The sequence below is a fragment of the Hemiscyllium ocellatum genome, chromosome 32 (assembly GCF_020745735.1).
Source record: "Hemiscyllium ocellatum isolate sHemOce1 chromosome 32, sHemOce1.pat.X.cur, whole genome shotgun sequence".
In the NCBI taxonomy this organism is placed as follows: domain Eukaryota; kingdom Metazoa; phylum Chordata; class Chondrichthyes; order Orectolobiformes; family Hemiscylliidae; genus Hemiscyllium; species Hemiscyllium ocellatum.
In genome coordinates this window covers 26096143-26384500 of record NC_083432.1, presented here as the reverse complement: position 1 = coordinate 26384500, position 288358 = coordinate 26096143, and the positions used below count along the sequence as shown (strand labels likewise).

General features: G+C 40.4%; 3 protein-coding genes across 7 annotated transcripts; 2 read left to right on the top strand and 1 right to left on the bottom strand.

The window, feature by feature from the left end:
* Positions 1-67304: 67304 nt before the first annotated feature.
* LOC132830924 (protachykinin-like) lies at positions 67305-79982 on the top strand. 2 transcript variants are annotated; one of them, XM_060848875.1, is made up of 6 exons: positions 67305-67390; positions 67498-67725; positions 70057-70159; positions 71459-71491; positions 77223-77276; positions 79084-79982. In XM_060848875.1, exons 2-6 carry the CDS (start codon positions 67606-67608, stop codon positions 79134-79136), a joined length of 363 nt encoding a protein of 120 aa, XP_060704858.1. In that variant the 5' UTR covers positions 67305-67390; positions 67498-67605; the 3' UTR covers positions 79137-79982. The 2 variants fall into 2 exon arrangements, with proteins under 2 accessions (XP_060704858.1, XP_060704857.1); XM_060848874.1 differs by having other exon boundaries at positions 67353-67725.
* A 12022-nt stretch (positions 79983-92004) lies between these two features.
* On the bottom strand, positions 92005-183263 carry kat7b (K(lysine) acetyltransferase 7b). Of its 4 annotated transcripts, none has more exons than XM_060849092.1 (16): positions 183085-183262; positions 163858-163921; positions 153549-153696; positions 151862-152038; positions 142747-142986; positions 140744-140826; positions 139165-139254; positions 121331-121429; positions 117952-118062; positions 113243-113434; positions 108894-108983; positions 106674-106814; positions 102496-102589; positions 97430-97576; positions 94891-94997; positions 92005-93775 (listed from the first exon to the last, which is right to left on the bottom strand). In XM_060849092.1, the coding sequence occupies exons 2-16, from the start codon at positions 163879-163881 to the stop codon at positions 93674-93676; spliced, it is 1845 nt and encodes a 614-aa protein (XP_060705075.1). In that variant the 5' UTR covers positions 163882-163921; positions 183085-183262; the 3' UTR covers positions 92005-93673. The 4 variants fall into 4 exon arrangements, with proteins under 4 accessions (XP_060705075.1, XP_060705076.1, XP_060705078.1 ...); XM_060849093.1 differs by having other exon boundaries at positions 163858-163917; XM_060849095.1 differs by lacking the exon at positions 139165-139254 and having other exon boundaries at positions 183085-183263.
* Positions 183264-195502: 12239 nt separating this feature from the next.
* On the top strand, positions 195503-228988 carry LOC132831044 (glycoprotein-N-acetylgalactosamine 3-beta-galactosyltransferase 1-like). The gene is made up of 6 exons (XM_060849096.1): positions 195503-195588; positions 202906-203196; positions 213727-213922; positions 216882-217549; positions 225906-226081; positions 226351-228988. The coding sequence occupies exons 3-6, from the start codon at positions 213733-213735 to the stop codon at positions 226370-226372; spliced, it is 1056 nt and encodes a 351-aa protein (XP_060705079.1). The 5' UTR covers positions 195503-195588; positions 202906-203196; positions 213727-213732; the 3' UTR covers positions 226373-228988.
* Positions 228989-288358: the final 59370 nt, after the last annotated feature.

Here is a 288358-nt window from a genome sequence, read left to right as displayed (position 1 = left end):
AACTCTGGAATATCTAAAAGCAACCTGGGCAGTTTTATACAGCATTTGGGAGAGTAAAGCAAAATAATTTTGTTAGGGCAATGAAAGGTGGAGGAAGTCCTTCAAACAGCTTTTCCCAAATGGATGGTTGGACCCCATGTGGGATCATAGGTTGACATTTCGGAGATCTGAGCTTGAAGGCAGCAAAGGCCAGTTCCTTTTGTCACTAATCTGAGAGGGCTTCTCCTCTCCTTTCAGAAACAGTTTCAGGTCTCCTCAAGGGGAAAAACAAGAAGTTTTGGAAGCTCTGTCTCAGAGACAAAGGTTCTCTTGGAAGAATTTAAAGATTCACTCCCACCATTGGTTACAGTTCACATGGAAAAACAGGAGATTGAAACAGCAGGGCAAGCAGCTAAAATGGCTGGTCCACAAATCCAAACCCATTTCCCTTCACCACCACGAACCCAAAGAACGCGAAAGGATAGCAAGCAAGGAAGAGAGGGGACAGTCAGAGTGCTGTAGGATATTCTTCTCAGAGAAGGTGCTGAGAGTGGAAGTGATATCCAACAGCCAAAGCATTACCATTGTCACAAGTTGGAACATCTTTGTGCAGATTGGTGGAAGCTGTAAGGTAAATTTATGGGATTTATTGGGATAAACACAGTTAATATAGAGAAAGGAGCCCAGATTGAGAGTGACCAAGTGATTTAAAAGTGACCAAGGTGAAGCTCTGACTATAATTGTGACACCAAGAACAAACACTTACAACATTCCTTTGGTGAACACCAGTCCTTATTACTTGTTAGTTTCAGCAGTCTTCTTTCGGTACTCTATTCCAATACATCTCATTTAAGATTTAAATATTCCTTCCAAAGGTAATGTTTAAATTTCATTTAAGTGTATATTGTGTGCCCCATGTCTTAACTCAATCCATTCAATTCCTATGTTTGTTTGTTTTTCAAACAAGCTGACTTTATGCTTCAATAATTTTCATACATCATGAGATCTCAATGGCACTCATTATATAATGAAAATTGCATTTAGAATCAATGCAATGAAAATGCTTACTACTAAATGCTGCAGTCTCTGTTATCCCTATTTTCATTCAGTGTATGAATGTGCTTCACATAGTAAAATGTATCTTAAATCCAATTCTTCATTCTGTTCTCAGTCTCTCTACTTTTCATCATAGAATCCTTATACTGTAGAAAGAAAGCATTCAGTCCATCAAGTCACACTCACCCTCTGAACAGCATCCCACCCAGACCCTCACTTTATGCCCATAATGCCACATTTACCATGGATAACCCACCTAACCTGTACATTCCTGGAGATACGGAACAAGTCAGCATGGACAATCCATCTATTCTGCATATCCTTGGACTGTGGAAGGAAATCAGAGCACCTGGAGGAAGTCCACACAGACACAGGGAGAATGTGCAAACTCCACATAATCACCCAAGGCTGGAATCAAACACAAATCCCTGGCTCTGTGAGGCACCACCATACAACACCAAGGTATGCTTAAACCAATGCTATCTACTCACTCCATTCTCTGGTTTGACAGCTTTAATTCATTAGCTGGGATATTCTGCTGATCAGAACATTATTGCCTCTAGCGTGAATGGGAGTTGCAAGTGGGGACAATGTGGAATCCCCATCCTAGCACCAACCAAAAGAATTGTTCAGCAAATTGAATTTACCATGTAGTAATCCCACTAAGCCTGGAAACCTTCAAAAGTTTCCATTTAAATTAAAGAATTTTGAGGATTCCAATGAATGTGAGTTCAATAATTATTCAAAGGGATTTAACTATTAAATATATAAGCAGTAACTACGGCAAAAGATGAATGGACATCACACAACAATCAACAGACAGGAGTGTTCTATCCCAGTTCCTTCCTCCAAGGCAGACTTTGGGGCAGGCAACAACACAAAGTGGCCGAGCAGAGGCAGATAGACAAGTTTATCTCATGGGGATGGTCTCAACCAGGACCTTGGGTTCATGTCACACTAAAGGTGACCCCACTTCACCACACACACACACACACACACACACACACACACATAAGTTTGTGGGGTGAATTTGTACTGGCAGAATTACATTTTATTTTGCTCAAAAATTGCATGAATCCACGTAAGATTCTGTAAATCCCCATTTTAGATTAGAATCAGTCTGAAAATCGGGGCACAGACAGCATCATACAGGGCACCTCACACCTTCAATGCATTTTCTGGGCCAGCATGGCACCTATTGTTAAAGTTCACTTGAGAATGTAACTTTAAGAAAGTTCTGGAATTTGCATATGAAAGAATTGAAACCAACATGCCAATTCTAAAAGATGAGAAAATTAACAAACAAATTTTTCAAAATATAATTTCAGTGTAAACTTTTCCCATAAATTCTGTGTCCAATGATCTTATAATCCGCAACCACCTGATGAAGGAGCAGCACTCCGAAAGCTAGTGCTTCCAAATAAACCTGTTGGACTATAACCTGGTGTTATGTGATTTTTAACTTTGTACACCCCAGTCCAACACCTTCAAATCAATCTAATTCTTGACTAACTATTTGAAATAACTGCACAGGAGCTGGCACCCAACACCAAGTCACTTATTATTTATTTGGGCACAGTGGACTGACTGTAGCCAGCCAGCTCAGAGTCAGTCTCCTGAACTAAGGCGATTTGACATCATCTGGTTATATTTTTTTTTCTTTTTTTTTAATTTTCTTTTTAACCCCCACACTACCGCCTAACTGCGGTAGTGCTTATTATTTTTAACCCCAGCACCCATGGTGTGTGTGCGCAGGTGTGAGGCACAGTGAGAGACAAGGTGTACAAATCTTTATTCAATTTCCACCACCAGGAAAAAGTAGGAAAACACCCGAGTGGCCTGTGACAAGCAGTGCCCTTCACATCAAAGGGCAAAGCTGTGTGAACAAACAGTGAAGGGGAGGGTAGGGACTAAATCAAAATAGAGTTGGAGGGGGAAATGATGCACTCCACGCCCTGCGGCGCCCACCTCTCCCTGAACAACTCCAGGGTGTTGGTGGACACCGCGTGCTCCTTCTCCAAGGACACCCGGGCCCTAACGTAACCGCGAAAGAGGGGCAGGCAGTCGGCCCTAACGACCCCCTCCACGGCCCGCTGCCTGGACATGTTTATGGCCAGTTTGGCCAGGCCCAGCAGCAGACCCACGAGGAGGTCTTCAGACCTGCCCTCCCTCCTCCGCACCGGGTGCCCGAAGATCAGGAGCATGGGAATCATCTGGTTATATTAGCCAGCCAGGACTTCCTGATTGCCCCAGATCAACAACCCCAATCAAGGAACTTATAGTCAACAAGATCCAGCTCGTTCCAATCACTACACTATTCAACTGGCTACATGCTTAACTCACACACTCCCAGGCCCCTTACATCTTGTACTTGTGATAATTTTTCTGTCCCATTTCTAACGTCATGAAAAAAGACAGACATGTTTGTCTGCTTTTATAGGAGCACGAAACAGCTCTGCAAGCAGAAAGACCATCAGAAATGAACCAGATTTAGTAAAGTCAGCAGCCAAGCTAATAAATGACAGTACTTTGAAAGTTGGAGAAAAATACTTTCTAACCTGTTTCAACTTCAGGTGCATTTGAGAACCAAACTCCTTGCAATTCAATGAGCCAGAAGCTACTGAGGATCCTCTATTTTTCAAAACCTTCACTTCAGCCAAAACATCAAATGATTTAAGAAACTGTAGGCCTGCGATGAGAAAAAAACTGAAATAATAAAGTTGTAATTTGTATTTTTGTATTGTATATTTTTTCTTCATCCATATCCTTTCCTTTTTTTGTGAAATAGGGCATGTTTTATGCTCGTGAGACATTCTTAAACATGTAGGGCAAGTACGTTATAATAAATAATCATCTTATTTTAAAATTTGCAAAAGCTTTCTGCTGGGGTTAATTAAACTGAGACAAATCACTCTGAGGGTGAGAGAACACACACAGGTCACATAAAAACACATTGATCATGGATATTAAGAAAAAGAACTGTGACAGTAAGAATAGACTTGAGATCATGTATATAATCCCAGCAGGATGCTACACATAATCATTGTTCCTATATTTAAATTATAGACCATTATTTCACCTAATTGGATAATGTTTCCTCAAAAATGATCATAAATGTTAGGTATTTCTATATAGGTTTGGATAACTGAAGTCTATCAACCCAATTGAGTATGGAATCCAGGTAATGTTTTTCTCCTGGTCAGTCACTTTAACAGCCTAAACCTCCATCGCCACCAACATACTAAAACAGCCGTTAATGAACTTGAAAGACCTAATACAGACAACAAGCAAAACTAATGTCATTTACAAAATACTTTGCAAGAACTGTAACAAACACTACAGAAAACAAGCCACCAGGATACATGAACATCAACCAGCCACAAAAAGACGTGACCTACTCTCACTAGTATTCTTACATACAGGTGAGGAAGGATACCATTTCAACTGGGATAACACATCCATCATAGGACAAGCCAAACAGAGACATACATGAGAATTCCTAGAAACATGGCATTCCAACCGGAACTTTATTAGCAAACGCATTGACTTGGATCCCATTTACCACCCCCTGAGACAAAGAACAGGAAATGACACCACCACAGGAAATGACACCACCAAACCAAGGAAACCTAAACACATAAATAGAAAATGGGCCATAGCACCGGTGCTTCATCCAGAGGCTCACTGATGATATTATCTAGCAGGTGACAAAACATTTGAAAATGAACCTTCCAGATCAAGTAGCAAACCTACATCCAGAGTCTCAACCTGAACTACAAATCTTCTCAAAAGCCACTAGTCACTTCAATATTCTAAGAGACAAATGAAGACCAGGAATTTTGAAGGCCAACCGGACCATCACCTTCCCTCAAATAAGAGTAGATAGTGTAATTTGAAACAATTGCTTGGTGCTTATTAGAGCAACCTTTTGATTTGATATGGAGAGCTTTAAGGACAGTATGTAGAAATTGAATTATATTTCATCCTGATAATGTTTCTTTGAGGTTCATTTCTTTCTATAACACAGCACAGCTCTAGTATTATCTTTTACTTTTAATTACTGTGTATAGGACAACTGCCAGAAATATTTCTGTCTTAATTCAATACATTTAAATGCAGTGTACAGAGTTATGCAGTTTCCAGAGTTGTTCACTATTCCATCTGTGTTTTGATTAGTTTCATGACTTGATGCAAAGATTGGATTTTTACCATCAGGCAATTTGTAATTAAGGGAGTTTTATCTGTCATAATCTTTTTCTGTCCCTTTTCTAAAACAAGGAAAAAACATCCTGAACAACATATTCTATGTATCTTCGGTATACATTGCAGTGAACTATATTTTCTCACTGAATATCTTTTTTTGAAAAACAAATTAAATGGGATTTTATAGCGGCTCTTGGATAAAAAGCTGATATTTAGAAGCTGGTCCAATTGTTCGTGTTCATTCTCATCATTGTGATGTTTTCACATTGCAAGGAGTGAATATTTCAAAGGTTACAATCTCACAACAACTGCAGCATCGGTTCACAGCAACTCTAATTTGCTCTAATATATTAGAGATGTAAACGCGGTCTGAATCCAGTGTTAGCAGCCAGCCCAAGGGGACACTAGTAAAAGGGAGGGTAATCACACTTCAGGGGTAACACAGGTAGTAGCATGCAATCAGTGCTACACAAACTTAGTGTTAAGTGCAGAGGAGCACAAACAAGCATCACAAATATATAATCATGAAATTCACATGCATCACTATGCACTTGGGTTTGTCAAACCCTTTCCAATTCATAAAATATAATTGACATGGTCACTATTGGCTAGTTTTTACTTCTGCTTCTTTTTTTATTATTGAATTCAAATTTCTGATCCATGTGCCAAGAGCATTAGCTTAGTGTTTTGGATTACTAGTGATATTATTACAATGTCACCACCTCCCCTTGCAACATGAATCCATATTATCATCTATTTCATGCATGACAATCTTGATAAAGGAATGAAAAATGGAGTCAAAAATGTGACAGGTCACTGGGGGAATGACAAGTGGCTAGAACGATTTCAATGAGATTATGAAAAAGAACGGTTGAAGTTGGAAACCAACTAAGGAATAAATTTGCACTTATGTCGCACCTTTCTGTCCTCTGGTCACCCAAAGCCCTCCACCATCAAGTAATTGCTTTTGAAGTGTTGTAACTCTTATGTAGACAGATTGAAATCCAATTTTCATAAAGCAAAATCTCACAAACAGCAAACAAAGTAAGTGCCGAGATAATCAGTTTCTGTGGGTGTTGCTTGAAGGATAAATGATCAAGGCATTGAAGAATTTTGTGCTCTTCGTTTAACAATGTCTTAGAATATTTTATACACATGAATAAATCAAGATCGTATCTCCCTAAATGGTTCATCTGAAATACTGCATTAATAACAATGAAACACCAAATGTAATGAAGAGTTAGCCTAGTTTAGGTCCACACTACCACTAGATTAAAGGGTCACATAAAAAATGAAATTGAAATGACAGCTGAAATAATTTTGTTAACATTTGGAACATACTACAGCCTGATGGAGCTTCAATGCTGAAGTAAACCCTTTATCTATGACTATTTACATCTAGCTCATTCAGCTAGATAGAAAATTACATTGCATTAGGTCTCCAATGAAGACCTTGCCCAAAGCAGTTTGAGGTAACATCATGCAACATTCTTCAATGACCTTTTCAGTGACCAATCAGCAACTATATGGCTCCTCATTAAATTCCCTCCATAATACCTTGCTGCCTAATCATTAGTTTTAAAAACACCCTAATCTTTTCAGTTTGCTTCCATCCCACAGCTTGTTTCATTCCAGTCAGTGTGCACTTTCTTTCAACTTCTCTGCAAAGTACTTTGACACTTCGAATCTTGAAGTATTCTATAACAATCAAAGTGACTCCAGGACAAAAAGAAGCACTGCACTCATTTTGTCTGCTGTATTCAAGTGTTTTACCACCAATAGTTAGTGTTCTGTTTAAAACAAAAGTTGAAATTTAAAGATGAATGGCCCTAAACTTTATGTGCAAGCATTACACAGGTACAGGATAACAGGCTGTTGCGTTACATTATCGTAAATTGAGAACTGCTGAATTTTAAAAGGTGGTAATCATGATAATAACAGTGAAATGAGTCATTTACACAATTACTTCAACATTAAGGCCATTTACTTTCCATAGCTAGTTTTAAATCAACATGAAAGCTTTTAGCAATCTAATTTGAGGATAGCCTCATGCTTATTCATTGGGTTTAGCAATAATTTTTAAAATATAACAGGACAAGCCAATAACGGGTTTGTTATTCATCACACCCAGAATCGAAAACCATCAAAGAAATGGTGTATCGACAGATAATGTGAAGCTTCTGATGAGTCAGTTAATTTAAGCATACTTAAATTAGACAAGGTGCATGGATATCAATTTTTCCATTTTTGCAGCATTTTTGAATTGATTTCTGAAATAAGTCACGATGTTGCCTTTTTGCTGTCTAAAACGGAACAGAATTTCTGTGATATGTAGCAGAGAGGTCACACAGTAAAATTTTGCATTATAATGGTAAAAGCAATACCAATTCAATGCTTTATCTTGAGAATCTTATAAAACCAGTGATAAGCAACAATAAAGGTAATGATGTTATACAATGCTTAATTGAAATCATAATTGTTATTGTAAACTACAACTATCCAGGTCAATCACTCACCGCTGAGATTTGTTCCACTCCATCACATTAGGCACCCAGGAATTGCAACAGAAACACCAAAACTATTTACTGATTTAACAAAACATTCCAAGCAGTTTTATTGTCAAGTGAAATTAGACAGCAAGTCACTTAGGAAGATATTATGGTCAATGAAGATGGCTTGGAAAGGAGAAGGATGAGGAATAATGTGGAAATTCCAGAAGTAGGGCCCAGACAACTGATAGCATAGACATCCTGGAAAATAGCAAGCAGAGGAAGTTCTGCAAAATGCCTTGTTATATTTAAAAGGCAACATGATTATTAAGTGCATCATTAAAATACAGTTCCTGTGATCTGTTTCTGACTTTACCAGCTGAGGGCATTCTGTTCTAATGATGGAGCAGCTAAAATTGCTCAAGAGCTCAGTATTAGAAAGAGATTACAGTGATAAAAACTGACAGTATGATTTAAAAATTTGGATGTGATTTTTTTTTTAATCATAGCATAACCAGGAGACAATGCAGGCTAACAAGCATAGGGATGAAGGCTGGTGAATGGGATCTCCGTCTGAGTAAAGGAAAGGGTAACAGTTTTTGAACCAGGTTTTGGAGGCTAGAATGTGGGTGGCAAATCAGCAGGGCATTGGAAATGTCAATGACTAGAGCTGAAAAAAGCATGGATGGGGGTTTCAGCAGAAAATGGATCGGGTCTGGTGGAGAGATAGGCAATGTTGCAGATGTGGAAGAAGGCAGTTTTAATGATGGTGTGAAGCTCATCAGATGTTCATCTCAAGATCAAGTCCACCACCAAGATTGCAAACAGTCTGGTTCCACCCGAGATTGTTGCCAGGAATGCAAATTGAAGGCAGTAACCTTGCTTGTCCCAATATTTAATCAGAATGTTTGCAGGGAGGCAGGATTGGATCAAATGGATTGGTTCTAAAACCTTATAAATCTATTTTGAACTTAACACATAACTGGGAGGACAATAAGTTTGCTTCTGTTAAAAGAAAGAGTTACTTAAAATAAGTAAACTGCAATTTGCACTGACCTTTCATGTGATGGACATTGTGCAGAATGTATGGGTGACATGCAGAATATGGGTCAGGCATTCTGGTCAATCATTTTACGTCAGATTTTTTATACTGACATTAAACAGAATTTAAGAACAAACTTCACAGTATTTGTGGACTACAGCATAGGTTCCAGATATTGTATATAGAAACACAGGAAAAACAGTAAGCCTTTCACCATATTGAGCCAGCTCTGCCATCTAATACAACTGAGGCTGATCAAACACTGCAATGTTGATTAACCACATTTTCCCCATAAATGTTTATGCCATTGGTAATCAGAAATCTATCACGTCTACTTTCAACATACACAAAGGTTTCACAGAATACAGGAAAGAGATTGAATACTTAACAGTGCAATGTAAAAACAACAATCTCATTGTCAATATCAGCAAAATGAAGGAGCTGTTCATTGACTTCAGGAAGTGGAGTTGAGACTGAGCCCTGGTCTGCATCAATGGTGCCTAGGTGGAGATGGTCGGGCGCATCATGTTCCTGGGAATGCTGATCTGCCTTGGTCCACACATGTCAACACAATGGTCAAGAAAACACAACAACATCTCTACTTCCTCAGGAGGTTAAAGGAAATTTGGCATGTCCAGAAGGACTCTTAACAATTTTTAAAGGGGCACCATAGAAAACATTCTATCTAGATGCACCACATTAGTTCCTCCCTCCCTGTGTTGCATTTTCTTTGATTCACCACAGATTGCCAATTATTACCCATTATTGAAAAACTGCCAGGCAGTTACATTGACCAGTTTGCTCCCTGTGATAGTGACAGCAGGTCATTCCTCCTAACTCTGGACAAAAAGGCTCTGGTTCAAATCCCGCCTGCTCCAGAGGTGTGTCATAGCATGATTGAAACAAATGTTGCAAATAAAAGTAGGTTTAAATATTTTCAGAAGCCTGTTGATTTATATATTTTATGTAGACAATTGCTAATAATTATTATAGTAGTGATATTGAATTTCTCAGATCACTAACTCTACAGTAAGAGCTATTGTTTAATGTTCCTCTGGAGCTGAAATATGGTTTACAGTTCATTCGACATACAACAGTTTAATATGTTAATTTATCAAGAGTAGAATTATTCTGATTGTTACTGTATATTAAATATATAAAATTTGGAAGGATTTCAAAATATTTTGGTCATAATATTAAAGAAAAAGCAAGCTTCACCCCAAAGTGGGCAGCACAGGGGCTCATGTGGGCAACACATTGGCTCAGTGGTTAGCACTACTGTCTCACAGCACCAGGGACCTGGGTTCGATTCCAGCCTTGGGAGACTGTCTGATTGGAGTTTGCACATTCTCCCCATGCCTGTGTGGGTTTCCTCTGGGTGCTTCGGTTTCCTCCCACAGTCCATAGATGTGCAGGTTATGGGCCATGCTAAATTGCCCACAGTATTCAGGGATGTGTAGGTTAGGTGCATTAGTCAGAGGTAAATGTAAGGTAAGGGAATTGTTCTGGGTGGGATACTCTTTGGAGGATCAGCGTGGACTTGTTGAGGCAAACAGCCTGTTTCCACACTGTAGGGATTCTATGAAAACAAGGTCAAAGTTAATGCAGATACTTATTTTAAATGATGCTGGCTGGGAATTTCAATCAAAGATGGTCCACCCATTTCAGCAAATGCTTTAAATGTGTACAATTGGTTTCCTTTCGCTGTTTTCTTGATTTGATTACTTTCATCCAATTATTTTCACCAAGAAGTATTCAATTATCGTCATAGGTCACCCATTGATCACAAAATTCTTATATTGATTTTACCATCAACACACACCAAAATGTGGAATTAGTTTTGAACCAGCTGCTCACATGCTGTGTTGGAATCTAGTGTGCAAAGACTCTGCAGGGTTGGACTATTTCACTATCTAGTAATGCTCTGGAGGTAGCCCACAATGCTCTTCTGCTTATAGTTAAAACGTATTTCCACCAGAGTAAATATTGCCCAGAAGTTTGGGTGGAACTTTCCCAGCCCTTGAACAAAGTGAGCAATGATGATTCAATTGGAAAAATATGATGAGATCAGAAAAATCAGACTCCCAATACCAAAAAAATGTACAATTTTCCAACCAAGGTTTTAATGGCAAAATTAAAATCTTGCTTTTGAGTTTCAAGGGACCTATTTATATGCATTGACTTCTATTTATTCCGGGGATAATGACCTCATTTATAGCTGAGGTAACTGAGAGAAATTGGATGTTATGACGGCACCTGAAATGAAAGTCTGAGTGATATCTGGCTGTTCTATGTCACTGTTTACTCATCCAGGCCTCTGTTTTGGACAGTGCTCCCTAATATATCAGGATATGCTCCATGCACAGTGACTGCTGGTTTCATGCCTCCATGGAAATTGGCATGGAACATAGACCAGCCTCACCACATGATCATCTCTGAACCACTTTTCATTGGGTTCACCACTTCAGTACTGTACTTTGGTGTTCACCAACACCTTTCATTGCAATGCTGCTGTCAAATTGCTTCATGTCCAGAGACAGTCGCCCAACTCATACAAAAAATCAGGGCATATCTCAGAATCATAGAATTAATACAGTGCAAGAGGAGGCCATTTGGCCCACTGGCTCTAATATCCAGTCTGACTTCATTAATTAATGCCCGTCTCATATCCCTGCACACTATTACTATCCAAAATCCAATGCCCCCTTGAATGTCTCAAACGAATCCTCCTCCATCACATTTCTAAGCAGTGAATTTCATACCCCAACTAATTGTAGTGTGAAAAAGTTTCTTCTCACATGATCCTTGCTTCACTTCTGCATCATGTTTAATCCATGGCCTCTCATTATTGTTTCTTCACTGTTTCAATGCTCTTCGCCTGTTTCCTTAGCAGTCACTCACTTTGAGCTTACTTGGATGTTCAAATGCATCACTGCCTTGCCCTGCTTTTTAGCAGATTGCTGTATCATTCAGAACTGAAAGGCTCACTGTACTTTTGTTGTGCCTTACCTTTTAGCATAAGCATGATGCCAGGCCACTTGTCATTTTGCCAGCAATGGTCAGTCGTGGGTTGGCTATGTTGTTGTACGAGCTATGAGAATGTCACACCTGCAGCATGTGGTGTCACAAGGTAAACACATTGAATCTGCTTCAACTAAATGACCATGTCTGAGAAGTCTGAGAGGAGTAGTCCTCAGTCAAGTCCAAGGAGATATTGGCGAGCTGCACAGAGATTAGTCAGGAAACTGGACACTCATCAAACACAGTCATGTTCCAAGTCTCCTCATTCCTGATGAAGGGCTTATGCCCGAAACGTCGAATTTCCTGTTCCTTGGATGCTGCCTAACCTGCTGTGCTTTAACCAGCAACACATTTTCAGCATGTTCCAAGTTGGACAGGGGGCTGGGCTGGGATCTGTTCACTGAGAGTCAAGGAAATCTATGAGGGGCCACTGCTGTGGTAGGCAAGATGATAAGGCCGTTTTTGGGTGGGGGGGAGGTGGCAGGTTGGTGTTGGATGCCAGCATAATATTGGGATGTAGAGTAAAAATTATTGTGAGAAGGGCAACTCAATCCGTGAAGGTGGGCAATGACGGAGGGGGGTGAGGGAATCATTGACAATCACCATCACCATGTTTTTGATGGAGGAAAAGGTGCACTCCAAAGGATGGAATAACTCAGTTGTAGGCCTGGAGCTCAATGAGTAAAGTCTTAAATTTGAGAGTTTGTAGGAATGTGTGGAAACTCAAATCAGATGGGTTCAATAGGAGCTGCAAGGAAGAAAGAAGTATAATAGTTTGCCAGGTCACCTCGATTACCAGGCATAACCTGTAACTCACTCTGTATGACTGACAGTGTTGCTTTCCAACTTCTTCCAGATTGTAAATATGCAACGCAAATTAAAAATGGCTGCCATCACACCCAGAGTGAGCACTATAAGTGGTTTTGACTGTCTGAGGGAACAGACTCTACTTGTGAGCAATATATGAGCCTCTTCAAGGGAGAACTGCCCTAATCAGCCACTTTCACAGTACAAGTTAAAGACAACAGTAACCACAGAATCCTGCATGTGAACTACATTCAGTGACCAACTGTTCTGGTCACTAGCAATCTTGACCATCTCATTGGTCATTAGGTATTGACTACGGTTTAAAAAGTTTAGGGTGTAGATTTGCTCGCTGAGCTGTAGGTTTGATATCCAGACATTTCATTACCCGGCTAGGTAACATCATCAGTGGCGACCTCCAAGTGAAGCGAAGCTGTTGTCTCCTTCTTTCTATTTATATCTTTCTCCTGGATGGGGTTCCTGGAGTTTGTGGTGATGTCATTCCATGTTCGTTTTCTGAGGGGATGATAGATGGCATCTAGACCTATATGCTTGTTTATGGCGTTGTGGTTGGAGTGCCAGGCCTCTAGGAATTCTCTGGCATGTCTTTGCTTAGCCTGTCCCAGGATAGATGTGTTGTCCCAGTCGAAATGCTGGTTTTTTTTCATTCGTGAGTAGGGCTATGAGGGAGAGAAGGTCGTGTCTTTTTGTGGCTAGCTGGTGTTCATGCACCCTGGTGGCTAACTTTCTTCCTGTTTGTCCTACGTAGTGTTTGTGGCAGTCCTTGCATGGAATTTTATAGATGATGTTGGTTTTGTCCATGGTTGTACTGGGTCTTTTAAGTTTGTTAGTTTTTGTTTGAGAGTGTTGGTGGGTTTGTGTGCTACTCGGATTCCGAGGGGTCTCATTAGTTTGGCTGTCATTTCTGAAACTTCTTTGATGTATGGTAAGGTGGTTAGTGTTTCTGGCTGTGTTTTGTCTGCTTGTTGTGGTTTGTTCTGGAGGAATCTGCGCACTGTATTTTTTGAGTATCTGTTCTTCTTGAATACATTGTATAGGTGGTTCTCCTCTGTTTTTCGAAGTTCATCTGTGCTGCAGTGTGTAGTGGCTCATTGGAATAGTGTTCTGATACAGCTTTGTTTGTGTGTGTTGGGAAGGTTGCTGGTGTAGTTAAGTATTTGGTCAGTGTTTGTCGGTTTTCTGTATGTGCGGGCTTGTAATTCTCCCTTGTCCTTTCTAAAAGTTGGCACCTGTGGGTCAAAATTCACAAAACCAAAAGTTGTACTGACCACACAAGGATAATGAGCTGACTTCCTCTCATGTTGGGCTTTAAGTATTTGACAACATGCTCTTACATACAGTGCTGCCTTTCCTATGTGATGTGGGCTTCGGGGGTGGACAGACAAGGCTTCAGTAATCATAGCACATATACAATCTCCGAGAAGATTTGTGGGATGTGGCTTGTCTTACGTTCTTTGGAATAAAATCCACTATGTCAAAGATCTGGGTAGAGACAATCTATGCACACTTTGTTAAAATTTTCGTGTCCCACTATATCAAGGAATATAATAAACTTTCATTTGTTTGTGATGCAACTGCTGACTGATCACATTACTATGGAGCAGGTTTGGTTCTGATATTCTCCACATCGGCTCATTGGAACCATCACCAACGGGTCCAGGCACATCAGGTGCTAATGTTGCTGTGGTCATTGTATAACACAAGGTGCAGAGAAATAAAAGTGCCAACTACCAGGGGTGATTGCTAATCAGCTTTCAAATAAAAAAATAATTGAAGTCGAAGCTGCCTCAGAATTTGGAAGACATAGCATCAAAGAGAGCACTACACAGCTGTGGTGCCTGCACAATGAGGTGAGCAGTGGAGAATTTAGATTGGAATCCCTACAGTGTGGAAGCAGGCCTTTTGCCCAATAAGTCCACAACAACCCTCCAAAGAGGAACATACCCAGGCCCATTTCCCTCTGACTAATGCACCTAACATTATGTTTAGAATGGCCAATCCACCTGACCTGCACATCTTTGGACAGTGGGAAGAAACCGGAGCACCCAGAGGAAACCATACATACACTGGGAGAACGTGCAAGCTCGACACAGACAGTCGCCCAATGCTGAAATTGAACCTGGGTCCCTGGCACTGTGAGGTAGAAGTATTAACTGCTGAGCCACCTGCATATGAGATAATCTGCTAGAGCTCACAGAAAGGAAGCTTCCATGGAACTCCTGAAATTGACATTTAGCCAACTTTTGGTAAAATTCAGTCCCTTATTTTGGTTTAGACAACATCTCAAATTAAATGCAGCTCATGGGTTCACTTTACTCCAACAGGACATTGGAGCATACAAATTAGGAGCATAAGGAACCCCTCTAGCCACTCAATAGGATCATAGTTGCTATTGATCAACCATGATCAATAGCAATGGCCCATTGCTACCATTGGTAGGGTTGAATAGTCCCTTTTTTTTGCCCAAGTGTTTATTCATGTAAGACTCATGGCACCCAATTCTCCATGGTCCATTGTGAATTGGTTCATGCCATCTTCCGATCTTCATCTCATTAATTATGCAACTAACCTCCTGTAATCCAGGCGTAGAAGAGGTGGAAGTGCTTACCACTGTCAGGACTTTACGCTGCTCACTTCACTAACAGCTAGACTGACAGCGCAAGCCAGAAACTACCCTTCACACTGCGATCCTGAATGATTATCCCCAAAGAAAAAGCCAAAAAAAGGGAAAACAGCTCCTCAGTTCAGCAATGGGCACCTAGACATGCTGGTGGACATGGTAGTGCAGAGACAGGCAGTGCTCTTTTCTGCTGACCAGTAAAGGAGAGTTGGTCGCCAGATGCAGTCAGTCTAGATAGAATCACAGCCCAAGTCAGTGCAGTGTCTCAGGTGAAACACAGTGTACAGCCTTGCAGGGAAAGGTTTTTAATGAACTTGTGCATTCTACAAGTCTAAGTCCCACCATCTTCTCTCTGCTGACTCACAGGGCCACGCTCACTCCACCTCTGCAACCTCACATGGATCTCATCAAGGCAGCCCCCCATAAACTATAACTCTCACTACTCCTTGAATCAGAGTCACTCAGTGGCTCTCACCATCTTATCCTCCACTTCTATCCTTTCAACTTCCTACTTACCGACTGGTGACACCTTATCACCTCTGTTGCTCATGCGTCACACCAACTGTTCTTCCATCCACAGTCATCATACTCAGGCCATCCCTTTATCTCATTGACTCATTCCCCAGACTGAAGTCTCCACAGCATCCTGACTGACCTCCCTGTAATCTCCAGGCTGAGTACACCTAACCCTCAGACAAGCAACTTGAGTAATGGTGGAAGCACCACCTCCCCCCACCCCACCCCCCCCAACCCCCACCCCCCCAGCTGACCACATTCCCCTTGGCCACACTAAAGATTGGTTGCCTTAGATGCTCACATGGCTGTTTGTTTGAAGCACATGCAGTGTGTTTTCTGCGCCTATTGCTGGAACATGTTGTAGGCGAGGAACTGACATAGCATGTGGCCATGCAACAACATATCCACCCTTACCTGTTCAGTGCACTTAACAGTGACAGGCTATTGCCTCTCCTAACACACTGACAAACAGTGCAAGCCACAGAGGCTGTCTTCCTCTAACTAAATATAATGGTAACAAGCCAAAGCAGAACCAGTTGATGCATCCTGTTTAGATGCATGAGGGACATGTGTGCACAAAAAACCCGGCAGAAGCATGAAAATCCTAAGTGTCCCAGAACCTCAAAGTGAAGGTCTGAAGTGGTCTTTGAGAGTTGGTCCAAGAACAGGCATGATGATGTGGTGAAGCTGAAGATTTGGCCCTGTCAGCTGGTGTGGCTGAAGGATGAGGAGAACTTTGGCCAGGGAGCATGCAGAGGGATGATATGGAAGACAGAACTGATGAAGGCCTGAAGAAACAAGTGGTGAGCTGCTGCTGCCAGGAAAGCTCTCTGACTGTCATGTCAAAATTTGGTGCTGCCTGGTTTTCGGGGACAGATAAGAGAATTGGAAGCTGCTCAGAAATGAGATGCAAATGTATGGAAATAAGGTAGGCATCGCTCATTAATGAGTTTCTCACCTTGCCATTTATACCATAAATGGAAAGTTGGAAACTATTTAACCTGTTGCAAATTTTGTTTTTCTTATTTTCAGCATATTTTTCCACCATTGCCCATGCTGCTAGGGAAGTGTAATATTCCACACTAGTTTCAATTCCAGAAGTAGAACTGTAATAAGCTTCTCCTAATTAACTTACTCATTTGCAGAATATAAAGCACAATTGAACATTTTGTTCCAGCGAACATGCCTTGCAACCCTCATTAAACCCAGTTCACAGACAATCAGTCTTTGATTTCATCTGAATGTTAAAAGGAAGTCACCATAGCCCGACAGGATAGGAGAGCTGCTGTCTCATCAGAGAGAGGCAATTGATCATGGTTTAACCTGGGGGGTCACAGCATCTCAGGTATGGGTGGGGGTGAGGAAGCAGGGAAGGGCAAGAAGATGGGACCTGCATGGTGACCTCAGCTGGTGCAGGAATTAAATCCACACTTTAGTATCAATGCATCACAGATGAACCATCCAGCCAACTGCACGAACACCTTTAGAAAACCCATCTTCAGAGATAGTGTTTGTTTTAGCTTTTTCCTCCAATCACCGGAGTGCCATTGCACACATTAGCAGCAATCTGCTTGTCTTGATAAGATGGCCTACATTGAGGAAGTCTTCAGAATTGAATTTTCCACAGTATGAATTGAAATGCAATCTTGAACGGACGGCAAGACCAGGGGTGCTGACAGAAGCTAACCTCTCTCTTTGTTCCTCACAGCAAATGGATTATGTGATGTTCGAACAAGTCATTTTTCTTTGACCTCATCAATATCTTCAAACAGAAGTAATGCAGTAAGCTTCCAAATACAATAATACAAAAAGCATGACATGAATTCTTGGGTTAATATTCACAATAATAAAGTTCCAATGCCATCAGAACAAACATTTCTTAAAAAATGACATGAGGACTTTCCATCTTGCATCTCCTCCAGACCAGATAGCTCTTAAAAATCCTGTAGACAAAGTTGCCTCATCTTTGTTCATCTCTCTGTCCACAAATTGGTGCAGCAACATCATATTAACAAATTGCCCAAGTATTAGACTTCTGCTCTGCTCTGCTCTTTAGTGTCAGCACGCAGATAAATGCATGCACAGGAGAATTCATTTCCTTTTATTACTTCCACTTCTTCCTTATAATTAAAATGCAGCATGACAAAGAAACACTTCTGATTAGTACATATAAAACTCCCAAGAGTATCATCCTCCCACAGTTCTGATAGTACTCTGCGCTTCCAATTTTAAAGAACAGAACATGGAAATATTGAAAGGAAAAATCAGTCTATTAATAAAATGTTTAAAGAAACTTTGCACTTACACCAGTTTTAAATAATTAATTTTCAAAGGAACTACTGGAATTATCTTTTCTCAGAAGGTAGATTAATAAAATCAGAAAATTAGGTCATCCAAGAAAGCAAGACTTCAAAATGTAACATTGGTCAGCGACAGTCTATGCTCTGCACATTTTAATCAGCACTCCAGGGTTAAATGAAAGGATGAATTCCATTACTTGAGCTGTGGAGATTTGTTGCACATAAATAGATCTCCACTTCCTGAGAGTTAACTGATTCAGAAGTCTTGGTTTATCGAGAAATGTGAGAACGTCATCGGCTCTAGTTTTCAGCAAAATTTTAAATACTTCCAACCTCAATGACCCAGAATTCAGAGTTTGCAGCTAAGATAATAGTGAGTTCCATTGTGCTTGTAATTATCAGCATATAAATTACACAGCAACTTCGGGCAAAGAAAATCTACCCCATGAAATGCAAATTGCTGAATAATTTACATTGCTCCCCATTAGCCTCAACCTCCCAGTCATTAATTATTGCAGTCGTTTTTAATCAACCTACTCAGAGGTGTTATTGCTCAACTGTGGAGCAGGCGAACTTGAACAACATGCCTACTCACTCAGAGTTAGGGACGTAATCACTGCATCACACAAGCTACACATTTTATGGCTGCATTTGAAATTGTCTCATGGGCACAACAATTACCTTAATACACCACTGAGAATTAAAGTTAAATAGTTAACAATGCAAATGAGCTTTTTTTACTGAGAAGAATGACATTCCTACAATGTCAATCAACCTCTCCAGCCTGGAAAGAAAATATAAACTGTGGAGTTGCATTCTTACAGCTGATAGTTTTTAAAAACTTAAAATCTGTATTTCTTTCTCTTGCTTTCCTTGTTTCATTTTCTCTCCCCTCATTTTGCTTATTCTGTACATGATTTGACTTCATTCATTCACACTTTTTCACCCTCCCTGCACTGTCATCTGTCTGCTTCTCAAATCTCTTTGGCTAAGGAACTACACTGTTGGTCATGGTGTTCACAACGTTCCTGTCATTGTCGTCATGTCACTTGTAGTTCAAATTTCCAGGGCAAAAACAACTGAATGGAAGAATGAGTGAAGAAGTGTAACTATTTTTATCAATTACAAATCACTTCGCAAAAACTCAAATTGCCTGGTGGTTAAAATTGATGGTCTCTGGATGATGGGGAATGCCAATAGATGCACTGCTCCATCTAATTCTATGCAAATGTTTTCTCACCAAATCCCACTTCATCTTCTTCAGCACTAAGCAGTTCAGAGGGAAAGTGGTCATAGTTTTTCCAGGACAGGCCACTGATATTTTCCCTAAAATGTGCATTAACTTTCTGCTAAATGCACAGGGGCAACCAGCTTGGAAAATTGAGAGCCCAATTAAGAGGGCCTTTGGGCAGGTTACCACCTCACTAGAAGCACTCCAACCCCGCCCCCCGCCCCCCACCCCCACCCCCACCGTGGGGCCATCGGATCTGGGAGTTTCATTCATTTGAGAGGGGCTGCTAGCAACATTACCCACAGATGAATCACTGTAAGTGGAGGAAATACCCCTCCACTCCAAGGTGCCTGTCTGCTCAGGCCTTTTGATACTTCTGCTTATGCTGCCGAAGGCACCCATGAGGTCTCCTATCTGCCTCAGAAGAACTCATGTTTCCCAGTGGAACTGCTGAGGGTCCAGAGCTGCCAGACCTTACATTGGCTCAACAGCATCGGCAACATGCCTGCAGTTTCATGAAGGTGGTCAATTAGGAGACATGAGAGAGTATCGCTGCACCAGTCTGCTTCCTGTCCAGACGAAGGATCACCAGACACGAAATATTTATTTCACTTCTCTCTCACAGATGCTGCCAGATCTGTTGAGCTTTCCCAGCAATTTCTGTTGGTGGTTGACTTCCAACATGTGTGGGCTCAGGAACCGTTTGACCCCAGCTGTGTGACCATTGAGCAAGGTATTTATTCTTCCTTTCCCAACACGTTCATTGTCAACTAATTATTTTGAGGTGCAAATTAACAAAGGTTAGGTAGGTCCGCTAGAGGAATATCTGAAAACATCTTCATTAAGCAGGAAATCATTTTTGCTTTTGCGACGTGATCTATTACAAATATTACAACAAGTGCATGAGTGCAATCAAACCATTCCTCAATGCTAGTATATAAAATATTGCTGGAAAGTTATATACTGTATTTGACTCAAACAAATCAATTGACAACTGAAGACAAATGATATTTGTGCTTCATGAAATTAGATCTCTGGGAAATAGGAAAGATATTAAATTATTTGCTCCATTAAATTGTAGTATAATTTCAATATTCAATTAACAGCACATTCATCTTTTCATTGGCCCAGTCCCAAACGCAAAGATGTAGATTTGCAACTATTGCTTTCCAGATGTTATATACTATGAAAATCAATCTCTAAAGTTTTAAAAATTTTCTGAAAGGAGGAATTTTTCAAACTCCAAATTAAATGCACTTCATTTAAAAGCACGACAGTCTCTGAAGACTAATATGTATTTATCTGAGAATGTGAAAAACCATAGGTCTGACCCAATGCAACTATCATGAACAGTGAATATTAGCAGGAACTCATTTTAGCTTAAACAAAAGAAAGGCCCACATTCATGATGCACCATTCCCAATCCTGATATGTCCCAGTGCATTTAAGCAAGTTAAATATTTTTGAGCTGTAGTCACTGTTACAATGTAGGGCATATGGCAACCTGAAAGGTCCCACTAACAGGGGCATGTTTTTATGATGTGATTGAGGGATAAATATATTTAAAATGAGGCGGCAACATCTGTTACATCCATCTGAAAGAGAAGATGGGGTCTTAATTTACAAACATATAAACAAGGATGAGGAGTCAGCCATTCAGTCTCATGAGTCTGCTTAGTCATTTAATAAGGTCTTTGCTGATCTGATTGCAGCCTCAAATCGCCATTCCAAACAACCCAGTTAACCTTTCAACCCTTTTCTTACCAAGAATCCATCCACCTCTCTAATAACAATATTCAAAGTCTCTGTTTCCAATACTTCTTTTCAGGAAGAGTTCCAAAGACATTCTGTAAGAAAAAAAACTTGCCTCATCTTGTCTTTTTTTTAAGGGTGAAGTCTTATTGTTAGATAATGACCACTGGTTGTAAATTCTCCTAATAGAAGCAGCATCCTCTCCACTTCTAACCTGTCAAGATCCATCAGGACCTAAAGGCCGAATTTTACACTTTATTGGCTCAGTGCTAGTTGTGTCGAGTTTGCCAGAGGGATATATAATGCTGGGGCAAACGTGTTTTCTTGCTAAATGTTACCAAATGCTCCTTATTATTTATTTACTCTGCTCCAGTGAAGTCCCTCTCATGCAATCCTAGCCCCATATTATCATTTGCTATTCCCAGAACAACTTGCCACTGCCAGGATTTCCTAGGAAACTGGCAATCCCGGTACTGACGTCAGGTTTAAAAGGCCTTTTCACACCCAGCAAGCACCGTCAGCTTGGAACTGGTATGCACAGTCATTGACATTTGCCGTAGACATGGCAGACAGGGGAGATTTGACGTGCAGGCAAATACTTAGAGGTCCTGCTTGGATGGGCTAGTGCACAGGCAGATTGTCCTCTTCCCCCAAGACCAACATCAGAGGCCATGACACCAGACCATATCAGCCTGCTCCCATTCACTGTAAGCTTAGCCATCTGGAGGAATGCACAGCATTGTAGGAAGAAGATCAACAGGAGTAGGTGCCACAGCCACCATTTTTTTTCTCCAATTCCTCATGCTCTGCTATCATATCCATGCCTCACCAATATTCATGCTCTATTACTTTCATTAATGCCTGCAACACCTTCTCTCCCTCACTGTCACCCCATCCCAACCCCAATACCATGAATACAATTGCATTCCCTCTCCAATGCCTACTCACTCATTTGGGATATTTTCCTTACCAGTACCAACATTAATGGATCACACATTTATATCGCCTTTAATACCTGCCCATATGGAAACAGCCCACAATAGAGCAGGTGGTCAAGATAGGTGATGGGCTATCCAACATTCAGCTCCTCAACACTTCACATGGAGAGCATTCTGATTCCAGCCACCCTGAATGACTGACTAATGTTATCCAAACCTCAGGAGTTAGTATCAGAAGCTGCCCTTGAGTTTCTGTACAAGGGGACACCTTAACCAACAGCTATATCTGCTGCATTGACTTAGGATTGCTGACAACCATGACAAGATTCCTGGATTTTGTCTGAGCTAAACAGCATAGCAATACTGCACCATTGTGACCCTGATATCTCTGGCTGAGGGGCAAAGTGCAAAATGGCAAAACAAGATAATGCAAAGTAAGTTCAGAGTGAGTGAGGGCTGTGAGCAAAGTGAACAGCTGGAGATGCAGCCTGGTCCAGTCCATGGGCTGGTGTATGTACCTAAACTCACAATATCCTTGCAGTGCCATTACAATGTTAGTTCCTGGTGTAGCCAGAGGTGCTGCATTGAATTGTAGAAGCATCCTGTAAGTGCGTCTTGTCATGAGGGTTTTTAGACAGTAATACATGTTGGATGCCAATGTCTGTGAATTTGGGATGCGTGTGCCTGGTATCCATGTAGCTTGCGCTGACATGTTGGTGCCCAGCGTCTAGCAAGCAGATCTTCAGAGCAAGCTGTGAGCTTAAGTCATTAGGTAAGTGCCCTGACTTCTATGTCTACTCTTCTCAAAATTCACCAGGACCCAGCACATGGCAATCCACAACTCTAACAATTCCCTTCTTACATTCTTGGCTGAATGTAATTTTCCTGAGTTCCTCCCTCCCTTCCATTTCCTAATCTGTACCTACGTCTGGGATGTTATTTGTATCCTCCATATGGGAGATTGTTGTAAAATATTTATTTAATTCATCTGCCATCACTTTATTTTATGTTATCAGTTATCCAGACTCATTTCCTATAGCACCAATGTTCACCTTTTTAACTCCTTCCATTTTTAAGTAGCTATAACATTTTTTAAAACCATTTTTATATTATTGATTAGCTTTCCCTCTTTTTCAAATTTTTCCCTCTTTTTAAAATTCTTTGTTAATTTTTATATTCTGTCTAATCTTCCGACCTGTCACCATATTTGCACATTTACAATGCCTCTCCTTTAAGTTTGATACTATCTTTAACCTTTCAAGGCAGTTACAGATGGTGACAGTCTTCTTAAACATTGAAATGCATCTCTTCTGTGTACTCTCAAATCCCTTAAATATCTGCCATCGCATCTGTGGTTATTCTCTAATCTAGTTTGCCAATTTATGTCAACTAGCTCTGCTTTCATGTCCTTGTTATTGTCCATTTTAAATTTAAAGAAATAGTCTTGGACCCACTCCTGTCTCAATCAAACTGAATGTAAAGTTCAAGCATATTAAGGTTCCTGCTACAGAGGGACACCTTCACTATGAAACCATTAATTTATCTGATGTCATTGCACAATACCATGTTTAGTACAGACTGGTTGACTCCAGAACATGCTATAATCTGGAACTATCCTGATTCCATGAACTCTTCATCTAGACCATGGTAGCTTATGTGACTTTTCCATTCAGTAACTAGATCACAATCTCCCATTAGTATTGCTGTTTCTTTCAGACAAGCTAATATCATTTCTCTGTTTATTTTCCATCCTACCAAATGATTACTGTTTGGGGACGGGTGCATCGCTTCCACAAGAGACTTGTCTTTATCATTTCTCATCTCTATGCAAGCCACTTACACATCCTAGTTTCTTGAACTTGTCCACCTTCTCAATTATACAAATTCCATCACTAACTAACAGAGACATTTTTTTTCATTTTACTAGATTCCTATCTTTCCAAAATGTCCTGTAGCCTCCAAAATTTAGTTATTCATTTAGTAGTCATGTCTATGAAATTAATTAATTTGATTTGCACTTTACCGATTTTGTAATTCTTCTGTACAGTGGTAGGGTTCTTGAACAATGACAGGAAGGAGGTAAAAGGTTAGGGTTTTCTACATTTGTATAGGAATATCCCGCATGTGGGAGAGAAGCTTGGAGTGTTAGAGGAATTGATCAGGACAAATAATCCCTTTGGAATACTGATGGGGACGAGGGTGGGAGAAAGTTGTGATAGAATCACACTGGATGTTGCAGAAATGACAGAGAATGGTCTTTTGAATGTGAAAGCCAATGGGATGGAAGGTGAGGACAATGGAACCTTTTACAGTTTTATGAGGAAGGAAAAGGGTGTGAGGAGATATATGAGAAATGAGTCAGACTCCGTGTAGGGCCCTGTAGTCCAGAGTGGGAGACAGAATTCTCAGTTGAGGAAAAAGGACATTTTTAAAGCATCATTGTAGAGGGTTGCACTATCAGAAGAAATGCAACAGGGATGTTGGGAGAATGAAACAGAATCCTTCCAAATGGCATGATGTGAAGTACACATGCCCCACGCCTCCACATTTGCTCTTTCTCCTCCACTTACCCTTTCATTGGCATAAAACTCATTAAATTTGCACCTTCCTTTAGTTCAGAAGAAGAATTAAATTCAACTTCAAACACTATTCAATTTCTCTCTCCATGGAAACCAAACTTGTGAGTATTTGTCTTCTGTTACTGTATCAGCAATGACGTTTCAACTGAACTGATTGACTTGAAGATCAACTTGCTGAGGCTGCTCCAGTAGATCCTGCAATATGGCAACACTAGGAAGCTCGGAAGTTCACTCTTTCCACTTATCCCTGATGAAGGGCTTATGCCCAAAACATCAACAGTCCTGCTCCCCGGATGCTGCCTGACCTGCTGTGCTTTACCAGTGCCACACGTTTCAACTCTGATCTCCAGCATCTGCAGTCCTCACTTTCTCCTTATCCCAATACAGCAATACAGACATATAGCAGACTCAAGTGCAAATGACCCTGGGCTGGCAAGCAATGGCTCACAGCTCAAAGTATTTGGGGTTTTCCAACAAAGACCCATACCATGTGGATAGAAGTAGTCTCACCTGGTATGGTCCTTCACAGCCAAGGCCCAGTGCCCAGGGTCACCATAATGACCACTAAATGTAACTAAGATAGTGGGGTGGGATCAGACAAAGGAGGTGTAGCTGTCTCATAAAACTGGTAACAGAAAGGGTGAATAAGGGGGGAAAACAAACATTTGGAAAATAATAGAATCATGGAATGTGTGGGAAGTAAACGACCTTTCAGAAAAGAAATATTAAACCAACGTTCAAACACTACTCTCAGTTAAAGGGTCTGTGGTTTCATCCATTAACCTGAACCTATGTTCACTTCCTGGAAGATATCTCCGGTTATGATGCCAGGAATTGTACAATTTCTCCGAATGAATTGTGATGTCAACCACTTCAACAGGCAAATGGGGCTTTTATCAACCAAAGGTTCCTAAATCCTAAGACTGTACTTAAGAAACAAAGAATTTTGCCAGCAATTAACGAATATTCTTTCATGAACTCAAGTTATAGAACAAAGTTTAAAAATATAGCCATTTATAAAAAACAAACCATCCAATATATTAATACCTGTAATGTGCATGTCTTGTGAGTAAAGGTTGGGCAGGCATGTTTGCATGTGTTAGAGTTTAGAAGAATAGATGGTGACCTGAATGAAAACTGTCAGAACCTCAGGGGTTTAGACAGAGCGGATGTGGAGAGGATGCTTCCTCATGGGAAAACCTACAATGAGGGAGTTCCCATTTAAACCTGATATTTTCTTTCTGTTACCTCAGTGCCAGTGCTCTTTCTTACTCCTCCATTGCAAATATATTTTAACAAAGCAGATGCCATCCATATCTCAGGATTGCATGCATAATGTCCACTCAAAGGATCACCCCTACTGCATCCTCCTGAACTATTAACCCTTCCTACTGTCCGTATTTCCTACTCACTCACTGGGCACAACACACCACCTATCTCCTCCTCTCGTGCATGACTCAAAACTACTGTTGTACCCCCTTCCATCGTATTCAACTCCCTACTTTATCTTATTACAGGATGAACTAGCCCACTCTCCAGAATGATGCCTTCACAACACTCTGACTTACCTACCTTGAATCTACAGGGCTGTTTGCACTTTACCTGCAGGCCTGACCATGGACAGCCTTTCAGATGGAAAAAGATAAGCCCCTTGGTTCATTGTGGCATAACCCTGACTGACTATCGAACCCTTCACCCAATAACGAACTTTGTCCATTTGGCTTTCTTTCATTGTCGTTTGCTTGAAGCACATGCAATTTGCTAGAAGCATAATGCTGTTGGCCTATGCTGGAGATTTGACAATGATTTAACATAGTGCCATACCATGACATATTTGTGTTTGTTTGATGGATGGATTGACTATTCAGTGACCCCTTCCATCCTGCTGTATTATGAAACAAACTGAATCATAGCCTGTAACTCAATGTTAAAGTCAGCATGTTCTAAAAAAGCAATGTTATTCAGACAGTGGCTGGAAACTTTCAGATAAATGCTAAAGCTCAGAAAGCAAGCTAAGAGCTAGAAAATGTATGCGTCCACAACTGCGCAATAATCATCCCAGGTAGATTCATACGGCTGTCCCTGTACACACAGCAGAAACATTCAAGTCACTCCTGTCCATAAGCTCCAAAATGAAGCATTGAAAGACTGAAGTGTGTTGGACTAAGAGAGGACATGATGGTCTAATGACGTTAGTGATACCTTGATGCTGAGTTACGTGGATGAAGGGTTGAGAAAGATGATGGCCATGCAGCAAGCAGCGACAACGTTCAGAATAAGCAATTGCACGACAGGCATTTGTCCATCTGCAGCTGCCAGGTCCTCTCCCAGTTTTACCTGCTGGGATTTAGCACTGCCTAGTTTGTGGGAGGAGGAAAGGAGGATTAGAAATGATGTGCAAATAGGGGAGTTGGGACTTTAATGAGCTGCAAATGTATGGACTCTGAAGTCACCATTTAAGGATCGAGACAAAAATCATTTGTGCTTTGTTCAATATTGGGATACCAACTTTTCCATTCTTGCAATATTTTGTCACCTTTCTCATCATTACTCTCACCACACCAGGGAGAAGAAATTTTTAGCTCATTCTTTATCCTCTTACCTTCAGTCACTTATCTAGTTGGTGCTGAGTGAATGACATGATTGCTACTTCAACCATTAATATTAGCAATCTATTTCACAGTACTAAAAACCTGTACATAAAAAAAGAAAGATTTTTATCTCTCTGTCCTGCCTTGCCTACATTTAAACTTACATTGATAGTTAATATATTAATTGGACTCCTCAATTACTGAAGTTCACTTTAATCTAAACCTTCATAATTTTAGTCATTCATTTAAAACTACACAATAAACATTTCTAAATATCCCCACTCTGTAAAAATTGTCTAAGATGCAGTATCGCAATGAATCTGTGCTGTACCCTCCTTACCGATTCAATATATAGATTATTCTTGTACAGTGGTTATATTACTGGACCAGTAATTCAGAGGTAAAATAATGAAGTTTACGAATTGAATTCAGTAAATTAAATTTAGACAAGCAGACTAATATCAGTAATGGTGACTGTGAAGCAATCAAATTACATTTAAAACTAGTTCATTAAATGCCTTTTGAGGAAAGAAATATGGCTTTTGCATAACTCCAGACCCACCTTAGTGTGATTGAGTCTTAACTGCCCTGAGAAATAATTAGCAAGAAACTAATACAGCTCACCACTTCCTCAAAGGGCAGTGAGAGATGATTAATAAGTGCCAGGCTTGGCAGCAACACCTATTTTCAGTGAATTAATAAAATTTTAAAAAGCCTATAGTACACTAAAACTGTATAAAATGCTTCAACTATAATTTTAGTAAGTTTTTATGTGGGTTCACTATTTGTGAATTTTGTATTCTATACTTTCTGCCATTAAACCATCATTCTATTAGTTTTCTTTTATTAAATCTACTTGGATCTGTTTTTCACATTGAGTCATAGAGGTATACAGCACGGAAACAGACCCTTTAGTCTAACTAATCCATGCTGAGCATAATCTCAAACTAAGCTAGCTCACCTGCCTACTTCTGGCCCATACCCTGTAAGCCTTTCCTATTCATGTACTTATCCTAATGCTTTATAATTGTTCATTTGCTAGGTACAGAAGCAAACTATGACATATTTTCCACTTGCCCACTCAGCTGCATCAGCTGGACAAAGATCAGCGGAATGGGCTGGAATACCAGGGAAATAGCATCTTCAGATTAGATTGCCTACTGTGTGGGTACAGGCCTTTGGTCCAACAAGTTCACACCAACCCCCCCCGATGAGTAACCCACCCAGACCCATTTCCCTCTGACTAATGCACCTCACACTATGGGCAACTTAGCATGGCCAATTCACTTGAGCTGTACATCTTTGAACTGTGGGAGGAAACCAGAGCACCCAGAGGGAATCCACGTAGATATGAGGAGAATGTGCAAACTACACTCAAACAGTCGACAGGGGCTGGAATTGAACCTGGGTCACTGGCGCTGTGAGGCAGCACAGCTAACCACTGAGCCACACTGCCTCCCAATCTCTGACTCTATCTTTATACAAGAGATGCAATCCTGGCAAAAAATCAACTATGGGGTAAAAACAATAACTGCAGATGCTGGAAACCAGATTCTGGATTAGGGGTGCTAGAGGAGCACAGAAGTTCAGGCAGCATCCAAAGTGCAGCGAAATCGACGTTTCAGGCAAAAGCCCTTCATCAGGAAAAAATCAACTATGTCAGAGTCAGACACGTCAGTTGGAAGCAAGACACACAATTGAACTGACCTCAAAGTCATAAAACTACTAATTAACCAGCTGAAATGTTCTCACGTATTGGTAAATAGAATTTCAAATCTGGCAACTGATGACTGATCTATCCAAGGAACTGACGTTAAGAGAACAAAATCGCTCATTAGAAACAATTATTTTTAAATTATCTAAGTTGGTAAGATGGGAAACATTTAACAACAAAGGTGTATCCTTAATGTAAATGGAAGCACGTCAAGAAATGAACACTGTTCAACAATTAAGGAATGATTAATGATGGGATTGAGATACAGACCTGACATATCAACTCTAAATAATGAAATTAGTGATAACTGTGCAAATTGCATTTCAATAATTGTCTTCCAAGCATTAAGCACCCAAACCAGACAATGATAGGCACTCTGAATTTTATTTGGCTTATAAACCTAGACCCACAATAAGTTATTATGATTCTGATAATGTACAGTGGAATGTACACAACCTAGCTATTATGCTGACACAAGATATGCTTAAAACAAGCATGATAGAATAACCTCATTAGTTGTGCCAATTTCCAGAATCATTGTGCTGATCCTGGAAATACTATTTTGTGATTTTTTTTCCCAACTAGACTTACTATGTGCATTTTTAAAACAAGCTCTCCTATCTCAATTGAAATTAAACTTTTCCATCTTAAGTTCTCAATGAAATGAAAGAACACTATATCTAAGAAGATCTGTGGGGAGATGAGGAGATTTCTGAGCTGCAACGTACCACCAAGCAAGGGTCAACGGATATCAGAATGCATGACTACAATCCCAGAGGACTTTGCAAAATCAAACAAACTTGAAAGATGAAAAGTAGATCAGAAAGATCAGCAACCAAATAATGCAGGCAAGACAGACTGAAATTATCTGACACTTGTTTCCAAGCACGTAGGATGAAAAGTGTCCTTTAGTCTTTGATATATGACATAGCTTAAAGAGATAAGCAGATCAAACTCTTCTTCTGAACTTAGGATGCATTCACTTTATACTTAATGTTTTCAAATAAAGGAAATATGACTGAATGCAGAATCCGTGGTTTTTCTGAAAGCAGAGCAAAACAATTTATCATTTAAGGAGTGAAAAACTTGAGCAAATAAAAGGAAAATTTGAATACTAAGATATACACATTCCCTAACTCCCCAAAGCATGTCCACCATCTACAAGGTATAAGTCAGGAGTGGAATGGAATACTCCTCATTTGCGTGGATGAGTGCAACTCCAGCAACATTCAAGAAGCTTGACAGCATCCAGGACAAAGCAGCCCACTTGATTGGCATTATATCCACTCCCTCCACAACTGATGTTATCTACAACATGCACTGCAGAAATTCACCAAAGATCCTCATACAGCACCTTCCAAACCCATAACTACTTCCATCTAGATGGACAAGGGCCACTGATATTTAGAAACCCCACCAATTCAAGCTCCCCTCCAAGCCAGCCACATTCTGACTTGGAAATTTATCGCCGTTCTTTCCCTGTCATTGGGTCAAAATCCTGGGATTCCCTCCCAAATGGCATTGTGGGTCAACCCACAGCAGGTGGACTGCAGCAGTTCAAGAGGGCAGCTCACCACCACTTTCTCAAGGTCATCTAGGGATGAGCAATAAATGCTGACCAGCCAGTGACACCCACATCCCAAAAATGAGTCAATTATCTTTAAAAAATGCAAAAGACATCAGTCTGGATTTTCATCTGTGAGGCAGGAAGCTCAAGTTATGAAATGTCCAACTCACCAGACCCATTGGCAAAGAAATGGGCCTTGTACTCATTATTTCTACATCAGTGGGGTGAGAGTAGGGTGAATTGTGTCCACCAATCTCAGAAACAATTCAGATGTAGCTATGTAGGAGAATGAGTGCCAAGACAGCCTTGTTAGGCTATTGACTGGGACACTGTCACAGTTATGTCAAAGCTGTTAGGTCCACATTCCTTCATTCACCACTCATTCATAAAGGAATACCTCTATGTCCCTTTATTTTTTTGTGTGCACTTTTATGTCCCTTTGCTTTCCGTTTGCTCTCCACCTCCTCGATCTCATTCACACTATAGGCACTATCGAACATATGAGCCATATAATAACAATGGGGCAAGCCTTGAAGTGAAAGAAAAAGAACCATTCAAAAATTGCCTTTGACAAAAAGACATTTTAAAGCCTCCTTGTAAAAGAGCTGACAACTATAGAAGGCAGAAAGTTGTATGGACAGCAATCAGACACAGCTATCATGGTTTTAATAACAGTTTAACCTCACTTCATACCTCTTAAAGATTAGATTCCCCACAGTGTGGAAACAGGCCCTTCAGCCCAACCAGTCCACACCAACCCTCTGAAGAACAACTGGCATGGTGGCACAGTGGTTAGCACGGTCGCCTCACAGCGCCAGAGACCCAGGTTCAATTCCTGCCTCGGGCAACTTTCTGTGTGGCATTTGCTCATTCTCCCCGTGTCTGTGTGGGTTTCCTCCGGGTGCTCCAGTTTCCTCCCATAGTCCAAAAATGTGCACATTAGGTGAATTGGCCATTCTAAATTGCCCGTAGTGTTAGGTGTAGGGGAATGCGTCTGGGTGGATTGCGCTTCAGCAGGTCAGTGTGGACTTGTTGGGCCAAAGGGCCTGTTTCCACACTGAAAGTAATCTAATCTAATCTAACCCACCCAGACCCATTTCCCTCTGACTAATGCATCTAACACTATGAGCAATTTAGCATGGCCAATTCACCTGACCTGCACATCTTTGGACTGTGGGAGGAAACCCACGCAGACAGGGGGAGAACATACAAACTCCATACAGACTCCGAGGCTAGAACCGAACCTGGGACCCTGATGCTGTGAGGCAGCAGTGCTAACCACTGAGCCACTGCGTCACCCCAAACTTGTCCAAATAAATACATATTGAAAAAGTAAACAAAAGTAAGATTAACTTATCATTGCCTCAATTATGTCAATCATTTCTGTCCATCCACTTGTGTCATCAGGCAACTGCTGAGTGAATTGTGAAGCTTAGCTAATTATTCATAATGTGGTAATTTGAGAAGTATATCAACAGAAATAGATGTCCAGACGTTTACTTCTCCAGATGGCCGCATTATCGGAGATTTTGTGACTTGCCATATTATTATTAAACTCGCTGTTTTGATGGTCCATCTTGGATGAGTGAGCATTGAAAATGCAGGGAAGTGATGGAAAGATCATGGAAAATATTTTTAAAATCTACCTTACAAAAGGTTGCCAGATTCAACCATTGACTGAAAAACACCATGAAACATGAGTCCTCAAAAGTTGGCCCAACTCTACAAAATTTATGGGTGGGCTAGTACACAAGACAAACTAGGAGTGCAGGTCACAAACAGGACCCTTATCTCATACCAGTGAGAATTCCCAGCATTGGGAATTAGGGAGGGAATACTGGAATCAGGTGCCACCTGCCAGTTTATAAAAGCTGCCTGAGCAGTTTCATAATGTTCACTTGAAACAAAATGGTCTGTCATAATCATTTATTTAAGAATCATCTTTTGTTATTTTAAACAGACCAAAAGGAACATGATTTGAGAACTCTTTGGTTTAAGCACATCTCCCATATGATATGCTCAGATTTATTCTGAAACTCAATTCAGTCTGAACTCATAATTTCTGCTAAGCCATTTGTTGTTTACTTGAGATGTTTAGTAAAGACTTAGAATTTTCCCTCTCTCATCAGTGTTTAAGATTAGAATTTTATGACTTTCACTAGTTATTGAATTTTCCAAAACAAAAAAAAATAAACTTCATGACTGGAGAAATTGAGTTAAATTAGAACATGTTTCTGATGACAGGGATTCTGGGAAATCCAAGATAGAGGATGAAAAAAATGTGGTTGTAAGAGTAATTTGAGTTATTTCAGTGTTGGAGCTGACTTCCTCGAATTCTAGCAGCAGTAACTAATGTTTTAAGGTGTTGCATTGTTTTGGAGCTTTGGAAAAAAAGAGATCGAAACAATGGCAAGTTAAAAAGGAAGAAGAAAGACAAAGCAGAGACCAAATGGGAAGCAAATCAAGTGGAGAAATAAACCTGCACAGCTGTCTGACCCAGCAATGAACCTGCACAGCCAACTACCTCTGCTGTTTGGTTTCAATTGTCTCTGGATGTCATAGTTCATCTAAGAAAAATAAACACACAGTGAAATTTACAGCTGACTTTCGAGAAACATGTTGGGTGGGGGATGGGGGGCGGGGGGGTGGAGCTCAAAGCAGGCAACTAAATGGCTACTTTTTAAAGTGTAACCTTACTTGTTATTTGTAAATTTACATTACTGAATAGAGTGGGTTCTTTTTTTTATTTATATGTTTTTAATTGATATCTGTCTCTTCAGTAAACTTTTAAAACATAAAACTTAGGTATGAAGTTTAGAGCACCGTTTTTAAATCCATAAGACTAGGCTTCTTTCTGGGTCTATAGATTGTTAAGATGCTAAGACGGTCTTTCGTAGTGTGCTGTGCCCTTCCTGTCAGATGGAAAGTTTCCATATTACTGATGATTATGTCTGCAGGAAGTGTGTTTGGTTGTGAATTCTATTGGATCACATGGCTTAGTTGGAGTGGTAGTTCAAGGCAATGAGAAAGTTACAGGAGCTACGGGGTATGATGGATGCAGTGACAGGAAGAAGAAAAACTACAGAGAGAGTCAGGTAAATGGCTTAACTCCAGGAAAGGTAGCAGGGTGAGGCAGGTAGTGCTGGAGTATCCTGTGGCCATTCCCATCTCAAACAAGTATGCTGTTTTGGAAACTGCAGGGGGTTCTGGCACTAAGAATGGCTCTAATGTAACAATGGGTTAACCAGGTTCCAAGCATCCAATTGTGATCAGGGACTCCGTAGTCAGAGGTACAGAGTGACACTTCTGCACCAACAGCAAGCCATCAGAATGGTGTGTTGCCTCCCTGGTGCCAAGATCAAGGAGAGGGTGCAGCCAGAGGTCATTATACACATTGGAACTAACAATCTACAAAGAGAAAAGGACGAGATTCTGAGGAGACAATATAGAAAGTTAGGCATGAATTTAAAAAGTTGGTCCTCAAGGATAGTAGTAACTTGACTACTCCTGATGCCACAAGTTAATGAGGGTCAGAATAGGAGGATAGAGCAGATGAATATGTGGCTGAGGAGCTGGTACAGGGCAGAAGGATTCACATTTTTAGATTGTTGGAGTAAGAGTGACCTGTACAAGAAGGATAGATCGCACCTGAGTTGGAAGGGGCCTAATATACTGGTGAGAAGATTTGCAAGAACTGGTCAGGAGGATTTAAACTAAGAAATGGGGGGGTGCACTTAGGGAGATAGTGAGAAAAGAGATCAGTCTGAGACTGGTGCAGCTAGAAAAAGGAGCAAGTCGAACAATCAGGGCAGGCAGGAAAAAAGCAGAGAACAAGGTATGACTGATAAATTAAACCGCATTTATTGCCATGCAAGAACCTATCAGGTAAAGCAGACCAATCCAGGGCATGGCTGGGAAGATGGGACTGGGATACCATAGCGATTACAGAGATGTGTCTCAGGAATGGAGAGGACCAGCAGCTTAATTTTCCAGGATATAGATGCAACAGGAAAGATAGAAAGGAGGACAACAGAAGAGGGGGGAGTGTTGTTTTTGATTGGGGATAACATTACAGATGTACTTCCTGTGAACACATCCAGGAAAGTAATTTCTTATTTGAGAAATAAGAAAGGGAAGATCACCTTATTGGGATTGTTCTATAGAAACCCCAATAGTCAGTGGAAAATTAAGAAACAAATTTTTAAGGAGATCTCAGTTATCTGTAAGAATAATAGGGCGGTTATGGGTAGGGATTTTAACTTACAAACATCAGTAGTGGGAAAGATATTGGAGGGAATATTGAGGGACAGGATTTACATGTATTTGGAAAAGCAAGGACTGATTTGGGATACTCAACATGGCTTTGTACGTGGGAAATCATGGCTCACTCTTCATGTCATCATTGTCAATAGGAGTAGCACCAGAAGACTGAAGGATAGCAAATGTTGTTCCCTTGTTTAAGAAGGGAAGTCGGGACAGCCCTGGTAATTATAGGCCTTACTTCGGCTGTCGGTAAGGTGTTGGAAAAGGTTATAAGAGATAGGATTTATGATCATCTGGAAAGGAGTAATTTGATTGGGGATAGTTTACATGCTTTTGTGAAGGGTAGTTTGTGCCTCACTAACCTTATTGAGTTCTTTGAGAAGGTGACAAAACAGTGGATGATGGTAAAGCAGTTGATGTGGTGGAAATAGACTTCAGTTAGGCATTTGAAAAGGTTCCACATTGTAGGCTATTGCACAAAACATGGAGTTTTGGAATTGAAGGTGATTTAGCATTTTGGATCAGAAATTGGCTCACTGAAAGAAGACAGAGGGTGGTGGTTGATGGGAAATGTTCATCCTGGAGCTCACTCCAGTGGTGTGCCACAAGGATCTGTTTTGGCCCATAGCTGTTTTCTCATTTTTATAAATGATCTGGATGTGGGCATAGACGGATGGGTTAGTAAATTTGCAGATGACACTAAATTAGGCAGAATTGTGGATAGTGCCAAAGGATGCTGTGGGTGACAGAGGGACATAGATAAGGTGCAGAGCTGAGCTGAGAGGTGGCAAATGGAGTTTAATGCGGAAAAGTGTAAGGTAGTTCCATTCAGAAGAAGTAACAGGAATGCAGTGTACTGGGCTAATAATAAAATTCTTGGCAGTGTAGATGAACAGAGAGAGATCTCTGTGTCCTGGTACATAAATCCCTGAAAGTTGCCACCCAAGTTGATAAGGTTGTTAAGAAGGCATATGGCATGTTGGCGTTTATTGGTTAGGGGATTGAGTTTTGGAGCCATGAGGTAAAAACAATGACTGCAGATGCTGGAAACCAGATTCTGGATCAGTGGTGCTGGAAGAGCACAGCAGTTCAGGCAGCATCCAACGAGCAGCGAAATCGACGTTTCAGGCAAAAGCCCTTCATCAGGAATAAAGGCAGTGAGCTGGAAGCATGGAGAGATAAGCTAGAGGAGGGTGGGTGGGGAGAGAGTAGCATAGAGTACAATGGGTGAGTGGGGAAGGAGATGAAGGTGATAGGTCAGGGAGGAGAGGGTGGAATGGATAGGTGGAAAAGAAGATAGACAGGTTGGACAAGTCTGGACAAGTCATGGGGAGAGTGCTGAACTGGAAGTTTGAAACTAGGATGAGGTGGGGGAAGGGGAAATGAGGAAGCTGTTGAAGTCCACATTGATGCCCTGGGGTTGAAGTGTTCCGAGGTGGAAGATGAGGCGTTCTTCCTCCAGGAGTCTGGTGGTGAGGCAGCGGCGGTGAAGGAGGCCAAGGACCTCCATGTCCTCGGCAGAGTGGGAGGGGGAGTTGAAATGTTGGGCCACGGGGCGGTGTGGTTGATTGGTGCGGGTATCTCAGAGATGTTCCCTAAAGCACTCTGCTAGGAGGTGGCCAGTCTCCCCAATGTAGAGGAGACCGCATCGGGAGCAACGGATACAATAAATGATATTAGTGGATGTGCAGGCAAAACTTTGATGGATGTGGAAGGCTCCTTTAGGGCCTTGGATAGAGATGAGGGAGGAGGTATGGGCACAGGTTTTACAGTTCCTGAGGTGAAAGGGGAAAGTGCCAGGATGGGAGGGTGGGTCATAGGGGGGCGTGGACCTGACCAGGTAGTCACGGAGGGAACGGTCTTTACGGAAGGCGGAAAGGGGTGGGGAGGGAAATATATCCCTGGTGGTGGGGTCTTTTTGGAGGTGGCAGAAATGTTGGCGGATGATTTGGTTTATGCGAAGGTTGGTAGGGTGGAAGGTGAGCACCAGGAGCCATGAGGTCATGCTTCAGCTGTACAAGACACTGGCAAGGCCGCACCTGGAGTATTGCATACAGTTCTGGTCACCGCATTATAGGAAGGATGTGGAAGCTCTGGAAAGGCTCCAGAGGAGATTTACTAGGACGTTGCCTGGTGTAGAAGGAAGGTTTTATGAGGAAAGACTGAGGGAACTGAGGCTGTTTCGTTGGAGAGAAGAAGATTGAGAGGTGACTTATTCGAGACATATAAGATAAGCAGAGAGTTGTATAGGGTGGACATAGGCTTTTTCCTGAAGTAGTAAAGGCTAACACGAGGGAACTTAGCTTTAAACTGAGGGATGAAATATTTAAGACAGCTATCAGAGGTAATTATCAACTATCAGATAATAGTAGGGCTGTGGAATGGCCTGCCTGCAGCAGTAGTAGACTCACCATCATTAAGGGCATCTAAATGGGCATTTGACATACATATGGATAATAATGGACCAGTGTAGATTAGATGGGCGAAAGATTAATTTCACAGGTTGGTGCAACATCGAGGGCTGAAGGGCCTGTATGAACTGAAGCATTCTATATTCTATTTTCTAACTTGATTGAGTTCTTTTGAAAAAGTGACGAAGAGGAATGATGAGGGCAGAGTGATGGACGTGATCTATATGGACTCAGTAAGGCGTTCGACAAGGTTCCTCATGGTAGACTGGTTAGCAAGGTTAGATCACATGGAATAACAGGGAGAACTAGCCATTTGGATACAGAACTGCCTCAAAAGGTAGGAGACAGAGGGTGGAGGGTTGCTTTTAAGATTGGAGGCCTGTGCCAAAAGGATCGATGCTGCTTTTCATCATTTATATAAGGCCTTTGTTGAACATCGAAGCTATGATTAGGACATTTTCAGTTGACATGGACCTTGAGTATTTGATCAGATGAGCAATGGGTCAAGGAGTGGCAGATGGAGTTTAATTGGAATAAATGTGACATGCTGCAAATCAGGTAAATCAGGGCAGGATTTATACATTTAATGGTAAGGTCCTGGGAAGTGTTGCTGAACAAAGAGACTTTGGTGTGCAGCTTCATAGCTCCTTGAAAGTGGAATCGCTGGTAGACAGGATAGTGAAAGAGGTGTTTGGTATGCTGTCCTTTATTGGTCAGTGCATTGAATATAGGCGTTGGGAGGTCATGTCATAGCCATACAGGACATTGGTTAGACCACTGTTTGAATATTGTGTGCAATTCTAGTCTCCTGCTACAGGAAGGATGTTGTGAAACTTGAAAGGGTTCAGAAAAGATTTGCAAGGATGTTGCCAGGTTGGAAGATTTGAGCTATAGGGAGAGGTTGAATAGGCTGAGGTTGTTTTCCCTGCAGCGTCAGAGGCTGAGGGATGACCTTATAGAGGTTTATAAAATCATGAGGGCTATGGATAGGGTGAATAACCAAAGTTTTTTTTCACTGGGTTGGGGGAGTCCAAAGCTAGAGGACATAGTGAGATCACATGACATGGGAGCGGAAGGATTTAAAAGGGACCTAAGGGGCAACTTCTTAACGCAGACAGTGGTGCGTGTATGAAATGAGCTACTGGGGAAGTGGTGGAGGCATCTGGATAGGTACATGAATAGAAAGGCTTTAGAGGGATATGGGCATAATGCTGGAAAATGGGGCTAGATTAATTTAGGATATCTGATTGGCATGGTCAAGTTGGACCAAAGGGTCTGTTTCTGTGCTGTATCTCTCAATGACTTCATACACAAATTACAACAGTTACATTGAGAATTAGACTGGAAGCAACTTTTGAAAATTAAAATTAGAAAAGGAATTGACCTTCATGGTATTTCTTTCAATCTCCAGCCCCTCCCATGGGCTGTCTGTTTCCTTCCCGAAGTGAAGATCCTGGTTTGGTATTCTAACACAGGCTGTTCTGCTATAATGCAATAGTTGTGTCTCTCTACAACCTCGCACTATGGGAAATTGCACTGTTGAAGAAAATCACTCTACCTGTTTGGTAGAACGTTTGCGGGATCCCAACAACATCTACAATTCGTCAATTGGTTTAAGTGGCAGATAGAGTTTAATTCAGATAAATGCGAGGTGCTGCATTTTGGGAAAGCAAATCTCAGCAGGACTTATACACTTAATGATAAGGACCTAGGGAGTGTTGCTGAACAAAGAGCCCTTGGAGTGCAGGTTCATAGCTCTTTGAAAGTAGAGTCACAGGTAGATAGGAGTGAAGAAGGCCTTTGGTATGCTTTCCTTTATTGATCAGAGTATTGAGTACAGGAGTTGGGAGGTCATGTGCAACTGTATAGGACGTTGCTTAGGCCACTTTTGGAATATTGTGTGCAATTCTGGTCTCCTTCCTATCGGAAGAATGTTGTGAAACTTGAAAGGGTTCAGAAAAGATTTGCTATGATGGGTTGGTGGATTTGAGCTATAGAGAGAGGTTGAATGGGCTGGGGCTGATTTCTCTGGAGCGTTGGAGGCTGTGGGTGGCCTTTTAAAGGTTTATAAACTCATGAGGGGCATGGATAGGACAAATAGACAAAGTCTCTTACCTGGGGTGGGGAAGTCACACAGAGGGTGGTATGTGTATGGAATGAGCTGCCAGAGAAAGTAATGGAGGGTAGTACAATTGCAGCATTTAAAAAACAATTGGATGCGTATATGAACAGGAAGGGTTTGGAGGGATATGTGCTGGATGCTGACAGGAGGGACTAGATTGGGTTGGGATATCTGGTTGGCATGGACGAGCTGGATAGAAGGGTCTGTTTCCATGCTGCACAACTGTATGTCTCTATGATTATAGCCAATTTGTACTGATGAAACGCACGGTTTAGCAAAATGAGCAGCCCACTGAGTGGTAACTTGATGTATCAGATTATATCAGTGAGAAATAAAACTGATAGCATTCCAGGTTTCTTTGTCCTTTATTTTTCTATTGAATTCTCCTGTCATGCAGTTCTTCAAACAAAGTCTTGAGGGTGAGAGTTGCTGACCGAACCATTCTAACATCACAAGGAGAAGGGTTTTGAACCACTTTATGTGTCTTTACAAAGGCTTGTGGCAAAACATTAATGTCAAAGTAATCACTTGCAACTGTAAAATCAATGCAGAGAGCCCAGTCTGTCCAGCATTGCTACGTAATGTGGGAGGATAAATTTTCTCTATTTCTCTCCTCACCATCTCTCTTTCCAACCACACCCTCCATCAAACTACCGAGTGAGCATTTATCATCATTCTCATCATCGCCTACATAAAAAAAATTATTAAGAGAAAGTGCTTTGAGAGTAAGTGTATTTTCAGATAATGCCACAGAACAGAAGCTCTTTTGTGTAAGTATACTGGTAAATAAAAGCCACAGTGTTTTATGTTTAGATGTTCAGGATAACTTCAGCAATGAACAGATAAACATTCCTTGGTATCACTAGAATAAAGGTGGATCCTTTATTTTAAAATTCATCAAAGGTCATTAGAAAGCACATTGCAAACCCCCAACCATTCCCGTCTACAAGGGCAAGACCAGTAGATACAATGAGAACGTCACCAACTGCAAGTTCCCCTCCAAGCCGCTTTACATCCTGACTTGGAAATTAATTGCCATTCCTTCTCTGTCACTGGGTCAAAATCCTATCGTATCCTCCCTAATGGCATTGTGGATCTATCTACAGGGCATAAGCTGTAGTGGTTCAAGAAAACAACTCATCAACACCTTCTGAAGGGAACCTAAGGACAGGCAATAAATACTGGCCCACACAGGGACACCCAAGGTGAATTTTAAAAATTATCTTTCCAACTATGAAATCTGAAGGCAGTCCAGCACTGTTTTGATGTCCTTTCATCGTTTACAAACCAATGTTGCTGAATTGAGAGACTTTATAGTGTGAAGCATGAGGAACTCCCAGTAGTGTGCATTTGTTAAAATTATCTGCTTTACCTTGATACCAGTAATTTCAATAAGCAGCATAAATACTTAAAGATTATTTGTGATATGCATCATCTTTCTCAACTATACAGGGCAAACCCCATATCCACGGAATCGTTTTCCACGGTTTCAGTTACCCCTGGTTTACCCCGGCCGGAACATATTATAGAGAACACTCCGAAACCACGGATCAAGAGACTATGGGAAGTCACATTTCTGATTTAATTGAATGGGTTCGCTCCTATCTGCTGTTTTGGGCTTTTGTAGTAGGTCCTAGGAGACTACTGTATGCTGCAAAACTATTTTAATATGGTACTTCTATAGAATTACTGTCCATCAAGTACTCTTCTTCTACAGGTTCAAAGGAAACAATAGTTTTTTTTTTAAGTGGAGGGGACGATGAAAGGAAAGAGTGAGAAAAAGGAGAAATAAGAACAGAAAGACATGTCACAAAGCTGATCCCTTTTCTCTAAAAGCTGTTCCTTTTCTCGAGGATACTGTGATCTTGATTTTGGGCTGTAAATGGGCTGGGCTCCGATCAGACTAATTTGATATAGAGATGAAAATGATTTTGAGAGGCCTTTTGTTTATATATAAGCAAATGAGACTTCAGGCCAAAGTGGTCATGTTTTAGAAGTGACCTGTATAATGGAAGGGGGATGGTCAGCTCTCGACCTGAGCAGTTCAATCCAGAACTGGTTGGGAGTTCAGCAGTAGGCTGTGTGAACTGGCTGTCTCTCTATCTGCCCTTCCTATTTCAACCTGTAAACATCTGTTCCATTCTTTTTAACTGTGCTCAGGAGGACTATTGTGTATATTTAGAACAGTATAATTAAACCTAGTTTGGATAGACTGAGTTCTGTAGATGTTCTTTATTGTGTTCTTTGTGTTTCATAGTGTAATTTTGTGAATAAATTTTTGTCTGTTTTAAAACTTGGCAGTCAACCTAGCTAGCTTGCTCCAGGTAATCTTCACTGAACAATTACTGAAACAAATAGAAAAGGTATGGTCTGGGTTGCCTGCTCAAGAATGCTTTGAGTGGTCTGGCCTTGTCCATAACAGACACGACATAAATAATAAATAAACATCATGAAATAAATATAGTTTTCTTTGCTTCTCAGTAAAAAGAGTTTAAATTAATAAGAAATTAAGAGATGTTGAAGGGTGAAGTCATATAAGGAAGTAGCAGCTTATATTTATATATCACTTAGAACAACCGCAGGATGACCCAAAACACTTTACAGCTAAAGAGGTATTTTGAATATGTTGTCACTGCTATAACATTGGAGGGACAATAGATAAATGATGCAAAGAAAGTCTTAAATATCAGAAAAGTAATAATAATCAGTTAAACTATAATGCTGATTGAGTGATAAAATTGGACAGGATGTCAGGGTTTCCTTCAAATAATGCAATATCTATTTTTCCACCTGAGAAGAGAGAGAGTTTCTCGATTAAATTTATCAATTGAATGACAGTATCTCCAACAATGTAGCACATTTTATGCACTGTACAGATGTCTCAGTGTGGATTATGTGCTCATGTCTCTGAAGTGGGAGTTCAAATTTACGTGAAAAGCCGAAATAGCTGCTTTGATTTACTATTAATCACTTTCTCTGAGTATCAATTTAAAATCAAACAAGCATTTACTAAGTGAACTGTCTTTTTAACACAACCATTTTTTATGTATGCTATTAAGAGACAGATTAGATCAGGTATTGAAATATAATTAGGTTTCATGAATTATTGTGAAACCTAACATATCTCATGTTAATTAAGTAATGGCCTTTTATATATCATGTGTAATTATTTTCCCACATTCATATGCCTGCTTTTAATCTTGAGCACTTGTAGCAGAAAATGAAGGACAAATATTTCTAACAAATAAATTTGGTTAATGTTGCTTTTCGTCTTCAAAAGAATAGTAAAACACATGTGCAAGCGATTGCTTCTCTCATCATTGCTCCTTTTAAAACTCTAATGAAACATAAAAAACAGTATCTAAAACTATTCCCTGAGGTGTAGAAATGTTTAGGTTATTTATTCCATTCTGCCCTACAATCAAATAGTAAGTCTTGGCTGGTGTCTTCATCTATGTATAATGGAACTTCAATTATCATCCTTTCACAATGTTCAACGAGAATCTTTGCAAGATAAAGGCATACATAAGGTGCTGCTTCATTTGTGCTAATGGGATCATCAATCTCTTGCTGCCTGACATTAATCAACCTTTAATACATTCCTTACTGCTGGTTAAAAAGAGATTAAATTTACTTGCATTAAAATCAAAAAGTGCTGGAGAAATTCATCAGATCTGGCAGTGTCTTTGGAAAGAGAAACAGAGTTAATGTTTCAAGTCCTTAGAATTATTGAGTCATAGAATTGTACAGCAAGGAAACAGACCCTTCGGTCCAACTCATCCATGCCAAACCAGGTATCCTAAATCATAAATTATATCCTAACTCCTACTCCCATTTGCCAGCATTTGGTCCATACCCCTCTCAACTTTCCTGTTCATGTATCCATTCATTGAATGTTGTAATTGTACCAGTCTCCACCATTTCCTCTGGCAGCTCATTCCATACATGTACCAGCCGCTGCATAAAAAGTTGACCCTTAGGTCTCTTTTAAATCGTTTCCCTCTCACCTTAGACCTCTAGTTTTGGGCTCTCCTACCCAAGGAAAAAGACTTTCACTATTCACCTTATCCATGCCCCTTATAATTTTATAAACCTCTATAAGATCATCCCTCAACCTCTGATGCTCCAGGGAAAACAGCCCCAGTCTATTCAGCGTCTCTCTATAGCTCAAACCCTCCAACCTCAGCAACACCCTTGTAAATCTTTTCTGCACCCTTTCAAGTTTAACAACATCTTTCCTGCGACAGGAAGACCAGAATTGAATGTGGCCACCAAAATGGCCAATCGATGTCCCACACAGCCGCAACATGCCATCCAAACTCCTATACTGAATACACTACCAATAGTGGCATGTATACCAAATATCCTCTTCACTATCTTAAAAATGTGATGCTGGAAAAGCGCAGCAGGTCAGGATTCCTGAAGAAGGGCTTATGCCCGAAACACCGATTCTTCTGTTCCTTTGATGCTGCCTGACCTGCTGCGCTTTTCCAGCAACACATTTTTAAGCTCTGATCTCCAGCATCTGCAGTCCTCACTTTCTCCTCTTCACTATCCTGTATACCTGCGACTCCACCTTCATGGAACTATGAAACTACATTCCCAAGGTCTATTTGTTGAGCAACAACCCCCCGGACCTTATCATGAAGTGTATAAGTCCTGCCCTGATTTGCCTTTCCAAAATACAGCACCTCACATTTATTTAAACTGAACTCTGTCTGCCACTCCCTGGCCCATCGGCCCATCTGATCAAGGTCTTCCTCAGGAGAACTTGGTTCTGAAGAACTCACGCTGGACTCAATACATTAACTCTGTATCTCTCTTCACAGATACAGCCAGACCTGCTGAGTTCCCCGGAGTTTTTTGTTTTTGTTTCAGATTTCCAGAAACATCAGCAATATTTTGCTTTCATTTAAATTTACCTGTCTGTATTTCTGCATTTGAGCATCACTGAGATCTGGACCCACTCAACTATCAAACAGTTTCTCTCACCCAGCAGTTGATTGAGGAAGGTGGGATCCCTATAGCATCTTTCAGTACAGAAAGATACTATTTGGCCCAATCCATTTGTGCTGGTTATTTGAAGGAGCTATCGAATTAGCCTGACTTCACTGCTGCCTTCCCCAAAGTTCTGTAAATTATTTCTTTTGCAAGTACATATCCACTTATCCTTTGAAAGTTCCTATTGAATCTGCTGCCTTTACCCCTGTAGGCAGAGTATACAAGATGATAACTTAATGTGTATAAACAAATCTCATCTCCCATGGTTCCTTTGACAATTATTTTAAATCCTTGTCTTCTGGTTACTTGAACTATTGGCAGTTAAAACAGTTTCTTTCTATTTCATCTTACCAAAATGACTTGTAATTGTGAACATCACTGTGATATCTCACTTCCCCTATTCTAAAGAAAAGAATCCAAATTTCAAATTTCTCCACATCATTGAAGTTCTCCTTCCCTGGGTCTGTACTCGTCAATCTCTTCATCTTGGATCTACAGATTAAAAGGAAGTTGAAGGAGAAATTCATTGGCTGTACAATGTCCATGTGATCATTGAGGCTGAGATGAGAAATTTATTTCGTCAAAATAATTGTGAATCTTTGGGATTTTCTGCCTCAGAAGGTTGTAGGTGTGCTATGATTGAATAAATTTAAGACTTAAAAAGACAGAATATTGGTCTATCACAGAATCAAGAGATATGGGAAGCAAGTGGAAAATTGGTCTTGATGACATATATCAGCCATGGTTACATTGAAATAACCCCACAGAGCTGGTATCCCCTCACCAAGTCACCCTCTTATTTATACATGCGCAATACTTGACATGGGTCTGGCTTTCTCAGAGCCAGCTTCTCAGAGTGAACAGAACCTCTGACATTCCTGTTTACATCTATCAGCCAGGGGTCTATGATTAGACCAGATTAACATCCTCAATCAGGGAACTCATACTGTATGAGCTCTACCTGGTTGACCTCATTGCCATCACTACATGTCTCCCTCTCTAAGTCGAGGGATGCAGGTTTATTCTTTGTCTTGTAGCATCTCAGACTGTGTTTTTGCACTATTCCTCCAATTCAGCATCTGATAAGGGCAGTGTGTACCAGAGCGCAGCCTGCCTCTTGCACCCAGAGCGTCTCGGAAGTAACCTATCCTCTTCAGGCAGGAAAGGCATCAAGACTGCGACATATTTAGAATAGTGAAGCAGTCCATCTCAGACTCTGTGGTTTCATCAACACTGGGCAAAGGGGGAGAACCCATAGTTTCCAACAACCTTTCTGTTGTTCTGAGGGGCCAGCTCAGTTTTCCTCCTGCTCCTTTTGTGTGTTTATTTGATCAGGACCACCTCACCATTGACAAACTTTGTATGTCATAGGACCTGACATTGCAAAAACCATGCCTCTTACCCATGCAGGACCATCTCCATGGTTTCAACACAAAAACTCATCCCCTGAAGTAAACTGTCTCTCTCGCTCAGAGAAGTCTTGTATCCAGAATTGGTGTTCCTGATGCTGTTTTATCCTCCTCCCAGTTGAATTGAATTGAATTGAATTGAATTGAATTGAATTTATTGTCACGTGTACCGAGGCACAGTGAAAAGCTTTGTCTTGTGAGCAATACAGTCAGATTACATAGTTAAGTAGCATAGATAAGTAAATAATAGGTAAACAGCGACAAAAACAAAAACACAAATACAGGCGAATGTTAAGTTTGTGAGTCCATTCAGTATTCTAACAACAGTAGGGTAGATACTGTTTCGAAACCAGTGGTGCACGTGTTTAAGCTTATGTACCTTCTCCCTGATGGTAGAGGTTGTAGAAAAACATTGCCAGGGTGGGATGGATCTTTGAGAATGCTGACGGCCTTTCCTTGTTAGTGGACCTGGTAGATAGATTCTATAGATGGGAGGTTGGCCTTTGTGATTTTCTGGGCTGAGTTCACCACTCTCTGTAACCGTCTCCGATCTTGAATGGAACAGTTGCCATACCAGGTAGTGATACATCCAGACAGAATGCTCTCGATGGCGAACCTATAAAAGGGCATTTGCCATCATGCCACATTTCCTCAGCTGCCTGAGAAAGAAGAGATGCTTTAACGCATTTGTAACAAATGCGTCCACCTGAAGAGTCCAAGAAAGCTTGTTGTGGATGACTACTCCCAGGAGCTTGAAACTTTCCACTCGTTCCACCTCTGTGCTGTTAATGTGTGTAATAGGAGGCATGAGTAACAACCCGCCAAAAGTCAATAATAATTTCCTTGATTTTGCCAGCATTGAGAGCTCGGTTGTTCTCAGTACACTATTTTTCCTGGTCTTCCACCTCCTGTCTGTCGTCTGTTTCATTGCCATCTGAGATTTGACCGACTATGGTGCTGTCATCAGCGAACTTGCAAATGGCAATAGTCTGGTATTTGGTGACAGCAGTCATGGGTATACAAAGAGTACAGTACGGGACTGAGTATGCACCCTGAGGGGCTCCAGTGTTGAGTATTAGTGAGGATAAAATATTGTCCCAGTCTTCACTGTTTGTGACCTGTAGGTCAGGAAACTGAGGATTCAGTTTCAGAGAGTGGGGCTTAGTCTGAGATCACTAAGTTTAGTAATCAGTCTTGAGGGGATAATAGTGTTGAGGGCTGAAATGTAGTCAATGAGTAGGATTCTTACGAGCTGATCTTGGTGTCAAGATGTTCTAGGAAGGAGTGAAAGGCAAGTGATATGGCATCTGATGTGGATCTGTTGATCCAATAGGCAAATTGGAGTGGGTCAAGAGTAGTGGGGAGGCTGGAATTGATTAATACCATGACCAGCCTTTCAAAGCACTTCCTTACCACCGAAGTTAGGGCCACTGGCAGTAGTCATTGAGATATGCTGCATGAGCCTTCTTGACGTGGACGTGGCCTGCTGTAGGGAGATTGAAGATGTCTGAGAAGACCTCTGTCAGTTGATCTGCGCGTGTTCTGAGTCCATGGCCTGGTACTTCATCTAATTCCATCGCTTTCCTTGGATTCACATTAAAGAAGACTGATCTGACCTTTGATGCAGTGATTGTTGGAATAGGTTCATCAGGACCTATCTGAATAGGCATTACCTCTCCACCGAAAGTCTGCTTAAAGCGAGCATAGAAGGCGTTGAGATGATCTGGGAGGGATGTGTCGTCTGCTATCTTGCACTGTCTCTGTTTAGAAACTGTGATGTAATTCAGTCCTTGCCATGGTAGCTGGGTGTCCGTCTGAGTGTCTAGTTTGGGAAGATCAGATTTAACCTGGTGCGGAGACTTGTCCACATTACCAACTCTGCTATCTCTGTTGGGCAGCAATCTTTACTCAGGATAACAACTCTTGCTCCCCATAATAAAATGCCATCTTCTGCAATGATCTGGTCTTGCTGAGTCCAGAAAGGTTTCAGGTTTGGTTTTGAGACCCTTTTGTTTCCCCCATCACTACCAGCTGTTTTAGTTTTGCCAGGACCAGTATTTGTTTTGCATCCATGGTCTGATATTGTCAGCGATGACCAGAAGGGAGCCCAGAAACTTTGAAACAAGAATGGACTCTTCCACCGGTGGGGTATCTGCGATGGGAGGTGGCTCAAAGCATTTGCATTTGTTACTTGGCCTCCTGGACGGTTTTCCAGCTTGTAATTGTATGCACTTAGAATGAGAGCCCGCTGCTGAAATCGACCTGAAGCTATGGGCAACACAGCCTTGTCCTCTTTGAGTCACCCTCGCAGGGGTTTGTGGTCTGTAACTATTACGGATTATATCCATAAAGGTACTGGTAGAATTTTCTCACACCAAACATGGCAACCAAGTGTTCCTTCTCTACCTGGGCATATTTGCACTCTGCATTAGGAAGCCATTAGGCATTCCTCTCTATTGGGCCATCTGTGAGTCAACACTGCCACGTACTATATAGGGAGGCATCGCATGTCAGCACCAGATTTCTTTGGATGAAAGTATGTCAACACTTTGGACAATGTTTGCTGCTTCAATTCCCTAAAGGCTACATCCTGCCTATGAGGCCATTTCCAAGGCTGATCCATTTTCAATAGCAGATGTAAGATGCCAGGATGGAGGCCATCCTTTCTGTAATAATTCACCAATCCCAGGAAAGAGCTAAGCACCAGTACAGATTCTGGAAGCCAAGAATTCCCCTCATGTTACCTCCCAATGGGTGTATCCTTGTCTAGTCAATTCTGGAGTTCAAGTAGTTCACTTTAGATGCCTAAAACATATAGTTTTCCCTTCTAAGACATTGGCCTATTTGGAGAAACATCTAATAAGTATGTCTAAGTCCTCTTTATCAGCGTACAAAGTTAAAAATCACACAACACCAGGTTATAGTCCAACAGGTTTAATTGGAAGCACACTGGCTTTCGGAGCGATGCTTCTTCATCAGGTGATCAGATGAAGGAGTGTCGCTCCGAAAGCTAGTGCTTCCAATTAAACCTGTTGAACTATAACCTGGTGTTGTGTGATTTTTAACTTTGTACACCCCAGTCCAACACCGGCATCTCCAAATCATGACTCTTTATCAGTGCTTCCCGTTATTAGCATGTCATCCAGTGACCTTGTAAAATGTTCATCATTGTCTGCTGAAAAATGGTACAGGCTGACGATACTACAAATCGCAGTCTCATATATTGGTCCAAACCATTCTGGGTACTAATTGTAGCATACTTCTGGGAATCCTCATCTAATCACAACTGCAGGTCCACATTGCACCTGTCCTGCTTTGTGAAGGACAGCCTCCTGCCAGCTTTGCTTATAAATCCTCTCTGCAAGGGCTGGGTATTTATCCAACTATGAGAAGTGATTTACCATTTGCTTAAAATCTCACAAAGGTGAACCGACCTGTCAAGCTTCACAATCAGCATGACCAATACTGCCCATTCCACAAACTGGACTGGTTTGATGATCGCTTTCCAACCTCCTGATTTCTGCCTCTACTTTTGCATGTAAGGCAAATGGCACAGGGAGGGCCTTGCAGAATCGTGGAATTGCTTCCTGATCAACATGTAAGGTGACCTTGGCTCCTTTGATAGTCCGCAAATCTCCCTGAAATACTTTTGGGTATTTAATTAGGACTTCATTCTGGCAGCCATTGTTTAATTGAAGAAAGTTGACCCAATCAAGGTGAATCTTTTACATATTCAGTAGTAACTGAACCAGCAGTCTCTCATTAGAGAAGCTGTACCCTTAATCTGTAAAGTTATCCTGGGGTACAGATTCTCAGTCCAACCGAGGTCGTACGCGAACTTAAGGGTTGGAGTCCAGAGCGAATTTTGTTAAAGATGGCTTCTGCAGTCACTGATACAGCCATGCTGGTATTGACCTCCATTAGAACTGGGTGACCATTTAACCAGACATTCATTTATTTTGATTCTGATTTAGTTTTATCTAAGCAATTTAACTGTTCCAGCCAGATGTAGGTGGGATTTCCAGGGTGTGCACCCTCCTGGATACCGGCCTATGGGTTCTCTTACTCAATTCAGGCCTAATGGGACTCCTTTGCTGTCCTGATTCCACATTCTGGCAGCAACTACAATGGTTTGTCAGCCCAGATACTGAAGAAATGTTAGCCATTTGGCCAAGGCTTGGCTTTGTTTTGTGGTTTTGCTGTGGGCTGACCGAGGGTCCCTCTGTTCGGGAGATGTCCAGAGTGAGGCGATGCAAGTGCCTTCACTCACATGGTGTTCCCCAAGCTCAGTCTGACTGGTGAGGGTGTCCACTTCCATCAGAATATCCTAAAACTCATAAGCTCCACCTGCCACATTCTCTAATGACAAAGTCAGTTGTAGGGCCTGTATGAAGTCCAGTTGGGCTTCAGCTAGTAGGCGCTTTTGCATGGTTACATCATTAATCCCACATACCAAATGGTCTCTCAGCATCTCATTAAGATTTAAACCAAAGTCACCTGTCAGTCATACTAACCTCATCAAAAATCCCAACACAGATTCCCCTGGTTCTCGAACTGCCAAGTAAAACTGAAAGTGTCTCAGAATTAGAAGAGGTTGGGTTCATGATATCTCTTAACTAAATCTGTCAACTCTTGAAATGTTTTAGTATCTGGTGCCTCAAGAAATGTTAGGCTCCTAAGAACCAAAGAAGCTGGGGGCCCACAAGCTGTCAGAGAATTACTCAGTGCTTTACATTTGCCTCAATATCATTTGCCTGGAAAAAATAACAAATTCTTTCCACATACTGAGCCCTCGACTTCAATGGCAGGATCGAATGAATCAAGTTTCCCAAATATAACTTGATTCATGCCAGAGATGCTTACCACAGCTCAAAGTTGATTGTTTCAAAAGAATTTCTTCATGAGTGTAATTTTTCTCTTGTCAGCAGTGAAATAATTCCACAGAAGCCAGTATCCCATTACCAAGTAACCCTTTATTTAGATGTGCATAGTATTTGACATTAGTCCAGCTTCCTCAGAGCCAGTTGTCAGAGTTTATATCTGTCAGCCAGGGCTCCTGGATTAGACCAGATTAACAGCCCCAATCAGGGCACTCATATTCTATGATATCCACCTGGTTGACCTCATTATAATCTCTAGAGGCTCATGGTCCTAATTCTTAGGTTCAATGCTATGAAGGGCAGTCCATTTAAAGAAACTAACTTATACCCAAAAGCTCACTGCTCAAAACTGTTACAGTCAAATTATACATTACTTCATTGTACTCAAGTGCATCATTCTTTGCCTACTCCGTAAGTCCTTTAAAAATGTAAAGTAATGCAGTATTTATTTCCAAGGTATCTGTTATTAAAGAAAATGCTACAAAATCTAACTGTCCTTTCATTTCAACAGGCAGACATATTTCTGTTTCAGGTAGTTTTAACTTTCAAATTAAACAAATTTTATTTTTATGGATATGATGTCTAAATAATGAAAACTCTAATGTGAGTGGATAGAGGGTTTCTACCTGATCAAGGCCCAGTCTGACTGAGGACTAGACAGTACCAGCCATAAGTTTTCAACACACTCATCATACCAGATGAATTAATTTCAGTTAGGTTGACAGCAGGAATTCAATTGGTCCCACTACTTCAAGAATAGGAGCATTAACGATCCATTATGTTTCCTGTACTTAATTGTTTTTAACATTTCACCACCATGTGCTGACGTTCAATGAGTGAACACAGATTTGAAACATGAGCATCTGTCTTCAGTAATGAAGAGTTGCTCAACACCCATGGAACCTCACCATAGCACAAGGCAATAACTTGAGTATAAAATGAGGAGGGTTTGTATTAATCAGAATCATCAATCATCTATCTATAAGTCATGTAGAGGGGCGCAGTTTTAAGTAGCAAATGTAAAATATAATAACAATGAGCAATGCTGTGCATCTACCTGTTAGCTCAATTGGCTAAATGACTGATTGATGATATAGAGTAACACCAGCAGTGTAAGTTCAATTCCTCTACTGGCTGAAGTTATCATTTCAGTCTACCTTCTCAACATTACATCTCACTGCCAGTCATATTTTCCCTCTCTCTCTCTCTAATGAGGGAGTGGGACTCTGGCAACTTTACCATTTACTACATTAATAGTAGCTTTAAGGGAAGATTTTATCTTCGTCAGATAATTAATTCAAAGACAACAATGTGGAATAGAAGAACAAGCTTTCAAAATTTAGATGCCATTGTTTATATTTAAAAACTAAAAATGTTATGAACATTCAAATTAAGAGTAGGTCTTAAGCCTCTCAAGCATGTTTTGGCATATGATAAGATCATGCCTGTTCTGACAGTGACCTTTAATCCAGTCTCCTGTCTAGCCCCATAGACATAGATTTTTGATTGGCAAGGGAATAATATAATTCCACCTTAAAAATCTCCAATAACCCTTCATTCTCTGCTGTCTGGAGGAGAGAATTCCAGAAACCAATGACTCTCAGAGAAATAAAAGTTCTCCTGCTTTCTATCTTAAATGGAAGATGCCTTACTTTTAAACAATGTCCTCTATATCTGAATCCCTGAGTTCCAAAGTAGAGTAATATCAAAAACAGTAATCTGTTCTGTTCTCAACACCTGCTGAGTTTCTCCAGCACTTTCTATTTTTATTTCAGATTTCTCGGACCTATGTACCTTGCTTTTATTCCTCTAATTCTAGTCTCTCATAAAGGGGAAACATCCTCTTATGATGTCAGGATCTAATGTATTTCAATAAAGTCAAATCTAATTCCTCTGGATGCTAATGTATACAGGCCTAGCTTATCCAGCCCTTCCCCCACCTTCACATACCAGGAATTAATCAAGTGAACCTTCGCTGAACAGCTTCCAATGTTATTATATCCTATCTGAAGTAAGGACACCAAAACATTATACTGTACTGTAGATGTTGTCGATCTATGTGGTCTATATAATAGCACCAAAACCACACAACTTTCCAAACTGATGGGACCCTTCCAAAATCAAAAGAGTTTTAGACAACTAAAACCAATGCACCTACTATTGTCACAGCTGCTTCATTTTGGAGTCAAGATTAAAGTGGTGCTGGAAAAGCACAGCAGGTCAGGCAGCATCCGAGAAGCAGGAAAATTGACATTTTGGGCAGGAGCCCTTCATCAGGAATGAGGCCCTCATTCCTGATAGAGGGCTTTTGCCCAAAACATCGATTTTCCTGCTCCTCAGATGCTGCCTAACCTGCTGTGCTTTTCCAGCAACCAGTTTAATCTTGACTGATCAAGCAGTACCCACTTTCGCCTGCTTCTTATTGGAGTCTAAGGTAAAATCTATCAGGTCCTGGTAAATTGTCAACTGTTAGTTGTCAAATTTTCCTCAGCAGCCTTTCCCTAATGATTGTAATTATTTTCAGTTGCTCCTATGCCTTCACCTCTGTGCTCTGACCTTATATATTTAGGTTTAAATATATATGATTTTAAATATAAAATTCAGTAGCACCTTCTTACAGATCAAAGTCAAAGCAGATTGCTATTTATTGTGTGCAAATGGTAAGAACCATTCTCTTAATTTTGGGTATTATATTTCAATGAACATGCAAACACACATAATAAGAACAGGATGAGACCATTCAATCCCTTATGTCTGTTCTGTCATTCCATAAAATTACAAATGATCTGACTACAGTCAACTCTGGCTTGAATTGAGATTTTAAAGTGGGAGAAGATGATGACTGGAGGAAAAAGCTTCCATTTCAGATTCTTCAACAATGAAAATTCCTGCCCACTGTGTGAGCTTGGTGTGGTGGGGCGCAGTTATGTTTCCTGAATTTTTTTTTGCATGATCTTTACTCCTTTCCTTGGTCCTTTGATTTGCAGGCAGGACAACTGCTCATGTACAGCTAGAAAGTTATTCTTCAGGCTCAACTTCTCTTTAAACATAATATAATCCCCTTATTCTCAAAATGGACCGGTCTTCAGCAATTGTGAACCCAGTGTTTCAAAAACAAATGAAGTAAAAGAAAAGGGAATATTTTCACCAATGTCCACTTCTGTTTCAGTATTTGCTGTGCATTATAGTTGGAGACACAGAGTAAGGATAAAGAGGATTGTGCAAGATCTGGTCAATAGGCAGATTGCCACTCAACTCAAACTTTTCAATGCAAGAACACAGCTCTGCATTTCTTCCTGGGTTTTCTGAGACTGGCTTTTCCAAAATTCTGATCACAGTATCCTCAGAAAGCTCTACTAAAGCATCGTAACACCCATGGGAAGACTAGTCAACTCACACTTTTCAAAGACTAGTTACTATGGCATAAGTTAAATATTTAAGGTGAATGTTAGTTAATGGGTAAGTAGGTGAATGAGTGAATTAGTAGGCTGGTAGGATGAGCTACGTGAATGAGGTATGCCATTGAAATGCCAGGTACAGTCAGGAGGGGTAGGTAGATCAGGCACATCCACAGTATTCTTTTTTTCTTTACAACCTCATCTGCCATGTTTATTGCAAGAACACAAAAGCTATATCTACATATACTGTATAAATCTAAATAATATACGGAATATCCAAGCCTTCCCATTTATTTGTCAAGCTGTCTCCAGAAGAGTGTTGAACTTCAATCTATTTTGCAATTTAAATAAGCACACCAGCATTACTTAAAATGGATTTCTACTCAATTTCAAAACCAGTTCTAATGAGGTACCAACACAATCTGCCAAAAAAAGAAATTCCACGTATGCTCTATGGCTAAGATCCCCACCCCACACTTATCATGACATTTACATTGAAATGCGACAAAGACAGTATAGCTTAAAATTACATTGTTAGGTTTCCCCATTCTTTTGTGACTATGCTGAAGTATTAACATTATTTTAGATAAATAGTCTACAATCAGAATCATATCCAGGCTCAGAAATAAGTATTTAAGAAAATGGTCCTTTTAGTCAATCTGCTGCAACTTTAGTTGTAATGTATCAATAGGAGTAATATTTACATTCCTGTCTCTTACGTAACTATTCCTGTTTTGTCCAGAACAAACAATGTACATGCAAAAAGCTGTTGCAACACAAATAGATCACTCTGGTCATTGACATAATTGTAATGCTTTGCTTAACATATTGACTTCCGAACAATTCCTCCAAATTGCAAGAATTTTGAGAGATGGAAATAAAGCAGAGCTGAAAATAAGGTCATCTTCAGTATTATTCAGTCATGTTCATTTTCTCTATTATTTATAAGCATTAAAAGATTTCATTGATCACAAAGGATTATTTTAAATCTTCAAAATTTTTGGAGAACTCCATGTTCCTGAATACTATATCATGCTAATGTCCAATTTTGACACTTCACTTGGATATGGCAGGAAATAGTGAAAATGAAGGTGTTTCACAGTGAATCGTATCAATTGCAATCAACTGTATCCTTGGCAATAAATTTTACCTATCCTAACAGCATAATCTAGATCATTTTAATAATCATTTTGCCCGGGTGTAATATCAAGTAAAAACAGCAAATGCTTATTTCGTTCCCTAATTCTGAAATTATTAACATAAACCAATTGAAATATCAGTAAAAAACAGTTGAATCTCTCTGAGTTTAAATCATTGCAGGATACTTCTCAATGCCTGCTTCCAAATATAATGTTCTATATAATATAGATAGTGCAGAGTTCTAGGTTCAAATCCTACTCCCAAAGGACAGGATTGCTTGAGTTTTGGTTTATGTGCCATTGCCATGAACTGTCTTGATGCATGCCATCTACAGTTTTGTTGCATAATTTGGCAATGAAATTACAAATAATTTCTGATGTCAAAACTAGGCTACTTTCAGACAAATTTCTACACTTCAGCTCTATGGAAATCCTGCTTTCTCATCTCAACTCATGAGATTTTTACCATTTACTTGTTTGTCCTTTCAGAGGGGTTTAATATTTCTAATATAAAACTTGACTAGGTTATGTTATCTAGAATCCAAACTTGCATACAGCATGAATAATTCCCTTGCTGGGAACCAGCAACATGTTGATGGTTGTAATATAAGACCCTTCAATTTTTAAAATTAACTTATTGTTCTAATGAACCTGCTCAGAGTTGTTCTTACACATCTATGGAGCAGGTGGAACTTGAACCTGGGCCACATGATCTAGGGGTAGGGTGGCTACCACTGTGCCATAAGAGGGTCCCTATGTGATACTTCATTTTTTTAAAAAAAACTAATCTATTTTTCTAATCAACCTATTCACAAACATTATTACACACCCGTGCCTCCTGGTTCAGGATTAGGGACACTACCACTGTGCCAAAAGAGGAATCTCTATAAGATCCTTCAATATCCCTGCCAATACATAGGCTCCAAGAGAGCACCATTGTCCAAATTATCTGGATAGCAATCTGTCACTGCCTTATTTTCTGATTTTAAAAAGGAACACTGTAACTAATTAATAATAGCTAATAAACTAATATTAATATTAATATAACCAGGACATTGAAGAGAAAAATACTTCTGACAGAATTGCATGTCTAATTTGACTCCCTGATAAATATGTTTTGGTATTAAACAACCCTTTCCACAGCATCCACGTCCCATCACACCCCACCACACAAAAACGCCATGAAATGTTTTTGTGGCAATTTACCAAATTTGGCATTGTTGTACCAGATTATACAGACATGAACATCACTGAACCCAGTATCTAATATCAGTTACTCTCAAATAAAGCAGGTCCATTGGATATCAAATATACACAAAAGTGAGGCTTAACTTCTTTAGCCAGAGAGTGTAGAATCTGTGGAATTCACTGCCACAGGAGGCTGTGGATGCCAGGTCATTGAGTATATTTAAGACAAAGATGGATAGTTTCATGACTGTAAAGGTGATCAATGGTTATGGGGAGAAAGCAGGAGAAAAGGGTCCCCCCACATCATCCCAGATCCAACCCTCCAACTCGGCACTGTCCTCTTGAACTCTCCATCTTCCTTCCCACCTATCTGCTCCACCCTCCTCTCCAAACTATCACCATCACCACACCCCCCCACCTTAACAGCTACCTTCCCCTCGTCCCCTTTCCCCGCCTACCCCCCATATTCCTGATGAATGGTTTATGCCCAAAATGCCAATTCTCCTGCTATTCAGATGCTGCCTGACTTGCTGTGCCTTTCTAGTGTTACACTTTGCGATCCTGATCTCTAGCATCTGCAGTCCTCACTTTCTCCTTGAGAAATTTACCAGCCATGATTGAATGGCAAAGCAGACTCGATTTCTGCTCCTGTGTCTTATGATCTTATAGTCTTACTTTATAAAATGTGGAAGAGCAGATGTTGTTTCTCTATGGTCATTGACAGGAAATCATTGATGAATATTATTTTAAAATAAAGCCAAGTTTAATACTTTATCCTTTCATTGCTAAAAACTGATTATTAGTTGAAGGCATTAAAATCTTTAGTTTTCTCCAAAGTACCTACCTGAAATAAATGGGAGTGCACTCAACCCAACTCATAGTACTCATAGCTGGACTATTTGTACTCTTTGCTACCTTCTCCCCAGACCCACCCACTAGCCCCCACCACCACCCCCATTTATCTGTCCATCCTGGGGGCTTCCTGCCTCTATTCCTGATGAAGGGCTTTTGCCTGAAATGTCGATTTTCCTGCTCCTCGGATGTTGCCTGACCTGCTGTGCTTTTCCAGTACCACTCTATCTAGACTTTGATCTTCAACATCTGCAGTCCTCATTTTTGCATAGCTGACTACTTTCAATGCAATTTGTATTAGTAATAAAATGCTCATCACATTGGCTTCAGGTTATTAGAGTTTGAACTGAGTACACTTCGGTATGTTCTCTAAAGTTGGAATTACAGAATATTGTGTAGACCAGGCAGTTCATTAGCATTCACTGCATTGGATGATAATTGCAGTTAAGAGGAAACGTCACAAAACCGTGGTTGCAATTACATTCAAAATGGGCTGAGGACCTTGGCATATGTTGAATTGACAATAATGAATGATATAGTGCTAAATATTGATGACAACACAAGTCAGTTTAAAATCCCATAGTACAATTAGGTTCCTCTGGCATTATCCATTATTCACTATTTAATTAACATATGCCAGTTTTTGGATTATTATGAGGTTGATCTAAACAATATAAAAACTGTACCATGCACGAGAAAGTAAGTTCATCCGAATTTTCAATGCGATTTTCTCTTGTATTTTTTTTATGTTCTGGGTTTTCTTTTAACTTTCTTTGTTTATCTCATTCCCAGAAATGGATATTGTTGGCTGGGCCACAATTTATTATCTATCCCTAATGGCCATTGAAAACATGGTGGTGAGTTGCCATCTTGAGTCATTTGGCACAGGTAGCCCCCACAATGGTGTTCGGGTGAGTGCAGGGTTCCAAGTTTTTGACCCAGTCTCACAGAAGGAACAACTATATATTTACAAATTAGTGAGTTTTGAGAAGATTTGTAGCACAGGTTGAGGTTCTAGATGTAGATTTGCTCACTGAGCTGGAAGGTTCGTTTTCAGACGTTTTGTTACCATACTAAGTAACATCATCAGTGAGTTTCTGTATGAAGCAATGGTAGCAGGGCCTGCTTTCTATTTATGTGTTTAGGTTTCCTTATGCTATTCCCTATGGTGATGTCATTTCCTGTTCTTTTTCTCAGTCGGTGGTAAATGGGACCCAAGTTGATAGAGTTCCGGTTGGAATACCATGCTTTTAGGAATTCTTATGCGTATCTCTGTTTTGCTTGTCCTAGGATGGATGTGTTTTCCAGTCGAAGTGGTGTCCTTCCTTATCTGTATGTAAGGATACTAGTGAGAGTCGGCCATGTCTTTTTGTGGATAGTTGATGTTCATGTGTTCTGGTGGCTAGTTTTCTGCCTGTTTGTCCAAATCAATGTTTTTTGCAGTTCTTGCAAGGTATGTTGTAAATGACATTAGTTTTGCTTATTGTCTGTATAAGGTCTTTCAAGCTCATTAACTGCTATTTTAGTACATTGGTGGTGATGGAGGTTTAGGGTGTTAAAGTGACTGACCAGAAGAAAAGCATAACTAGGAATCAATACTCAATTGTGTTAATATACTTCAGTTATCCAAACCTATATAGAAGCACCCAACATTTATGATCATTTTTGAGGAAACATTATCCAATAAGGTGAAATAATGGCCCATAATTAAATATGGGGACAATGAGTGTGGGCAGCATCCTGCTGAGATTATACGTGATCTCAAGTCTATTCTTACTGTCACAGACAGTTTTTTTTTCACACTGCCTGTGATCGATGTATTTTTACATGACCTGTGTGTGTTCTCTAACCCTCAAAGTGATTTGTTTCAGTTTAGTTAACCCCAGCAGAAAGCTTTTGTGAATTTTAAAATGAGATGATTATTTATTATAACTTACTTGCCCTACATATTTAAGAATGTCTCACAAGCATAAAGCATGCTGTATTACACACAAAATTAAGAAAAACTATACAATACAAAAATGCAAATTACAACATCATTATTAAACAAACCCAATTGACCTAATACTAGGTCAAAAGTCACACGACACCAGGTATAGTCCAGCTGGTACAATTGAAATCACAACCTTTCGGAGCGCTGTTCCTTCATCAGATGAACCTCACATAACAAAGGAGCAGCGTTTTGAAACTTTGTGATGACCGCTACATTGATGACTGCATTGGCGCCACCTCGTGCTCCCGCGAGGAGGTTGAGCAATTCATCAACTTCACCAACACATTCCACCCTGACCTTAAATTTACCTGGACCATCTCTGACACCTCCCTCCCCTTCCTGGACCTCTCCATCTCCATTAATGATGACCGACTTGACACTGACATTTTATACAAATCCACTGACTCCCACAGCTACCCTGGATTACACCTCTTCCCACCCTACCTCTTGCAAAAATGCCATCCCGTATTCCCAATTCCTCCACCTCCGCTGTATCTGCTCCCAGGAGGACCAGTTCCACCATAGAACACACCAGATGGCCTCCTTCTTTAGAGACCGCAATTTCCCTTCCCACGTGGTTAAAGATGCCCTCCAACGCATCTCGTCCACATCCCGCACGTCCGCCCTCAGACCCCACCCCTCCAACCGTAACAAGGACTGAATGCCCTTGGTGCTCACCTTCCACCCTACCAACCTTCACATAAACCAAATCATCTGCCGACATTTCCGCCACCTCCAAAAAGACCCCAGCACCAGGGATATATTTCCCTCCCCACCCCTTTCCGCCTTCCGCAAAGACCGTTCAAGTCGGTCATCATTAATGGAGATGGAGAGGTCCAGGAAGGGGAGGGAGGTGTCAGTGACTACCTGGTCAGGTCCACGCCCCCCCTACAACCCACCCTCCTATCCTGGCACTTTCCCCTGCCACCGCAGGAACTGTAAAACCTGTGCCCACACCTCCTCCCTCACCTCTATCCAAAGCCCTAAAGGAGCATTCCACATTCATCAAAGTTTTACGTGCACATCCACTAATATCATTTATTGTATCCGTTGCTCCTGATGTGGTCTCTTCTACATTGGGGAGACTGGGTGCCTCCTAGCAGAGCGCTTTAGGGAACATCTCCGGGACACCCGCACCAATCAACCACACCGCCCCGTGGCCCAACATTTCAACTCCCCCTCCCACTCTGCCGAGGACATGGAGGTCCTGGGCCTCCTTCACCGCCGCTCCCTCACCACGAGACGCCTGGAGGAAGAACGCCTCATCTTCCACCTCAGAACACTTCAACCCCAGGGCATCAATGTGGACTTAAACAGTTTCCTTATTCCCCCTTCTCCCACCTCATCCTAATTCCAAACTTCCAGCTCAGCACTGTCCTCATGACTTGTCCGGACTTGTCCGACCTGCCTATCCCCTTTCCCGCCTATCCACTCCACCCTCTCCACCCTGACCTATCACCTTCATCCCCTCTCCCACTCACCCATTGTACTCTATGTTACTTTCTCCCCACTCCCACCCTCCTCTAGCTTATCTCTCCATGCTTCAGGCTCACTTCCTTTATTCCTGATGAAGGGCTTTTGCCCGAAACGTCGATTTCGCTGCCCTGTGGATGCTGCCTGAACTGCTGTGCTCTTCCAGCACCACTAATCCAGTTCAATTTCTGGTCAATGTACACCAGGAAATTGATGGTGGTGGATTTAGAGGTGGTAATGCCATTGAAAGTCAAGGGATGGTGGTTGGATTCTCTCTTGTTGGAAATGGTCATTGCCTGGCACTTGTTTGGTCCAAATGTTACTTGTCACTTGTTAGCCCAAGACTTATTAGTCGAGGTCTTGCTACGTTTAGGTAAATGTAATTTCAGTATCTGAGGAGATGTAAATGGTGTTAAACATTATGCAATCATACTAGCCTTTTCCGACATTATGGTGGAGGAATGGTCTTTAATATTTGTGCTGAGGATACCAACCTGAGCATTAACTGCAAAGATGTCCTGATGCGGCGATGATTCACCTCCAACAATCAGATATCGGTATCAGATATGGCTCTAAGCTGTGATAAGTTTTCCCCAATTCCCATCAATTCCAGTTATGCTAGGGCTCCAGAAGGCCTCATCTGATCTAATGAGAATTTCCTCTCTTTCATTTACCAGTTTTTCTGTGATTTATGCTCTTCACTGTATTTTACGGAATCTGAACCACTGCCTATATTCCATACTTCGAAACCATTTCATTAAGGGTAAGAAAATGTTGTACGGTTCTGACACTGGTGTTATTCATAACATAATGGTGATGCCTTGAGGTAAAGGATAGATGGAACTTGCAACCTGAAAAGGTGATGAGTCAGAAACTCCCTTAACACTTAAGCAGCATCGAGATATTCACTTGCATTGACATAGCCTCCAAGGGCTATGGGTCAATTGATGGGAAATAAGATTAGTGTAATCAGATCTTTGTTGACCTGAATCAAAATGGGCCAACTGACCTCCTTCAGTGCTGTAAGTCTATGAGTTTCCAACAACAATCCTATTTCATTGGCACATGCTAGATTAGGTATTCCCAGTACTGCTACTTTGTCTGAGATATGAGATATTGCTGCACAATTGTTGAGAAGATGTGTCTGTTCATGTTAAGTGCCTGCATGAGGTTCTTGGATGTATAGAGATCTAGAATTATTTGCCCCAAAAGATGTGGGTACAATGGGGATTTAAGAATCTGATGATTATTTTTTATTAGATCAAGTTAAGAGGGATATAAAATTAATGCAGCTAAATAAAATTAAAGAATCTAAGCAAATTTTCATTATCTCATTTACAACTATATACAAATGTAAAGCCTAATGTGTGCAGAACAGGCAAATTTGGTCTTCCTACAAGGGTGAGGTGAGTCTCAAAATGAGTCCATTATCCTGAAAAATAGATTTAACTTTCAATAAGCAGCTTTTGTACTGGGCTGGCATAGAATGAATAATCGTACAAAACTGTACGAGAACACCAGGTCAATGAATACATCCAAGCAAACATTTGTTAAAGCTTCCTCTGACATTAGATAAGTACTCGAACAATAAGTACGTTTACTTAATAACTAATATAGAATTGACAGCTGAAGGTGTGTTGTAAATGAATGAAAAAAGAATGGTCTTCTTTGGGGAGGGGTTTTAATCCCAAAATACTGGCAAACGATAATTTTTCTAATAGGTGTGGGAAATAAAAACCGAGAGCCGTGGCACCTCCTGGCCGCTGTACGAATCCAGAGATAAAAAGGCGGAAAGTAATAACATTTTAATTTGAATTGAGTACGTTAGTGATATTTGTTTCCTGCTCAGAAGTGAAGCGGTTCGGTAATGATGCTGATACAATTGTTCATGATATCAGCCGCATTCATCGCTTTGTATGAGTTATGATAACGTTCACGTTTTACATCATCCAGATAAATAAGGGACAGATTATGATTGTGGGTGATAAAGGCCAACTCCCAACGGCTAACTTGAAGCAACCGTTCTGTTGCCCCATGTCTTTGTTCTATACAGAAGACTGACAGGAAATAAAACTCAGTCTTCTATTCGCAAAGCAGTGTTCTACTTTAAGGTCCGGGTTTCGTGGTCAGTGCCAAAAGAGCGGTGCTTGTCGCTGTCTTTAATATCTTTTTATGTAGCGCCACTAATGGCTTTTGAAGTAAATTTGGACAACTATAAGCCTAATTAATAGATTGATGCATACGCACTGGCGCCTGTTACTTGGCACTTGAGAGTTTCCTGAAGGTATCCTTGACGGAGGGAGAAAATCTTTAGACTTAAATAATGTATATCTTTATTGGCTTCAGTCGCCTATTCAACATGCAATGTAAGAGAGACAGCAGAGGCATTCAGTAGCAATAGGAAAGTATTTTGTTTTAGAGATACGATTGGAACTGTTATAAGTGTTTTGTTAGACAGTCCTTCTGTTTTTAGTTTAATTATCTATCATTACAAGTTACTTGTACACTTTTCTGAAATGTTGACCATTACTTCCTGGACTTCCAGCTAATTCATTAAATGATCTCTCTTTGAGAATTAAAAGTTTTCAAATTCCCTGCACTTTATGGCTAACTTTAAAAATGCACTCCAAATCAGACCTTGATCCCCTTCTATATTTCACACAGTGAGGGATTAAGGTATGGAGTGCACTGACTGAGACTGTGATGGGGTAGGTTCAATAGAATGCTGAAAAGCAAGAATGTACAGGGTTACTGGGAAAATGACACGAAGGGAGAGCAAGTATAGATACCAGGGGCTGAATAACTTCCTGCACTGTACTGATTCTACATGGTGTCCAAATCAGGACCATGGCTCCTTTATCTCACCACTTTATCCAAATTAGGATTCTGACTCCTATAACCAAACCAAGTCTGGAGCTCTGTCAACTCATCCACGGTCCCCAGTACATGCATTAGATTTCAAGAATGTAGTGTTTGCGATGTTCACTTGATCAGAAGATTTCTGAATCCAAACGAATTTTAAAATGTATGCCTTCCATAAAGCAGTGCATTTCAAACTGTTTCTGGCAGGGTATCATATTTCAGCCTTGGAAATTGTCACAACTCCGCAGGGAAAACAGAGCAAGGTAGGATGGGGGTAGGTAATCCAAGGTCTAGGAGAACAGGGGATGGAGGAGAGAGGAAGAGAAGGGAAGTCGGAGGGAGGGGTGTGGAGCTCCTTGACAGCCACAGCTGCCTCAGAGTTCACACCCTCAAAACTTCAGCTCAAACCCCATTTGGGGTCCCAAGCCCTACTTTGGCAAGCCCTTCTCTAGAGAGAGTGCAGCAAAGGTTTCCCAGCCTGGATTCAGGGATGGCAGCTCCATCCTTCAGGGGAAATGTGTCAACCAGACCGGTATTCACCGGAGTTTAGAATAATAAGACAGGATCAGATAGAGTTGGACAGTTTGGATGCAAGGATGATGTTTCCCCTAACCAGGAAGAGGGGAGGGTGTTCAGAATAAGGGATAATAGTCTCAGTATACGTAGAGACAATGCCAGATGGAGAAAGGGCGAAAAGTTCTTCACTAAGAGAATGGTGACCTCTCGAATTCTAACATAAGACCATAAGACTATAAGATCTAAGATGTGAAGTAGGCAATTCACCCCTGAAGTCTGCTCCACTGTTTAATATAATCATGGCTGATTTCATCTTGGCCTGAACTCCACTTTCCTGCCTGCTCTCTATAGTCCTTCAATAAAATGTCTGTCTGTATCCTCCATAATTTTTGTAAATGTCCCAGCATCCGCCACACTCTAGGGTAATAAAGATTCATGACCCTTTGACAGAAGTAATTTCTCCTCATGACAAAATGACCCCAACCTTCCAGTTGCCTGCCATTTCAATACACCACTGTGTTCTCTGGCCAATATCTTTGTCTCAGGCTTGCTGCAGTGCTCCAACGAAGCCCAGGGCAAGCTGGAAGAACAGTATCTCATTTTCTGCTTGGGCACCCTGCAGCCTGCAGATCTCAATATTGAGTCCAATAACTGTAGAACCTGATCACCTCCTTTGACTTCCTTTACCCAACCTACATGATATGAGCTGCTTTCAGCATGGCCTAACCCTTTTCACCCATTACCAGCTTTCTTTTTTTTTTAGATTAGACTTACAGTGTGGAAACAGGCCCTTCGGCCCAACAAGTCCACACCGACCCGCCGAAGCGAAACCCACCCATACCCCTACATTACCCCTTACCTAACACTACGGGCAATTTAGCATGGCCAATTCACCTGACCCGCACATCTTTGGACTGTGGGAGGAAACCGGAGCACCCGGAGGAAACCCACGCAGACACGGGGAGAACGTGCAAACTCCACACAGTCAGTCGCCTGAGTCGGGAATTGAACCCGGGTCTTCAGGCGCTGTGAGGCAGCAGTGCTAACCACTGTGCCACCGTGCCGCCCACATTTTCTCTGGTTTACTATCAACCATTCCTTTTTCTGCCCAATTTTCTTCTCCTCTCTGGGTTCTGTCTCCACCTAACCACTCACCCCTTTTCCCCTCCTCCCCCTTTACTCAACATGTATGCCACCTTTTCCCAGCTACAATCAGTACTGAAGAAGGATCGCTGGACTAAAAACATTAACACTGCTTTCTCTCCACAGATGCTACCAGAGTTGTTGAGTTTGTCCAGCAATTTGTTTTTGACTCAGATCTCCAGTATCCACAATTCTTTACTTTAATTTCTCATCAGCACTGTTTTTAAACTGCTGCTCCTTATCCTAAAACAATGACCTCTTGTTCTAGATTACCCCATGAGGAAACATCATTTCTATGTGTCCTTTATCAATCTTCTTTAGAGTCTCATATACCTCAGTTAGATGGACCACAGAAAACTGTACAAACCAATCTACTGACTATCTTTAGGAAAGAAATATACTTCTAGAGGTTGAAGGTGCATTGGCCGAGAGAGCAGGATTATGGTGTTGCAGTATAGGCTAAATCATGGTCATATTGAGTGAGAGAGTGAATTCAATAGACTGAATGCCCTACACCTTCTTCTACTTTCTGTCTTTCTACTCCAGTAAGATTACGCAAGTGTCTATTCTGATGGATAGGCCCCACCTCAAATAACTGGGACTAACTCTTCCCAATATCCTGGTTCAACCATAATTATACCCCATATTCAATCGTCACCTGTATAATGACCCCCAGAATAAAGTAAGTATGATATTAAGCAGGAGTGTCTGAGTATGTGGTTAAAATGAGGAGACATGGTTCCTTCAATAAATGGACAATGATGTTCTACTCATTTTTGAAATTGATGAACAGGTCAAAAGCAAGCTAATCAGTGTGTTGTATCTGAGTCAAAACATTCACAGGTATTCCAGTCACATGGCTTGACATTCACTAATCTAATCTTTTGGTGTTATTGTGGTGGGAGGCAGTTGGAGTGGGAGTGGTGTTGTGCGGGTGGGGGTTGTTGGGCTGGGGGAGGTGTTGGTATGGGAGTTGTTGTGGGGATGGGGGTGTTGACTTGGAAGTGTGTTGGGGTGGGGATTTGTTGTGGGGAAGGGAATGTTGGGATACGGGTTGTTGTTGGGATGTGGGCTGTTGTGGGGATGGGGGAGTGTTGGAGTGGAGGTATGTTGGGGTGGGGGGCATTGGCATGGATTGTGTTGTTGGGGAGGGAGTGTTGGGGATGGGGGTGTTGGGTGGGGGAGATGTTGTGGGGTTGGGGGTTGTTGAGATGGGGGCTGTTGTGGGAATAGGGGAGTGTTGGAGAGGGGAGGTGTTGGGGTCAGAGTGTGTTGGGGTGTGGGTGTTGTGAGAATGGTGGTGTTGGGGTGTGGAGGTGTTGTGGGGATGAGGGAGTGTTAGACTGGACATGTGTTGGGGTAGGAGTGTTGGAGTGGGGGTTGTTGTGGTGATGTAGGGTGTTGGGGGTTTGTGGGGATGGAGGATTGTTGGTGTGGAGATGTGTTATTGGGGAGGGGGATGTTGAAGTGAGGGATATTGAGACTGGGGTGTTGTGGTGATGGGGGTGTAGGACTGGGAGGGTGTTGTGGGGATGGGGGAGCATTGGAGTGGAGGAGTGTTGGGTTGGGCGATATTTGGAGTGGGGGTGTTGTGTGGATGACATTTGTTGCAGTGGGGGTGTTGGAGTGGGGAGGTGTGTGTGGGTGGGGAGTGTTGGGGTTAGGGTAGGGGTGTTGGGATGGAGAGGTGTGTTGATGGGGTGGGGTGTGTTGGGGTGGAGCTGTTGTGGGGATGGTGGATGCTGAGGTGTAGATGTGTTTTTGGAGCGGGGGTGTTGTGGGGCTAGAGTGTGTGGAGGTGGAGTGTGTGGGGATGGGGTTTTGTTGGAGAGGGGGGCATGTTGTGGGGTGGGGGGGTGTTGTGGGGGTGGAGTGTGTGGGAGTGGAGTGTGTAGGGGTTGTTGAAGTGGGGGGCTGTGTGGGGGTGGAGTATGTTGTTGGACTGGGGAGGTGTTGTAGCTTGTGTAGTGGGAGTTAGAAACTGCAGCTCTGATCCTTTCCTGTTGTGGTCAGGGCTCTGTCAGTGCTGTCCAGGTGAAGGTGTGGAGGGAAGGGGTGGAAGCTTGGGGGAGGGATGGTGTGGGGACTATGCCCAGGGGTGGGGACGGGGGAGAGGATCCTGTCCTGATTAAACACTTCCCCCGGGAAAGGTGTGCCCTCCCACCTCCCGAAATAACTGGGATTTGAAGACGACAGGCGGTTGATTCATTCGTATTAAATGACGGGAGGAGGGCTTTAGCCTCACGCTGAGCTCAGCTATAAAGGAATCGTCGGTCTGTACAAAGCCAGCCAAAGAGCTGAGAGAAACTCACCAAAGGTTGTGAAAGTAACTTTGAGTTTTGTTCTCGGTGACAATAGGAAGGAATCTGCTCAGCTGCAGACTCACCTCTCTCTCTCTCTCTCTCTGCTTTGTTTTTTGCCTAGATTCTAGATTTTCTGCTCGTTTTAAAGACACATTGGTGCTGTAGAAGTCAGTTTCCCCTTCCAGTACAACCAGGAGATCCGAGAGAGTGTCCGCTCCAAACCTGGACCATGGACAGCCTGAAAGTGTTCCTCCTGCTGAGCGTGGTCTTCGCTCACATTTACTGCGATGAAGACCCATCACCGACACGAGAAAAGGACTCGTGGAACATTGACAGCGAGAACTGGCAGGTAATTCGGCCCCTTTTTTAACATACTGTTAACAGCGTGTCTTTCTTCTTGCTGTTGGTGGAGCTTTCTGACTTCAGGTAGCGCCGTGCTCCCACGGTGCAGGCAGCACCGACTGAAGAACTCGAGCAAAGGGGGAGATACCCCCGGCCGGATCCGCCTGTTTTAGCCTGGCTGACTGGGACTGAGGGCTCGGTTGGACACGGGAGAACCCGGGATGGGGAATAGGTGGAAGACCCAGCCCAGGTTTGGTTTTTGCAGTGAGCGGTGGGAATTGTCGGTGTCCGCGCCGGATCCCAATCCCCAGCCCTTCCATTCTGGCCCTCACTTGGGAATGAGAATCCCAAATCGCAGTGGGCTCCAGCCAGTCACACCCCAAACTTGACCAACTCGTTCACTCGAAATATCCTCCGAGAGGCTTCCTTTCCCTGTTTGTGAGACTCGGCGGGTCTGGCAGAGGCGGGGGACAGCAGCGTTAATCTTCTTCAGAACTGAAGCTGAAATGTTCTCCCTGTTTCTCTATCCACACATATTGCCAGCCCTGCTCGCCTTTCTCAAACAGTTTCTGCTCAGTATTTCAGGTCTCCAGAATCCGCAGTTCTTTGTGTTATTCTATCCCTGTTTGCATGTTAAATATTCTCTGTTACAAATGTGCACAGCCGGAGTGTCTGAAGGCCCCGCTCAGGAATTCTCCTTACTTGGAGGATGGACATTGATTTGGGGTCCTTTTCGCCTTCTTTTAAATCGGATCTTCCCATCTCCCTCCTCTCCTTAACCGCTCCACCAACACGCTCTCTCACACACACAGACACACACTCCCTCACTGTCACACACACACTCACAGAGATACATATTCTCACACAGACACAGACTCTCTCCCTCACTCTTACACACAGAGAGACACACACACACACTCTCCCTCCCTCCTCTCTCACACACACATACACACAGACTCTCCCTCACTCTCTCTCTCACACACACACACACACTCCCCCCTCTCTCTCACACACATACACACAGACTCTCCCTCACTCTCTCTCTCTCACACACACACACACACTCCCTCCTCTGTCACACACATACACACACACTCTCCCTCACTCTCTCTCTCTCTCACACACACAATCACAGAGATACATATTGTCACACAGACACAAACTCTCTCCCTCAGTCTTACACACAGAGACACACACACTCTCCCTCTCTCTCTCGCACACACACACACTCCCTCCTCTCACACACACATACACACAGACTCTCTCTCACTCACACACACACACACACTCCCTCCTCTCACACACACATACACACAGACTCTCTCTCACACGCACACACACAGACTCTCTCTCACACACACACACACTCCCTCCTCTCACACACACATACACACAGACTCTCTCTCACTCACACACACACACACACACTCCCTCCTCTCACACACACATACACACACTCTCTCTCACACACACACACACAGACTCTCTCTCACACACACACACACTCCCTCCTCTCACACACACATACACACAGACCCTCTCTCACTCACACACACACACACACACACCCTCACTCAACCACAGACACATAAACCAGTCTGGACATTTTGCAATAAATGTGACGAGAGGCTTTCTAATTCAAATCCAGCTTCGCCTTTATTCCCGATTTCTCAGTCACTTCCCATCCCGTTTTAAAACTCTCGGACAAAACAGGAGCAAGTCAGCGGTTTCACTTCGTGGTTTTAATGAGTTCAGTGACAAACCCATATAGTTTCGATAGAAAGGCATCTGTCATCAAATACTTCGGAAGATAGAAGAGAAATAGAGAGTTGACTGGAGCAGGGCACCAAGTGAAACACTCTGTCAATCAGGGTCTGGTCACATATCTAATACCTAATGTCGGCACCATGTGAGGCCAGACTGGACCCATTCAGGGCTCCTATCCCTCTCTCTCCAGCCCTGCTGTTCTTCCTTCCTGCTGTTCTCCTTCGATAACTTCAATTAGCTCCCTTTCTTTGCATTAGCAGGGACTGACCGCTTCACCTACTAAATAGATTAAAACAGCATTTTAATCATTGATCCTCTATCGAAATGCTACAAGACAATGAAAATGTTGCATTTCATAAATATAATCTATTTATTTTTCCTCACACACATACCTGATTCACTATTCAATTGTCAATCCATCAGACTGTTGTTTGCTTCCATTAAATAATTTCCTCCTCAAATGTACTTCAGCGTTCATGCAAATAAGACTGACAAGAAAGGTCCCTATTTAAAATATTGGGGGGGGGGGGGGTGAGGAATAGTATTTACCATCTTTTTTTTCTATCTTTAGGATGATTTGCCAGAAGACAACAAAATCATGCAACAGTTTGCTCGCCTGGTCAAAAGAGCAAAATTTGATAAATTCTACGGTTTAATGGGGAAACGTGCTCCCGGTAAGAGATCATATCTACCTGACTGAGTGTGGCTCTGTTTCTTTTGAAGGGACTTTATTTACCATAGATGCTGTCTATCCCTGGACGTTAAGTGACTGTAGTCATGTAAGTGCATGTTGTTCCATAAGGCCTTATAACTGTAACAAAAATTATAGATATAACCCACTGAAATGAGAAATGCACCTTGGAATATTGTTTCCATTTTATTTGAGATTGTACCTTGAATTTTGTCTTGGAGTAAGAGACCTGCTTTTCAAAACGCATGGAAGCTTTACCGTATCCGTTCAATATACTGCAGCTTTTAGAATAGAAATTGAGAAGTCTCTATAGCTTAGGCACCAGTACCTGAAGCCTCTGAACATTTTAATAATATCCATTCAACTGCTCTTGTATCCATGTTGTTCTTGCTTATTAGATTTTATTACAACAACATTTGACTGACAAATTATGCCATGTCAGTCTTGCTACATAGTATAGCTTTCTTAAGATTTGTTGGTGAGATTAAATCAATCACGTCATGAATATATTCTTTTAAAATTCGGTTGATGTCTCTTGGAGCTTGTGCATTTTGGATCAATAAAAATCATATGGGCTTAAAGCTGTGGTCAGATCATGGTTTTGACCCTGCATAATCATCACCAAAGACCATGCCTAAATTCATTAATATTTAGATTGTAATATTGTATCTACCAAATCTAACTTGATTTCAAAACTATTTTCAATGATTCTCCCTGATTCATATACAGTTAAAATGTCCTACACTGATAGCAATTAATTTACTTTCTTTCTCAAGTTGCTTCCATTGTGTCTCATGGAGATTTAATCTCTCTCCCTGATGTATTCTTACTTAGGAAGTAATGGGTTTCAGTGATAAGTACGGATTGATTCTTAATTACAAGCCTTACAAGATTAATAGTAAGAGGATGGGAACAAATATAAAAGGTAGCACATCTGCTATGAATGAACTTTGTATAGTTGACTTATTTGGTCCAGGAAGGTCCTGCGTACAATTCCACAAGCAAGGTTCTAAAGTTTTTTTTAGAGAGACGTCAATATAAAATGTATATGTGGGTGAGTGTTTGTTTGAGTCTTTGATTTGATTATCTCCATTGCTGAACAGTCCACTGACATTGTTGAAACTTGTGCCTGATGAATGAACACACGGATGAGTGACCAGAACCTATTAAACACTCACCCCGTCATAAAGAAGTTTAACAGAGGAAATATAAAGAACGATAAACAACTAAATGTGTTTCTCCTTTAGTTTCTTTCTGTTGACAATTCATTCTTACTTTACAGGTCCAACACAAGCAGGTAACCCAAGCCATAAAAGTAAGTCTATCAAGTACTTATGTTCGTTCATTAATAGGAATTGCTAAGTACCATATTAGCATTACAAATCTCTAGCTAGACAAATTGGATAGTTAATTATCAATCATTTCCAGTATCTATAGAGAGAGGAACAGAATACATTAAGTTGACTATTATTCTTTTTCAGAATTGATCTGGTGAACTGGTTAGATTTTAACAACCAGAGAAACTTGACACAAATTTAGCTAACATAATTTAAATTTGGATACAGGAACAACTGCTTCATCTGTGTTCTGTTAGTCATTTGTAAATGTATCATTTCTACTTTTGAGATCTATGGGCACCAGCTTATTACTCAACAATATCTTTTGTAAAAAATATTGATTTATGCTCCTGTGAATTCAATTGACTATTTATTTATTTATAGCATTTTTGAAAAGCATAGTTCAGTTGAGGTTTTGTAGGTTTGGAGGATATAGAAAGGGGAAATGTAGGGAATTAATCATGATAGTCAAACACTTAAATCAGGCATTGACTCCAAAATCCCAAAGTATATCATTGAAGCCAGGTTTGATGGGTAAGTGTAAATTGGTAGAGGATAGGATCAGAGGAATAAAGTTTACAGAAGGCTAAGGATTGGAAGTTTATAATTGTCCATCTGCAAGGAAACAAGTGAAGAATGAGATTCTTGGAGGCAAAATTTGTGATGGAGATCTTATGGATTGGGAAACAAAATTCCAGTTTAAGTAGGAAATTCTGGCTCATTTCAAGGCTAGATGTTAGGATTGTTGGTAAGAGGTAGCGAAGGGATCAAAAGAAGCATCAACAGCTGATGTGCATCTGAATTCACCAAGGGATAGCAAATACGTAAGAAAGGAAAAACAAACAAAGGATTGATCCTTGAAGAATTCTAGAGCTATCAGGGAGGGAACAGAAAGATAAGCCAATGCCAGAAATATTCTGGCGACAAACACTTTGAAATGACCAAGTGAAGGCAGCTTCACTCATTTACATTAGATTAGTTACAGTGTGGAAACAGGCCTTTCGGCCCAACAAGTCCACACCGACCTGCCGAAGCACAACCCACCCAGCCCTATTCTCCTACATTTACCCCTTCACCAAACACTATGGGCATTAAAGTGCACTACGGGCACTACAGTTTTGGACAGTGGGAGGAAACCAGAGCACCCGGAGGAAACCCACGCAGACACGGGGAGAATGTGCAAACTCCACACAGTCAGTCGCCTGAGGCGGGAATTGAACCCCGGTCTCAGGCACTGTGAGGCAGCAGTGCTAACCAACCACTGTGCCACCCACAATGAAGAGAGGTATTTATGGAGAAGGGCTTGGACTTGGTCCATCACATCAAATGTTTCAGAAGTTCAAGAGCATAAGTTTAATAATGAATCAAAGTTACAGTCATGAAATATCGACTACTTTTGTTAGAGCAATTCCTGCTGTGATTGGGGTAGAAACCTGATTGAGAGATTCAAACTGTGACAGGCATGGCTTTTAAAGTTGGCTTTTAAAAGGCAAAGTAAGGTTGAGGAGTGGTTTGCAAAAATGTTTATTTTGAGCATGGGAGGGGATAATTACAGTTTTGAAAGTACAGCAGATTTTACTTGAGAAGGAACTATTCACTAGTCAAATATTAAGAAAGCTCTCAAAGAATTTACACACTTTAATATTATTATTACTTTTTCATTCAAATCTTCTGAATTTAACTAAATAGCATTCTATGCCTAATATTGACAAAATTAACAGTTTTCCCTTTTGTCCCTAGTTTGAGTAAGATACGAAGTAGGAAAATCAACTTCAGTGCGGTTATAAAAATGCCTTTAGAATATCCACACTGTACCAGTAGACCTTATTCACTTTCACACTTTGAATCAGTGCAGCTTCCTTGAGCAAGACTGCTGAGCTAAGCCACGTTTTGATTTAGCTTTGGTTACCAACATATAATGTAACTTGAGTTGAAGGATCCCAATCTCATTTTTCTGGAAACTATGAACATTTCTTCAAAAGAAAGAGGATTTTTTTATCTAGACTAGGTTTAGACCAAATTGATGTACAAGTGGTATCCAAATCTAATATTGAAAGCTAATGTTCACCATTATCACTACAAACACTTTGTTAAACTAAAACATGAAGCAATTATTAGGCAACAATATCTTCTGCTGCTTATAACTAACAGAAGAAAAGCAATGGAGTAGATCTGAGGTAAAGGGAACAAATGGAGTCTCAGAATTAAACAGCTCAGAATAAGGTCATTAAATCCAGCAGGACTGCATGTTAAGAATTATCCATTTAGTTCAAATCCATGTTGTTTTGTACTATCCAAGACACCTTTCTTTTTAGATTCTTTCTTTTACATACCAGATATTCCATGTCTTACCCACTGCTGGCAATAAGAGATCTCTGAAATCTATATCAAGATTTCTTTTGATATTAAATTCTGCCAGCTAGTTATGAAGCACTAACCTGCAAAAAGCTTTCCTTACTAATTTAATCAAAATCCTTATAGCACCTTCCCCTGCTGTAATGAAAAGAGCCCAGGTTTTAGTATTCTCTCATAACTAAAGATTCTTTCATATCATCTCAGTAATCTTCTCTGCATAACCTCTCCATGACCTTTTGCATCCATCCTAAAGTAACATCTGCAAAACCAAACAGAATAATCAAACTGCAGGCTTGCCAATGATTTGTACAATATTCAATATTGTCTTTGCATTTGTGCTGGGTGCCCCAACGATGAATCTTAGGATTCCATGGTTCTTCTTAAAAGAGAAATTTTACCAATTTGTCATAGCTTTTCAAGATCAGTATATAATATAATAACCATTAACAGTTCAAGTACTTGTTAACAATACAGTCCCATAATTAATCCACTTACCTATACATTCCAGGCAATATTATTTATATTGTAATTATTACCAGCCCATATTAATATATTTAACTTTTAACCATGTCAATCCTCAGCCACAGACTCTCCATTTATACACACTGGAGAAATTTAACAGGTCTAGCAGCTCAGTTTCTCCAGCACTTTTTGGTTTTATTTAAAATATCCAACATCTGCAGTTTTATCTACATACTTTATTTCAGCTCATTAACTGCATGCTAAAGCTAATTTTGAAAAGAACTTCAGTGGATATTGGTGCCAGTGACTCACAACAGCAAGTGCCATACAGTTAGTGTTCAGCCCTTAGTAAACCTGACAGATTTAGTAAGGTTTCCCATCACAACACCTTTGAAAAAGCATCCTGATGATGAATGAGTTGCCTAGGAATTTAAAACAAAGAACAAAAATAGATTGCCTAATTATAACTGTAAAATGCATACTTATATAGATTTAAGCACTTTGGCATGCATTATAAGAATAACTAAAAGTCACTAAATAATGTCCATGGTGAGGTGAGCATGACAGAGTGAACTTCATTTTGTGACAATTTAAGCAAATACTCTAAATGTGCAGAGATTTATTGAAAACAATTGCATTTTGTGTGGTAGAGTGGCAGAACATGTAGAATTGCAATGTTAATGACATGCAATGGCAATAACAACACTTAGCAGACTAGAAAGCACAGATGTAGCCTAAGTGTCTGATTTTTATTAAAGGAAATATCAATGATTCCAGTTTGGCCTCAAATCTGTTTATATTTTGGTCGAAGATTGTCCTTTCTTTCACCTGTGCAACCAAGGTTTGAATCCAGTCTGAATTCAAAGGCCAACCTTTGCTGTGAACTAAGGGTCTCAATTGAAATGTTATTAAATAATTTTGATTGTTTTCACATCTTTTGGCATACTTCAAACAATTCAGCACTGATTGGTAATAACACTCAGAAAGTTGTTTGATATAAATGCAGACTATTGGGGGTCAGCACTACAAACTGCACTTTTCATCCATATGTACTTGACCTGGAAGCACTTGATGCTTGAAGTGGGAATGTGTCCTCAGACCTAGCATTGATGCACTAGAAGTCTGACACTGAGCGCTGTTATGGTCAGTCCTGTTATGGGCAGCATTTATGCACGCAGCAAGTTTCTATTGCTAATTCAAACACAAAGATCTCTCAGTGAAAATATAAATTATCAGAGAGTATTTTCAGGATTATAATAGTTTATTAAGCAAATAACTAATCAAATGTATTGATATAAATCTTGTGTTTCAAATATCACAAACTAGATGTAAATATGCTGGGAGTATAAGGTTAAGGTATCAATGTGTGTACATATATGAAATGTAATACAATAGGAAACAGTGTGAGGACTGTTGTGGGCAGCACGGTGGCACAGTGGTTAGCACTGCTGCCTCACAGCGCCAGAGACCGGGTTCAATTCGTGCCTCAGGCGACTGACTGTGTGGAGTTTGCACGTTCTCCCCATGTCTGCGTGGGTTTCCTCCCACAGTCCAAAGATGTGCAGGTCAGGTAAATTGGCCATGCTAAATTGCCCATAGTGTTAGGTAAAGGGTAAATGTATGGGTGGGTTGCGCTTCGGTGGGTCAATGTGGACTTGTTGGGCCGAAGGGCCTGTTTCCACACTGTAAGTAATCTAATCTAAACCTTTTATAGCATTTAGTTTTTGTTATACCACTGCAACTGCCAACAATCCTGCCTTTGAGGATGTCTTACAAGAGTACATGTAGCATTTCCCTCCTGAGGTACTAAGATACAGATAAAGAATTGTTATTGCTTATTCACCTCTGGATAAACAGTAGTAGGGCAACAACATAAATGTAGAGTACCTAGCTTCCCATGCTGGTCAGGCGTGCAATTCTCCCAAAGCCATCACAGCTGTTTCCCCAGTATCAAGAAATATTCAAGGCTGCAACATAATATGCATCACATTTGGAGTTATTTTGCTATTACAGAGGCTGTGGCATTCCCTCTTGCATGATAAACTCTTAACAGCAACTGGAGCCAACCTCCCATAACCAAACATGTTCTGCTTGGAGCTATCTAGTTAGATAATGGTAACATTATCGCTCCCCTTTTTTTTAAATAAGTATGGTGTTTATTGATGCCCCAATTGCTCAAGGGTTTTATTGCATACAGGCATAATTAAAAATTCATCTGAAGCAAATGCTCCAAAGGCAATAGGTAGTTATCAATCACTTGTTACTAACTAATGCATGATGCGCATAATTTGATTGCTAGTTCCTTCTCTTTCCCAAAAGGGCTACGTGCATTTCCTCTTGCATTTAAATATTTATTAGCTTTGTTTTTGAGATTAAACTCCCTGTAAACAACAGAAATCCTTTTATTATAAAGTAGTCCACTCAATAATAGTCCTGTAAATTATAAATTTATTTTAAATACAATATTAGCAAAATACCGGTGGCTGTTTGACCACTTTGAGAAAAGATGAAGTCCAACATAGATTTCAGGATGGTTTTCTAATTGTTTCACTGCAGCATATAAATTGGTCAGTGGTTGTTCCAGCAACAACAAACATGAAATGATGTTGTGAAATATTTTCTGCAATGTCATGTCAGATTGGAACAGGACAGAGGTTACCAAGAACATTCCACAGGATTTTATTTTAAAGGCACAGCGAATTCAGAGAAAATGGGAACTGCAAATATGAGGCAAACATTCCCAAATTGACATCCTAAAATTGTTCAACCCAAATGGAAGTGATGCATTTGGGTCATTAGCTCATTTGTAACTAGTTGAACAAGTTGAAGGACCAAAGAGTAAATATGTGGACATGCCTTCAATTACCCTTTTTGACATTTGTTTTCATGTAGGACAAAAGGAAAATATGTTTATTGGCCTTATGGGACGACGGTCTTCAAGTGCTGGTACGTTATTCACTTTCTGACCAGGGCATGTTTCCCCTTCCTCTTCTCTAATGGTATTGGTACGCACAGCTACAGTCAATCAAATCAACATGAAATGGATGTTTTCAGACATGACTTCTTTCAGCAAACATTTCATCTCACAACACTGGTCGACAAACCAGTTTGAGCAAAGAGACTTGAAATGTCATTGGCCCATGATCCATAAGTACCCCTGCTAATTTTCTGGGGAATTGGGTTTGAATCCCCCATGGCAAATGGCGGAATTTGAATTCAATAAAATCTAGAGTTAAAGTTTGGCCTAAAAGTTGACAATATAACCACTCTTTATTCTAAAAATCCATCTGGTTCTTTTAGGGAAGGAAATGTCTTTTAGGGTAGGAAATCTGCTTTTCTTACCTGGACTGGCCTACATGTGACTCCAGACCCACTCAAATGTGGTTGACTCTTAACTGCCCTCTGGGCAATAAATAATGGTCTACTATGTGACACCCACATTCCCATGAATGATTTTTTTAAATCCACAGGAATGTGGTTGATTCTGAATTGTCCTCGGAAATGATTGAGACAGTCATGAGCTAAAGGGCCTTGCAGCCATGCCTAATTTCTATGCAAGAAGATGATGATCTCCTTTATTATTCATTGCAGCATTTTTATGTTTTTGGTCCACTTTGATGGTCTACTTAAGGGAGAAAATTTTCCCCTTTTGCAGTGACCATTCTCCCAAATTCAGGTAAAGAAAGAGAGGTGGATAGCATAGTCCTCTTTAGTCTGTTCCTACAAGTCCTTAATTTGAGAAGAATTCAGCTTCCCCTCAGTACAAGCCCTTGTCTCTTTACGCTTCTTTCACCAGACACTGGTGCAGTCTCAAGGAATGAGATTACCACCCATACCCCACAATGTTGATAGCATTAATCATGAACCAGGTGAAAACAATTTGAACTAAATTTGCATACAAACTTCAGATCTGTCAAATTCAAGAGAATTAATAAAAGGTTGCTGGTGTATTGGTTCAATCTGATTCCGAAAGGAAGTTTCAATGGGGGTGCTTTCTCTTACTTGCAATATTTGAAAGCACTGACTTCAGTCATGTAACACACAGAACAGGAAATGTTAAAGATTGCATATACCAAAAAGTCAGTTGTCAGTAAAGCATCCTATATTAAATACTAATTGTGAAGCTCCTGCTTCTACACCGATGGTATATTATTTGCAACATCACACTTTCCCAACCTCAGTGTTACGTTGTTGTTCATTGTTATATGGGCTTTTACTAATTAGGAGCTAGATTGTCCAAGTGGTTGAGACAGTGGGAATCAATATGGTTTGGACTTCAGGCCAATTACCAGAGATGACAGGGAATGGTCCCAATTCCGATTTGTCAGCAGTGATTATATGGAACAGAAAAACAATAGATAGTCCAACACGCTTGATGGATATCTCAGTTTCAATGGGTATATGTAAAGTTAGCTTCAGAATCTCTGCAAATGTTATTGACCTTTTTTATATAAAATATCAAACTTCTTAGATGAAATGATAGGCTTCTGGAACAAGTAGGACTTGAACCCCAGCCTTCTGATCCCGAGGGATGGGCACTACTACTGCTCCACAGACACCTTTGACCCATTCTATTAGTTGATGAAAAATGGCATTGATGCAAGGTCTGACGTCAAGGGGGTAGATGTTGAGAATAAAAGAAAGGACAGTTTTAAATATTTTTATTCGTGAGGAAAGTCTTCCAGTTTTATCTAATTAAGCATGAGATGCAAAGAAGTCTGCTGATATATTGACTTTATTGATTTTTTTCCAGAGGCACCACCAGAATGGGAACGAATTCAGTACAACGGTCAAAGGCGCAAATAAGTGGTACAAGTGGAAAAACATCTGAATGTTCTCTACACCGTTCCAACAAGGCGGCGATTTTTGGCTAAATAACCTGTAACTCAATTTGTGCTTAGTTTACCAATCATAAACACTGACGCAAAACCTCCACTTCAAACAAATCTTATATAATTTGTCAAAGCTGTTCAGTATTTTAACCTGTTCATGTGAAACTTTCAACTGAGATTTACAATGATCTAAGAAGCTAAATCGAAGTGACTATCAATACCATAATCTTAAATGCCTCAGAGCTTACACTGGTGTGACGTTCATGTAAAAATAAAATTGGATAATTTATTTTTGAAATTTGCTTGCATTTAAAAATATTGTAAAGTTATAATTGCGTGCTGGCAATGAATCGGGGCTCAAAGGTATGTGTACTGTTAATTTCATTCGTTTGGTTTAACTACATTTAGTTGAACTTATAAAAATAGGAATTTGGTTAAAAACACTTTGACAATATTTGTACAGTTATCCAGAGTTGGTTGCAGATATTAAGAGTCTCAAAATTCAGAATTCATTGCACAAACGTAAAATAAGTTTTGAAATAATACATTTTTAAAAACACACATCAAATAGAAGTATATGATGCATCAATCACATAATTTACAAGATACAAATACCTAAAGTTTACTATTTCATTCAATTGGCTTTTACATAAAGCAAAGATATATTGGTTCATTTTTCATGTCAAGTTTTATGGTATATTACCTCCTGATTTTTTTCAAACTTCAAGGGAAGCAATCTTCTACATTATTAACAAAGTGTTTGTTTTCTGTATCTGATTTCAAATGATGATTAGTTATGTGTCTGTTCTATTAGACCAATAAACAAATAAGCAACTTTAAAGTGTAAACAGTCTGTATTGTTCTCTTCTTAAACAAAGCCCAAATGCAATTTTGTGAACAAGAAATAGACTTGAAGAGTGTTACAACTAAAAAGTCATCGTGTAATTCAGAAACAGGGTTTGACATTCCTGTGTTATATTGTTAAAGATACAGCTATACCCATGCATCATAACTGAGTTAATATATTCAGCAAGTGGTTGAGCCATATGGACTAGAAAAAGTAACAAAACAAATCCTGAACTGATTCAGCTCTTCTCAGCCAGTGTAGGAATTAAAACAAAAACTTTCCTCAACACCACAGCCTTAGGGAAAAAGCAACTGGTCAGGTCACTGGGCACGAACCTCAGCTGGGTGTGTAGCAATGTTGAGGTGAGCATAGTATTGAGTTTGACTGTGATCAAATGGCCTGCTGCAAATCACTGTAAAGGTAACAAATACATAATTGCCATGGGACCAGTTATTGTCAAGTAACAAATGCCTGTGGGGAAAGAAAATACCTCAGAATGAGAGAGGAGAAAATAGAATTAGTAACAAGTGTGGATATGGACACAGTGACCAGAATTATCATAAATGTTCATTCAATAGAACTGGAAAATGAAGCATTAAGGACATTCAATACATTTAGGAATAAAATATTACATATTTCATTTCTCTTGATCATTGCTATTTATCTTTCATATACTAATGAAGCCAACAAGTATAAATCTAATACAGAAATAGTGTCAGTCAATACATATATTGACCATTAGATCTGGGGCACTGCAAACCAGTTTAACTTTCACTGCCTTGATTTAAAAAAATTCATAAAGAGCCCATCAAAAAAGAAAAGAAAATGAAATAGACAAGATAATAATTACTCAGCTTTGCAAGACTTTGTTCAGTTGTGCTGCCTGATTGAAGCAAATTTGAGCATTTCACATGATGGACTTGTTATCTGGGTATAAATAGGATTGCTCTGTGAAAATACTTGATAAAAGATAATTATTATAGATGAGTGTCTTAGAAAACCAGGACAGAAAATTGGGTCAAATCTGCAAGACACATTGTATTGCAGCTGTCTGGCTGAATTGTTTAACTCACCATCAAATGGCCATGGGTGAAGTTTTGCCAGGCACCTTTCAGCTGGTTAATAATGCAGATACTCATGAATGTACTAATGTAGCTTGTTTATGTAATAGCAAATTCAATTAAAATGATCACCTATCATCGGCATTCAATACATAAATTGAAAATGTGTTGTTCACACTAGTTGATTGCATCTGACAGACCTCATTGTAGAGCACAAAAAAATGTGAATTTGCCTGAAAAATGAAAATATAAAGCAAACATCTTTAATTTTAATTTACCAGTTAGGTTTATACTTATATTGTTAATGCCATTATATAGCTTTTCACTCATACTACAAAATAAAGTCCCAATAATGGCCATATTTCTCTCTTAAATGACCACAAGCAGTTATTGTAACTAGTTCTTTTACAGCTCTTCTGAGACCTAGCATCAGTTGTTCTCTGATGCTGAACATTTTAAATTATAGTATTTCAAATTGATAACACTAAGACAAGATGAACTGTGCTAAATAGTTTTCCAAATAGGAATAGGTACAATTCTGGAAGAAGCAGGTGAGTTTAACAAATGTGTAGTCATCTATTGGCAGAAATGCATACATTGAAGCTGTGTGAATTAGGCAATATTAATGAACAACATTCAAGGTTAGAAACTGTTCTCAGTAAATTACCAAGGGTTAGTGAGAAGAGGCTGACTGACTGACTGACTGTGTGGAGTTTGCACGTTCTCCCCGTGTCTGCGTGGGTTTCCTCCGGGTGCTCCGGTTTCCTCCCACAGTCTAAAGATGTGCAGGTTAGGTGAATTGGCCATGCTAAATTGCCCGTACTGTTAGGTAAGGGGTAAATGTAGGGGTATGGGTGGGTTGCGCTTAGGCGGGTCGGTGTGGACTTATTGGGCCAAAAGACCTGGTTCCACGCTGTAAGTAATCTAATCTAATCTAATCAAAGATGGTTAAAATCAGGTGGATTTATCAATCCTGAGAGTTGTCTAGTGAGCTCAAATAAAAAATGTGCATGTGTAACTATCATGTCTGGACAGAATAGGGCTCTGCTTTAATATGCCATGCTTGAATGGCATGTTCAGACTCACAGGTCAGCTCACACATTAATAAAAGGTCATTTAACCAAGATACAGTAGTGTTTCTAGAACTAAAAGTTCCTTCCCCTTCCCTGGTATAAGTCATTGCTTCCAGGAAGTGGGAAGGTAAATTGTTTCCTTTTTTTTACTGCCCAAAGGCTTTCCTTGGTGTATACTGCAAGAGTTCCTATATTAGAATATAGGCAGAAGATGGTTACTGATCCAGCTATGTAATATGCTCGTAAGAATGAAGAGGCAATACTGGACAACTCATAGCCTAATGTTCTTTCACACTCCAGAAAGAAAAGTGCTGAGCTACTTTCAAGTGTTCGGTAAAAAATCAGAAGGGTATAGATCAGAATCTTAAACTGAAACCCAAAATTGCTTTGAAACTAAAATGTCTGTCCTACTGAGTCAGTGACAACTGTACTGGTTTCTTAATAATATTCATGTTATGAATACATAGCTCCACCTTTAAAGGATTTGCATTATCAGGCCAAATGCTTTTTGTTCCATCTCCACTAGTTAATCTAGTTGATTGTTCAATCAACATCTTTCCATTTCCTTATCTATTATTTATTCTTTCACACAAAATTCAGATTCTCTGAATATACTTCAACATGTGTCTTTCTTTGCTAACTTCATCGTATTGATTTTGTGGATATTGATCTCAGCTCTGCAGCTGACACAAATTTCAACTCACTCAATTTCACCTGAAGCAATAGCTTAACAGCTGCCTGGAGAATCCCACACAGTAGTAAAACAGGCTGCAGCTTTGTTTTCGGAACAGTTCAATTAGTTCCTGCATTGGCTCATAGTTTTACTGCAGTTTCACCATTTTATTACTTCAACATGGCTCTCACTTGTCAAGTTTTTCACTTATTTCTCTTGGAGGTACTGACATTTTGATCATATTGAGAGCAATTGCTCTTCCTGCCTCATCCTAGTAGTTATTCTGAGCGATATACTGGACGGGTTTCATTTCATTCTCATTTGTTGACTCCTAGGTTAGCACAATTTTTTGCAAGATTATTTGATAGCATCTTAGTAAGAGCATTAGATCAGTATTAAATGACAGGGCAGACTTGACAGGCTAAATGCCCTAATTCTGGCACGATGTTCCTTTTCTGTTTGGAGTATGCAACGAGATGGCCCAGGTATCGTAATTAAGATCAGTGATTTTTTTTATATATATGTAATACATTTTCCAGACTTGCATTTTGAGAAAACAATGAGAAAATCTCTGAATGATACAAAACGTAACAACCTACCTTGCAGTGAGCATGACAGCAACAGACATTAGAAGGTCATAGACGAATACTGAAATGGGCAAGTGGCAGGGGAAATTTTATACAGATACTGTGGAGAATTCACATTTGCAGAATTCACATGCAAAAAGGATTACAAATTTCTGAAAGTGACATGTCATGTTGGGATGGAAATTAAGTAGTTGTTCCTTAGCTTCATTAGTGAGGGCATGGAATACAAAAACAAGGAAATCATGCTAAACATTCACAAATCACTGATTTGACTTCAGCTGCAGTAATGTGTATAGTTCTGAACCCCACACTTTAAGAATGATGTTAAGGTCCAGGAGAGGCTGCAAAGGAGATTTACCAGATTGTTGTCTGGGATATGGAGTTCAGTCAGTTGGAGGGTTTAGAAAAGTTGGTATTGTTCCCCTTAAAATGGATAAAGTTAAAAAAGAAATCTAACAAAAGGATTCAAATTACGAGATGAGTTAGATTTTTGCGGTTGGGAGAAATTATTTCATTTAGTACATGGACCAGTAACCACAGAACATATGCGCAAAATAACTGGCAAAAGAACGAAAGCAAAAATGGGGAAAATAACTGGAAGACACTATCTGACACGAGGGTGGAATAAAAAAAAGCTTTTAAAAAGACCTTTGGATATATACCTAAAGAATTGTAGGCTATAGGAACATAGTTGACTGTGAGACAGCACTTTCAATGAAAAGGCTGAATGTGCTCCTCCTTATCATAAAACTTTATTCGAAAACTCTAATGTAAATTGCAATCTGTTGCAGGGTAATTCTCTACAACAATTATTGAGGTTGATGAAGACCAGCAACAGTAAAGTAATGCCAAGTTTTAAACCTCAAAATTCATACAAATGAGAAACAACTGATACAAAAAGATTTATTGTGCAGTCTGCAGTCTCCAAGCAAATTATGTGAATGGAGTTGAGCATTGTGCAAGATCATTAAAGTAGATTTTTGCACAAATTGCTTTCTTTTTCATGGTATTTAAACTATTCCAGCCTCTCTGCTGCTTTAGAACTACTCAGTCAACCTATTGTCTCAGTCATGATATTGAGAACTTCTCAATAAATGTAGTAAAATCTGTGGTTAGTAAAGAAACAAATTGCTCCAACAGTATGAGCAACTGATCGCCAATTAAGAGGCTAATGCTTCCCATCCATCTGTCCCTCCAATTGACTTCTCTTAGTTATACATTATAAATATAGTTCATTCCAGTGTGGATTCAGAAATATGGATGCAACACTACGTAGTTGTAAAGCATTTTTTTGTCTTCGAAAATATATTGCAGATGGTCTTATCTCATTTGAAGGGAATTGGCTGCAAGCTGATCGCAAAGAAAAGTTGTCATTATTAGAAGGACAAACGTATGCCAAATGGATTTCAACCAATGCAAATAGGTAGTCAACTACTTTGGAGTTACAAAAGGTAGAGAAGGGTATGTCCTGAAAGGTGAAATACTAGAAACAGTGAAGGTCCAAAAGAGAGTTGGTGGTCCAAGTACCTAGAACATTTCACATAAACAGGCATGGAACATAATCACAAAGGCTAATAGAATGCTGGCCTTTATATTTTCTTCCCTGCCTTTAGGTAGGTCTGACCCACAGCCACAACCTCTATCATGTCTGGGGTATGGAGACAGGTCCCAACGCCACCCGGCAGGAATGGAAATTAAGCCCTCTGCAGGACACCAATCTGCCAGCCAACTGAATCAATTGGCCTTGTAAGTAATGGAGCTTTCTGTGGTAGCATACACTTTTACAGGAACTGCTGGAATTAGGGATAGAGACAGTATAGACTCCGATTCTTTCGAGCACATAGCTGACCCAAAACCGCTCCTGCTCTTATCACCTGCCACTGATGTATGTTATGAGGATTTGCCAGTGGGTTCTTAACCAGTTTGTTATTGTTGTGCATCCATCATTTTCCTTGGTCATCAAGTCAGAGTGGATTTAAACTCAGAATCAGAGGATCTAAAGCAGGGGTACTACCAATCATATCACAAGACCCACCCACCCCCTCCCTCCAACCCCTTCATACAAGGCATTAGGATTCATTCCTTAACTATAAAACGCTTGGTCAGACGACATCTGGAGTACTGTGGGCAGTATGAGCACTGTAGCTTAGGAATAGTAATTTATTTTCATTGTCTCTCCTCATTCTTCTTACCAAAATATATTACTTTACCGTGTCCAATGTTGAATCGAAATTGGCACATATCTGTTCATTTCATCAGTCTGAGTATCTTCCTGATGTCTGTTGTTCTTCATTTCTGAATTCCAGAACTTTGAAAGTCTGCCCTGTATGTTCAAATCTACAGGTTGTTTTTTATGTAAACAAAAATTCAGTACTAATACCAACCTTTGAGAAACATCATTGCATACTTTATTTTGGTGTTAAAAAAAATTGCCTGCTACCATGCTGTGTCCCTTAGTTAATTTTACATTATGCTGACGCTGTTCCTCTTCGCTTTAGTTTTGTTAAAATGTGCTTCATGTAAACTGTAGCAAATATAATTTGAAAATGTACATTAACAACCTTTACCACACTACTCTCAAATCTTTTTATTGATCAAGTAAAAATTCTGTGCTGACTTTCGGTGCACACTCCATATGTTATAAAATATGGTTGACTCTTAACTGCCCTCTACAGTGATGAGAGTGTGGTGCTAGTAAAGCACATTGCAGGTCAGGCAACATCCAAAGAACAGGAGATTCAATGTTTTGGGTATAAGCCTTTTATCAGGAATGAAGGGCTTATGCCTGAAATGTCAATTCTCCTGCTCCTTGGATGCTGCCTGACCTGGTGTGCTTTTCCAGCACCACATTCTCAACTCTGATCTCCAGCATCTGCTGTCCTCACTTTCCCCTGCCCTCGACAATGGCCCAGACAGGAGGCTGGAAGATCACAGCAAGCTAGGCAGCATCAAGAGGTGAAGAAGTCGATGTTTTGGGTGTAACCCAATGGCTCAGCAAGTCACTAAGTTCAAGGTCATTTAGGGATGGTATACAAATGTTGGCTTTGCCTGTGATGCCTAGATCCCACGCAAGATTATTGTGCTAACCATTTTGCAACTAACAATGTTAGGAATCCCTGGAATGGTAGGTCTAACATACGAGGAATGGCTGAGGATCCTGGGATTGTATTCATTGGAGTTTAGAAGATTAAGGGGAGATCTAATAGAAACGTACAAGATAATACATGGCTTGGAAAGGGTGGACGCTAGGAAATTGTTTCCGTTAGACGGAGAGACTAGGATCCGTGGACACAGTCTTGGAATTAGACGGGGTCAATTCAGAACAGAAATGCGGAGACATTTCTTCAGTCAGAGAGTGGTGGGCCTGTGGAATTCATTGCCGCAGAGTGCAGTGGTGGCTGGGACACTAAATGTCTTCAAGGTAGAGATTGATAAATTCTTGATGTCACAAGGAATTAAGGGCTACGAGAATGCGGGTAAGTGGAGTTGAAATGCCCATCAGCCATGATTGAATGGCGGAGTGGACCCGATGGGCCGAATGGCCTTACTTCCACTCCTATGTCTTATGGTCTTATGGAATACCGGCATGTAACCTAACATGTGTTCACCTTTGCCTGATTTTTAACAGGGGATTAATGTTTGTAATCCTAATTCTTTGATACAATTTTCAGATCTGAAGATGACTGGAAGATTGTAGTCAAGGCTGCTGCAATTTCCATCCGGAATTCCTTCAGTAACTTCAAATGAATCCTATCTAGACTGAAAGAATTCCCACTGAGGTGTGCCAAAACTTATAACTTCCTCCTTCTTGCCTACTCTAAAACTATCCAGTCTCTAATGCCCTCTTCTGTACTGCTCCATTGGCAGCAAGTTCTTTTGTAGCAAAGACAAAAAAAAGAAGGCTGAATCTTGTACCTTTTATGACTAAGTGCCAGTTGCATCATACCATTGGTGATCTGGTGAGATTTCTTACCATATTTCATCAAACTTTCTCATTATTACCAACACTGCCCTTATAGTGATTCCATCCCTATCTTTTCACATGCTGTTCCCAAAACAATTCATGGTATCACAGTAATCTGCTGAAGATCTGGCATCCCTTGTGTCCACACGATCTTTAAAACATCATTGTGCAGCTAAACACTAGCAACCAGCTTTGCCTCTCACCAGCAACATCCTGCACAGCAGCAACAAAGTAACACTGCTAATGGCATTCTGGCTGAAATGCCCCAAACACATGCAACTCCATTCTCTCACACTCATTGTTGTTTAATTATCAGACCACTCTGTTACCCTCTAAGTATCTGCTACTCTGTCCCCAGTGTTTATTGGGGATCTGTAGCCTATCATATATAAATAAACAATAGGACAATACCAAACAAACTTTTATTTATAGCAATTAAAAGCAAACACAACCAGAATAAACAGAGTTAAAAATCACACAACACCAAGTTATAGTCCAAAAAGTTTATTTGGAAGTACTAGCTTTCATAGCGCTGCTCCTTTGGACTATAACCTGGTGTTGTGTAATTTTTAAACTTTGTACATGACAGTCCAACACCAGCATCTCCAAAGAATAAACAGAGGCTGCAGTTTCCACTCCTCCACCACAATGCAACCCAGTGCTAGATCATGACCTATGATTAGTCCAGTCCTTGATTGTCTATTGCACCCAGCTTTCATTTACTGGAACTGTGTGTCAATCAGATCCTATCTGGTTTGTAGCACCTCACACAAAGGAGAGTGACCTCCTCCCCAGTGTCCTCATTCTCAGTAGACCGTTTCTGTTCTCCCAGTTCCTCAGCAATTATCACATTGCCTGTGCCTTCTGCAATTGTACAGAACACATCAGGATGAAGCAGCGCACTAACTGGAGTGACCCCAGCCTCTCAACTCTTCACCACAGTCCTTCATCCCAGTCGACCACCTAACCACTGCACATCGTGTAATCATATTTTTAGGAGCCCAATTATCTGCTTCATCATGGTACACGCACTGATTAGATGAAGGTGCCACACATTTCATCAAAAAGGGAGTGCTTGCTTCACCTTCCCATGAAAGATCTACATCAATCATTCAACTTTCTATTCTATTCAATGGAGCCCATCATTATACTTCCATAATATACAATGAAACAACATATCCATCCTCCTACAACACACTTGGAATTTCAGAAGTAGTGGGACTATTTGGTCAGTATTCACCTCCTTTCAAGTCATTGCTGCTAACTTCTACATTATTGAGATGCCAATGTTAGATTTGGGAGCACTAATGGCATGGTGCAATTCACCTTTGACTGGCATTTGAAGCTTAAATATGTTTACTCTGCATTCATTGGAAACATACGATGAAATGATTGCTCAGTGAAGCTGCAGTTTACAAATGATATGCTTCACATTTCCCTTTCAGTGACCTAAGTCCAGCAGACATGATCCCATGATTTCACCCAACTAATATTGACTCCACCCACCTTGGATGTTGTACCAGCCATTTTCTAGATGTGAAATGCTACTAGAGAGTAGCAAATAATGGCTGGGAATGCATTGTGCGGTGGACACGGTAGGCACCAAGCTCTGCCTGATAGCCAGGTACTCTACCCAGAGCTTCCACATATGCTTTCACTTTACACTATTCTGAAAGTCCATTTCCAACCAGCCTCCCTCCAACATGAAAGAACCCCTTTGCATCCTCCTCAGCAATCAACATACAGATAACCAGGACTGCATTTGCCTCAGACATCTGACCAACTTTGACAAATAGCCCTCAGATATGACTGACCAGGCCATGTGTTTTGCAGTTCAGCGACTGATGACTAGTTTCCCAGACTGCCTGGGATGATTCAACTGGACTGATCATCACCCACTCCCCCGACTAAACTTGGCCACACCTTCTGACTGTGTCTAGTCTAAGTGGATGACTGACCATGGCCGAGTCCCTTTACTGTGTCTGTGACTGATGGTACCAGAACCCCTGACTGACCTTTGACAAGACGAAGGGCCAGTTCCTATCCACTTGCTGACATGGTCATACAGCATATTTACTACACAGGCTGCTGGCACATGTTGCAGATGCTAAACTGACAAACTCAAGATGAAATCCTCAACCACCTGACATCCCTCATAACCAAGCAGCCTGTATGTCTGAATAAAACAGCACATCAATTTGTCAGCATTGATATCCTTTAGTTTCTCGTCAAATCATGTTTACAGGCATGCACAACACAGCAGGCATACAGTTAGCATACAGATAGGTTCTAAATGAGCAAACAATTAAAGATCATACACCCCAGATATGCAGCCTGGTCCAATCTGTGAACTGGGTGCCTACCCTCTGCAGTGCCCTTGCTACACCTTTTCAGTGCTAGTTACTGTTGTGCTCTGCAATACAGGTCCATGCTTAAGTGTCCTGCAAGTAGATCAGGACAAGTGGATTGTGAGATGTTGGCAAGTGTCAATGCCAATATCTGTGGATGGGGGATATGTGCGGCTGATGGCCATGGATCAGGGTCTGAGCAACATGGAGACCATTCACAGCCTGTGGTGAGCTGAAGGCACCAGGTACATGCTGACATCCACGTCGAGAATTTGAGGTATAGCTCATTCAGTGAGATAGTAAGTTGAGTATTGGAGGTCAGTTGTATCATTTGTAAAGCATTTAACAACATATAATTCCCCTCAATTTACAACACAATCTTGCCTCACTCTCTGGCAGACAGGTCACACGATAATGCCACAAATCTCACTGTAGCCCACATCATTCAAGGCCCTACAGGATTTCAATGATAATATTCATTTTGCACCACCGCCATCTCAAGTGCATACCCTTATTGATTCAGGCTTTTTTTGACCACATATTGACTATTTATTAGCTTATAAAATACATTTGTAGTCCCTTTTAATTATTAACATTATTCTGTTCTGCTACTCATTGTGCCCCTTTTATTTCTCATATAGTTCTCTAACGATCTATATTCAGCTTGATTCTTTGCAGCATCACAATCCTTAAATAATTCTATCTACATTATCGTTTGTTTAAAGCAGAGGGATTTCTTGGAATATCTAGAATGGTAAAATTGGCAAGGAAAGAAACAAAATACATCAGCGTCCACATAAGCAGTTGCTTGTCTCCCAACCATAACAGCAGTAAATGCACAGGCAAACTCAAAATTATCTTAGGTTTAGAGAAGAGAATTTCATTCCTCATTTAAAACCACTGTCGATCCATGTTTAAATAGACTGTACTGAACCAAACTTGAAATGACTGTTACATTTAGATAACAATCTGAAAGTGTGCATTTGATTCATTAGAACACTTACAAATGTGCAGCAGTAAAGAAAGAAGGTAGAGTAGTTAGATTCATGTGACATTTTACGACCTCCAATAATCAATGGAGCTTCCTTGCTCTTTATAAGGAATTGGAGCAGACAATTTGCATGCAGCAAGCTTCCACTATCATTGATGAAATTAAGGATCACAGTCTGATGATAGATAAATATTCACCAAAATTTTGAGAATTAATGTTTTTCTTTGTAACTTCAATTTTTTTTATGAATAGCTATGTGGACTTCTTATCATGGCAGATGTCACAACCATCACTTGGACTACTAGAAATAACCCATGTTGTAAGAACAGACAAGCACACTACCTAATCAGATAAAAATTAATTTACTATCAAATCATCATACTGATTAGCTTAATAAATGGGATTTTATCTAAAATAAATACCCAGCAACAATTCTACTAATCCTACATAAAGTTATTAAACAGCAAATGAGTATTTGATTTATTTCATACCATGGCTCAACACTGCTGCCTCAGTGCCAGGGACCCGGGTTCGATTCCAACCTCAGACGACTGTCTGTGTGGATTTTGCATATTCTCCCCATTTCTGCATGGGTTTCCATCGGGTGCTCCGGTTTCCTCCCACAGTCTAAAGATGTGGTTAAGTGGACTGGCCATGCTAAATTGCCCACAGTGTTCAGGGATGTGTAGGTTAATTGCATTAGCCATAGGAATTGCAGGGTTAGAGACAAAGGGATAGTTCTGGGTGGGATGCTCTTCAGAGGGTTGGTGTGAACTTGTTGGGCCAAATGGCCTGTTTCCACACTGTGGAGATTCTATGATTCGCTACAGTATACATAGTAAGCAGAAGCAACAAAACTTTCTTAGCATGAAAATTTTTTCTTATTTTGAAGGTGTTTCTTGAGGTAGCTATCCTTTGGTATTCATTTGCTGAACCTCTGTGCCAGAAGGGTAATTTATACCCTTCCAAATCATCAGAAAAATTCACACCTTGAATTATGCTTTCTGGTGTCCAATTTCTCCCCCTCTTTTTATCCTGTCGATGTGCATTTAGGTCTGCCTTGTCAAGCAGTCTGAACATTTCTTCTATGAGAAATAGTATAAGAATATAAACTGCAAAAATTTATAAAGAATAACCTAAAGGAAAAATAGAGCACTCAGTCATGCATTATACATGTAACTCAATTTGAATGTAACTGACAAAAATTGGACAAATTAAAAATATTAAATGCTTTAGAGTTTCTCTTCAGAGGACATTATCCAGAAATTAAAAATCATTAATGACGACTATTAAAAACACACTGTACAACATGCTTTATTCATAAGCAGGTACAGAAGGCATTACATCACATTTGGTACAACAAGCAATTAAGCAATGTTCATCAATTCTAACTTTGGCACAACAATGTCAGCCTGACAAAGTGTGTACCCTGGTTTAATTGTGAAGGGTAAAACAGGTACCCCTTTACTTAGACCAAACAAGACTCCATTTACAACTTTTGTTTAGTGCTAAGTTTAGCTGCCAGTGACATAAAGTGTGTTAAGACACCACATGACAACTGTGCGTACTACAATACGAAACAGCTCAATCCTCAAGTTTATGACTTTAGAAGAGTAAAATGGGCCAGTTTTATAGAAATTTCAGAACTCAGCACCTTCACCTGCAAACACCGTTTGTCTGTATCATAAGATTTGCATTGTTAAGCATCCCTCGACATAACATGCTTCATTCCTCCCGACCTCCCAGACACTCACCAGGCATTCATTTTTACTTCGGATAGTTTACTTGCTTTAGGTCAGTTTAGTATTGTGTATAATATTCATCCTGAATCAAAGAATTGTGAAGGGGTTTGTATATTATACACAGAAGGTTTCATCGAATAAATCATGACGATAGTATACTGTATTAATCTCAGTTTGTTTTATTTACAATGCTCAAATATTTATATTTCATTACCTCCCATTAAATATTTCTTATGGTATAACTACTCTGATATCATATCTTTTTCAGCATGACTTCACAAAACAGTTGAATAACCTTTCAAGTTTCAAATACAGCATTAAGCCTTTGTAAGCTTTTTACTATTGTGACACAGCAGGACAACTTTCAGGGGAAGTCAGGAAATACTCCTCATATTTATCATAATGAATAAAACCTTACATTGTACCATCCATCTCATGAAAAATAAACGGTATTTAACAATTCTTCTTCAGGTAGCCTCTATATAAATTTAAATGGAATTTACAATATGCAAGTTCAAGGTCTCTGTCATACTGATGTAACTAGTAGCTGATCAGGCTGACAAAAGAGTTGAATACTGAAAGGGTGAAGAGTTGAAAGAGTTGCAGCTTCAACATCCTCTGCTGTTTTGCAACCATTTATCAAGAGTACACATTCTTAAAAGCCATTATGTTTGAAAACTGCTTAGGGACTGCAACAGTTAAAAAGCATACAATACTTAGGGCACAAAGTGGGTTAGGGACATTCCTATCTAAATAGTCTTTTAAAAACTACTGAACAAGGAAATTCTCTCAAAAATCCAAAATGGGTTTCTGCCTCCATACTCGTTCATCTTTGATATAGTAAAACCTTTTGCTTTTCAGTATTTTCTAAGAATATTAAAGAAAATAAAAGTCTACCAACCATTAAGTAACAAAAACCTGGCAACATAATTGTTAAGATGTGAAAGATTATATTCCAGATTGTACAACTATAAATTTCAAGCCCAATTGTCTCTCCTAAGAGCGTGTATAAAGCTGTTTTGTTGGAAATTCTACCACAAATAACAAATGGAATAAAAGCACGATTCTATACTTGCTGGGGGTAGTATGCTTTACTATGCCCTCTGCAGGACAAACAGTGGTAAGGAATATGATGTAAGGCTAAAAATTCACTATGCGATCTTCTCTTTTGTGTACACAAGCCGTTACAAAGTGGTGCCTTTGATGAGACAGAAATATTAAAGAGCTAAGTTCCTTTCGGTGGTGTCCATTTCAAACAGCTTGAGTCGATGGTTTTGTTTCCGTTCGTTCGTTTTGCTTCTTTGGCCAGCCACTCATCTATTAGATCCTGAAGTGAATTTTTTTTAAAAAAAAGTTATGTAACAGCTGACAGTAAATGTATACAATCAATAGTTTAATTCTGTTTACTTGATTTAGGTCAGTTTAGATTTGCGTGGAATATTCATCCTGAATCAAGGAATTGTGGAGGGAATTATATATTATACACAGGTTTCACTGAAAAAAATCATGACAATAGTTTACTGTACATTTTATCAACATTAAGTTTTAGCTGACAATTTATCAAAAACATCAGTGCAATTGAAGAGTATGTGTTAATCATTTAAAATTTGTCACCATCCATTTTTTTGTAATAAAGTTGTTAACTGAACCAAAATTCATCTTAGGGATCATAAAGTTGCCTGAGAGGCAAACCAGTAAAAAAAGACTGTGTCTAATAACAAGTCATTGCATGAATAAAGTCTTTGTCAATAGTATTTACTTCTATATTGTTAAATTTAGGACAGGCTGAGTTAGAAGACTAAGTTAAAAAACATTTCCAGAATCTCAATTTGTGGTGCAATGTCAGAATTGCCATTTCTTGCATGGAGCAGAAAACATGTGTGCCATCTGTCAAATCAAATGGTTGTAAAAGATCTTATGGTGCTACTGCAGAAGAGCAGGGGCAATATCTTGACTTTGTGGCCAACATGTATCATTCAAGAAAAACTGTGCAAGATTTTTGGCCCTTGCCTGCAAATCGACTACTCAGTTTGCCTACAAAACAATATTGGCAATTCATATTTGTTAGTTGTGAAGCACTTTGATACTTGCATATGTCAAAGGCAGTACTTAAGCACAAGTTTTTCTTTTCAGAATTATTTTAGCAGTTCCAACAAGTTAATCATAAGTTTTCCTTACAGGGGTTTGGGACCTGGGGAAAAGAGGTGCTACACTAAATCGTTAACTTGCTAACAGGGAACAGTTTTGTTATGCAGAGCAGTAAAAAATGCTGCCCTCTGTAAAGGGTGACTTATTTCGGCACTACTTCCTATAGAAAAGAGATTGAATTTTCTGATTAATCAGTTCAGTGATGTTATCACACACCCCTTGAGCAGGTGGGACTTGAACCCAGGTATTCAAGGGTTGATAATAAACATAATCATTGCCATCAAACTTTATTACCTGTCGTTTTAAAACCAAATGTTTTCCCTTCCAATATTTCAGCATCTGTAATGCCTGAAGAGTGCTGACAATGTCCACAGGATTCACTGCAGTTTCTTGACTGATTTCTACAAAAATAAGATGTTTTGGGTAATGTGTTATACAATATAAAAATGGCTGCTCCGATTAACAAATGCCCATTTATATAATTTCAGAATAATAAAGTAGCATGGACTGAGAACAACTTCAATGCTGCCTCCCAAAAGGGAATGCTCCTCTCATGGTATATGGCACAATCCTTTTTAGAAAACTGCACTCTGCTTTGCATCAAAATCAGGCTGTACCCCAGCTGAGAACTTGTGATGCTATTTTAGCAGAATTTGCGAGGCAAATCTACACTGAAAATAAAGAAAGAGTAGAGTAAATCTACAAAAGGGAAAAAAAAAGTACCTGTTTTCTCAAACTTCAACTTATGTTGCAGAAAATGTATTATTTTATACAAGGACTAGTCATTGATATTTTGTTTGAACAACTGACAGTGAAATATCTGATCTTTCAATATTCCACAAAATGTATGAAGAATATTAAATTCCTAACTTAGAATTTGCATTTGAACCAGAATAACACAATATAAATTGCATCCAGCATACAGGAGGTTCAGTCGATCGTATAATAAAGCTGGACAAATACAAAAAAAACATGCAAATGTTAATATTTTTACTATCTGTAAAATTTTAAAAAATTCTAGCCACTCAAACCTTGACAAATCTCTGGATCTGAACACACACACACACACACACACACACACAGTGTTTTTCAGGAATCAAAGTTAAATCTAATAGTGAAAGTGGAATTCAATAAATGATTCTAAAAATTTAGATCTTGACTTTCTAATCAAAATCTGCCTGTGAAACGGCTGCTAAAGTAGCACAATGCAAGTGATAAATAAAGGTGACCTTCTATTTGAATGTATTAGAATTGCAAACTATTATCTATTACAGGCAAACTGAAAGATGCTTAGTTTCCAAGGTAAATGGCACAACTACAAGGCATGTTTTATCATATATACACAATATTTTTTTTGTCCTAACATTTGTTGTATAATATAGTGCACATATCATTTAAACAAAATTCTGGCTAACAAGGTCAAAGCACTTGCAATGTTTGCGATCAAGTGACTTTCTAGCAACGAAGGCTTGACAAAATCTCCACCAAGTATTCATGGAAACATTTTCTCCTTCTAAAAAAATACATAACTTCTGCCCTGTAAGATTTGGTCATGACCAAGTACACATGTTCCAAAAGACACTCAATATTCAAAAGGGATAATCTGGGCTGTTTTACTTCACTGATAAGTCTCATTGAAAATATACGTGCATTTTTAAAAAGAATTGCAGTTCACTGCTTTTGTGAAAGTTTACATCCAATCAAGTGAATTGTGTGTTTGAAAATTAAGTAGTTGAACTTGCATGGCTTTGTATGGATAACTGGCACCTCCACTTGAACTACTATTGATGACACTGTGATATAATTGATTTTCCAGCTCTTACTTTCGAAGAATAATCTTAACCATGCCAAGAAAAATAAAACACTGCATTCAAGGTAAATGTACGTTTATGCAGGTTCCATTGCTGATTCTGTGCAATTAATTAAATTCCCAAAATCAATTTTGAATTCTTGTTGAAAGTCAAAATATTATCCAATTTGTACATCATAAAAAATGATAACCATTAATGATGCTGTTTTCTGAAGATGGTTTATTGCATCCATAATTTCATGCACTTCTACACCTGACTAGATTCTACCTTCATGACCTCAATTTCAGCTTCCTTCTTTAAAAAAAAGGCCTCCAATAAGTCTTTCTGTTCCACCTTTCAATCCCTGGCCAAGAGGCAAAGTAAACAATCTGTTCCGTAGGCCTGTCAATACCACTCTTCAGCTGCTGGCAAGGAAGTGCACAACGCTACAAATGAATACCTTTCTTCTGTTCATCTTCACCTTGTTCTTGCCTCATACCACTATCCAACTAATAACAAAACAATGAAAAGAATTGGTGAGAAAACAAAAAAAAAACGAAGCCCTCACTTTCTGATACTGTACATTGTAGCAATAGCATTTTGTGGTGCTGTCTGCACATAGATCATAAGAGTCTTTGATTGCCTTGTTGGTTAAAGACATCAGACAGTGCACCACACTTAATTCATAGGGGGATGTGGGGTAGTACTAAATGGGCTACTTGTAACTAATTGCATTGCCATTGAGTTGATCTAGTCTGAGATAGGGAGATGGGGTGTGTAGTAGGGGAGGGATGGGTGGTGCGGTGATGCAGCTAAGACATCAAATAGTGAGTAAACTCTTTTATTTTATTACACTTGCCAAGAACACAAACCATAACATGCTTTGAAGTGTTGTGAATGTAATTGGTCTATTTTTGGTAGCGATATACAACAAAAGGAAAAACAGAAAATGTAAATGGCTGCAAAATATTTCAAACCAAAAGCATAGGATCCAGACAGAAGACATATTCATTACTGAAATCTAAGTTTTGATCTATTTTCACCTTTGATAGAGATTTCCTTGCCCTGAAAGTTGTGCAAATACCGTAGAAGAACTTCCTTCCAATAGCTGCGGTAGCTGATAAGCCCCAGGTCGGACAGGGGACGTTCTGGGGAACCAACTTTCTCTTCTACTTTGGACAGCAAATAGCCTTTTACAGAAAATAAATTGTTGTAAAAATGAATTCATTTAGGGAAACATGCAGTATGCTTTAAATTCTTAGCATGATTGTTATGATCTTTTTTGGTACTGTTATCGCTCAAAGGAAGTATTTGACCACCCAGAAATTAACGGATGGCACATCTTCTGTCTTTTACAAAATGTTATTGCATATTAAAAATAATTAATCAAATTAAGTACTATTATCTTAACTCAGCTCAAAAATCTTTATGCTAGTAAAATCAGTATATTTTTAAAACATATGAGCTATGACATTAGCCATCTGTAAATGATAACAGTAATTAGTTGCCAAACTGAATTTACAAATATACAAGTTACTCAAACCAGGCCAAACAGATTCTTGAGACTGCTCTGCCATTTGGAATAATCACAGCTGATGGTGTGATTGTGACCGAATTCCATTTTCCTCCCTACTCCATTGTTAGTCAAGAATCTAGCTGCTTTAAAAATGTTCAACCCTGAGTTAATTGTTCTCTGGTGCACAGAATTCACGACCCTCAGAAAACCATTCTTACTTCTTTCTTAAAATGAAGGATTCCTAATTTTTAAAAACAGTATCCCTGATTCTTGTCTCTCCCATAAGGGCAACATCTTCTCACTATCTCCCCTGTTAAGTCTCCTCAATCTTTTAAGCGTTTCAATAAATTCATCTCTCAGTCTTCTAAACTTCAACAGACAGAGGTCCCAATGATGTTCTCTATAATGTCTTCATCTCAGCAATCAATTGAGTACACTTTTGATGAAATATTTAATGCAATTGCATCCTTTCTTAAGGAACACGACCAAAACAGTATACAGTACTCCACATGTGGACTCACCAATTCTTTTTACACCTGTGGAAAAATGTTCCTACCTTTCGATTACATTTCCCTTGCAATCAAAATATTTTATATGTTTTCCTAGTCACTTACTGTACCTGCATCTTAACTGCATACCTGTAGTTACAGAATTCTGCAACCTCCATTCAGATTATATCGTTCCTGCCAAAGTGGACAAGCTCACATTCTCAGCATCATACATCATTCAGGGCAGCATGTGGCTCAGTGGTTAGCACTGCTGTGTCGCAGTGCCAGGGACCCAGTTCAATTCCATTCTTTGCACGCTTTCCTGTGTCTCGTGACTTTCCTCTGTGTGCTTTGGTTTCCTCTCAGTCCAAAGATATGCACATTAGGTGGATTGGTCATGCTAAATTGCCCAGTTTCCAGGGATGTGTAGACTAGGTGGATTAGACATGAGAAATGCAAGACTATAGGGAGTTGGGGTGGGATGTTCTTGGGGGGGTTGTGTGGACTCAATGGGCCAAGTGGCCTGCTTCCACAGTGTAGAGATTCTATAATACTCCATCTGCCAAAAGTTGGTGCACTTAACCTACGTATATCCCTTTGCAAATTCCCTTATGACCACTTCACAACTTATTTTCCTACCTTTCTCAGTCAGATCAACAACAATGGCAACAATACATTCAGTCCCTTTGTCCAAGTAACTCTCATAGATAATTAATAATTGAGGCCTTAGCACTGATCCCTGTAGAACTCCAGTTGTCATATCTTGCAAACCTGAAAATTACCCTTTCACACCTATTTGCTGTTTACTGCTGGCTGACCAATTATTAATCCATGCCAATAGCTGTCAGCAGTCAGAGAGTAGAGACAAATAGGTCTTTTTCAAGATGGCAGCCAGTAACTAGTGGAGCTCTGTGTGGGTTCAGACCACACTTTATACATTAACGATCTGGATGAAGGAACAGAGGGCATAGCTGCTACATTAGCAGATGACACAAAAGAGGGAGAGTGGGGCAGGCTGTGTTGAGGCAGTGAGGAAGCTGCAAAAGGACATGGACAGGCTAGGAGAGTGGCAGATGGAACACAATGTGGAAAAGTGTGTGAGGTTATGCACTTTGGTGGGAAGAATAGAGATTAGGCTATTTTCTAAACGAGGAAAGGCTTTCGAAATTTAAAGCGCAAAGGGACTTGGGAGTTCAGGATCAGGATTCTCTTAAGGTTAGCACACAGGTTCAGTTGGCAGTTGGGAAGACAAATGCAATGTTAACATTCGTTTCAAGAGGACTAGAACACAAGAGCAAAAATGTACTGTTGAGGTTGTATAAAACTCTATTTAGACCGCATACAAAATATTGAGAGCAGTTTTGGATGTGCTGGCATTGGAGGGGTTTAGAAGAAGGTACAAGAAAGATCCCAGGGATGAAGAGCTTGTTAAATGAGGAGTCCAGGACTCTGGGTCTGTGTTCAGATGATTGGGGGGGGGTGGGGGAAGGAGAAGATCTGATTGAAACTTACAGCAGACTGAGACACCTAGATAGAGTGGATGTGGAGAAGATGTTTCTGCTAATAGAAGAGACTGAGGCAGTGCCCTCAGCTCCTAGAGTGAAGGATGCCCCATTTTAACGGAGACAAGGAGAGATTTCTTCAGCCAGCGGGTGGTTAATCTGTGAAACTGCAGAAGGCTATTGAAGATAGATAGGTTCTTGATTAATAAAGGGTTCAAGAGTTAGCAGGGAGAAGGCAAGAGAATGGGGTTGAGAAACTTGTCAGCCATGATCAAATGTCAGAGCAGACTTGATAGGCTGAATGGCCTAATTTTGCTCCTTCAACTTATGGTTATCCCCACTCCATTTTGATTTGAGATTTGGCACTTTTGATGAATTACTTGGAGAAATCCCAGTACACCACATTTACATATTTTCCTTTATTATGTTGTTTTCTACTTTAATAAATTCATCATACACATTTCCCCTTTGCAAACCCAGGTTTACTCTTCCCAAACACATTAAGATTTTCCAAGTGCCCAGCTATAACCTATCTAATAACAGATTCCAGCAATTTTCTATGTCAGATGTGAGGTTAAGTTTCCTGCTGTCTGGCTCCCTCCTTATTTGAATGGATGAGTTACTTTTACTAAATTCCAATCAAAGGCTCCATTTCAGGATCTACATAATTTTGGAAAATTAAAACCAATGCACCTATTGCAGCAGGCAGTTCTTTTTAAATTTAAAGATCCTAGAATGAAAACTATCAAGACCTGTGGACTTATCAGCCTTTCGTTCTAATAATTATGACCAGCATATTTTAAACAGCCCACAAGGGCAGCAAAAGTGTATTCTTATTACAGGCAACATGTCTACAAAAAAATGTGGATGAAGCCACATGTAGGAATTCTGCCAATCCAAAAAATTGATGATTTTCTGACCACTGCCAGACAGAAAAAAAGGCATACGGCAATCTCTGTTTTTGAGAAATCTAACTGACCTCATCACTGCAAAAATCCTCGAAGTCACAAAAATAAAAAGGGCCAGGCAGACGAGCCAGCAAGCCAAATAAAACTAAATATCTTATAATCCTTGTGGGGAAGAGTAATCAAGTTCAAAACACCTACAATTTCCTCTTCTACAAGGTGCGGCTAACAATCCTCTGCAATATATTTGTCCATCAATTATAAGGCATTCATCATCTAACCAGCTGCCAAATGCTTTTATAAATAGAAATGTATGAAGTTTCACATTCGACCAATGCAAACTAACTTCATAATCAATAAACATGTCTACACTTCTCTTATGCTAAATTAAATTTAAATTAGCATTTAGGAGCTCATCCTGAAAGGCATTATTATTACTTCAATTTACTATTAACAATCATTAAGAATTCTTAATTAATTAATTGTTTGGTCATATCAAAGTTGAACCGTGCTAAGGGGAATAAGAGCGAACTAATTTAAAATTAGGTGTTCGTAACAGGGAATGGGGGAGTTTATTCCAGAGGATTTTACAATTTTGGACTTCCTTTTAAGGTAGCGAAAGAGGGGTCATTGAAAATATTTAAGGCAGAAGTGAATAGATTTTTATTCGGTAATGTAATCAATGGTTATCAGGTGTAGATTAGAATGTGGAATACAAACCACAAATAGATCAGCCACGGTCTTGTTGAATGGCAGAACAGGCTCAAGAGGCCAAATGGCCTACTTTTACTCCTAATCTGTCTGCACGTACACGAAGCTTTAAATCCTGTACCCATCAGGACAAGGATGCAAGAAACAGACTTGGGGGGGAAAGAAAACACCAATTTAGTCAGTAATTTTTTTATTACTATCCAAACATTCCAATTATGAGCTAAAACAAATTCTTTAGAGAGAAAAAAAATACAATAAATTTGAAGTTACAATATGACAGCCGGCACAACCTATTAAATGCATATTCAAAAAGAAAGAACACACATTTCTAAATCAATTCATTGGATTAGGATTTGGTATGCTCTTCAGAGGGCTGGTGCAAACTCGATGGACTGAATGGTTTCTATCTGCACTGTAGGGATTCTGTGATCCTATGACCTCCTGACATGTAGTTACTGGACAGAAGAATTGAGTCCTATCAAAGATTTATTTCATTCTCTTCCAGTTTCATACTGTTCATGAGGTTGCTCATTATTTTAATCACAAAGCTTAAAACTTTGCACACAACTGCCATGACACTGCTACTTGTAAATTCTGCCTATGTCCTCCTCTTATTCTTTGCCCACTTCCTTGAATTAAATTTCTTCTTCATTTCGTAGCACCGAGACACATGACTGACTTCAAATACATTTTTAAATCTAAATTGTTATTCAAACATTAAAAGATAATTTTCAGACTTAGCACAATACTTAGCATGTACTCCATTCTATAAAGAGGCACAATGATCCAACAGTAATAATTATGGAGTGATGAATAAGTTCTTCGGAATTGCAAACACCCTAAACATATTCAGAAGTCAATTAACAGTTTGATATACTGGGATTAGGATATGTAAAGGAGGAATCATGCAGCAAAACTACATTTAGTCAGGTCAATGTCTAGCAGTAAAGCGTCAAACAGTCACTATCATTACCTTTTGATACTTACTAAAGTCAATTAGCATTTTCCCAAAGCCTTGCCTCATATACTGTGGCATTGTTAAAATGCATGACACGTTATAGTTGAGGAATGAATTCTTCTCCTGAAATAAAAAATCATTTGGTTATATTCAGGACAGGTGACTTATGTTCAAAACAGCATTTCACCATTTTCAACCCTCTAATAAAGCTACCAATATGAAAGTCTCATTAGACTCAATGATGACTCTTCATATTGACACTTTTAGGTTGTATCAATGTCATTCGACTATGTTGTTACTGCAAGCCTTCCTTTTGACAGCCTAGCATAATGATTATGAACAGTGAACCAGATAATGGCATTCCTACATAGCTGAATAACACAGGAGAAAATGTGGAGGAGGATGATGTTATTCAGTGTTAAGAGTTGCAGAAAGGCTGAAATGGATGAGCAGCAGTACTGTACCACTGTCACAAAAGATGTCAATGACAAATTTGATTAGTGATGTGGCTTAGGTTGAAACCTTATCCAGAGTTTTAAAATGGACTTGTGGGAAAGATGTCCCTTGATATGGGAGGTGTAAACACATACAAGGTCTCTGGGGAAGGGCTTATGCTCGAAACGTCGAATTCTCTATTCCTGAGATGCTGCCTAACCTGCTGTGCTTTGACCAGCAACACATTTGCACCTCTGGGGTTTAGCTCAAAAATTCTAAAATATACCAGGAGTTAGCAACATCTGTTGGCAGGAAAACCTTGTGAGTCCAATGAACTGAGCAGGATGCACACATTTTGTTTTTTTCTTCTCTCTGGTATCAGATGTTGGCAATAATCTGTGTTGACCATCCCTCATTGCCCTCAGATGATGGTGCATTTCCTTTCAAACCAATGCAGTATATGATTCTGACCATTTTGAAGGAACAGCAATCTTTGCTCAAGTTAGGATAATGTGTTTTATTTGGGAAAAGGAACTTGGAAGCTAATCATATTCCCATGAACTGACCAATCTTGCTCTCAATGGTATGGATTGAGTTATTGAGGCTGGTTGCTAGATTGTACATAAGGCAACCACAGTGCACCCTAGTGGTGGAAGATGATACTGACTCCAGTGATAAACATCAAGCAAGCGGACTACGCCATCGTCTATGAACCTGAGCATTATGGCAGTGGCTGACATCATGGTGCATGATATGTATCTGTCACAATCTTGATATCAGCCCTGTAGGTGAAGATCTGCTGAAGTGGGCCAGTCAATACTGGATGCTCAACCTCTGTTATGCTTTTCAGAGAGGACATTAATGCCCAAAATGAGGGATACAAATATCTTTGAGGAGGGGTCAAGCAGCATCTGAGAAGCAGGAGAACTAATGTTTCAGGCATAAGCCCTTATGCGCGAAACATCGATTTTCCTGCTCCTCTGTTGCTGCCTGGCCTGCTGTGCTTTTCTAGCACCCTACTCTCGATTTTGATCTCCAGCATCTGCAGTCCTCACTTTTCCGATACAAATATCTTGATTCCATTCAAGGTTGGGATAAGAGATTTTGCTTTCACCTTGTAGGAGTTGGTCATTACTTGGGTAACGTGAATGTTGTCAGCCAGTTTTTAAGATAGGTCAAGACGTCAAGGTATTTCTGATTCAATTCTCCACTGCATGACATACTGTACCATGGCCATCATACATGATGCAGCCAAATGTTCAGAATCATGGTTAATGTGGAAAAGAGAATCTCTGAAACAGATGTCTCACCACACCCATCAGTAACTAGAGAGGCTTCTAAACTGGCAACCAGTGTAAATGTCTGGCAGGATTGTGGGAGTATCAAAGATCGTACAGGCCTGTTTAGCATGGCTTTAACAGAAAATAGTTGAGGCATATCCACATTAAATCCTTTGGTCAGAATAACCAGTAAAGACTCACAGATTGTCATTTTGCCCAACTGCTCTGCCAAACTAAATGGTCTGCTAAGCAATTTCTTTTGATTTAACCTATAAAAAATGGCTGAATAAGAGATCTTACAGTCAGATGAAAATGATGAAAATGTGTTACTGGAAAAGCGCTGCAGGTGAGGCAGCATCCAAGGGAGCAGGAGAATCGACGTTTCGAGCATGAGCCCCAGTCAGATGAAAATACCAATATCTATGAATTATTTATCTGAAATTAATTGAAGCTTTTAGACAAAAGAAGCAAAAGTGGCAAAGCATGGGAGGATGGCTTATAGTGCTCATAAAATTTTATTGAGCATGGAATTTAATGGTAAGCCTAAAAAGCTGAAGGGTGATGCAGATATGGCACTTGCAAACTAACCTATAACAACACAAAAATAGACTCATATAATCAAAGATTAAAAGAGAGTGGAGTCAACTTATTACATTACATCTTGTTCAAAACCTAATTAGACAGCAGATACTAAAGTAATTAGGAATGTACATGCTCTTTAGAAAACGTGTTTCGCAAAATCAACAAAATATGACAGAACTGAATTATATGATTAATTTCAGACCATTACAAAATTTCTATTGGACAGCTCAGTAGCAATGATGGGGCTGAATTCACAGAATTAGCTTGATTGATTTCTATAAAGTGTAAAAGAAGCAGAATGACAAAAAATTATTGCATCTTCACATTACCCATGTTTTACCTAAGAGAAAAACAGCCCCTTGTATGTTGCTACTTAAAATCGACCTGTCAGGGATTCACTCTGAATGCATAATCCAGTGCCGTGAGACATAATTGATAGCGTTCGTGCAATTATTTCCCAGGTGATTTAAGTAACTGTGTAGAGTTCATTCATTCATGTATCCTGTGCACTCAATTTACACAAGGTCCCCTGGGTCAGATACACTTTGAATGAATCTTGAGTATGAATCTGATATACTTTGTATCGTATGCAATAGATTCTCTGGAGCTGATAAACACAAAAAATTCAACAGCACCTCATCTCAGAATGAGGTTTGGAAGGCTTGTATGTTACAAACTAATTAAATTTACTGGAAAAATCTCCAATTTAAACTTCCTGTGGAGGTTGAGCAGTTGCTTTAGGTTTTTATAAATTCTGTACTAGGGTTACAAATATGAAAATGTAATTCAATATTGTAAAGTGTTTTCTCAGCCATTTGCCTGATAAATAAATCACTGCATTTAGACATCAATTGCACAAACTATTTGTCATCATTTATTACAAGAACTGAACTAAATCACAACGGAGGAACAAAATTAGTTATTAAGCTGAACAATTCTAATCTTTTTTCACATAAATCACTACCTATCACATATCTATGCACGTACATAAGGTGGATACATGCTGGCACCTCAATGACTGATACAAAATGAGCTCAGAATGTCCTCAAGTGAAACCTTTAACAACTTCAGAGTGGAACAAAAATATTAATATCTATAATGAGAAAGAAACTAAAAGGCTGGTAATTATTATTAAAACCAATTGCGTAGCTCATCAAATGACTGCAAAGGCAGACCAAACAAATATATTGGGCCTGAATTTGAACCAGGCATGTCATGATGTGCCCTGAGGGCTGGACATTTCTCACTACTGCAGATTGAAAATAAAATTGCACCACAAATTTCTGGAATTGTGAGCGTATAAAAAAGGATCTGACTCTATTATAAATGACAGAATCTACAGTCAATGTCTTTAAGTAACAAATTCTAAAGATTCAGAAAGAAAGGAAAAGCAAGACTGGATTGAGAGAGGAAGTAGAAAGGAAAAGCAATAAAAAATGCAAAATCTTAAATGCAATTTTAAAAAACTCCAAAAACAAATGCAGTAACAAAACACCATAGTTTCAACTGTTCCATTTTTGGGCCAAAAAGGATAAGTAGAATTTCAAGACCATAATCCTCACTCCTTACTGCAAGCTGAGTTTATGTAATAGTACAAACGCTTCAATTTACTGATTCACTCAGCTCTCATGATAACTACAGCCGAATAACACAAATGATCCAAAACTTTGCAGCATGTATCTCTTCCTAAGCACAAAATTACTTACCTATTTATGATTAACAGTACACATTAATTTTGCTGTTATTTTGCAACAAGCTGCTTTTGCAAGCCCATTATTTGTGTAATATTTGGTAAACAATAACTTGTAGCCAAGTTTTTCAAATACTCCATACACACTGTATTGAGGAAAACATTACACTTAAACTGAGATGAGGATAGACCATGAAAATAAAACTGTAACATTCCTTACCTTGGAGAAATATCCAACAAGATGACACCCTGTGTTATCAGCTTCTGTCATCACATAAAACAAGAATGGTTCTACATCATAATATAACGTCTTGTGGTCCAAAAATAACTTAGCCAAAAGACACAAGTTCTGGCAGTAAATCTAGAACAAAATGAAAAGAAAACATTAAAGAGACACGTTAAAAGATATTCTTGCCCGATAAGAAATCGAAAACTTCTTCAGCGAGATAGGATTAAACATTGCTTGCTATGCAATTTCTTCTCCATTCCCAGAAACCATACTGAGACAATAAGCCACTGTCACTAACATGGTTTTAATATCACACCCAAGTGGCCTTTCTACACGTGAGCCAAATATGTTCAGCATATTCAATTGATAGGGGGCACACATATACTTTTGAAATACAGATCATCAAAAATAAAGCTGTTTCTCATTTTCTTAGCAACAGGAACAAAGGCTAAGTACATCCTGTTGAGAATCATCAAGACTAAAGCCAATTAACTCAAAATAGACCAAAACTAGAATTCTCTACATTGGGCATAGTCTTTGCCGACTTATTCAGAAAGAAATCTCTAGACTTCTCACTACTTGGAAGAAAACAGGTTGAGGGGTTTATCAATTATCCTTCTTTGCAAATCTACAACATTATCAAGGAAAACTTAACATTCTTTCTAGCAGGAGAAATGAATACCAATTCAACTTCTCCAACATTGCAGGATTTGCAATTGTGCCTTTCTGAACCAGTTAAAAGTTAAAAGGAAACATGCCTGGCAAAATCTTGAATGAAGGAATTAATCGGCTAGAACACACTGTCACAATTTTGAAGCTCAAGGGAACCAGTTAACTACTTAGTCCCTCATTGTACCAAACCAGAAACTAAGAGTAAAAAATCTGAAATACTCTAAATGTGGGGAAGGTAAATAAAGTAAGAGAGTGGAATTCTACTCCTGAGTATTAGACAAGGATGGAAACTGCAATTTCTACCTTTATTCCTAAGGATTTTTGAAAGCATTCAGATGAAAACCAAATTTTAAAAAAAACTGTACAGATTCTCTTCTATGGCTGCATTGAGAATCACCATCTGACTACTGGTGGAATCCCACAGATTTAGAGTGATGCATTATTTACATCCCATGGGAGTTGATGGTCAAGACAATAAATTGATTTTCTCTTTTAATGTATGTTGAGAAACAGTATAACTAGGAATGTGAGAGAAAAGATAACTATTAAAGAAATAAATTTCAGCTAAGAAAAATGTTTTGTTATGGTTTGTTTTTGTTTGAACAGTCTTCAGAAGACTTAATTTCAGATTAAAGAAATGACATCCCTATAATGTGGAGATTGACCTTTATTTCTAGGTCTTTTGTCAGCTGCAGGAGGAAGGAAGCAAAGGACAGAATGGAAGACAGAGAAGGAAAAGTAATAAGGGGAAAAAAATAAAATTGTTAGGTTCATCATTATTATTCTTTTAACACTTTGGAGATAATGAATTAGGTGGATACAATGTGTAATCAGAAAATTCAGCATGGTGACCTTTCTGAATACAGTATGTGATTAGTTAAATTATTTTGTGATGGCAATTGACAAAAAGCTAATGCAAAGGTTAGTACTATGAAAATATACTAATATTTATTTTAGCCTCCAAAATAAGCAACGGAAGAGGGGAGGGCTTTGCTCAACATCTTTCACAGCTCAGCATTTCCTCAACATTACGTTGCTCAAGTCTTGACACAGGATGAACACAACAATTGCCTGATCCAGAGGAGAAAATACCATCGTAGCCACTTAAACAGACGTTTATTTACATTTAAAACTGAAGAATTGTATACACAGAATGTCTGTGATGTCTGGAATGTAACCCAATATTTCAATAGCAAAAAAAAATTAGGAGTTTCACTCTCACTGCTTATGACACTTCAAAATCTTTCTTCAATCTCACATTACACAATCAATCATTAACTCCTGTTACTCATTCATTACTATCCAAAGTGACAATATGCTCTGGAATCTGAGCAAAATGTGAACACATAGTGGAATTGTGTTATTCCAAACATTGGAAAAAATCTACTTCAACTTTGAAGAAATGTTTAAAACCATGAGGCAGATGTAAAACAATTAAGCATTTAAAAAGCACGAGTGGTGAAATATTTGTTGCAGTGGAAAGAAAAACTATTTGGGTCAAAAACATTTAGTACCTGAGTAGTTTTATTTTAAAAATACCTTATTTTTCTTTCCATCCACCTCAAATACTGATATGTTTCCCTTCCTATAGATTTCATCGCCTGGGGGATGCTTCCATACACATTTAGCCTAGAAGAAAAAAAATTAAATAACAAAAGGTATAACATTTTTATTCTTTGTCTTGAAAATTGCATTAGTTTGTTCTTTTAGAAATACTTTCCAATATACAGCATATTTTATTTTTCTGCATTTTTAACTGCAGACTCAAAAGGAATGGGGAAAAAAAACAGGAAAGTTTGCTGAAGCTAGATGGACCACAACTGGACTACTGTGAGGCTTTATGCCCCTTACCTAAAGGAAGATAGATTCTAGTGTTAGATGTCTTATGACGAGAAGATTGAATAAGTTGGGCCTATTAATCATTGGAATTTAGATGAGAGGTGACCTCATTGAAGCACAAAAGATTCTTGACAAACTGAATGTGCAAAGGTTGTTTCTCCTGGGAGAGAAAGTCTAGTATCAGAGGGTATAAATCTCACAAAAGATGTCACCAACTTGAGACAAAGATGAGCAAGAATTTCTTCGCTCAGAGGATAGAGAGTCTGGGGAATTCTTTATCAGAGAGAGATGCCAAGGCTGGGTTGTTAAGTTTGAGACAAACAAAATTTTAATCAGTTAAGGAATCAAGGGTTATGGAGCAACGACTGGAAAGTGGAGTTCAGGATTATCAGATTGCACTGAATGGCAAAACAGACTTTCTGGGTGAATGGCCTACTTCTGCTCCTATACCTCATGTATATTATAACTAGAAAAGAAAAGTTTTAAATCAAGGATTGCTGGAGGGTTGCTGCACTTTTTGAAAGCAAATAACCACATAGTCACTGCAAGCACTGTTGGTACTAACTGTAATTGAAGTTCAGTTTGCAGGTGACTTGGATCCAAATGGCTATCTACAAAAGGAGCTATGTTGGCAGTAAGTAGATGAATGATAATTGATCACTAGTCAACAGACCAATGATAAATCCTTCTACCTGCCAACCATGGGCTTGGTTCACAGGTAGCTAAACAGCTAAGGGCTGTGAACAGGAAAGGGAGAAAGTTAAAAATCACGATACCAGGTTACAGTCCAGCAGGTTTATTTGGAAGTACAAGCTTTCAAAGCGCTGCTCCTTCATCAGGTCGCTATTGGGCCACGATCATAAGGGACAGAATTTATAGTAAAAGATCAAAGTGTCATACAAATGATGTGATGAAATAAACAAACCTAGATTGCTGTTGTCTTCAATCATGTAGAATGGGGTTTCAGGTTTCGATTAATTAATATGTAAATCCCAGAACCTCTTTCAAGTCATGTTTCCGAAATAACTGAAGGTTTTATATAAAAAAAACGATGCATCTCGGCTCAGACAGTGCATTAAAGGTGTGAGGTAACAGTCTGTCTGTATCTCAACCTCAAGTCAGACTGGTTCTATTTCCAAAGTAGGAATTGATAAAATGTCACATGGACTGACTGCCCACAGACTGTATGTTTTTTGAACAAAATAGAATGTATCTGTAAATGCAAATTCATCCCACAGACTTATACATGAGAGTGCATGCATGTGAGGGAGGGAGGGGGTGAGACAGAGTGTGAGAGCTCACACATGTGCGCCCAGGTGTGACGGAGTATAGCCTGTGAGAGGGTATGAACGTTACTGTGGGAGTGTGTGTGTGCCTGAGAGAGAGCGTGTGTGTATGAGAGAGGATCTTGTGTGTGCGCGTGCCTGTGTGCAGTGGGGTCACCTGTTGTGCGACACGAATCCAAAAAATCCAGTTGAGACCATCCTCATGGGTACTGAATTTGGCTATCGACCTCTGCTCACCAACTCTGCGCTGTTGCGTATCCTAAAGTCCGTCTTGGAGGAAGGTTACCCGAAGATCCGAGGTCGAACGTCTTTGACCGCTGAAGTGTTCTCCGACTGGGAGGGAACATCCCGGTCTGGCAATTGTTATGCAGTGTCCATTCAGCCATTGCAGCATCTACTTGGTCTCGCCAATATACCATGCCTCGGGGCATCCTTGCCTGCAGCGTTCGAGATAGACAACGTTGGCCGAGCCACATGAGTATCTGCCACGTACATGGTGGGTGGTGTCCCCACGTGTAATGTAGCATCCATGTTGACACTCTTACACGTCTTGCAGTGGTTGCCATGAGAGGTTTATATGGTGTTGTGGTCGATGTTGCCCTGAAGAATGGGCAGTTTGCTGCAAACAATGTTGTTTAAGGTTTGGCGGATGTTTAAAGGCGAGAAGTGGAGGCGTAGGGAAGATCTTGGCAAGGTGCTCATTGTTCAAAAAGCATACAATCTGTACGGCAGTCCATGCAGCATTTAATCAATTCCTACTTTGGAAATAGAATGAGCCTGACTCAAAGTTGGGATAGAGACAGACTCTGGGTAGGGGGAGGGGTAGAAAATAGTATAGGCTAGGCAGCAGCAAACATCAGAGTCCAGCAACCCAAAGCAGTTACTGTGATTCTGGAAGTATGGTGAACTGGACAGTTAGCCATATCTAGAGATCCTTCTCCTCAATGAGGCAAATGTAGACAACAAAACCTATCACCTGCAAAGTGCCAGCTCAGACTCCGGCTGACACAGTAAACGAGGACCTGGATTATGAACCAGAGTTTAAAGTCATGATTTACCAGACAACAATAATCTCCATTTATCGATATGCCTGTCCAACATTAGAATCACATTTAATGTCAAACATCGTGTTGCAAGTTTTACAAGTGCAGGCTGGTTGAACACAACCTTGCTTGCTGCAAACAGCTGAAGGCTTGTCTTGTTTGATCAATCTGCTAAGTCTTTGGCATTGGATGTGATTTTGCAACTGGGCAATGTTTGATGGACAATCTTGAATGTAAGTGTAAATAATATTGACAACTGATTTAGGATTGTCATCTGGACTCTCATTGTGGTGCACTTGCATGTACTAGAAGGTATACATTTAACAAAGAGGGTTATGTTCTTTGCAGGTAGAAACAAGTGTTCTCCACTGCACCTGTTAGAACTCAACAAAATGGATGACAGCCATTCGCTGGCTCATTTTTCAGTGTAATACCCCGACTAATTAGGCCTGGTTTAAAATTGTGCAAAGCTTGTCTGTTAACAGTCAATCAGCAGAATGGTGAATTTGCCATAGCAATACTTCTACTAATGAGAATCCACTTGCCAACCAAACAGAATTTTTCTCTCATGCATTACAACTTCTTTTTCCTTGATTTTATAATTTGGCAAAATGTCTTGAGTACAAGATAAAAAGGTTGAACAAAATGTCTTTTTTCAGTGAAACTCTAACTCTGCAGTACCAAATAAATTTTTGTTATATATATTAAAAATCTACATTGTGCTGATTATTTTAAAGTCAAAGTTAATCTTAAACCAAGCCAGAAATTGACAATTAACTCATTTCTGTGCTGAAGCAGTTCTAATCATTCACGATTATTTATGTAGGTAGCAAAAACCTTATACGACACAACATTATACTTTTGTTCTGATAAACTCTATTTTATAGATATGAGCCAACATGATTAAATGAGGAACAAAATCACAAGTTACTGGAAAAACTCAGGCAGTTAGGCAGCATCTATGGAGAGTAAATGGTTCTAATGATATGTCACTGGATTTCTAGCATTCGCAGTTCTTTGGTTTTTTTTATATCAAATGAAGATTGGGGCTTTTCAGAAATAAAGTCAGAAAGGTTTGTGTGTGACAGGAGTGCATCAATTCAATTTTGTCTACTATAGTTTTAGATTTTCTGGTTGGAACAGCATGCAGATTCCAAGTGGCTTTAAAGTGCAGGGGTCAGTCTGTCTGTTGGATAGGTGACAAGTAATTAGCAATTGAGGAATTAGAAAAATAAACTGATTTCCATCAGACAGAAAGACAGATTGACACTTGTAGCTTTTAGCAAGACTGATGCCTTCAGCCCGAAGAAAAAGACCCAATCTATGTTTCAGGCTAGTAATTTCCAACTACTTGGCTCAAACTGAACAGCTGCCACTATATTCCTCAGGAAATTCTGTTCGGTTTGATTCAGAAACTAACCAGCACACACAGGGGATGTCAGAAGAAGCACTTAACTGCTAAACCATAAGTCAACCATCATCTTTACTTGCTTAGGAAATTTGATTTATACTGAAACTATGAAAACAAGAAGCTGATTATATTATTAGAGGGCAAGAAATGGATTCTTCATTCTACTCTATTTAGATTTATTTCCTGTACATGTTGCTACATTTCAGTCACCACCTCATCTGCCACAAAGCAGACTGCACTTTAATTATCACAAAATTAAATCTGAACCAATTCAATTATTTTATTTGCTTCTGCCAGCAAACAATTTACCATATGCCTGCGAAGGATGGTCTGACTTTTCATGTATTTGAGACAGAACTCGCACATATATAGCCTCCCGAGACGAGCATATTCTTCAGGGTATGGAGAATGGTACCAGGTATCCAACTCGTACCGACCAAACACTATGGTCTTAATCATGTTGCTGCCTTCTGTAATTTGGCCCTGCAACCTTAACTTCTCCTAAAGTAAAGAAAGAAAATTGAAGCTGTGCATCATTGTCAAGTGCTGTCTAAGCAGTAGTCACAGTTCCCTGACAGATTAGTTACACTTTTTATCTGGATTCAATAAAAACTGAATTACATTTACAAATTCCACAAAATATGTTACAAGCATGCCACATCAGAGATTAGAACGAAGTGTGTCTGCATTCAGAATTTTGATGTCTTGCCTGAAGGCAGAGAAAAACAGATATTCAGCCAATTAAAGTAAAAGAAAACTGAAACAAATTCTATTATTCATTTCTAGAAACAAAGAAAATTACTATGTAAGTTTGCACTTTGCTCATTAATGTTTCACCATTGCTGCCACCTAGTGTCAGTATCAAGCATTAAAGAGTTACAGGGTGAAAGTTTTTATACGTTGTCTGTCCTAAACCTTATACTATGGGAAGGCAGTTGTTTGGTAATACCGTGGGACTTGAAAACAAATGCTACTTGTTCTCAAGATATAGTTTCAAATTCCACAGGAGATGGTAAAGTTTGCAATCATCAGGAATTAAAAAAGCTGGTCTGAAAATGATGTGTGATTATATCTGACATCCTTACCTGATCTGGCTGACACAACTCGAGATCCAGGCAAAGTGATAGTCATAGAGATGTACAGCATGGAAACAGACCCTTCGGTCCAACCCATCCATGCCGACCAGATATCCCAACCTAATCTAATCCCACCTGCCAGCAGCTGGCCTATATCCCTCCAAAACTTTCCAATTCAATACCCATCCAAATGCCTTTTAAATGTTGCAATTGTACCGGCCTCCACCACTTCCTCTGGCAGCTCATTCCATACATGTACCACCCGCTGCGTGAAAAAGTTGCCCCTTAGGTCTCTATTATATCTTTTCCCTCTCACCTGAAATTGATGCCCTCTTGTTCTGGACACCCCCACCCCAGGGAAAATATTTTGTCTATTTATGCTATCCATGCCCCTCATAATTTTGTAAATCTCTATAAGGTCACCCGACGTTCCAGGGAAAACAGCCTCAGCCTTTTCAACCTTTCCCTATAGCTCAAATTCTCCAACCTTGGCAACATCCTTATAAATCTTTTCTGAACCCTTTCAAGTTTTACTAAATCTTTCCGATAGGAAGGGAGACCAGAATTGCATGCAATATACCAACAGTGGCCTAACCAATGTCCCGTACAGCCGCAACATGACCTCCCAACTCCTGTGCTCAATACTCTGACTAATAAAGGGAAGCATACCAAACGCCTTCTTCACTATCCTATCTACCTGCGACTCCACTTTCAAGGAGTATGAACTGCACTCAAAGGTCTCTTTGTTCAGCAACACTCCCTAGGACCTTACCATTAAGTGTAAAGTCCTGCTAAGATTTGCTTTCCCAAAATGCAGCACCTCTCATTTATTTGAATTAAACTCCATCTGCCACTTCTCTGCCCATTAGCCCATCTGATCAAGATCCTGTTGTAATCTGAGGTAACCTTCTTCGCTGTCCACTACACCTCCAATTTTGGTGTCACCTGCAAACTTACTAACTATACCTCTTATGCTCACATCCAAATCATTTATATAAGTGACAAAAAGTAGAGGACCCAGCACCGATCCTTGTGGCACTCCACTGGTCACAGGCCTTCTGTCTGAAGAACAACTCTCCACCAACTGTCCTCTAGGCAGTCAGGGATGAGCAATAACTACTTACCTAGCTAGCAATGCCCATGTCACAAAAATGAATGAAAAGCATTACTTATCCTTTGGTTTTGCCATCATGCTTCCTTTTGGATTATAAACAATATTAATGTAATGTCAAATTACTGTCAATTATAGTTAAAAAACTGGGTTTACTCTGGCTAAACCCATTTTGCAGAACACTTTTGGCAAGAGGATATGTCAATCACTCATGGCTGATTTACAAGACGACCTCATGGTGAAAGGATTACAAAACTCACAATTAAAAACTTAAAAGAATTAAAATGAATGAAACATCTGCTTTTTATATGTTGCTACTGCTTATAGAAAGTGCTGATAAAATCACTAGAGGTGCAAGTTTATTTCCAAGCTCAACTGCATCAGGAAATGGTACACTAAATTGTATTGTGTTTGGGCTGTCTGAATTGCCAACAGACTTTTGGAGAGATGTCTGCTGCGATGCCTAGCGGATTTTCTCACTGTTTCTTAATAAAATTCCCACATTAACCACTGACCCCACCCTGTGTGTCATCTGTCACATCCGATTCCGGCTCCATTTTACCACACACCATTTCCAGAACAAACTGCCACTCGATGGATATATGCAGAATTCACCAGTATCCCCCGTGGGTCTGCTATCTGTTTCAACTGTTGTACATCCAGACAAGCACTGTCAGTCCAAAGCAGCCCTGCATGGCTCCTAACATTTGCCCCAGAAATCAGCATCCAGCTGTATGGGCAGGGACCTCAAGGTCCAGCTGACAAGTTAGCGCAGAAGCAGAACTTAATCTTTCTCCAACATCAGCAGTGGTACCACACCACTACCTTAGTCCAAGGTTGCCACCCATGTTCAAACAGCCTTAGTCGTTTGGGGAAATCCACATTACTAAACAAAGATGGTCAACTGCCTCCTTCACTCCGTCCTTAAGTACCACTATTTTCTGTCTGATACCTCTCACTCTGTTTTTGAGGCTGCAGCCATGTCCCACCAAGGGTCATGCTCCAGCACTTTTATTAGGGTGTGCAATATCTTTCCCATTTACTCTCATTCATCCCAACCTCCAACATCACTAACCTGTTTATCCTTTGTGCTGTCTAATCAATCACTTCGGACTCTTGCACACCTGGACCAAAAGTAGTAGCAGTGTCACCCACTCTCACCTGCTTTAAACTGGTCTCTGTCTCATTCCAGGAGGACTTTATTCTCCATAAAGCGGAAAGACCCAAGGCAGGTGGTGGGCAGCCCTAAGTTCAGCTCCTCAAAACACTGTCCTGACTGTGACTGCCTTGGGTGGATGACTGACTGTTTCCAAGCTCATGGACTAGTAATGGAGGCTTCCTGTGGCTTATTGTGCCAGGACTCTAAGAAAAGGCTATAGCCCTTTATTTAACGGAGGCATGCTAACAATCATGACAAGCTTCCAACCTTCATGGCTGCATTAAAATGTAAAGCAAGGCAAATCTAACATGAGCCTAGTATCTCCGACTGAAGAAAGTGCAAAAAGGCAAGGCAGGCATGCTGTAAGCATTCAGCTAGTCAGTGAGTGACCGCTATGAAAGAAAGTGAAGAACTTGGAGAGGCTGCTTGGCCTAGTCCGTGAGCTTGGTGCGTGTCCCTGATCGCATAATGTCCTTTTTGCAGCATTACAATGGTGGTTACTGGGACAAGCTTGATGCATAGGAAGTGCACTCTAATTGGATCAGAACTCTGTCTGGAGAACTCGCAAAAGCTGGCACATATCAGCTGCCAGTGTCAGATCGAACAGCATGTGGCTGCTGCCCAAGCCCTGACAGAATGCCCTAAATATCCAATATGGATGTCATTTGGACCTGAAATTGGCAGGTTTCCATGTCAGGTTTTCTTGATGTCAACTTGCTTCGCAACTTTAAGTAAGATAGAAAACCAAATATTAATGAAGCACATTGGTCTATCAACCAGGCCTCTAACTCCCTTAAATTGGCAATTTTCAACTGTCCAGCATCCTGTCACACCACTTGTGAAAAGTGCAAAAGATGGCATGAAATTACAACATTTAAAAGGCATCTGGATGGGTATATTAAAAGGAAGGGTTTAGAGGATATGGGCCAAGTGCTGGCAAATGGGACTAGAATAATTTAGGATATCTAGTCGGCATGGACAAGTTGGACCAAAGGTACAACTATTTCTGTGCTGTACATCTCTATGACTCTACGATCCCAATTTGGGCTCTGACAGACCTCTCATCTACTTCTGCCTCAAATCTCATGAGAACTCGTATCACTCACACTCTTATAAGATTCCGATCCATTTAGACATGATGACACATTGGATTGTCAAGCAAGGTCATTTTAGTAATGTAATGTTGTCAATAAAATAAATCCCATTCTCAATTTAGATCAGCCACTCTTGCAAATCATTTCCCTTAGGAAAAGCTATGTTTATCGATTCAAAATGTCTCGTCAAACCAACAGAAAAGACTTAAAAAGCTTAAAGAATATTGACACTGCCAGCTGTTTTGCTATTTATTTTCCCCCTTTGACTTAAAGGCAACAATTCTATTTGTGTCAGTGATTTTGCTCTCTAATCTTCAAAAAGCTATCAAAATGTAGATTCAAAGAATCTGAAATCGTTTAAGTCATTGATGATAATTTAAAATTGATAACTAATTTTAAGCAGTTCAAATAGGCAACAAAATTCAAACAACTGAAAAACTACTCTAAAGATACAACCTCGACCACAAAAATCTTTCAATCTGAATGTACATTATGGAATAGCATTTTCACATCGAACAACAGTTTTTCTCCTTCAACTGCCATGTATAAAGTATACTTTAGCAAGTATTGTATCATACCAGATCCTCAGAGGCTCGCGCTTGAGCTTTGCGGAATAATTCCAGGTCAAAATCAGATGTAAGATTGTCCAAGAGTGGCTCCCTCGTATTTCCATGTATCTGTCTGTGCTCCTGAGAGTTTGCAACCACACAAATATTACACAGGCATAAATAAGCCATTAATAATAAGCAAACACAATTATTAAACAAAGCAAACAGGTTAATCCTGAAACTCTACCAAGTTTCAACAGAGCACCTTTGCCACATAAAATACATCTAGAAAATACGCTCCATCATTAAGGTTGCTAAATTAATAGCCTAATCAACAAATGATCAAACTGAATGGCAGAACACGCTTAAAGGGTTAAATAGTTAAATTGCATAGGTTTCTCCTCAAAAATGATTTCTTTACTCTTTCCTGGAATATGGGGTTCACCTGCAAGACCAGTATTTGATTGCTAGGTTTAATGTATCTGAACTGACAGCAGTTAAGCATCAACTACATTATTGTTGGTGATATTACGTTTGAGTCAAATTGGGTAAGGACATCAGATTTCCTTCCCTAAAGGACATTGGTTAACCAGTTTTTTTTATAACAATTAATGACAGTTAATAATCATCACCATTACTGAAACTAGCTTTACATTCCAGATTTATTAACTAAGCTTTAATTCCCAGGTCGTCCAGAGCATTCGGATGGGGTTTCGGACGACTCACCCAATGACATTGCCACTCCTATTATCTCCTCCTAAAATGGTCTCTTAAGTTTCAGGAGACATATTCCTTCAAAAGGAAATTAGGAGACTGGCCATCCCACAAACATCAGCGCTATGAAAAGTTACAGTAACAAATTTATCTACCTATTAATGACTGCTCTTATAAAAACAGAACAAATGCAGCCTATTCAACATTATTATGTCTTTCAGTTCTTTTGCTTGTGTTCAATTTCCAGTTCACTAGTTTCCAATTTTATTATGGACCTATGAATGTGAATAAATCCATTTTTATGTCAGGGCTATTCGGCTCTTGATTTCATTACAACCTTGGTGCAAACATGGACAGAAGAGGTGAACTCCAGAGGTGAGGAGAGTGTGACTGCCTTTGAAGTCACAGGTGTGCAGGTTAGGTAAATTAGCCATGATAAATTGCCCATAAATTGCCCGGGGATGTGTAGGTTAGGTGCCTTATTCAGGGGTAAAAATGTAGGGTGGGGGAATGGGTGGATTACTCTTCAGAGGTCAGTGTGGACTTGTTGGGTCAAAGGGCCTGTTCCCGCACTGCAGGGATCAACCACTTAAGAATTATAGGGCAGCACAGTGGCTTAGTAGTTAGCACTACAACCTCACAGCGCCAGGGACCAGAGTTTGATTCCCACCTCGGGTCACTGTCTGTGTTGAGTTCGCACATTATCCCAGTGTCTGCGTGGGATTCCTCTGGTGCTCTCAAAGACGGTCAAATCAGGTGAATTGGCCGTGGTAAATTGCTCCTAGTGTTAGGCCCATTAGTCTGGGGTAAATGTAGGGGAATGGTTCTAGGTGGGTTACTCTTCAGAGGGCCGGTGTGGACTTGTTGGGCCAAATGGCCCATTTCCACACTGTAGGGAACCTAATAAATAGAGTAGCTCAATACATGTGGGACCCTTGGAGGATGCTACTGGGGAATTATTAATGGGGATTCAAGGAATGGCAGATAATTTTAACCAATATTTTGCATTGGTCTTTATGGCAGAGGACACTATAAATATCCCAAAGATACTAGTTATGCCCAGTGCTATTGGGAGAAAAGGTCTTGTAACAGTCTCTACCATAAGAGACCAAGTATTTGAGAAACAAATGGGACTAAAGGCAGTCTAGTTGCCAGGACCTCGTGGACTGCTTCCAAGGTTTTTAAGCGAAATAGCTGCAAAGATAATGGAGGTGTTGGTCGAAATAGTCCAGAACCCTCAGGATTCCAAGACAGTTTCAGAAGACTGGAAAACTGCGAAAGTGTTGCCTCTGTCCCAGAAGGCCAGTTATCCTAACATCTGCCATCATTAATGGAGAAAATAACAGGAGAAGTTAGAAAAGCTGAACGTAATCAAACAGAGTTAACACAGTTTTGTGAAAAGAGATAAAACAAATGAAGTTCATAAAGGCAAATCAGTAAATGCATTGTATTCGGATTTCCAGAAGGCAATCAATAAGATGCCACATACAAAGGCTATTGCACAAAATTGGAGCTCACCGCATTGGGAATAATGTATTTACATGATTTAAGGATTGGTTAGCATACAGAAGACAGAATTTCAGGTTTAATGGGTCTTTCTTCAGGTTGCAAAGATAGAAGAAGTGGAGTGCCACAGATGAGGTTGATTCTCTTAATTATTTAATATCTAAATTAATAATTTGAAGAGAAATGGGGGTAAGGTGTGCAATATATCCAAATGATACAAAAATTCCTGGGAGGCCACATTGTCATAACAGCATAAGAAATCTACAAGGGGATATTGATAAACTCAGTGAATAGGCAAAAAGATGGCACATGCAGTTTAAAGTAGAGGTCATGCGTTTTGGAACGAAGAATCAAAAGGCAGATTATTTACTGAAATGAATACAGACTTCACAAAAAAGTAGATCCCAGAAAGATCTGTGTGGTCTTGTGCATGAAACACAAACAGGTGCAGCAAGTAAATAAGATGGCAAATAGAATTTTGTCCTTTTTTGCTTTGGGATTGGAGTTTAAGAATGTCTTGTTACAACTGTACAAGTTGTTGTTGAGTCTGCACTTGGAGTTTTGATCCCCATATTTAAGAAAGGGTACACTGGCACTGGTAGTCGATACAGGCTGATTCTTGGGATGAAAGGTTTAACTTATCAAGAATAACTAAGCAGGTTAGGCCTTTATTCCAGTTAAGAAGAATCTTCTTCAAACATACAATATTCGGAGGGTCTTGACAGGGTAAATATTGAGAAGATGTTTCCACATGTCTCTTTTTGGAAATGGTCATTGCCGAGCATCCAATTCAAGTAGTCAGTGTCAACAGATTCCCCTTCATCAACATTACTTGTTGGTTCCTCAAAGTACTCCAATAACTTAGTCAAATCTGATGTCCCCTTCACAAAATCATGTTGACTCTACCTTGATTGAATTGTGATTTTCCAGTATTTAGCTATAACCTCACTGATAGATTCCAGCATTTTGTGAAACCAGATTTTTAAAAAAATGACCAATTAGTCATGTGGACAGGACACAGAAAATTCCTTCTAGACTTAGGGTCATTAAAACTATGCCAGATCTTTATTTGGTCATGTGACTAATTTTACATAATACATTTTTGAAAAAGATGAACCTTACAACAGCTGGAAACACATACATGTCTGAAGGAATAAAATTTGCCAAAACGTTTCCACAGAAACCTCACCATATATTTTTCTTTTTGTTCTTTGGTCAGTCCTGAATTCCTTTTCTTCCGAAGTTCTGTCACCTTTTCTTTGTATCTTAACTGTTTCTCTGTTGGAGCCTAAAGATGAGATGGGTTTAAGTGCAATACTTATACAGACTGATCTAAAAATACAGAAAACTCGAGTAAAAATCTATGATGCCAATTTTTTTTAGTTGTGATTTTTTTTGATCAGTGCAAAAAGCATATTTCTTAGTTAGAGGCCATTAGACTTGAATATGTTAAGATAATATTGCCCTTAACTCATCCTTATACTGTAACAATGTTAGCTAGCTTATTAAATTTGGAAGAATGCCTTGCACATTATCTTTTAGAGAGATTTTGGAATCTGACCAGTGCTGAGTATTTTATAACATACAGCAAAATTTTGGACCAGTTTTCCATTTACTATATTAACCGGTTTGTCTCCAATTAGCAGCATGTGTAACTTGCTCATGCATTTAAGCATGTCGGTAGGGTTTGTAGGCAGATCTATGTCAAACGATGACTTTCCTGTAGTGGTGACAGGGTTACTCAGCAGGCCTAAATAAATTCGGCCGATCTGGCAGTCTGGAACTTTTCTTGGCACAGTCAACCTTCTATCAGGTTTCCTATACTGTCAGTGGGAGCAACTAACAATTCTAACACAAGCAACCATGCACTCTTGGACAGTTTGTACCACACTTCATTCTTTGATTTAAGTGATGATTTCAGGTATTAGGTCAAAATATCTTTGCATGACCTTCCCTCAACCTTACCATCTCACAACAACATTGAGGATTAGTTCACTGCAGGCAACACAGTTTGTTGAGTAAGGATTTAAACAATTGCACTGCAGGGCTCTTGTTCAAATCAAGTCTAAAATCTTAACAACATCCACTGCATGGAAAAGGCTGATAACTTGCTATTGTTTCTTGGTGGATTAACTCATCATGACTGACAAAAGAGAGAATTCAGACTCATTTCTGGTGCACCATCAATTGTGATGAAAACCTAACTGGAATGTTTTTCTTAAGCATGTAACTCGAATTCTCTTTAAAGGTCAAAAGGTTGAAAGATCTACCTTAATTCTTATATCCTTACAGAGCACGTGCACAGAAAGTACCAAGTGGATTGTGTCAGTCACGATGTATTAATTGAACTGCAATGAGAAACATTCACAGATTCGTTCAGATGCTGTGTAGTTGCTCAAAGATGTCTTTGGACAGAGATTTGATGAACCTCACTCTGTGGAAGCATCAAGTGACATGCTCTGGATTGCCACTGTAATTTCTTCTTTGCTCTTAAAGCTTACGAAAAACGCGTTATGAACACAATCACTGCTTAGTTGATTACTTCGCTATCTGTGAATGATGCCTTATGATTTGTCAGAAAATAATGAATGAAGCTTCAATACAGGCCTTACCATTTGCTGCTTCTTTGGAGAAAAAAAATACTGTTAAGCTTTCAAATGGCTTTTAGATCATCAACTTTCTTTGCCCAAAGCATGCTGCTCAACAGAAGATTTTTCTTGGACCTACCGTGCATCATTGTGTGGCATCATTACACACTGCCCCTTTCATTTATTGGTAAATTTTAATTACATGCAATGCAAACACATCTTTTACACTTGTGAACAGAAGTTCATTTTCTCATTTTGCATCAAAGTTGTGCATTTTTAGTTCCTTTACACATAGTTCAGGTTCACAACTCATCATTACTGCTTCACATTGTAGTTCATGACATCATTCTGTTGTTGGTCATGTTACTGGATCCACACCTCAAGTGATTCAAAAATGGTGGCTGTATTCAAGTGCGGAGACCCAGGAGATCACTTCTGTGGTCATAATTTGTTTTCAAGGACCCAAATTGGCTTGCATTGCTTGGATATCGGATATGGGTTGCAACAGTTTCCCTGTCATTTTTCTTCATCCTGTTTGGATCTACAAAATAAGTAGCTGAAGGAAATAAAAACTGCAAGTACACAAAGAATATCCAGGGAGCAGGATCAGCTGAGCTGCTCTTGCAGGGAGTCCACATGGACATAAATGAGGTGGCACAGTGGCTCAGTAATAAGCACTGCTGCCTCACAGCACCAGGTATCCAAGTTCAATTCCACCCTCGGGCAACTGTCTGTGCAGAGTTTGCACATTCTCCTTGTGTCTGTGTGGGTTTCCTCCAAGTGCTCCAGTTTCCTCCCACAAGACATGCAGGTTATGTGGTTTGGTCATGCTAAATTGCCCAGTGTCCTGGAATGCACGGGTTAGATGGATTAAGCATGGTAAATGTTGGTTACAGGGATAGGATTGGGTGTGTGTTTGGATGGGATACTCTTCAGGGTCAGTGAGGACTTGATGAGCTGAATGGCCTGCTTCCACACTTAGGGATTCTTATAATGAGCTGAACAGCCTCCCATGTCTCCAGTATTGAACGATACTAGTTCACACATCAGCTTCGTGTCTATTTATTTGCACTGCCACCACAAATCTTTGTTTACTCTGCAGCAATAGTGCATCTAGACCAAACTAAAATACGATTCAATAAGCTGGCAAAAGCTTTTCAGGTATTAGGTCAAAATATCTTTGCATGACCTTCCCTCAACCTTACAATCTCACAACATTGAGGATTAGTTCACTGCAGGCAACACAGTTTGTTGAGTAAGGATTTAAACAATTGCACTGCAGGGCTCTTGTTCAAATCAAGTCTAAAATTTGAAGAGCGTACACTTTTCTCCAGCCAGGCACCTTCTAGATACAAAAATCATGCAAAAGCATGATGTTTGATGTGAGCACTGCAAGAGAACGTGGTTGAAATTAGACTGTCAGTGACTCTGCTATTGACCAATCTATTGCTATCCATGTGCTGGGGATCACATCCCGAACACGCCAATGGTTCAAAATTTCATTTTATTGTTGCACCCCGTACTGACTTGCATTATCTCTAGTATAAGTGCAAGGACATAGTTTGATGACCCAAAAGGTATATTTTCTTCCAATCAGATTCAAGCCACTGGCATTTGAACTTAAAATAAATGTTTTCTACGCTTTCCCTCTAAACTCCATGAACATTTTCCCTGCATCTAGAGTTACAGAAATGTACAGCACGGAAATAGACACTTCGGTCCAACTCGTCCATGCCGACCAGATATCCCAACCCAATCTAGTCCCACATGCCAGCACCTGGACCATATCCCTCCAAATCCTTCCTATTCATATATCTACCCAGATGCCTTTTAAATATTGTAATTGTACTAGCCTCTGCCACATCCTCTGCTAGCTTATTCCATACACGTAACACCCTTTGTGTGAAAAAGTTGCCCCTTAGGTCCCTTCTATGTCTTTCCCCCCCTCACCCTTAACCTATGCCCTCTAGTCCTGGACTCCCCACACCAGGGAAAAGACTGTGTCTATTTATCATTTCCATGTCCCTCATAATTTTATAAACCTCTACAAGGTCACCCCTCAGTTTCCGACGCTCCAGGTAAAAGATCCCTAGCCTACCCAAACTCTCCCTATAGCTCAAATCCTCCAACCTTGGCAATATCCTTATAAATCTTTTCTGAACCCTTTCAAGTTTCACAACATCTTTCCGATAGGAATGAGACCAGAATTGCACGCAATATTCCAATAGTGGCCTAACCAATGTCCTGTACAGTCGCAACATGACCTCCCAACCCCTGCACTCAATACTCTGACCAATAAAGGAAAGTATACCAAATGCCTTCTTCACTATCCTATCTTCCTGCGACTCCACTTTCAAGGAGCTATGAAACTGTACTCTAAGGTCTCTTTGTTCAGCAACACTCCCTAGGACCTGACCATTAAGTGTACAAATCCTGCGCTGATTTGCCTTTCCAAAATGCAGCACCTCACATTTATCTAAATAAAACTCCATCTACCACTTCTCAGCCCATTGGCCCATCAGATCAAGGTCCAATTGTAATCTTAGGTAAGCTGCTTCGCTATCCACTACACCACATCTGCAAACATACTAATGATAACCCTTACACTCACATCCAAACCATTTGCATAAATGATGAAAAGTAGTGGACCCAGCACAGATCCTTGTGGCACTCCACTGGTTACAGGCCTCCAGTCTGAAAAACTCCACCACCATCCTCGGTTTCTACTTTTGAGCCAGTTCTGTATCCAAATGGAGAGTTCTCCTGTATTCCATGAGGTCTAACCTTGCTCACCAGTCTCCCATGGGGAACCTTGTTGAATGCATTACTGAAGTCCACATAGATCATATCCACCACTCTGCCCTCATCAATCCTCTTTGTTACTTCTTCAAAAAACTCAATCAAATTTGAGAGACATGATTTCCCACAGATTAAGTCATGTTGACTATCCCTAATCAGTCCTTGCCTTTCCAACTACATGTACACCCTGTCCCTCAGGATTCCCTCCAACCACCTGTCCACCACTGATGTCAGGCTCAATGGTCTATAGTTCCCTGGCTTGTCCTTACCACCTTTCTTAAACAGTGACACCATGCTGGCCAACCTCCAGTCTTCCAGCAGCTCATCTGTGACTATCGATGATACAAATATCTCAGTAAGGGCCCAGCAATCACTTCCCTAGCTTTCCACAGAGTTCTAGGGTACACCTGATCAGGCCCTGGGGATTTATCCACTTTTAACCGTTTCAAGACATCCAGCACTTCCTCCTCTGTAATATGGAGATTTTGCAAGATGTCACCATCTATTTGTCTACATTCAATGCTCTTTTCCCACAGTAAATACTGATGCAAAATACACATTGAGTATCCTCCTGCAGCTCCACACAAAGGCCACCTTGCTGATCTTTGAGGGGCCCTATTCTCTTCCAGTTACCCTTTTGTCCTTAATGTATTTGTAAACACACTTCGGATTCTCCTTAGCCCGATTTGCCAAAGCTATGCCCCATTTTGCCCTCCTGATTTCTCTCTTAAATATATTCCTACTGCCTTTACACACTTCTAAGGATTCACTCGATCTATCCTATCTTGTGACTTTTACTTTAGTGATGGAGAGGGATAATCGTGTGCCGCAGGGCAAGAGCTATAGCTGGGGGCAGGGAAATTATGATGCAGTGAGGCATGACTTAGGATGTGTGGATTGGAAAAACAGGCTTCAAGAGAAGAACACTAATGAGATGTGGGGAGTGTTCAAGGAGCAGCTACTGCGTGTCCTCGATAGGTATGTACCAGTCAGGCATGGTGTAAAGGGCCTTGTGAGGCAGCCGTGGTTTAGTAAGGAATTGGAGTCCCTTGTGAAAGGGAAGAAGGCGGCATATGTAAAGATGAGGCGTGAAGGTTCAGTAGGGGCGATTGAGAGTTATAAGGTAGCCAGGAAGGAGCTAAAGAGGGAGCTAAGAGAAGCGAGAAGGGGACATGAAAAGTCTTTAGCTGGTAGGATTAGGGAAAACCCAAAGGCTTTCTATAGGTATGTCAAGAATAAAAGGATGACTAGGGTAGGTATCGGTCCAGTCAAGGATAGTAGTGGGAAGTTGTGTGTGGAGGCGGAGGAGATTGGAGAGACATTAAATCAGTACTTTTCATCAGTATTCACTCAGGAACAGGACACTGTTGCTGATGTGAATATGGAATCACAAATAATTAGAATGGATGCCCTGGAAATATGCAGGGAAGAGGTTTTGGGAATATTGGAAAGGATGAATATAGATAAGTCTCCTGGGCCTGATGGCATTTACCCCAGGATCCTATGGGAAGCTAGGGAGGAGATAGCAGAGCCATTGGCCTGGATTTTTATGTCGTCGTTGTCAACAGGAATAGTACCAGAGGACTGGAGGATAGCGAATGTGGTCCCATTGTTCAAGAAAGGGAGTAGGGATAGCCCTAGCAACTATAGGCCAGTGAGTCTGACTTCAGTGGTGGGCAAAGTCTTAGAGAGAATGGTAAGGGATAAGATTTATGAACATCTGGGTAGGAATAACGTGATCAGGGATAGCCAGCATGGTTTTGTGAAGGGCAGGTCGTGCCTCACAAACCTTATTGAGTTCTTTGAGAAGGTGACCAAGGAAGTGGATGAGGGTAAAGCAGTAGATGTTGTGTATATGGATTTTAGTAAGGCGTTCGATAAGGTTCCCCATGGTAGGCTAATGCTAAAACTTCGGAGGTATGGCATTGAGGATACATTAGAGGTTTGGATTAGGAATTGGCTGGCTGGAAGGAGACAGAGGGTAGTAGTTGATGGATTATGTTCATCTTGGAGCGCAGTTACTAGCGGTGTACCACAAGGATCTGTTTTGGGACCATTGCTTTTTGTTATCTTTATAAATGATCTAGAGGAAGGACTTGAAAGCTGGGTAAGCAAGTTTGCGGATGACACAAAAGTCGGTGGAGTTGTGGATAGTGAGGAAGGAAGTGGTAGGTTACAGCGGGATATAGATAAGTTGCAGAGCTGGGCGGAAATGTGGCAAATGGAATTCAATGTAGCTAAGTGCGAAGTCGTTCACTTTGGTAGGAATAACAAGATGATGGATTACTGGGCTAATGGTAGGCTACTTGGTAGTGTGGATGAGCAGAGGGATCTTGGTGTCCATGTACACAGATCTCTGAAAGTTGCCACCCAGGTAAATAGTGTTGTGAGGAAGGCATATGGTGTACTGGGCTTTATTGGCAGAGGAATTGAGTTCCGGAGTCCTGAGGTCATGTTGCAGTTGTATAAGACTCTGGTGCGGCCTCATCTGGAGTATTGTGTGCAGTTTTGGTCGCCATACTATAGGAAGGATGTGGAAGCTTTAGAACGAGTGCAGAGGAGGTTTACCAGGATGTTGCCTGGAATGGTAGGAAAATCTTATGAGGAAAGGCTGAGGCACTTGGGGCTGTTCTCATTGGAGAAGAGAAGGTTTAGGGGAGATCTGATAGAAGTGTATAAGATGATTAGGGGTTTAGATAGGGTAGATACTAAGAACCTTTTACCGCTAATGGAGTCAGGTGTTACTAGGGGACATAGCTTTAAATTAAGGGGTGGTAGGTATAGGACAGATGTTAGGGGTAGATTCTTCACACAGCGGGTTGTGAGTTCATGGAATGCCCTGCCCGTATCAGTGGTGAACTCTCCTTCTTTATGGTCATTTAAGCGGGCATTGGATAGGCATTTGGAAGTTATTGGGCTAGTATAGGTTAGGTAGGATTCGGTCGGCGCAACATCGAGGGCCGAAGGGCCTGTACTGCGCTGTATCCTTCTATGTTCTATGTTCTATACCCGACATATGCTTCTTACTTTTTCTTAACCGAACCCTCAATTTCTTTAGTCATCCAGCCTTCCCTATACCTACTAGCCTTTCCTTTCACCCTGACAGGAATATACTTTCTCTGGACTCTCGTTATCTCATTTCTGAAAGCTTCCCATTTTTCAGCCATCCCTTTACCTGCAAACATCAGAACGTTAAAATTTGCCTTCCTCAAACTTCAACTTTTAGATCTGGTCTATCCTTTTCCATCACTTTTTTAAAACGAATAGAATTATGGTCGCTGGCCCCAAAGTGCTCCCCCACTGACACCTCAGTCATCTGCCCTGCCTTATTTCTCTAGAGTAGGTCAAGTTTTGCACCTTCTCTAGTAGGTACATCCACATACTGAATCAGAAAAAGTTCTTGTACACACTTAACACGTGGCATGGTGGCACAGTGGTTAGCACTGCTGTCTCACAGCGCCCGAGACCCGGGTTCAATTCCCGACTCAGGCAACTGACTGTGTGGAGTTTGCACATTCTCCCCGTGTCTGCGTGGGTTTCCTCCGGGTGCTCCGGTTTCCTCCCACAATCCAAAGATATGCGGGTCAGGTGAATTGGCCATGCTAAATTGCCCGTAGGTTAGGTAAGGGGTAAATGTAGGGGTATGGGTGGGTTACGCTTCGGCAGGTCGGTGTGGACTTGTTGGGCTGAAGGGCCTGTTTCCACACTGTAAGTAATCTAATCTAATCTAATCAAAAAAACAAATTCCTCTCCATCTAAACCCTTAACACTATGCCAGCCCCAGTCTATGCTTGGAAAGTTAAAATCCCCTACCATAACCATTCTATCATTCTTACAGATAACTGAGATCTCCTTACAAATTTGTTTCTCAATTTCCCTCTGACTATTAGGGGGTCTATAATACAATCCCAATAAGGTGATCATCCCTTTCTTATTTCTCAGTTCCATTCAGTAACTTCCCTGAATGTATTTCTGGAAATATCCTCCCTCAGTACAGCTATAATGCTATCCCTTATCAAAACGCCACTCCCCCTCCTCTCTTGCCACCCTTTCGGACCTTCCTATAGCATTTGTATCCTGGAACATTAAGTTGCCAGTCCTGTCCATCCCTGAGCCATGTCTCCGCATTGCTATGATACCCCAGTCCCATGTTCCTAACCATGCCCTGCGTCCACCTGCCTTCCATTAGGTTTCTTGCATTGAAATAAATAAAGTTTATAAGTCCTACCTTGTTCTCTGCTTTGTCCATGCCTGCCCTGATTGTTTCACTCGTCTTTGTTCTCAACTGTACCAGTGTCAGATGGAAATCTATCCTCACTATCTCCCTGGGTCCCACCCCTCCACCTTACTAGTTTAAGTCGCCCCAAGCAGCTCTAGCGAATCTCCCTGCCAGTACCTTAGCCCCCTTCCAATTTAGGTGCAATCAGTCCTTCTTGTACAGGTCACTTCGACCCCAAAACAGCTTCCAATGATCGAAAAATGTGAATCCTTCTCTTGTACACCAGCTCCTCAGCCATGCATTCATCTGTTCTATCCTCCTATTCCTGCCCTCACTAGCTCGTAGCACCGGGAGTAATCCAGATATTACTATTCTCGAGGATCTCCTTTCTAAATTCCTGCCTAACCCTCTGTAATCTCCCTTCAGAATTTCAACCTTTTCCCTTCCTATGTCCACATTGGAACCAACAACAATGACCTCCTGCTGGCCCCTCTCCACCTTGAGAACATTCTGCACCATCTCTGAGCCATCCTTGACCTGGCACCAGGGAAGTAACGCACCATTCTGATTTCTCGCTTCTGGCCACAGAAACGTCTGTCCGCACCTCGGACTAGAGAGTCCCCTCACACAATCGATTGCTTGGAACCCGATGAACCTCTCATTACATTTGAACCAATCTCAATACTAGAAACTTGGCTGTTCGTGCTATGTTCCCCTGGGAATCCATCACCCCCTACATCTTCCAAAACAGCACACTTGTTTGAAATGGGGATAGCCACAGAAGACTCCTGCACTACCTGCCTTCCTCTCTTACCTTTCCTGGAGTTAACCCATCTATGTGACTGTATCTGAGACTCTTCCCCCAACCCCCTTTCTATAACTGCCATCCATCACATCCCTTTGCTCTTGTAAATTCCTCATTGCCTCTAACTGCTTCTCCAACCGATCCATTCGATCTGATAGGATTCACAACCAACATCATGTATTGCAGATATAATCCTCAGTAACCCGTAAACTCTCCCTAAACTCCCACATCCGACAAGAAGAGCATATCACTCTAAGGGCCATTTTTGCTTCTTTCAATCTACAGACCCAGAAAATAGCACTGTCTTATTCCTCTACAAAACACTGCTCCAGGTTAAATTTATATTTATGGCTTATATTTTAGTTTAATCAAAGAGACATAGCTCAATAAAACATACAATCAACAAAGAATCCACTCTACTCACTACTGCAGACTTATTTTAAGGCCACGCTTAAAATCCACTTATCTATTTCTGTGCTGTGACCGCTGCCAGATAGGTTCCTCCAAAATCAGTTGCGAATTTCACTTTTTTAATTTTCCCAAACGCACTCCGATGTCCAGCAAAGGCAGGAACTGCTAACTCTTCAGTTAGCAGTGAGTTTCTTTGTCTCTGTCTCTGTCTCTCCTGCACTGACCTCACCATATGTTTCCTTTGTCTGTTCTTCTCCCTTTTAAAAGTGTTGTTTTGGCCTTTTTTTTCTCCAAAAGTTCCAAAACAATGCAACAGCATACAAAACAGTAATTGCTGCTCCTGGAATTCAAGGAAATCATCTCCAACACCTAAAACACCTCAAAAAAAAGGGAGCAGCTGTTACAGCCAGAAGTTTTTCCCATCTTCCATCTTGGATTATCCAGAATCCTCTTATGAGAATCCTCCAGAATTCCCTATGCCTATTAAAATTTAACTTGTTTTAGTTATTTCCCCACCTACTCTCAAGTCAGTAGGCTATAAAGGTATGAAAATGATGGTACTATCTAAAACATGAACTTTTCCTTCTTTGATGGTTCATATCCCTTGTACTTTCAGATCTGCTGTTATATTATTTCCTATATGTTACTCTAACACTTGAAGATCTAGAACCAAAAACAGAAATTGCTAGAAAATCTCAGCAGGTCTGGCAGCATCTGTGAAGAAAAACCAAAGTCAATATTTCAGGTCCACTTCAGAACGTTCTGAAGAGTCACTGGACCCAAAACGTTAACGGAAAAATCCTGCCAGGATTTCCAGTATCCACTGTTCTTTTGGTTTTTTTTTTAAACTTGAAGATTCAGATTTGCTAAGATTGAAAACATTGAGTCAGGTAATTAGAGCTTCAGGTCCATTTGATTAAACCCGTTATTGTTGAAAACATTGAGTGATTGCAACATTTATTGCTTGTTGGTGATGCAATGAAGTTAATTTTGCTTTTCATAACTGTATTATGATAATTCCTCTAATTGGGTAGGCGATCTGTACTTGTCGATAAGGCACTAGGCACCATGAGATGCATCCAATCATACAGAGGGCAGCATGGTGGCTCAGTGGTTAGCACTGCTGCCTCACAGTGCTTGGAATCCGGGTTCGATTTCATGCTCAGATGAATGTGTGCAGTTTGCACATTCTCCTCATATATACATGGGTTTCTTGCGATTGGTCCAGTTTCCTCCCTCCGCACTCCTAAAGGTGTGAAGGTTAGGTGGGTTGGCCATCCTAAATTGCTCATAGTATCCAAGGATGTGCAGACTAGGTGGATTGGCCATGGGAAATGCTGGGTTACAGGGATAGGATGGGGGGGTGGGTCTGAATGAGATGCCCTTCGGAGGGTTGATGTGGACTCAACTGGCTAAATGGCCTGTTTCCACACTATAGGGATTCGATGAATTGAAGTGAAAATAGAAATTGCTGAAACACTAACCATAATTTTTCAGTTGTTCTTAGATGCAGAGTGATGCTAGAAGACTGAAGAATTGCAGCATCACACCCTTATGCAAAAAGGGTGTAAAGATAAGTTCAGTAACTGCAGGCCGATCAGTTTAGTTATGGTATAACATCTAGGAAAACATAATTCTCGATAAAATTGTCACATGGACAAATGCAGGTGAATTAAGGAAAGCTTACTAGTATTTAAATAGTGGTCAACTGATTTGAAGTTTTTTGAAGAGGTAATAAACGAGAGCGATGAAGGCAACACTGCTGATGTGGTACATGTGGACTTTCAAAAGAAGTTTGAAACACTACAGCGCAAGAGGCTTGTGAGCATAGCAGATGGAATGACACAGTAGCGACTAGCAAGCAGGTAGTAATGGCTAACAGATGATTTGCAGGTCAGGAAAGGTGTGCAATGGAGTTCCCCAGAAGTCAATGTGGTACCTTTGCTTTTCATGATACATAAACTAACGTTCTAGACCTTAGTGTAGAACAGGGCACGAATTTGTGGATAATACACCAAAAGGAAGAAAGTTCAGAATTTCAAAAAAGAAATACAAAGGAACCTTAAATATCCGGCATTCGATCAACCGATACTCCCCACCTGTGTCCTTTGGATAATCAAGGTTCCTCTGTACACACGTCGCTGGAAGAGGTGGTCAGGCAAAGTTCAATGTGGAGGATGGGGAGGTAATTCATCTTTGAAGGAAGACAGAATGAGTATAAAGTGAAGATTACAACTCAAAAGGGCGTAACAGGACATGGACCTAAATGTGAGAGAGTTTAGGTCAGAGTGGTGTTGGAAAATATTCGTTGAAGTTGATGGGAAGTGGTGTTATATTGGTGGTAAAGAAGGATCAGCAAATTTTAACCTTCACCATCTGATTGTTAGAACATAGAACAGCGCAGAACAGGCCCTTCGGCCCTCAATGTTGCACCGACCTGTGAACTATTCTCAGCTCGTCCCCCTACACTATCCCATCATCATCCATGTGCTGACCCAAGAATTGTTCAAATCTCCCTAATGTAGCTGAGTTAACTATATTGGCAGGTAGGGCATTCCATGCCCTTACTACTCTGAGTAAAGAACCTGCCTCTGACATCTGTCTTAAATCTATCACCCCTCAATTTGTAGTTATGCCCCCTCGTACAAGCTGACATCATCCTAGGAAAAAGACTTTCACCGTCTACCCCATCTAATACTCTAATCATCTTGTATGTCTCTATCAAATCCTCTCAGCCTTCTTCTTTCCAATGAGAACAGATCCAAGTCTCTCAGCCTTTCCTCGTAAGACCTTCCCTCTAGACCAGGCAACTTCCTTATTAATAAAGGGAGACCTTAGGTCCCTTTATTAGTAAGAACATTCAGTACAAGAAAAAGGAAAAAAGGAGATTCGCTGAACTTGTCTCTGACTGTATAGAGGAAATGATCTTGGAGGCATGTGAAATATGCAGAAAAGATTCAGTGGAACAGATCCCGGGATAAGAAACTTCAGTTTGGAAGATAGATTGGAAAAGGTAGAGTCTATCTCTTCAAAGAAAATGACTAAGGCAGACCTAATAAAGCTTTTCAAAATTGTCATAGAGACGTACTGCATGGAAACAGACCCTTCGGTTCAACTCATCCATACCAACCAGATATCCTAACCTAATCTAGTCCCATTTAGCAGCATAAGGCCGATATCCCTTCAAGCTCTTCCTATTCATATACCCATCCAGACGCCTTTTAAATATTGCAATTGAACCAGCCTCCATCATTTCCTCTGGCAGCTCAGTCTGTACATGCACCAACCTCTGCGTGAAAATGTTGCCCCTTAGGTCCCTTTTGCATCTTTTCCCTCTCAACCTAAACCTATGCTCTCTCTTACTGGATTCCCCGCCCCAGGGAAAAGACTTTGTCTATCTACCCTATCCATGCCCCTCATGATTTTATAAACCTTTAGAAGGTCACTCCTCAGCCTTCAATGCTCCAGTGAAAACAGCCCCAGCCTATTCAGCCTCTCCCTATAACTCAAATCCTCCAACTCTGGCAACATCCTTGTAAATCTTTTCTGAACCCTTTCAAGTTTCACAACATCCTTCCGATAGGAAGAATTGCCTGCACTATTCTAAAAGTGACCTAACCAACATCCTGTACAGCTGCAACATGACCTCCCAACCCCTGTACTCAATGTTCTGAACAGATTAGGCAAGGAGAACCTGTTCGTATTCAGGAAAGAATCAGGAAAGAGAGGGCACAGATTTAAAATAATTAGTAAAAGCAATAGGAGAGAAAATATTTTTATGGAATGGTTAAGGTCTTTATTGCAATTCCTCAGTATATGGAAGAGAGGTTTAATTGAACCATTCAAAAGGAACTTCTGAAAAGAAATAATGTGTAGGGTTACAGTAAGGTAGGAAGGAAAATGGCACTCAGCAAACAGCCATTCAGAGAGCTGGTGCAGACACAATGGGTCGAATTGCCTCCTTGCATACTGTAAACTTCTATGATTCTGTAACTACCATATTTCTCAATCTGAAAACTGCCTTTCATTTCAGTTATCAAGAATGAGCCTCAACCTGACAATTTCTGTGTTCATGTAAACCTTTCAAATTAACAATCATAGAATCATAGAGATGTACAGCATGGAAACAGAGCCTTCAGTCCAACCCATCCATGCCGACCAGATATCCCAACCCAATCTAGTCCCACCTGCCAGCACCCAGCCCATATCCCTCCAAACCGTTCCTATTCATATACCCATCCAAATGTCTCTTAAATGTTGCAATTGTACCAGCCTCCATCACATCCTCTGGCAGCTCATTCTATACACATACCACTGTCTGTGTGAAAAAGTTGCACCTTAGGTCTCTTTTATATCTTTCCCCTCTCACCCTAAACCTATGCCCTCCAGTTCCCTGACCCCAGGGAAAAGACTTTGTCTATTTATCCTATCCATTCCCCTCAATTTTGTAAACCTCTATAAGGTCACCTCACAGCCTCCGACACTCCAGGGAAAACAGCCCCAGTCTGTTCAGCCTCTCCCTGTAGCTCAGATTCTCCAACCCTGGCAACATCCTTGGAAATCTTTTCTGAACTCTTTCAAGTTTCACAACATTTTTCCGATAGGAAGGAGACCAGAATTGCAGGCAATATACCAACAATGGCCTAACCAATGTCCTGTACAGCCGCAACATGACCTCCCAACTCCTGTACTCAATACTCTGACCAATAAAGGAAAGCATACCAAACACCTTCTTCACTATCCTATCTACTTGTGACTCCACTTTCAAGGAGCTATGAACCTGCACGCCAAGGTCTCTTTGTTCAGCAACACTCCCTAGGACCTTACCATTAAGCGTATAAGTCTTGCTAAGATTTGGTTTGCCAAAATGCAGCACCTCGCATTTATCGGAATTAAACTCCATCTGCCACTTCTCAGCCCACTGGCCCATCAGGTCCAGATTCTGTTGTAATTGGAGGTAACCCTCTTTGCTGTCCATTACACCTCTAATTTTGGTGTCATCTGCAAACTTACTAACTGTACCTCTTATGCTTGCATCCAAATCATTTATGTAAATGACAAAAAGTAGAGGGCCTAGCACCTATCCTTGTGGCACTCCACTGGACCCAGGCCTCCAGTCTGAAGAACAACCCTCCACCACCACCTTTTGAGCCAGTTCTGTATCCAAATGGCTAGTTCTCCTGTATTCCATGAGATCTAACATTGCTAATCAGTCTCCCATGGGGAACCTTATCGAACGCCTTACTGAAGTCCATTTAGATCACATCTACCAGTCTGCCCTCATCAATAATCTTCATTCCTTCTTCAAAAAACTCAATCAAGTTTGTGAGACATGATTTCCCACGCACAAAGCCATGTTGACTATCCCTGATCAGTCCTTGCCTTCCCAAATACATGTACATCCTGTCCCTCAGGATTCTCTCCAACAACTTGCCCACCACCGAGGTCAGGCTCACTGGTCCATAGTTCCCTGGCTTGTCTTTACCGCCCATCTTAAACAGTGGCACCACATTTGCCAACCTTCAGTCTTCCGGCACCTCATCTGTGACAATCGATGATACAAATATCTCAGCAAGAGGCCCAGCAATCACTTCTCTAGCTTCCCACACAGTTCTTGGGTACACCTGATCAGGCCCTGGGGATTTATCCACTTTTAACCATTTCAAGACATCCAGCATCCTCTGTAATCTGGACATTTTGAAAGATGTCACCATCTATTTGTCTACAGTCTATATCTTCCACAGTAAATACTGATGCAAAATATTCATTTAGTATCTTTCCCATTTTCTGTGGCTCCACACAAAGGCCGCCTTCCTGATCTTTGAGGGGCCCTATTCTCACCCTAGTTACTCTTCTGTCCTTAATATATTTATAAAAACCCTTTGGATTCTCCTTAATTCTATTTGCCAAAGCTATCTCATGTCCCCTTTTTTGCCCTCCCAATTTCCCTCTTAAGTATTCTACTTTCTTTATACTCTTCTAAGGATTCACTCAATCTATCCTGCCTGTACCTGACATATATTTCCTTCTTTTTCTTAACCAAACCCTCAATTTCTTTAGTCAACCAGCATTCCCTATACCTACCCACCTTCCCTTTCACCCTGACAGGAATATACGTTCTCTGGATTCTTGTGATCTCATTTCTGAAGGCTTCCCATTTTCCAGCCATTCTTTTACCTGCGAACATCTGCCTCCAATCAGGTTTCGAAAGTTCTTGCCTAATACCGTCAAAACTGGCCTTTCTCCAATTTAGAACTTCAACTTTTAGATCTGGTCTATCCTTTTCCATCACTATTTTAAAACGAATAGAATTATGATTGCTGGCCCCAAAGTGTTCCCCCACTGACACCTCAGTCATCTGCCCTGCCTTATTTCCCAAGAGTAGGTCAAGTTTTGCACTTTCTCTAGTAGGTACAACCACATACTGAATCAGAAAATTGTCTTGTATGCAATTAAGAAATTCCTCTCCATCTAAACCTTTAACACAATGGCAGTCCCAGTCGATGTTCGGAAAGTTAAAATCCCCTGCCATAACTACCCTATTATTCTTACAGATAGCTGAGATCTTATAAGTTTGTTTCTCAATTTCCCTCTGAAGGGTTTGCTGTACTCTTCTGTTCTTCAGTTCACTGAAAAGACTGCTATCATCCTGGTTGTGTGCTGGTATAAATAAAATGCAAACTGAGCATTTTATCTATGATTAAACTACACCCCCAAACTGAAGCACCATTATATTAAACCCCAAGCCATCCTGAAGCATGATGGAGGATTCAATTTTTAATTTTTACATGACCTGGATCTCTCACATACAAAAATGAAAGCATCAACCTTCCTGGTTTCTTTTTTAAAATCAATGATTTGAATTATTCTCAGAAATTGTCAAGGGAAAGAATCAGTATGTAGCCACAATATTATTACCTTTCAATCTTTCCTTGGATATCCTTGCAATCCTCTATCAGTTGTTGTGTCTTTTAACAACAGGATAACATTATCTTTCAGATATAATTTTCATTCCAACTCCTACTCCAAACAGTATGATTAATTTCCTAATTAAACCTTTCCCAACTGATGGCTATAAATCCCAACACCAATTACCACCAATGGCTGCATATCATCACTCCATCCAATCCTTCTCTCAAATTGGACACATCGAATACAGAGAACAATGTGAAACCAGTTTAATTTCCCCATATGTTCAGATGACCATCTACAGGTCTAACGGCTACAATGTACAATCGTTATTGGGAGTAACCCCACAAGATAGACATTACCTTAGCAGAATTCATCACACCTTTTGATCAACAATTCTGATCAACACTAAACACTATCTGGTTGATTTGGATGAGTTGAACCAAAAGGGCCTGTTTCCATGCTGTGCTCTCTATGACAATTCTGTCACTACCCCAGCCTCAACTGTTGGCTGGAACAAATTTCAATCAATTTTCCTGTGTTAACTTCATTCCCCAAACTTCAGCATCTGTTGCTTTTCAAAGATGTCATTCCATAGTTAAACTCTACATAACTTAACACTCCCTGTTGGCAATATTTTCCATCACTGGCAGTCTCCCTTCACTCTCTTTTTACCCCTTCCTTCTTTCTCTTTCTCTCCCTCCCCCCAACTCCTTTTCTAGTCCAGCCATTCGTGTCATCTATTCAACAATTCCACCATCTGACCATTACCTTGGACCTCTGACCCTCTCCCATCTTCTCTGTTACCAACATATTCTCCACCCCTATATACCCATTCCTTTTCAATCTGTCCATCTCTCCTTCCTTCTTTATCTCCTACCTCTTCTTCCCCTCTCAATCATATTTTCCTGTCTCTTACCTTCCAACTAATCCTGAGGTCACACATTGGGTAATCAACTCCAAATGGTGGGTTTTGTTCTTTCAAGAACATTAATGAACCATTTGAGTTTTTGAGATTATCTAACAGCTTTATTTTCTCATTGAAACCCCAAAGAGTTTCAATTTGGAATTTGAAATCATTATTAGTTGAGGACTCCGAATTGTTTGATCAGTAACATCAAATTTAATTGGTTATTTATCTCACCAATGTAGAATCATGCTGTGAGCCAACTGACTACTTAAAAGCAGTGGTCTACAAAAATAATTAATTGTCTGCAAAATACAGTGTCCTGAAGAAGTGAAAGGCAGATCTTTCTTAGATATTTCTGACTGCAGCGATAATAAGAACTTGCCTGATGCCTGGTTGCATGCCTGTTGTTTTCATCTTGTCTTTGCGATAATGCCCTGTCATCAATCTGCCTTTCACGTTGCTGAGCTCTAACCTGTAACCATCAACAGCAGAAAATTAGAAGTTAAACTCTACAAATCCCAGAAGCAACCAGATAATTATTGCACTGACAAGTTGGGCAGAAGGCCAAGAAACTGCTGTCTAGATAACTTATCAAACAGCCTGGATCACAATTAACATCAGTAAACATTAACAAAATTATGGGTCCCACCTTTCCAATACTTACTGAAGCTCAACAAGAGGTATATATTTTCAAATACAGCCTATTCAAACACTGCTGGACACAAACATACACAGCACAGGGAGGGCTATGCAGCTTTTCTGTGAATGCAGATCTACACGTTAATCTGTAACAAACATCTTCATTCCTTTCTCCAATCACTACTGCACTGGAGTGAGATGCAAAGTTTCAACTACCAGGAAAAGTCCCCCAGCAACTAAAGCAAAAACACTCATATCATATTGAATTAATTAGCTTCCCTGTGTCATGCCCAAACCATTGAAAAACGCAATCCCTTACTATGTTTCTCCAACAGCACTCCTACAGCAAACTTCTCACTTAAAAATTCAGATTTTGGGCTGTGCTGATAATGGTTCACCCAGTTCTGGATAGATGGGATTCAAGATGTGTTGGTGGGGTTCCCATTCAGTTTCTACTATTGATTCAAATGCAGTGTGGTAAATGCAGTGTCAAGCAAACACAACAAATGATTACTATAACACATCAACTGCCAAAGATTCAAACCACTTTTTTCTTAAAAGCACTGATTACAGATTAGAACACTGATTGTTTGGCACGACTGCAGGCATGAAGCGCCCAGTGGATGGGCATCAAAATAACTATAGGTTCTCCAAGATTTCAAACACTACTGTAAATGTATGATTGAATAAATGTATGATTGAAATGAGGACCATTGCTTGAAATGTAATCTCATTCGTTTTCAGTACATGATCATTGTTTTCACACATGCTCTGCCTGAAAACAGGTCATTATCTGCTTACATCACCCTGAGCCATTCGCTCAATAACTTTTTTGCCAATATTAATTTTCTATTGCCTTCCATGCTCAGTGACAGAATGAGAATGCAAATGGCAGGTACTTCAGCTGGAACAGAAATCAAATTGTGCTGTTGGCATTTTTGTTGTCCAACACTAGTCATTTTACCAACTTAGCCAACTGGATCCTGGTTTCAGCATACGTATAGTAATTAACCAATTTTGGAGGAAATGCAACTCTCTCAATCTTACTCTACATCATGACTTGAAACTATACTGAATTGTGTTTAAAACCATCATTTGCAATTGTGTCCATCACCAAATCAAGTCAATTATAATTATAAGGGATCTCAAAATGAACAGCGGAGCGTCAAAAAAAATTAATATGAATTATATAAAACAAGGTGGTTATAGTAATGAAAACCCCAAAATCTGCCCCTCCTATTTATCAAGAATTGGAGGCTAAGAGAATGTTCGAATAGAATTAATGTTAAATATTTCAAAATATAATGTAAAATCCACAATACCTTACATTCGTCTGCAGACAGATTATGATATAATGGACAACCAGATATGGAGAAGTGCCTTTCATGTTTTCCAGTCAAATGACCTAGATTTAACAACACGAGTAATGATATAATCACATGATTATCAAGAATACATGTCAAAATACATTTCAATATTGTTTTACCCAGATAGTCGGTTCTTGATTCATCTTCAAATAAAACATGGTATCAGCATTACAATTTTAGCAACAGTTGAGAAGCTGCCTTGTTTCTATTGATCCATTTAGGACATACTGTACAAATACTGCATGACCATTCATGAAAGTAACTACAGTTAAGAGATACCTAAAATAAAAAGGTACAACAAAATTGATTATGATTCATATTGAGTATGCAATCGAACCATACTCTCACAACTAACTTATAAAGCTAGAATGCATCTCTTAACAGGTTGATTAGAAAACATTTATAAAGCTAGAATGCAAAGGGGACTTCTGGTTCAATGCTATGATCCTATCTCTGAGCCAGGATGCCCACATTCAAGTCCGTTTTTTTAAAAAGAAGAGGTGCATCATAACATCCTTGAACATTCTGATTAAAAATATTGATCATGCCTGGGGTGCTGTGCATTACCAAAAAAAAACACAAATTGTGGGCTCAAATCAAAAGGGATTACAGAAAGAACGTTTAGGATCAAAAATACTGTGTTAACCTTAAACTGTAGCAATGCAGCCTTAGATATTACCCAATCATGAACAATCATCCTCCATTCTAAATTACATCAAATGAGAGTTCTTTTTTTATAGACAATATGGTATATCTTGCAGTTATTAGAGTTTTTAACTTTTAGTTTTTTTTTCCCCAACAGTAGCATTTCCACCGGAGTTGAAAGGCAGTAGGTTAGAAACTACATCACAAGAAGTGAGCACTATCTAAACAGGTGACTCTAGTTATGCAAGCATTGATGCAAGAACATTCAATAAGCTAGATGAATTATTTAGTCTTCAATATTAGAAGAGTGCCTATGCAGATACTAAATAAGGCAGAATTCAGTTAAGCACACACATTATCAAAAAGGTACTTAGTCAAACTATCAGAAGGTATCCAGGGGTATTCTACCTATAAAGCAGTTGATGTCCTCTTAATTTAGGAAAATTAGTGAAGAGGTGTAAGGAGAGAAGCACACCAATGAAAAGCTGCATTCACTAACAACCCCTTCCTTAGATTTTGGCCCTAGGTTTATCCTGTTGGGCAGAAACACTCACCATTACAACAAAACATGATTCTGACTTCAATAAATAATTGAAAAAGCAGAAGACAGTCAATTATATATATTCTCGTCCTACCTATGATTTTCTCTGTCTTCGCATTTGTAAGGTCTTCTATGAGACGATAAAGTTTTTTCAACCAGTCTATTTCGTTGCACAACAGAAAACCAACTATGTGAATCCTAAATTGCCTTCTTTACACTACAACTGTAAAAATGGTTGGATTAAAAATGGAAAAGAAAAACTATGCTCCTGCATTCGCAAAGGCAGTTTACACGCAAGTTTTACTCTACATCAAACAAAAGCTTGTTCAGACTGTTCACACACGGAGAAGGAGTGTAGATCTTACTAACACCATCTGGAAGAGTGGCGGTGAAATAAGATTATAAATCTCTTGTGCACTAGTCAAGCAGCCAAGAAAAGATAGCAAAGACGACACTGGGATAAGGCTGTGATCTCATCTCTTTCCCAAGGAGCATGTTTACGCACCAACATAAAGAGAAACAGCAGCAAAAGTACACAAGAAAGTAATATGCCTCCTATCTCAACCAATGCACATTGCTCAAAGAAACTAAAGAAATGACAAAAATTACATTTGAAGTGTAAGCAGGTGAACATTAACGTAGCAAACTTGGAACATGCCCTTTGGTTGAATATCTGTAATGCAGCTATTTGCTAAAGTTTTCGAGCAAGTAGACAGTCTAAAGAATTGTCAATATTCTGCAAATGTTCAGCAGACATAGAAACAATTTATACCTAAAGAATTGCAGCCCGGAGTAGGGCATTTCATGTTGAAATTATAACTCTCATGAAAACGGCGACGTTTTGGCCTGTGAGAGAGGTCACTTCCAGAGTCTTTCATTGAAGCATCTTTCGCTACACTCTCATCATGGGATGCATTTGGACTGGAAATATCAATGTCAGATTCTGAGGATGGAGCATTGCCTGTAGGGGTACGCGGGGGAGACTCATCATGGTCAACAGCTGTCTTAGTATCTGAAAATAGAGAAAAATAAAGTACAAGTTAACAACAACAACAACTTTAATTCCTCAAAATATATGCCAACTACAACGTCCTGTTTACATACTGGATCCAAAAGAATTATATTTTTGAAGCATTCATGCTGTATATATTTTATTTAAAATGTTTTATTTAAAATTGCACAGACGAATGTACAAATTAAATTTTTCGCAACAGAAAAGTTCAAATGCCATGGTTCCATCATTCCATGTATTTTATACTTAGGACTTAAAAGTCATAAAGAAAATATTAGTAGAAATAAGCAGTTTCTATGGTTTGGAAAAAGTAACAGCACGAACTGAGAAAGCATGAATTTCGTGACAGAAACGATGGAAGGAGAAAAATATAGTGTAAGAACTTGAATTTAAATGCACCTTTAACACAAGCAGGGACTCAGAGATACATTTTAATGAGCGTGTTAAAGGATGAAAGCAAAGTACACAGGCAGAAAATTCAAAGCAGAAAGCCATTGCAATTGAAGTCATAGCCATGAATGATGGAGCAATGTTACAGTTCAAAAGTAACAAAATTAAAATTCAGAGTACCACGAAATAGAACAGTAAAGAGAAAACATGAACAAAAGTTTTAATGAAGAGAGTTTAATTGCAAAATAGCTAGCATGCATGCATTGAAGTTCAAGAATTACAATTGACATTTTGGAAAAGACTTCAATGTAGCACAATCAAGAATCAAGTCAACGTAAAAAATGTTAAGAGGTAAAGCAAAATCATGCTACTGTTTGCAAGTATTGATTAAACTTATGTGACACAGCAGAGAAGGTTTTTGAAGAGACAGAAAATGTAGGTTGTTTTTTATTAATTTTTTAAAAATCAAATACAAATTAAGCCACTTGGCCCCGAGAAGACTGAAGACAGAGCATAGAGGGCATACAATTTGAAGAAAGTTAAATGAATTAGAAGTGAAACATCAAAACTGCTGCAATTAAAACAAAAAACAGTTGGAACAAGAATGAACGAGAGAAAACGAGTGAGAATATGAAGCAGAATCCACCATGAACTACTCAAGAAAAATAATCAATCATAAAATTTCTTTGAGCAAGAGCCAATTTCTATGACCATTGGGTTTCATTGCTCCCCCAATTGATCACCATTGCTCCCTTCTGCCCCACTGACCCCATTTTGCTTCCCCCTGGGCCTGTCCTTCTGTGTTGCCGTGTTGGGGGAGAGAACTCATTTCTGACCTCATCCAGAACATGGGAGCAGGCAAGTGAGTCTAGTTTAGTTTGGGATTATGTTTGGCATGGACTGGTTTGACGAAAGGGTCTCTTTCCATTCTGTATGAATCTACAACTCTATATACCTCTCCAAAAAAAAAATCTGCTTATAATCAGATCCTGAGCATAATCAAATCAATACTGGATTCATCAAATATTCAAGAGGTAGTTCCAGAGGAGCACAATAACACTAATACATTAGCAACTGGAATAACAGACTAATCAAATATGGATTGGATCAAGATAATTCTGAAGTTAGCAACACTTAACAGTAAGCAGAGTCTGTCTTTTGCATTTGACAGCACAAGCAAATTTTCAGAAAAAGTCGAACAGGTTTACAGTAGTGCACAGGCCAAGAGTAAGTTCAGATATATACATCTGAAGAATGATGATAGGGAAACCATGAGGTCTAGAATCCTTACTGGAGTTCATACAGATAAAACAGGTCTAAAACTGAGCACTGCATACAAGGAGAACTAAGAATAGGATTTTGAGAACTATGAGCCAAAAAGATTCGTTTCTAAAGGGGAACATGGAAAGAAGGGATCAGAGGAGTGGCAAGTGGATAATGACAATAGTAGATCAGAGCAAGGGCTGAAGAAAATCGCTAAGTCCCTTTATTTTACAGTGAGGTAAAGTTGCGATGACAGTTATAATTTACTTCAGATACAATTTACCTCAAGATAAAACAAAATAAAGAATACACTTGTACATCAAAAAACAATAATTTCTGACCATTCTCATAAATACTTCAACTGAGTCTTTTGTTGATCGGTTGTCTTGTTGCATGTTCGAACAAAACCCTGGCTTGGCTGCATTTTTAGGTCTAATATGTCTTTGTTATATATAAAAGAAAGGGGAGAAGTTCAGGATCTCTTGCTAAGTACTCAGAGCCAGCTACAGTTCAGCACAATGGTGAGAGGCATTATTGATTATTTAAATAATTTCATGACTTTGTATAATAATTACAACCGATAGGAAACAACTCAAATCTAGTTTAAAGTTTGATTGAAGATTTGCAGCTCGGGTATCCGTTGTTGTGGTTGTGTTCGCCGAGCTGGAAGTTTTTGCTGCAAACGTTTCGTTCCCTGGCTAGGGAACATCATCAGTGCTATTGGAGCCTCGTGTGAAGCGCTGCTTTGCTGTTTCTCCCGGTATTTATATTGGTTTGTTCTTGCCGCTTCCGGGATCACCAATCTCGGGACTCATAGCAGAGGCAGTTATGCAAAGGTTAGAACATACAGCCCTACCACAAATCCAACCCAAACTCTGGATCAGATATGTTGATGACACCTTTGTAATCATCAAAAACACAGAAATAGAAAAAACACACCGAATCATCAACGCCACACTCACAGGAATCCGATTCACACGAGAAGAGGAAAAGGATAGCCAACTCCCATTCCTAGACGTGTTAGTAGAGAGAACACCCAACGGAGAATTCACCACAAGGGTACACAGGAAACTAACACACACAGACCAAGTCTTAAACTATGAAAGTAACCACCCCAACACACACAAACGAAGCTGCATCAGGACACTATTCAAAAAGGGCCACAACACACTGCAGTACACCAGAACTGCGAAAAAAGGAAGAGGAACATCTATACAAGGTATTCGCCGAAAACGGATACCCACGCAACTTTATCACCAGATGCCTAAGAGATAGACCAAGGAACGAGGACACGCCACAACCCAAAGGACTAGCCACTCTACCATACGTCAGGAGCGTCTCAGAACTGACAGCCAGACTACTGCGACCCTTAGGACTCATAACAGCACACAAGCCAACATCCACACTCAGACAACAAATCACTAGAACAAAGGACCCAATACCCAGCATGAGCCAAACTAACGTAGTTTACAAAATACCATGCAAGGACTGCACAAAACACTATATAGGACAAACAGGAAGACAGCTAACAATCCGCATCCACGAACACCAGCTAGCCACAAAACGACACGACCAGTTATCACTAGTAGCCATACACTCAGACAACCATCAACATGAATTTGACTGGGAAAACACCACCATCATAGGACAAGCCGGACAGAGAACAGCCAGGGAATTCCTGGAAGCATGGCATTCATCCCCAAACTCCATCAACAGACACATTGACCTGGACCCAATATACAAACCACTACAGCTGAAACTGACACCCGGAAGCGGCAAGAACATCCATCAACAGACACATCGACTGGACCATATACAAATCACTGCAGCTGAAACTGACACCTGGAAGCGGCAAGAACAAACCAATATAAATACCGGAAGAAACAGCAAAGCAGCGTTTCACATGAGGCTCCAATAGCACTGATGATGTTCCCTAGCCAGGGAACGAAACGTTTGCAGCAAAAACTTCCAGCTCGGCGAACACAACCACATCAAATCTAGTTCATTAGCACTGGAATTATCTAGCACTTCAGATGCTTTTTATAAAAAACCTTTTCAGGAATATGTAGTATTTTAAAATGTTTAAATTTATCCTTTTCTCCCTCAATATTTTCTCAATAGGCCATAGGTCTTAAATCAGATAACATTCTCTGGTATTAAAATGATATTTGCATTTCAAATGACCCAGCAGCCTTTGCAACATCATCAATTCACTTCTCAATCATGGACAGTTTTCTGTCATAAGGTATTTCACTCTTTGCCTGGTGAATCAAGAGCAATAAAATTGTGCAGATAAAGCATAATATCCAAAACTTCAAGTATTGGCAATGCTGAATGAACCACACAGTGCTCCAAAAAAAATCATGCACATTCAATCAAGCACAGATCACTATGACCTTATCTCCATATTTCATTCTCCTTGATTCTCCCAATCTTAAACCCACAATCATTTACTAAACAAACTTCTGCTAATAATCAGCAGTTAGCAGTTCTAACCCATGTCTTTAATCATAAGACAAACAGTTTGACAAGATTTAACTATTTTGTAGATAACCAATTAACTGTGGTTTTGATTTTTCAAGTATGTTTAAACTTTGAATATCTGCCCAGGCTATAATGTAAAATCAAGAAAACAAAATGCAAGCAATTAAAAAGCCTGACTGTACAAGTTGCTTAAAAGTTCAGAAATGAACCACAACATCACCAATGCAACATTTTCAACAAAACTTACTATGCAGTAAATGAAATAATTCAAGACAAAATGTTTACCATTGCACTTCATTGCGCAACAAAAGCATGCCTACAGCCCACCCTCACTGCCCAGCAAACTGGCTTCAATGAAAGCACATAAGTTGCAACATTCCCTTTACAAGTAGTGAAACTTAGGGTAAATTTTAAGTTGCCAAATGCACTGAGAAGGTAATATTGAATTCAGCAGATTGCTCAATTTGTTTTCTATAAAAATTACTGCACAGAAAAAAGCTACTCATTCGGTAAGGCTTGATAATAAGTTGCAAGCCACATTACACAAGGAATCTGGAGCTGAGAGAAAATTTTGAGTCTAAAAACAATTTATTGAAGAGAAAATTGGCACACAGAGGCGTTGTGCCAGTACACTTAATATTTTGACCAAATATATTTAATAAATTTCTTTCACGTTAAATATTTCAAACCAGGTGGAAAAATCTTTTTACCCCTTTGCTTTTCTCACAAATTCTGTGATTATTTACCAGGTTTGAACAAAGTACCAGCCTCTTCACAACTCTTTATTCTGTAGGGCAACGAAGTAACAATCACAATGTGACATCCTGAACTGGAAGGGGACCAATATCTTAGTGGCCAAGTTTGCTAGTGCTACAAGGGAGGGTTTAAACTAAATTGGCAGGGGAGTAGAGATCCTCAGCAGCAGGGGGGCAAGTGCGAGGTTGGAAGGAGAAATAGTATTCCAAAACAATAAAGTGAAGAGAAAGTGAGGCTGCAACACAACAGGGAGCAAGGAATGCCTGTTGGATTAAATTGGATCCGGTTCAATGCAAGAAGGCTGACAGGTAAGGCTGATTAACTCAGGGGATGGATAGGTAGGTGGGATATTATAGTCATTACAGAAATATGGCTAAGGGAGGGACAGCTTAATGTACCAGGGAACAGCTAATTTAGGTGGGACAGAGTAGTGGAAAGAAGGGACACAAAGCTGCATTTTTGATTAAGGCGAGTATTAAAGCAGTGATGAGAGATGAAATAACTGAAGAATCATCCAGTGAGGCTTTTGGATGGAGCTAAGAAATAAGGGCATGGTGACAGTATTAGGGTTGTACTACAGGCTCTCAAATAGTCAACAGGAATTATAGGAATACATATGCAGGGAGACTGGGGAGACCTGCAGGAGCAGTAGGGTTGTCATAGTTGGGGATTTTAAGTTTCTGAACATAGAGTGGGTCTGCCAGGGCGTTAAGGGCTTAAATGGGGTGGAATTTATTAAGTGCATTTAGGAAAGTTTTTCCTTCTCAGGAGGGAGCAAAACGTGATCTATTCTTGAGAAATCGGACAGGACAGGTGATGGACGTGACAGTGGGGGAGCACTTTGGCATCAGTGACCATAGTTCTATTCATTTTAAAACAGTTATGGAGAGGGACAAAACTGGTCCACATGTTCATGTTTAAATTGGGGCAAGGCAAATTTTAACGGAATTAGACAGGAGCTTGCAGGGGTTGATTGGGCTAGTTTGTTTGCAAGCAAAGGGACCTCCAGCAATTGGGAGACCTTTAAAAGTGAGATAGCTAGAAGTCAAGGTTAAGGTGTTCCTGTGAGGGTGAAAGGCAAGGTTGAAAGGAATGGGGATCCCTGAATGTCAAGAGACATTGAGGCTTTGATCAGAAAAAAGGAGGTATGATTCAGGTAGAGGCAGCTGAGATCAAGGGAATTTCTGGAGGTATATAGGAGATACAGGGGTTTACTGAAGAAGGAAATCAGGAGAGTGAAAAAGGGGCACGGGACAGCCATGGCTGAGACAATTAGGGTGAATCAAAAGAGGTTTTATCAGTATATTAAAGGAAAAAGAATAACTAGAGAGAGAATTGGACACCTCAAGGTCCAAAGTAGACATGTACGTGTAGAACCGCAGGAGATGGGCAAGGTCCTCAATGAATATTTTTCCTCTGTGTTTACCATTGGGAATATGGGGAAGTTAGTGGTCATATCTTGGGGACAGTCCATATCACAGTAGAGGTGGTGTTGGATGTATTAGAATGTATGAAGGTGGATAATTCTGATCCTGACCAGATATATCCAAGAACAGTGCAAGAGACGAGAGAAGACATTGTGATGGCCCTGGCTGATATTTTTGGATCATTGTTAGCCACAGGTGAGGTCCCAGAAGACTGGACGGTAGTGAATGTTGTGGCTTTATTCAAGAAGGGCTGTGAAGAAAAACTTGGGAACTGTAGACCAGTAAGTCTAACATCTGTGGGAAGTAGACCAGTAAGCCTAACATCTGTGGGAAGTAAATTACTTGAGAGTATGCTGAGGGATAAGATATACATGCATTTAGAAACACAGGGTTTGACTAGGAATAGTCAACATGGTTTTGTGTGTGGGAGATCATGCCTCACAAATTTGTTAGAGTTCTTTGATGCCGTGACCAGAAAGATGACAAGAGCAGGGTGGTAGACCTAGTCGATATGGATTTTAGTAAGGTCTTTGATAAGGTTCCAAAAGGTAGGCTGCTCTGAAAGTTTAAATCGCATGGAATCCAGGGAGATCTGGAAACTGGTACACAATTGGCTTGATGGTTGGAAGCGGACGGTTATAGTGGAAGAATGCTTGTCGGACTGGTGGCCTGTGACTAGTGGAGTGCCTCAGGGATCGGTGCTGGACACACTGCTGTTTGTTATCAATGATTTGGATGAGAATGTACAAAGCATGATGAGTAAGTTTGCGGATGACACTAAAATAGATGCTACCGTGAACAGTGAGGAAGATTATCAGAAATTGCAGCAGCACCTTGATCAGCCGGGGGCATGGGCCGAGAAATGGCAAATGAAGTTTAATATAGTGTGAGGTCTTGCATTTTGCAAGTCAAATCAAGATAGGAGTTTCATGGTAAATGGTAGGGCCTTAAGTAGTGTAGTGGAACAGAGTTCAGTTCACAGTTCTCTGAAAGTGGAGTCACAGGTAGATACAGCAGTGAAGGTAGCTTTTGGCACATTGGCCTTCATCAGTCAGGGCATTGAGTATAGAAATTGGGAAGTTATGTTGCAGTTGTACAGGACGTTGTTGAGGCCATACTTGGAGTATTGTGTTCAGTATTCATCACCTTGTTATAGGAAGGATGTTATCAATTGCAGAAGAAATTTACAAGAATGCAACCAGAACTCAATGGCCTGAGTTATAGGGAGAGGTTGGACAAGCAAGGGCTTTTTTTCTTTAGAGGACAGGAGACTGAGGGGGAATCTTATCAAGGTGTTTTAGATCATGAACATGTACTCAGTCTTTTTCCCAGGGTTGAGGAATCAAAGATCAGAGGGCATCAGTTTAAGGTGAGCGGGTCAACTTATTACACAGAGGGTGGTACGCATATGGAATGAGCTGCCAGCAAAAGTGGTTGAGGAAGGTACATTAACTACATTTAAAAGGCATTTGGACAAATACATGGATAGGAAAGGTTTAGAAGGATATGGGCCAAGTGCAGGGAAGTGGACTTAGCACTGATGGACATGTTGGTCAGCATGGACCAGTTTGGGCCAAAGGGCCTGTCTCTGTACTGTATGACTCTCGGACTTATCTGAATTTTGTTTAGAAAATCAAATAGTCCAGTGAGTCAACAATGCTTCAGCAACAAGATTCTTTTGTGGTTGTTGTGCAGGTTTAGTTAGCTGCATGGTCTGGTAAAATTAATAAGAGTTGCAATGATTTGCAATATATAGCAAATGTAGCAGAAAAAATAACGGGATCATAGAATTCCTACAGTTTGGAAACAGGCTATTTGGACCAACAACTCCACACCAACCCTCCGAAGGGTAACCCGTCTAGATCCAGTCCCCTACCCTATGAATCTACATTTACCCCTGACTAATGCACCTAACCTACACATCCCTGAACGCTATGGGCAATTTAGCATGGACAATTCGCTTAACCTGCACATCTTTGGACTGTAGGAGGAAACCCATGCAGACACGCAAAGAATGTGCAAACTCCACACAGACAATCTTTCAAGGCTAGAATGGAACCTGGGTCCCTGAGGTGGTGAGAGAGCAGTACCAACATTATAGTAAAAATAAATCATAAGCACGAAAACCAAACAAGAAACATTTAGAAATACAGGCAGTCCTGGGTTGCAAACAGGTTCCAGTCTCTAGTCAGTTTGTAGGCAAGTCGGAAAGCAATGCAGAACAACAGAAAATAGCCATCTATAACTACAGGAAACATTCATTTGTCAGATCTTTAAAATTACACCCCTATCCAAGATCAAGGTTGTAAATAGCAGCATTCGTAAGTTGGACATTTGGAAGTTGGGGACCCTCTGTAGAATCTGAAAATTGGGAGACATACATGGTATGCTATTTTATGCAACTGTTGTTACAAAAACAGAGGAATCCTTTCTCAAGAAACTGAAAACAGGCACTGATGTACGTGACAATTTAACAGAGAATTTTACTTTAGCTCTTGAATACTAAATACAAATAAACATGCTATGGTTGGATGACCATCTATCTTTAATCATACCTTTATCTGAAAATTCAACTGCATGTTCAGTTTCTGATCCAGATGAGCGGGTCTGTCGGAGTGGGTACTTCTTAGGTGTGACTGGAGTTGTCTGTTGTTGGCTACGTGTTACCCTTCTTGTAGCATAAGCAGGTTCATCTGATGCATATGATGGTATCTGCTGTACTGGGCTAGAATCTGCAGAAGGTTTGTAAAGTCAGTTATCCAACATTTTAGATAGACAGAGAAAATTCAACTCGAATTCACAAATTCATAATGTAAGATAAAATTTTAGTCAAATCAAGCTATCGCAGATGGTGGCGATCTTAAAAAAACACTGGCAAAACTCAACAGCTGGTCTGGCAGCATCTGTGGAAAGTAAAAGTTGCAGGCTCATGCTAAGTCTGAGTAGTTGAGGCAGAGTGAGATTTGAGGAATTTGATTTGAAGTGGCAAATTAACGGGTAAGGTTTTTTGAAGTTTAACTTTAAATTAAAAGTTAAGACTTACAAAACAGAAGCCTGCCTGGCACTAGTAGTTATCTGTCAATGAGCTGAAAGCACTTTGTAGTAGGAAGTTTTCTGGAGACTCATCACAGCCTCCCTATATACGAGAAGGTTTGTAAAACTGCAGAGTCAGAAAGGGCTGCTTAGTGAGACAATGCCAGAATGAGTTTAGACAATGTCAACAATGTTGTTATGGACTGAGAGTCAGGAAACATTGATATTCTTTTTTAAAAAACAACCTAGCACTGGGAAATGTATTTACAGTAAGTAGTGCAAATGTCATATGAAGGTATGCAGGGCAGCTCAGCCAAACTGGAATGCTCACGCTGTGGTGAGCTGAACATACTTTGGGGGCCTAGATAGGTACGTGTACAAGATGTGACGCCAGCTGGACAAACTTCAGCTATGGGTTTCGCAACACAAGCAGTGACTGAAGTCAATTTGGAGGCACGAGGCAGAGAACTAAATGAATATCACATGAATAATGCATTCAGAGAGCTAGTCAAACTAAGAGTATAAGCACACAAACAGGGAATGGGTGACTACCACATAGTTGAAAAGATCCTTGCAGATTATGCAGGAGTCCCCTTACATCTTGCTCACTAATCAGCTTTCCATTTTCAATACTGAAGACAACATTGGTTTTGCAAGGAAGAAAGCAAGATCCAAACCCATAACACTAGGTTAGGCCTTTACAAGACAGGACAGAAGGAACACAAATGGGAGAGCAGCAGTGATAGGGGATTTATGGGTAAGGGGAACACACAGCTTTCTTTGTTCATTCATGAATTTTCGGCTTCACTGGCTGGGCAAGCACTTATTACATACCCCTATTTCCCCTTGTGAAGGTGGTGGTGAGCTGCCTGTATAAACTGTTGCAGTCTAATGTTGCTCCAGTTTCCCTACAATGCTTTTAACGGAGGCAGTTTCACAAATTTGACTGGATGTTGGCAAAATCAGCATTTATTGTTGATCCCTTATTGCCCAGATGGCAGAAAGGAGGATGGAAGGGGGCGGGGGTTGGGCAGAGAGATGGAGAGATGGGAAAAGAAAGAGCCTTACAAAGAGTGCTGTGTTGCATGATGTTCACCCCACTGTTTTGACACTGATGAAGAAGAAACTGCCAGTCTGACGCTTTTAGACAGAGGTTAACAGCAACTAAATCCTCCAGACATTACATAATAGTTTTAAGTTTTCCTTTACCTTGAGAACTCTGACTATTTCGTAAAGAAGATCTGGTTAATCTGGTAGATCTCCGTGGCTGTCCATCACTCTCAGAGCTATCTGTATGATCCAGATCAGCAGAGAAGTCAGAATCTTCTGTACCCTCAGAGCTGCTGCCTGCCTGACGCTGAAACAGAACGCATGAGAGATTAACTGCTTAAAAACAAATTACATTCACAAAACACCCTCAATAGGATTTGCAGGCAATAGTTTCTGAATTCCACATGCAGACATTTTGCTACCTTGAGCTATGATATGTGGATTAAGTTGAATCCTGTTGCAAAGCAGATGTTTGTCAATAGTACCTAGTGGGAGGGCATCTGCTTTTATAACATATCCAGGGATAACAGGTAAGTTTTAAAAGTATTTGCATTAAACACTTTGAGTTTTGACCTTTTAGACATTAAATAAGAAATTAATGAGGTTTATTAATCAATCTATATGCATTTGTTATTAAAAAAATAGAAATTTGTGATTCATATCAAAATTCTTGGATTTTTAAAAATGTTTTAAAAGATGGTAGGATTAGTGGTAATGACTAATGATGGTAGTCATTATTGCTTCACAAAATATTACAACTATTTCCTCATCTGTCATCAACATAAGCAGATCCAGCACAGTTCATGTGATCATCACCTCCAACAGACACAATGGCAGGATCACTTCATGTTCTATTTATCTAATGACCTGATGTAACCAGGCTGCTGTGTAATCTTTTATGGCAATGTTGTGAAAGGCAAAATCCATTTCATGGTAATGGGATTAAGTTTCCTTCACTACCCCCTTCAAGAGTTCTGCATGAAATTAATTTGGCTACTCTTAACTTCATTCCTCATGGGAATCTACACACAGCAAAACTTCCCACGATTTGACAATTTGGTATTCCACTCAAAGGGTCTAAACCATTGTGAGGAATAGAAAGGTTCACAGTAGCAAAGCAAGAAACAGCATATTGTTAGTAGAAAAAGATATTTAAGAATAAGCTTTACTATACATTTAGCCACACTACAACTGACCCAATATCCAGAAAACTTGACTTGGATTTTCAAGGACAATGATTTATTGTTTATAATGTGATCCTTCATTTGTGAAGGAGAAAAACATTCCTATCAGTAACTGACCCTGCCCCCCTTTCCCGATCCCTCTATGGTCAATCACTCTGCACTGCTTACGATACCATTTCTCCTTGACTGGCTCAATGAGATGCTCTCACTTGATTCTACCCATTACTATCCAATTATCCAGCAGTGGTTTATCTTGCCAATTTTAAATTATTACCTCTGAGTCCTACTCCAAAGATCAACCCCCTTGGCTGTCTTTTCTTCATGGATATGCTATCCCTTGGCAATATCACCCAGAAACACAGGGTCAGTTTCCAACGAATAATGACAAGATACACCTCTACCTCTCCGGTCTTCCAATATCAATGGTGTCAGATGGCTTGTCTAGCATCCAGTCCTGATTAATCACCTCCCTTCAAACTGTTGAAGACTTAATAGTCATCTTGGTTTGCACAACACATTTGCATAAGTTGTGTGTCTCTTCAATCTTATATGACAGACTCTACTTCGGATGTATTTTCTCTCACTAGTTGCCTGAGGAAGGAGTGGGGGCTCCGAAAGCTTGCGGTTTCAAATAAACCGGTTGGACTATAAACCAGTGTTGAGTGATTTTTGACTTTGTCCATCTCATTCCAACACTGGCATCTCCACATCATGGCTACCACTGAAATATTTAGTACAGCAGGTTCAATGGTTTTTGTTTGTCTATTTATCCCCACAAAAGCCACAAAAAACTTGAAAGACTTAGGATCGCTCAAGTGGGAAATACACAGCAGCAACATAAATCAAGAGATTCAAAATGAAATGAATAAAAAAAGTAGAGTAAAAGCTACTCATAAAAAGTGTAAACTGCCAGTTGGAGACAAGGAATATATAGAACATACTGCAAGGTAAATCAGCAATCAATGGGGAAAACAAAGGCAGAGAGAGAATCTTTTGGAAGAGTTTTCAATGCTGAAAATGTGTTGTTGGAAAAGCGCAGCAGGTCAGGCAGCATCCAAAGAGCAGAAGAATCGAGGTTTCGGGCATGAGCCCTTCTTCAGGAAGGCTCATGCCCGAAACGTTGATTCTCCTGCTCTTTGGATGCTGCCTGATCTGCTGCGCTTTTCTAGCAACACATTTTCAGCTATGATCTCCAGCATCTGCAGTCCTCACTTTCTCCTCAAAGAGTTTTCAATACCTGGAATAAAGTCAATTAGTTTCATAAAGTTATCTAAATAAAGTTTCATTGTGGTTCAGTAATGTCAGAAATAATCAGTTTAAGTTTAATAATGAAGATTAATCACATAATAAAATAAATCCGATCGATCATGCCTACACCACCATTGATTAAGATTGTAGCAGATAGAGGATATTTTCAAATCAATCTTTTCAGAGATATTCTTAGAAATTTCTAACACAGGTGAAATTTGAATCCAACTCTCCTTGTACAGAGGTAAATATACTACCACTTCCCTACAAGAGCCCAGAATGTGGCTAACATGATTGTGGCCCGAATTAAACTCTCCAACTGTCTTCTTATAATCCTTGTCACAATTTAAAGTGCACATGACTGAAGGCAAAATTAAACTGTACACCACTTAAAACAAACATGAGAAGACACCTTTTCTCTCAGATTGTTAATTGCCCCTGGTACTTGCCAGACAGTGGTGAGGCAGATTAACTGAGTTCTTTTTAATGGCACAGGTAGAAAGATTCTTGATGAATAATGGAGTCAAAAGGTTATCAGAGGTAAGCATGAAAGTGGAGTCGAGGCCAGATCAATCTTGATCATTCTCCTTGCTTCTAATCCACATATTTGCATAAATGATTGATCATCAGCAATGAAAATATACAACTGTTCTGAGAAGAAAATTCTGAAGTGCAATAAACCTTAAAGAAAACATCTTTCTTCTTAAATGGGTATCTTTTATTATTAAACTATCCCTCATCTTCAACTCTCCCACAGTGAAACATCCATCCTAAGTCCCCCCAGGATATTATATTTCAATGAGGTCACCTCTCATCCTTACCTTTGATGAGCATAGAACTAATCTGCTCAACCTTTCCTTATTAAGATAACCCCTTATTGCAGAAATTAGCCAGTTAAACCTTTTGTGAACTGCTTCCAATGCGGTTATCCTCTATCATGCCATCATTGTTTCTGAGGGTTGGGCCAAACTTCCAATGGATTGGTCACACTTACGGTTTGCAAATGCATTCTACAGGATGGCTGATCACAAGACTCTCTTACTCTTAACCCATTCCATTAAGAATTTTGGAAGGATTGTCCACATTATGAATGCACCTATGACCAACAAGTCCAAGCATGGGACTTGAACCAAAAGCTTTGGCAAGGATATTATTACAAGGAATCAAATAAATTATCTATCCTTGCTGACATATTACCCCTGTATATCATGCAATCAAATCTTGTGCACTAACTTTTGATGTGACAATTTAGTGACTGCCATTTGAAAATATATACACACTTTAGCTGTTCCCCATTACCCATACTGCTTGTTACTTCCTCAAAAGAACTCAAACAAAATAGGAAAACATAACTTATCTTTCACAAAACCATGTTGGCTCTGCCTGATTTCTAAATATTTTATTAACAACTCCTTAGTAATGGATTCCATCTTAAGTGAGAAAACGACAATTGTACGAAGCACTCATTGTGCAGTCCATGAATGCCCTGTACAGCTGCAGCAACACTTCCCTATTTTGATATTCCATTTCCTTCACAATTAAACCAACATTTAATTTGTCTTTCCAATCATGACGGATGTTGGGCTAACTGACTTGTGGTTTCCTGCTTTCATCTTCCTTCTTGCTTGAATACTTTGTTGAGTTGTCACATCTGCTGTTTTTCAGTGCAATGGGTTCTTTCCAGAATCTTAGGACATTTGAACGACTGCAAACTATGCATCCACCAACTCTACACACAATTATTTTAAGACCCTAAATGTAAGCCCAGTCTTTCAGCTTTTTTCCATATCTTTGTCATTGTGATCTTACTTGATTTAAGTTCCTCCCTCCCTTTATCCTCTGATTTTCAATGATTCTCTGGATGCTTTTTACATCTTCTCCAATGAGGATTGATATAAAATGTATGATCAACATTCCTAACATGTCCCTGTTTCCCAATATTAATTTCCCTGCCTCACTCTCTAAGGGACTCTTTTATTCTTTTACTGCTGGTATTATACTTCTCGCTTTCTTTCTCTCATACTCCTATTTCTCCTTTTGGTTTAGTAAGTGTTGACCAGTTTTTGAAATTCAACCAGTTTTCTGACCAAACATTAATCTTTGCAATATCCTGCATTCTTTCTTTCAATTTGTTACTATCTTTAAACTTCATAGTTAGCCACAGAAGCTACATCCTTCTACATCCTTAGAGTCTTTCTTTCTCATTGGAAAATATCTTTAGAGTTATAAAATATCTCCCACAACAATAATAATGTTTTTATCATGAATCCTAATACAGAAGTTTTTCTCAGGCCTGACTGAGCTACTTAACAGAGGTAAAGGTTAGTGAGCAAGTAGAATCATAGAACCCCAACAGTGTCCAAAGAGGCCATTTGACCCACTGAGTTTGCACCAATCCTCCGAAGAGCATCTCATCCAGTCTGAGCCCCTGACCCACCCTATCTCTGTAACCCCAACTAACCCATCATTAATCCATCTACTAGACTGCAAATCACTTGACACTCCAGATAAATCTGACACGGCACAACTAACTTGCACATCTTTAAGATGAGAGGGAAACTCGAGCATCTGGCAGAAATCCATGCAGACACAGGGCAAACCCCATACATACAACTGCCTGAAGCTGGAATCAAACACAGGTCTGCAGTGACTGGCAACAGTGCTAACCACTGCACCATCATGCTTCTCAAGAGAATTGCTTTTTTTTAAGAAAATTCAGCAGCCAAATGTATAGTGACTTTCATGTACATTCTAGCTCTTCTAATCCCTAATTAAGTTCCTCCTTTATTGTATGAATACAACAACTAGGTCACACATTAGTGATGAAATTCATCAATGCATGTCCAATGAGCAACTGAACCAATGCAATGTTTTTTTAAAAACTTTCAAAAACAACAAAAGTGCCTTATATAAGATTGTAAATCAGCTATAGTGTGCAAAAATGTAAAAGTACACTTTAAGAATAATGCTTACCTATGCATACTGCAAAAATATCTGTACTTGTGTTGATTAAAATTGTGTTTGTTTCACTGCAAAATGTAGGAATGCCGCACCAAAATACACATATAATTTAGAACATTTCACATGTCTAATAACAGCATTTCTATTTCATGTTATAAATTGAAGCATGCTACACATGCAAAACGTGGGTGAAGGCTTGTGAAGGCGAGAAAGAAAATCTACTCAGCAAATTGCCAAATCATATTGAAAGAGTCATTGCTGAACACATTAGCTGAACACTCCAGGCAAAATCACACATTTTCCAATGAATGCAATGTCACAATCACCACCAAACGTCCCAAAATGCTATCAAGTAGTTTCCCATAGTACTAATAATTCTTTCTCAATGCCATTCTAAGTCATTATCAGTCAAGGAGAGGGTGAATTGTAAGATCTGTTCACTTTTTGGGCAGCAGAAATGCGCCTTACTCTTTCTAACTGAATTTGAATGCGGATAATATTCAGCTAGAGAGATGGATAATGAAACATAGAAAATCGGAGCAGGAGTTGACCTTCAAGTCTGCTCCGCCATTCATTGTGATCATGTCCAATCACCCAATTCAATAAACTTAGCTCCATATCCTTTGATCTCTTTAGCCACAAGTGCTATATCTAATTCTTTGAAATCATACAATGTTTTGGCCTTGACTACTTTGATGTTGTTATTAATTATTAGTATATTATTATAGTAGTTATTATTTTCCAAGTGCTCAGGTATTAAAATTTTAATAATGGACACTAGCATTTTGTCCACTATTGATGTCAGGCAAACTGGACTACAATTCCTGTTTTTTTTCCTTCCTCTGCTTCCCTTCTTAAATAAAGGGATAACATTAGGTACACTCCAATCAGTAGAGACTGCTCCAGAGTCTATAGAATTTTGGAAGATGACCACCAATGAACCCAGTATTTCTAGGGCTACTTTCTTACATACTCTGGGATGTCTATTGTAAGGCCCTCAGGACTTATCAGCCTTCAAGCCCACCAATCTTCCCAATGCCATTTACCTAATACTGATTGCCTTCAGTAACTCCCTCTCACGGAACCCTTTGTTCTCCAACAATGCTGCTCTGTTATTTGTGTTCTACTTCGTGAATACAGAAACAAAACAGTATTATTTAATCAAATAGCTATTTCTATGTTCCACATTATAAATTTCCTGATTTTGGACGGTAAGAGACCTATATTTCTCTTCACTGATCCTTTTCTCTTTAAATATTGAATAGAAAGTTCTACGATCAGTTTATGTTCTCTGCAAACTTACAAGTGTATGCCATTTTCCCTTTCTTAATCAATCTCTTTCTCTATTGCTGAATCCTAAACTTCTCCCACCCCTCATCTATTGTTTTTCCTAGCCAATTATATGCCTTTTCCTTGAGGAATATTGAGAATTAAAGCAAAGTTAAATGTGCATATATAGAAACAGAATTTCACAAAGAGACAGTACAGTGAAGGTGATCCCAATAAAAATATATACCTAAAACAACCATATTCACGCTTTTTAAATAAATTACAAAAACTGTGGAAGTCTAAAGAGATTTAGAAACCACATACACAGAAGATGACAAAGCAGCAGATAAGCTCAAAAAGATAGCAAAGGTAATGGAACGTTAGCCTTCATGAGCAGAGGAAGAGAAGATAAAGGGAAAAACATTTTGCTGCTGCAGCCACATGATGTATTTGACAACATTTGAAGTGTTATGTATAACTCTGAGCAAAATGTCTACAGAGAACATCTGTCCTTGGAACAAGCGCAGAGTACAGTAATCAAAATATTTCCAGGGCTCCAAGGTGTAGACAAAGAGGAGAATTTACATGCACTAAGATTGCATTTCCTGGAATATCGAGTAATATAGAGAGATTCAGTTGACAATTCTGAAAGGAATTCCTGGTTCTAATTTGCGGTAGATACAACAGAATTTTTTCCGACCAAGACAAGGGAACAAACCATTCAAAGGAGCAATGAGGTAACACTTCTTTATATGCAAGGTGATAGAAATGTAGAACCCTATCCATCTACTTTAAATTATAGAATTAGAGAATTCCTACACTGCAGATAGAGGCTATTCAGCCCATTGAGTTGCATCAACTCTCCCAAGAGCATACGACCCAGAACCAAGTTATTTTCTGTTAACATTCAAACCCATCACCAACCAGCAATCCTACTTTCTCTTTTGCTTTTGACTGTATAGTTTTCTTCGCCGGTCCCAACATGATTCAGGTGGAGCTCATTCCTAAGGAACAGCTCCTTCCCCAGCACTGGTGCCAATGAGTTCATACCCTCATTTTAAATCTGAGACTAATAGATAAAGATATTAAGGAATACATCCAAGGAAGTCAGATGAAGTTAAGATACAGAGCAGTCACGTTCCCATGACTGGCAGAATAAGTTTAAAAAGCTGAAATTCTGCTCCGATACACTCTAGGATGGGACTGTAGAAGAAAAGAAAGGAGGACAGAAAATTAAATAAAACAAGATGAGCACTCAAAATAGAAATGGTGGGTGCATCATTCATAACAAAAAATAAGCAAACCAAAATGAGAAAAAACAGATGAAATGTAAGTGGGGTTAAAGTTAAATAAATATGAAGGAATGTGGGGTTCAGCACTGCTTTAATAGAAATGGCATCTCACTCTAGTGAGATTCCTTCATAACTTTCAAAAACAGTGCTCCATTATCCCAAATAATACTATTTGCAATTCAACAACAAAAGGTATATTTAACTTTCTGAAATATCCAACTTGCACCTTAACTGCCAAACAGAACCTCGATTACTCTACATAAACCGTTAGAAATTGCACTTAGTCATAACCATCTTTTTCACCTTTGTTTTATCTCTACCACTTCTTGGTTTAGTTGCAACACCTCTATTCATTAACCCATCATGCAGACACCTTAGCAGAAGACTCACATGGAGAAAGAAATACCTCAAGTATGTTTCCAGTAGGTTTATATTTCCCAATACTCTAACTTGGGCAGCTTGCTGCTTTTCATTGGAGTTCTGCAATTATTACAGCTAGCATGAAATGGCATGACTGTGTGCCTTTATATTAAAATACATATTCTCCTAAAGAAACAGAGTCATCAAACTGATTCAAATTAAACAAAAATTCAAACAACTTCAGTTTAATTCTGTTCTGGACAGGGTATCTGGCATCATAACAACAAATATTAGATAAACTGGACAGTCTAAAAGTAAACAGAGTTTAGCAGTCACTCATTCTGGAAGTTCCTGAGAGAATCAACGGTGAAAAAGCACAGGCTCTAGCATCAAAGTTTCAAATCTTCCTTGGAAAGCACTTGTACCAGAAGAGGACTAAAGGTTACACTCCTGCACATTCAATGGATAAATCCAATAAGTTCGTCAGCCAAATGTCTATTGTGGAAAAACTATTAGGGATCACAGCACAGCAAAACTAAAAAGAATAGGTAACAAACTTATTGGAGGCAAATTATGACTGCCAGACTTGATCAAAGTCCTTTGATGTAACGAAGAGGGTTGCTAAATATAATGCAGTTCATGCTGCACATAGGAATTTCCAAATAGTAGTTAAGGGTCACATCACAGATTTGTTAGCAATACCGAAACACAACATTAAAAGGTCACAAACAGCGTTGATAGATAATTCAAAGTGGTAGAAAGCAGAGAGCAATTTTGAGTGGTCATCAGATTGACGGACATATGCAGCAGCGTCCGTAGCGGCCCATATTAGTGATCTAGATTGTGGGTTTAGAAAGCAAAAATATTGAAGTTTGCAAATGACATAAACGTTCAAGATGTACTCATGAGTGAGGAAGGTAATAGCAGATTTCAGGAACATATAGATTTACTGGTGGGATGTGCAAAACAGATGGAATTTGAAAGTTATACAAGGAATTGTTAAGGATAGCATAATAAAGCAAGTGTAAACTATACAATATCATTTAAAAGCAGGGTGCAGGAACTTGGACACTTAGTGAACCACATACACAATTTTTGAGAGTGCCAAGAAGAAATTGAGCAGATCTAAAAATTCACACAGAAATAGGGTTATTTGCAGAGAATCAAGAAGCTAGATTATTCTCCTTTCAGTGAAGGAAGTTCAAGGAGTGATTTAACAGCAAGTAATATTCAAGGTTGTAAAAGATTTTGATGTCGCTCTTGTAATAAGTTGATTCAACTGATAGGAAGGTTGATAAATAGTTTTAACATATTTGACAAAAGAAACAAAAAAAGGAGAGTTTTGTTTTATAATGTTCTAATATTATCTGTAATGCAGTAGCTTAAAAATGTGTTGCTGGAAGAGTGCAGCAGGTCAGGCAGCATCAAAGGAGGAGAATCAACGTTTTGGGCTTATGCCCGAAACATTGATTCTCCTGCTCCTTTGATGCTGCCTGACCTGCTGCGCTTTTCCAGTAACACATTTTTAAGCTCTGATCTCCAGCATCTGCAGTCCTTACTTTCTCCTCTGTAATGCAGTACCCAAATAGATTCTGGAGATAGATTCACCAGCAACTTTGGAAGGTCATTGGATACGTACTTGAAATAGAAAGCAAAATCAGAGTTGAGGGAAAAAGCAATAATAACAATTGATTAGTGGATTGGTATAAGTATGAAAAGCCAAAATGGCTTCCCTTTTATATTGTACAAAAGGATTTTATGAAAGTAACTGCAGATGATATACTCAACATTCATATATTAAACCGTGAATAATAGGGCAAATAATGTAATTTGGAGTATGTAAAATAATTGAAAATGGACATTTCACAAAACAATGAATAGACTTGAGCCAAAATATTGCATATTGAATTACTAGTCCGGGGTACAGTGTATTTATTTCAATATTTGGTAAATTGATTGGCATATGCAAATAAAGAAAATAAAGTTCAGTTGAATTTTTGATTGCATTTTATTGTCACAAATAAACATAATTGTTAAAAGTGCCGTAACTTTACAAAGTCGCCAGTTGATTTTTTTTTAATATAAATTTTTATTTCCTTACAATATTAAAAGGGTTAAATCTTTCCCAAACATAGAGATACACAGTGTCCATACCTGCCTCCTTCGATCACTGTCCATTTACTCACTAGGCTTCCACTTCACCTTGTTAGGATTCTTCCTGAGGGAACACAATCAGCAGGGTATGACTGCAACAGTGAAAACATGCCCTATTTATTCTTCGGTTTCTATTTTCTGCACGAACATATAAATGATAGAAATGCAGTCAGGATCATTAGACCAAGGTTGATGAATGATGAGTGGAATAGACTGTATTTGGGAGACATTTTGTTCCAACTAATTATGTGAGAAAGGTTTGAGGATCACAATTTAAAATTCCTGAATCGAGATGTGGTTAGATTTTAGAAATGGTTCATGCCACAAGCCTTGGAGCTTCTGGTTTGTGAGAGGACAGCAATTTATTGAATTACTTCAAATGAGCACTGGACATATTTGTAGGGCAAAAGTCATCTCTCAAAAAAGGTGGCTACTGCACAACATAGTGAGGATCAAAGTGATCACCTGGATTAGTTTTGATTGTCTAAGAAGATTAGAGACATTTTGATACCTGTGCCTATTTCAACATGAACCCATCCCGCTCCTCCCAATGGGCCATTATTTTTGATCTCCTTTCGCCCTTCAGCTAGGCAAATAGTTTAGGGCATGTACTTAGTGCAGACAGACTGGGCAAACCACACAGTGTCTATTTCTGTTCATCGTTGTTCATATATTCCCATCTCCCTGAATCTAAAAGTGTGCCAACATCAATCCTTTATAATTCCTTCCAGAAGAAAAGGTAACCACAAATACCATAGGTGTTTTCATAATAGGCATATCTCTATAATTAATAGAATGCTTTCTCATTTTTTGCTGCTCACATTAATAGCCAAGCCTCTATACAGTATATTCTAAAACTAGAAAACGTTTCCACTTAATTGTATATTTGGAGATAAATGTCCTTGACATCTAAACATATAGAAAAGAGCATTTTTCTCAATTGTGTTTTCCGCTCTAATTCTTGTTCGTCATATCGTGCACAAAACTTTATTTTGTAACTGATAGCTCACTCCTATCAATTACAGTATATACACTTAAAAAATAACATTTCAAATAGGATGCCAGCAATTTCAAGCTACTTCAGACAGTGACATTTGCTCATAATGGGAGAGTAGCTTATAATTGCATAATAACTAGTCATCCTGAATTTTCAATAAATGACAGAACTCTTGCTTAACAAAAATCTTATCACTAAAATATTTTATCATCAGGATCTGAATAATGCTTTATCAGTTGAAAAGAATGGAGCTTAGAGGTGGATTACAGTTCTGACATTAACTTAAAAGGTTATACCGTGCATGTTGAAACAAAACAAAAAGTCAATATAATCAAGAGATAAATAGATATTCTTAATACTGTGGTCAAACTTAAAAAGAGAAAGCAAACCTGAACATGACGGAGTTGTAGCCCAGGGATTTTATGCCTGATTTTAAAACTTCTGCTCTCTCAATCATGCTCCGACCCTAGCCCCGCCCAACTACACAACTCAGAATTGTGTTTCAAGTAATCCATATATTTGTAACATACACCATAAAACACAAACAAGATTTCACAATGCGATAAGAATAAACTGTTGAGACTACTGCATCTACAGAGTTGGTTGGAGTCCGTTAAGTAGCAGTGTGGGGTAAAAGAGTCAAATAATCAAAGGAGGGGCTTGATTCTTAGATTTGTGTTATTGACATGCTAGAATTATTTCTATATGAGTGAGAGAGACTTGCAATGCATTGGAAATGCTGAAAGATGCAGGAAGATTAATAATGTTTGCTGCTGTGGGAAGGTTTATTAAACTCTTTCAACCTGGTGGTGTTACTTTCCAGCATGATACACCTTCCTCTTGGTTATATTACAGTGACCTTAAAACTTCCTCCCTTCCTGCAAAACAATGCGAAACCACATGCCAAAACTAAACACAAGCCCTATCAATTGAGTTACAAATTGATCTTTCCAAGCTCACAAATAGGAATTAAAGAAACTGAACAAAATAAAAAGGTCCAGAATATGATTAAAACGGATTACTTTTGTAGTTTGGATATTCTTACTTTACAACACCATTTGAACCTAAAATAACACTACTAATCATGAGCAGTAGTTAAAATAGTGAAGACCACATTTCTACCTCCATTATATCAATGGGATATTATGATCTTTAATTATGACATTGTATTACAGGCATCTTTAATTAAATCAGTGTAGATGTAATAAAGGTAATGAATTAAACTATTGCAAAACTGCATTTAAATAGAGAAGACTTTTGTATAACTTCTGAATAAAGGACAGTAGCATGAAGTCAGTTTTTGGCAACTGACACCCAAAAAGATCTTATGTTGGCAGTCATTAGCACGACGGTTGCAAATGCATTGTGTAAAACCATTTGACTGTCTGATTTCAGAAGAGATGAATAAAATTTTCCTAAGTCAGTTTTACAATGACTTACTTATATTAGTTCAATTGGAGATGAAATATAATCATCTTTCTACTCAGGTAAAATATAGCAAAGGATGCAATATATCACAATATTCATGACTGTTCCATAAATAACTAAACAAACGCAATCAAACAGTTTTAATCTACATTATTTCACTTTTTACTCACCAGATGTGAGATTTCTATCAACTCAATTTGAACAACTTTTTTAACTACTGACATATCAAACATAAACATTCTGTAATTACAATTTTAACTTCTACTTGCAGATACAAATATTACAGAAAATACAGTGACTGCATACTCATATTGGAAATACCATGTCAGGTGGACTAAGTGTTTTTAGACTTGCAAAGGGAAAATTATGGTCTTGTGTTGTTCTCACCAGACACGTAATCTGGAGGCCCAAGTGAATGTGTTAAAGTTACAACAGCAATTGATGGAATTTTGAATTCAATTAGCCAATCTGAAATATACAGCAAGACTCAGATGGCAAACATGACAACAACCAATGACTGTTATGTGAAACTGCATCATTTATCTGGTTTCATCAACATGTGAAATATGGTTAACTGCCCTCTGAATTGTTCGAGGGTAAACTGAATAGGCAACATTCCTTGGTTGTAACACCCACATTCCAATAAAGATTAAAGGAAAAGAAGTCACAAGTACAATCTTTGCTTCCAATATTACTGGCATGAGTTACTCTTACTTTCAGATCCACTTACGCAGTCCCATCGTCTTACATAATCTCTTTTTTTCCAAATGAAACCCACTCGAACTCAAAGTACACTGAACTTAAACATTACCCCATTATTTCAAAAGGTTGGAATTCTTTAATACATTAGTATTATTGATTTGTTATATTTTTGTATTTGTCACTTCATTCTTCCCACATTCTGAAGTGTGTCGCTCATCTACCAGGATCATTGCCACAATTCATCAAACACTGTTTGACGTATTTGGTTACTTCAACACTAACATCTTCACAACTGGTTGCCACTTGAATATTGTTTACTTCACATTTCTGCTGTACAGTCAAAATGTGAATACTATATTGCATAAATCACATGTTCAATTCAAACGAATACAGCAATGTCTAAAATGGCAAACAAATAGAAATTACCACTGAGTCCAGATTATATAGGAAAGCTGCTATTACAAAGGACAGACAATTTATTATGTCGTCTTGAATTGTATGATCACATATTTGTCAAGTGCTTGCTTCCTACTTTTATTTCATTTGTCAATACAACAGTTGTTTGTTTCTGTAAATTTTGATCTGCTTAATATGCCACAATTTTCCAAAATGATTGATAAGTATGACATGGAACAAGACGAGGGATGACACCTTTATTTGCAGTAAAGGGCTTATTATAATAGTTAACATTGCTCTCGAAGAGCAAACGGAGTATACATACAGCATCCAGATTAAAATAAATTTCACTTTACAGGATTGTTGATGAACACTGTAAGAGGAAATGTTCTATTAAAAACTAAAACTTCAACAGTTAGGAACACTATTTATTAAAAAAGCAGATTCACTTCTTATAGCTTAGTTTACTTTTAACCATCTATAAATTATTTTCTAACAACGTCCTGTAGATTGTCACTATTTGCAGACATTCTTCAGCTATTCCTTTACTATAAATGACTCCATGTACCAATTATATGTAGCTTCAGGTCTCAAAACAAACCATACATCTAAAACATTTGTCCTTGTAGAATATAGTCAAGCAACCTTGAACTTTATGTGTAATCTGATGCCTTGCAATCATTACTGAATAATGGTAACGTGAAACATATGCTTGGACCTCTAAATTACTTTCAATCTTCCTTATAAAAATAAACACAGGTGCTATGCAACAAGAATTGGTATCCCAGCAATGTAAATGTTACCATGGTAATGCAGATGCGACACGCTGGAAGGTTTTCCTTCCAGTTAAGTAATTTACAGAGTCTTATCATTCAGAGACAACTCAAAGTTCTTGTGCTGCAGTCACCAATTAGCAAACAAAGCACACAGCCTATCAACTTCTCTTGAAATTTCCAAATGTATATCAAGAAAGTGTGAATAACTCAGTCACAATTTATCTCCCACATTGGTCTTTGGAACTTTAATTTTGCATAATATATGAATAGGTATTTCTTAGTGCTATCTATAATGCATAAAAACGGGAAAGATAAGCAAAACACAAAAATAACTGTTTAAAGAAGGTCTTAAGAACAAGTTTTAAAATTGGAAGGAAAATGGCACCATGGAAATTACAAGAATAAAAGGTGTTTCAGGTAGCATGGAATGATTGAATGGAATTGTTGGTTGTCTGTGGTGAAGCATGTGGGCAATGAAAGTAAAATTGAAAGACTAGAGGAAGTGCACATAGATGCATGACTATAGGAATACATGATAGAGAAGTAAACCAGTAGAGGATTTGAAAGTGAGCATGAGCACATTAAATCTAATTCTCCGGAATATGGCAACAATGGAGTTTTTCAGGGGGAGGGCTGAAAGAGATGAAAGCTTCATGCAGCTGAAAATGTAAAGCAAAGCTTTTTGTGGATGACTGGTTCATGAACAATATGTGGGGAAATCTAACAGGGAGAAAACAGGAAAATTCCAAATGCATGCTGGTAAAAGCATTCATCGGGGTTTCAGTTGTTGCAGACATGAAAGAACAATGCAAGAGGAAGTTCTGCTCAGGTCAAACAGTACACAAGGTTTTCTCTTTCTGAAGCTGTGAAAAATATAACCCAGAGCATGAACGATGCTTATCTACAAGGCTCAGAAAACCAAATTAACAACTGTGAGCCATAAAAATGTCAGAAGCAAAACAAGCTCTTTAAATCATGCAGCAAGAACAATGAAGATGCTACCAACTGAATATAGAAACTTTCTAATATGTTAAAAAAAATCAAGAAGCAAAGAATGACTGGAGATGTATATTGTCCTGAATTACTACTTCTTGCAAAATTTATAAAAGACATTAATATCACAACCTCCCTAATTGATCATGCACAGAACACATAGCATTTGCATAAATGAAATGGACTGAAATTATAAACAAAAATCCAAAGCACGGAATCCCGCCACAGCCTACAAGCTCACAGTCCCCCAACCCTGTACAGCCCATTTCTACCTTCATCACAAATTCCACATTCAGAACTCCTGGGCAAATCCATTGTTTCTGCCTGTTCCTGCACTCAGAATTTCTCCCTTCCCACCTTGACAAGATTTTTCTTCTTCTTCTTCCTCGGACCAGTCCCATCCCACTTACGTCTACGATTACTCTGATACTTTATAGCAGCTCCAGTTCGAAGGCCCCAAGAACCTTCCTCTTTACCATGGCCATGCAATCCCTTTAGATGTCCATCCCCCGTCAGGATAGTCTTTGGGGTCTCTGCGCCTTCCTGGACAAAAGGCCTGAACCATACACATCTACCATCACCCTCCTCTGCCTGGCTTTGCACATGCTCAATTTGAACAATTTCTCCTTTGCCTGGATACCTGCATTGGCCCCTATAATGTCTATCTCTTTATGGGGTATGTGGAAAACTCCTTGTTCAAATTCTACTCAGGTCTATCGCCTCAATCTTTCTCTGCTACATTGATGAAATAGGGAGAAACTATCAACTTTGCTTCTAATTTCCATCCTCCTCTCATCTTCATCCGGTCCATCTCTCGCTCGTCCATTCCCTTCTTTGAATATTTGTTTTAAATTTCTGGAGCAGGCTAGACACCAATATCCATTAGAGGACCATTCCCTCCACATAATCCTGGTCCACTCCTCCTCCATTCCCCCATAGCACCTTTCCATGCAACCACAGAAAGTGTAACACCTGCCTATTTACTTGCTCCTTCCTTAATATCCAAGGCTCCAGACAAACCTGCCAGGTTAAGCAGCAAACTACCTGCACTCTAGTCAGTTTAGTCTATTGTATTCACTGCTCACATGTTCACCTCTACACTGGGGAGCTGAAATGCAGACTGGGCACCACTTTGCAGAACACCTACATTCTGTCTGTAAGAAAGCTTGCCACCTTTCTTCTGGCCAATGTTTCTTTCTCGGGTCTGTTGCAGTGCCATTGGGAAGTAGTGACCATAATACATTAAGCTTCAATCCACAATTTGAGAGGGAGAGTCAGAAGTGACAGTACTTCTGTTAAATAAAGGGAACTATGGAGCTATGAGGGAGGAGCTGGCCAAAGTTCAATGGTGCGATACCTTAGCAGGGATGACTGTGGAGGAACAATGGCGGATATTTCTGTGTATAATGCAGAAGTTGCAGGATCAGTTCATTCCTAAAAGGAAGAAAGGTCCCAGGAGGAGGCATGGGCAACCGTGGCTGACGAGGGAAGTTAAGAAACATATAAAGTTAAAAGAGAAAAAGTATAACATAGCAAAAATAAGTGGGAAAACAGAGGACTGGGAAGCATTTAAAGAACAACAGAGGATTACTAAGAAGGAAATACGCAGAGGAAACATGAGGTACGAAGGTAAACTGGCCAATAATATAAAGGAGGATAGTAAAAGCTTTTTTAAGTATGTGCAAGGCAAAAAAATGGTTAGGACTAAAATTGGGCCTTTGAAGACAAAAACAGGGGAATATATTACAGGGAACAAAGAAATGGCAGAAGAATTAAATGGGTACTTCAGATCTGTGTTCACTGGGGAAGACACAAGCAATCTCCCTGAGGTAACAGTGGCTGAAGGACCTGAACTTAAGGGAATCTATATTTGCCAGGATTTGGTGTTGGAGAGACTGTTAGGTCTGAAGGTTGATAAGTCTCCGGGGCCTGATGGTCTACATGCCAGGGTACTGAAGGAGGTGGCTCGGGAAATTGGTGATTATTTTCCATAGTTCGATAGATTCAGAATCGGTTCCTGAGGATTGGAGGGTGGCTAATGTTATACCACTTTTTAAGAAAGGTGGGAGAGAGAAAGCAGGAAATTATAGACCAGTTAGTCTGACCTCAGTGGTGGGAAAGATGCTAGAGTCTATTATAAAGGATGAAATTACGGCACATCTGGATAGTAGTAACAGGATAGGACAGAGTCAGCATGGATTTATGAAGGGGAAATCGTGCTTGACTAATCTTCTTGAATTTTTTGAGGATGTAACTCTGACGATAGACGAGGGAGATCCAGTAGATGTAGTGTACCTGGACTTTCAGAAAGCTTTTGATAAAGTCCCACATAGGAGGTTAGTGAGTAAACTTAGGGTGCATGGTATTGGGGCAATGTACTAGATTGGATTGAAAATTGGTTGGCTGATAGGAAACAAAGGGTAGTGATAAACAGCACCATTTCGGAATGGCAGGCAGTGACCAGTGGGGAACCGCAGGGATCCGTGCTGGGACCGCAGCTTTTTACAATATATGTTAATGATATAGAAGATGGTATCAGCAATAACATTAGCAAATTTGCTGATGATACAAAGTTGGGTGGCAGGGTGAAATGTGATGAGGATGTTAGGAGATTACTGGGTGACCTGGACAAGTTAGGTGAGTGGGCAGATGCAGGGCAGATGCAGTTTAATGTGGATAAATATATGGTTATCCACTTTGGTGGCAAGAACAGGAAGGCAGATGACCTAAATTAATTCCATTGAGGTAGTAAAGGGGCAGTACACAGAAATCTGGGTGTTCTTGTACACCAGTCAATGAAGGCAAGCATGCAGGTACAGCAGGTAGTGAAGAAGGCTAATAGCATGCTGGCCTTCATAACAAGAGGAATTAAATATAGAAGTAAAGAGGTGTTTCTGCAGCTGTACAGGGCCCTGGTGAGACTACACCTGGAGTACTGTGTGCAGTTCTGGTCTCCAAATTTGAGGAAAGACATTCTGGCTATTGAGGGAGTGCAGCGTAGGTTCACAAGGTCAATTCATCGAATGGAGGGATTACCTTATGCTGAAAGACTGAAGCGACTGGGCTTGTATACCCTTGAGTTTAGAAGGCTGAGAGGGGATCTGATTGAGACATAAAATTATTAAAGGATTGGACACTCTGGCAGCAGAAAACATGTTTCTGCTGATGGGTGAGTGCCGAACCAGAGGACACAGCTTAAAAATACGGGGTAGACCATTTAGGACAGAGATGAGGAGAAACTTCTTCACCCAGAGTGTGGTGGCTGTGTGGAATGCTCTGCCCCAGAGGGCAGTGGAGGCCCAGTCTCTGGATTCATTTAAGAAAGAGTTGGATAGAGCTCTCAAAGATAGTGGAATCAAGGGTTATGGAGATAAGGCAGGAAGCGGATACTGATTAGGAATGATCAGCCATGATCATACTGAATGGCGGTGTAGGCTCGAGGGGCTGAATGGCCCACTCCTGCACCTATTGTCTATTGTCTACACTGAAGTTCAGCACAAGTTGGAAGATCAGCATCTCATTTTCCACTTGAGAATCCTGCAAACTTCAGGACTCAAATTCAGACTCTAACAATTTAGGACCTAAACACTTTCTTTTATGCATTTTACGCACCCCCACATTTAAACCCTGTCAACATACAGGCTATTTTCAGCACAGCTAGCCCATTTTCACTAGTTATGATCCCTATTCATAGGTTTCATCCTTCTATGGCTCACCCTTTGTTTGCCTGTATTTCTCTCCCTCTGGGCTCAATCTCCACCTATCACTTACTTCTTTACTTCCACCAACTCGCTCCCTTTCTTCAGCATAAATACTTCTTTTACTTAACTACTATCAGTTCTGAAGAAGGGTCACTGGATCCAAAACTCTGCTTTCTCTCCACAGATGCTGCCAGCAATCAACATAAAGTGTTGAGTGGAGTGGTAAGTAGCGTACCCTCAGGGATCAACCGTAGCCCTGGCACTACTCCAATTCCCATTTTATTTCAATAACTTGGGCACTCGGTGAAAACTGTTCATAAGTATGAATGAAATCAAATTATGAAAGACAGTCAATTGTGAAGGTGCTGTTCAGGAAATATAAAACTGTGTAGATAAAATAAGCACTTGCTGCCCATCTCAAACTGTTCTTGAAACTATTGGCTTGCCTGATCATTCTAAAGGGAAGTTAACAGCCAACCATATTGCCATGGATCCAAAATCATAAGTACCCCAGATCAACTAAGGATAGCAGAATTCCTTCCTTCAAGGACACTAAAGGACATGAATGAACCAGAATTGTTTCACATTCACGGTCACCGACACAGTATTCAATTCCAGGTATAAAGAACTGAATTTAAATTTCACCAGCTTCAATAGTGAAAACATTAGTCTGGGTGTCAGGCTTGCTCTTCCAGTGACACTACCATTAAGTCACCATCTCTCCTCTTGATGCAATGGATAGCATCCCTGCTGCTGGAAAGCAACTCTGGATGTAAATCCCAGTTAATGGTAAAGGGTAGTGCATGCAAAATGTGGCCAAACAGGGAGTTTTTAAACCTGTAAATGCTTCCAGTGGATACCAATTCCCGGCTGTATGAACATGAGATTTCTGGCTAGTAATGTGATGAAGGAAATTGAGCCTCTACCACCACGTTGGCTCCAGACTACAGAATGCATGTAAAAATCTAAATAGCCACCACTATTTAGATACTTTGGAGGCAGTCAGATCAGTTGATTGGACAGTCAATGTGGATCAGGTTTGTGCCACAGCATGGGGTTGATTCAGGATCTGCTTCCTTTTACTCCTTATGATGGAAGCCATGATAGTGGGCCTGTCCTACACTCAGGCAGAGAACTCTAGAAAAAAAAATCATCCTCTGGCATTAAGCTTAAGTATCTAAGCAATATTGGAAAGTTATTGATACTGCCTCTGCATTTACTTCTTTACTTCCTTCCAAGCAAAGAAAGTTACCTCAAAAGTACAATGGGACCTTGACCACATGGGCCGAGGAATGGCAGATGGAGTTTAATCTAGGTAAATGTGAGGTGCTACATTTTGATGGGGCAGCTCAGGGCAGGACTTATGCACTTAATGGTAGGGTCATGGGGAGTGTTCTCGAACAAACAGACCTTGGAGAGCAGATTCATAGCTCTTTGAAAGTGGAGTTGCAGGTAGGCAGGGTAGTGAAAGGTTTTTGGTACACTTGCCTTTATTGGTCAGTGCATTGAGTACAGGAGTTGAGAGGTGATGTTGCAGCTGTTCAAGTTGGTGAGGACACTTTTGGAATACTGCATTCAATTCTGATGTCCCTGCTACAAGAAAGATGTTATGAAATTTTTGAAAGGGTGCAGAAACAATTTACAAGGATGCTGCCAGGGTTGGAAGGTTTGAGCTATAGGAAGAGGCTGAATAAACTGGGGCATAGAGGCAGAGATTTATGGTTAGAGGGGAAAGATTTAAATGGGATCTCAGGTGTAACCTTTTCACGCAGAGGGTGGTACTTGTATGGAATGAACTGTCAGTCAAAGTAGTGGAGGCTGGTACAATTAAAACATTTAAAAGGCGTCTGGATGGGTATATGAATACGAAGGGTTTAGAGGGATATGGGCCGGGTACTGGCAAATGGGAGTAGATTCATTTAAGATATCTGGTTGGCTTGGACAAGTTGGACTGAACAGTCTGTTTCCATAATGTACATCTCTATCTCCTTAGATGCATCTCATCCAGTCCTGACCATGTGGACAAGTATAACATAATGTACATTGACCTGACATTCAGCTAAAGACAAGTGAACAAAACCAAAAATTTCTGCTAGATTATATAGAGAAACATAGAATATAGAAGCAGGCATAGGCCCTTTGACTCTTTGAGCCTGTTCTAATATTCAATATGATCATATCTGAACATTACCAGTTCCCACTTTCTTCATTTTTCCTTCAATCCCTTCAGTCCTAAGAACTTGATCTACATCGTTCCTGAAGGTCTTCAATGTATTAATCTCAACAGTTTCCTGTGACAGACTCACCATTCTCTGGGTGAAGAAATTCACAGAAACATAAGGCATGGACTAGTTGGACCAAAGGATCTGTTTCCATGCTGTACACCTCTACGACTCAGAGTATTCTGTCTTTATAGCCTGCTCCACCATTCATTATGATTACGACTGACCATCCAACTCAATAGCCTGTTACAACTTTCCCCACATATATTTTGATCCCATTTTTGCCTTATGTACAATATCCAATTTCTTCTTGAAGTCATACCATGTTTTGGCCTCAACTGTTTTATGCGGTAGCAAATTCCACAGGCTTGCCACTCTGAATGAACAAATTTCTCATCTCAGTCTTAAAAAGGGGGTTATCCAGTATCCTTAGAATGTGACTGACCCATTGTTCTGGACTCCCATCATTGGAAGCAAAATTGCACACAACACTCCACATGCAATCTTACCAATGCCTTGTACAGTTGCAGCAAGATATCCCTTCTCCTGTACTCAAAGCCTTTATGAAAGCCAACATACCACCTGCTGCTCTTGTATGCATACTTTGAGCAATTGATGTAAGAGGACACCCAGATTTTGTCGCACCTCCCCCTTTCCCAAAGCCGTAGATCTCCTAAAATGCACATTTATTAACTGTGATTTACCTGTAATGTAATTTATGAATTGCTGACTCTTTTATAAAATAAACTGTTCACTGTTACGCAATTCTCATCTCTGGCATTAGATGTCATGGTGCTCAGAGGACTGGGCTCTGCGTCTGCATCACGTGGTCAGTCAGCTTGTGCGCTCTCTCGTGAAGAGCTTCGTGAAAGATACGGTGAAAGGTTTGTGCGAGTGGACTTGGAAAAGCATTGTGAATATGTTTCGACAGCCAGAGGACAGGAAATCCCAACCCTGTTTTTTCCTTAGGTCCCATTATTTCTATTGCACTATTTCCTATAACATGGTATCGCACAGGAACACAGCTATTATTTAATTGAACTACCTGTACCACATCTGCTATTTATTTGCCCACTTAGCTTATCCAAATCACGAGTAGTTTTGCATTCTTCCCGCAGTATACCCTCTCACCACGCTTACAGATAAAACAAAGCCAGGAGGAATGACACAATTCCCTCATTTAAACCATTAGTGTACATTGGGAATAGCTAGGGAGTAAGCACTGATTCCTGTGCTACCCCACTAGTAACTGTCTACCTCTAGAAAAAGAGCAGTTTATTCCTACTTTGTTTCCCGTCTGCAAACCAGTTCTCAATCCATTTCAGTGCACTCTCTCTAATCCCATGCACTTTAACTTTGTGAGCTTATCTTTTATGTGGGATCTTTTCGAAAGCCTTCTGAAACTCCAAGCTTTGAAAAAAATCAAAGCTATTGACTGGAAATCAGACAACAGTGCAAATATTCAGGATCTTCAGGAGCAAATTATTTCCAGTGCAAGTAGTCAAAAGAAAAATAACACATGAGAAGCTAGTGCAGATTGTCAAACAAGGACTAAAAAGCACTATTTGCCAGCCGCAGTCACAAACTTAGGTACATAAAGAGGCCAAATTAAGTCATCTTTATAAGTTCCTGCTAATCATGCCCATTTGCAGACCTTCAAGAAATCTCTCCTAATCAAAGGCATAAAGACACTCGTGGGCAGTTATAAAAACTTTTGACATTTTTAATTACCGACCAACTGCTGCACACCAATGAAACTAGCAAACAGCATTATATTGCATTTTTATAGTCATTTTCAGCTACTTTTAATTGGTTTCTTCACAAATGGTGAACCAGATACGAAGTAAAAACATCATGTGGTAAAACCCATTTTCAGCTCTCTCATTCAAACTGCAACATATCCCACCCCGAAAAATTTAAATAATTTGTTTAATGTTACATTCAAAAGGTTTCTTGACTGAGTTGCTAATAATGATTTAAAATTGTTTTGAGCATCAATTTAAGCAAACAAAAATACTTCTGAAACCCATCACAACTTGTTTGTCAATTGCACTCAAATGGAAATTCATGGCCAATGTGGCAACTACTTCAAAACGTCAATCAAAATGGCAGACTACAAGTTAGAAGGTATGGTCAAACTATATACATCACTAATCAGAGTACATATTTAGTTTTGTGTTGGGATCTAAACATCAAAGCACAAGGTAACCCAAAATTGGAGTAAGATGTGGAGTCACCTCTGACAACAGGAGACTTGTTTACTCCAACACTCTCCGATCTCATCTTCAGCCTTTCTTCATTTCAAAATCTTTTGTTTATCCACAAATCTGTCATCAACACTGTCCAGTTCAACACGTTCTTTCACTGACACTGGTCTCAGGTCTTAAGTTGGAGTTTCTTATTCATGTCTAAATTTCTCCATGTACTTGTCTTCTTATCTCTAACTATACAAAATACCATGCTTCCCTGACTCTGGCCTTTTAAGTACCAACACTACCTTCACCAACATGCATATAGCTCATGCTCTAAAACAGTGCCCCTGATCCTATCTGGCTCTTCAGCTCCTTCCCACCTTTAAGCATACAACTCAGACCCTTTTTTTGACCATGTTTTGAGATAATCTTTAAATTAAGTCCTTTTTTATCCAGACATACATTTCCATCTAGGTAGGCCTCTGTTAAGAGCATGGAATGATTTTCTGTTAAAGTCACTATATAAATGCAAGTGGAAAAAGTATTGAGTGAAAGAAGCAGAAATGATTCAGGAATTTCAAGATAGTAAAGACACCAACTTTGAAGTATTGCTTTAAATGAAATTGTAGGGTAGGTCAGGTTCAAACCAATGAAAAGCAAGATTAGGACTTTTTGAAAAATGTGTGATCAATACAGGTAGGTATTTTAGAATGAAAACAAAGACTGAATCTCTCACATCATTTCAGAGAAAGAATCTATGTTGCTCTATGGGAAAGAGTGTTTTTCTTGTTGGATGTGCTAAGGTCTAGAAAACAATTTGATTCATCTACCTTATGGGATAAATAAGGTTTGGGATCTCTCTCAATGGCATCAAAACTGCAAAAATATAAAGCGGAGATGTGCTTAAAGCAACTGACAAGAGACTGCTGTAGTGAAAATGGTTTCAATATTATCAACATAATAAAAGTTTGATTTAGGCGTGATGATTTGTTACTTAAATTTTGTGCAGAGAATTAACATTATCATGTACTACAAATAACCGTTTAACATGTAACTTTGTTTCAATCACCCATATTTAGCAAACAAATCAGCTTAAGATTTAGAACATAGAACATAGAAAAATACAGCGCAGTACAGGCCCTTCGGCCCTCGATGTTGCGCCGATCCAAGCCCACCTAACCTACACTAGCCCACTTTCCTCCATATGCCTATCCAATGCCCGTTTAAATGCCCATAAAGAGGGAGAGTCCACCACTGAATTTGTTGTCGGAATTTACTGAGGAAGCCACAGGTTTTGTTTATTCATTGTAGTAGATAATCAAACAATTCACTGGAGGAACCGCCTACATAAATATCCTCATTTTTAATAACCGGCAGTTCAGTGCAAAAAGTCAGGATCAGCAACAATCTTCATTCAGAAATGCCAAGTGCTTGATCCATCTTGACTTTCTCCAAGACCCCTCAGCATCGCAGATGCTAGTCTTCTACCAATTTGATACACTCCACATCGTAAAAAGAAATGACTTAAGACACTGGATACTGCAACGGCTATCAACTCCGATTGTATTCCAGCAAAACTACTGTGTGCACTCCAAAAGTTGCCACAACCCCTAACCAAGCTGTTCCAGCACAGCTACAACACTGGCGTCCACTTGACAATGTGGAAAATTGCCCAGGTATGTGCTATACACAAAAAAAAAGGACAAATCCAAACTGGTCAATTATTGCCCAATCAGTCTATTATTGCTTTTCAGCAGTGTTGGTACAAGTCAGCAGCAGGGCTAAGAAACAACATTAGCTTAGCAATAATCTGCTCATTCACTGAGTTTGGGATCCATCAGGGCCTGACCTTATTACAGCCTTGGTTCAAACATGGACAAAAGAGCTGAATTCCAAAGGTGAAGTGTTAGTAACAGCCCTTGATATCAAAACTGCATTTGACAGTGGGCTACATTAAGAAACCCAATCAAAATGAGTATCGATGACAATCAGTGGCAGCAGTGCGCACGATCCCCTGCAGAAACTCACCACTGGTTGCAGTTATTCCCAGCAAAAAGAAACGTGCCTGTAGTAGTTGGAGGTCAGTCATCACAGCTCAAGGACATCATTGGAGGACCTCCTCCAGGTAAATATTTTTAATCAACCTGTTCACATGTATTATGACACACCATTGGGACAAGTGGAACTTGAACCCAGGTCTCTGGCCCAGATTTAGGGACACTAGCTCTGCACCACAAGAGGCCTAAATTTCCTAGCATAGTGTCCTAGATCCAACCATCTTCCATTTCTTTATTAATAACCTTCCTTCCATAATGAGATCATACACAGGGAAGTTTGCTCACGATTGCACAATGTTCAGCATCACATGCGACTCCTCAGACACTGAAGAAGTCCTTGTCTAAATGCAGCAAGACTTGGATGACATCCAGGCTTGGGATGATAAGTGGGAAGTAGCATTCATGTCAAACAAGTGCCAAGCAATGAACATCTCAACAGGAGAGTCTAACCATCTACGAATTCCCCACTATCAACATCCTGGGATTACCACTGACTAAAATTGAACCAACCATATAAACAATATGGCTGCTGGAGCAGGACAGAAGCTAGGAATCTTGCTGCAAATAACTTACTTTCATCTCCTCAAAGACTGTTTATCATCTACAAAACACAAGTCACGAGTGTGCTGGAATACCCTTGCCTGGATAAGTATAGCTCCAACAACATTCAAGATCCTTGACACCATCTAAGATGAAGAAGCCGACCTGACTGGCACCATGTCCACAAATATTCACTTCCTCTAACACAGACGCACAGTGACAGCAGTACGCACGATCCCGTGCTGAAATTCATCAAGTCTCCTTAGGCAGCTCCTTCCAAACCCAAGAGCATCAGATACCTGGGAACGCCATTATCTGCAACTTCCTCTCCAAGTCAGTCCTCACCACGTCTTGGAACAATTTTGCGGTTCATTCAGTGGCACTGGGTCAAAATCCTGGAACCGCATCATGGGCATACTTACACCAAATCGACTGCAATGGTTTAAGAAGGCAATTAACCTTTTTGATTACACTCAGGAATGGGTGATAAATGCTGGCACAGTCATCAAGCCTCACACTTCCTGAATTACTTTTTTCTTAGGAGGTACATCATCACTAACTGTGGCAGCCTGATAATTCTGGTAACATTTTAGAACCATTTTAACCCCAAAGAAGTCTCCTATTACTATCTATTAGATAAATTACTGACTGGAAACTTACCAAGCAGCAGGAGCTGCATAGTCCATGCCAGAAACATGTGAATACAACACCATTAACCAATTGTTATACTGAGGAAGTACTACAAACAGTAAACTTTGCTCCATCAACTCTCAGGCAAATACATAAATGACATTCTAAGATAGTTGGTTAGCTCGCCAAGCTATTGGGTTATCATGCAAAGGTTTCATTATCATACTAGGTAACATCATCAATGCGACTTCTATGAGACACTGTTGTTCTGTCCGGCATGGTTTTTATGTGGTCCAGTCTGCTGAGGTGAGTGTCACTTCTAGGTATTCTCTGCAGAGATTTGTACACTAGGTTTGTGTGTTTGTTAATAGCCTTTTTGGTTGAAAACCAGGCTTCCAAGAACTCTCTTGTTTGTCTCTGGTTGGCCTGTCCTAGGATAGTCGAATTGATTGCCCTCTTGGTCTGTGTACACAGAGATGAGGGAACATGGATCATGTCATTTAGTAGCCAATTGGTGACTGTGACGTCGGATGGCTAATTTTCGGATGGCTGTTTGTTGCAAGGGATTTTGCATACCACATTGGTCCCGTATGCCGTGGATATGGGGTCCTTAATCCTGGTAATTAGCTGGCGTAGTGTGGCTGTTGGTGATATGCCACCATAATACATACTGGTCTTAACACCCTGGTAGTTAATTCTGATATGCTCTTCACGTAGAGTAGGGTGGCCAGTGTGTTGGTAGGTATAGTGTTAATTTGGCATTGTCTGTTGGAAAGGTATCAGGGATGAAGTTGATGGGATATCCACTGTTAGCAAAGACTTTGTGTAAGTGTTCCACGTCTTTGTACAGTTCTGCTGCGTTTCAGTGTGTCATAGCTCTGTTTGTGGATATTGGAGTGGTTGCTATTATAATTGAGGATCTGGTCCGTGTGAGTGGGGTCCCTGTATACTGTGATCGTAAATCATCCATTGGTCATCCATTCTACCATGATGTCTAGCAGCCCATACTCAGAACATGCAGGACTAATCTGATACACAAAATCCCTTTCAACAACTGCAACAAGCACTATATTGAACAAATAGGTAGAAAACTAGTTATCCAACTTCACAAACACCAACTGGCTAATGAACGACATGATCCAATCTTCCTCATCTCCGCACACACAGACAGAGAGAGCCATCAGTTCAACTATGACAAAGTTACTGTCCTAGGACAGGCCAAACAGAGACGTGTAAGAGTTGAACCATAAAGGCCATCAACAAACACACAGATAGGCCCTGTATACAAACTGCTGCAGAGAAGACCTGGAAGTGACATTCACCTCAACAGACAGGAGCACGACATCAAGCTGGACAGAACAACAGTGCTTCACAGAAGTCACACTGATGATGTTACTCGATATGGTAATGAAATGTCAGCATGATAACCCAACAGTTTGGTGAGCTAACCAACCACCTCATTCACAACCCAAGCCACAGATCTTCGCAAGAACCTTAAATACCATTCTATCAAAGTACAAGGGGTTGTGCCCAATGTCCTGGCCAAAATTATCCCTCTCATAACATCATAGAAAACAGATAAACTATTCATAAACCTGCTATTATTTGTGAGAGCTTGCTGTGCTCACATATGGCTATGTTGCTTCGTGATTTCACTTCAAAAAAATACTTCATTGACTGCAAACATTTTGGAACATCGTGAAGTTGTGAAAGATGCAACTCCTCATTTTCACTTTATGACTGAAGAACCAAACAGGCTGGGTCGGAGGAAAGCAAAGGCTCAAAATAATCAAAAAGTAAAATATTGTTGTTAGCAATCAGAAACATGAAAAAAATTAAGAACGTGTAGTTAAGTTACTGTATGTGGATATTTAATTAATTAAACTAACCTAAGCACTGGTTTCTTCTCAACCATTGTCATTTCTTATTGGGTGTATGGTCCCCCATACAGACAGCAATAGCTAAAAGCCCATTGCATTCGGTTAGGTTGGTTGCATACAACTTCTAACTGTGCAGCAATACTGATCGCTTACCACTGGTCAGCCAACCGAACTGCAATTATGTTCAGTGCTGTAGTGCCTTGTCTTGCTTGGCCTAGCCCAGCCCCCATTGCACAGGAGCAGCAGCTGCTGCTGCTTTTGCACAAACCGCTTCGACCCGCCAGCAGAGCCGGGGGCGGGGCGAAGTCTCCGCGCCAACCAATCATACGGCGAGAGGTCGCGGTGCGGCCTTGATTGACAGAGGCCGGTGCCAATAGGAAGAGCGAGGGGCGGAACCACGAGCCACTCGGACCTTGCCAGGGCCCGGCGCCAAGCAGCGGCTTCTCGTATTTTCCACGGGGCCGGCTGGAAAACAGCGAGGCTCCGTCCCGTTCCAATCCCTCTCTCGCCCTCCCTTAAAATAGCACGCCCGGACCGTCAAGGGATGAGGGAGGCCTGGAGCCTTACCTCCCCGCGAGATTCCGGCGGAAAATCAAATCGCCGGGAAGGAGGAGGATGGAGAAAGGTGGTGGCGAGAGGATTACAATAAATCCTGCCGCCCGGGGAATGGAGGGTGAGAATGAAATGCAGCCGCGGCCGTAAGGGACGCTCACCTTCCTCCGCGGCATCGTCCTCCTCCCCTTTAGCAAAACACTTCTCGCTCACCCGGGGAACGGCTCCGTTTCTTCACACACACACAAAAACAATCCCGAGCCGCTCGCGCCGTTGGCCGTTGTTGTTTTCCGCCACTTCCGGTCCGGGCGGAAGGTAATGGCATTGGCGTTCCGGGTGCTTCGCGCTTTCCGTTCCGCCTGGCGGGACGTTGTGGGGCGGGGTGTGCACCAGGTCGGCCTCAGGTTGGAGAAACACGCACAGCAGCGCCGTGGCACCACCCCTGGAGATAACAACAATGTTCACGTTTCAGGTCCGATGCCCTTTCGGCAGAACGGGAGGGGAGGACGGTGTTTTGTTTACAAGTGAGTGCTGAGGCAGGTATTTCTCAAACTTTCCTCGAGCTTCCTTGGAATGGCTCAGAGAACCAAGGAGCAACGAGATAGAATCATCCTCCCGAAGAGAAGTCTTAACAGACTCAAAGCATTAACTCTGTGTCTGCCAAACCTGCTGAGTCTCTCCAACCATTTCTGTTTTTATTTCCGATCTACAGTTTATTATTTCTCTCTGAAGTGGACATTCATATTTATCCCACTTTATGTATACACCAATAAGATCGTACAGAAACCAAAACTGCACCTGCTGGACAAAAAACTCATTACTTCTTTCTTCATAGATGCTGGAAGATCTAAAGTCAACGTTTTAGGTTGATAAACTTTCAGAATTCTGGCATTCACCGTAATATGTACAGATGCAGAAGACTAACTGAAAATTTGTTATCCTCACAACTATAAATTTAAGCAAACCTTTGACTCAGTTTTTGCAGGAATTAAAAATGAATCAGACTGAGGACTTGATAGACAATCTCAGCATTAAGTTAAAAATCACACAACACCAAGTTATAGTATTTGGAAGTACAAGCTTTCACTGCAGTGCTGCTTCATCAGGTAGATGGTGGGGCAGGATCATAAGACACAGAATCCTGTCCCACTAGTTACAGTACTTGATGAAGGAACAGCACTCCGAAAGCTTGTACTTTCAAATAAACCTGTTGGATTACAACCTGGTGTTGTATGATTTTAACTTTGTCCAATATCGGCACCTCCACATCAACTCAGCGTTATAACAGGAAATCTGTGTTGGTTGATAGTGTGTTGGTTAGCTTCCTTGAAATCAACCCAAATAAGATTTACTGAGAATCTATTAAGCCTTTTGGAGTCTTGGAAAACTAGCACAGTGTTTACTCAACAATGCTTTTAACAAATGTGGCCATCAGACTTTTGTTGCCAATAACACATTGATATGTTTCAGACTTCCATCAGCTGCTCAAAATTCAGTCTGATTTACTTTTATCTTCAGAGTGAAAATTTCAGTATCTTTGTAAAGGATTACACAAGACATCAGTTTTATTCCATTTGTATAGCAGCATAGAAGATGGCAAACAAATACTGTATATTTAAACCCACAGTGTTAATAGGTAGGGTCACATTTTTGACTCTAGAAGCAATTGGATCAATGATGAACTCATTGGCTGGTTTACTGTCTCTTTTTATCCCCGATTAAGCTATGAGAGAGCCGCTAGGTCCATCCCTACTTCTGATCACTGCTCGACTCTGAACCAGCAAGTTCACAATTTTGTCTGCTACTTGTCTCTGAGATAAACTTCCTATCACCTATACGTTCTATTCCAAGATCATCATTTCCATTCACTTAACATTCTCAATCTCCAACTTAGTTCATCTACTGCTGAAGCTTTCATCATGACTGGTAGATTTGACTATTTCAAAAGTCTCTGAGCCAGTCTCACACCTTCGACACTTCCCAACTTGAACTCATGCAAATCTCTGTTGCTCATATCCGAACTTGCATCAAGACCGTATACCTATGAGTCCTGTTGACCTACGTTTACTTACAGCCCATCAACCACATCAGATTTAAAATTCTGATCTTTGTTTTAATCCCTCCATGACCCTGTCTCCGTCTCCATATCCTTGTGAACTTCTATTCCAAGATATCTATGCACATCTATTCTGCATACCCCAGATTTAATTGCACTGCCACTAGTGGTCATGCTTTCAGTTTCCTGGGCCCAGGCTACTGGAACCCCCACGACCTCTATCTCCCTTACAAATGTTTTGAAAAACGATATCTGTCTTTGGGTCACACGTCCTAATAGGTGACTTAGTGTCAAATTTTGTTTGTTTGCACTCCTAAGAAGTCTCTTGGGATGTTTTACTAGGGTAGGGTGGTAGCAGCAAAAATGTAGAATTATTTAATAGATAATAAATTAAGAGAGATAGATGGGCTTTTCTCATGTTTATCTTCTAACCTTGAAGAAAAGGCTGAAATAACTATCTTGGGAAGGTCAAATATTTTCATAGTATCTTTACCTTTGGAAGATTGTTATCCCCTTGATTTGGGTCCTTTTATTTGTGGTATACAGTTTATTGCACAGTAATATTTTTCATTCTTAGTTCCTAAAAAAAGTGTAAAAATTCAAAATCTAATTTCAGATTGGCATAATAATTGGATTTTGAATGCCACCTGCTGGTCTTTTAAGATATAATACTTTTTAACATAGATACGCTGTAAATGAAAAGAAGCTGGCACATGGGAAACTGATTTAAAAATTGAAATACACATGTTGAATTCATATGTAGCTGACATCACTGAAAATAGATGATCTGGTCATTATCCAGTTGCTTTCGGTGTGTCATTTGGTGTGCATATATTAGGTGCACATTTCCTACACGTACTGTTTCCTACAACATTGATTATTTTTGGTGTAGTCAATTAGCTGTGAAGCACTTTGGGACATCCTAAATTTGTAAACTATAAAAATGCCAGTCTTTTTAATCCAATTTTTAGATATGAATTATCTCCATGATTCTCCACACATAAGAAATGTTTCATACAGTACTCTGTTTTGGAGGAAAAGCAGAAAAATCAGGGGGAGAAATTATGCAGCTTCATTTTGCACATCTACCAACAGGCAAATACAGAACATCATAGGTAAATGTCTGATAGCAAATAGCACCCCGTCAGAGGATTTTTCCAATAGAAAAATTGAACTGGCATGAAACCTGGCCTGAAGTTGATTTTTTTTTTAAAGCACCACGAAGTCTTAAAAGTATAAATCACTGAATATGCATTGAACTCAAGGGCACAGCTATGCTCTCACTTCCACATTGATGGAAAACAGCTTTATACATCAATACAAAAGGGTCAGTTACCTCCAGAGACTTTTAGACTGCCCTCAAGCTCTTCTGGAACCCATTTATTTCACTTGATTGATTCCATCTGTGTGCAATATAAGTTGAGTCTATGGCTATATTTTTACTTGTGCTTGTGCTTCAATGTGACCTGTTTTTAAACACACATTACTGAAAACAGGGCAGCATAACTCAGAAGACTGCCTAGCACACTCAAAGCTATGTATCTATGTCTTAAGAGATACAAGATACAATTGTCAAATTTGTTCTCGACACCTGTGTATCACACACAAAGTAAATTTATGGATTTTTAAAAAATTATTTCTTGGAATATGAGCATCGCCATGAGGTCAGCATTTACTTGCCCAGCTTTAGTTGCCTCAGCAAAATTTGCTCATTTCAATATCCTCATCCTTCTTTTCAAATCCTCCCAAAGCTTTAATACTCTCTGACTGATATCTCCCTTAAAAACCTCGATGTTCCAGCGCTAAAACCCTTGAAGATGTACGTGCTCCTCTAATTCTGATCTCTCGAGCATCCCAGATTTCAGTCACTTCACTATTGGTGACTACACTTTCAGTTGTCTATGCTCTAAACTTTGGAATATCTTCCCTACTTTTACTTTTCCCATTTCAGACTCTCCTCAAAACCTACCTTTAAGTAAAATTTTGTTCAGCTTACCTAATATCTCAATATGGTTAATGTCATATTTTGATTTATAATGCTTCTGTGAAGCCCCTTAGGATTTCTTATTACATTAACTTATGCAGACTTACTTTGACTTAGCTCCTCCAGTCCATGTGGGAAATGGACAGCAATACTTATTACTTCTTCTCCATCCATCGCAATCTATTTCACACCAGCCAATGTGGTGTTCTCCTTCTGAAGATCCTCTTTAAATGTACTTTGCTAAGTCTTCTTTGGCCAGCCTCATCATCATCTTCTAACACATGTTCATTCTACTGCCTCACTGGCAAGGCATACACCGAGGAGGCATTTGAAGTTGTAGAAGTTTACAGTACAGATGGAAGCCATTCGATTGATCGAGTTTGTCCTGGTAGCAGGTGCCTCTCTCCACCCCAATCTCCAAAACCTTCTATTTCATCACTTTCAAATATATATCCAACTCGCTATTGAAACTTTCTGTGGAATCTGCCTCCACCACTCGTCCAGGCAGCACATTCCAATCCGAACAACTCTCTGAGTAAAGATGATTTTCCTCAGCTCACTCCTAGCTCTCTTGCAAATAATCTTGAAACTGTGACCCCTAGTTACTGATGCACCACTGATGTCTTGCCTCCCTCAGTCATCCCTCAATCACCATGTCCTGTAAACTTCTCCAACTAATCTTCTGGAACACATTTTCATTGATGAAGCTGTCTCTCCATGTGGCATTATATTTTTTTAATTTTATAATGAAGGGAACAAAAGTAATTCTTGTTGTTTTTGAAATAAAAGATTTCCAGTTTAAACCACCAGACAATAGAGTCATAGAGATGCACAGCATGGAAACAGACCCTTCAGTTCAAGTCATCACGGTGACCTGATATCCTAAATTAATCTAGTCTCATTTGCCAGCATACGGGCCATATCGCTTTAAATCCTTACTATTCATGTACCCATCCAGATGCCTTTTAAATGTTGTAATTGAACCAGCTTCCACCATTTCCTGTGGCATCTCATTCCATACACATTCCACCCTTTGCATGAAAAAGTTGCCCCTTTGGTTCCTTTTAAATCTTTCCCCTCTCACCCTAAATCCTATGCACTTTAGTTCTGAACTCCCCCAACCAGGGAAAGATCTTGTCTATTTATCCCAACCATGCCCCTCGTTTTTATAGGAGAATCGATGTTTCGGGCATAAGCCCTCCTGAAGAAGGGCTTATGCCCGAAACGTCGATTCTCCTGTTCCTTGGATGCTGCCTGACCTGTTGCGCTTTTCCAGCAACACATTTTCAGCTCTGATCTCCAGCATCTGCAGTCCTCACTTTCTCCTCGTTTTTATAAACCTCTATAAGGTCACCCCTCAGCCTCTGACACTCCAGGAAAAACAGCCCCTGTCTATTGAACCTCTCAAAGTTTGGGAGAAGATTTGTAGCTCGGGTGCTCATTGTTGTGGTTCTGTTCGTCGAGCTAGGAGTTTGTGTTGCAAACGTTTCGTCCCCTTTCTAGGTGAAATCCTCAGTGCTTGGGAGCCTCCTGTGAAGCGCTTCTGTGATGTTTCCTCCAGCATTTATAGTGGCTTGTCTCTGCCGCTTCCGGTTGTCAGTTCTTGCTGTCCGCTGCAGTGGCCGGTATATTGGGTCCAGGTCGATGTGTAGTGTTTTGTGCAGTCCTTGCATGGGATTTTGCATGGTAAAAAAATCCCATGCAAGGACTGCACAAAACACTACATAGGACAAACAGGAAGAAAACTAACGACCCGCATCCGTGAACACCAACTAGCCACGAAACGACACGACCAGCTATCCTTAGTAGCCACACACGCAGATGACAAGCAACATGAATTTGACTGGGACAACGCTACTATTATAGGGCAAGCCAAACTGAGAACAGCCAGGGAATTCCTAGAGGCATGGCACTCATCCACAGATTCTATCAACAAACACATCGACCTGGACCCAGTATACCGACCATTGCAGCAGACAGCAAGAACTGACAACCGGCAGCGGCAGAGATAAATACCAGAGGAAACATCACAGAAGCGCTTCACAGGAGGCTCCCAAGCACTGAGGATGTCACCTAGAAAGGTGACAAAACATTTGCAACACAAACTCCCAGCTCGGTGAACAGAACCACAACTGTTGAACCTCTCCCAATAGCTCAAACCCTTCAACCCTGGTAACGTCCTTGTAAATCTTTTCTTAATCCTTTAAGTTTCACAACATCCTTCCTATAGGATGGAAACCAGAATTGCATAAGATATTGATAGATTATCCAATACTTCCACCTGTTATACATCCCTTTATGTTCTTAACTTCAAACTAATTTCAATATTTATTCTAAAGCAAAATAATGGCCATCACAGTTACTTGACCAGTTTTTCCCTGTTTCATGTTTTAAGAGAAGACAAAAGGAGCCTTCCAAATTGATCAATTTTTTTTCTTGAAAATAGTACAAGACACAGTCTGATTCAAAATCTCAAGATGTTTTTATTTTATTCATTCTCTGGTTGTGGGCACCACTGGCTAGGGCAGCATTTAACCCACTTCTTAACCCACTGCAGACTGTGTGCTTTTGGTAGACCCACATGCTGTTAGGGAGGGAATGCCAGCAATATTTACCAGTGACACTGAAGGAACGGCGATATATTTCCAAGTCAGCATGACCAGTGGCTTGGAGGGCAACACACAGGTGGTGGTATTTCCAATTACCGAATGACCTTGTTGTTCTAGATAGAAACGTTCTGGGTGATAAAAAAAGGTACTGTCTAAAGAGTGCTGGTGAATTTTTGCAGGACATCTTGTAGATGGTACATACCGCTACTGCTGAGCGTTCATGGTGGAAGGAGTGGATGTGATGCCAGTCAAGCAGGCTGCTTTGTCCTGGATGGTGTCAAGCTTCTTGACTGTTGTTGGAACTCTCCTCATCCAGGCAAGTGAAGAGTGTTAATTACATCATATTCCTGACTTGTGCCTTGCAGATGGTGAGCAGGCTTTGGTGAGTCAGGAAGTGAATTATATGCTGGAGGATTCCTAGCCTCTGAGCTGCTCTTGTAGCCACAGTATATATCTGGCTACTCCAGTGCAATTTCTGGTTAATGCTACTCCCTAGGATGTTGATAATGGGAGATTCTGTGATGGTAATGCCATTGAATTCAAGGGATGATGATTGGATTGTCACTTATTGGAGATGAACATTGCCTGTCATTTGTATGTCATGAATGTTACTTGCCACTTGTCAGCCTAAGCTTGATATTATCCAGGTTTTGCTGCGCTTTACTACAGAAGAGCAATGGAACTTATTAATTTTACAAGGTATAAACATTCTAAGTAGACAAGAATTCTGGATAATCCAAGATAGAGGACGGGAAAAATTTCTGGCTGTAACAGCTGCTCCTTTTTTGAGGTATTTTAGGTGTTGGAGGTGATTTCCTCAAATTCCAGGAGCAGCAGCAATGGTATGTGATGGATGGCAGTTATAGGAAGGGAGGAAAGTCTCAGATCCAGTCACATAGATGGGTTAGCTCCAGGAAAGGTAAAGAGAAGTAGGCTGGTGGTCCAGAAGTCTTCTGTGGCTATCCCCATTTCAAACAAGTATGCTGTTTTGGAAAATGTAGGGGGTGATAGATTCACTGGGGAAATAGCACGAGCAGCCAAGATTCTGGTATTGAGACTGGCTCTAATGCAACGAGGGGTATGTCGGGTTCCAAGAGATCAATTGTGTGAGGGGACTCTCTAGTCCGAGGTACAGACAGATGTTTCTGTGACCAGCAGTGAAAAATCAGAATGGTGTGTTGCTTCCCTGTTGCCAGGATCAAGGATGTCTCAGAGAGGGTACAGAATGTTCTCAAGGGGAGAGGGACCAGCAAGAGGTCATTGTCCACATTGGAACCAACGACATAGGAAGGGAAAAAGTTGAGATTCTGAAGGGAGATTACAGAGAGTTAGGCAGGAATTTAAAAAGGAGGTCCTCAAGAGTAGTAATATCTGGATTACTCCCGGTGCTATGAGCTGGTGAGGGCAGGAATAGGAGGATAGAGGAGATGAATGCATGGCTGAGAAGCTGGTGTATGGGAGAAGGATTCACATTTTTGGATCATTGAAGTCTCTTTTGGAATAGAAGTGACCTGTACAAGAAGGACGGCTTGCACCTAAATTGGAAGGGGACTAATATACTGGCAGGGAAATTTGCTGGAACTGCTGGCGAAGATTTAAACTAGTAAGGTTGGGGGGGGGGGGGTGGGACCCAAGGAGATAGTGAGGAGTTAGTGAGACTGGTACAGTTGAGAACAGAAGCTAGTCAAACAGTCAGGGCAGGCAGGGACAAGATAGGACTAATAATTTAAACTGCTTTTATTTCAATGCAACGGGCCAAACAGGGAAGGCAGGTGAACTCAGGGCATGGTTAGGAACATGGGACTGGGATAACATAGCAATAGAAACATGGCTCAGGGATGGGCAGGACTGGCAGCTTAATGTTCCAGGATACAAATCCTACAGGAAGAATAGAAAGGAGGCAAGAAAGGAAGGGGAGTGGTGTTTTTGATAAGGGGTAGCATTACAGCTGTACAGAGGGAGGATGTTCCCGGAAATACATCCAGGGAAGTTATTTGGGTGGAACTGAGAAATAAGAAAGGGATGATCACCTTATTGGGATTGTGTTATAGACCCCCTAATAGTCAGAGGGAAATTGAGAAACAAATTTGTAAGGCGATCTCAATTATCTGTAAGAATCATTGGGTGGTTATGGTGGGGGATTTTAACTTTCCAAACATCGACTGGGACTGCCATAATGTTAAGGGTTTAGATGGAGAGGAATTTGTTAAGTGTGTACAAGAAAAATTTCTGATTCAGTATGTGGATGTACCTACTCGAGAAGGTGCAAAACTTGACCTACTCTTGGGAAGTAAGGCAGGGCAGGTGACTGAGGTGTCAGTGGAGGTGCACTTTGTGGCCAGCAACCATAATTCTATTTGATCTAAAATAGTGATGGAAAAGGATAGAACAGATCTAAAAGTTGAAGTTTGAATTGGAGAAAGGCCAATTTTAACACTATTAGGTAAGAACTTTCAAAAGCTGATTGGAGACAGATGTTCACAGGTAAAGAGATTGCTGGAAAATGGGAAGTCTTCAGAAATGAGATAACGATTTTTCCAGAGAAAGTATATTCCTGTCAAGGTGAAAGGGAAGGCTGGTAGGTATAGAGAATGCTGGATCTATTCCTGAGATGCTGCCTAACCTGCTGTGCTTTGACCAGCAACACATTTGCAGTAAAGAAATTGAGGGTTTGGTTAAGAAAAAGAAGGAAGCATATGAGAGGCAAAGACAAGATAGACCGAGTGAATCCTTAGAAGAGTATAAAGGCAATAGGAGTATACATAAGAGGGAAATTAGGAGGACAAAAAGGGAGCATGAATGTCTTTGACAAATAGAATTAAGGAGAATCCAAAGGGTTTTCACAATACATTAAGGAGAATGGGCCGCTCAAAATCAGCAAGGCGGCCTTTGTGTGGAGCCGCAGGAGATGGGGCAGATACCAAATGAGTATTTTGCATCCGTATTTACGATGGCAAAGGACATGGAAGATATAGAACGTAGGAAAATAGATGGTAACATTGTGAAAAACGTTCATATTAGAGTGCTGGATATCTTGAAACACTTAAAAGTGGATAAATCGCCACGACTTGATCAGGGGTGGGAACTCTGTGGGAAGCCAGGGAAGTGATTCATGGGCCTCTTGCTGAAATATTTGTATCATCAAAGTCAAAGCTGAGGTGCCGGAAGACTAGAGGTTGGATAACATGGTGCCACTGTTTAAGAAGCGTGGTAAGGACAAGCCAAGGAACTATAGACCAGTGAGCCTGACGTCGGTGGTGGGCAAGTTGTTGGAAGGAATCCTGAGGGACAGGATGTACATGTATTTGGAAAGGCAAGGACTGATTAGGAATAGTCAACATGGCTTTGTCTGTGGGAAATCATGTCTCACAAACTTGATTGGGTTTTTTGAAGAAGTAACAAAGAGGATTGATGAGGGCAGACTGGTAAATGTGATCTATATGGACTTCAGTAAGGCGTTCGACAAGGTTCCTCATGGGAGACTGGTTAGCAAGGTTAGATCTCATGGAATACAGGGAGAACTAGCCATTTGGATACAGAACTGGCTCAAGGTAGAAGACAGAGGTGGTGGTGGAGGGTTTTTCAGAATGGAGAACTGTGACCAGTGGAGTGCCACAAGGATCGGTACTGGGCCCTTTACTTTTTGTCATTTACATAAATGATTTGGATGCGAGCATAAGAGGTACAGTTAGTAAGTTTGCAGATAACACCAAAATTGGAGGTGTAGTGGACAGCGAAGAGGGTTACCTCAGATTACACCAGGATCTTGATCAGATGAGCCAATGGGCTGAGAAATGGCAGATGGAGTTTAATTTAGATAAATGCGAGGTGCTGCATTTTCGGAAAGCAAATCTTGGCAGGACTTATACACCTAATGGTAAGGTCTTGGGGAGTGTTGCTGAACAAAGAGACCTTGGAGTGCAGGTTCATAGCTCCTTGAAAGTGGAGTTGCAGGTAGAAAGGATAGTGAAGAAGGTGTTTGGTATACTTTCCTTTATTGGTCAGAGTATTGAGTACAGGAATTGGGAGGTCATATTGCAGCTCTACAGGACATTGGTTAGGCCACTGTTAGAATATTGCGTGCAATTCTGGTCTCCTTCCTATCAGAATGATGTTTTGAAACTTGAAAGGATTCAGAAAAGATTTACAAGGATGTTGCCAGGGTTGGAGAATTTGAACTACAGGGAGAGTCTGAACAGGCTGGGGCTGTTTTTCCTGGATTGTCGGAAGCTGAGGGGTGACCTTATAGAGGTTTACAAAATTATGAGGGGCATGGATAGGATAAATAGATAGATAAAGTCTTTTCCCTGGGGTGGGGAATTCCAGAGCTAGAGGTCATAGGTTTAGGACATAAGTGGGGAAAGATATACAAGAGACCTAAGTGGCAACTTTTTCACTCAGAGGGTGGTACGTAAATGGAATGAGCTGCCAGAGAAGTGGTGGATGCTGGTACAATTGCAATATTTAAAAGGCATTTGGATGATATATGAATAGAAGGGGTTTGGAGGGATATAGGCCGGGTGCTGGCAGGTGGGACTAGATTGAGATGGGATATCTAGTTGGCATGGACAGGTTGGACCGAAGGGTCTGTTTCCGTGCTGTACATCTCTATGACTCTGTTTGGACATGGATTATTTCATTATATGAGGAGCCATAACCAGTGCTGAAAATTGTGCAATCTTCGCACTTCTGTCCGATGAAGGGAAGGTTATTGATGAGGCAGCTGAAGGTGGTTGGGTCCAGGTGTGAAATATACGACAAAAGTTATATTATTGACTCAACTGTCTAACATTTTTGGAGAAGGACCAGAATGTGTAGGAACAGAAGTCATTCAGGCCATTGAGTCTGCCCTACCATTTAATGAAATCATGGATGACCACGCAGCTCTTAACTCCACTTTTCTACCTTTTCCTCTCGATTCCCTGACTATTCAAAAATCTGTCTTAACGACCCAGCCTTGACTGTCCTCTGCAGGGAAGAATTCCACAGATTCAGTACCCTCAGAAGAAATTTTTCCTCATCTTTTTCTTAAATGATTAGATTACCTACAATGTGAAAACAGGCCCACACCAACCCAGCCAGACCCATTCCCCAACATTTTACCCCGACTAATCCACCTAACACTACGGGAAATTTAGCATAGCCAATTCAACTTTCCTGCACATCTTTGGACTGTGCGAGGAAACTGGAACACCCAGAGGAAACCCACTCAGAAATGGGTAGAATGTGCAAACTCCACACAGACAGTTGCCCGAGGTGAGAATTGAACCCGTGTCCCTGGCGCTGTGAGGCAGCAATGCTAACCACCAAGCTGCCCACGGTGTAGTTCCTTCTTCTGAGATAATGGCCTGTGAATCTATACTTTTTTTTACATAGGGAAACAACCTGTTTGCATCTAACTTGTCCAGTCCCCTAAGAATCTGATATGTTTCAATAAAGTCACATCTTATTCATTTAAATTTCAATAAGTACAGGGCCAACCTCTCCTCATAACACAATCCCTCCATGCCTGGTATCAGCCTTGTGAATGTTTCCTGGACTACCTCCAATGCCAATCTACCTTTCCTTAGCCAAGAGGCCTAAAACTGTTCACTGAACTCCAGCAACTGTCTGACAAGTGCCCTGTATAACTTTCACAAAAACTCACTACTTTTATGGATGTACGCAGGACAACACCATTAAACTTTATCACGGTAGATGCTGCAAGACGTGTCAGAGTGTCAACACAGATACCATCATTACACTTGGGGACACCTCCCACCATGTAGGTGGCAGGTACTCATGCGACTCAGCCAACATTATGTATCTCATACACTGCAGGCAAGGATGCCTTAAGGCATTTGCAGAGGCTACAGCAACTGATGAATGGACACTGCACAACAATCAACAGACAGGAATGTTCCCTCCCAGTCAGAGAACACTTCAACAGTCCGGGACATTCGACCTCAGATATTCGGGTGACCATCCTCCAAGGCTGACATCGGGACAGGCAACAATGCAAAGTGGCCGAGCAGAGGTTGGTACCCATGGGGATGGCCTCAACTGAGACCTTGGGTTCATGTCAAGCTACAGGTGACCCCACTGCACTATACGCAGACACACAAACAAACAGATGCACATTCACAGATAATCAGACAGGTCCATACACACACAGACCAACTCTCATATGCTAGCTGTCTCTCATAACACTCTCATGCACACATGCATCCTCTCACAGACTTATACCACTTTACACTCACACACATATACACACCGTCTCACAGACACTCATAACCCCACACACACACATGCACATATAAGCTGGTGGGGTGAATTTGCACTTGCAGAATTGCATTTTATTTTGCTCAAAAAGTGCATGAATCCATGTAAGATTCTGTAAGTCCGTTTTTTAGATTAGAATCAGTCTGAATATTGTGGCACAGATAGTCTCGCACAGGGCACCTCGCACCTTAAATGCATTATCTGGGCTGACATGACATCAATTGTTAAAGTTCACTTGAGAATGTAACTTTAAAAAATTTCTACAATTTACATACGAAAGAACTGAAACCAAAATGTCCATTCTAAAAGATGAGAGACTTAAACAATCCAAGTCTTTTTCAATGTATAATTTCAGTTACATCACACTGTAAACTTTTGTTATAAATTCTGTGTCTTACGATCTTATACTCCACTTAATGAAGGAGCAGTGCTCTGAAAGCTAGTGTTTCCAAATAAACCTGTTGGACAATAGCCTGGTGTTGTGAGGTTTTTAAACTTTATGAATGTAAGTTTGCTCACTGAACTGGAAGATTCACTTTTGCATGTTTTGTCACCACACTAGGGAACATCACCAGTGAGCTTCCGATGAAGCACTGGTATATGACCTGCTTTCTATTTATGTGTTTGTCCTAGGGTGGATGTGTTGTCCCAGTCGAAGTGATGTCCTTCCTCTTCTGTAGTTCAATGGATAGTCCGTACGTGTTGTTTTCCTGTAGACACTGGTTTGAAGTTCCCCATTGGCTGTTTGCTCTACTGCCACATCTAAGAACGTCAGAAGCAATCATCCCAACACCCACAAACAAAGTTGCATTAGAACATTATTCCAACGAGCCGCCACACACTGCAGCACAGAGAAAAATCACCTATACAGCATATTCAAAAAGAATGAGTACCCAATGAACACAGTCCGCCAATTTCTCAGCAACAAACCCAAACAAGCAGACAAAACACATCCAGGAACCCTAGCTACTGTTCCCTACATCATAGATATCACAGAAATGACTGCCAGACTACTCATACCCCTTGGCATCATGGTAGCCCACAAACCCACCGACACACTAAACAGCAGCTAATGAACTTAAAAAGACCCCCTACAGACAGCAAGCAAAACTAACATCATTTACAGAATAACTTGGAAGAACTGTAACAAACATTACATTGGACAAACAGGCAGAAAACTAGCCACCAGGATACATGAACATCAACTAGTCACAAACAGACATGACCCACTATGACTTGTATCCTTACAAACAGATAAGGAAGGACACCACCTCGACTGAGATAACACATCCATCTTAGGACAAGCCAAACAGACATGAACAAGAATTCCTAGAAGCAAGACATTCCAACCAGAACTCTCCCAACAAACACATCGACTTGGACCCCATTTACTGCTCTCTGAGAAAAAGAATGGGAAATGACATAACCCCTTTAGGAAATGACATCACCAACTTAAGGAAACCTAAACACATAAATAGAAAGCAGGTCATAACACCAGTGCTTCACCGGAGGCTCACCGATAATATTACTTAGTATGGTGATGAAATGTCTGAAAATGCACTTTCCAGCTCATCGAGCAAACTTACATCCAGAACCCCAACATGAGCTCCAAATCTCAAAACTTGCTATCACTACTTTTATATTCCATTTGCTTTGAAATAAAGGCCAGCATTCCATTTGCCTTCCCTGTTATCCACTGAACTTGTGTGCTCACTTTTGGAATTCATGCATGAGGATTCCCCAGTCCCTCTTTTCTGTAGCTTCCTCCACTTAAGTAATGTTCAGATACCCTATTCATCCTGCCAAAGTGCATAGTGTTTGTTTTCCCACATAATTTTCCATCTGCTAAGATTTTGCTCACTCACTTAACCCTTATCCATCGCTTTGCAGACTGTGTGTTATCCTCACCACCTTCAGGTGCTAACGTTCCACCTATTTTTGTGTCATCTGCAAGCTTGGCTTTAGTATTTTCACTTTCCTTGTCCCTTGAACGTGTGGAACTCACATGATGAAGAAAGCAATTTGACAAAGAGTCACAGATGTACAGCACAGAAACAGACCCTTCGGTCCAACCAGTCCATGCCGACCAGATATCCCAACCCAATCTAGTCCCACCTGCCATCATCCGGCCCATATCCCTCCAAAACTTTTCTATTCATATACCCATCCAAATGCCTCTTAAATGTTGCAATTGTACCAACCTCCACCACATCTTCTGGCAGCTCATTCCATACACATACCACCCTCTGCGTGGAAAGGTTGGCCCTTAGGTGTCTTTTATATCTTTCCCCTCTCACCCTAAACCGATGCCCTCTAGTTCTGGACTCCCTGATCCCAGGGAAAAGACTTTGTCTATTTATCCTATCAATGCCCCTCATAATTTTGTAAACCTCCATAAGGTCACCCCTCAGCCTCCGATGCTCCAGGGAAAACAGCCCCAGCCTGTTCAACCTCTCCCCATAGCTCAAATCCTCCAACCCTGGCAACATCCTTGTAAATCTTTTCTGAACCCTTTCAAGTTTCACAACACCTTGCCGATAGGAAGGAGACCAGAATTGCACGCGATATTTCAACAGTGGCCTAACCAATGTCCTGTACAGCCGCAACATGACCTCCCAACTCCTGTACTCTTATACTCTGACCAACAAAGGAAAGCATACCAAACGCCTTCTTCACTATCCTATCTACCTGAGACTCCACTTTCAAGGAGCTATGAACCTGCACTCCAAGGTCTCTTTGTTCATCAACACTACCTAGGACCTTCCCATTAAGTGTATAAGTCCTGCTAAGATTTGCTTTCCCAAAATGCAGCACCTCGCATTTATCTGAATTAAACTCCATCTACCACTTCTCAGCCCATTAGAAGCAGTTCTGCAAAGACAGTTCCAACAGAATGCATTGAGCTAGTTGAACATCATCTGGCCAGTGAATGAAGAGAGGTACTTTGAAAGTTGAAGAAGAACAACAACACCTTCCCCTGTTCCCAACCTGTTCAAGCTTTAATAAAACTGAAAGAAGTGTGGATGCTGTAAATCAGAAACAAAAACAGAAATTGCTAGAAAAGCTCAGCAGGTCTGGCAGCATCTGTGCAGAGAAAGAGATGGCATTTCGGGTCCGGTGACCTTACCTTAGAACTGCAACAGTTCTGAGGAAGGATCACCAGATCCGAAATGTTAACGGATTTCTCTTCACATTTGCTGCCAGACCTGTTGAGCCCAGTAATTTCTGTTCCACATTTAAAATCACCTGAAAACTAATATCCTGGAAATTCAACTTTAAAAAGCCTCTGCTAACTGAAAATCCTCTTCTCTGTACGACTTTTAAATTCAACTTGCCTAGGTTGAACCTATCAAATTATCAAAGAAATTACAAGCCTGTGATCCTCTTGAAATGTATATATATATATATATATATATAGTGTTATGTTCATCTCTAGAAGAATAATCATGTATGTGCTCATCTATGCAGAATTTTCTTTCTGCCGGAAGGAGAAATAATCTAGCTTCTTTGCACCTGAGGGATACCTGACCCCACCACCTCAACAATTAGATTATGAGCAGAAACATCCATGGTCAACCTTCCTGTCCTCCTACCGATTAAGGCCCTTAAACACTCAATTTATAGTCACTGAAGTACCAGGAGGTACCTTCTGGGTTAGGGGATTGGTCTCCATCGACCCAGTCTGGGTGTAGTTCAGGATTTTGGAGGGTCAGGGTTGGCCTGTGAAAACCACACCCAATTTTTTCCCGAGGTCTCCTTGTGACCTCCCCCAAAAGAGAGAACAGGCAGTCAGGAAGGAATGGGAGATGGCTACTATCTTCAGAATTCACATGATGGTCTCCTTCCCGAAAGCATTTCTTTCTTTTCATCCTTTAAATATTTTTGTAAATGAGCTGTCCACCTTCACCTATCTGCTCAAATCAGCCATATTATGGCATATGCAGTGTAACATTCAGGTTAATTGGCTTGTTCAGAAAAAAATTAACATTTAATTATTTGCTTAAATACAGTAAGTGAGCACTGGATTTTGGCACCCAAACACCTAGTGTATTATGGGGTCAACTAGGAGTGGGTGGGAAGGTATTGAGCCAGCTAGCCAATCTATTTTATGTTCCTCAGCCAAATCACATCTGGTGGAGACTTGTAAAATACAGCCCATGCTAGCTGAGGTTGACTGAACCGAATAGAACTTTGAAGAAGTTACTTAAGCAGCCAGCTATTGTGTCATTTAAATGGATGCTCAGAAAGCATTATATAAAGTTCTGTCGAAGAAACAGTGAGATAAAATTAAAGCTTTGGAATTGAAGACCAAATATTTACCCAATTGAGAGATTGATTTCAACAGCAATAAACAGGAAGTAGAAATAATGGTTACATGTTTGAATCGGAAGGAAACAACTAGCAATGTCCTACAACAGTAAGACCATACGACATAGAAACAGATGTAGGTCATTCAGTCCATCAAATCTCCTCCGCCATTTAATGAGCACTTGGCTGAACTGAGTCCTCAACTCCACTTTCCAACCTATTCCCCATAACCTTTGATTGCCTTGATGATTAAAATAGTCAATCTCACCCTTGAATATATTTAATGATCAAGTAACTAAGCTAGAATCTCAACTATTCTCCATATTTATTCATAAGTAATACAATAAAGAACTGTCGCCAAATAAATAACACATGGTTTGGTGACATAGTTGTTAGTCAGAAGCATAAAACATCGATAGTTTAGGTGAATGAGGACATCAGTTTCATTGCAGGTAAGTGTGAGGCAGTCGGTTTTAAAATTTTTTAAAATGATAAGTGTTGAAATACTGGGAACAATAGAGGTCCAAAAATATTTTAGGGTCCATATACACAGATCACTAATGTGTTATAGTGAAATAAAACAAAATCAAGCAAGCTAACTGTACATTAACCTGAAGTTCTGGAGAGCCATTTTACAAGGTGGAGGGTGTTTTGTTACTGTTAAATGTACATTGGAATATCCCTTGAAATATTGAAGGATATGAGATAATTTGAGGCTATTAGGATTTTTGAATTGATTCAAAGATGATGAAAAACTATTTCTGCTGGATGAAAATAATGCCCGATAGTGTTAGTGTCAGAGTTAGAACATTCAAGAAGGATGTTAACTTCTCAATAACGGTGTACTATATGACGGCTCAATTTTAAATCTGAGGTAGACCAGATATTTGATAACCAAAGGTATTGAGGAGATGGAGTGAGGGTGAATGATTAAATTAGGATAAAACATAATCTTATTGTATGGTACTGCATACTTGGGGGTCTGAATGACCTATTCCCATCTGAAATAGAACCAAATCCAGTAAATCTAAAAAAAGACTACTATCTATTATTGTTATTTAATATATTAAGATCCAACAGAAAAACTTTAATTGTATAGGTTCCCTTTCATCTCATATTTTAGACTATAAATATTTTAGTTATTTTTTAAGGCAGGTGGGACTAGATTGGGTTGGGATATCTGGTCGGCATGGATGGGTTGGACCGAAGGATCTGTTTCCATGCTGTACATCTCTATAATTCTATATGTGTCTATAGTCTTACTCTTCAATTTTGCCACATCAACTGTCCCAATGAAGTTGCAGTTTCTGCACACTAGGTGACTCTTTAGAGTATCTTTCAATTCCATCATAATCTTGTACGAAATTATCCATAAAATGAATATGGTGGAAGTAAAACAAAGGCAATTTATTTGTAAATGTGTTGCTGGAAAAGTGCAGCAGGCGCTTTTCCAGCAACACATTTTCAGCTCTGATCTCCAGCATCTGCAGTCTTCACTTTCTCCTCAATTTATTTGTAATAAATGAAATAAAGAGATGCTCATTGTTTGGAAATCTATGCCAATTCTATGAAATCTCATTAATCAAAAAGGCACATTTGAACAAATCAAGCATTCATAGTTGAACAAAATATATAGAACGTAAAACAGTACAGCACAGTACAGGCCTTTCAGCCCTCAATGTTGTGTTGACCTTTTATCCTACTCTAAGATCAAAGTAATTTATATAAACTATTTACTGCACAGAAATAGGTCATTTGGTCCAACAGGACCATGTTGGCGTTCTAGTTCTTCACAGTCTTCTTGTGCTTTCTCATCTACCTATTTGATGTGACTTTCTATTCTTTCCTGATGGGTTTATCTAGCTTCCCCTTAGATGCCTCAATGTTGTTCACCTCAACTATTCATTACGGAAGTGATTTCCAGCTAAAACGCTCTCTTTGGGTAGAGATATTTCTCTTTAATGTCCTAATAGTGACTAATTATATTTATGATCCCTAATTGTGACCTCCAACATCATATCTGCAGCAACCTCATCAAACCATCTCATAATCTTAAAAACATGATCAAACTTTTCAAAAGAAATGCAAGTCATAACTGGCCCAGTCTTTCCAGATCAATAATAACCTCAATTTGGGTATCATTCTCAGCAGCCTTCCGTTGCACTCTGTACAGTGTCTGTTTTTCACACTGAGACCAAAACTGTTTGAATTAGAATACCCCAACTGTTTTCTGACAAAAGGTCTGTACAAGTTTCAAACTTTTTTCCCCCCCCCCATTCTACCTCTTTAGAAATGAAACCATTTAGTCATATTAACTTGCTTGGCTACTATTAGTAGTTTGTGTGCCTGCCTACCCACCCACAGACCCAAGGAACATGTGGACCCCTATTTGTGAAAGAAAAAGGTGTTCTTATATTCAGGTTGTACTTCCCAACCTGTGGGTAAAGGGGAATCGAACATGTCCAACTGTGTGGTTAGAAGCTTCTCTTTCCATTAATGTATAAGCATCGAAGGTGGTCCAACCTTGCAGTTTAAAAACATTTTTTTCCACATATATGCCACTATAAGTAGGAATTGCATCAATTCATGTCCTCGTCCTCTAACCCCCTTCTTTCCCTAAAGCATAATTGATCCTGTGCAAGTCGTCTGGAGGTGACTCACCTCGGGAACAAAAGATAAGGAGTAGGTGACTCAAGTATCATTCTGGAGTGCGTGCGTAAATTTGATAAAGGATTAAATAAATAAATTCTGCATTGGTCCCTAGTTTCCTGTACGTTCCAGAGGCTGGATGCTGAAATGTTACAAGTTGCACCACGCTTGAGCTTAGACAAGTGGAGAAGGAGACCAGGGCTTAAGTGTGTGAACGAGTGAACGTTTATAGCAGTGACTGGAACAAGAAAAGCGGGCAAGCAGTGAGGAGCACAGTCCCTTTTCGGAGATGTGTGTATTTGCGGCCGGAGACCGCGAAATTGACTCGGGAGCGGCAACAGTTGCCAAGCGGTCCCAAGGGCTCCAGTGAAGATCAGCCACTATCTGAATAGCCCATTGTTTAAAGGTGAGTGCAGACAAAACCGCTCCGACTCATACTGAAGAAAATTAAACAATGTTTTTTTTATTCAATTTTTTGTAATCACTGAAAAAAATGACCACGCGGCTTTAAATAAGTGAGAACTTTGCAAGGGGATAACGAAATTTTATAACTGGCGTAAGATGTTTATTTGGAAGTCGTTTTCTGGCCTTATTAACGCTCAACAGCTGTTGTTTGGTTTTGTTTCCAGCCACGATTTCTATTTATTCTGCCCCATGTCTGCCAAGCCCTTTCTATGTCACATAAATATAGAAATGTACTGACTGGCGGTTTGTTGCCCACAATCTTCTGTGGGAAGAACTTTCAGCCGTTAAATAAAACGACACTTCAGGCAATACTCACCTTTTAACAATGGACTATTCAGGCACTTTTGTTCTTGGTCTGTTGGTTGTTAATGGACCAGGACGGGCGAAAGGGAAGTGATCAGTGGGGTGTTCGGCAGCTGAAGGAAATCCTATTTACGGGCACAACGGAATTAATTTGAGGGAGGGGGAGAAGAGGGAATTCATGTCTGGAGTTATTTTTAATAGGTTGCTCTTCCACGGAGCTGAATGTATGCTGCTCCATTTAGTGAAGACATAAAGAGGGAATCCATCTTCAACCCAGCCCTGAGGCCACTGTCATGATTTTTTTTTATTTGTCTTAATGTCGATAAAACAGAACAGATGAATGTTAAAGGTCTGAAAATTCATACAAGATGCATCCAATTTTGAAAGAGAAAGAAAACACTTGCATTCAAACAAACCTTTCACTTCCTTAGCATTCCGGATTATTTCATGATTTGGAGATGCCGGTGTTGGACTGGGGTGTACAAAGTTAAAAATTACACAACATCAGGTTATAGTCCAACAGGTTTATTTGGAAGCACTAACTTTTGGAGCACTGCTCCTTCATAACAACCACCTGACAAAGGAGCAGTGCTCAGAAAGCCAGTGCTTCCAATTAAAGTCATTGGACTATAAACTGGGGTTGTGTGATTTTTAAAGATTATTTCACAGCACAGGTTCTCATTGGGTACTGTCCATTTTCTTTAAAAAAAACACAAAACACTAGGCTGACACTAACTGCAATCCTGAGGAAATTTGCAGAGGTACTTTTTTTTCATACATACCAAGACCACATCATCTCTAGCATTGACTCATTTCCACTGCTTAAAAGAAAAGTAAAGAGCCAATATTAAGTAGGCGAAAGTGAGTACTGCAGATGTTGGAGATTAGAGACGAGTGTGGTGCTGGAAAAGCACAACAGGTCAGGCAGCATCTGAGGAGCAGGAGAATTGATGTTTAGGGCAAGCCAATATTAATTCCCCATCCAATGTAATCTGGTCACATTGCTGTTTGTGGAACTTTGCTCTCTGCAAATTGACTGAGGTATTCTCTACATTACAAGAATAACGGGGTATTGGGAATTTTCAAAGACCATAAGACATAGGAGTGGAAGTAAGGCCATTTGGCCCATCGAGTCCACTCTGCCATTCAATCATGGCTGATGGGCATTTCAACTCCACTCACCAGCATTCTCCCCGTAGCCTTTAATTCCTTGTGACATCAAGAATTTATCAATCTCTGCCTTGAAGATATTTAGTGTCCCGGCCTCCACTGCACTCTGCAGCAATGAATTCCACAGGCCCATCACTCTCTGGCTGAAAAAATGTCTCCGCATTTCTGTTCTGAATTGACCCCCTCTAATTCTAAGGCTGTGTCCACGGATCCTAGTCTCCTCGCCTAATGGAAACAATTTCTGAGCGCCCACCCTTTCCAAGCCATATATTATCTTGTAAGTTTCTATTAAATCTCCCCTTAATCTTATAAACTCCAATGAATACAATCCCAGGATCCTCAGCCGTTCCTCGTATGTTCGACCTACTATTCCAGGGATCATCCGTGTGAATCTCCGCTGGACACGCTCCAGTGCCAGTATGTCCTTCCTGAGGTGTGGGGCTGAAAATGTGTTGCTGGTTAAAGCACAGCAGGTCAGGCAGCATCCAAGGAACAGGAAATTCAATGTTTCGAATTCATCAGGGCTCTGGCCCGAAACGTCGAATTTCCTGTTCCTTGGATGCTGCCTGACCTGCTGTGCTTTAACCAGCAACACATTTTCAGCTCTGATCTCCAGCATCTGCAGACCTCACTTTTTACCTGAGGTGTGGGGACCAAAACTGGATACAGTACTCCAAATGGGGCCTAACCAGAGCTTTATAAAGTCTCAGTAGCACAATGGTGCTTTTATATTCCAACCCTCTTGAGATAAATGACAACATTGCATTCGCTTTCTTAATCATGGACTCAACCTGCATGTTTACCTTTAGAGAATCCTCGACTAGCTCCCAGATCCCTTTGTACTTTGGCTTTACGAATTTTCTCACCATTTAGAAAGTAGTCTATGCTTTTATTCTTTTTTTCCAAAGTGCAAGACCTCGCATTTGCTCATGTTGAATTCCATCAGCCATTTGCTGGACCACTCTCCCAAACTGTCTTAGATCCTTCTGCAGGCTCCCCACTTCCTCAGTACTACCTGCCTGTCCACCTAACTTCGTATCATCGGCAAACTTCACTAGAATGCCCCCAGTCCCTTCATCCAGATCATTAATATATAATGTGAACAGCTGCGGCCCCAACACTGAACCCTACGGGACACTGCTTGTCACCGGCTGCCATTCCGAAAAAGAACCTTTTATCCCAACTCTCTGCCTTCTGTCAGACAGCCAATCCTCAATCCATACCAGTAGCTCACCTTGAACACCATGGGCCCTCACCTTGCTCAGCAGCCTCCCGTGTGGCACCTTATCAAAGGCATTTTGGAAGTCTAGATAGACCACATCCACTGGGTTTCTCTTGTCTAACCTACTTGTCACCTCTTCAAAGAACTCCAACAGGTTTGTCAGGCACGACCTCCCCTTACTAAATCCCTGTTGGCTTGTTCTAATCAGACTCCGCTCTTCCAAGAATTTAGAAACCTCATCCTTAATGATGGATTCTAGAATTTTACCAACAACTGAGGTTAAGCTAATTGGCCTATAATTTTCCATCTTTTGTCTTGATCCTTTCTTGAACAAGGGGTTTACAACAGCAATCTTCCAATCATCTGGGACTTTCCCTGACTCCAGTGACTTTTGAAAGATCTCAACCAATGCCTCCACTATTTCCTCAACCACCTCTCTCAGAACTCTAGGATGTATCCCATCAGGGCCAGGAGATTTATCAATTTTAAGACCTTTTAGCTTTTCTAACACTTTCTCTTTTGTAATGGCAACCATACTCAACTGAGCCCCCTGACTCCCTTTAATTGTTGGGATATTACTCATGTCTTCCACTGTGAAGACTGATGCAAAGTACTTGTTAAGTTCTCCTGCTATTTCCTTATCTCCCATCACTAGGTTTCCAGCATCAGTTTGAAGTGGCCCAATGTCTACTTTTGCCTGTCGTTTGTTTCTTATGTATTGAAAGAAACTTTTACTGTCATTTCTAATATTGCTGGCTAGCCTACCTTCATATTTGATCCTCTCCTTCCTTATTTCTCCCTTTGTTATCCTCTGTTTATTTTTGTAGCCTTCCCAATCTTCTGATTTCCTACTGCTCTTGGCCACTTTATAAGATCTCTCTTTTTCTTTAATACATTTCCTGACTTCCTTTGTCAGCCATGGCTGTCTAATCCCTCCCCAGGTAATCTTTCTTTTCTTGGGGATGAATCTCTGTGCAGTGTCTTCAATTATACCCACAAACTCCTGCCATTTCTGCTTCCAGTCTATTTTTGTCAGTTCCTCTCTCATGCCCTCATAATTACCTTTATTTAACTGTAACACCATTACATCTGATTTTGCCTTCTCTCTTTCAAACTGCAGACTGAACTCTACCATATTATGATCGCTGTTTCCTAAGTGTTCCCTTACTTTAAGATCTTTTATAAAGTCTGGTTCATTACATAGCACTAGGTCCAGAATAGCCTGCTCCCTTGTGGGCTCCATGACAAGCTGTTCCAAAAAGCCATCCTGTAAGTATTCCATGAATTCCCTTTGTTTGGATCCACTGGCAACATTATTTACCCAGTCCACCTGCATATTGAAGTCTTCCATGATCACCGTGACCTTGCCTTTCTGACATGCCTTCTCTATTTCCTGGTACATGTTGCACCCCTGGTCCTGACCACTGTTCGGAGGTCTGTACATAACTCCCATTATAGTTTGTTTGCCTTTGTGGTTCCTCAATTCCACCCACGCAGACTCCACATCATCCGACACTATGCCATTCAGTGCCATAGATTTAATTTTGTTCTTAACTAACAAGGCAACCCCACCTCTTCTGCCCATCTCCCTGTATTTTCGATAAGTTGAAAATCCTTGGAGGTTTAACTGCCAGTCCTGACCCTCCTGTAGCCACATCTCTGTGATGCCTACCACATAATCATTCGCTATGATCTGTGCCATTAGTTCATCTGCTTTGTTACGAATGCTACAAACATTCAGGTAAAGTGCCTTAATGCTAACTTTATCATTAGAGGTATTGGAAGTCATAAGATGTCCTAAGTTATCCTTCCTTTTTGCTGCATTCCCAGTCTGCCTCGAGTTTAAATCCGCCTGCACATATGCTATCCTGTTGCTTTTCTTTCCATTTAACTCCATAGTCCCTGTCACTTTCACTTTCCCGTCCCCCCAACTCAGAAGTTTAAAGTCCTACTGACCACCCTATTTATCCTCTTCGCTAGAACATTGGTACCTGATCAATTCAGGTGGAGACCGTCCCAACGGTACAGATTCCCCGGTTCCAAAACTGATACCAATGCCCCATGAAGTGGAAACACACAGTTGACTGTAAAGCACAACAGACGCTGCATACATTGTAGAACATAGCATATCCATGGTGTGGAAACAGGCCTTTGGCCCAACACATCCATACCGACCTGTCAAAGAGTAACCCACCCAGACACATTTCCTTCTGACTAATTTATCTAACACTATGGGCAATTTAGCATGGCCAATTCACCTGGCCTGTACATCTTTGGACTGTGGGAGGAAACTGGAGTACCCAGGGGAAACCCATGCAAACACGGGAAAATGTGCAAACTCCACACAGTCGCCCAAGGCTGGAATCAAACCGGGTCCCTGGTGCTGTGAGGCAGCAGTGCTAACCACTGAGCCACCGCGCACACCATTATCATAATGAAATGCCCCAAAGTACTTAATTAGAGCATTAAAAAAAAACAGAATTGTGTTGAAATAGGAAATTGTTAGATAAATGTACGTTTCAAGCAGTGGAGGACAGAGAGCTAGAGAAAGGGTATTCAAGTTTTCAGATGACACCAAAATTGGAGGTGTAGTGGACAACAAAGAGGGTTACCTCAGATTACAACAGGATCTAGACCAGATGGGCCATTGGGCTGAGATGTGGCAGAGTTTAATTCCAATAAATGCGAGGTGCTGCATTTTTGGGAAAGCAAATCTCAGCAGGACTTATACACTTAATGCTAAGGTCCTAGGGAGTGTTGCTGAACAAAGAGACCTTGGAGTCCAGGTTTATAGCTCCTTGAAAATGGAGTCGCAGATAGATAGGATAGTGAAGAAGGCATTTGGTATGCTTTCCTTTATTGGACAGAGTATTGAGTATAGGAGTTGGGAGGTCATGTTGCGGCTGTACAGTACATTGGTTAGGCTACTGTTGGAATATTGCATGCAATTCTGGTCTCCTTCCTATCGGAAAGATATTGTGAAACTTGAAAGGGTTCAGAAAAGATTTACAAGGCTGTTGCCAGGGTTGGAGGATCTGAGCTACAGGGAGAGGCTGAACAGACTGGGGCTGTTTTCCCTGGAGCAACACAGGCTGAGGGGTGACCTTATAGATGTTTACAAAATTATGAGGGGCATGGATACGATAAATAGACAAAGTCTTTTCCCTGGGATCGGGAAGTCCAGAACTAGAGGACATAGGTTTAGGGTGAGAGGGGAAAGATATAAAAGAGACCTAAGGGGCAACTTTTTCACGGAGGGTGATACGTGTATGGAATGAGCTGCCAGAGGATGTGTTGGAGGCTGGTACAATTGCAACATTTAAGAGGCATTTGGATGGGTATATGAATAGGAAGGGTTTGGAGTGATATGGGCCGGGTGCTAGCAGGTGGGACTACATTGGCTTGGGATATCTGGTCGGCATGGACAGGTTGGACCGAAGGATCTGTTTCCATGGTGTACATCTCTATGGCTCTATGACTAGCTCAGGGCTAAGGCAGCTGAAGCTGTAGTGATGAAAATCAAGCACTTGGGAGTGGCCAGAAGTAGAAGAGCACTGGTATCTCAGAGCAGGCAGAGGCTGCAGGAGTTAAGAGATAGGGTGACTCGGCCAGCTTTTATTGCCCATCCCTAATTTCCCAGTGTGTATAAATGTCCACCATGTTCTTGTGGGTCTGAATTAATGATGTACTTCAACTGAACTGTTTTTTTCAGGTTTGTTTTTGAGATCAGTTGATCTTTCAAGGCAAAGCCCCAGTTCTAACGTCAACTATTGTTATATGAACCAAAAGACATACCTTGTAAAAATGCTTGCCAATTAATTGTCGAAGTGTGTGGTGCTGAAAAAGCACCGCAGGTTAGGCAGCATCCAGAGAGCAGGAGAATTGACCTTTTAAGCATAAACTTCTTTATTCCAGATGAAGAGTTTATTCTCGAAACGTTGATTCTCCTGCTCCCATCATGCTGCCTGACTGGCTGTGCTTTTCCAGCGCCATACACGCCAACTCTGATCTGCAGTGCTCACTTTCACCCAATTATTTTCCTGTGCTATTTGTTGGCAATGGATATGAAATAATGGGGTGTAAGTTGTAAAGGAAGAGGCCGTTCAAAATTAACCTTCAATTCAGTAAAATGATGAGTAGACTTCCACATCAACTCCATTTTCCTGTCATTACTTCAGTCCCCAAGAATATGAAAATTTCAATCTGGAATATACTCAGTAGTGGACTAGAAGTTTGCATTCATTCATTTTTACTAACAGAAAATTTAGTATAAACGTGTTGAATTTGTGATGCTTATTTAAATCTACTGGTTAACCCTTTTTCCAGAAGAAGGTATAAACATAAATTGCTATGCCCTAACTTTGTAAAGCTAATTTCTATTCCAAGCAATATATTTTCTTTTCACCTTTTAACTTGGCATCACTTTTTGTAAAATAGTTTGAAATCTTGGAGAAATTGAAAATGCCTATATTTCTACATGATATTCTGTCTGCAGAATTTTGGAATACCTCCAGTTTATGATGGGTAGTAGGAGACAGACCAGACTGCATTGAATTGTCAAGTCTGGAAGTAATAAATGGATGAATGAGGGTTTTGGCAGAAGAGCTGAAACATGAGTGAAGCCACGCAATCTAACTAAGAGACAGATAGATAGCTTTAGTGGTAGCAGAAATGAGGTTGGAAGCTCATCTCAGCATCACTTGTGAACAAATTGGCTGAATCTCAAACTGATGTCAGGGAGAGGGGTGGGCTCAGTCGCTCAGTCAATGTAGTTTGCTCTGCAATGGACAGGTGAAATGCAAACTGGGTGACTGCGTTGCGGAACACCTACATTCTGCCTGCAAAAATGACCCAGAGCTTCCTGAGACCTGCCACTTAATCGCACATCATGTTCCCTGGCCAATATCTCTGTCTCAGGCTTCCAGTAATGTTCCAACAAAGCTCAACGCAAGCTGGAAGAACAGCACCACATTTTCCACTTCGCCTCCCTTTGGCCTTCAGGACTCAAATATCAAGTTATTAATTTTAGGGCCTAAGCACTAAGTTATCTCCCATGTCCTTAACCAAACCCCCACACATCAGGTCTTGTCACCACATGGGCTACTTCCACAGATAACCTACTGTCAGCTACTAATGGTCCCCACTAGTAGGTATTAATTATCCCAGGCTGACTCTTATTCATTCCTTTTATGTGCTCAACTGTTTTTCTGTCTTTCTGAGCTCCAGCTCCACTTATAGTATAATTCCCCTGCTCCCATCAACTCCCGCTCCCACTCTCCAACCAGTTCCCCACCCGAACTTCAGTATATACACCAACTTTTTCCTATCTAAAATCAGTTCTGAAGAAGGGTCACTGGACCTGAAACATTAATTCTGCTCTCTGTCCATAGATGCTGCCAGAGCTGCTAAGCTTTTCCAGCATTTTGGTTTTTGTTTGTGAGAGATTCGTATGTTTTGTAAGCTGCATCCTGGAAAATTATTAAGCATAATTTATACTTTCCTCAGCCACTAAAGAAACATAATTAAAACAGCAACACCAACAATGACTTGGAGCATATGGCACCTTTCAACACAATGAAATATCCCAAAGTTCTTTACAAAGAAGTTATCAAACAAAATTTAATACCATGTCTCATAAAAGCTTGATCAAAGAGGCAGGAGCATCATGAAGGAGGACAGAGATGTTTGGGGAAGGAATTCACAAATTTGGTTGTCATCAAGTAAACATTCTTGAGTTAAAGAGGCCAAAGGTATGTGGGAATCATGCTAGTCTTCAAAAGGCCAGTACTGTATTCCATGGAATATTTGGTATATACCATTGGCTGCACATCTTCTGTTTCACATGTATGAAAGCATGAAACAGAACTTTGGCTTAAGTGTGTGTGAGAGGTGACAGCTCATGGTTCAAAAAAAATGTGATATAGTTACAAAATTTTCATATCACAGGAACAGGCCATGCATCTCCATAAGTTGGTTTTGGTGTTTCAGCTGTACATTAGCTTCTTCCCACTTTTTTCATCTACTCCCAATAAAATATCCCTCCATTCATTTCTCCCATAAATGCATATATGCTATTTGCTTCAACTACTCATTTGTTGTAGTATGTTCCACATTTTAACCACATAATTTTAGTAAATTTCTGGTGTTTGTTAGTTAACTACGCAACATCAGGAGTTTTGTAATAAGCTTCACTGATACTTCAGTGCGAAGAAAGAGGAGCAAAGAAGTGATGAAGTCATCTTCCCCTGATTGGCATCCGGCATATCCTGCTGTAAAATGTGTCGGGACCGGGATTAGCCTTTTCTGCAATACTCTCCATGGTCAACTAGCCTTCTAGCACTTACTTTCAAGGGTCACACACAAAGCATAACCTGAGGCACAGTTTCTTCCTTGCTGTGTCATTTTATGATTGAGGGTATAATTGTATTTTTTAGTATGGGGATGGTGGAAGATCTAAGTCCGATAGGCCACATATTAATGTACAAGTTCTGCAACTCTCCTTGTTTTATAGCAAAAACATATATCAATGCCAAGCTGATTAAACTCATGATCACACTTCAACCAAGAGTTCTGAAAGTATTTTGAGGAGGTGGTGTCCAGTAATTTGGGTTTTGCATTCATTACTTTATAGCCTTAGCTTAGTTTGATGTCAAATGGTCCAGTACATAAACGCTTTAATGTTTCTCATGTTAGCAGTGACCTAGTGTTGTCATTGACTCTGTCTTAACTTTGAAAGGCAATTGGATTTGTGCAAATATGCATATGAGAAATTCTTTTGTTACTAGCCAGACTCCAGTGTGTAACCTTCAGTTTAATTGGTCTGCTGATTTTGCATTGTCCAGGTATCAGTTTAACATGGATATTTATCACAAGAGATTGTATTCAAGGGAGATTGGATTTAAGGTAGGAACAATCTACTGCAGATACCAGAATTTGTACTGAAAACAACAAATGCTGGAGATCACAGTGGGTCAAATAGCATTAGTGGAGAGTGATCAAGCTAACATTTTGAGTCTAGATGACTCTTCATCTGAGTTGAAGTGAAGTGTGGAGAGGACAGCATTTTGTGCTATAGTTTGATGTCGGTGGTGTGGGGATAATGTGCGTAGGTGCTGATGAAGAAAAGATTTTGATAGTTCACATGAAATGATTGGAATGTGAGAATGGCAGAACAATGGTGTGTCTCCTGCCAGACTTGAAAGGTCAGTAACTGGGATGAGGGGAGGGGAGGACATGATAACAAGCTAAAAGAAAGGGAAGGAATGGTTAACCATCTGAAGGTGTTGAACTCAATATTCAGGCTGTAAAGTGCCTAGTCTGAAGATGAGATGTTGTTCCTCCAGTTCGCGCTGTGATTCACTGGAACACTGCAGCATCCTGCTTGCATGGCCACGTGTCTGTCGTGGGCATGCTGCAGTGTTCCAGTGAATCCCAGCGCAAACTGGAGGAACAACATCTCATCTTCAGACTAGGCACTTTACAACCTTCTGGATTTATTATTGAGTTTAACACCTTGAGATTGGATTTAATCTGGCTGAAAAATACAGAATGTCATTTTTCATATCACCTCTAACCAGGACAACTGCAGTCTCAACTGTAATCCATTGTCTTCTGTTGAGGAATGGCATTTAAAAAGCAAACATTTAGATTTACAAATGTTATTGAGCAGGTCATTTCAAATGTGAATAGGTTAGGTGAACACCTCTGTCAAGGTGACTGTGGCATGATTCATTGAATTTCTCATACAGTGTGATACTTTGTTTTTGCTTTTCTCAGAACACCATGGCAATTCCAAGGTCTCTGGGCTCCTTTATCAACTTTATTACTGGGATTGTGATCGGAGTTTTCATCTGTTCCTATTTTGTTAACAAGGCCACATTACACATTCAACGTCACATGCAAACTAATTACAACCATCGCAACTTTCATTATTACCATTCCCTTGTGAAAGGAATGATGAATTGCAGTTCAAGTAAGTAACTAATCCTTTACTTGTGACCAAAATTGTTAAGTGACATAATTTTTGTTGTTCAATTATCTCCTTTATCTGTTAAAGCTGCTAATTTCATTTCAATCATTTCACATTTTGAGGATTTATTTCATTCTTTCATAGCTTCTGTTTCCCTTTTTACACTTAAAAGCTCCTCTTCAGCTGCGAGTTAAGCTCCGTGGCATCCAGAGATATCTTTTATTGTTTAATCCAAGTGATGAGATCCATTTTTTCTCATATATCTATTTGGACAGCGTAAGCCAATATTCTGTGAAAATTGGAATATTCATGGAACTTTGTCTAGCAATGGGACCAATGCTTGTTATGAAGTTTTCACTATATCACCTAATACAAATCAACGGCCATTTGTTTGTTAGAGTTCGCTGGACTCAGAGCAGGGAGAGAGGGAGAAGAAAAGGAATATGTTCCATATAGAAAAAGTGCCGCTGTCACATGTGCTGTTGAGAAGGTGACTGCTGGGAGCCAGAAGGTGCAGCTAAGTATTGGAGCTAAAACCGAGAAAATGTCATGGAAGCCATGGGGACTGAAAATAAGCCTGTGTGTCATTCATAGTTCGGCACAGAAGAGAGTGCAGTGAAAGAAGCCTGCACAGCAGTATTAGTGCAGCTGAGCAGCATTCAAACTCAGAGCAATCTCGGATTGGAGAACTTCGCTGTTCTGAGAAAGAACTGGAATTGTTCCTGTGAGTAGCTGCTGGAGTGCAGCTTCCAGACTCTAGGGAGCATTGTCCCATAAAAGAAGTGTGAACTATCCGGATGTGAGCCATCATTGTGATAACCCATAACAGAGTAGATTTTGAGGCAGCTCCATCCCATATCTTTGGAAGTGAATAAATGAAATCCCTGCTAAAGTGTTAAGAAGATTTCATGACCCAACATCTGCATGGTTGCTGAGAAACTTATGGGATGTGTCTTGGTGACATGTGATATCATGTTCTGTACGAGGTGGCTGATAGTTATTACTGGTAGTTACTTCATGTCAATTCTGGATGCTACAATACAAGTACTACAATACATGTATTGTCAAATGTATTATTGGTGTAACTTTGTACAGTAAAGTTATTAGTGTTCAAAACTGAAGAAACTGGTGGCTTTATTCTCTGAGTAAGTACTAACACTTTATCTACTTTATAAAAAGGTTATTCATTCTTCGCCAAACCATTTTTACTACCTACAATCAGACCCCACCACCAGAGATATATTTCCTTCCCCACCCCATTCCACAGAGACCATTCCCTCTGCCACTCCCTTGTTAGGTCCACAACCCTCATCAAGCCACCCTCCACTCCCCGGCACCTTCCCTTGCCACTGCAAGAGGGGTAAAACCTGTGCCCGCACCTCTCCCTTGCCTCCATCCAAGGCCCAAAGATCCTTACACATCCTGCAGAGATTTTCCTGCACAGCTTAACACCTCATATACTGTGTTTGTTGCTCTCGGTGTGGTCTCCTCTACATTGGGGAGACAGGACGCCAACTCTGAGAATGTTTCAGGGAAATCTCTGGGACATGCACCAAACAACCGCACCACCCTGTGGCTGACCACTTCAACTCCCCCTCCCACTCCGCCAAGGATCTGCAAGTCCTGGAACTCCTCCACCGCCAAATCCAAGCCACCTGACCCCTGGAGGAGGAATGCCTCATCTTCCGTCTTGGAACCCGTCAACCACACGGCATCAATGCCAACCTCACTGACCGTCTCATTTCCCCTCCCCTCTCCTTCAAGGTGAATGGGGGTGGGGATGGAGGTGATAGGTCAGAGAGGAGAGTTGAAGCCGATAGGTGGGAAGGGAGATTGGCAGGTAGGACAGGTCATGAGGACAGTGCAGAGCTGGAAGGTAATCAAAGGGTCAGAGGGTTAGATAGGCTGGACAGGGAGAGCCTTTTTCCAAGTATGGGGATGGCAAACACGAGGGGACAGAACTTTAAAGTGAGGGGAGCTAGGTATAAGACAGATGTCAGAGGTAGTTTCTTTACTCAGAGAGTAGTAAGGGTATGGAATGCTTTGCCTGCATCGGTAGTAGCTTCACCAAGTTTAAGTGCACTTACGTCGTCGTTGGACAGACAAATGGACGTACATGGAATAGTGTAGGTGGGATGGGCTTCAGATTAGTATGACAGGGCAGCGCAACATCGAGGGCCAAAGGGCCTGTACTGCGCTGTAATGTTCTATGTTAGAACTGAGGTAAGGTGGGGGGAGGGGAAATGAGGAAACTGGTGAAGCTTCACTTGCAGGTTCAATGAGAAGAGCATTGGATAGGCTTGTGATACACACACCGTTGAATAACCCACTGACATTTAATGTCTAGCCATCGAAATGAAGAGTACCTGTTTTAAGTATTGCATTGCAAGAGTCTACAGGGACATATCCACAAAAAGTAATGTATATCCATTCAGAGCTGCTAGCAAGAAAAACGTATCTCAAAAAGACGGATAAATAGGATTTAAAGGCTTGTTGATGGTTTGCACATAATATACACTTGACCTTTGAGTGGAATGTACAATTATTCCAAAGATTAGATTAGTTAATTAGTGATACTCTTTACTGAGTGATGTTTGATGTATATGACTGGATCCAGTCTGGTTTTGCTCCTGTAACATATCATTTGATTTGATTTATTGTCAAATGTACCTAAGTACAGTGAAAAGCTTTGTTTGCGAGCAGTATAGGCAGATCATAGTAAGCAAGGACATCCGGATCATAGGGTGAAAAAAAAAATCAGACAGAGTTAGGCATACAAGTTACACCGCACAGACAAGATTAACATAACAGATCAGCATTATTTGAAGTTAGAGAGTCCATTTATCAGTCTAAAAATGGCAGGGGAGAAGCTGTTCAAGCAATTTTACATTCTTTGTTTTAAGTGGGCTCACAGCCTAACAGTTTGTATTGACGGTGGCCCATCTGCTTGCCTCTTTGACAGAAAGGAATCAGTCTGTAGCGGATGAGCTGTACAACAAAGTGCGCATCCTCTGCTGGGTGATGACTGCACCAAAGAATCTGGAAACTAAAGCCAAGCATGTCAAAGCCACCTGGGGCAAACGCTGCAGCATTTTGCTGTTCATGAGCTCTGAAAGCAATCCAGATTTTCCCACCATTGGCCTGGAAACGAAAGAGGGTAGGAACCAGTTGTATTGGAAAACCATTAAGGCTTTCCATTATGTGCACAAACACCACATCGATGAGGCTGACTGGTTTCTGAAGGCTGACGACGACACCTATATTGCCATTGATAATCTCAGATTGCTTCTTTCAAAGTACAACCCCAATGAGCCTGTGTACCTGGGCAGGCGCTTTAAACCATTCCTCAAACAGGGTTATATGAGTGGAGGAGCTGGCTACGTTTTGAGCAGAGAAGCTCTGACAAGGTACGTGGCCGCTTTCAGAGATAAGACCTGCAATCATTCTTCTCACGTTGAGGATCTTGCACTGGGAAAATGTATGGAAATACTTGGAATTACGCCAGGAGACTCCAGAGATAATCACTTAAGAGAGACATTTTTACCTCTGACATTACTGAGTCATTTGATAAAACGGCGCCAAGACCCCAGCTTCTGGTACTGGAAGTTCAGCTACTACAAAGCTACACACGTAAGTTTATTACTAATTACATTTTAATATATTCTTTCACAAGGTAAGGGTTTTGCTGGCTAGGCCAGCATTTATTGCCCATTCTTAATTGCCTTTAAGAAGGTGTTGGTGAGAAGCTTTCTTTTTGAACCTCCATGTTCTGTGAGATGTAGACTGAATTGAGGTTAAAATTTAATTCCCACAGCTGCTGAGGTAACCATGAAGGACTGTCCTTCTAAACCTCTCACCTCATCTGAGGCATGTTGACCCTCCGGTCAAACCACCACGAGTTGTTTCTCTCTAATGAGAAAGCTGCCCTAAGATTCGGCAGGACTATTTCACTTTTCCTTCCGTTTTTGATTCAATGAGAAGAGCATTGCAGTAGGCTTGTGATACACACACCGTTGAATAACCCACTGACATTTAATGTCTTGCTCCTGGATTTTGACCCAGTGACAGTGCAATGTTTCCAGGTCAGGATAGTGTGTGGGTTGGAGGCAATCTTGCAAGTGCGTTGTTGCCATGTATTTGGTAAATTCTGTCAATAAACAACACCAAACTATGCTCCATCTAGCAAAACATCAGGACAAATGAATGTAGAGGTTCCAGTCTATACTTGCCCAATGTCCAGTAGGCAAGACTATCCAACAATTAGCAGTTTTGCCACTGAATGAATATCTGCTGTGAGCCAGGAGATACTAAAGTCCTTCATAAAACCCATACTACTGTCCTGGGTGAGATCAATGGACTAAACTCATGGTTGAGATTAAATTATGAGCCATTCCTTCTTTTATATGTACATATCCTGGATTGAGACTGGGAGGTACATTAGTTGAACATATGAGGTATGCAGTAGAGCTTTGCTTGAAGTTCTATTGATCACTTTCTTTTATCACTACGAATTTCTGCTGGAAATAACCACTTGTGGGCACTCCTTCCTGTCCCGATGTGACGGGGAAGGCTGGCTCTCAGGACAATGTTGAGACTGCTCTTCCCCTGCAGCAAATTTGGATTGTGAACTTTCCTTCATATGTCCCTCGTCCAGCTGGTGTGGCAAGATCCTTCATTTTGCTGGCAACCTAATTATGCCAGAACAGTACTTGCTCAAAATATTTCAATTCAGTCTGACCATAGGATTTGGAACTGGAATGGGCATGAAATCAGTAGGTGGATAGAAAATGGGAATTTGTACATGATATTAAGAGCCTAAACCTTGTGTAGCTATAACATGCCAAGTTAACAAAGAAGAATTTTTAATAATTGATTGACATTATTCTACTTTTGAGTTATTACAGTCAGTTAGGTTTAAAACTTAATGTCACTTTGTACGTGAACACACAATTCTCCTGTGCAAACATCATTGATAGTATATTCTTGAGGCAGTAACAGGGATACGGTTGTAAATGGAGACCTGAGGATTTATCAGCTATACCTGTCACAGACAAGAATTAAATACTTTTTATTAATGGCATTTCAAGGGGAGAAAAAATCTTGTTCTGTATGATTGTTGAATTTAGCTGCCAAACAGAGTTGTCCTATATTTAGATGTTAACAGGGCAGATTTCAGTGATCAGCTTTTCATTCGTTATTCAGTTCATTAAAAAAAATAATTACGCTAGAACCTTCTAATATCTTTCCAGCCTTGCTTTTGAAAAAATCCACTTAGGAAAGCAATTCTCCCTCTGCTTTTCTGTTCTTTTCTCATGCTAATGTTGGGAGTTACTGATGGGCTCTATGACGCTGAGGGAGTTTATGAGTCCAACTCTTATATTCCTCTCAATTATCTACAACCGTTTGTGGTGAGGAAAAGGGAGCTTTGTTTTGTAGAAATCAACTACAATACTATTGAGTGTTTCAAACTGATATATTACAGACTTTAGAGTTGGCAATGCAACAGGATGGATAATTAACCCCTAAATATGCAGTCAGTGGTGTTGACAGGGAATCGGTTTAATATCTTATTTAAAAGTTGCTGTACCATTTTTTTAAAAAATGCACTCATTACTTAAGTAGAAGACTTAACTGCAAATGCTGGGATCTTGATTGCAAGATTTAAATTAACCAACCTGAAGCATTAAACTTTACCTGGGGACTTTTAGATGGATGACTTTCAATATTAGTCAGAGGTAAACGGGTCAACCTTCAGTTTGTACTAATGCAACAGGAAATTGTGAAAACACCGCAAGTGTTGAAGCAAAGCAGGAGATTTGTTTGTATTTGTGACTAGTTCTATTACCTTGCAATAACCCAAAACATTTACGTAGCCAATGAAATACTTTTGACGTGTTATCATGTCTGAAATACAACAGCAAATTTGTGTTCAGGAATATCCCACAAAAAGAAGTAACTTAATGACCATTTGGCCATGTTGGGTAAGGAATTTATATAGGCTTGGACATCCAATAGAAATCCATTGGCTCCAAGAGTGCTCGCTGATTATGTTCAGACAAGAAGGGAGACAGGAGACCAATTTAATGGTGCGTTTGAAGGCCAGTGTCTCCAACAGTGCATCATTCCTCAATGCTGCACTGGAACACCATCTGTGAATTTGTGTTCAAGTTTCTGGAGTGGGGTTTCAACTCACGCTTCTGTGCAAGAGGCAAAGGAGCTACTCTTGACCTACAATTCCCTTTGGAAAATTTCTCCTAGCATGTTAAACTAGGAGCAGTCTCAATCATCCTGTCAGGAAATGGGACAATCTTTCCATTCTGAAAAGTTGACTGAAATGGCAATTTACAATTACAGAAAAATATACCCAATAACATATGTTGCAGAAAAATTGGCAAAGCAACATTACAGATGCTAAAACATCCAAAATTAATGCTTATGTCAATCTCCATGTAGCAGTTGCTAAGTCATAACAAAATCTAACTACTTGAGCCAAGATTGGACAGTCTCTGATTCAGAATTTCCCAATCAATGATGATTAGATATTTTGTTCTGAATACTTGATTGGATAATTTGGGTTTCCTATTCAGTCCAATTACACAAACACTACCAGCTGAATTGAAGGCAAGACTCTGCAACATGAATGGTAAGAAATATTTCAGGTCAGTTGGAGAGTATGTTTCATGTTTTTAAATGACATCTGTCTGGTAAGCTTGCAAGACTTCATTGTTTTTGCTTGACTTGGAAAAGTTCCTCTTGATTAGTGATGGGAAATTTGACAAAGGTTTTCTCTCCTGAGAAAGGTTCTGTCTCCTGGATGCTGCCCAGTTATCTCTATTGGTATCATACATGCATATGGATGCTTGGTATGGGGAGAATGGACTCACTTATAATCAGATACTGACTGTTTAAACTATCCCAGAAGTCAGTTTACTGCAAATTTGCTGGATGCACCATTGGTGAAACTGGACTTACTTTTCATTCATTCATGGGATGAGGCCCAGTGTTTTTAGCCCATCCCTAATTGTCTGGAGGGCTGTTAAGAGTTAACCACATTGATCTGGAGTCACATGTAGGCCAGAGTAGGTAAGAATGGAAGTTTCCTTCCCTGAAGAACATTAATGAACCAGATAGGTTTTTCCTGACAATTGATTCATGGTCATCATTAGACTTCTAATTCCAGATATTTATTGAATTCAAATTCCAACATGTGCCATTTGAATCCAGATCCTTTGAACATTAGCTGGATCTCTGGTTTAACCGGCCAGTGATAGTGCCACTAGACCATTGACTCCCTGGTACTCCAGAATAGAAGAGAAGAATGGTTTGTGAATAAAAGGAACAAATTTCCTAGACTAAAAGGAAAAAATAGATTCCTCAAAAAAACTTATTATCCTGTAGTAAAGCTAAATTAACAAATATATCCCTATAATACATACAGCAGTTTGGCAAGTACTATTGTCTAATTTTTGCAATGTTAACAAGCCCCATTTTTCTCCTTGAAGTTTAACACACTTCCACACAACATGTTGGGTGGTATGGCTACAGTTTACTCATGGGGACATTTTATTGTAAATTGTGGCTAATGAAAATATTGAATTTGAAACATCTACCCATGTATTTTTTTTTTGCCAGAGCCAAACAGTATTATCTAACGCAAGTCCACCTGTAACAGCCAGTAATATATTGACAGCTTAGGATTACCACCTTTGCTCAGTGGGTGTGCATTACATGTCTTGTGATCTCCTGAGTTTTCATATATTTAGTTTGTAGAACGTAACCAGCAGCAGATGGCAGGCGGGGTATTATCAGTAAGACAGGTGTTAGGTGTGGTACCAAGCACATGGATTTGTGAGTTATGCTTTGGGCTGGTTATGAGCTATTTTTATGAGCTTCGAATTAGATCATCATACAACCCTCAGGCAGTTGTAATGAGAGGCATAAACAATTCTTATCATCTCTATTTCTTTAAACTAATGAACAGAAACATTTCCAGGCAGTTCATTGATAATCAAGAATATTGGCATGAACAGCAGGAATTACAGGTGGCAACTGGACCCATTTAGATCACTGGGTTCAAGGTTTGTTTGCTGAGCTGTACTGAATTCATTGCCTCAGTCAGAATACAACAGCATATGGAACAAAACTTTTCCATTGATTGCCTTTGCTTGTCTGATGGTATAATGGTAACTGTGATTAGTAAAGAACACAAAGATTCAAGAGCACTAGATGTAAGAGTTCAAGTATACCATTTGGCCCATCAAGCCCATTTTGCTAATCACAATCATCATGGATGATTGTGGGCTTCAACTCCACCTTTCTGCCTACTCGCCATGTCCCCTGAAAGACTAAAGTTCTGTCTATCCCTCAGCCTTAAATATGTTCAACAATGGATCATTTACAATTCTCTGGGGTACAGAATTCCAAAACATTTGCAAATCTACAGTGAAATGATTTCTCTTCGTCTTATTCCTAAATAATCAGCCCTTTACTCTGAGACTATAGCCAATGTGTTAGATTTCCTGAGCAGAAACAATTTTTCACTGTCTATGCTGTCATCCTCTTTCAGAATTGATTATATTTCACCAGATTGACCTCTATTTCTACTAAATTTGAGAATATAGATCTAATTTGCTCCATCTCTCACCATAGAACAGCTCCCTCAGCCCAGGGACCAATCCAGTGAACACTAACTGTGATGCAATGCAGGTACTCCTTCCTTACATATGGAAATCAAAACTGCATATAGTCTTCCAGCTGTGGTCTAGATTTGAGAGGTCCCAGACCAACTCCATTGTCTTCGTTTGGATTCAAGGAGGCAGATTTTCAACTTGCTGCTCCAACATAAAGCTGGAGAGAGAATACAGATGCAGCGGAATTAGGAGAACGGGATGGAGTTCTTGCAGGATACTGGGTGGGAGGAGATGTAGTCCAGGTAGTTGTGAGAGCCTATGTGTTTCTGGTAAATGTCCTGAAGAAGGGTTACACCTGAAATGTTGACTTCTCCACCTCCTGATGCTGCCTGGCCTGCTGTGTTCTTTCAGCTTCCTGCTTGTCTACACAATGTAAAACTGGCCATTCAGCAGGCCATTGATGAATTCCCCATTTTCATTTCTGCTCAGAGTAGAATCATAGAATGTCTACAGTGTGGAAACAAGTCCACATGCCCCGCCCCGCCCCCGAAGAGTATTCCACCCCTACCTTTATGTTTACCCCTGACTAATGCACCTAGCCTGCACATCCATGGACACTGTGGGAAATATAGCACGGCCAATCCACCTAGCCTGCACATCTTTGGACTGTGGAAGGAAACCAGAGCACCCAGAGGAAACCCACAGAGATGGGGAGAACGTGCAAACTCCACACAGGCAGTCAACTGAGGCTGGAATCGAACCTGGGTCCCTGGCACAGTAAGACAGCAATGCTAACCACTGAGCTGCCATGCTATAGGGAGTCTTCCTAGTGTTCTAGTTGAAAGTTCTCCTTTGGGATGTGGGACAATGCAGCCAAAGACAAATTTGGGATTCATCCAGATTTCCCAAGTAATGTTTTTGGTAAAAAAAAATGCATCAATTTTCAATTAGTATTTATGGAGTGTGCAGTTAGACGTAATTAGTTGCGAATTAAGCTTTAAAAATTTCCAGAGAAATAGGATGAGGTGCTAGATAAATGCACATTTTTCTTATACATACAGGAGTCAATGTCATATAACTGCCACGTTGCAGAAGAATGTATTTTTCACAACTCTGAAGCCTGTGCCGCAGTAGTGCAGAGATTAATAAGCAATGATATGCTATAAATATGTTATTTGTGATCGTATATTTTAGGAGCATAACTTTTTTAGTTTGAGGATTAAAATTTTTAATTCAAGATAAATGAAAACTTATGGTCAGAGCCTGGCAAACAGTCCTAAATTATTGATAATTTAAAAGGGTGTTCTGTGTTTGGTAAAGTTAGAGTTGGGAATGAGAAAACATGAAGCCCCCTCCTGAATTTCTTAGTGATGACAAGATGTCTGCAGTTATCTTCATGAGGCATTTGTGTTCTGCAGTTTTCCCAGATGAAGGAACAGCTTTAGGGAATGGAAATCGTAGAGTTTGATAATGGGTCTAGTGGAACATCCCAGGTGTGCTACATTGTGATGAGAATTGTTTATGCAGCACGATAACCTTTTTGTGATTACTTTTAAATAGAAACAGGCCGATTAGTGTCTTGAAGGTGAAAGGATAAGCTGTGAGTAGTTAGGGCTCAAAAGGAGCTGTGAACCTGAAGCACAGGGCTTTCAGAAATCAAGCGTATTTCTGCATTAGATACATTGAGCCCCATGTTTGAGCTGGGGTTTTCACAATTGTGTGGTGCTTAAGGAGAATTGGAAGATCACCTAAATGTCAACAGAAGGATGCTAAGTGATCTAATACCTCAAAGAATAGTGGGAACACTGGGGAAAATCAAAGTGAAATGCTGAACGCTGGGCATACACTTTGATTTACTCTCAGGAGACATGGTGGAACACTCAAGATTATGTAAGTTATAGAGGAATATGTGGCTTGAAATAAAATAGGACAAGCAGTTTTCTTGAGATTTTCAACTGTAAGGTATTAATTTATGAAATATGGTGTTAGATTAGTTGTACTTGCTTTTTATATTCCTATTTTAAAAAGTTCTGTTTGTAATGCGAGTTAATCTTGTGGTGTAATTCTCTTGGTTAATACTACGGAGTTTAAATTTCTTTTTGAGAGTTACTGGTCTCCTCAAGATCATAACGTTGCAGAAAAGTATTTTTTTAAAAATGAATTGTGGATGCTGGAAATCGAAAACAAAAATAGAAATTGCTGGAAAAGATCAGCAGGTCTGGCAGCATCTGTGCAGAGAAATCACAATTAACATTTTGGGTCCATGATTTGGAGATACCGGTGTTGGACTGGGGTGTGCAAAGTTAAAAATCACACAACACCGGGTTAAGTCCAACAGGTTTAATTGGAAGCACTAGCTTTCAGAGCGCCGCTCCTTCATCAGGTGGTTCATCATCATTTTGAGTCCAGTGACCCTTCAGAACTGCAAATCATAAACACATAGTTAAAAATCAAATAACACCAGGTTATAATCTAACAAGTTTATTTGGAACTACAAGCTTTCAGAGTCCTGCTCCTTCTTTAGGTAGCTAACGCTCTGAAAGTTCACACTTACAAATAAACCTATTGGACTATAACCTGCTGTTGTGTGATTCTTTAACTTTGTTCACCCCAGTCCAATACCAACACCTCCTCATCACATAAATATATAGATTAGGCTAGTGGATTTGAACCTGAATCCTTCCAAAATATACCAGCATTTTTAATAATCATGATCTACGCAGCATAAATAAAACAAAATTGTCCTTTAATTAGGTAGGTAGAGTATTAAAAGGATTTCCATTGTTGATGTTGGCAATAGGTACCTTTTTGGGCTTTAAATGGTCTGCAGTTCAGGACATTATTAATTCTTACAGGGAAGTCATGCAGTAATTTTAAATATGAAGAACTCCAGGGTTGAGGCTGATATAGCCTGTAGGCTACATGGGGAAGAGGAAGACCAAGGAAAGTCAAGAATTCTACCAGTTGCATTCATCGGAAATTATACGTTTGAGTTGAGTTTTGTTTTTGAGGGAACGGTTGTGCTCAAATGTTTAAATGTGAACCTGTCTCCTTTTAGTACTGATCAATGAACAAGAATATGAAGTGGTTACTAGATCATGTTCTTACAGAGCAAGTAGAGCATCTTGCATTTATTCCTTCTCCTTTTCCTCTCATAACCCACACCCAGCAAGCAGACAGCTTTTGGACAAAAGTACGGAATAATATTCCACAGTGCAATAAATTTATTCAATTCTACTTTGAAAGCGAAAAAGCTTGCAGCTGTAATAACATTGAGTCTTTGTTTTGAAGATTTGAAGAATGTCTGCCATTTCTGTGTTCATGAAAGTAACACACGGCTTCTTTTCCTTCCCCAGGGTCCTGAGTGCTGCTCCGACTTGGCAATTTCCTTTCATTATGTAAGCCCTGAGATGATGTACGTTCTGGAATATTATATTTATCACCTACATGTTGTGGGATACAAATACAGAAAAAGTACTGATTTCCCAGACTCATCCAAAACATCAAAGCAAGGGAAGGACATGGGAAAGAGGTAAAACTGACACAGCCTACTTGGGAATCAAATGGCAGTTTTATCTCCAATTTAATTGAAAACGATGTCCACTGGCAGATATCGTGTACCATGAACGGTGACAGTAATTTATATAGGACCTTTTATTGTGGACCAACATGCCAAGTTACTTCACAAAAGTGCTACCAATCAAAATGTAATCATTCCAAAGAAGAGTCAGACTGGACTTGAAACGTTAACTCCAGTTCTCCCTCTACCTATTTCTGCTAATTGTGTTTTCACCCATGTAGGTCTCTGAGGTCCCTGCACTGAAGTCAATGCTACGAATGACATCGGCTGGTCGATTGCCTTGCATGGACACTCCAAGTGGCTGCTGGGGTTCCCCAGCATGTCCTGTGTTAGTTCAAACTTCCAGCATTGGCCGTACTTTGCTTAATGTTGATACTGAACTGTAGGGAGTGCTTGTTGGTATATTGCACTCCAGCTCACTGGTTCAGACACTGGACTTATGTAGTGAGGTGTGGTGAAAACACAGGAGGCAGATGCTTCAGAGGCAAAGGAAACCCTGATTTTATTAAAGTCATAGAGATGTACAGCGCAGAAACAGACAGACCTTTATGTCCAATTTGTCCATACCGACTAGAAATCCTAATCTAATCTAATCCCAATTTCCACCACTTGGCCCGCATCCCTTTAACCTCTTCTATTCATATACCCATCCAGATGCCTTTTAAATGTTACAATTGTACCAGCCTCCACCACTTCCCATGGCAGCACATTCCATACACGCACCACCCTCTCCATGAAAAAGTTACCCCTTAGGTCCGTTTTATATCTTTCCTCTCTCACCCTCAGCCTATGCCCTCTAGCTCTAGACTCCCCCACCCCAAGGAAAAGACTGTCTATTTATCTTGTCCATGCCCCTCATGATTTTATAAACCTCTACAAGGTCGCCCCTCAGACTCCAACGCAAACAGCCCCAGCCTATTCAGCCTCTCCCTATAATTCAAATCCTTCAACCCGGCAGCATCCTTGTAAATCTTTTCTGAACCCTCTCAAGTTTCACAACATCCTTCTGATAGGAAGGAGACCAGAATTGCACGCAATATTCCAAAAGCGACCTAACCGATGTCTTGTACAACCGCAACGTGATCTACCAAAACAAGCAAAATTGAAATTATATGCAATAACTGAAAATGTTACGGATCAAGCAAAGTGAGACTTATCTGACAGCTAACACCCCAGTTAACCCTTGCAGCCCTGGCTTAGTACTGTGGGTTTAAAATTACAGAGAGCTGTGAATTGCCGGGGGACAGGGGCAAGGGGAGCAAGCGAAAGAGAGAAAATGCTAATCCCAGGGTCCTATCCTGCTTCCTTCCCCCGGGGGTGCCCTGCACCGTCAGCCCCGATGCTCACCCTTCTAACTGAGTTGGGACAAAAGGTCTCGGGTGACTTTATGCTCACCCCTGACGTGGCTTCTGTCAGCTCGGAGGGTGGTGGATGTCACTGGCACTGTCCCGGTCGGTATCTCGGCTGTCCGGGTGCTTTGGTCACTTCTCGTCAGTCCTTGGAGGTTCGTGGATGAGAAGCTGGTTTGCTCTCTTGATTTTTTTTTTCCTGAGTCTGTGATGGTTACATTCCATGGCTCGCTGTGTCTGATTCTCTCTCCATTCTGACCGACCCTCTTGCTGAATCCAACCCCCCTTATAGGTCAGGGTTCCCCAGTTATACTGACTGTTGGTTCCCCTTATCCCTTACCAAATCTGGATTTGATTACTAAACTGTTGTTCCTCCTCTCTGGGCTGAATGAGCCTCCTGATTCCTGGATGAGGTGTAAGTGGTTCTCGAATTAAAGTGAATGGGTTCCCATCGTTTTCTATATCCAGTATTTCTCTTGGATGGATGTAGCTTAAAGTTTTACTGGTAGTTAAGGCCTTCACAGGTTTGCATGGAGTACAATGGTGTGGGATGTTCAATATCTCTGTGTCCCAGCAAAGTGATTGAAAGTTGATTTTTATAAGCTCCAGGATGTCTTCGTTGTTTGCTCTACAGGCTGGTATTCATTGTCTTTTAGCTGGGCATTTGTGGGGGTCTTCCTTTAGCTAGACCCCTACTCCACTTGTCCCTAGGCTTGCACATTGCCTGGTTTATCTCAGCCACAGAGCTCTGTGAATCTTAGTTCAAATGTGAATACCACAAACTCATTCCAAGTTTAAGTCCAGGCTATGGAATGGGGATTTTGACCCATTTTGCAGAACACTCAAAAAAAAGTTGGATAAAAGGGAAAGAAGGACAAAGAGGTTTTGGGAGGGAATTCCAGAATCTGGAGGCCAAGCAGCTGAAGGTATCGTAACAAGTGATGGTAGGATTAAAATCAGGAATGCACGAGAGGCAAATGTATTCCATTTCTCATTATCATGACAAATCATCAAGATGGTTGCCTTTTCCCATTGGTAGGAATTTCCTATTCCTTGGATGCTGCCTGACCTGCTGCGCTTTTCCAGCAACACATTTTCAGCTTTTCCCATTGGTACCGTTCCAATCGGCGTGGCTTGTTACTTTTGCTCAGGTACAATAGCAAACATCTTCCCACCTATCCACTCCACCCTCCAGTCCAACCTATCACCATCACCCCATCACCTTCATCTACCTATCGCTTTCCAAACTACCTTCCTCCCAGCCCCATCACCCCCTCCCATTTGTCTCCCGGCCCCCTTGGGCACCCAACCCCCTCCGCACCTTCCTGATGAAGGGTTTATGTCCGATACATCGACTCTTCTGCTCCTTGGATGCTGCCTGACCCGTTGTGCTTTTCCAGCACCACACCTTTTGACTACAGTATCAAACGTCAGACTCACTAAGGGAGAAGGTGAGGACTGCAGGTGCTGGAGATCAGAGCTGGAAGTTCTTGTTGCAAACGTTTCATCCCCTGGCTAGGCGACATCATCAGTGCTCTGGAGCCTCCTGCGAAGCATTTCTTTGATGTTTCTTCTGATATTTATAGTGGTCTGTCCTTGCCGCTTCCGGGTGTCAGTTTCAGCTGTCTGCTGTAGTGGTTGGTATATTGGGTCCAGGTCGATGTGTTTGTTGATGGTGTTTGTGGATGAATGCCATGCCTCTAGGAATTCCCTGGCTGTTCTCTGTCTGGCTTGCCCTATGATAGTAGTGTTTTCCCAGTCGAATTCATGTTGCTTGTTGTCTACGTGTGTGGCTACTAGGGATAGCTGGTCATGTCGTTTCGTGGCTAGTTGATGTTCATGTATGCGGATTGTTAGCTGTCTTCCTGTTTGTCCTATATAGTGTTTTGTGCAGTCCTTGCATGTAAAACATGAGCAAAACTAATGTAGTTTACAAAATACCATGCAAGGACTGCACAAAACACTATATAGGACAAACAGGAAGACAGCTAACAATCCGCATACATGAACATCAACTAGCCACGAAACGACACGACCAGCTATCCCTAGTAGCCACACACGTAGACAACAAGCAACATGAATTCGACTGGGAAAACACTACTATCATAGGGCAAGCCAGACAGAGAACAGCCAGGGAATTCCTAGAGGCATGGCATTCATCCACTAACTCCATCAACAAACACATCGACCTGGACCCAATATACCAACCACTACAGCGGACAGCTGAAACTGACACCCGGAAGCGGCGAGGACAGACCACTATAAATACCGGAAGAAACATCAAAGGAGCGCTTCGCAGGAGGCTCCAGAGCGCTGATGATGTCGCCTAGCCAGGGGACGAAACGTTTGCAACAAGAGCTTCCAGCTCGGCGAACTGAACCACAACAACGAGCACCCGAGCTACAAATCTTCGCACAAGCTGGAGATCAGAGTCGAGAGAGTGGTGCTGGAAAAGCACAGCAGGTCAGGTAGCATCTGAGGAGCAGGAGAGTCAACGTTTCGGGCAAAAAGCCATTCATCAGGACTGAGGCTCACATATCAGACTCACTACCCTATTCAGGATGTATTGCCTGTGGGATAGAGGCAAGAGCTCTTTCATGCTGAAAACTACAGTTTGCTATAGGAAACCATTCTGCTGATGTGAGTACCAGATATCAAAGCCTTGGTAAAGACAATCAGACAAATAGATACCTGACCTGAAATGGTGTCACAATCGTAATAAAATGTAACAAAAATCTTTCTATACAAATAGAAATATTGCTTGTGGTAATGTTGTCATTTGCTTTTGGATTTTCAGACTACCTTAGCAGGTAGAAGGAGAGTCCCCAGGAATGTTTCAGTATTTTCAGGTCTTTTGGAATGGGTTGTTTATTTGTACAGAAATGGCCAACACTTTTACAAAGTCTCTTGGAATATGCCCATATTGACAGGCAGTCAGTCAGTATGGATTAGTGCATGTAGGGGGTCTGCTGGAGTGGTGAGGTTTGTTAAAGCAGAAATATTTGAAAATGAGAAAGTATTTAAATAGAAAATGGACTTAAAAGAAACTTGGAAACTTGTACATTATTAATTGCTGTTATTATTATTAAATAACGTCCTATTGTAATCTATATTTCTGTGCCCCTTTGGAAAAATGTAATTTAAGATAAATGGAAAGATACACTGAAGTGTGTGTGTGTGTGTGTGATATTGCAAAGATAATAATGGTTCAAATGGGTTTGTATAATATTCATACACACAAGTGAAGACATTCAGAATTTCCCTTCAGTTAATAGAACATAGAACAATACAGCACAGAACAGGCCCTTCGGCCCATGATGTTGTGCTGAACATTTGTCCTAGCTTAAGCACCTATCCACGTACCTATCCAATTGCTGCTTAAAGGTCACACATTCCATTCTAATTAGCAGACAAATCAGTGAAATATTCCAGTTGATATACATAGCCAGGTCATATTGTTACTATTAAATATGTCGGTGACAAATTATTTGGCATTGCCTTTTGTAACTGTTGAGTCCTTCTTCCACCATCCACACTGCAGGTGATATAAATAACATTATGGCCCAGACTGGAGATTCTAGGATGAGAAATTTTATGGACTTACTCTGAAAAATCAGATGAATATATGGCGTTTCAAACTGTACACAACAACTATATTCTAGACATATCCCTCAAAAGTTCCTCTGCTTTCTTTCTGAAGGTTTTGAACTGTTGCTGGGGCACAAATCTATCCCCAAAAAGTGTGGTACTCAAAAAGCACAGTAGGCCAGGCAGCAACTGAGGAGCAGGAGAGTCAACATTTCGGGCATAAACCCTTCATCAGGACCACTCTGCTTTTCCAGCGTCACACGTTTCAACGCTGATCTCCAGCATCTGCAGTCCTTACTTTCACAAATCTACAGCCACTGGTAACCCTCTACAGCCAATTCAAGTGGTCATTGTGCCCAGCTGAAGAATGTCTGAATGTCTTGATGATGAGGGGAGGGGAATGAGAGCATAATATTGATACTCCCTCCCCTTCCCTTCCCAACATAAACACGCACTCAGAGATACAGAGTCACTCATTCACTTGCTCATTTATATACTTGATGTGGAGGTCCTGGTGTTGGACTGGGGTGAATCAAGTTAAAAATCACACAATACCAGGTTATAATCCAACAGGTTTTTTTGAAAGTACTTAAGCTTTCAGAGCACTGCTCCTTCATCAGGTATCCAGTGCAGCAGTATCATATGACAGAATTTATAGTAAAGGAGTAAAGTCATACAACTGATGTGAACTATTGAACAAACCTACGTTGCTGTTAAGTCTTTAATCACTTTGAATGGGGATGCAGGTTTTGAGTGATTAATATGCAAATCCCAGAACTTGGAGTCATAGAGACATACAGCATGGAAACAGACCCTCCGGTCCAACTCGTCCATGCCAACCAGATATCCTAACCCAATCTAGTCCCATTTGCCAGCACTTGGCCCATATCCCTCTAAACCCTTCCTACTCGTATACCCATCCAGATGCCTTTTCTTTCAAGTCACAGCTCTAGTTTGGAAATAGAACCAGTCTGACTCTAGGTTGGGAAACAGATAGACACTAACCTTTAATGCATTTTCAGAGTTGAGCTGTCACTTTTTTTATAAAACATCAAGCTATCTTGGGACTTAAGACTTGAAAGAAGCTATAGGATTTACATATTAATGAATCGAAGCCTGCAACCTCACTCTGTGATTAAAAACTTCACAGCAATCTAGGTGTGTCGAATACTTTGCATCAGTTGTATGACACTTTGATCCTTAACTAAATTCTGTGTCCTGTGATCTTGCCCCACTAGCTACATGACGAAGGAGCGGCATTCCGAAAGCTAGAACTTCCAAATAAACCTGTTGAACTATAACCTGATGTTGTGTAATTTTTTTTTCTTTGTTCATCTACATACAGTTTCACAGATACTTACACATACTCATGTGCATACTCGCATAGATATGCATATTTCAGCAGAGATCTCTGATTGCAATCAGGACTGTGAAAACCTCACTGTTTTTGTTCCTGGCTCTAGCTTACCAATGCAAATGATTCACTGTAAGATGTTTATTTTTACACCAAAGGCTACAAAGCAACACTGCTTATTTCTGTTGTAGTAATATTTCAGAAATAATCACCACTGGCATTTGCCAAAACATTGTGGGAGAAGTATCACTGGTTCAACTATGTTTATTCTGAAACCTTCATTTCCGCCATTTTAATTTGATTCACAAAACGCTGAGCTAGTGGTGCACAGTCTACCTCAGCGATCTCTGCCTTGTGACAGAAAGTCTTTCACGATTCATCTCCATATATCTGACAGAAAAACTCGAAGATTCCTGCCTGTTTATTTGTGGTTTGAGCACAACTTCCTGCAGACTGTAAACAAGCACTGAGACACATTCCGCAACTGCTTCTAAAATGGGACAGTTTTAAAAACAAATCAAATGAGAGCTCCATAGACGAAAGTAAACATTTATAGTAAACTGGCTGTGGTTTGGACTATTTTGGAGGAATTTGAGCAGATTTCTTATATTTGAAGATTATCTTATTGCATTGGAAGAGTATCTTCCAAAAAATTCCTTTCGGAGCATTCACACTATGGGGTAGAACCTGGCCATTATTAGGTCTATTTTCTAAGTAGAAATGTTGTGCTTTAATACCCATTTCAGGAGTGTGAAAACCAACCCTTGAGTGTCCTGTATCCTTGATGCAACCATATTAGTAAAGGTGGCTTTATAGGCCTCACAGTGTACCACCTAAAACAGGTCTTAGGCCTGTTCGCTGTGCAAATGAGGACAACTGGCTGGAATTGCTGAATAATGGGAGGAGGTGCTGAGGTGTCTCTGCCCAGTTCTTCAGGAACTAGCTTGGCTGCCAACATTTAAAAGTGCAGCAGGAGTTGTTGCTGCAAAGCCAGACTGAGCAGATGTGATGCTCCAATTCCACAGCACCTACTGCCTCCCTGCTGTTCCTCTGGGGCAAGGCGAAGGATAGGAATTTATTGCTACAGAATGTTGTATTTAAGATTTTCAAACAGCAGCCAGAATTTCTGCTTCCTTTTTATCCATCAGTCTTTGTATCAGAAGAAGATGCCTTCATTCGTTTGATACAACACAAACAAAGCAGAACATCTTACACCGAGTTCTTCATTTTCATTCTTGAAAACTGATTCATTGGACTTCCTCTGACTATTCCCCAGATCGCTGGTCAGGTTTTGGTCAGGCAAGTTCCGATCCAAACTGCCCCACAGATGAAGGTGTAAATCTATGTCTGAATAAGCACCAAAATGTTGCCTGATGACCAAGGAATTCATCTGACGAACAGTGAATTTGAGCATTAATGTCTTGGAATCTATTGTCTTGGAATAGGAACAGTTTGAATTATGGAATCATTGATACCTTGACATTGCGGTGGAACCGTTCTCAACAAAAGCCATGTTGATGTGTAAGTTTGCAATGTTCAGACTGAAAGTTTAATGGTAGTGGCATACACAGAAATCCTGTGTATGCCAGTACCATTAAACTTTCAGTCTGAACATTGCAAACTTACACATCAACATGGCTTTTGTTGAGAACGGTTCCACCGCAATGTCAAGGTATCAATGATTCCATAATTCAAACTGTTCCTATTCCAAGACAATAGATTCCAAGACATTAATGCTCAAATTCACTGTTCGTCAGATGAATTCCTTGGTCATCAGGCAACATTTTGGTGCTTATTCAGACATAGATTTACACCTTCATCTGTTGCATTTTAAGGTTATGCCAGTTATTCTCATCTCATCCACTGGGTGGAGCACTACACCATGGGTGTGGGGTGAATTGATATACTCTTCTGCCTCCTCTTGGCTGAGTGTGGAACAGCAAGTTTTCGTCATTGTCCAATGCTCCTCAATGCAGGAAGTGATGGCAAACAAAAAGAGATAGCGAATATATAGAGTAAAACAAAGTCATAATCTTACTGATGTCTTGTGAATCCTAATCACATAATCACAAGTTTTCACTTACTTTGTTCTTTCTAAAACACTAACCTGACAGAATTCTCAGAACATTGTGTTCATGCAACTCTTGATTCTTGTTAAAGACAGAAAAATTGCAGATGCTGGAATCCATAGTAGACACACAAGAGGCCAGAGGCATACAGCAAACCAGGAAGCAGCAGGAGGTGGCTGGTTTGCTCTATTCCTCCAGCCTCCTGTGTGTCTACTCTGGAATCTTGTCTATCCTCCACTTCTTTCACCCCATTATTGATATCCTTACCTTCAGAAATGTAAATCGTCAGCTCTTCAATTCCTTCTGTACGCGCCCCGCCTCTTTTAAGGCATTTCTTAAAATTTGCCTGTTTAAAAGAGCTCTGAGTCACCCTGTGCTAATTTCTCTGTCTTTGGCTCAGCATCAATATTTGTTTGAGTATCAGCTTGTGAAGTGCCTTGAGATATTCTACTATGTTGAAGACACTATATGAATCAATTTTGTTTTTTTGCTTGCGGTTCACTGGCAACTTTACTCAAACCACGCAATGCATGGCAGCATTTCAAAATGATATATAGTTTATGCCTGAAATGTATCACCTGACACCTCCCTCACAAAATCTCTTTGATGGCAGAGGGAGGTGGAGAATTGCAGAAATGAGGAAAAACAACTTGCACTCAGACCTTTAATACAACGAAAGAATTTTTCAGAATAAGATTAAGCTATTTAACACCACAAGCCTATCCCATCATTCATTTAGATTAGAGCTGATCTGTAGCCTTACCTCCACCCACCTTGGTTCCATAACACTTAATACCCTCACATAACAATACTCTTGTCAATGTGAGTCTTGTAATTTTCAATGAACCTTTTAACTCGACAACTTTGGAAGAGAGTTCTAGATGATCACCTTGATTTGGATATGGAAGTGCTTTCTGACATTGCACTGTATGGGCAAGCCATAATTGTAAAGTTTTGTTCTCCTGTCTGCACCACCTCCCTTCCCTATCAGATGAAATAGTTTTGATGAACACTAAAAAAAAGAATATTTGTGTAGTGTCTTGTAAAGTGTCTGCAATGTAATACAGCCTCCTAAGACCCCAGTCGGTTTTTTACAGGAACTTGATTAATTGAAGGATGCCATATAAGGCCATTTTGGTCAGATGATCTAAAACTTGATCAAAGGAGTGGGTTTTAAGAGTATCTTTAAAGGGAAAGTGATGTAGATAAAGGGTGCAGTTTAGAGAATAGGAATTCCTGAGCTTAGAGCATCAGCACAAATCCTTTAATCATCTTGAACACTTCAATTTAATCAACTTTTAATCTATGTTCAAGGGTGTGCAAGAATCATCCATCCAATCTGTCCACATAATTTAACTGAGGGTGGAAAAAGATGGAGTAAGGACAGGGGCTTCAGGAAGAGAATTCAAAAGTCGAAGGAACGATATGTTTCATCACAAACGATGGAATATAGAGCCAAGAGATCTACCACAGATCAGTGTGAAAGGGGTGAAGAGAATGTTGTTGAGATAAAGCTTTGGCAAAAGTCATAGAGATGGGATTGTGGAAGATCCTGTTGGGATTATGAACAAGGATAAGACTGAGAAACGCATATTTTGAGATTTTGCATTTTACTGTTAGTAAATCTGCTAACTCTCCCCGTGTCTGCGTGGGTTTCCTCTGGGTGCTCCAGTTTCCTCCCACAATTCAAAGATGTGCAGGTTAGGTGAATTGGCCATGCTAAATTGCCCATAGTGTCAGGAGTAAATGTAAGTTAGGGGAATGGGTTTGGGTGGGTTGCTGTTCGGAGGGTCGGTGTGGGCTTGTCGGGCCAAAGGACCTGTTTCCACACTATAGGGATTCTAATTATTTTAAAAACATGTTGAACATGTGGCAGCAACTCCTGCAGCAAAAGTTGCTTTTCAACCAACAGTGAGATTTAGTTCCTTTGTCTAACTAGTGTAATATTCAGATTAGCAAAGAGCAAATGGACAAAACACATCCCTTTTCCATACAATCTTTATTGTTCAAATTTGAATATGTAGCAGGATAGTATAGGTCCTACGTCATACAGAACCTCGGCTCAGCTGACTGGTCCATTAAAAAAAGGTACTTCAGGTAATTAAAAAAATGTAACTCTTTGTAAGATTTCAATCATCAGTAAAAGAACAGTTAGATCAATACTTCCTAAACCTTTTCCCAGTGTGACCCCAGTTCAAGACATGAGCATTGTTATCCTCGTCAGTGAGATCTGGGTGTGTGGGCGTTTGTAGGAGCTGGAGTTACTCAGCATTGAGTACTTGCTGCCTCAGAGCTCATCAACATCAGCTCGTAACTCTTCTTGGGCTCCTAGCATCCACTTTGGGTAGCATTTGGAGAAATTTGTAAAATTGTCTTCATACAGTCAAAACTTTCCTGGAGGGAATACTTAAGACAGAGACGAGTTTCTGTTTTACAAAACAAAGTGGGTGATATGTGAAGCACAGATGAATGTGAAGAAGGCTCTCAGTCTGGTTAGTTTGAGATTATACAGGCAGAGCTGTGGTGAGGACATATTCTAAAGGTAGTGTTTGCTGACACTATGCATGGGCGCTAATTTGAAAGCACTTAAGCACACAATTTCAAACACAATATGTTCTCCTGTAGAATGTGCACATGATACCAAATGCAGAAGTTACACAGTGTATGTGCAGAGAGTTACAAATCACATAACATCAGGTTATAGTCCAACAGGTTTATTTGGAAGTACAAGCTTTCGGAGCACTGCTCCTTCATCAGGTAGCTAGTGGGGCAGGATCATAGGACACAGAATTTATAGGAGAACATCATAGTGTCATACACTGATGTGATGTATTGAACAAACCTAGATTGCTGTTAATGAATCATTCAAACCTGCAACTCATTCTAAAAGATGAAAGATTTAACAGCGATCTAGGTTTGTTCAATATATTGCATCAGTTGTGTGACACCGTGATCTTTTGCTATAAATTCTGTGTCCTATGATCCTACTCCACGAGCTACCTGACAAAGGAGCAGCACTCTGAAAGCTTGTCCTTCCAATTAAACCTGTCGGACTATAACCTGGTGTTGTACGATTCTTAACATTTTCAGACCCAGTCTAACACCGGCATCTCCACATGAGGTGCAGAGAAAATATGCATGCTTTTGAAATGGGTATCAACGATGTGGAGTGAGAATGTGAGAGGAGGGAAGAGGGCTCTGGATTAGGAGGATGGGCAAGGTGAGCCCACGAGCCAGGCAAGACATAATTTCTACCCCCCCAACCACCCACCTGCCCTCCCCGTTTACCCTGAAGCAGTTTGAATGCATGGGTGATTTACAGTGGTGCACTGCACACATGCACTGGAGAAAAATTATTGCAATGTTAATAAGATTCAGTTCTTTTTGTCACTTCCTTCAAAAATATTTCTTTATCAGATTTTTAAAAAATGAAAATTCATGGAGTGGGTGTTGAAAACGGCTATTTGCCTGAATGTCAAGTAGTATCCAAGCAGTTAATGAGTCATTTTGATTTCCAGTTGACATAGGAAGACAGTGCCATTCAGATAACAAAATGAAGAGGTGATGGCCGAGTGATATTATCACTAGACTATTAATCCAGAGATCCAGCTAATGTTCTGCGAGCCTGTGTTCAAATCTCTCCCGTGGCAGATGGTGGAATTGGATTCAATAAAAAATATCTGGAATTAAGAATCTATTGATGACCATTGTTGTTTGTCGGAGACTAAGAAAAACCAAATTGAAGTTCTCCTTAAGGGACCCACAAACCAGTCAAAGCCAGAAAAGATTAAACAGGCTATTTTGTGAGGGCTGTTGTTGAGTTGTGATTATTTCCCTCCCTGAAACCCAGGTTAAAGTTCCATCAGTCCCAGAGGTGTGCAATAACATCTCTCAACAGGTTGATCTGAAGATATCTAAACTGGTCATATTCGCTTGCAAGAAACTCAAATGGTCTAATTACATATTCTACAATCAATGAGTCCAATAACATGCTTTCTTGATGTGATGAACAATGTATCAGTTACAAGTGGTACCTAAGAACTGGAAATCATACCTTGAGAGTAAGTATTGGCTGGTTCATCACAATTTCAGTAAGAGTTGCTATTTGGTGGGTAGGAACTCTAGCTATTTTAACTCTCACAAGTCTATGAACTGACATCAATTCAGGAAGCCCTATTGGAAGTGAAATTGAAAGGAGCTAAAAGAGCACATAGTCCTGGTCAAATCTGGGATCATTCAGTGCTGTATGTCTCAGTGGACCTTCATTGAAAACTCTCTTGAGCCACCAGGGAAGAAGGCTTAAGAGATTATGCCAAGACCCGCGGTGTAATGGATTCCAGAATGACAGAAAGTATGGCAAAAGTAGTGTTTGCAGCAGCCATTTACAAACAAGGAATAACGTTTATTTATATAACACCTTTCACATCCACAGGATGTTCCAAGGCTGTTCATTCCCAACAAATTACTTTGAAGTACTTAAAAGAAAAATTCCAAGCACTGAAACATGACAAGGCGATCTGATTTAGTTGGTTAACAGTTTAATGTTGGCTACGAAAGGATAAGCTTGTTCTGCTCTTCTTCCAAGTCATGCCAAGAATTTTGATTTAATGTCTCAGCCAAAAGATGGCATCTCTGATTATGCAATATTTTCTCAGTCCTGCATTGAGATGTCAGCCTAGATTATGAATCTCGAAAAGAATGTGTTTTAGAAAGGGATGAAAAGAAGCTGCAAGTTCATTACTAATGACAATGAAGCCTTATTCAAGGGACAGAGTCCAAATACAAAAAATGCATGATCTGTTAATAAAACAGTACGTATGGAGGTTTGTGCTCTCCAGAGAGGCTTTACCAGATGTATGTGTGATATGTAAGATTATCTAAAGGGGTTATTAGTGACTCCAACTGCTCTCTCTGTGGCTGCGAAAATGACAGCAGCTGTTAACTTCCTGCCTGCCTGGTTATGCAAACCAATCTGTAATGAGAGTCAAAGAACCATGGAAGGGTAAACTGTACCTATGCCATGCTTTCGCTGGAAAATCTGCCTCAAGGGAGAATTGATCAGAGATCCAGGCTGCTAAACTCGCCGTTATGTTGCACCCTTTTCTCTTTGAGCACAAGTTCCAACATCTCCACATATTCCGCTTAATTCAAAAGGTGTCTGAAAAACTGTCATTGAATTTGAGAAAGCTTTTTTGCATTTAAACAAAAATGCTTGAAATACATTAAAGGTAGCCTGCAACATGATGTGATCATATTTAACTGTTGAACTGCCACCTCCCAAGCCTTGTATATCACGCATGGATTGGATGGAAGTCATGACATTCACTGTTAAGTATTAGACAATAGACAATAGACAATAGGTGCAGAAGTAGGCCATTCTGCCCTTCGAGTCTGCACCACCATTCAATATGATCATGGCTGATCATCCTTAATCAGTATCCTGTTCCTGCCTTATCTCCATAACCCTTGATTCCACTATCCTTGAGAGCTCTATCCAACTCTTTCTTAAATGAATCCAGACACTGGGCCTCCACTGCCCTCTGAGGCAGAGCATCCCACACAGCCACCACTCTCTGGGTGACGAAGTTTCTCCTCATCTCTGTCCTAAATAGTCTACCCCGTATTTTTAAGCTGTGTCCTCAGGTTCGGCACTCACCCATTAGCAGATACATGTTTCCTGCCTCCAGAGTGTCTAATCCTTTAAAAATCTTATATGTCTCAACCAGATCCCCTCTCAGGCTTCTAAACTCAAGGGTATACAAGCCTAGTCGCTCCAGTCTTTCAACATAAGGTAGTCCCGCCGTTCCAGGAATTGACCTCGTGAACCTACACTGCACTCCCTCAATAGCCAGATGTCCTTCCTCAAATTTGGAGACCAGAACTGCACCCAATACCCCAGATGAGGTCTCACCAGGGCCCTGTACAGCTGCAGAAGAACCTCTTTGCTTCTATACTCAATCCCTCTTGTTATGAAGGCCACCATGCTATTAGCCTTCTTCACTACCTGCTGTACCTGCATGCTTGCCTTCATTGACTGGTGTACAAGAACACCCAGATCTCTTTGTACTGCCCCTTTACCTAAATTGATTCCATTTAGGTAATAATTTGCCTTCCTGTTCTTGCCACCAAAGTGGATAACTATACATTTATCCACATTAAACTGCATCTGCCATGCATCTGACCACTCACTTAACCTGTCCAGGTCACCCTGTAATCTCCTAACATCCTCCTCACCTTTCACCCTGCCACCCAGCTTTGTGTCAACAGTATTGTCATCACTAGCTCTCAAAGACAGTGGAATCAAGGGTTATGGAGATAAGGCAGGAAGCGGATAATGATTAGGAATGATCAGCCATGATCATATTGAATGGCGGTGCAGGCTCGAAGGGCTGAATGGCCTACTCCTGCACCTATTGTCTATTGCACGTCTCCATTTGCCACACCAAAGACGACTTTATCTGTCATGATTTGGAGATGCCGATGTTGGACTGGGGTGTACAAAGTTAAAAATCAAACCTGTTGGACGATAACATGGTGTTGTGTGATTTTTGATTTTATCTGTGGAATTGTACCTTCAGCAAACTGGCCCTATATGCCAGTTTTAAGGATTTTATAATCAACACCATTGGTCTATTTACTGCCTGATCATTTTAATGGGATTCATATAGAAACTGTTCAGGTGCAAAAATACAACTATTGTGACTATTTGGTGTGTGAACCAATTATCAGTGATAGATTAGAATGCAGCATTTCACAAATTGCAACATCCCTGCCTTGGCAGAAAGTGAAGGAACTTATTGCCAGATAATGATCCTGGCCAGCCTCCCACTCTCTCATGTTTTGAAAACTTCAACTCATCCAAAGCTCTGCTGCCTCTATATTGTTTCACACAGAATCGCGTTCACCAATCATCACCCTTGCCTAAATTGGTTCCTCGTGTTTTAACGCTTCAACTTCAAGATTTTCATCCTTGTATTTAAATCTGTCCATGCCTCACTTCATTCACAGTATGATAACTCCCCATTTGTCCTAGATATTTGACCTCCACCTTCACCCATTATTGAGCTAGGTCATCTAAAAGTGGTAATTGCAGCACTGTCGGCAGCAATCTTGTGAATCACATCCACTCCTGTCCCTGAGCACAAAAATCAAAATCATCATTTCAATGCTGTACTGAGTAATAATACATTGCCAGGAGTGCTGTCTTTCAGATGAGATGCTGAATTATCGCCCCTTCTGCCCGATGAATATAAACAATTCTATGGAAGTATTCAAAAGAAGATCTGGGAGTTACCCCTTTTGTCCAGGCAAACATTTACCTTTAAATTAGCATTACAAAACAGATTATCTAATCATTACCATGTTAATGTTTATGGGAGTTTGGTGAGAATACATTGGCAGCCACATTTCCTACTTTATCAATATTTCAAAAGCACTCCATTGACTGTAAGGCACTTTGAAATGTGTAATGATCATGAAGAGTGCTATTTAAATACAAAGCTCGCTTTTTAAACCACACAGTTTGGCATTGTCTTTTTACTACCTCTGTCTTTCCATCTCCCCTTTCTCCATCATCTGCCTTAAATTTCAGTTATTTGACCAACTATTTGGTCACCATTTCTTAAACTTACTTCTTTCTTTTGGAATGCACTCCTTTCTTAAACTCCTGTGGAGGATTGAAAGAGATTTTCCTAAGTAAGTGTAAGTTTTTCCTGTTTACATTTGGATGCAAACATAAGAGGTACAGTTAGTAAGTTTGCAGATGACACCAAAATTGGAGGTGTGGTGGACAGCGAAGAGGGTTACCTCAGATTACAACAGGATCTTGACCAGATGGGCCAATGAGCTGAGAAGTGGCAGATGGAGTTTAATTCAGATAAATGTGAGGTGCTGCATTTTGGGAAAGCAAATCTTAGCAGGACTTATACACTTAATGGTAAGGTCCTAGGGAGTGTTGCTGAACAAAGAGACCTTGGAGTGCAGGTTCATAGTTCCTTGAAAGTGGAGTCGCAGGTAGATATGTTAGTGAAGATGTTTGGTATGCTTTCCTTTATTGGTCAGAGTATTGAGTACAGGAGTTGGGAGGTCATGTTGCAGCTGTACAGGACATTGGTTAGGCCACTGTTGAAATATTGCATGCAATTCTGGTCTCCTTCCTATCGGAAAGATGTTGTGAAACTTGAAAGGGTTCAGAAAAGATTTACAAGGATGTTACAGGGTTGGAGGATTTGAGCTACAGGGAGAGGTTGAACAGGCTGGGACTGTTTTCCCTGGAGCTTCGGAGACTGCGGGGTGACCTTATATAGGTTTACAAAATTATGAGGGGCATGGATAGGATAAATAACAGGGGGGAGTCCAGAACTAGAGGGCTTAGGTTTAGGGTAAGAGGGGAAAGATATAAAAGACACCTAAGGGGCAACCTTTTCACACAGAGGGTGCTACGTGTATGGAATGAACTGCCAGAGGAAGTGGTGGAGGCTGGTACAATTGCAACATTTAAGAGGCATTTGAATGGATATATGAATAGGAAGGGTTTGGAGGAATATGGGCTGGGTGCTGGCAGGTGGGACTAGATTGGGTTGGGATATCTGGTTGGCATGGACAGGTTGGACCAAAGGGTTTGTTTCCATGCTGATCATCTCTATGACCCTACTAGTTATCTTGGAGATGCTGTGCCACTCCAAAACTAAGGAGGAGGCAGGGAGGGCTACCCTTACCTTTAACAATTATTTGAAAAATACAAGGACACAAAATGGACTCAACAGTCCACATGTTGTCTGTCTTTCTCCTTTTCTCTCACCCAGCGGTTCAAAAATAAGCTATTCTTCATTTTCAGTCTGTCTCACAAAATGACCTGACTCGCCGAAATTATTTCAGTCTGTTGAGATTCTTATTATAATCAAGGCAACATTTCGGCCTTATCTACATAAGCATTATAGCTGCCTGTAAAAGCCAGTGTTTCAAAGCAGAGGAAAGTCGATTGGATCAGAAACGTTGACGCTTTAATCATGCTCCAACAGACGATTTTTACAGCTTCTGTAATAATGGAGCTGTGTGGAGATTGTTGTGATCTTTTTTATAAGGAAGTCTGCACAGTCTTACCTGCATCCTTCCTGTTTCTAGAAATATAGATCTTAACCTTTGTAATCATTGTCATTTGAGATTTATTCCTCACAAAATAACACGGTCCAAGTTAAATACAGATATCTTGTTCCACATATTGTATGCTTCTCAATAATTACAGCACGCACGTTTTAAATAAAAGCATATTCCATCTGGTGATTGTTTTGTGATACTAAAAATGCATGTTATGAATTTCCTTTGGTTAACTGCAAACAGAAAAGGGTTAAACCAGCATTCAGTGTGCGGTGCACTCTGCCAGCTTATCAACTGAATTTTTGTGGGTTGGAGCGAGGATGTGTGTTGAATTTGGCTACAGAACAGCTGATGTTAAAGCTGGTGATTATAGTACAGGCACTGCACTCAGAATCTGATTTGGATTTTTGCCATCAAGAAACAAAAAACTGCTTAGACCAGAGATTTGTCATTTAAAGCTACATGCTAAATGCTAAACAAAACCTTACAGTTTTATCATGAACTGTCGAATCCATAGATTCTTTTTTGTACTGACTGCGATAACAATGTTGAACATTGGTCTGTAGGAATTATATGATATTGGTCATATGATTAATACAGTTGCAATGCAATTTCAGGACTAAGATAAAGGAAGAGAAACTGCCCATATCAGTGTCCGTTCCTTCACTGTTGCTGGGTCAAAATCCTGGAAGTTCCTCTCGAAGGGTGTGGTGGGTCTACCAACAGCACATGGACTGCAGCAGATCAAAAAGGCAGCTCACCACTACCTTCTCAAGGGCAACTAGGGATGGACAATAAAGGCTGACCAGCCAGCAATGCCCACATCCCATGAGTGAATGAAAACATTCTGATGCTGATCTGTACCTTTTTTCCTGATGGCTTCAGAGCCTGTATTTCAATTTTGGAACCACTTTATTTTCCTCATTCACAGGGCCTGGGCATCACTGGTTAGACGACATGCACACTGCAAGTTCCAGAGGTGGTGCGGGTCTTTTTGTCATCAAGCTCTCCCCACAAACAACCACTACAGCTTGAGGATCCCCTCAAAAGCCAGGTTCACAAGGACAGTGACTGAGTACATGGGAGCTAGGAGGAAGGGAGTTCCAGGTTTTTGACCCAGTGACAGTGAAGAAACAGCAACATAGTTCCAAGTCAGGATGGTGAGTGATTAGGAGGGGAATATGGTGGTGTTCCCATACATCTGCTGTTATAGTGCCTTCCAGGTGCTGGAGGTTACAGGTTTGGAAGGAGCCTGACAAGATTAGCTTTCAGTTTTCATTGTGTAGTTTTAAATTCAAGTCCATTGCAGTCTTATTTCACCCTGTTTTGCTACATTTACATTGTTACTTATATTGTCAATTGGTTTATCACCCATCCCTAGTCCTCTAGTGAAACATCTCATGTTTATTTCTTCAAAGTTGGTCATGTGATGAGGAGGCATGGCCTAGTAGTATAATTGCTGAATTGTTAATCCAGAGACCTAGAAAGTATTCTCAGGGCCCCAGGTTCAAATCCTACAACAGCAGATGGTGGAATTTGAATTCCATTTGTTTCCATTCCAATAAAATTCTGGAATTAAGAGTCGATTGTTGGAAAGCCCATCTGGTTCATTAATGTCCTAGAGAAGGAAATCTGCCATCCTTACCTGGTCTGGCCTACATGTAACTCCAGATCCACAGCAAAGTGGTTGACGCTTTACTAGCCTCTGGGATGGGCAATGAGTGCTGGCCTAGCCATTGACATCCTCAGCCCATAAATGGATAAAATAAATTGTAGCATAGGAACTGGAAAGGGCTGAGAGAGGGTCTTGAAAAATAATTTGAAAAACATGTGGTAAAGTGCATTTGCTTTTGTTCGTATCATAACCTGTAGCATTTGATGTCTATATGCCATACAGAATTCAGTTTACGATTGACATTCAAGATCTGCAGGGAAGCCTCTTCTGTCAAGATTTCCTTATTTTTTTGAGAGAGATTTCTGATATATTAAAGGGGTCTGTGTGGCTGGACGAATTGGAATTGCTGTTTCTGCACCAATGCTGCATATTTGTGTTTGCGGGAGAGTGGTGTGGCTCTGTATGCATTGGAATCTGGGGATCACAGACACTCTGGGGTTCATATGCAGCAGGTCACACCAAGCTTCGTGAGCAATGGGAACACAAACTGAAAGGAGGGTTTTCCAACAGCAAAGCTGAATGCTACTGGACATATCTGCATATGTTTCTGACATAAATTTGTTTCTCAATGTCCATTTTGCACTATGAGGTCTCAATGCATTTGTAGCTAATTCTTTGTCTTCAATATCCACACTCTATACTTTGTGCACCATCTGTACAGTCAGGGACTAAGTGGTCAGCCAAGGAGCTACACAACAGTTACATTTTGCTGAAAATGCAGGACCTAAATAAGAAGCCAGGTACCTCAGAAACTCTTTGTTTATTTGTGAGTTCACTTACTATGCAAGTGTTTTTATGTTTGGATTGTTTCCTATTATGTGGATCTCCTAATAAAGATTATTGGTGTATTACAAATTGTTATTTATTTTCATGTTTTCTCCGGGATTTCTTAAAATTGATTTTCATAAGATTGCAATATATTTATAGAATCACAGATCATACAGTACGAAAGAGGCCCTTTGGCCATTCGAGTCTGTACTGCCAAAAATATGCTACAACCTACTTTCCCACACAAGGCCCATAGCTTTGAATGTTGTGACACTTCAAGTGTTCATCCAAACACTTTTTAAAGGTTGTGACATTTTGTGCCTCAACTATCCTTCCAGTTAGTGCGTTCCAGACCCCCACCACCCTCTGGTGTAAAATGTTTTCCTTAAATCCCCTCCAAACTGCCTGCCTTTCATTTTCAAATGATGTCCCTTTGTTATTGACTCCTATTCACTCTGTCCATACCCCACATATCCTAACAGAATCCCTTCAACATCCTCTATGTCAAAGAAAAGAACCTGAATTTACCAGCCTCTGTACACGATCCATGCCAAACCATAAGACCATAAGACATAGAAGTGGAAGTAAGGCCATTCGGCCCATCGAGTCCACTCCGCCATTCAATCATGGCTGATGGGCATTTCAACTCCACTCACCAGCATTCTCCCCGTAGCCCTTAATTCCTCGTGACATCAAAAATCTAAATCAATCTCTGCCTTGAAGACATTTGGCGTCCCGGCCTCCACTGCACTCTGCGGCAATGAATTCCACAGGCCCACCACTCTCTGGCTGAAGAAATGTCTCCACATTTCTGTTCTGAATTGACCCCCTCTAATTCTAAGGCTGTGTCCATGGGTCCTAGTCTCCTCGCCTAACGGAAACAATTTCCTAGCGTCCACCCTTTCCAAGCCATGTATTATCTTGTAAGTTTCTATTAAGTCTCCCCTCAATCTTCTAAACTCTAATGAATACAATCCCAGGATCCTCAGCCGTTCCTCGTATGTTAGACCAACCATTCCAGGGATCATCCGTGTGAATCTCCGCCGGACACGTTCCAGTGCCAGTATGTCTTTCCTGAGGTGTGGGGACCAAAACTGGACACAGTACTCCAAATGGAACCTAACCAGAGCTTTATAAAGTCTCAGTAGCACAACGGTGCTTTTATATTCCAACCCTCTTGAGATAAATGACAACATTGCATTCGCTTTCTTAATCACGGACTCAACCTGCATGTTTACCTTTAGAGAATCCTTGACTAGCACTCCCAGATCCCTTTGTACTTTGGCTTTACAAATTTTCTCACCGTTTAGAAAGTAGTCTATGCTTTTATTCTTTTTTCCAAAGTGCAAGACCTTGCATTTGCTCACGTTGAATTCCATCAGCCATTTGCTGGACCACTCTCCCAAACTGTCTAGATCCTTCTGCAGCCTCCCCACTTCCTCAGTACTACCTGCCTGTCCACCTAACTTCGTATCATCGGCAAACTTGGCTAGAATGCCCCTAGTCCCTTCATCCAGATCATTAATATATAATGTGAACAGCTGCGGCCCCAACACTGAACCCTGCGGGACACCGCTTGTCACTGGCTGCCATTCCGAAAAAGAACCTTTTATCCCAACTCTCTGCCTTCTGTCAGCCAGCCAATCCTCAATCCATACCAGTAGCTCACCTCGAACACCATGGGCCCTCACCTTGCTCAGCAGCCTCCCGTGTGGCACCTTATCAAAGGCCTTCAAACAACATCCTGATGAATCTCCTTTGCATACTCTCTAGTGCATTTACATCCATCCTATCGTGTAGTGACCAGAACTGCACACAGTACTCCAGCTGTAGCCTAAAGTTCTGTAATTCATTTATTTATTGTCACTTTTGTTATTGTCACTATTTTTTACTCACTCATGGGCTGGGGGTATCACTGGCTACGTCAATAATTATTGTTCATCTCAACCTGTCCTTGAGAAGGTGGTGGTGAGCTACCCTTTGAAACCACTACAATCCATGTACTGTAAATAGACCCACAATACCATTCAGGAGGAATACAAAATTTTGACCTGGCAATACTGGAGGAATGTCAATATATTTCCAAGCCAGGATGGTGAGTGGCCAGGAGGGGAACTTGCAGGTGGCAATGTTCCTATGTGTGTGCTGCTCTTGTCCTTCTAGATAGAAGAGGCCATGAATTTGGAATCTTTCCAGTGTTTCTTGAAGATGATACACACTGCTGCTTATAGGCATTGGTGCTGTGGGGAGTGGATGCTTATAGATATTGTGCCAATCAAGCAGGCTACTTTGTCCTGGATGATATCAAGTTTCACGACTGTTGTTGGAGCTGCACCCTTCCAGGCAAGTAAAGCGTATGAGACCACACACCTGACTTGTGCCTTGCAGACGGTGGACTGGCTTTGGTGTGTCAGGAGAGAATTACCAGCTGTAGGATTCCTATCCTCTGAAGATGTTCGCCAATGATTGCATAACGTTTAGGACCTTTTGTGACTCCTCAGGTACTAAAGCAAACCATGTTCAAATGCCATAAGCACTGGACAATATCCAGACTTGGGCTGACAAATGGGAAGTCACATTTGCACCACACAAATGTCAGGCATTGCCACCTCTAGTAAGAGGCAATCTATTCACTACCCCTCGACATTCAATGGTGCTACCATCACTGAATCACCACTATCAACATCTTGTGGGCTACCATTGAAAAAACTGGACTCACTTTCTCAATACAATGGCTCCAAGAGCAGATCAGAGCCTAGGAAGAATGCAATAAGTACCTCAATTTCTATCCAAGAATTGCATGGCTCAAATCAGGAGTGTGATGTAATACTCCCCACTTGCCTGGATGAGTGCAGCTCCAACAAAACTCAAGAATGCTTTACACTATCCAGGGAAAGCAGCCCACTTTGTTGGCACTGCATCCACTCTCTCTACCACCAATGCTCAGTAGCAGCTGTGCTACCTACAAGATGCGCTGGAGAAATTCCCCAAAGGGATGGTATGGTGGCTCAGTGGTTAGCACTGCTGCCTCACAGCACCAGGGTCCCAGGTTTGATTCTAGCCTCGGGTGATTGTCTGTGTGGAGTTTGCACATTCACCCTGTGTCTGTGTGGGTTTCCTCCGGGTGCTCCGGTTTCTTCCCACTGTCCAAAGATGTGCAGGTCAGGTGAATTGGCCATGCTAAATTGCCCATAGTATTAGGTGCATTAGTCAGAGGGAAATGGGTCTGGGTGGGTTACTGTTTGGAGGGTCGGTGTAGACTGGTTGGGCTGAAGGGCCCGTTTCCACACTGTAGGGAATCTAAAAAAATCCTTTGTCTGTACCTTCCAAATCTGCGACCCCTTCCATCTCAAAGGACAAGGGCAGCAGACATGTGGGAATGCTGCCAACTGCAATTTCCCCTCCAAACTACTGACTGTCATGACTTGGAAAGATACTAGTCTTCCTTCAATGTAGTTTAGTCAAAATTATGGAATTCTCTCGCTAAGGGCATTGTGGGTTTATCTGCAGCACTTCAGGAAGGCACTTTATCGAGGGCTTGCTGGTCAGCCAGTGATGCCCATGTCCCACTAGTGAATAAAAAATGTACCAGCCTACTGAACAGTTACCAGTTACCAAGTGTATCCAACTGGTAGCAGTGTACCTGCTGCTACTTCAATACCACTACCTTTCTGTCTGAGGCAATCTATGTTCAAGGGGTTTGGCTTGCAGGGAAAAAGTTTCCTAACAAGTTATAGAACTATTTGCAACAGACCATTGGACAAAACAGGCCTATGTTGGTGTTGATGCTTTCTCTTCTCTTTTCTTTTTGTCTCAGCCCGCAACAGATCCTTCTATTCCCTCTTTATTCGGCTTCACCTTGAATATATCTCTTGTATTTTCTTCAGCTATTCCATGTGGTGGCTATCTCCAAATTCTAATCATTCCCTCATTAAACCAGTTTCTCCAGAGTTCCAAATTGGTTTTATTCATGGATGTCTCTTTACTTAGGTCATGCCTGCCACTGGACAGATCCTCTACCCTATCAAACACCTTCAGATCTCAATTGCCTCCATCATTTCTCAGTCGTCATTTTTCAAAACAGAAGAGCAACAGCCTTTTTTCTTGATAATTATTATCCCTTGGTACTAGTATTCTAGGAACTTTTTTTTGCACCATCTTCAAGGCCTTTATCACAATATCAAGATGTCACAATTGTAAAATTACTCTATCCAGTATTTTATAAAGAAAGCTGAATTGAAGCTCTCTGTCAGATTCGGGTTGATTCCCCACAGACAAACAAAAAAAATCAGACTGGTCTGCTATCTCAATAGCATTCACAAAGGGAACAATTTGGGATGTGATTACTGTGCAGGGCAACACATGGGTTTTTGAAAATGTAAAAATGTAATATTTCTGAGTCAAGGAAGAAGCTGAAAGGAACTCCACAGGGAATTACAGCATAATTGACTTTTGTTCAGTGCACCAATGATTCATCAAAAGGTAACATTAAAACCATCACAGGTTTGATTTGTCTAAAGTTGTGAAACTCCATTTAAACCCCTGGGAAGGCTTTTGAAAGGCGAATTCTTCAGAAAACAGCATTCCCAGCGAAAGAGAAATGTTTGTTTCAGAAATCAACTGTAGTTCTGTTGAGAGAGTCCATTGCTAGTGATGAACAGAAACCTCTCCCTCTCAAAGCCTTTACTCAGTCTACCTGTATGTAAAAACGACATCTATTTAACCACAAAAGCCATTGTGACTATTGGATCTGACTTCAAATATTAACCTTGATTTTCTTTACTCTTTTCACGAGATGTGGATGTCACTGACAAGAACAATGTTAATTTTCCATCCCTGATTGTCCTTGAACTGAACGGTTGGTGCAATGGAGTTTCATAATCTGCTATGATTATTTGAGAACTTAAGTTGTAAGTTAAAGTGTGATTTAAGTTAACAGTTCTGTAATGGTCAGAAAGCTGTTTTGAAATGTGATTTAAGAAAACCATACGATTTTAGATAAATGAACTGCAGACAGATTGAGGAAATAATTATGAAAGTGTTTGTTGACTTCATTTTACAACTTGGAGAGTGTGAAACTGGGGTCCAGAGCAAGTTCATTCAGAAGACACAAGTTGATTCATGGAGAAGAGGTCCTTAACAGTCATGATGCTGTTGTTTATCATCCAAACAGTCAGATGGAAGTAAAATATCTTGTGTTATTTAGAAGCATGCTAGCAACAGAAGTCTTTGGAAGGCTTAGAGAGGAAGACATCCTATTGCGCTGTTGAAACTATGAGGTTAAGGGGCCTAAGGTAAGGAATAAGTGCACTGAGTGAGGACTTTGTTTAATGGTCAAACGAAGGGAGGCATTAACTAACAAAAAAGTTATATGAATGCAGAAATTTGGCAAAACGAAACCAATTACAGTCATGTCAGATGGACAAGAAGATTTACATGAAGACTAGGATAACACTTCACTGATGTTGTGTGAATGTGAGGCTGATATGGGGTCAAAGGGTAGAACTTGTGTCAAATAATTCTTATGATGTTTAAATGGCTTGTGTCTTTTTCTGTCTGATAAATATTTATGCCTTTTGTTAAATGTTTATTAATAGCCTCTGGTAAATGTATTTAATGACTGACCACCATGGTAAGCAAAAATAAAAAAAACTTATGCTCTGTCAAGCCACTCTGAGATTGGACTTGTCCAGTATTACCATCAATTGGGTCTCAAACACAGTGAGCACTGTATATGGGGGTCAATATTTGTTGAATTTAAGATGGATTTGTAAATCTTTTAAAACTAGTACATGGAGGTACTGTACATAGAAACAGAAGTTTTTCTGAAGTATATAATATGTTGCTAGGACTTTTCTGGGAATGGAAAATATAACAGTGGTTTATTTGAAATCTTTGGCAAATCAAAACTGAGAGAATTAGCAGGTAAGTTTTAGGTTGAAATAAAAAGGTTCTCATCAGGATAAGGTACAAAACTTCATCACCCCTCATTCACAACTAAAAAGAGGAAAACCTGGAATTATTGAGGTCACCACTAAAGTTAACTAAAATTCAGTTGGAAATGAAAAGAAAGTTGAACTAGAGAAATAAAAAGAGAAATGAGAAGAGAGGAGAAAAGAAAAAAAGACAAATGGAAATAAGAAAACCTGACTTGGTAAGAAAGGAAAATGAAAAAGAAAGGTAAACAGAATTTAAAAAGCTTGAACTCCAAAGATTGAGTGAATGCAGATGATATGACTTGGTGAGAAAAAAAACTTAAGGAAGAAAGAAGAGATAATATGATAGAGGATAATTCTGATTCCCTGGAGCAATTTAATTTAATCCCCAATTTTGCATTATGCACAAATTTAGAAATTATATTTCTGATTTCTAAGTCGAAACCATTCACATGAATGGTAAACGTTAATTCTTGACATTCTCTGTTTACTGTATTCAGCAAGCTTGCTATAAATTCTGCTGCTTGTCCCCAAGTCCACCTGCTCTAGTCAAAGTTATGAGTGTACTGTGTGGCATATTATCGACGAGATTTTGGAAATGCAGCTCTACTTATTGGATTACCCTTACATACCATTACTCTTACATCTTCAATAAAGGTGGTCAAGCTTCACAGAGTCATAGAGTCATACAGCACCAAATTAATCCCAAACTAAACTAGTCCCACCTGCCTGCTCCTCGCCCATATCTCTCCAAACATTTCCTATTTACGTACTTATCCAAATGTCTTTTAAATTTTGAAATTGTGCCCACATTCGCCACTTCCTCAGGAAGTTCATTCCACCTGTGAACCACCCTCTATGTAAAACATTTGCCCCTCATTTCCTTTTTAAATCTCTCTCCTCTCATCTTAAAAGTATGCCCCCATCCTAGGGAAAATACATCTACCATTACTCCTGTCTATACCCTTCATGATTTTATAAACTTTTATAAGGTCACCTCCCAGTCTCCAATGCACCAGTGAAAGAAGTCCCAGCCTATTCAACCTGTCCTTGTAACTCAACCTTCCATACTTGGCAATGTCCCAGTAAACCTCTTCTGAACCACTCCAGCTTAATAACATCCTTCCTATAACCAGGCGACCAGAATGGGACACAGTACTTTGGAAGAGGCCTCACCAATGTCCTGTACAACCCCAACATGACTTCCCACTTCCTATACTCAAAGGACTGAGCAATGAGGGTAAGCGTGCAAAACACCTTTTTAACCAACCTGTCTATACATGATGCAAACTTCAAAGAATTATGTGCTATCATCTGGTTTGAAACTCACACTGACTTACCATTGTTGTAGTTTAATTTCCCAGCTTTTTTTTCTATCACATCACTAAATAAGGATTTTACTCTCTTTATCATCACCAAAATCACAGTCCACAAATTTTCCTGACTCATTATATGTCCCTTTTTATTGCATGGGAATTACATGAGATGTCAACCAATCCTCTGGTATTAATTCCTTTCCTGTGGAATCTTTCTTTAGGATAGAATTTCCTACGCCTCCACTCACCTTTTCCGAAGTTTTTACATGCAAATTGCATTCCATTTTTACCAGGGGTTTACCTGCTTCAACTTTAATTGGTTATCAATTATCTCACCATGTTAATTCCATTTTAAATACCTTTGTATCTTCTTGATAACTTTTCCTCATGTAATGTTAACATTTTTGTCTCCTGCTTAATTTCGAGCTAAGGCTTTTGCCATTTTGTCATATTTACCTGTGAGTTTATTTCTCGTTTGCCTTTCTTTATTTACATGTTTGTGCTACTTCTTATCAAATTGCTCTTACAAATTTAATCTTTTTACATTTATTTTTAGCTGTTCAACCTACCTTTTTGTCACTGTCATTTTTGTGTGGTCTATGTTCATGCAATATGCCTTTTGCTTTGGCTTCTATTCTTTCTTTATTCACCCATTGTAGGTTGTTTATTCTTACTTTTTGTTGGGATATATTTCTATGGATTCTGGAATCACTGTTATTAAATGTCTCTCTCTGCAGTTTAGTTTCTTTGGGCTGAGTTTTACCAGAGAGCTGTATTTCATGCTAAGCCTCTCGCCCAAGTAACAATCTTTTTGGGAGTCTACCTACAAAGAAATTGACTGTCTGGCAACCATTGCATGCTGGTCGGCATGTTTATTTGCTAAAGGTGGGGCTTATAACCCATCTGGGTACAAAGTCTCACCTTGGAGAGCCGCTATCTGATCCAATTGGCCAGTAGTTTTGTAGTCCCAACAGCGCCACGTTTAAGCACTGATCACTGCTGGAACTACAGCCAATCCCTGAAGAATGGGTGGTTTTGGAGGCTGGATGAAAGGTAAGAGTCGAGAGTGTGGTGCTGGAAAGACACAGCAGGTCAGGCAGCATCCGAGGAGCAAGAAAATTGATGTTTCCAGCAAAAGCCCTTCATCAGGAGTGAGACTGTGAGCTGAGGGACTGGTGAGATAAATGGGAGGGGGCAGGGGCTGGGGAGAAGGTAGTACAGAGTGCGATAGGTGGATGGAAGTGGGGCTAATGGTGACATGTCAGAGGGGAGGGTGGAGCAGATAGGTGGGAAGGAAGATTGACAGGTTGGACAGGTCATGACAACGATGCTGAGTTGGACGATTGGATGTGGGTTAAGGTGGGGGAGGGAAAATGAGGAAACCCGTGAAATCCATATTGATGCCATGGGATTGGAGGGTCCCAAGGCGGAAGATGAGGCGTTCTTCCTCCCTGCCTCAGATGTTTAGGGAGTGGCAAAGGAGGAGGCATGTACTTGGTGGAGTGGAAAGGGGAGATGAAGTCTTTGGCCATGGGGTGGTGGAGTTGGTTGGTGCAGGTGTCTCAGAGATATTCTCTGAAACACTCTGTGAGTAGGCGTCCTGTCTCCCCAACACAGAGGAGAATGCATTGGGAGCAATGGATACAGTAAATGACATGTGTGGAAGTGCAGGTGAAACTTTGATGGATGTGGAAGGCTCCTTTGGGGCCTTGGACGGAGGTGAGGGGGGAGATGTGGGCGCAGGTTTTGCCATTCCTGCATTGGCAGGGGATGGTGCTGGGAGGGGAGTGTGGGTTGGTGAGGCAGGGGGTGGACTTCGTGGAGGGAATGGTCTTTATGGAAAGTGGATAGGGGTGGGGTCCATTTGTAGGTGGCAGAAATGGCAGAAGATGTGTGTCTAAAATACAGTAGACCCCCCCCCACCTTTCTTTAAGGGAAGACATTGACCATATAAAACCAGTCCCCTGACAAGTTAAGAGACTGATCCATTAGAGTAAAATGCTTTCTGATTGACAGTTCTCATTCCAGGCGTCTCTGCTCAGAATGAGAGAGTTAAAGAAGAAATGTATTTTGTCCGATAACTAGTAAAATATGTTGGGCTACTTGCTGGGCCGCAGGTAAAAAAGTTGTCAATTGAGGCACCAAATACCCATTATTTGATTACTAAGGGCATCAGTACGCATAAGGATAGGCAAGTCACCTTCCCAAACCTGGAAAATTGGAGATGGGTCGGAGCAAAGAAGATGCTGGGCAGGCTTTGTGCATTTGTGCATCCACCATGCCTTCAAACTTACCACAGATGCGGTATCATGTCCCCCTAATTTTTCTCAGTCATTTTTCCCAATATATTTTATCTTTTTCTTCTAATCTTCAAATCCACATTTTTAACCTATTTATTTCTATGGTCTTTACTTGAATCTTGATCGTTATTCTGTTGCTCCCATTTGTTTGCTAACCAACGCATTTGAATTTTACAAAATAGCATGTGAATTGTTGATAGAACATACCTCCAAATTATGAAGTTCAAAGCATCTTTTGTTCTGCATTATGTTAAAAATAGAGCTGCGCACGTCCTTAAGGGTATCTTCTGCAGTATTCAATGCTGCTGGCAGAGTCATGAAACATCTATTGACCAAATGTCTTGTGGCATAATTGGGACTTTATTGACTTGATTTTAACTCTGTACAACTGGGTGGGTTTTGAAAGAGTAGGGAATCTTTTTCTATATGTCGGAACAGAAAGATGTCTGAACACATATCCTGCTCTTCTTTATTAAGGGAGCAAGAGGGAGAGAAAAGAAAATCACACAATAACTTCAAAAGCAGTGGCTGTCAGGTTGTCAAGCATCCAAGTCATGATTTTGAGATTACATAGAATTATTACAGTGAGCGAGCAGCAAAGCTGTAATTTAGTCCAGGGGTCCTGAAGAAATCATGTGGCTCCCTTAGTAATTTAACATGTAGCTGGGCCATACAGTCTGGGAAGGTTGGAGGTTCAAAACCTGGTTTGCATTAAATTAGCAGATCTCAGGCAGGCTAAACGAATGGGCAATTTGCTTCACTACAGTGTCCCTATGCTGGGGAGAGGGAAATCAGCCAAATTTCTAATCCTGAAGCAGGAAGTAAACAAAATTGGGTGATAGAAAGTGGCAATGATCAACAAAAAATTGAAGTCATAATCCATAATTGTAGAGCTCTGAATGTAACCTGAATCCTGTGATTAAATTATGGCTGCTCAGAGTCTATGCAGTTTTGGTTTATTATATGCCATTGGCTAAATCAAACAAAATGCTAAAGACAGTTAAATGTGGAAGTGGAATTATACAAATGATTGAGACAATCCACTGGGATTGCATCACAGCAGATTACTGCCACACGATTCTCAGCAGGATCTTAGCGTGTTATTATGATACCAAAGCCAAGTTCTTCAGTGAATGAAATGCTCAATAACATTTTGAACATTTTCAAGTTATTTTCTGTATATGCAGTCTGCTTTCCTGGGATCCTCTACCACACTGGAAGCTGCAGGTTTGGTGTGAGGGGAGGATCTAAATCACTCTTAAGGAAAGACATTGACCTTATAAAACCAGTCCCCTGACAAGTTAAGAGACTGATCCATTGGAGTAAAATGCTTTCTGATTGACAGTTCTCATTCCAGGCATCTCTGTTCAGAATGAGAGAATTAAAGAAGAAATGTATTTATCTGTCTCCAGCTTGTCTTTTCAGAACACGGGAAAGATTTTTACTTCGCTCTGGGACTCTGACTCGAAGTGAGCAGGCACATTACTTTCTGCAGGCAGCTAATATGCTGGTCTATTACCACTATCTGGTCCTCTGGTTATTTTGATGATGATTAATTAGGGACAGAACAGCAACCTACTCACTGGCTGCAGGTAATTTACTAAATAACTTAAAGGCCAATTCAGGCTAACTTACAGATGCTGATGAGAAAAGTCCCCACCCTCTCCATTGGAAATCAGGGTGGGACTGGTGTCTGCAGGTGACCGCCTAGAAACCTACAATCCTATTCAGAAAATGGAAATTCTCTCTTCCTCCCTCTCACCTGAACTGTACACTGCAGCTCCTTTCATTCTCATGGGCCTCCTATAGGCCAATTCACTGTTGATTGACTGATCCTGATGTAGTGCACGGTCAGGGATCACAACCATACATCACAGCCCACACCCACCACACCATAGCTTGCCATTTCATGTGCCGTAAATGCTCCAAGATAGATATGGCTGTGAAAGGAATTTTGCATTAATCTAGTTCATTCTAAAAGATGGCACAATTTCTCATCATGGTATTGAATGTTTTCGGAAATGTTTCCTATTTTACTGGAAGATAATCTTCCTGAAACCAAGAATGTGCTTTGAACCAGTTTCAATCAGTATCATGTGACCTACCATCATCATCCAGTTGGACTACAGCAATATAAACAGAATGCAATGATATAATTGTTCATTTAGTGGGGAAACTGCTCAGTAGATGCATCTTCTTTCTTTCTGTCTCTTAAAAAATGCATATGTGAGATCCTATCCGTTTCTAATAGGGCTCCATTAAATGGTAAAAGCTGCTGTTATGTATGCTTGTCATTCTAGTATAAATGTCATCTTAAAACTATTCTCAGTTCTTTACTTTAAATAGCCAATGCTAAATAAGAAAACTAAGATATGGTTCCTAATTACAACATCTGTCCCTTCCCCTCCTCCCTTCAACATTGGCACTGGACTTCACTCCTTGTTACCTCCAAGGAAAACCTATCCCATATTCCACTTGGCGGAGTGGTAGGCCAGCCTTCTATTCACTTAATGTTGTACCTATTTCGGCTCTTGGTCACATAAATCTAGACTGAGACTATATTCCAACACCAACTGATGTATTGTCAGAGATTCTGTTTTGCAGAAAGGATGTTCAACCAACATTGAGTTGCCTGCATGAAGACTATATAAAATACTCCATGCACTGTTTGAAGAAAATCACAGAGTGCAATTCAGGGAAAATCCTCTTCTGATATTCCAGGCAACATTCCACCTCAGACCAACATGACCAAAAACTGCTTGTTCATTTGATTGTCATTTGTGTGATCTGAGTTTGTTCAAATTGGCTTTTATGTTTCTGTTTGTGTTTACATGTTAAACATTTGAAAGGATAATGTGTGACTCCAAATGAGATTTTCAGCAAAAGATATTGCCCATACTTTAATTTTCCAGAGTAAAGTAACAATGATAAACAGCCTGGTTCTGAATAAAGGTCAGTCACTGAAAATGTTGGGCAGGATTTTGTCCTTTTGATAAAGATCTCAATGTCAGAGTCAAATGGAGGTTCCAACTCAGCATTGTCTGACAGCTGTCAGCCACAGTGACTTCCCCCAAGTGAATAATTAGTTGCCAGATAGTGGGTTCTCAAAGCCAATAGGCGGTCTAAGCTTAAAAGGAGCAGCAGTCTGCTGTTCAGGTAAGAGACAAAACTGCCATTTTGAGGTGTGAAGCTACCTTGACCTTTGACCTGTCATTTCATAATCCATGTACAATAAAGCATAAGGAACAACACAATAACTGGGAAGCAGAGGCATATCTGATTTCATTCCACTCACATGTTAATTATTCTGTGAGTTATCCCCATCAATCCAGAGCGGGGGAGGAGGAAGCTGGAAGTGGCACTCCTTTTTAGCTTAAGCTTTGGCCTCTTGGATTGATTCTTTTATTAGATTAGATTACTTACAGTGTGGAAACAGGCCCTTCGGCCCAACAAGTCCATACCGACCCTCCGAAGAGCAACCCACCCAGACCCATTCCTCTACATTTACCCCCTCACCTAACACTACGGGCAATTTAGCATGGCCAATTCACCTGACCTGCTCATCTTTGGACTGTGGGAGGAAACCGGAGCACCCGGAGGAAACACAGGTCTCCATGCAGACACAGGGAGAATGTGCAAACTCCACACAGACAGATGTCTGAGGCGAGAATTGAACCCAACTCTCTGGCGCTGTGAGGCAGCAGTGCTAACCACGGTGCCACCATGCCACCCATTTGTTTGTTAGTCTCTCTCTCTCTCTCGCTTTTAGGCTTACAACTATTGGAATAAAACGGGTAAATCACCAATGTGCTCTATAGACATGCTTGGCTGTGACATAAATGTTGAATGTCTTTTTCTATATTTTAGCCCATGAAACATATCCACAGGGAGCCAAGTTCCTATTGAGACAAACACCTGCAATTTTTTTTAACAACTAGCTATGTATACTAATACAACAGGTAGGTCTGGGTTCTACACTTATTTATGTTTCTATTACATTATGTACACAGTTAACAGGCTGATGAACTGATTGATTAATGCCTTGTTAATGAACTAACTGACAAACCATAAAACTGACTGACTATATAAAGAAGGAGATGGTGATGTTTTAAACTGTAGCATCACACATTGTAACGTCATAAAGCTGTGCGAAAGATATAGTGTCTTTTTGAGATCTGTGCAATAAAACAAGAGCATCATGATGCTCTTGTGTGGGAATGCTAACTGGAACACAATCAACAATCACGTTTTTGTGGATCTGTTATGGCTGCGAGTTAAGTAATAGAATCCAATCTGTGATAACCCCTACAAGGTCCACTGGAAATCACTAATTAATCTTCCTATGGAGCTCATTGATTATGTGTTCCCTTGGCAACAGACAACGGCCTTCCCAAAGAGAGCTCATCACCTAAGCCCTTTACTAAGAAACCCCTGGGATGGGTCTGTAGAACAGTCAGTCCTGGACTGGAACTAGTCTATGTATGTCATGTGTAATGGCTCTGTTTTGGTCCTTTTCAGTCTGATTTCCTAGATTATTTCATTATCATTTTAAAATCTTACTTCTAATGGCCACCAGAAGTTCAAGGATAAATCTGATGACCTCCCAGCCATTCCAGGTGAGTTGGCAACCCTTCTTGATATTTCAAAAGTACTAAGTTTAAAAATTGGTCTTATTAAACTGCAACCTACCCATCACTATTCCCACCCTGAGACCAAATTCACTTTATTCCACTCTTCGCCTGACTCACTGAGTTATTGCAACATTTCCTGTTTTTACTTCATATTTATAACATCTGCAGTTCTTAGCTTTTGTTTTAATGAAAAGCATAGGACTGGTTTCGTACACAAATACTAGATGCAACCCTCATTTGGTAAGTAACGACAGTGGAATTTTGAAAATAACAGTAACCAGAAACATTAAGTATACTCCTTGTGGATAGGGATGGTAGCCTTGACTCATTGTTAGAATTCTGCAAAACATAATAATTACATTGCTTACATTGTCCAGCTTAGGAACTCTCATGAACTTATGTCAGCAAGGCAACAGTGTACAAAGAAATTGGAATTTTCTGTTGTTTAAAAATAAATACTATCCTTCTTAATATCTTTGCTTCATAAATGTTTCTAGTCAGTGTTAATAAACACTCAATTGTCTTAGGAACATGCTATTCAAATGCTCAACTCTTCATGGACCATTGGAATACAGTAGTAAATTATTTGCAGGTCTTAAGACGGATGACAGCAGCCATTTTCCTAGCTCTGCATAATAAGCTGCTCCTGGTTACATCTTAGTAGGCAGCTGTTACATCAGTCAACTTGAATATTGAGCAGTGTGGTTATTGCTACAACATTTTAAAGGAGACAACCACAGTCTTACTCCCCTATCTTACCCCAATTTCTTTCAATTCAGACAATTATCCAATACCATTTCAAAAGTTGCAATTGAATCTTCCTCCACCACATTCACTGTTAGTACATTCCAGATGCTTACCATTGGCTGTATTAAAATGTTTTCCTTATGTCACCTTTCTTTTTGCCAAATGCCTCTGACTTTCAGTTTTTCTATCAACAGGAATATTTTCTTCTTGTCCAGGCCCCTTGCTGTAGAAATCTTTTCTCATTCTTCTTTTCTGCGAGAACGGTAATTCTTTCATTATTTCTGCATAACTGGTCTCTTATCTCTAGAAGCATTCTCATAAATCTTTTCAGCATCCTTTAAATTCTTCCTAAATAAAGTGCCCAGAATTAGATACAATATCCATTTAACACTGAACCATACGGTTTAAAATCTCACAGTAACTTCCTCAGTTTTGTACTTTATACATCTATCTATAAAACCCAAGATCCCCTTTTCCTTCATACCTGTATCTCAACCAGCCCAGTCGCTTCAACAGCTAATGCACATGTAACCGTAGGTTTTTCAACTCTTGGGCTGCTTTAATATAGTAGTCTTTATTTTTTATTGCCTCACTTCAATGTATCATTTCACATTTTGCTACTTTAAATTTAATTATTCACATCTCCTGCCAATTTCACTAGCTGGTCTACATCCTCTTGAACTATTTCTCCCTCACAATTACAGTGCTTCAAACGCAGGGCTCTTGTAGCACAGTGATAGTGTCTCCACCTGTGATCCAGGTTCAAGTCCCATCTGTTCCTAAGGTGTGTTATAACAACCCTAAATAGTTTGATTTGAACATATATCTACAATACTTTCAAGTTTTGCATCCATCATACTCTGAAACTGCTATCTAACAGAAAAACAGTGGCTGTTTAATATCAAGCCTTGGGAGTTACTTATGTACACTTATACACACTCCAGTCACAAAAACAATGATTTATCATTACTTTCTGTTACATATCATTCAGCCAATTTTATATCTATGCTGCCATTGTTTCTGTTATGCCAGGAGCTTTAAACTTGATGCCAAGCCTGTTATGTGGCACGTTACCAAGTGTACACCACACCAACCTCATTATCCTCTCTTCCTGAACACATCAAAATGGGCGGCACGGTGGCACAGTGGTTAGCACTGTTGCCTCACAGTGCCAGAGACCCAGGTTCAATTCCCACCTCAGGTGACTGACTGTGTGGAGTTTGCACATTCTCCCCGTGTCTGCGTGAGTTTCCTTCGGGTGCTCCGGTTTCCTCTCACAGTCCAAAAATGTGCAGGTCAGGTGAATTGGCCATGCTAAATTGCCCGTAGTGTTAGGTGCAGGGATAAATGTAGGGGAATGGGTCTGGGTGGGTGGCGGGTCGGTGTGGACTTGTTGGGCCGAAGGGCCTGTTTCCACACTGTAAATAATCTAATCTAAAATGTTCAATCAATTAGTTCAGTATGAATTTTGGTGCTGAATTACCTTAATTCAACCATACTTATCAAAATGACTGTTAATTTTGGCACAGATTAACTTTTCAAAATGCCTTCCTCCTACAAATCTATCTTTTTATCGCCACCCTTTATTTGCTGTTTTGTAATCATTTTATATTCTGTTCATCCAATTGTCTATGAATCCACATGCCTTGATTTTAATCACATAATGAAAAATATGTGCTATCTTCTAAAAAGTTCATAAAAAATAAGAAAAGGTCAAGAATGGGAAAGTGCCTGTAGTGAAGATATCTTATTATTCATTCTTTTTGGGAATTTGTGTTAAAATATTGTGGACATTTGTTCATTTCAATGTGCTGGGGAGATATCCGAACATTTCTCAAGCCTTCTGTTGCAGGAAAGGTTTTGGAAAGGATTATAAGAGATAAGATTTTTAATCATCTAGCAAGCAACAATTTAATTTCAGAAAGTCAACATGGTTTCGTCAAGGGCAGATCATGTATCACAAACCTCATTGAGTTTTTTTGAGAAGGTGACCAAGCATGTAGATGAGGGTAGGGCAGTTGACTTGATATTCATGGACTTCAGTAAAGCCTTTGATAATGTTCTACATGGCAGGCTGTTGGATAAAATGCAGAGGCATGGGATTGAGGGTGGTTTAGCAGTTTGGATTATAAACTGGCTTTTTGAGAGAAGGCAGCAAGTATTCAGAAAATATTCAACCTGGAGCCCAGTTACTAGTGGTGTGCCACAAGATCTGTTTTGGGACTACTGCTGTTTGTCATTTTTATAAATGACTTTATAAATGATTTATAAATGGCACAGGCATAGGTGGATGGATTGGTAAATTTGCAGATGACACTAAAGTCGGTGGGGGAATGGACAGTTTGGAAGAATGTTACAGGTTGCAGAGGGACTTAGATAAACTGCAGAATTGGGCTAAGAGGTGGCAAATGAAGTTCAATGCAGCTAAATGTGAGGTGATGCACTTTGGGAAGAATAACAGGAAGGCAGAGTACTGGGTCAATGGAAAGATTCTTGGTAGTGTGGATGTGCAGATGGATGTGACCTTACATACTGAATGCTTCTAATATTGTTAAATGGCTCTACACAATGAATGCTTTTCACCTTGTTAACCCATTGCCCTTACCTCCACTTACAGTAAACTGTAAGTTCTTATCTGAGCTATGCTCAACTGAACCTCTTGTTTCACAAAACTCAGAACTCTTTCCCTGCCTGCGTATACCCTATACACATTGTCATTGGGAGTCTTTTTAAAATATACTTCCTGGAAGTTACATAGTTAAAGCGAATTAATTGAACTTACATACTGGAAATCACATGCTTGGGTTAATGGCTGTCAGGAGTCAATTGTTTGTTTTGCATATTATTTAGAGTTTAGTTGGGCTACAATTTGCTGAGAGAGAGAGAAGTCACCCAGTTCACCTTCTGCCTTTGTGAGAAAACATTTTAAGAGTCTGGATGATACCTGAAAGACTGATCCAACTGTTCTCCTGAAAGCATTTTGAAAGCATTTCTCGATATTTCCCGAATGAATTGTGTCTGTGAAGGTCCCAGTGACAGTTGCCAGTGTTTAGTGACACTTGCCAGGATGTTGACTGAAAACCATCTTGAACATTTAGTTTCTTAGCATATTTTTCCTTCAAGAATTAACAATTGTTTGGCCAAAGTGTTTTTTGAAATTAATCTCTGCAGATAAAGTTCATTATTGTTTGTTTTTTATTGCTGTATGTGGTAGATTATTCAGAAGAGTAAATATTTATACTTTCATACATAAGTCAGAATGATAAACCAATTTGTTTCTCTGTTGAATGAACCTTGTTTTATAACAAATCAATAATTTAGCTTATTAAGGAAACCTGACTGATGGATCTTTTTATCCAAATCTAATACAGATAAAGTATAATAGGCAGTATCAATGACATGGAGAGGCTATTACATTTGTGCTGTGACCAGTGAAGTACAGGGTCTAGAGAGAGAGAGAAGGAGAGAGGGAGAGTGACAGTGCACTCCTTCAACCTTGTTTCATCGTCCCATAAACCTCGTCTTTTTAGTTCACTAATTCAATCAACTAAAAATCTAAAAGATTTTGAGCTGTTTTAATATATTTGACTCAATCATTTGCTATGCTAGATTGTTTTGAAAGTTAAACATGTTTCCAGTGAACATTATTTCTGTCAAGATTTTGTTTAAATTTATGTTCCATTTAATTAAATGTACTGCTATGTATAAACATGAGAGAGGCTTATCAGGGCATATCACTGTGCAGAACAAAGAACAAAAACATGATAATAACAAATCATTACAGACTAGAGTAATAATTCTTCACTCCAATGTGCCTGTAGGACACTTTGAGTTGTTTAAATGAAAGGATTGTTCAATGACTGGGGTTTATATTCTAAAATGAAAATTTACTTCCAATTTTTTTCTGGCCAGTGCTTAGATTATATTTAAAAATAAATGAATTGCCTAGCCCACAGGATGTTTTTGAATGGTCTTTTCTCCCCCCAGTTATTAACAAAGACTGTTACTATAACCTTAAACAACAGAGGTTTCCTGAAATAATATTTGCTTGGCATAACTAATGGGGATTCACAGCTCAGCAAATAAGACTAGTGACTTCGAATAATTAGTAGCTAATTTTACAAACATGAAACTGGAGTTTGATAGATTTTAAATGCAAATTTTGGGATTGATGACAAGAAGATTTGGATATAGAGCCAGTTTGAGGGTAGAAGACAGCAGGAGTGGTGAAGGGATGTTTTTCAGACTGGATGCCTGTGACCAGTAGGGTGCCACAAGGTTCGGTGCTGTGAGCACTGCTTTTTGTCATTTATAGAAAATATTTAGATGTGAAAATAGGAGGTAAAGTTAGTAAGTTTACAGGTGGCACCAAAATTGGAGATGTAGTGGACAGCCAAGAAGGTTACCTCAGAGTACAACGGGATCTTGATCAGATGGGCCTATGGGCTCAGGTGTGGCAAATGCAGCTTAATTGAGACAAATGTGAGGTGATGCATTTGGAAAGGCAAATCAGGACAGGACTGAAATACTTAATGGTAAGATCCTGTGGAGTGTTGCTGAAAAAAAGAGACCTTGGAGTGCAGGTTCATAGTTCCTTGAAAGTGAAATCGCAGGTAGATAAGATAGTAAAGAGGGTGTTTAGTATGCTGGCCTTTATTGGACAGTGCATTGAGTATAGGAGTTGAGAGGTCATGGTGTGGCTCTACAGGACATTGGTTAGGCCACTTTTGGAATACCATGTTCAATTCTGGACTCCCTGCTAGAGGAAGGATGTTATGAAACTTGAAATGGTTCAGAACAGATTTACAAGACTGTTGCCAGGGTTGGAGTCTTTGAGCTATCGGGATAGGTTGAATAGACTGGGGCTATTTTCCGTGGAGTATCGGAGACTGAGGCGTGACCTTATAGAGGTTTATAAAATCATGAGGGACATGGATTGGGTAAATAGGCAAAGTCTGGTAGGGGAGTCCAGAACTAGAGGCCCAGGTTGAGGGTGAGAGGATAAAGATTTAAAAGAGACCTAAAGGCAACATTTTCATGCAGAGGGTGGTGCATGTATGGAATGAGCTGCCAGAGGAAGTGATGGAGACTGGAACAATTATAATACTGAAAGGGCATCTGATTCGGTATATGAATAGGAAGATTGTGGAGGGATATAGGCCAAATGCTGGCAAATGAGATTAGATTTATCTAGAGTATCTGGACATCATGGACGAGTAGGACCAAAGAAAGGGTCAGTTTCCATGCTGTATACCTCTATGACTCTAAGACTCTAAGAGAGAATTGCTGGGTTTTTTGCCGACATCTGGGTCACAGGCGACAGCAGGATCGTGGATCCAATCAGTCACGGCTTCTTGGCAGCCTCACACTGCAGCGAAGAAGGTTAGGGCTACCTCTCCATGCTGCCAGTCCACTAAGAAGGTATGAAGCCTCAGTCCTGCCTCTGAGAGAGGTAGCTGTCAGATGCTGCAAGGAGACCAAAAGGCAGCTGCACTTTCTGGGGCTGTCATAGGGTGGGGTACCAGTCGTGTTAGGGCCAGGTACAGGTAAGCAGGCACTAGTCACAAGAGGGGGGAGTGGAAATATCACTGGGCCCTTCAGGCCTGCTCCACCACTCAATAAGATCATGATCTTATTCAAAGCTTAATTCTACACTCTGAAGTATCCCTGAGGATTTTTCATTCCCTTGGCAATCGATAATGTATTCACCTCTTCCTTAAAACTATTTAATGTGTGATATTAATATCAAGGCATTCGGGATGATTATTGGCAAGAGGCACCCCCCAAACATGATAATATAGATCTTAAAGGAGCAAGAGGGGATCATTTGATCCCTTGAACCTGTGCTTCCATTTCATAAGGTCATTGCTGATCTAACTGTGGCCTCAGTCTTCGTCCTCACTGCCTTTAACTGCATTGTTAGTCAAGAAACTAAACTCTGTATCCAAGGGCTGCACCCAGGAAGGTGGCTCCTGAGAGGCCATCTCCATTCATGTGGCAGTCTACAGCAAAAAGCAGGGGTGGAAAGGTACCAGCAGCCAGGGTAAGTAGCCCTCAGTTCAGCTTTGAGTTATTCAAGTTGGCTGCCCACCTCTTAAACAGTTCTGAGCAGTTATCACTGCCACCAATGATCATGCGGTTGGACTTGTGGCACTGCATTAGGGAGGCCCACCAACATGGCTTCCTGTCATTTACCATTGACTCCAATCCTGACCACTAACCCAGCCTGTTTGCCAGGGCCGGGAAAATCTCACCTAATCGATCATAATTGTACAAAAATATCATGCCTCAAAGAGTTAACAGGAACACGCAGGACTCCAAATACGGCACCAAGTGTTCTTGGCTTCCTAAGTGTTAATTGAAGTTGGTTAATGAATGCAATGCTGACATTAAAAAAAATATAATTCACTGTTTCTGGATAAATGATTCTCCAGCTGTTTTCTCCTACATAATATTGCTTGTTAATATTTCACCATGCAGGCCTGGAATGGGGAGCATCCACAGCTGCTGTGAAAGAATAACTGTTCACTTCCTGACTAATCGGCAGACAGATCACATTCCCGTGACAGGGTCATGTCACTATTCATTGCAAATCTGGAATTGACAGTATGAGGGTTATTGAATTTTTTTGCCACATTAAACAGGCCCTACTCACTTTTCCTGGAACAATTTGCAACTTTGCCATCCATGTGTCAACTTCTTTTCCTTGGTGTATATCTTGACAGTTGTTCACATTCTTTTCAGCAGTTTTGGCTGTTCCCCGAACTTGTTTGTCTTTCATTCCCTCCTCTTTTACATTTTTCTTGCGTGCTCCTCTCTCCATTTCAGAGCCACAGACCAAATTCCCAATATCATGTATAATATCCCTCAATGCTAACAATGAGATAATAAATGGCATCACAAAATCAGAGACATTTACAGCACAGACTTAAGGAATTCATTCAACCCATTGTGTTTCCGATGGCCAATGAGGAGCCCAAGCTTTATCCCATTTTCCAGCTCTTGACCTGAAGTCTTGGAGGTTTCTGAACCTCAACTGAATATCCAAGAACATTTTAAATGTTACAAGAGTTTCTGTCTTGACACCCAGTGAGTTCCAGATACACACCTTCCTCTGGGCGAAATAAATTCCACTTGATCCTCTCAAAAATCTCCTATTTCTTATCTTAAATCAATGCCCATAGATTACATGATCAAATGGAGTAAAGCTTTCCAGACTTCTCATAATTTTATGCACTTCTGTTAGGTTCCTCCTCAGTCTCCTCTGTTTCAAAGAAGTCAAGATTAGAGTGGTGCTGGAAAAGCACAGCAGGTCTGGGAGCATCTGAGGAGCAGGATAATCAATGTTTCGGGCAAAAGCCCTTCATCAGGAAATCCTGAAATGTTGATTTTCCTGCTCCTCAGATGCTGCCTTACCTGCTGTGCTTTTCCAGCACCACTCTAATCTTGACTCTAATCTCCAGCATCTGCAGTACCCACTTTGGCCTAAATTTCAAAAAAGCCTATCTTTCCAATCTTCCTTAATAACTGAATTTCCTCAGTCCATGTAACATTTTGGTAAATCTCCTCTGCACCCACTAACGTTTCGAAGGAAACATGGTATACAGAGTATTTTGGGTATTAGTGAATTGTGCTTATTATGTACTCTAAATATAATCCAAATAATCAAATCAAATACGTAACTAATATGATCAAATCAGAAAGATTATATTGACATAATGCATTTTATTTCATCTGGATGTCCCAAACCAATTGACAACTTTTGAATTAGCTTTGAAGTTAAAGAACAGGATTGTTATGCTTAAACAACTATAACATGTCAAGATCTCATAAAGAACAAGGAGCTAAATTAAGTATGGAGCTCCACTTTGTTGATATTGGTTATGGTCAAAGTTATCCCGGAGACAAGGAGAATTCAGCTAATCCTTTTCAAATCATGCCATGGAATCTTTCTATTGCAGAGGGCAGGCAAAACCTTTAGCATCTTTGGAAATAGAGCATGTCCAATGATTCAATCAGTATTCCACTAATATTTCGGTCTCAATAATGTGTTCAAGATTGGTCGTGAACTTTCAACTCTGGAAAGCTGACAGGGCACAAGTTGGTATCTAGGTGACATCTTAGTGCATGGCAAACCAAAGAAAGAACATCACCAGAAAGTCAGAGAGATGGTAAATGCACTGCAGAATGTTACTCTCACACTAAATTAGAAATGCCACTTCTCTAGAATGGCAAGTATATTTTCTAGGATACATTGCAGGAAAGACAAGTGCCATTCACGCATTTCTGGGACTGACCTGTGTAAATGATGTAGAGTACTTGAGGGCATGGTAAATCAAATTAGGACTTTATTCCCAACTTGGCCAGACTTGGTTAACCCAGAAGAGAGCTTTTGAAAATTGGGCCATCATGGTATTGCGATCAGGAACAAATCATAGGTTTTTGAAAGACTAAAGAGAAGTTACTTTCTACTGATGTTTTAGTTCATTACAATCCAGGCTTATTTACTGTGATAGCCACAGATGCATCAGCCACAGAACTTGAAACATTCCCACGTAAGTGCAAACTGGCAGAAAGCTGGCCTATTTTACATTAAGAACGTTGACAAAGACTGAACTGAGATAATCAATCATGAAAAAGGAAATGTTCGCAGTTAATTGGGGATGTGAAAGCTTTGCAAACCACTTCATGGGACTAAAGTTTCAGGTCAAGACAGGCCACATGCATTAGGTGACATCATTGGAATTGAAAGAACTCTCAAAAGTGCTTCTAAGCATTCAAAGTTTCAGGCTTAGGATAATGAGAAATGAGTATGGAATAACCTGTACTACAGACAAGATACAAGTAACAGTGAACGCTACAATGCGTGTTTTTAGATTAGATTACGTACAGTGTGGAAACAGGCCCTTTGGGCCAACAAGTCCACACCGACCCCTCACCTAACACTACGGGCAATTTAGCATGGCCAATCCACCTGGCCTGCACATCTTTGGACTGTGGGAGGAAACTGGAGCACCCAGAGGAAACCCACGCAGACACAGGGAGAACGTGCAAACTCCACACAGACAGTCGCCTGAGGCAGGAATTGAACCTGGATCTCTGGTGCTGTGAGACAGCAGTGCTGACCACTGTGCTACCGTGCCGCCCATTTGTTAATGTGAATTTGCTACAATGCAATTGACAAATTGGGGACACTTGCTAAAGTGCAATTTTTTAAAGTGTGCATTGGTTGTAACACAATTCAGCTCCATTGGTTGAAATGGTGCTGTTATTACGGGATTTTCTTATGACACGGGATTGCACGAGAATGGAACAACCGCGTTAGAGCCGAATTGACTGTACATTCTTGCTAGCAGCCATAGATCAAGCAGAAAAAAAAATCTCATTCTTGTAGAAGATGTAGAGTTTTATTTTACAGCAATAACCAACACTTTGCCAGCAACTGAGGGAATACTCCGACAAATGTTTGTTGTTCAAAATCCAACAAGAACTGCACAAATGTCAGAAGACTCTGACTGACTGTCTACAAAAATGGTTAATATATAATCAACAAGAGCAACACTGACCATAGTGGAAGATTTATTGATGTATGACCGTAAAACGGTTAGAGCAAGATTGATGCAAAGAGCAAACCTACAGAAGCTCCATGGTGCACTTTGAGGTATTATGAAGAGCAGAACCATTGGTGTAGAGGGCAAGCATTTCAAAAGACACAGGATCACACTTCACTGTCAAAGGTGGCCTATACAGTGCCGACAGAACCATACATTGCAACCAGAAAGGCTATAAGGAAGACTATCACAGGATTTTTTTTCAATTTTAGAGGAAGGTGTATTTAATCCTCGTCAATTACTAATTAAGACAAATTGAAGTAACAATACTTTGTTCAACTGCAGTAATCTCAGTGACCAGAACACCAAAGGTATCTTTGCAATACACTGTTTCCAAGAAGAATTAATATTGGACCACAAACCTAAATTTAAGAACAAGGATTTCAAGAAGTTCACATTTTGGAAGCAGACATCAGTCAGGTAACAAATTCTATCCTCCATCCAAAATCCACAATTAGCTCTGTTCACCAACAGAATAACACCATTGGACAATTGCTATTCGCCAGCAGAATTATTAAAAGACAGGAAGTTGTAAGCGGATGTATCAGTTTTAGAACACAGTCTAAGCCAAATGTTATGTTGTTAGATCTGAACCCGAAAGTATTTATAGATTTTTGTACTTGTAGTTCCAAAATATGTTCTTTTGCCAATCTGCAAAACCAAAAATCTTGAAATTGGCTGTCCAATGTTACTGATACCATTCAATAGCAGCAACAGCATTGCCTTATTTGCTCATCACAAGTTCAGAATTGAAGGGATGCTTTTTAAATTAATTTTGTTTTGACCAGCTGAGGGGAAGGGAGAACACCCAAGGGAAATCATAATGTTGCTTTTCACCCGAGACTTAAGGGTCTGGGGTATGCTGTTTATAACCAAATTAAGTTACAGAACCTCACCAGGAGTCTGGTCTTAACACCAAATCTCACTTGTCATGACCCTGAGAAAATTAAACAACTAGAGATAAGCCACAGATAAAAAGGAGCAGAGATGGCACAATTTCAAACACAGAGCAAAAATCTTTCCAGCCTTAAAGCCAGGAGAGAACGTAGGGCTAAGGGGCTGGAAGTGAGATGTCATGATCTTCAGAAAAACAGATCAACTGAGATCTTATTTTGCTAGAACAGCTGAAGGGACTTTCAGGAGGAAAAGGAAAGCATTAGTCTTCTTCAAGCCGAGAAGTGAGATCAAAAATGCTTATTACATTGTGTGGGAGTGCCATATCTCTCTTACATCAGATATTGTACAGACTGGTATAATTATTCTCAACACGATACAACAACACCCTACTATTAAACTCCAACCCTAGTCCTAATCCTAACCCTATCAAAGAAATCTGATCTCTTTTTCTTATTTATTCGTGGGAGGGGTGCATCACTTACTGGGTCAACATTTATAGCCCATGCCCAGGTGATGGTAAGCTGGAAGGTGATGGTAAGCTGCTTTCTTGGGATCTCCAGTCAGAGTTCCACATCTCAATCTGTGATGTTTGGACTTTGAGAAGGAGGACAGGGGAATGGTGATAATAATAGAGTTAACAGTGATAATGGTAAGAATGATGTTAATGATTAGAAAACATATATAAGTTGGCACATAGAATAATGGAGATAATGGAATGATGTACAACAAATAGACAGAAAAATGGGGAACGATGTGGCATGATGAGTTTAGTGAAAATCATGATGACATAACTGATCTGATGACTCTAGTATCATAAGCAAGAATACATCAACTTATGAAGAGGCACATCTCTGACACTACACTGGAGTGTGATAAACTACTATATACAAATGAAATTTAAGCAGTATTACAGTACTTGAGGAATTCAGGAGCCTTACTTAGTGAAAAGAAGCAAGCATCCTCAAGATGATATTTTAGCACACAGCGCAAAGATCTCAATGTTCAGGTGACAGTAGTTTAAAGCACAGGATTAAGCAGGGAATGTTTTAAGCAAACATGTGCAGGATGCTAATGGTTCCTCTGGGAAGTGGCATCCTTACTTCAAAGGCACTCAATGCCTGATCAAGGGACCAGCATCAAAAAGGGTGGCTGCACATTGAGAGCACCCTGTTTCCTTTTCTGATGGTAACCTAAACATCTCCCAAACCTCCAAAATGTGCAACCCATTCCACCATCACGTACCTCAGGCCTGGGTTTCTCTGTGATCCTGGGCCTATTATATGTGTATTTCTCACTGCAGCTATTGCCTTTTTGATGGCGATGCTGAACAAAAGAGTACATCAGCATCACTGATTGCTGCCTGTTATCTCTCGATGGGCAGAACATTTTAACCCTAGGGTCCTGATCCATGGAAAACAATCCAAAGGTCTGTTAATTCCTTGATTGGTACATCAGTCAGATGAACGTCTCAAAGGAGGCAGCCAGTAGCCGTGTCTCCCATGGCCTCTATAACACTCCCCACACTATCTATCCTGTTCCTAAATAAGTAAGAAGCAAATTGGTGCAATGTGGATTGCACCTTTCGGCAAAAAGTCCTACGATATGGATCATTGACTACCAGGTCAAAACTGAGTCTCCAAACCATCTTAGTTTGGACATCAGACAGAGGAATTGTCTACTCCTCAGTCTGGCTTTATTTATCTTGCTTCTCAGGGTGAAGGTGAATGTCCTTAATACAAGCCATTGCACAACTGGGTCACCTTGCTGTATCTGTAATGGTAAGGGCACGGTTGTTCAGTTAACGGAAGTCTTGCTGCAGGCCCAAAGGGACTAAAAATACTCCTTTGCAAAAGCAGCATGATCTATTGTACCAGCTACAGGCTCATGCAAATACATCTCTGTTTTGGCATATAGTATTTGTAGACAAGAGTAGGGGCTGCAATCCATCCATTGCAATCCATAGCACTGGAATCATTTAACAACTTTAAAAACCATCAGTGTTCAATGATTAGATTCTTCTTCAAATTGAGAATTGTTATAAGGACCATAAAATGGAAAATCCTGCAATTCTGAAAGATACAATAATTGTATGCATTAAATTAAATAACATAGAGAAATTTAATTAAAACTGACCAAGTAATGAGTGACTTGTATGAGAGCAAACAGAGGAATTTTCCTCTTGATGGCTTTCAGTGAAGCCATTTCGAAATAAGGGTGCAGACTAAATACTTTCAGTGGTCATGGCTGAACCATCTTTAGTTTTGAAGTCATTGTACTGCACCGTGTGGCTGTTGGAGCTGCAGTATTGAATACTGCTAACAAAAGTCTGTCAAACTGCAGACGTGTGAACTTCATTGGCCATCGACGTGGTTGAATGCTGAACTAGTCCATTAGCACTCATAAAGTGTAGGAGGCCTGATCCATGAAATGGAGAAAAATTAAATGTCTTGACATTTTCAGTGTATTTGAATTTTCTGCTTCTTTCTATAATTTCCTTCAACAATTATTGTTTATTGCAGCCATCCATAATCTAACAGAGGAAATCAAGGCATTTAGAAAGATAATAACAGCTTCTTAAAAATAATAAAAAGTAATTTTCACCGATGTGCTTGGAAGATCTAATTTGAACTCAGATAAAATATTATTAGGTCTTCTTTTCAATTTTGAGGATTTTTTTTCAAAACTACCAAAAATAGATTGAAACCAGTCACACCAATATATATTCAGAAGCAAAGAAAAATAGTCTTTTCTGAAAATAAACAATGGGAAAGATGATAAGTAAATAGGATTATATATGTGTTTTCATACAAGATATAAAAACAAAATTGGAAAACGAAGGGGAAACAGGAATGGATATCATGGACAATACACTATGTGTGATTGATGCTACAAATATTTTTGTGCAAAATAGGCTTATGATAATACTATGATATAATCACTCCCTCCTCGACTATACATCTTCCTGATTGGAAATAGAGAGAGACAAGAATAAAAATGTAAAGGGAATGCACAGTTTTTCCAATTTTTCATTTAAAACACCCCCATCCCTGGAACAAGATTTGTTAACTTCTTAGTTCTCAGGTCAGATGCCTACTGGGGGCAACATTTTAAGCAAATCGATAATGAGTTTGTCAAACCATTCTTCAGGATCATGACGTGGAACACTGGACTTGTGTTTCTAAAGCAAGGGGTGCATGATAAGTGGGATCAGTAATGATAGTTGGAGTCACTGAGGACAAACTCTTAAAGAGGTTTTAATGACATGGACAATGGTGAGATGAATAGCAGACAAGAAGCTTGGCAATACCCATCTTAATGTTGAAATCATCTCGCTCCATCTTTTATGCTTTTCACAAGTGGCATGGTGAGATTCTCACTGGGCAGCAGTGAGATGCCAATTGACAGCGATTACTGCTTATTAACCACCTTTTTAGTGACACAAATCACTTTATTAATATTCAGCCTCCCATCTCATGAAGCTCACCAAATAAGCTAGATGTTGGGAAAACTTGACAAAGAAACCAGAACAGGTACTTGACAGATTCATCTTGCTATTTGCTATAATCAATGTCCATATTGGAAACCTGGCACCATGTTGGACCCACCCCAAGCCCATTGGCCACACGTACTCACATCCATGGACATTGGCTTCTAGTATATGTCTCTAAGAATCTTTATGGCACATCTTCAATTTATTTACAAGATGCTTCTGCACTTCAATATGTAAAGACCCTATACTCTTAAAATTGTGTTGTGAAATGAGAGAGAACTGTTTTGAAACCCAGTGGGTTTATAATGATGGTTTGCATGTCTTGAAACTAAGGAACTATGTACCTTTGTGAATCTCATTTTTGTAACTTTTGATTCCTGCAATATGCAGTTGAACTGAAGTCGAGGGACTGTTCACAAGTGAAGGTGATTGGTTTGTGAACAAGGGTTGAATTATCAGTGACAAAGGTTGTCTGCCTGCCAACAACAAGGTGATTGATTATCACTTAGCTGAGCAGTTTGGGCTGTGAGTAAGACTGAAAGAAGCTAGTTCAGACCAGAAGAGAAACTAATGGACCATCAGCTGCCATAAAACCTGTTCTCTCGGTTATTTGTGGGAAATCATTTTAAACCTGAAGAAAGTCAGCTTCTCATCCCTTCAGTAGATACTCAAAGTTGTCAGAGCTGTAATAGATGAAGCAGCAACCCTGTGCCTCATACAAACCAGTGCAACCAATCAGAAAACAAAATTTTGAGGAGAAGCCTTCAGATCAGCAAGAGCAAACCCAACTGATCTTATTTCTACAAATACTACGGAACTTTGCGTTTCCAGTTTTTTTTTTAAGATTTGATTCCCTACAGTGTGGAAACAGGCCCTTCAGCCCAACAAGTCCACACTGACCCTCTGAAGAGTAACCCATCCAGACCCATTTCCCTCTGACTAATGCACCTAACATTACAGGCAATTTAGCTTGGCCAATTCACCTGGCCAGCACATCTTTGGATTGTGGGAGGAAACCGGAGCACCAGGAGGAAACTCACGCAGACACGGGGAGAATGTGCAAACTCCACACAGACAGTCGCTTGAGGCAGGAATCAAACCCGGGTCCCTTGCCCTGTGAGGCAACAGTGCTAACCACTGAGCCACTGTGCTACCCTTGCTCCACCTATGTGTATTTCCCTGTTTATGTTTGCCTCTCTGTGTTTGTAAGGGAGAATTTATAAGGATTTTAGAGTCATAATTTATGGAGTTTAATTTAGTTTAATTGTTTACCTGTAGTTAGAATTTAATAAGCTGGAACAAATAGTAATTTGTTGTTAAGTACACAAACCTGGTCCATGATTTCACTCAGAAAATCAGGAAGTTTGGAGATTTTGAATATTTCTTTTGAAAAATGTAACTTTTATAATGATTCCATGGATAATGTGGTTTGATTCCCAGTGTGCTACCCAAGTGAGTCAAGACAAATGCTGAACCTGCACTCCATTGATGACTATCCTTGTCATGAAATAGTAAAGGACACTTTGTGCTTAGGGATAAATAAACAGCCCATGAATTGGACCAGACTGTATCTCCAGGCTCTTTGCTCACTGTTGTAAACTTATTCACTCTGTGTCTACCTGACTTGCATTGCCTTACCTCACCTTTTGGTGCTTTCACCCCTCAGCCAGAGATTCCATGCTCGTATTACGACTATCTACTGTGCAATGTAATGCACACATAAAGCAAGGAAGCCTGTTAACATTGTCAGCAGGCCTCTGTCATGTCAAGGTGGATAGCCTTCACCCCTCAGCGATTGCCGGCACAGAAAGTCAAGGGCAGACCCTAATATCTGTCCAGGCTTTGTTGGGGACAGTCAGAGTCTGGATCCTCTCCTCATCAGAAATGATGAGCAGCACACTACTCTTATTGACTCTTTCTGCACTAATTTGGGCTGCTTTTCTCATGGGATGAGAGAGAGAGGCAGGTATTGCAGGAGATGAAAGTGGGTAACACAGCTCTTATTGTTGGTGCAGGTGGGAAAGTACCCCGAGTGAGATTAAGTGGGAGGCAGTGCAGAGGGGATGGTGGGATAGTGATGTCGAGAGTCAGTGTGGGTCATGGTGAATGCGAGAAGATGTTGCAGGCAATATTGAGAGTGGTAGAGCATGAGTCTTGGTGGGAAGTGGCTGCAGGAGCAGAGATAAAGAGATTGTGAGGTATTGGAGAAAAGCTGATGGAACATATCCTGGTGGAGTGGACAAACACATTGACCTTCTTGCTACAGTGTTGGGCATTCCTCAACACTGGCTGACAATGTTTTAAACCAGGTGGCAACCTCAGATCAGGCTGGCATGTTTGCTGTTGTTCTCTCCATTTTGAGTCCTTGGGGAGGAGGAAGTCCCATATTAGCACTATCTCATCCTCCAGGTCCTTGCTTGCAAAGCCAGGTGCCCATTTGCCCCATCTACCATTTGCAAAGCCAATGTCACAAATTGTGCCAGGTAGCTCTGGACTGACAGTGCTGGTCTGGATACACAACAGGCTGCTAAAAATGTCATAACTTCAAGAGATTCTGGTGGATCCGAGATAGCCACTGAATGGTAAGTTGTCCCTGGGATGGACCATAGTTAAATGGGGCAGAAGTGGGATGTAAGAAGGGCACAGTAGGTAATTAATGAGATAAGTTTAGTAAGATATAATGAAAGAAATCGATAGACTTCACAAACCCTCCAAACAAATCTGACACAACTTGGACAACTTAGATTCAGCCTAAGTCTATAACCTACCTTCATCAGGGAAACGTGTCTTGTGAACCCATGTCTAATCCAACCTCTCATTCTTAATGCATCGTTAAAGGCCCTAATCTGGCAAAATAAGAATTTTGCACATGCAAATTTGAAGGCATGTACATCACAGATCTTAATATTCCATGACTTTCCAATTAATATTGTATTTGAATTACTGCATCCAGGAGACAGAGCTAAAATACTGACATTGTGAGTAAAAATGATAAAAGTATGTAAGTAATGCATTAACTCTTACATGTGCTTTTGTGGTGAGGAAAATACTTATGTAATTAATTTTGTTAAGTGTTTGGCTGCCATTATGTAATTTTTATAATTGTCAATTATGTTCAAACAGCATGATCAAATGGCAGGTGATACATTGGATACCAGTTTGATCTGAAAAGAGATTGACAAACAATATTACACAGTACATAGGAGTGTTCCTCTACTGCCGACAAGGCAGATCAATCATCTTGTGCTCAGCAAATAATGAACTCTTGGCATGTTTGGGAAAGTGGGATCAGAACAACACAGCTATTACAGAAACATGCCTGAGGGATTGACAAGACTGGCAGTCCAAAGTTTTGCAGGTTTCAGGTATTATGCAAAGGATACAAAGGGTGGCAAAAGAGGAGGGGTGGTGGTGTTTCTAATTAAGGAAAACAATACTGCTGTAACTAGAGGAGATATTTCTAAAACATCTTCCAGTGAAAATAATTGGGTTGAAATTAAAAATAAGAAAGAAATGATCATCTTGATAGAATTGTAATGTAGCCTGCACCCCCAAACCACCCTCCCCAATAGTCAGAGGGAAATTCAGAAACAAATATATGGACAGATCGCAGATATATGTAAGAAAATAAAGTTGTAATTGTAGGTGATTTTAATTTTCCAATCATTGACTGGGACTACCACAGTATTAAAGGTTTGCATAGTGAAGAATTTGTTAAATGTGTCTAAGAAAATTTTCTTCATAAATATGTCAATGTTCCGACTAAAATAGGACCAAAACTTGACCTTCTCTTGGGTAATAAGGCAGGCAAGTGAGTAAAGTGATAGCAGGGGAACATTTTGAGTCTAATGATCATTATTCTATTAATTTCAAAAAATGCTATGGAAAAGGATAAGCATTCCATAAAAGTTAAAGCTTTTAATTGGAGTAAGGCAAATTTTAATGGCATGAGACGAGAATTTTGAGAAATTGATTGGAGTAGACTGTTTACAGTTAAAGGAAAGTCTAAGTGGGCTTCTTTCAAAAGTATGATAACCAGAGTTCTGACTCATTATGTTCATGTTGGAGTGAAAGCTGAGACTGTTGGGAGTAGGCAACAATGCATGAATAAAGATATTGAGGCTCTCGTCAGAAATAAAAAAAGAATCATATTTAGATATAGACAATTGGGAGCAACTGAATTTCTTAAAGTGTATAATGAATGCAGGCGCATTCTCAAGTGAGAGAGATCAGGAAGGCAAGGAGGGGATATGAGAGAGCCTTGACAGATAAGGTTAAGGATAATCCAAAGACTAAAAGCAAGACAGCGATTAGAGAGAAAATTGGGCACCTTAAAGATCAAAGAGGTCATCTTTTTATTGAACGCCAAGAGATGGGAGAGATATCAAATGAATATTTTGCATCAGTTTTTACTGTGGAGATCGAAATGGAGGATCGAGAACTTGGCAATAAATATTGGTATTTTGAAAACAGTTCACACTACAATGAGGAAGTACTGGAGGTCTTAGAAAATATAAATCTGAGAGGTAACCTACTGTATTCCAGGAAGTTGTGGGAAGTTAGGGAAGAAATTGTGGGGCCATTTGCAGAAATATTTGCATCTTCTGTAAACATGGGTGAGGTACTGAATGACTGGAGAGTGGATAATGTTGTGCCTTTGTTTAAGAAAGGCTGTAAGGAGAAGCCTGGGAATGAGAGACCTGTGAGTCTGACTTCAGTGGTGGGTAAGTTGTTGGAGATGATTCTGAAAGATAGGATTTATTTGCATTTGGAGAGGCAAGGAATGATTACGGATAGTCAATATGCTTTTGTGTGAGGGAAATCGTGTCACAAACATGATTAAGTTTTTTGAGGAAGTAACCAAGAGGATCGATGAGGAAGGTGTACTGGACATTGTTTATTGGAACTTTAGTAAAACCTTTAATAAGATTCACATGGTAAATTATTTAGTAAAGTTAGATCACATGAGAAGCTTGCCAATTGGATACAAAATTTGCTTAACAGCAGGAGACAGAGAATAGTGGTAGAGGGTTGTTTTTTGACATGGAGGCCTGTGACCAGTGGTGTTCCCCAGGGATTGGTGCTCGATCCACTTTAGTTTGTCATTTATATAACTGACTTAGTTGAGATTATAGAAGCTGAAAATGTGTTTCTGGAAAAGCGCAGTAGGTCAGGCAGCATCTAAAGAACAGGAGAATCGACGTTTCGGGCATAAGCCCTTCTCATGCCCGAAGCGTCGATTCTCCTGCTCTTTGGATGCTGCCTGACCTGCTGCGCTTTTCCAGCAACACATTTTCAGCTCTGATCTCCAGCATCTGCAGTCCTCACTTTCTCCTCTAAGATTATAGAAGGCATGATTTGAAAGTTTGTGAATGACTCCACAATTGTGGTATTCTGGACAGTGAAGAAGAATATCCAAGATTACAAAGAAATCTTGATCAATTGAGTCAATGGGCTGAGGAGTGGGAGATGAAGTTTAATTTTGATAAAAGTGAAGTAATGCATTTTGGTAAAACAAACGAGGGCAGGACATAGTCAATTAAAAGTAGGGCCTGGGGCAGTGCTGTAAAACAAAGACCGATGGATTCATATACATAATGGTTTGATGTTTTCATCATATGTAGACAGGGTGGTTAAGAAGGTGTTTATCATGCTGTACTCATTGCTCAGGCCATTGAATACAGGAGTTGGGACATCATGTTGAGGTTGTGCAGGATATTGGTGAGGTCTTTTCTGGAGTACTGTGTCTATTCTGGTCTCCCTGTTATAGGAAGAATATTATTAAGCTGCAGAAGGTTCAGAAAAGAGTTTACCAGGATGTAGCTGGGAATGGAGTGTTTGAGTTTTAAGGCAAGGCTGGATAGGCTGGATAGGCTGGAGCCTTTTCCTCTGGTGCATGGGAGATTGAGGAGTGACCTTAAAGAGGTTCACAAAATCCTGAGGGTTAAAATTAGGTGAATGGCATGTGTCTTTTCCCTAAGGTAGGGGATTTCAATACTATGGGCATACTTTTAATGTGAGAGGAGAAAGATTTTAAAAACACATGGGAGCAGCATTTTTACACAGAAAGCTGTTCATTTGTGGAATAAATTTGCAGGGGAATAGTGGATGCTGGTGCAGTTACAACGTTTGGTAAGACATTTGGGTAAGGACTGGGGGGGAGTGAGTGAGGGAGGACTGAGGGGGGAGTGAGTGAGGGAGGACTGGGGGGGAGTGAGTGAGTGAGGGAGGACTGGGGGGGAGTGAGTGAGGGAGGACTGAGGGGGGAGTGAGTGAGGGAGGACTGGGGAGGAGTCCTGATGAAGGGCTCTGGCCCGAAACGTCGAATTTCCTGTTCCTTGGATGCTGCCTGACCTGCTGTGCTTTAACCAGCAACACATTTTCAGCAGTAAATGATAAATAAGAAATATTTGGAGAGATATGGGCCAAGGTAGGCAGTGGGACTAGTTTAGTTTGGGATAATGGTTGGCATGGACTAATTGAACCAAAGGGCCTGTTTGCGTGCCATATGACTGGGTAATCGAAGATGAAGGACAGAAAAACATTTTGACTGTAAAAGCTACTTTTTTTAAAGGTATTTTCAGTGTTGGAGATGATCGCCACGCAATCTAGGAGCAGTAATTACTGTTTTATAAGCTTTGCTTTGTTTTGGAACTTTGGGGGGAAAAGGTCAAAACAACAGCACTTTAGAAAAAGAGGAAGACAGACAAAGGCAGTGGCAGTGACAACATGTGAAGTGATGCAAATGGAGAAAGGAAACTACACTGCTGTCTGACCCAACAGTGAAGCTGCACAGTTACTACCTCTGCTGTTTGATTTCAAGTATCTCTGGACAATGGAATTTGTCCAGGAAAAATTAAGAAACAGTGAAATTCACAGCTGACCTAGAGGAAACCTGTGTGGGAGAGCTCAGAGCTGGGAAGCAGCCAAGTGGATTTTTGAAAGTGTGAACTTCAGTTTATTTTGTAAAGCTACAATAGTGAGTAGAATGGGTTCTTTATTGATTGTATGTTTTTTTGAGATCTGTCTCTTGTTAAAAATATATAAAACACAGGTATTCAGTTAGTCTGGAGCAATATCTTTTAGAGCAGCAAGACTGAAAGTGCAGTTGCACTAAGATAGAATAGTGAAGAAGGCATTTGGTATGCTTGCCATTATTGGACAGTGCATCCAGTAAAGGGAGGTCAATGTTGCATTTGGTTCAGCCACTTTGCATTCATTTCAGGTCTCCCTGCTATAGGAAGGATGTTGTGAAACTTGAAAGGGTTCAGAAAAGATTTACAAGGATGTTGCCAACACTGGATGATTTGAGCTATAGGGGGAGACTGAATAGGCTGGGGTTATTTTCCCTGAAGGCTGAGGAGTGACCTTATAGAGGTTTATAAAACCATGAGGGGCATGGAGAGGATAAAGACATATCTTTTCCCCAGGGTGGGAGAGTACAAAACTAGTGGGCATAGACTTAAGTTGAGAGGGGAAAGTCGGCACGGTGGCACAGTGGTTAGCACTGCTGCCTCACAGCGCCAGGGACCTGGGTTCAATTCCCGCCTCAGGCGACTGACTGTGTGGAGTTTACACATTCTCCCTGTGTCTGCGTGGGTTTCCTCCGGGTGCTCTGGTTTCCTCCCACAGTCCAAAGATGCGTGGGTCAGGTGAATTGGCCATGCTAAATTGCCCGTAGTGTTAGGTAAGGGGTATATGTAGGAGTATGGGTGGGTTGCGCTTCGGCGGGTCGGTGTGGACTTGTTGGGCCAAAGGGCCTGTTTCCACACTGTAAGTAATCTAATTTAAAAGGGATCTAAGGGGCAATTTTTTTCACGGAGAGGTTGGTGCATGTATAGGAGAGCTTCCAGAGCAAGTGGTGGAAGTTGGTACATTAGAACATTTAAAAGACATCTAATGTGTGCTTAAATTGGAAGAGTTTAAAGGGATATTGGCCAAATACTGGCAAATGGGACTAGATTTGTCTTGGATGTTTGGACATCATGGATGAATTGGACCGAAGGGTCTGTTTCCATGCTGTACATCTCTATGACTCACTGACACAATGGCACTATAAATGAGAAGGTTATCACTTGGCTGTGTGATATGCATTTGCTAAATAACTAAGAGCTGAATAAAGTATGTTAGACTGATTTCACCAATAGTTCTGAGTATGCACTGCAAATTGTGCCTAGAAATTACTAAAACATGAATGTGTGAATAAATGTATGAGCCATTAAAAATGATGGTTGATATTTCCACTAGTCCCTTAAGCATTCTTACATTAATATCAAAAAACATCATGGACAAAATTTGCTACAGGCAATAACTGAATGGCATGGCCAATTAATTAGACTTGCCCTTTACAGTTCAATCTCCATGAGACTTTGCATTGCGTCTTGCTGTAAGTGAGAGTTGAAAACAACACTGTGCTGTTGAGCGGGCATCTAGACCAATATGAACAAGGCAAACAACAATGGATTTCATAATTCAATCAAATTGAAGGTTTGAGGGTTGTCAGGTAGAATAGTGAATTCTAGTGCTAAATCAGATATTGAAACAGAAATGGCAAAAAGAACGAATTGGAAGGCAAAAAGAAAAAGTTGAAAATCTAACCTTGAGAGCACTTTTAAAAAATAATTAAGTGCTGAAGGACAAAGGCACTTTATTTGCAATAATTAATTTTCAGTGCCACAGAAGTTGTTTGGCTATAATTAAGACACAGTAAAAAATGTTACTTAAGCATAAGTTCTGTGGTGAGTTTAGTCTATATCCAGAACATTATTATAGAAACTTCACACCATTTAGTGTGTTTAAATGAGGAACCAAACAGTGAGAAACCATTTTCACACAACTTACAGTGAGTGGTGTGACTCATCTTGAGCGAGAGATATCCATTTTTAATTCTACAAATACACTTGCTGGGAGTTGCTGATTGTTACATGCATACCTAATGCACACCATTAGCTTCACAGTTACTTTTACATTAAATTTTGTCCCAATTTCTTGCAAGCTTTTCTCACAGACCATAAGACCATAGGACATGGGAGTAGAAACAAGCCATTCAGCCCATCGAGTCTGCTCTTGCCATTCATAGTTGATCTGATAATCCTCATTTCCACTTCCCTGCCTTTTCCCCATATCCTTTGATTGCTGATTAAAAATCTGTTTCAGCCCTGAATATAGTCAAGGACATCATCTCTGCTTTAAGAAATTTCATAGTTTGTCTACCTTCTGAAAGAAGAAATTCCTTTTTACTTCTGTTTTAAATTCATGCCCCCTTACTTTGAGATTATGTCTCTGGTTCTAGCCACTCCCCAAGGGTAAACAACCCTTCTGCATCTCCCCTGTCAAATCCCCAAAGAATCTGTGTATTTCATTAAGGTCAGTTTTTATTCTTCTAAATTTCACTGAGTACATACCCTACTTCTCAATCTCTCCTCATAAGACAGATCCTCCATATCTGAAATCGGTCCAGAGAACCTTCTCTGGACTGCTTCCAATGCTAGTATGTTTTTCTTTTGATAAGGGTCCCAAATTGTTCACAGTACTTCAGCTGTGGACTGAATAGAACCTTGAATAGTTTTTTTATAAGGTATTTTAATACTCTCTTCCCTTTGAAATAAAGGCCAACATTCTAGTTCCCTTCTAAGATTCTACCAAGCATATATGCAACTTAACTAAGGATGGTTCTTACAATCGTTATTGCTACATTTATCTTCTTACCTTGACTTGAGCTTCAAACCCAAATGTTGGATTCTCAACGCTAAATCTGATCCGGAAATTTGAATTTATCACAACCCAATCAATGTTGTGATCTCCAATCTTAAAAAAAAGTTAAGCTAGTTTCTTATCATTAAGTAAGACTAATTTTGTTTGGTTTTCCTTTCAATGATACTGTTCTCTTTCTTTAACTGTAAAACATGGTTTTGTATTTATCTTATTTCCCTAATTTGATTCTTGACTCTATACTATTATACCTTGTCAAAAGTACAGGGCAGTCTAACACTTACAAATCACATCAAGTAACATCAGTGGAAATGTATTAATTTCCAGGTATTGGGAGAAAAATGTTGGAATTTGGCACTAAGTATTTAACTAAACTTAGACAACTCTTTCAAAGAGTCAGACAACAAGTCAAATGTTTTTTTTTTGTGCTTTACATTTCAAATCAACAGGACTGATGGTCAAGAAAACTAACGAGTATTGATATGAAATGCATCAGTCCCTTCTTCCCCACCCATTGTGAAAAAGGTAACAATCTTCGAGTAAAAAGTGAGGTCTGCAGATGCTGGAGATCAGAGCTGAAAATGTGTTGCTGGTTAAAGCACAGCAGGTCAGGCAGCATCCAAGGAACAGGAAATTCGACGTTTCGGGCCAGAGCCCTTCATCAGGAATGAGGAGAGGGTGCCAGGCAGGCTAAGATAAAAGGTAGGGAGGAGGGACTTGGGGGAGGGGAGGGGGAGGTCAAGGACCTCCTTCCACCTATCACAAATCCATCGCCCCTCCCCCAAGTCCCTCCTCCCTACCTTTTATCTTAGCCTGCCTGGCACCCTCTCCTCATTCCTGATGAAGGGCTCTGGCCCAAAACGTCGAATTTCCTGTTCCTTGGATGCTGCCTGACCTGCTGTGCTTTAACCAGCAACACATTTTCAGCTCTGAAAAAGGTAACACCCTAACTCCCCAAGAACAATGACGCAAGTGTTGGTTCGGCCTATAATTTGAATGCTTTTAGTTAGGTGGGTCCAGTCCAAACTCCATATGCTTTGAGGGGTTTCAACTCTACTGCATTTATCTTTTACAACAGCCAAAGTAATTCAGTGTGAAATGTTTCTGAGAGCTGTGACAAAATGTTATCTAAATAAAGGACCTTCTGCTGTGCTGCTGCTGATAGCAGAGCCACTATGATGAAAATGCTGTCACATGAAATGCCACTCCCACTGAAGGGAGTCTGAATCCTGCAAAATGGTTTTCACTGGGAATACTGGAGGCAGCGCCAAAACATGCAAATTACATTGCCAAGGAATGCAAGACTTCAGGTTTTGATGGTGCCCTGGCAGAGTCCAGGTCCCATTGAAACATCCCTTTCATTGTGAAGAGTTCACAGGTTGGACAATAAAGTCATAAGCTGCAGCTTTGTCATCAGTTGTTTCCGTGTTTATTGAAGTGCTACAGAATCTATCAAATTATATAAACAAACAGAACCAACAGCTGAGTTCTTTGGATCAAGAATCAATCTCTTCAACTCGGGTTCACTGGTTTTAGAGTTGACTGATAACCCTAATGTGTGCTCTGTTGACTCAACCACACAAGGGGCAGGTGGTGCTTGAAGGATCGGGGAAACGACTGTTTAGAGACTTATGCGCTCCCTTCGATGCCTCAAATTCACTTCTGTGTGTTCCCAATGAACTGGCTGTGATTGAACTGTGGAAAAGCAACTCACAAAGTTCCAAAAGAACATGTTTATTGTTTCAATGGGAGTACTGGCCAGCAGATCACTATTGCTATATGCAATTGTATCATATAGAATTTCATTAAGCGTAGCAGCTCTAGCACACTGCTGACACCCTTGTGGATTTCAGGGATACCAGGCAATGTTGCTGCCACTGGGAAGCTCCACAAATAGAGTCATACAGCACTGAAGCAGGCCTTTCGGTCCAACTCATCACCACCTCCACCACCACCTCTGGCAGCTTGTTCCATACACACACCACCCTCTGCATGAAAAAGTTACTCCTTAGGTCTTTTTTAAATCTTTCCCCTCTCATATTAAACCTATGTCCTCTGGTTTTGGACACCCTCACCCTGGGAAAATGACCTTGTCTAATCACCCTATTCATGTCCCTCATGATTTTATAAACCTATACAATGTCACCCCTCAGTCTCCGACACTCCAGGGAAAACAGCCCCAGCCTATTTAGCATCTCTCTATAGCTCCCTCCAATGCTGGAAACATTTTGTAAATTTTTTTCTACATCCTCTCAAGTCATTGAATCTCTACAGTGTTGAAACAGGCCCTTTGGCCTAATACGTTCACAATGATCCTCCAAAGAGCAACCCAGCCAGATCCATTCCCCTATCCTATATTTACCCCTGACTAATGCACCTGACTTATGAATCCCTGAACACGACGGGCAGTTGAGCACAGCGAATTCACCGCAACTGCACATCTTTGGACTCTGGGAGGAAACTGGAGCACTGAGAGGGAACCCATGCAAACATGAAAGAATGTGCAGACTTCACACAGACAGTCGCTCAAGGGTGGAATTGAACCCGAATCCCTGGCGCTGTGAGGCAGCTATGCTAATCACTGACCCACTGTACCACCTACAGAAGAGCGACCAGAAATAAGCCAAACATGGCCTCACCAATGTCTTGTACAACCTCAACATACCATCCCAACTCCTACACTCAATGTTCTGACCAATGAAGGCAAGCATGCCAAATGCCTTCTTCTCCACCTTGTCTACTTGATACCCAAGATGGCAGCAGTGGAGTGAGCAGAGTTCGGGCTTCCGAGCATAGTGCTCATCAGCTCTATCCAGTTTTCTATTTTTCTTCCTGTTTCATCATTTTTTAAAAAACTTTTCTCGACTTACCTTCTGGGGAAGAGCTCAGTCACGATGGCATCAGTGATGGCAACATCGAAGAGGAAGGTGGATGAAGGTGGCAAGGTGGCTTCACAGGCAACATCAACGGTGGCAGGATTGTGGGCCCGAGTCCAGGCGGTGGCGAGGTAGTCACTTCATCAGTGGCAATGTTTTTGTCCTTTTCTGGACTGCAGTTGGTGATCGCTGAGCAGGACTCTGGCAGCGACATTACAACTGCAAGGAATCCCGTCAATGGGGCTACGAGGCTTCAGCGGTTTTCTAGGCCCAGAGCGAGATTTGTGTTGACGATGGCAGCGGAGCAGAGGAGAAAGAATAAAGTTAAATTCTCTTCCAGTTTTGTCTGTTCCTTTAAGTTGTTCAAAATGGCACTGGAATGTGGTGATAGTTCAAACTGTTCACTGTATTTTCTCTTAAATACAAGTGGCTATAAACCATCTGGTCAATTCACCTGCACTTCCACCTTTAAGGAACTATGCACCTGCATCCAAAGGTCTCTTTGATCAGCAACATTTCCCAAAGCCCTAATAATAGTTGCCCTGGTTTGCCTTACCCAAATGCAACCTCACATTTATCTAAACTCCACTCCTCGGCCCATTTGCCCATCTGATCAAGGTTCCATTGTATTCTGAGATAATGTTCTTCACTGTCCATCACATCATATTTTGATTGATCAGTGTGTCCATAAATGTCTTCCACTTCTGGAAGTTGCTATTATGCATGAGTCTGGAGGTCGACACGGTGGCAAAAAAGCATTGCAGGGAACACTGGTACCAGAAGGATTCTCTGTCAAGCATTATGAGAAGTGCTGC

Bases quoted from the DNA above. Each gene is read 5' to 3' on its own strand.
- kat7b (XM_060849092.1), bottom strand. From the start codon at position 163,881: ATGGACAGTGATCGAAGGAGGCAG. The intron at 106,815-108,893 runs GTATTTTTAAAA...ATTTTGTTCTAG, and splicing joins TGGATGGAAAGAAAAATAAG to ATTTACTGCCAGAACTTGTG. The intron at 97,577-102,495 runs GTAAGTATCAAA...TTTCTGTAAAAG, and splicing joins GAAAATGCTAATTGACTTTA to GCTATTTGCTGTCCAAAGTA.
- LOC132831044 (XM_060849096.1), top strand. From the start codon at position 213,733: ATGGCAATTCCAAGGTCTCTGGGCTCCTTTATCAACTTTATTACTGGG. The intron at 217,550-225,905 runs GTAAGTTTATTA...TTCCTTCCCCAG, and splicing joins GCTACTACAAAGCTACACAC to GGTCCTGAGTGCTGCTCCGA. The intron at 226,082-226,350 runs GTAAAACTGACA...TCACCCATGTAG, and splicing joins GGGAAGGACATGGGAAAGAG to GTCTCTGAGGTCCCTGCACT.
- LOC132830924 (XM_060848875.1), top strand. From the start codon at position 67,606: ATGGACAGCCTGAAAGTGTTCCTCCTGCTGAGCGTGGTCTTCGCTCAC. The intron at 71,492-77,222 runs GTAAGTCTATCA...GTTTTCATGTAG, and splicing joins AGGTAACCCAAGCCATAAAA to GACAAAAGGAAAATATGTTT. The intron at 77,277-79,083 runs GTACGTTATTCA...ATTTTTTTCCAG, and splicing joins ACGACGGTCTTCAAGTGCTG to AGGCACCACCAGAATGGGAA.